General features: G+C 39.8%; 2 protein-coding genes across 2 annotated transcripts; one reads left to right on the forward strand and one right to left on the reverse strand.

Annotated features, from left to right (window-relative positions):
* The first annotated feature begins 50,969 nt into the window (after positions 1–50,969).
* Positions 50,970–219,687, forward strand: dab2ipb (DAB2 interacting protein b). Its single transcript, XM_061733807.1, is given in 21 exon segments — positions 50,970–51,622; positions 84,504–84,622; positions 100,257–100,375; positions 153,216–153,369; positions 157,922–158,020; positions 167,025–167,579; positions 188,450–188,594; positions 190,793–190,937; positions 191,088–191,324; positions 191,412–191,613; positions 193,219–193,406; positions 197,480–197,737; positions 197,739–197,902; positions 197,905–198,053; positions 198,055–198,196; positions 198,199–198,323; positions 198,325–198,360; positions 203,477–203,614; positions 208,456–208,658; positions 208,737–208,824; positions 214,360–219,687. Coding segments are annotated over 21 exon segments (3,558 nt in total). The 5' UTR covers positions 50,970–51,498; the 3' UTR covers positions 214,528–219,687.
* Positions 219,688–238,443: 18,756 nt separating this feature from the next.
* ttll11 (tubulin tyrosine ligase-like family, member 11) lies at positions 238,444–266,937 on the reverse strand. Its single transcript, XM_061733308.1, has 10 exons — positions 266,338–266,937; positions 258,914–259,013; positions 257,634–257,767; positions 256,309–256,596; positions 255,167–255,451; positions 253,140–253,235; positions 252,950–253,059; positions 250,093–250,332; positions 244,058–244,167; positions 238,444–238,875 (listed from the first exon to the last, which is right to left on the reverse strand). Exons 1-10 carry the CDS (start codon positions 266,836–266,838, stop codon positions 238,643–238,645), a joined length of 2,097 nt encoding a protein of 698 aa, XP_061589292.1. The 5' UTR covers positions 266,839–266,937; the 3' UTR covers positions 238,444–238,642.
* Positions 266,938–272,777: the final 5,840 nt, after the last annotated feature.

The following is a 272,777-nucleotide window of genomic DNA, read 5'->3' on the forward strand; positions in this document are numbered from 1 at the left end:
TTTTTATCCTTATTTTCTTACACTAGTCAGTATCTTATGTTACTACAATGTTTTTATTGTCTTGTTTTGATTGTTTTTGTTTTTTTATTTTTATTTATTTATTTATTTTTATTATGTTTGCATAATGTTATGTTCGCATGTGTTAGCTAGTCATATTTAAGGAGAGGGGGTGAGAGTTTATAAGTTTTACTTCTTCTAATTCAATTCAATTCAATTTTATTTATATAGCGTCTAATACAACAGAGTTGTCTCTAGACGCTTTCCAGAGACCCATACCCAGAACATGACCCCCGAGCAGTTATTACATAAACAATGGCAGGTAAAAACTCCCCTAGTGGGAGAAAAACCTTAAGCCAAACAGTGGCAAGGAAAAACTCCCCTTTAGGAGGGAAGAAACCTTGAGCAGGACCAGGCTCATCAGGGGGGACCCTCCTGCCGAGGGCCAGACTGGTGGGTCAGGGACGGCAACAGCACAGCAGGCAGGTGGAAGCAGCAACGGGATGACCGGGGGTGGGGACCGCAGGCCAGCACACAGCTCCCGAAGCTCCCGAAGCTCCGGCCCAATCAGCAAGTCCCAGGTTGGGGTGCAGGGTCAGGAAAAGACTTGTGCTCCGTAATGCAAGCTACAAGCCACCCATGGCCACCTGCAGGACAAAAAAGAGAAAAGGGAGGAGAAGGGGGGGGCAGCAACGGGATGACCAGGGGTGGGGACCGCAGGCCAGCACGCAGCTCCCGAAGCTCCGGCCCAATCAGCAAGTCCCAGGTTGGGGTGCAGGGTCGGGGAAAGACTTGTGCTCCGTAATGCAAGCTACAAGCCACCCACGACCACCTGCAGGTTCCGGTGTCCGGCAAAGGATGCTGCAACATGGACAAAAGAGAGAAAAGGGAGGAGAAGGGGGGGGCCAGCACAAGAAACCACAGGAGCGACTCTGACACACTAAAGTTTACACTACCTAAAGATTTACCAACACCAGCTAGAGGTTTACTAAACACTAACTATAGGCTTTACTAAACAGAAATGTTTTAAGTTTAGTTTTAAAGGTGGAGGTGGTGTCAGCCCCCTTAACCCAGATTGACTTCTCACTCCCTTTCGAATATGTACTTTGTTATGTCTCATGTTAAGACGATTGTCTTATTTCTTTCTTTTTTTATATGATTCATATTTGAAATAAACACTACTACTACTACTACTACAACGTAAATGAGATGGAAAATATTGACTGTGTGAGGTAAAAGGGAACGACTAAAATCAGAGGGTGTGTGCATGCTACTTGGGTCTTCGTCCTCTAATCAAATTGCAATGACTAGGATGCAAGAAGGTCAAGACAAACAGGTTTTAGCTGATGTTTAGTTTTTTCTTCGTTATTGTTTGTATGGGTTAATCAGTTGCCATTCCTTCAAATTCACCAGTGTTTATTTCACTGCCAGTGTTGGTGGAAAAATGCAGTTATTTTAGCCTGAAATTAGACCTTTGTCAGAAGCAGCAACAGAAAACGTCAGATAAAAACTGATATAAAGTATACTGCTGTTTTAATGCCATTGTTTCCACCATTTGAGGAACGCCAAGGCTATGAGCTGTCTGTCCCTCTACCTATCCATTCTGGTGATTATATAGTAGTTCCCAGACCTTCATCTCCCCATACACATCCTCCAACTCTACTAAAGAGACACTACAGTATTCCTAAACCAATTGAGACCATCATTTCTTCATTGAACATCTGCAGAGCACGTCCCTTAGAAGACGTTGGACAGGTATCCTGTCCAGATACTCAAACCACTTTAGCTTAATCCATTCATTGTGGAGAAGCAGTGACTCTACTTTGAGCTCCTCACTCTGTCCCGAAGACTTAACCCAAACATTTTTGAAGGAAGATCTTTTCAACAGCTTGTATTCCCAATCTCATTCTTTTGGAACCACAGGTATCATCATAGGTAAAGGCTGTAACATAGATTGTCTTGTAAATTGACAGGTTTTCCTTTCAGTTCAGCTCAGTTCTTCACCAAAATTCTGCTTCTGGCTTACGAAACAATTACCCAAACGGCTCCTGCCCACCTTCACTCCTTCATCCAGAGCTACACTCCCTCTCCACAGCTATGCTCAGCCAGTGAAAGACGCCTGGTGATCTCCTCCATCGTTCACTGATGGTGGAATGACCTACCAAACTCTCTACTGCAGGGTCTGTACCTACTAGCAAGCTAAAGATTTCTGCATCTAGTAAACCTTTCTGCTCTTCAGAATTAGTTAGATTTGTCTAGCTCTCTGCAGGACTCAGCACTGAGTAAGCTGCATGCACTTATGACAAGATAGTCATATTATTGTGTCTTTTAAGACGTAGCTTTCTTGTATAAAGGGAATGATGTGTTGGGTGGGAAGGGAACAAAAAATAAATAAAAAAATGTAGAACTAGCATGGCAGCACCTGTGTCCAACCAGACTCACAGCAGTCTGACCAGCATTATCCATGCTTGACCCTCCTATGTGATTTCTTGTTTGTGTTGTTCTCTTAGATGTAAGAGTTTGAAATACTTGAGGTCATCAACTTAATATAGCAACTCATTCCCAACCTGGAGTGAGCATCCTTTTCTGCCAGACTATGACTACACAAACATTTCACATCCATATCAGAAAAAGATGTTGTTCTTACTGGAACAACATATTTTGCGCAGTTCATGACCATCCTCGCTTATAGAGAATACTGTAAATACATAGCAGCTGATACCACAGACAGAGTTATTAGAATCAATTCCATCTCTCTGTCTCTCAGTAATTAAGGTTTGACAGCCCGATAGATCAGACACACATCGAGAAAGAAGGTTGTTAAACTGCCTCTGCACACAGTTAGCCAGTGAACAAGGTGACATATTCAGAGTGATGGAAATGAGTCATAGGGTCAAAGGGCCTGATTAACTAAGATCCTAAATAAAGAGTACTAAATTGCGTGTGCACTGAAAAAGCTGCACGTGCGGTTGTTGTGTGTTTTGCGGGTGATCAACTAAGAATGCTTGCGCAATTGATAACAGGTGCAAACCTCAGTATTTAAATGAGGTGTTGCATGTCTTACGGTTTGCGCCATGGAGAGTCTGGAAGGAAAGCAGGATAGTTGCAAGCGCAAAATGAAAGTTGACGAATTTGAGTTAGAGATATTAGTGGAAGAGGCAAATAAACACATTCATTAACTACAGCAAAGAAATTTAAACATTACCAAAAGAAACGCAATATCGGAGAAAATCTGCGATAGAATAAATGCAGTTGGTAAGACAAAAAGAACAGCAGATGAGGTTAAAAGAAGGTGGCAAGATATAATGCGAAGAACTAAAGAAAAAGTGGCCTTTAATAAAACTTGTGCAACCATTTTTAAAATAGCATGCAGCAGAATAAAGACTCTCTCCCTGCGTATTCTTTGATTTTGGCGATTTCGCCTCCTTGCCACAATAACAGCAGCCATCGGTGCGTAATGCTGGGCAGATTAGCACCTTCCTTTCGAACGTATTAAATACAGACGCAATCACAATCCCCGCAATAACTTTCAGGCTTGGTAAATCTCATTGCGTGTGGTAAATGGACATATTTGCATTTTCCCCTCCCAGTATTTAGCGCTTTCTGGCGGCTACGCCCCATATTGATTATTCATCAGGGCAAAAGTACTAAATGAACAGTGTGTGCTATTTTGCTCATTTGAGAGGCGCAGTCCTCTTTGCACGCTGTTAGTAGATCAGCTTGCACATTGGTTTGCGGGTGATGTCAAGTTTGCACACGTTTTTACGCACGCAAACCTTTAGTAAATCAGGCCCAAAGAGTACATTCAACATTTACCATAGCCTGTCGGCAAAAACAAAAAATCAGAACAGAATGATTTGAGTGCCGTCTTCTGTTTAATTCACAAAGAAAAAGTTGATGCCAAAACTTGTTCAAACGACTGTTAATCCTCACTCTGTCGTCATCGTGTTAAACCCGCCCAGAGACTTTCCCTACAAGGATAGACTGATTGATTGGCTCCCTGTGATTTGTTATCTCATGGTTTTGCATGTCAGTTGTAATTGAAACAAATATTTCATATTTTAAAATGAATGTACATTAGTGTGGATGCAGGTTGAGGACCATTTTCTTAGATGGAGTTAATTCTCATTCCAGCTGCTTCACACTTGACTGAAACCTCCTCCCCACTAACTGCTGGAGGTTCAGTTTGATGAAGCAGGACCATATAATCTACCATGCGCTTGAGATAATTTATTATTTTGTCTGAAGTCACTTCGAAGTCAAAATCCTGAATTTTAAGTATTGTTTTTTTGTCTCCTGTGACATTCAGCAGGACTTTCAAAGGGCTGTAAGTAAAAGGAATATCTTTACAGATGGAGCAGGACCCTGTATGCCACAAAAGAGATTTTAACGTACAGGATATGTTGTGACAGGTTCTATTTTAAAGCAAGCCACAGTGGATTTTTCTGTGTTTTTATACTTTTTTTTTTCAAACCCACAAATGAGTTTTTAATACCTAGAAGCAACCACTTTGTTTAGGTGGCTAAACCTAACCAAACAATGAGCAAATGTGAAGAGACATGGAGAGTTTTAAACAAAATAAAGTGTCAAATGTTTTGGTTTAAGCTAAGGTCTCCTGTTTTCATGACATACCCCACTTCATTACAGTTTCCAGCCAGTTTGGGAATATATTTTTATAAATCCTTATATTTGATATCACAGTTTAGTAAACTTCTCTCAGCCTGTGTTGGTGTGTAGTCGTTATGGTTTATTACTGTTGAAGGTAAATTAATAATACAAATACTTCAAATTACATTTCCTCCCCCCTGTTTTTAATTAACAGGGAGTTTGTTGAACCTTGTGCATTCTATGTAAATAGTTCCTCTCTTGAGCATTAAACTGTACCATATATTTTTCACTTTGGCAAAGCGTTCAATGAGTCTACTGTAACTGAACCAACAAAGTGTTTCCTTCTCAACCAATAAGACAGCAAGAGGCTGAAGCTCATCCTGCCCCACCTCAACCATGTGTGTAGTCTTCTTAGCACACTGAATGAACGGTCGAAGCAGCAGCTAATAACGGGGACTGTCACACAGATCTGAATGACTTGTATCAAGGTTGGAAACATGACTTTGTCTAGAAAGTTCACAAAGAAAAACTGTCTAATTCAGGATGACAGGCCTAAATACCCCTGAGAACTTTACTGTGCAAGTGACTGCAAAATGGTACTGTTTGATGAGCTATTATAAATAAAATGATAACCCTTATATGTTAAAGTTCTGAAAAATCTTCTCAATATGCAAATCATTGTGTATTCATTCAGCTTCCAGATCTCTGGGATCTCATTGATATGACAAAGCATGTACTGAACGCTGATTCAGGTAGGAGATGGGTAGAAACCCAGGGTTTCTTTGCATGAACCTGCCAGCGAGGAGTATAACTTCATGGAGTCAGTTTCTATGGTACCGGTATGGTATGGTAAGCGTCTTTAAGATGTTTTAAAAGCGCTCTATAAATAAAATTGATTATCATTATTATTATTACCATGGTTACCATGGTAACTGACTCGAGGTAAGACTAATCCCGCTTTCTGGAACGGAAAACCCAGAGTTTCTCCCAAATCAGGGTTACTCAAAGTTTCAACATAACCAGCTCTCTGAAACAGAACCCAGCTCACTTACCCTGGAATCACACTGAAAGCGTCACAAGCGTCATAGGCATCTGGCTGCCATTCATTTTCTATGAAAGCGCACTGCGAGAGGCGTCAGAGGCGTCGGGAGCAGCCTGTCCAGAGCATCAATTTGAAGTTGAAAAATCTCAACTTTATACAAATGAGCAGCGGCGACGCCGAGGCAGCGTCCAATCACAGACCGGGATTCCCGAAGCAAGAAGCCTCAATGCAGATTGTACTTTCATGTACACGCAAACGTACACTCATTCACATGCACACATGAGCATAGCTGTGCACTAACAAACTTATTTTATCAGGAATTAATATATTTCACCCAGCAAATTGACATTTTTGCTGATTTGACTGCTGTTTTTACCTGAACTCTGCTCATGTGAAACAAGTAACTGATGGTTGAGGAGCTGGATGGTCTGAACGATTTTATTTTGCTACATCGATCCAATGCAAAATAATTAAAAACCGTGCCTATTAATCACAAAACACAACAACAATATGACCAAATCCGCTACGACCCGGTGTGTCAGTGATCACCGCAGCCAGACTGCAGCTTCACCGGGATCAACAGCTCACCGATGGTTGCTGTTGATCCGCGGACCAACCTTGTTAAGGAGCATCAAACTCACTCTTATCTATGCGGAAATAACACATAAAGGTTTCCCAAAGTGTGATCCATGGTTAAATAGGAAACTGAAGATGTGCACGCTATATATAGATATGTGTAGGCTATACACTTTGTTCACTCCAGTTCTGCAGCGGAGCTTGAAAGCCCCGCCCACTGCAGGCGTCAACAGGCGTCGACAGATTATAGTGTGAATCTACCAAGCAGCGCGATGCAGGCGTCAGGCAATTTTTGACGCTTTCAGTGTGAATCCACCATTAGAGCCAGAGTCAAATTGAACCTTAACTTTTAACTAAATCCGAACATTTCCTGAATCCACCAATAAAAAATGAGCGCCTGAAAAAACTCTCCGAGCTACATCTTTATGGAGCCAAATCAAGGCCAAAAGTTTTGCTAATTTGAAAATAAAATTTGAACCTGAAAATTGTTTTTTACAGTTTCAATTTTATTTTTTTCAGTATCAGATCTTTTTTTTAGTTTCAAATCTTTTTATTTCAGTTTCAAATCTTTTTTTCAGTTTCACGTCTTTTTTTTCAGTTTCACATCTTTTTTTTTCAGTTTCACTTCTTTTTTTTCCAGTTTCAAATTTTTTTTTCAGGTTCAGACTTTTGGCCCCGATCTGGCGTGGGGGGCGTGGCATCAACTGAGAGGGGCGTGGCATCATGAGTGACAGCAGAACAGAGAAGGCGGGGGACGTTCCTCAGTCATGTTGCCTTCAGGAAACGTAGGTTGCAGAAGTTATCAGTAGAAGTATGATTCAACACTGTATCCATATCCACGTGATTGGCAGTGGAACAAACTGATATTAGTGACACATTTCTGTTGAAAAAGCTGTTTTAGACCGTACTTGGCACCAATCGCAGTATAAAAGCAATAAACTATGCCAGACTGTACAGTTCAACAGCCACACTTTAAAGTTTGACATTTCCCACTTCCACATACTACCAAGTACGGTCTAAAACAGCTTCTTAAACAGAAATGTGTCACTAATATCAGTTTTCTCCACTGCCAATCACGTGAATATGGTGTATATACAGTGTTGAATCATACTTCTACTGATAACTTCTGCAACCTACGTTTCCTGAAGGCAACATGACTGAGGAACGTCCCCCGCCTTCTCTCTTTAGCTGTCACTCATGATGCAACGCCCCTCTCAGTTGATGCCACTCCCCCCACGCCAGATCGGGGCCAAAAGTCTGAACCTGAAAAAAAAAATTGAAACTGAAAAAAAAAAGATTTGAAACTGAAAAAAAGATTTGAAACTGAAATAAAAAGATTTGAAACTGAAAAAAAGATCTGATACTGAAAAAAATAAAATTGAAACTGTAAAAAAGAATTTTCAGGTTCAAATTTTATTTTCAAATTAGCAAAACTTTTGGCCTTGATTTGGCTCCATACATCTTTGCCTCGCCTTTTCTTCCCCTTTTTGTTGCGTCTGCATAGCTTATGTCTGTTACGTGCAACTATTCATAGAATAGCAGAACACTTAGAGCTCACTGGCACTAGTATTTTAAGCAGTCTGCTTCATTTGACTTTACAGATTGGTCTAAGATAATTGTTTTCCGTCCCTGTCACTGTTAGGCCTGTATCACTTTAACCCTTTACTACTGTGTGCAATCACACCTGGGCACAGACCTCATCTACCAGGGCATGTGCCCCAGCAACACCTATGGACTTCTCATTGTAGATTCATTGTAGAGTTTCCCTGGAAAAGATCATCCTTACAGGATAACACTGATAAGATGTGAATACAGTTAACAAATGCTGACATAGACGGGATTGAAATGTGGAGAGAGCTAAAATATCAAACAATATTTGCATCAGTGAAAAGTGAGAGCCTCCTTGTTCTGCCTAATGTCCCACAACGCGTCATTTATGACAACAGTCATCTGCAAGATTAAGTGCACAAGGTTTAGACTTGTTGTTCATTACATGGTTGACAGCAAAGAGTGCCAGAGGACGTATAAAGAAAGAGGCATGACTGAAATGTGATAAAGGTCGTGATGAAATTTGGGTCTTAGGAGTTACATGGTATGCATGTTAGACCACTGGTCCCCACGATCCCCTTGTAAACTTTTTCATGAATGAAATTCCCTTTGCGACCCTTTCAGAAAAAGCACTCAAACTGGTGTGGTAGCAGAGTGACCCCACATGCCGCACACAAGTGCCTTTTATCTCTAAAATGGCAGATGTTGGCATTCCATATCCATCGTCTCCTCTGGCTGAAATAATACATTCTCCATTCTCTGCCCGAACTCATGAAGGAAATGAGACAAATCGTGAGCCAGACACTGCAATTTGAATCGATATAAGCTGACTGCATTATGTGATTATTTTCTTCAGGCTCTTCTTTATGCATTAAGTTGAGGCCAGACATTACCCAAGCACTCAATAGAATGGAATAATGGAACTTGTTCTTAAATCAGATCAGACTGTAGATACACATCCTGTTGTTTTTCTTGCTTTGACAAGAAAACATTGACTCACTTTGCCATCTGCTGTCTCTATTCAGCCTTTTTTTTTACCCATTGTTGCTGTCGTTTCTTAACTCTATCACATAAATAACATCTGTTTCTTCGTGGTGGAAGATCCTTTTGAGAAGATTCCCGTTGTACAGATTCAAATCCAGTGAACCTTAAAAAAAATAAAATAATGCTAAACTTTGCACAAATTCTTGCTCACAAAAACACACAAATTGACTGAGGAAAACAAACAAAGTGACACCGGATGAGGGATTAGAGAGACAGAAAGGGAGACAGAGTGTGGTAAAAGAAGAGGTGTGTCAGAGTTGTCTATAGGACCAGGCTGCAGCGCTTCATGTTTTGTCCCAGTGTAACTCTATAGTCTGCATACCAGTACTCACTCACAATTTCACGTTTGCCCCCCCCTCGCAGTGGTATTTAAGTGGTACTTGTTTATTGAAAGTGGGATCATGCCTTTGGCAAATCTTGGTTTATAGCTTAAGGCCACGTTTACACGTAGCCGGGTATTTACAAAAACGGATATTTCCCCTCTACGTTTTCAAAAATATCCTTGTTTACACTGACCCGCATGAAAACGCTGTTAACGTCATGCCAGCCAATCAGAATCCTGGAAAAAACATCAACAAATGACACGTGTAACTTCCAGTTAAGGCTGATTTATGGTTCCGCGTTACACCAACGCAGAGCTTACGGCGTAGGGTGAGCGTCGACGCGCACCGTACGGCGCGCATCGCCGCGTACCATACGCCGTAGCCTCTGCGTCGATTTAACGCGGGACCATAATTCAGGCTTTACTTCCAAGACGGAACGAGAGTCTGAGAGAATTTAAAACAGGTAAAATAAAAGAAAATATTGACGGTGGCCAAACAAATTGTAAACACAGGTCGCACTCATGACGCTGCTGGTGACGTTTCTGTCGCATAATGTGACGTAAATCTCCGTTTTCCTCCGTTTTCTCTGTTTAGACGCAAACGTGAAAACGGAGTTTTTGAAAATCTCCACTTTGGCCGGAGTTTTCAGAAATGATCGTTTTTGGGGGCTTTGACCTCCGTTTTCGTGTAAACGAATGGCCAAAACGCATGAAAACGCCTCCGTTTTTGCCCCGTGTAAACGGGGCCTAACTGACTGAATTGCTTTACTAGTTCAGTACTCATTATGTGTGTTGAGTTCGTGGGTGTTCTGTTAAAGCTATACATTATACACCAGTTGAGAAGCACTGGTTTCGATCAATGTAGAAACCAGGAGTCGTATACAACTTATAAAGGGGACCTGGGAAGCCTTTCCATGTTTTTGGAAGTATCTAAAGTGTTGCAACGAATAACTCTTACCTTCCCAGCAGCCATTGTCATTGTGCAGCCACTGGTCAATGAGAGATGTCCGACCAGAAGTGCTTTGATATGGTTTAGAAGTTCTCCAGAAATGAATACTCATTCTCTTCTGCTAGAGATATGTATCAAGTGTATTCTTAGCTGTGGCTACGGTGTGTCAGTTACAACATGACAGATGGAGTTGACAGGAAATCATACCCAAGTGTGGCACAGAGAATCACACCGATTTATAACATAAAACACCACGAGTTGACTCCAACCTGCACAAAACACTAGTAGCACAAACACTCTGGGTGGGACCTGAGGTTGTCCAGACATATCTCAGTGCTCCTGGTTCCAGTGGAATCCAGATGTTAGACGTCATTGTAAGTTCATGAAGATATATGAGGTCTTGTTTTATTTCTATGGAAAATAAACATGGTGTATCCAAAGTGTGTCCAAGACTTTATTTTGGGACCTTGGGATTGCCTTGCCTTGCTTGCTTCGGTTCAGCTTCTGACTCAAACATGTAGAAATCTTCAGTCTCATTCAAGGAACTATTATTCGGGATGTTTTTCTATATTGTGCTAAAGTAATTAAAAACTGATTGGATGTATTATGCGTGCAAAACTAAAGTCAAGTAAAAATACAAAAATGACTCGAAATGGTCATCTGGTATACACTTTAACGTTTTTGTGCCAAAGTGTGTTTCGGTCTCACTGTATGGCATCATTGTTCCAAGACAGGTCCCAGGAGGGACAAAATAAATCAAGACAGAAAGCTTGCATCACTACAAAGTTCTACAAACACAGACAAAGTCAATCACAACAAGATGTTTAGCTGCAGAGTTTTGAGACTCTGCAGAGACTCACCGACTGTGTGTTAGTTGTGCTGGATTCCCCAGAAAAAAAAGAAGAAAAGAAAAAAAAACAGATGAAAGTGATAGAGAAGCACATCGTCAACGATGCCAGAGACTGCCTCTGTACCAGGACAGTTAGTATCACATTACCAAGCTGCCCATCACTGTTTTATTCAATCCCGTTGGCTGATTTAGTACTGTGTTGTTGTGAAATTGCCCAGCTAAATTAAAGAATGAAGTCTGTATTTTATCCACAGTGGCCCGTTCACACATAAACTTCACAGCAGGAGGTTTGGATTATGAGAAATGTTAGAAAGTACTTACGAGTGCTGTTTGGGCATTTAGTGCATGAGTGGGGATGTGGAGAAGAATTAGCTGTGGAAATCTGTGTTTAGTTTACATCACATTGAGCGTGGTGGATGAAGCCTCATACTTAGCCATAATTATTACTGTTCCGTTTTGACATCACTGCTACATGTAATTGGATGTATCTGCAAAACTGACAAGTGGAGAGCAGTATACGTGCTAGCAGAAAATAGCATGAAGCCGTAAAAATCATCACATTCACTCCTGTTAATTCTTTCATGGTTATTCTCCTTATATATTACAGGGGAGCTTTAAGGGTGAACTTTGCAATAACTATAACTAATGATGTAGACTTTCTGGAAAACTTTTGTAAAATTTCAGCGTTGTTTATAAGTTATTTTATGGCGTTCTTTCATTTTCACTCATTGTTTGGCATCTCCACAAAATATATTATTTTTATCGAAATGGCTTTATTAGTATTCGGAAATATTTGTGGTTCAAAGTAAAAGACACTCACAGTCACTGGGATCTAAGGAGAATAGTTGTGGTGTCTGTTCGCTCAGAAAGTTTTAATTTTACACATATGTGAGATGGAAACATTAATACAGCATGGAATATCTAATTCTGTTACCGTCAACTCCAAAAGAGCTGGGATACTGTTCAAAATCAAAATCAAATCAAAATACAATAATCTGCAAGTCTGATAAACCCATATTTTGTTCACAATAGAACATAGAAACACATCAAATGTTTAAACTGAGGAAAGGGAAAGATATTTTGATTCCACTGATTCCCAGAAACATGGGGAGAGGGTGATGTTTACCACTGTGTAACACCACCTGCTTCTTATTACAACAGTCCACATGCTTGGGAACTGAGAAGACAAGATAATGGAGGTTAAAGAGATGACTGGTCTCCCATTCTTATTTGATATAAGTTTTAAGTATTCTTTATTGTATTATTTGTTTAATAATGCAGTATGTGGTTAAGGGTTGTCTTGTTGCAAGATGCAAAGTCTTACCGACAAAGATGTTGTCTGATGGGAGCATTCGGGGCTCTAAAAGCTGTATTTACATTTGAGCATTGATTGTTCCTATCCAGATTTGCAAACTGCTTTTAAGAGAGCCAAGCTTTTAAACCGACCGCCGTCTTGTCTTTAGTACAGAGGAGTGTTTTTTTTTTTCAAAAAGAACTTTAAATTTCGATTTGTCTGATCACAGGACAGTCTTACACTTTGCTGTGCTTAATATTTTTATAACCTTTGACTGAAAGAAGACACTGGCATTTTGGAATTATGTTCACATATGGCCTCTTCTATGTCTGATAGAGCTTTAACTTATATTTGTGGTTGACACAGTATCCCATAATAGAATCATACCTGTTTCAAACCTGCCCTGTCTGATGATCACACATATCCAATACTGATTTTTGGCCTTGTCCTATTGCACTGAGATTTCTCCAGATTTTGAAAATCGTTTGATGATGTTATGTACTGTAGATGATGAGATTATCAAATTTTTCAAAATTTAGGACTGAGGAACATTATTCTTTAAATGTTTCACAATCTGCAGACACACTACCCTGCTCTTCTTTAGTGCTGAGAGACTGCTAACCTTTTAAGATACTCTTTTTATTCCCAGTCACGGCACTGATCTTTTGTCAATTAGCCTAATTAGTTGCAAGATGTTCCTTCAGGTGCCTTGTTTTTAGTACTACTATACTTTTCTGACCTTTTGCTACCCATGACCCAACTTGTCTGAGACATGCAGCCATCTAATTAAATCTAATATGTCAAAATCTTTCGTGAAATGATAAATTATTCTACTTCAAACATTGAAGTGTGTAAAAAATAGTTGTTAAAATAAAATGAAATACCGTATTTTCTGGACTATAAGCCGCTACTTTTTTCATAGGTTTTGAACCATGCAGCTTATACAAAGGTGCGGCTATTCTGTGGATTTTTCTTCCACCGCTAGGGGGAGTGCTAACCGGAATTAGAATAAAAACTAAGACAAAATAAATGCAAAGAAGAATACGCTACTTCTTCTTTAGCAGATAGAAGTAGGTAGAAGCAGATTTCAAACAGATAAATAGATAAATAAATAGCGGTTATTTTCTCTTGGTTCTGTCCAGTTTTAATCAGCAAAGTTGCTGCCATGTTAAAAGACACTGTTAGGAAAGGATCTATTTAGGTACAAACATGTACATCATTTACAGTTCAAAATGGTTCTGTACATGTAGTAAATATCTAATCTAACAACATAAATATCTGCGGCTTGCATATCTTTTTTTTTTAAATAAAGCAGATGCGGCTTATATACAGGTGCGGCTTATAGTCCAGAAAATACGGTATGTATTTATGTACTTTGGAAGTTATTGCATAATACTTTTATTTCATTTTAGGCACTGTTCCAATTTTTTGGGGAAAATGGTGATGCAGCCTTCAAGGTCAAAAAATCCTTGGCACTCAAGCCTTGGCATTCAACATAAGGTAGAATATTGGCGTGAAGGATCAGTCTTCAAAACATTATCTGTAAGGGCGATGGATAGAGTTCTTTGTTAGTTTGGGGGATCTTTGTTTGTTTTGAACTTTGGTTAAATATATTATTGTAGGAATAAACTTGACTACAAGATATACATTCTTGAGTAAGTGAAGTTATGAGTTTGTTATATTTGTTCCATTGAAGAGGAAACATAACCAGTCGTGCACATTTTTTGCAGAAATTCCAGCCTTGAGGCGTTATAGGAAGATGACACGGTTTAGCACTGAGATCATCGTATGGTGTTACTGTGACTAGACGTGGTGAGAAGAAAAGCAGGAGTAGCCAGAGGTGTGTGTGTGTGTGTGTGTGTGTGTGTGTGTGTGGGGGGGGGTCTGCTGTCACTTCTGTGGACAAATGTCCTGCTTGACAAATGTCTGACAAAAGCAGAAAGATGAGAGGACTGGATATTACCAATGTAGATTGGAATAGGTTTGTGTTTATACCAAATACTTTGACAACGAGATTTTGGAGCCTTGGTGGGTTTTTTTTTCACCTTCCTTCTAAATTTATGATTATTATTAAGAACTTTGTAACAATTTGTTGCCACTGGTTATGTTCAGCATTCATTTAATTTCATTTCATTTTATTCTTTATTTCATTCAAAAAACAAAACAATTTAATACAAACACAAATACAAATGTTCCTGACTTATGAATGAAAAGGGAGCAGAAAGAAGAAGAATCTTATCTGATCTGCCCCTTTCACAAATAACATAAATTAATAATAATTAAAAAAAAAACAACTAAAATAAAATTAAAATAACATTAAATAAAATTACCACCGCCTACGGGTATGTCAATCAAACTCAACATTTTTCGTTATATTTCCTTAACACACAGGTTTTAATTGTTCTTTTGAATGTAATGTTTGATTTGGATTCTTTGTTTTCTTTGTTCAGATTGTTCCATAAATTGATTCCTTTCACAGAAACACAACGTTCCATCAATTTTGTCCTGCATCTTGGTTTTATAAAAATCTCTGTTCCTTTTAAGTTATACTTGCTTTTTCTTTTTTCAAATCTTTTCTGAATGTTGATTGGTAACGTTTTTTTATGAGCTTTAAACATAATTTGCAGAATACTATGGTCTACTAGTTCATGAAATTTAATTCAGGACAGATAGAGTTAAATTCAAACAACAAATAGTTATTAAAGATCATAAAGAGCAGGCAGTGTTCACATCCCCACTGGAGAAGTTTGCCAATCTGCCCACCAAAGTGCAGCTAATGCTTTAAAGCTGGAGTTTGGTAGTGAGGCCCGGCTTGGCCCAGCGGTTTTTCGGTCAGCCGCAGCAAGGCCCCTGATTGGCTGGCTGTGAGCTATAGGAATTCGGCTCTCTGAGGTCTAAACCCCTCCTCCCTCCAGCCCCAGTCGCTGATGCACGACGGCATTCCCCCGTGCACGAGCACGCACACACACACACCTCTCATTTTGCTGTCTCTTATGAGAGGGTGCTGTAGAGCAGGGAGTTGCAGAGATTTGAAGAAAACAGAGCAGGAAAAGTGAGAGAAAGCAGCACAAAGACAAAGGGAGCGCTCCTGGCCTGTCTGTCTGTGTGTGCGTGAGTGAGTTTTTTCTTCTCTCTCTCTCTCTCTCCCTCTAAGAAGGGGGAGGATCTGTTAAGAGTCAATACCCCTGCAGGAGTCCACAAGACCATACACACTCTCACAAATACACATCCTCACACACCCCATACTTATCCTGTCCACTGAAACTGCTGCAGCCTGAATGAGAGTAAAACAGAAGAAAGAAAAAAAAAAAAAAAACCGTGAGGAAGCAGGAGTGTGAGACAAGTGAGGAGAATACCGTGGAGTTACTACTTGTTGCTCTTGGTTTTTTCTGGGTGGACTGAAATGATTTTCCTCCTTCCTCCTCTTTCCTGGCGGCAGTGGGATCTTGTCTGAGGTGAGCACAATCTCCACTCTTTCCTTTTCTTTCCTTTCGCCAGCCAATAACTTTGTGAGGAAAAGGCAGTAACAGTTTGAGTCACAGCTTTTGTAAGGTTTCTGCGGTGTATAGTTCTAGTAGATGTGGCGGAGTGGGACTGAAGGGAAGGGGGAGGTTTGGAGGGAAGCTTTTCACGTGCCAGAGAGGGAAGATTAGCACACTCATCTGTCAAAGAAAGTCGCAAAGTACAGGTAGAAAGGAGTACGCTTTTTAATGGCAGTTCCGCTCACAGTACAGGGGAGAAGAAAGGGCTGCTGAAGAAATGTCTGACTCAAAGACACAAAGAGCTGTAACATGTGATTCTAAGTGGGACAAACGTAAGATTTGAAAGGGAAAAGTTTGACTTGTTTCTGATAGATTCCCTTTCGTTGGTGTTTTTGTCTGCATCTCAGAAGTTATTTGCAGAAAGAATCATGCAGCAAAAATACAACATTTATTCCTGTGTGTGTGTCTGTGTTTTCAGGAGAAGTTGTCCCACTTCAGCTTTGTGGTAAAGGCATAAGGTGGTGTTTAAATACCTCACCAGTGTGTAGTCGTCGTTTATCAGCTCCTGCATGATTATAGTGCCCTTGTAGATAGCAGCTTACTTTTAGTGTGCAGCCTCATCATCATTCCAACTCCAACATGTGTTTACATGCTGCAGTCTTAATACCAACACACAGAAGGTTGAATGTCAACACTTTAGAAAGTTGCTCATTTGAAGCTGAATGTCAGTAAATCCAGTAGCATTAAATGTTTTAACTTTAGTCACCATTTTTTTTTAAAAACCCTGCATTTTAAACTTCTTTGCCGTGAAATGTAACTTGTGCCAGAGAATATTCATATGGAAACACAACCTTTTTTTAAAGATTTTGAGGTTTTTCTTTTTTTCAAGTGATAGTGGGTTGCTGTGTGTCTGTCCGGACATGGGACGGGCATTGTTGTCCTATTATTAGCGCAAGCCGGGACGCCCAGCAGCTGTGGGGAAGGAAGTAGGCGCAGAAAAGCCGGGAAGAGGGATTATTGGGAACACTGAGCGGGAGTTATGGACCGACTGCCGGAATGGCATTCCTAAGGCAGCAAAGTTATTGGAGGGGAGGATGCATAAGCCACAATGCCAGACAAGGATCAGTGCGTATCATATAAGTGAAAGAATGACTCTGAGGTTGGAGTTCGGCAGTGATTTGGACTAAAGGCTGAGTTATGGTTCTGCGTCAAAACGACGCCGTGTCTACGCGTCGACGCGTACCACAGGCCGTCACTGACGCCATCACTGACGCGCACCTCCCAAAAATTGTAACTACGCGTCGAGGCGACGCAGACCAAACGCAGACCGAGAGGACTGTGATTGGTTCGCTTGGTAGCAACGCATTTGGAAAGTTTGGAAAGTTTATTTAGACGGGACAATGCATATTCATGAACACTACATTAAGCAGTGTAAATACACCAGGTTTTAGCAGAATTGCTAGTTTCCACCCGCAGTCCCCACAAACAACCAGACAAACTCACACTCACACCTACGGGCAATTTAGAATCACCAATTAACCTACTAGGCATGTTTTTGGACTATGGGAGGAAACCGGAGGAAACCCACGCAAGCACGGGGAGAACATGCAAACTCCACACAGAAAGGTCCTGCTGGGTCTGGGAGTCGAACTGGGAACCTTCTTGCTGTGTGGCAACAGTGCTAACCACTAAGCCACCGTGCCGGTTTCCAGTTTGAAGCAGTCATGAACTTTCAGCGCTCTTTTCTTCGTGTATGTGTGATTTTTTTTTTTTTTTTTTTTTTTTTTTTTTACACAATAGTTGTCCTTATCGCTTTGATTCACTGTGCCCGGAAAAGTTGGATAAACCATTCAGGATTCAGGATTAGCGGTCGCGGGGGGTACTGCACCGCGGCGAAATGGAGTGACGGAGAAGTCCGAAGGGTTCACGACGGCGTCACGGTGATGGCGTTGGCACGGCGTCGATTGGACGCAGAACCATAACTAAGCCTAAATACACTGTGCTGTAACTGCAGATTACAGCTGTACAACATCTGGGTGACGCGGTTGTTGATTTATTGACAGGAGTTTTCTAAAGGAGACATCTAATGCCCTTTTCTCACAAGTCGACACAATGTGCTGATATCTTCATGAAATGTCTGCAGCATGCTTTGGTCAAAATACCACAGAGAGCTCTTGTTCATTTTTCAACGATTGATCCATCCTCTGATGCTAGCTTTAGTTTCTCTTCCAAGAGCGATGCCCTGTTTGAAATATTTCCTAAAACTTTATCTACTGGGCAAATGTAAATTTACACCCGAATTACACTCGATACCCCTTGAAGCACATTATTATTATATGGGAGAGAATTTAGTACTTGCCCCATAATGTCTTACATCAACACACCAAAATGGTAAGACCAAAGCTCCTTTGAAAGGAGGGTCTCAGTCTGCTTCTTAACCTACCAAACCATCTGTCCAATAAGGTCGTGACCTTTACCACAGTTCTTTTGTTTTTTTTTCAATCTGCCCAATGTTGAAATGAAAGTGTGAACGCCTCATTTATAAAGCTTGCGTGCGCACAAAACAGGGTTTGAAAGATGCGCACGCCACCTTCTACGCAAAGGTTGGGATTTAAAAAAAAAGGACTAACAGAAAAATGTGCGTATCTTTACGCAAACCCTGACCCTAGCGCACGAACATTTTGAAGATATGGGGAACTGGCGACGCAGGAAGCCGCTGCGCATGCTCAGCAGGCTCATTCATATGCAAATACGGTCATCAAGTAATTTGCATTGCCCATACATGGTATAATGTGGGCGTGTAGAGGCCGGGGTATGAGGCGAATTCACTTGCGCAACCATCCAGCTGGACTGCGATTCATAACGAGAACATTGCGTGCAAGTGTGCGTTCACACGGTTTTATAAATCAGGATTTTTTTTTGTGTGCACGCCATTTTCGGCTTTTGAGCGCACATACACTTTTAGTATGAATCCTACGCACTCTTTTATGAATGAGGCCCCAGGTCTCTCTATTCATGAACCAAAGTAAAGGTATTATTTTCTGCTTTGGTTTGGACTATAAGAAAAAGTCATAGTCTCAAACACTTACAGTTCTTCTGCCTGCAGTTTAGCCAAGACCAGTTGGTACTGATACCTCCTTTTGGAGCAATCTTGTGTCATGTGTTGAACTGACCCATGATGTTTAAAAAAAAAATTAAAAACATCCAGGTAATAACCTGTTGATGAGTAACACACTAGTTAAATACCACAGACATTTAGAAATGTTGTTTATATTAGGGGGCTACATTTAGGTTTGAGAGTTAACTTTATTTGTAACAGAAATACTCCTGCTACCACTGGTTTATCTAAATTAGGTGGAAAATCAGAAGTTTGTGTCTTCAACTTCTTCTTTTGGCTTTTCCCTCTATGAGTCACACAATCAGATCATTTGTTTCAATGTCCTTCCATATCCTCATTTCCTCCTTAGGTTTATTGGAGTATTCGTAATGAGAATTCACTGTTAATACCAAGGGAATGAGCAAGCCAAAATGCATTGAATGCAGCATGATTTCATGTTGAATTTGGGTGAAGATCAGAGGAGGAGTTTCAGATGGGGAAGAATATGTTGATACTGAGTGTGATGAACCATTTCCTTGTAAATTTAATGTGGATATACAGTACTATGCCAATTTTCAGCCATCTTATTTCAATCTTTAGTATCTGTAGAGTAGCTTTGCATCTATCATAATTCCAAAAAGCCATAATTAATTATTTCAGACTGACGAACAGCAACATTTACAAGCTGAGACACTTATAGAAAAAGAGAGGTTTCTGCCACGGGCAGAGCTCCGTTTGCGTGAGCTCAGTTGGGTCTCCTCAAGGGTTTTGATTTGTCAAAGTTTTGTAAAAAAACAAAAAAAAAAAACAGTGCCTGCTACCTGGAGATCGTGACCTTTTTAAAAGGAAATTTTACATTGTCTTAGGTAACATAGATCCAGCAATGTCACATAATTTATCATAGTCAAGGGTCTGTGAGACTTCCTGACTCTTGTTTCTCACTATCCTGTAAAGAGGCTAGAACATTTTTTTGAGCCTCCATTGACGTTTATGATGATAATTCATCATTATAACATTGTAGATAAATCAGAAAATGTTGAGAAGCACAATACATCGCCTTTGAACTGCTTTAAAAAAAACGTTTTGGAGTTGGTCGTCATTTTGGAGACTCAATTGAGTATTTAACTCAATAAAAGACATTTTTGTCAAAAGGTCAAGTTAAGGTTGCAAATTGCATTATCTATTTTCAATTTGATTAAAACGCTGTTTGTTTATGGCCGCGTCCACAAACTCAAATATTTTAGCGATGAACTGACACGACTAAACGTCAAAAATGTCAAACTGTGTTGACATTTTTGAGCAACGTGAGCTACCCTCACAAAAACATGCACACAGTCCTGGGCTATACATGCCCCCTCTGGCCAGTCGGGGCGCCAGATGGGGTGGGGAGAATCCGGCCGGAATAACGTGATCCTTCCACGTGCTACGTCCGGCCGGAGAGGCCCCACTCTGTCTGGTGAAAAGATGCGGCCTGCTCACTCCTCAGGTTAAGGAGGAGACCTGAGCTCAGTGCAGGGCCCTCCCGGGGTTGGTAGAGGATGGCAATGCCCAGGACTGTTACTTAGGCAGGAGCACTGGGTGATAAAATGGGGGAAAAAACCGTGATAAAAATATTAAAACAAAAAACTGTGTTGACATTTTCCTGTCAACTGTTGTACTTCATAGTAGTTGTTGTACTCTAAAAGGTTTTAGTGCAAATTTTCCCTGCAGGAGGAGATGGGAAATTAATCTGTATTAGGATCTAAATTATGGATTAAATTTAGTTCCAAATATTTTTTTCAAGAGACGAAAGGCCTTCTTCAGATCATCTTTACATGCATAATGTTCTTTGTTGTGTTGTGTTATTTTTTGCTTTTTGTTTTAGACCAGGGATATTCAATTGGCGGCCCGCAGGCCACATGCGGCCCGCCAGGAGCTTTTATGTGGCCCCTGGTCATATTTCAAAAAAGGGGGTGTTTGTTGAAAAAAAAAAAACAACTTTTTTTTAATTTTTTTTTATAATAGTGATGCACCGAATGTTCGGCCGAAAATAGCAAAAAAAAACACTTTCGGTGTTCGGTGGAATAAGTGGAGAAAAACATGACATGCCAGGAATGCGTTCACACAAGGTGCGATTTTTATTTGTAATGTGTGCAGGAAATGCATATCGCATTTAAGTTTAAGATGCTTGGTAGCCTTTTTTTAGTTGGTTAACGATGCATAGTGTTTGTACATGTTAATCTCTGTTGGAGATGTTTTTTACTTCAGATTTTTTGCCAGTGTTGCAGTGATAATGTTTGTCACATTATTATTAACCTCCGTTGTACAGAGGACTTGTTGACATCATTAGGCTTCTAGGATTGGCCTGAAATTTTTTTCATTTGAATAAGTGAGGACTTTGCATTTCACATGGAACTTCTAAGCCTCCTATAATTCGTGATTGTTTTGTTTTGCTGATATAATGCACAGATGTGTCATTAATAAAGGAGCTTATGGTTAATATTTTGGTTGCTTATTTATAACATCAAACTGGCTACTATGGACTAAAATGGTTGTGCTCAATGCTTAATATAATATTCAAATAAGGAAATCTTGGTGGAAAGTGGTGCTTTGTCATTATGGCGTGTTTTATTAAAAGTAGGTCAATATCAATTTCATTAAGTTTGCACAATGCATGGTTTCAAAATGAACTTGCATTCAAAATAATATTTCTTTATCTGAATATTATATTTAACATTCACAATGACTAAATCTGGAAACAATTAATACATAATTCATATGTAAACTAGATATATTCAAATGTATAATACAAATGTATTATATTTACATAAGTCTTCCTCTTTGAGTGCAAAATACATTTCGAAAACCCCCACATTTTCAAATTGTGCGGCCCTCTCCATACAGTCCTTTTGCAGATGTGGCCCCCGGCCGAATCTAGTTGAATACGCCTGTTTTAGACCATGAGACGAATCTGGTCACATGGCACCTACCTGTGTGCTTGTTGATGCTTATGCTTTTTTTTATTCAAAAGTGTAACAAAAACACACAAAAAAGCAATTACACCGATGGGTTTCTTTATCCCCATCAGAGATGGTCAGAGGTAAATCTGAACTATCATTCTAAAACATTTTTTCTATAAATAATACATACCACCCACAAGCTGTTCAGACCGTTTTCACAGAGTACAGTGCAGGGTACCACATGCATACAAACTGTTCCCATCCAAGGCCTGCAAAGGTCTACAAAATACATAATACATATCACAGGAAGCAGAGATTTGCTCATGTAGAACTCCACTCAGACTAACATGAGGAACCCGTTCTGCAACAAAAGTACTGATTATAAACATTCTATAATGACGAGTGTATTTTTCAGTTTTTGCATGTTATTCAGTAACATTTGTTAATGTGTTGCACAATGTTGGTGGTTTGGTTTTTGAACTTTTCCTGTGAATACTGCAAACTCACTTCTCTGTAGTTGCCTTGAGCCAGAAGTTTCAGGTTTCTTCTCCCAGCAGTTAGCAGTGGTGGACTTTGGAAAACTGTCATTGTCCAAATGTTTCGGGACCTAACAATATTTTTTAAATGTTAAGTGAATTCTCCCCTAACATGCTTCACATCAGAGAGATCTTTACACAGTGAACGAGATAATTCTGACCTCAGCTACAGGTTATATGCCGTTCTGTTCTCAACGTTAATTGAATTTTGTTATTTTTATCCAACTCTGGAGTCTTACGGAACTATATCCATCTGTGTGTTAGTCTTTGTTTCAGTGGGTTTAGGTCCTCACATCCCCATACGTTTTTTTTTTTTTTTTTTAATTGATGTTTACACTTTTAATTTGCTGAATAACAGTAATTTTAAACTTAAAATAAAGTCCATCGTTGTACCTTGACAAAAAATGTTTAAGAACCGTAACTCAGACCATGTTCACCAGCCTGAGCTTGCACATGAAGCAGCAGCTCTCTCCTGTCTCATCAACAGGAGGGAACTTGTCTTCCACCTCATATTCAACACTTTGCCTTTGTATATACAATATAATCAAGCCAATGCTTGATATCAACCTGGTGCAATCTCTCTCTCTCTCTCTCTCTCTCTGTCTCTGTCTCTCTCTCTGAGTCACAAAATGCAAATCCACTTGTGCCAATCATGAGAAGTATGATGGAGTAAGAAAGTTATACTGTCAGTTACAAAGTTTATTTTTGTTATTTGCTGAAATTACCACTATTTTCTGATAATATTACATAAACTACGTGATTTGTTTCCACCGCTCTCTCTGTAGCTCCTCCAATCACAGTCAGGGGGCGTGTTTGCAAAATGTCAATCACAGAGTTGCAAACATGGTCTAAACAGCCCCTTCCCCTCCATCAAATGCTTCATGTAAAGATTCACACACTACTGCTTGAGGAAAACTAGATAAAGTTAAGTGAAGTGGTTGTAAGAGCTCTATTGAAACAGGTGACAAACAACACTATGGAAAAGGTTGCCGATTTCTTGTTTAGCAGTCACAGCTCACACATGTAAGCAAAGTAAGCAGAAGAAGGCTGTTGCAGAGAAGCAAGCCAAAAAGAAAGAAACTGACCATGCCCAAAATAAAACACTTGAGTGGTGTTTCAGCCACTGTGGGCCATGAAAGGTTTTCTGTTGGTTGCAGAATTAGCAGTATTTCTTCTTTATAGGTAATTATCAGATGTTTGCTTGTCTCTGTTATTTTTTGGCATTCATGAGCAGACTCAGTGTTTACCATAATGTATATAGTAATGCCTGCATATTGTAAAAGATGAAGCTTGTGGTCTAAGCTAAGGCTAAGCTTATAGGTGTAATACGGATTTATTACACTGAGAAGCTTAGCTGGCTTGTATTTATTGATTCAATCATTATTAGCATATTGTTGGTATGGTGCCGTATGTGTTTGTATAATTTCCTCTATAGTAAAGAAATCTGGTTGTAATATCAAAACAAACAAACAAACACCTCTTTATGCAGTTATGCCACGATACCTCTGGCCCTGACGTCCACGCCATGTAAACACTTAAGTCTAAGGGTGCTTTCACACCTGTCCCGTTTGGAGCAGTTGTTGCGGAACAGGGAGCGTTTCCCCCTAAAGATCGGATCGTTTGGTATATGTGAACACAGCAATCGCGCTCGGATGCAGCACAAAACAAGCGAGCCGAGATCGCCTAGGAGAGGTGGTCTCGGCTCGCTTCCATTCCAGACCTGGAGCGGTTAGTTTTTTTTATTTGGAGTGAGAACATAATCGACACAGCAACGGACACAACTCCATCCATGTGTATGGGCGCAAGGAGAAGAGTCGGCGCAGAGCCTCCACCCCCTTCTCTCCTATTGGACACAACTTTCTTTCTTCTCCCTTCTCTCCTATTGGACGTACCGAGATGTCGTCACAGTGCGGCACGGTGAAGTTAAAAAATTTTAAATTCGGCAGGCAGTCGCGACACAAACACCATGGCAGGCGCTGCCGGTAGCACATACACAATGAATGGGATTGCCGGCGGTGGTCTGCGCTTTGCGCCCTCTCTATGAAAGGGGTTATAACCATTGTCATTTTTCCCGGGGTACGGAAGAGGAAACTCCTTCCGCATTCATTTCTGACCACTGAGAGAACAGTTGGTTTGCGCATGGCATTTGTTAACAGCTTTGAACCGCTACAGACGGTTGCCTTGTGAACACAAACGCCACAAATGAAAAAACTAAACAACTGTATCGATTTAGCCCCTGAATCGGAACAAAACAAACGGGCCACAGGTCTGAAAGCACCCTAAGTTAAGTCTAAGTAAATATTAGAAGCGGTACATCCAGATACTGCTCAGTCATATAAAAATCCTGTATTTCGTATTAAAAAACAGCTGGAAACTTAATTTATGTTATTTAAGATTGACCGGCTATGTCAAATCCAGCGCTGTATTTGCACAAAAAGTGTTTCCATTACACTTTTTAAACTGGATTATCAAATCATCTGGAAAAACTACCTCCTGGAAGCATAAAAAGGTTTTTGCGATATTTGGGAGTTTTTTCGAATTAGAGCCATTTCCATTATAAGATTTTTTTTTTTTTATATTTGGGTTTTGCACAACACTTGGGCTAATGGAAATGTGACTAATCTGTTCTAATTACTGATTTATTTTCAGGTATTTGTTATCTGACGCCTCGGGTTTCCATAGTAATGTCACAGGGGGAGGAGGCAGGGAGATAGTTTTGGAGTGCAGCGGAGAGTTTTCCGGAGGGCTTCAACATTGTCTGCATTCAAATTTACTCAGTTACTGGATTTTAAGGAAGTTTCTGACTGCAGCTTTAACATATGCTTCTTTCTACGGGACTGAAGCTCTTGATGCCCAGAACTAACAAGATGATTCCACAACTCTGCTTATGTTGGCTGACCATTAGAGGTACTTTTAAAATGGGGAAAATGCTCATTTACAGCTACATTATCTTATGTGAATTTATGCACACCCAAAAAGACTGAGAAATAAAATTAAAACAATCTAACTATGTAGGACCTGCATATAATAAATATGAATTAAAGCTGCAAGCAGGGATGAACGGGCCCTCGCGCGTGTAATTTTTACCAATAAAAAGGTCAAGGACTCAAAACAAAGTCCGATGACACCACCCATGACTCTTTATGTCAAGCCATTCAAAAGTTATGGCAGAAAGTAGGAACTATCAAATATGGACCAATCAGATGAAGGGGGGGGCGTGCTTTTTGCCGTCTATCGTCGCCACGGTAACGCTTTTGACTGAGAAAAGTAATTCCCATCGTCGCAGGATGGAGACACACATTTTGATGTATAACACACCTGGGTGCACGTTACGGTTCGGGCCGCATTAACGGCCGAAGAAATAGTATAAATTGCGGCAAAATTACACAATTAATTCAAAATGTCCGACTTCCTGTTTGGTTTCGGCCATGGGACCAAGAGACTTTTCTTTAAGTTGCGACATGCTACAGGTGTGTACCGATTTTCGTGCATGTACGTTAAACCGTATTGCCCATTAATAAAAACAATTAAATATCAAATTTTTTGCCAGACCTGGCTTGCATGAAAAATTTGGTAACTTTTGGGGCACGTTTAGGGGGGCAAAAAGGCCCTCATTTCGTCTGCAAAATAAAAGTGAGGATAAAAACGAGAAAAAAAACGAGAAAATTCCTACAGATACAATAGGGCCTTTGCACTGTCAGTGCTCGGGCCCTAATTACAAACAAAACAAAACAGTTGATACATTTTCCATCACACAACGAAAGTCACTATACTGGGCACTGTATGGTTTCATCAACTGCAGCATGTTTGTACATTTTACTTTCAGTGAAGTCTGATCTATAAAATTCAACCTGACATGATCTGTCATTGAGCCTGCTTGCTTACTCTGTGTAACACTTTAATCTCGAGCAGCCGAGGCACTGGAAGCTGACTAAGTGTTCTTTGGCAGTGAAAGTGGAAAGAGTTCTTCGCAGATTGTGATTACTTTGTGATTGACTGGTGTGATAAACTGCTGCCACACTGGCTTAAAAGATAATATAATCCCAGTATTACTCCCACAGCTCTATCTCTCACCTATGTCCTTCTAAATCTCTGCTTTGTATTCCAGTGAAATATACCTGCAGTAATATAAGACAAATGTGCCAGCCATGGCTCTCTTACAGTAGCTAACAAGGGAGATTTTTTAATATATGACTTTTACTGATTTTCTTGGATGTCTTCTGTCACTTTAATTGATTCAAAACTATTGTGCTGTATCATTGCTATGATTAAAAAAAAAATAAAAAAAGAGTTATCTCTCTGTTTAATAGGGGGTGCTATAGTGTGTTGCAGTTGACAAAGACCAACTTTTTTTGTCTTGAACATACTTGTCTAGGTATCTGTGTTGATTGTGAAATCAAATATCCAGATGGAACTGCATTTTATCAATACAAATATAAAGATAAAGGCAAATGTTTAATTAGAATTTTATGTTAACATTTCTTTGGAACTTCGAAATAGATTTGTCTTCATGTACTATCCTTACAAATCTCTGTGCTAGATAGATATCCAACAAAATCTCCTCCTTTCTCCTACTAATCCTCACCTCTTCTCTCTGAAGAACAGCTATGTAATTAGAAGAGTCATAAATCATCTGCAGTGTACCTGACTGGTTCCAGTTTTTATGTTTATTTATGGTTCAGGGGAGCTGAGGGGGTTTGTTATATAGCAAACCATGCAATTAATGTTTTGTACTGTATTTGTCCATCTATGTTCTGTATGTGATCATTGGCTTAGTATTTGACGTAGTTTCACTCCTGTTTCAACATGTGAACATGGCTGTATACTTACTCAACTTATTGCACAATGGGTTTCAATTATTTCATTGTTTTTTGCTCTTTAAACCACTGACGATGATTATCCAACATCCGAATGACATAAGTTTTTGGTGCACCTCTGCAAAGCAAGTACTGCATAGACATGTGAACTTAATATGGATATCTTACTAAAAAGTCTTATGGTTTCAACTTCAACAAATTGTGTTTCAACACAAATAAGCAATCTGCTTAAACGCTGTGACTAAACTAATAATAATAACAAATAAAGTAGTTTAAAAGTGGCACATCTGGTTGAGCACGCCATCCAATGATCAAAGGATTAGCGGTTTGAATCCTGCTCCCCCCCAGTCTGTCGTTGTGACACTTCACCGTCCTTGCCTCCAGTGAGGACATCGTTGGTATGCAAATGTGTATGAATGTTCCGGTGGTGATCAGAGTGGCCGTTGCCACGTTTCCGTCAGCCTGCCCCAGGGCAGCTGTGGCTACACATGTAGTTTACCATCAACAAGTATAAATGAGGAGTGAATGAATAATGGAACCATTGTGAGCACTTTGAGTGTCCAGAAAAGCACAATATAAATCTAATCCATCATCACTAATTTTCTTAGACAGATTTATCACAAGAGAAGGAAAAACTAATTGCATAGGCATCTTATCTAGTGATGTAGTAAAATGAAACAATTCTAATCTGAAAATTGGAATTGGCTCTTTCTCCATGCAGGCATGAAAAAATACCGTTGGAATAAAAACATCAGACAGTCATTTGGTGTGAATGTAACTTGTTGGTTTGTTTTTCCAGTTTGGCATGAGTAAACCTTTGGCTGATACATAGCTTTATTTAAACTCTAATGATTGTCTTAAAGGGGACCTATTATGAAAAACACATTTTCTCTCGCTTTAACATATATAAAGTGGTCTCCCCTCAGCCTGCCAACTCGGAGAAGGAGGAAAGCAACCAAATTCTGCAGTGTCTGTACAGCCGCCTGGATGAGCCGTCCAGTGTGATGTGGCTTCTACGAGCCATTCAGATTCTGCTCCCATCGTTGCGTAACGACGGGAGCGATGCGTGAAACCACGCCCACAACTAACTCTGGCCGGAATAACAACAACAACTCCACCGGCCGGAGCTTCCGCCATTTTCTACGCGTCATTTCGGCAGCCAATCAGCACAGAGCCTCATTATCATGGCCTCCCCGCCCAGTCAGAATCCAGCATAGATAATGAGGTTAGAGAATGGGATTCTAAAGACATGGCTCAGAGGCTGAATTTCTAATGTATTTAGCAAAAACTATCAAAAGCTTGTTTTTAAGACATTCAAGGCCTGTTTAAAATAGGTATTAGATGCCATAATAGGTCCCCTTTAAATTGGATCAGTGCCATAGAAACTATGCAAAATGAAGCAAAAACATGTAATGAAAACTTGTTGATGGGGTGAAGTTTAAAAAGAATAATATTTAATTGCTAGAGTGGCACACTTCAACATTATAAATATTTTTTTTTAAATTAAAACATTTCAAAAACCACAAATAGTAAAATACAATTGAGAGTGTTCTACTGAAAATTATAAGATGAAAATTATAAGATTTTCTTCTCAATGATGAGAAGAAAACATTTCTCAAGCAGGTGATTTCTGAGATTGGATGACTATATGTTGAGGTTTGGAGATTTCGGTGTCTACCTTCTGGTGTTATAAAACACTATGTTTATTTACGAAGCTCTGGGCCACCCGCTGAGTTTTCAGTGACTACAGAGATACAAGAGCAAAGGTTAAAGTTAGAAAAAGATGTAAATTTCACCTGTCACAACAGATGGTTTTTTTGTTGTTTTTTCTTTTAGTTAATTCAGAACCATCTGGGAAGCCTTCCACACAAATTTGAAAAGGGGGAGCCAAAAGAAAAGAACACTTGGAAGGAGATTGGATGGAGTTACTCTAAATCACCTCTTGTTATGAGCAAAATTCAGCCACTCAGATCGACTGAGCTATAAAAGTAGAGTCTGTCTGTGAATAGGAGCTTCCTTTGCTGACATTGTTGATACTGATTTGTAAGGACTGTCTTTGATTTATCTGTGTGCTTCTTTGAATTGATTTGTTTGATTTATTTTCAGTTACTCCATCTTCAATGTTACAGACTCCGACAGGAACAATGGCAACCGCATTAAATCTGAGTAGCAATAAATCTCAGCGGCTCATGTGGAAAACTTGCTGCAGTATTTAAAAATTTCCTGGAGCACTCAAAAGGTTGATATTTTCTTTTTAGCAACATTCTTGTTACATTTACTGATAACATCCTAAAACATTTGTTAAGGCTGAGTTATGGTTCTGCGTCAAAACGACGCCGTGCCTACGCCGTAGGGTACCACACGCCGTCACTGATGCCGTACCTCCCAAAAATTGTAACTACGCATCCAAACGCAGACAAGAGGGTTGTGATTGGTTCGCTTGGTAGCAAGGCATTTCCGGTTTCCGGTTTGAAGCAGTCGTGAACTTTCAGCGCTCTTTTGTGTGTTTTCTTTTGTTTAGTTTTTTTGCACAATAGTTGTCCTTATCCCTTTTGATTCACTGTGACCGGAAAAAGTCGGATAAACCATTCAGGAAAAGATCGCGAATTAGAGGTCACGGTGGGTACTGCACCGTGGCGAAATGGAGTGACGGAGAAGTCCGAAGGGTTCACAACAGCGTCACGGTAACGGCGTAGGCACAGCGTCGATTTGACGCAGAACCATAACTCAGCCTTTAGTGCTGTTATTGCCACCAGAAATGCTGCATAAAACTAAGACTGGTGTCAAATAAGGTGTTCAGGGATTTCAGTATAATTAAACGCACAGAAACAAAACAAAGTAAGGACCAGTTTGCCCTCTAAATATGGGAAATATGTTGGGAAATATGTTGCATAAGGCTATACAAAGTTATTCCACCATGAAGTAGACTATAAAGTTGCTGAATCCCTTTTAGATTTTTACCAGTGGCCACTTAGGGTTCATTTGAACAGATCTGTGAATCAGTTAAGTTCAATTTAGCTTGATTCATACAGTATAGTGCCACATTAAGACAAATGTCATCTTAATACAATTCAGCTCATTCCAGATTAGTCCCATTAACACAAAGCCAAAAATAATAATAATTTCCTAGCAAAGGAAACCGATCGCACCCAGATTTTTCTTCAACACAATCTCCCATCCTGGCCTGGCCAATGTGAGGGCCAGGCATGGTGCAAAGGCCCAAAGGAAATGAAGATCTGGGCCATGTGTGGTGGAAATGTGGTCAAATGCAGATATGGGCCAGGTTTGGGACATATTCCTTTGCTATCTAGTAACAACCACATGCCTCTGCTGCTCACTTGTTACATGCCATTATCTTGCATTTGCAAGCATTTTTCAGTGCTCCTATTTTCCAAACAAAGCAATGTCAACTTTTCTTTCTGATGTTTTTGTGTAAAATTGTAATAGGTAGATATGAAAAACACATTGCTGGGACTTTATAACCACACTTCTTAAGGATGTATTAGATTGAAATCTTTCATTTCACTTACTTTTGTCCTCCTCAGTTTATCTTGCATTCGACTATAATCTTGTCACACTTGTTCCGGGGGAGTGAGAGAAACCACTGCGAGAAGGTGACTCACATGCTGAGACAAAACAGGAAAGAAGGGAAAATGAGCACCACTCCCAAAGGTTCCCTTTTCTCGTTGTCGTACCCCACTTCCTGTCACACCACTCCCTATATCCTATTCAAATGGCTAAATAAGGAAAACTAGTAAATAAATAAAAAAGAATTAAATTGACCTTGCACAAACACATTCCAACAAGACCCATGACTAGCTATAGACTATATACATGACTAGCTACTATAACTGCTTATTCTCTTCATTTCATAAGATGCTAATATGTAAAATAAATAAATAAATGTAGTCTTAAGGAAATTAAAAGAGAGTATTAGAACTTGAGCTGCAACTCTGAGCTGAGCTGGCTCATCATTGTCTCCAGGAATAATATATATACATACATACATACATACATACATACATACATACATACATACATACATACATACATACATACACACACAGGACTGTCTCAGAAAATTAGAATATTGTGATAAAGTTCTTTTATTTTCTGTAATGCAATTTAAAAAAAAAAATAAAAAATGTCATACATTCTGGATTCATTACAAATCAACTGAAATATTCCAAGCCTTTTATTACTTTAATATTGCTGATTATGGCTTACAGATTAAGATTCCCAGAATATTCAATTTTTTTTAGATGGGATATTTGAGTTTTCTTAAGCTGTTTATTGGCCTGAAGTTTTGATTCTGTGCTTCATGCCATTGTCTTGTTGCATGAACTAATTTTGACCAAACTTTGGAGTTGAACAGATGACCTCACATTTACCTCCCCAGTATACTTGTGTTCATGGTCCCCTCCCTGATTGCAAGCTACCCAGATTCTGTGGCAGCAAAATAACCCAAAATCATCCCTTCTCCGGTGCTGTGTTTGCCAGTGGATGTTGCCAGATGTTGCAGCTGAGATGCTGTTTGGTTTTTGTGTAATATGGCACACGATATTAAGGCCAAACCACTCGGATTTGGACTCATCTGTGCACTGCATAGAACATTATTTTGGTAGCCTTGCGGTTTGTTCAGATGTAATTTTGACAATGTTCATCTTCTTTGCAGGCAGAAGAGCCAGGATCTTGGCAATCCTTTGAAACAAGCTGTACATGTCCAGTCTGTAAGAAAACCTGCTGCCGTGAACATTTAATATGTTCAGCGAGACCTTCAGGGTTGGGATATTTCTAAGCATTACACAGTCTGCTCTTGGTGTGAATTTAGTGGGATCTCCACTAAAGACAGTTTCCAATCATCTCAGGTGTGGACATTCCTCCAATTTCACACCAAGCCCAGACTATCTAATGCTCAGGAAACGTTCCAAGAGCTATCCCAAGAGCTGCAACCCAGTCCAGATTGGCATGCAGCAAGAGTGGCTTATATATTTTTCTCTTGGCGTTGTGTATCATGTCACAACCTAAAGAAAAGTCTGTTAGAGCCATGGCCGAAACCGAACAGAAAGTCGGCCATTTTTAACATTTTGAATTAATCGTGTAATTTTGCCGCAATTTTTGCCATTTCTTCGGCAGTTAATAAGGCCCGAACCGTAATGTGCACCCAGGTGTGTTATACATCAAAATATGCGTCTCCATCCTGTGACTACACGCATTACTTTTCTCTTTCAAAAGTGTTACCGTGGGGATGCTAGACGCCAAAAAGCGCACCCCCCCCCTTCATCTGATTGGTCCATATTTTATAGTTCCCCAAAAGTCACCAAATTTTGCATGCAAGTCAGGCCTGGTGATACATTTGATATTTCATGGTTTGCATTAATGGGCGTGGCAAGATGGTTCAACAGCGCCCCCTAGAAAACTTTTCTCTGCCATAACTTTGCCATAACGGGTTGTGATAAAGACTTGTGGGTGGTGTCATCAGACTCGGTATTGAGTCCTTGACCTTCATTGGCCTGAATTAGCCCCACCCCTTTTTATGATTGGTTGTCCCTATATTCTGCTATAAATTTTGATTGGTTTGACATAGAGAGTGGTGGGTGGTGTCATCGGACTCGGTTTTGAGTACTTGACCTTCATTGGCATAAATTAGCCCCGCCCCTTATTCTGATTGGTCGATATGTGATACTTCTGATTTTCTGCAATAACTTTTGAATGGTTTGACATAAAGACTCGTGGGTGGTGTCATCGGACATGGTTTTGAGTCCTTGGCCATAATTGGTGCAAATTAGCCACGCCCCTTCTTCAGATTGGTCGATATTTCATAGTCCCTATTTTCTGCCATAACTTTTGAACGTTTTGTAAGTCGTGGGTGGTGTAATTTCTGATATGCTTATGGGGGGCGGTGGCCATGAGTGCGAGGGCCCGTTCATCGTTGTTTGCAGCTTTCATTTTTAATTGTTTTTACACAAAATAAAACAGGATTAAAAGAGAGGGTACTACTTTTTGCATTTGAATGTTATAGAATGGTATGGACATATTTTTTTTTTACCTCAGTTGAATATGGGTTATATGTTGTATAGCATATTTTTGTTTGAAAAGAAACACCTCCAGTAATGGTTACATATGTGAGGTGAACGTAGGCGGCTGCATGCTGCATGATTCGCTTGCACATGGGAGATCAGTTAATACTCAGCACATTTGCGAAGAAGTCACTGGTTCATACACATTTTTACAATAATTGCTTTTCAGCCCTAGTTTTACCAGTGTTGCTGCCAAATCCATAGTCAACCCTGTGTGACCCTACTATGTGGACCACGTGGCCATTTCACAAATTATGCCTATTGTTCACATGACAATGGAGTCTCTGTGACTGGATGGGAAGTAACAACCCTTATATGAGGCGTGACTGAATGCCATGAATTCCCCCTTAAAGAACATTAAGTATTACACAGCAGAGGTGCAAACATCATCAGGTGTTTCGCCTGATTGCTTTGACTCATATAAACTTTGTGTAAGGAAAGCTCAGCAGAGTGTGTACAGTAGGAGTAAATGGAAATTTAGGTGAGAAAAGTGAAAGTGAGTGATTTAAAAAAAAAAAGGCACTACAAATGTGTACAGAATAGTTTTCTGAAAGGCATAATTATCTTAGCATGTTCTTGCAGGCCAGATGAAATGAGGTGGCGGACAAGATTTGGCCCCTGGATCTTGAGTTTGACACATCTGCACCAGGAAGGTTTATCAACTCTCCTAGTGCCCTCCTCGTGTACTTTTAATACATATTTTATTAAGCCTAAATGAAAACTCACATCAAACGTCGGAAATGTAGCCAACCATTAAAAATGTTGGAAAACAGAACAACTACACATCTGGGTATGCGCAGTTTTGTAGTGTGTTAGAGTAATTTTCAGAAACATTTCAGTGAACCAAAGTATCTAAACGAGCCGTTGTTACAACAGTAAAGGCGGTTCTTGGCTACTAAACAAAACACAAGTCCAAGCTGTCTTGAACATGACCTACTGAGAGTATAGAAGTCCACCACACACAGCCAGCTGGGCTGAGTCCCCAGGGAGAACAGAGGGTGCTCTGGGGGGGATAGGTCATATCCCCCAGCTGACCTGGAAGCAGCTGAGGATTCCCCGGGAAGAGCTGGGGGAACCTACTGAGCACAAGGTGTCTACTTAAATGTTGCTGAAATGGACTGAGCCATTTAGACGGAGGATTGATATCCCCTCCATTCTCTTTTTTGTTCATTTCATGCACTGATTATTTTTTGCACAGTACTGGTAATTGCTCATGCTCTGTCAGAACAGGCAGCAAAGATGCAGAAAAATAAAATCAAACTCAAAATTTGAGGGCAGAAAAAGCCAGTGCTTTATAGGTCACAACACATATCATTACAGAAGTGAGTCTGTAGTGCACCAATTATCCTGCCGTTAGTTAATTCCTCAGCTTTTTATTGTTGCTCTTTATGCTTTCTTTCCACTTTGTGCATGCAACGCACAATTACCATTTGGATACATAGATGAACCATAACTACAAATTCATCACCTATGAAATTGAAACAGAAAAGTCAAAGAAAATAAACTTATGAAGATTGAAGGCAGTTTAAAGAGGAAGAAAAAAAGTGTCTGTCTACTGAAGACAAGCCAGAGTTGTTTTTTTTTTTTGCTTTTGGATGGTGGCAATATCCAAGAATATAACTTAATGTTTTTTTTTTTTAATGAGCTAAGTTTGCTAATCTAAAAGTCACCATGGAAAAGTATTAACAGTTTTTATTGGCCTGAAGGTTTCTGGCTGTCTGCCACACCTCGATAAAAAGCAATTAATTCATATAATTTGTATTATTTATAGTTGAATGCAGAAACACTTATATAATATAATTAGAACCATTTAAGTAGTTTTGCTGTTGCTCATGATCTGAAGAGTCCCAAATCGGGTTCAGTTCAATTTACTTATATATATTTAACAAAGCCATTTCCTTATGGAAATGAATTCAAACAATATTTTGATTATTATAAGAAAGTGAGAGATGTGTAGATAATTTATTTGTCCATCTGTCTGTTCATTGCACTTGGAGTGCTTTTGAAAGTCACAAACAAAAATCTTGTTTAGGGCCACCAAAATCCTAGAGCCGGCCCTGTTTTGAATAGTAATTCTGACAATGTCTTGCCATCCTGTGCGTGTGTGGTAGGATGAAGTTGATCAACAGGTAATAAAACCACAACTTTTATTATCAAATTATCAATTATCAGTTAAAAATAAATATTCAACATCAGCCTCTTTTATGATGTTTTTCTCTGTGTTAATTTGCAACTTTGCAGAGGTTTGGTTATGAAGAGTTCACAGCTGTCTCACACTTAATTATCCAAGTTTGCCTGTTTTGAGATGTATCTTTTATAACGTTACAACACAATGAACACACTTCTGTCAAATGAACATTTGTGAAATGCAATAAGGAATAAATGAGTTTGAAGTTTTAGGGAATACAGTGGTGTAAGAATGAAAAAGAAGGGGGTGACTTTAAGAACTTGGTGTCATAAATAAGTTATGTGGTTCTAATTACATTAACATCATTCAAGTACATGTTATTATGGCCACACTTCTATATATAGCTGAAAGCAGCAATGAGAGTGCCCAGCAGCTCAGTGAAGCTCAGTCGCCATGGTAACTTGAGCCAACTATGTAAAAAGAGTGGCAGTAGGCAATAATATTCCTGTATTTTTGCTTATTGCATATGTAGTGAAATGCATCCGTTTTTGTAAGGACTCCATATGCCTGGATGAATGAATGGATTAATGAATGAATGAATGTATGAAAAAGATTTTGATGTACAATTTCACTGCCTGTTTAGTAGATTTTTTATTTATTTATTTATTTATTTATTTTTTTCAAATAACAGTTATTTTCTTACTTACTGACATGTCATGGTTCCAGGGCTCAAATACATTTGATACCTTTTTAAAGACAGAAGAAGACCGTTGCTTGAGTTGTGAGCTGTAAGGAGTCAGACAAGGCCCCCAGTGAGTCCTGGACTCATTCACAGATTTGGAGACGGTCAGAGGGTTGTTTCCTGTTCACTTCAGTGGGCTCATCTTTGTCCTTTTTTTAGATTTTGAATTGTAATGATGATTTACGGCACACGGTAAAGAAACTGCGATGAAAATTTGCATCCCTGTGAGACCACAGCTCTTCCTCCTTCGGGTGAGGGGGTACATTTTTCTCCCAAAGTAAAGTAGAAGAGTTTCATGGGAGGAATGTCATCAGTGATGCAGAATGTAAATTGTGGTAACAAGAAACTTAAGTCAAAAGGGGAAATTAAAAAACAATAACAGGAGCACTGCTGGTGTCCCTACAACCACCGGTGCCCTTGCAATGGGTGCAACAGTAATCTCAAAAGGAAAAAATGCAGGCACTCTGGTGGATTGAAAAAATTAAAAAACCTTTATTGGAGTGGGTTACATACTAAAAAACACCAACGCGTGTCGGCTTACGTCTTCCTCAGGGTGTATGGAGACAAGAGACAATCAAACAAAATTAAATAGAATTCAGTTCAGCTGTGGCTCCCCAGGTCTCTGCAATGCTCCTCCAGGCCTGAAGGGGGCGCCGGCAGAAGCACCCAGATATTCTGCTTCCTGAACAATCAAAAAAAAATAAATTTAAATTGACTGTTAATAAGTTACACAATGTAGCAGTATAACGTGAATCATGAGTACCAAAATGAAGACCATACAAAGAATAATAAAACTAAATATATAGAGAAAATCTCCCCTCCTTTAAACAAAACATGACAGTAAGTCACAAAATGGCCTGCAAAGTAATGACAAAACAGAAGAGCAATGTGAATATAAATGCAAACAAAGAAACCCAACAGAAAAGGTGAAATGTTGAATTTACTGGTCAATCTGCATTCCCAGCCTTGCATGTGGTCATAAGCTGTTTGTAGTATCCAGAAGAACAAGATGATAGACGCAAATAATCTTCTTCTTTAAAAGCATCAAATAATCCAAAATATTTCTCACTGATTAGTTTTTTCACCATTTTTCATCAAAACATGCATTTAATCTAAACTGACACATTACAAGGAATGTTTAGCACATCTCTGCCTTTAATTAAATGCATTGTCATCATGCATCAAAAAGTGGGATAGTGAAAGTCACTGATAGACCTGATGCAGATCAAACACATTCAACTGGTTAAAATAAAATGTTGTCAGGGTCTGACAGAACTGGCAGTGTGTTACGTGCTCATCAGACTAGACTTTATCCAAGGCTCCAGATCCCTTGGCACATGATTGTTGGCTTAGTTTATAAGGGACCTCGAGCAGAAATTATAGTCTCTTGCAGAAATGCATGCAGACATGCACAGCATACCCAGATGTGTAGTTGTTCCTATTATAGTCCGCCTGTGCACTCTACTGTTTGGTCAGATGGCAGCTCCAGTCAACACATGTGCACATTGTATCCTGACAGCATAGCCCAGAGTGGACAGTCAGAATAAAATCTGAGATTACACAGCAAACGGTGTAGATATGCTGGAAGACTCTTACACATTTGTGGACATGCAAAGTATAATACTCGCTTTATTCTCGCCTGTGATCAAGACTCAGATAGGAAGCAGAGGATGGGTGGATGGATGAATGAATGGATGAATGAATGGACGGTACACCCTAAATACCTTGGAGACCCTCGCCGTACATAGTTATCCAAGATTCAGGAGGATGTGATACAATAATGCTCAATGGTCACCAGGCCCTAGTTTTAGCATCGTAATGATGAGCTGATGTGCTGGTGGGGCTCTCAACTCTCCACCACAAGCTTCATTACCAAAAGAAAGCAACAGACAAAGTTCACAAGAGATGCGTCCAGTTATTGGCTGGTGGTAGGGCTGGGCGATTTTGGACAAAAATAAAATCCCGATAGTTTTTCTCTGAAAACCCGATTTTCGATTTCAATTTCGATTTTTTTTGGTAAAACTACAAAAGACAATGGAATAAATTGTTTCAAATATTTTATCTTTATTTTTAAAGAAAAATAGCAAACAAATGTCCCTATTGGGAATGAAGTGCAATTGAAAGATACTGTAAGAGTTAAGTAAAGTGACAACATTTACAATTTTCTTGACCAAACAAAGATGACTAGACGAGCTCTGTCTGTAATGCAGACAGCTGCAAAAAAGGAAAATCGATTTTCCGATTTTCCTTTTTTTAACATCGATTGTGATTAATAAATCCGATTTAGATTTAAAATCGATTAATCGCAAGCCGTAGCTGGTGGTCAAATAGAATCCAATTCTGATGAATTCTGTCAATCTGAAGTGCACAAGAACATAATTTTGAATCTAAAAGGCTACAAATAACGTAGCAGTAGTAGTAGCACAGCCTGCAGCCTGTGGTATATTTTCCTTTTGAGTAAGTAAGGGTGTGCAGTTGACCTAACTAATTTTGCAATTAGCCAAAACTTAAAATGGGAGGTCAGACATATAAGAAGGCAAAATAAGTATTTGCAAAGAGATAAAAATGCAGTTGCTGCAGCTGTGTTTAAGGTGAAGAAGAAGGGTGAATGTTGATGCTTAAAACATGAACATGTGAATCTTGCCTCAGATTTGGTAAAAAAATGTTCTGTTCCTGGTCACTGAAAAAGTCAATCTGTGAACCAGTTTATTGTAAAGACTTAGCATCATGATGCCTGAATGAAAATACTTTTTTGTGTCTTATTTTCCATCACACAGAGGTCTTTCTCGTCTCAAGTGTACTTCATTAGCAAGCACTCTCTTATCTCTGTCTCTCACTCCATATTCGTTCTCTTTATTCTTTATTCTTTTAATCAGGGCAAAAAAGGAGCTTACCCCCTTGTCTCTTCTTCTTCCCCGCCTCCATCTTACGCATGTGTTTGTCTCTGGCCAAAGCGTTCACACAGACTCCTCTGTTCTCTTTCTGTCTCCAGTCTCGTTTAATGAGTTGTTGTTTAGGACAGGACATTCTGCAGTTTGGCCTTTACTTGGGGGCCAAGTGAAAGGCACAGATAAGAGGTCGAAGGAACACAGCACGGATAGATGGCACGAGTTGCAACAGAAGGGCTAGTTAGCATCTTTGTGTTCAAAGAGAAATCTTGTCTTGGCCAACTTTAATGACTCTACATGTGGTAGTAGATCTTGCCTTTAAAATGTACCACACTCCAGATCAAGATGCTTTAGTAATGTACACACATTGGAAGAGCATTTAATAATGAGGATCTGACTTTGGAATTTGATATTGATTTGAATTGTTGTGCAGTTGGTAGATTTTCTGGAGTCGAAAGAAATCACAAAAGGAGGATTGTTGGTCTTCTTTGTTTGTTCTACTTAATGGTTATGAAGGTTTTATAGCTCTATGACCATATGACATAATGATAATATGTCACGAGATTGCTTGTAGATTGAACCATGTGACAATGATATTCATGCATTTACAGACAAATAATTCAAAAATAAATAAATAAAACAGTTGAAGGTCAGGACAGGATTTTTGTGACAACTCATTTTCACAAACTAAATTAAAAACGTTATGGGGGCAATTTTGTTAAGAATTAAAACCATTTGTCTATTTTAATGTAACCCAACCTTTTTCCACCTTTTTGTCTTTCTGCCAATATAATTTACATTTTGTTTTGGGCTGAGAATTGTATTATATATTTATATATATATATATATATATATATATATATATATATATATATATATATATATATATATATATATATATATATATTACTTCCTTTTACTGAGATGCATCTCAGTAAAAGGAGTCAATCTGTGGAATAACCTTGATACCGAAATGAAACTGTGTAATACACTAAAATATTTCAAAAATATGTATAAAGATAATATTATAAATAATTATAAATCATTGGCATAGCCACATTATGTAAATTTATTGCAAAATTATGGACAGAATTATGTGTGTATTATGTCTATGGAAGGATGCATGTATGGATGCATGTATATGAATGCTTATGTATGCATGTATGTGTAGATGAGTGCACACGTATGTATGTGTATACAGGTATAAATAAGTGCATATATATGTATGTATGTATGCACAGCTATGTATATATAAGTGGGTTTGGTACATGTGGATGAATGTATGCACATCTTGATGCTGTTAAGCCGAGATAGGCCAGTTTGAGCAACATTATTTCTTTTTCCTATTTATTTACTTTTTTCTTTCTTTATCTCACATGTATGTGAGTATGCATGTGTATGTGTATATATATATGTATGTATATATGTATGTATGTATATATATATATATATATATATATATATATATATATATATATATATATATATATATATATATATATATATATATATATATTTATTTATTTATTTTCTCTCTCACGTAGTTATTTAGTTTCGTTTTTTTCAAATCTTGCACTGTAGTGGTTATATTATGTTAAAAGGGTAGACAAAATAAGCTTTGGCTTCTGTCTACACCTTTTGGTCCTTGATCTACATGAAAAAACTTTGTATCAACAAATAACTTAAAAAACAACGTGACCAAATAAATATATCAAAGAGTTTTAATGCTAGAAAGAATTCTAGCATTGTGTTTTAAAATGCTCCAGTCAGTTCTAGTTCAATTTCACAGTGATTTAGGTTGGATTACTTGTTGCATGCTTATTTCGAGTGAAGCCTTGGTGCAACCTCAGGACTGTGGTGTTGTTACCGAGTGTAGGTGTAAGTCACCTTGTCCTCCACCAGGGGTCAGTAGTGTTACAGGTCTAATCTGCCTGCGGCCCTGAGGAGGATCAAGGGAAGATGGATCCATGGGTGGATAGATGGATGGATTATGGGTGGATGGATAGATGTGCTTTACAGATATTGTCCGTTCTTCTCTCATTTGACATGGGCACAGTTTGAATAGTATTTATTTAAATTCTGAAATTGATAACTGGAAAATTAATTGCATTACAAAGTTTTCAGGTGCAGTTTTGTTTCATGTTAAAAATAAAAAGAACCTCATTAACCTTTTTTCTTCTATTTTTCTTTCTATTAATTAAAATCTTCTGCCCACAGAGACTCTTACCAGAGCACCACCAGCAATCATCCATCTATTATCCTATGTCTTCTTACTCAGGGTTGTGGGGGTACTGGAGCCCATCCCAGCTCGCTTTGGGTGAAAGACCATGGCAGGTCCACAATACGAGTCAGCTTTCATTTTATCAGTGCCTGTACTCCATACTAATTTGCTCTACCCCTTTTGGATGAATAAGACATCTGTAATAGTTATACTTTTAAGCTGTGACTCCCCCCTGAGTTGTTGCGCTTTAATGGTTGGCTATATTTCAGGTGTAATAGTCAGCGTCTCTTTCTGTATCAGACCAAACGTCTATGTGGAGACAAAGAGTGAGCCACAATCAGGAATCAATACGTCTCTATTTGTGTTTTTCTTTGCACTGAGATAGGAGTTGGTTCTTGTGTTTTAGAGCACCAAAAGTTTTTAAGGCTTTATTTTTAACTCATTAATTCCTGCAGTTTTCAGAGAGCTGCAGCATATAAAACTTATAAAACTTAAAACTTGACACAAACCTACTCAGGTGCAATTATTCCTAAAATCCTATTAATGTGAACTACGACTATGTTACAATGTAATAGATAAAAAGGTGTAATAGTACAAAACGAGATGGACTAACGTGTGCTTCTTTCTTTTCTTTCATGCCATCGGCTTGTTGGACCTGTCACTTTTATGATCTATGCTACAGGTAAGATATATTTCACTTAGTTTTGATATTCTGATATGGGAAGTCAAAGTTTTTACATTGCCAAGGCCAAAACAACATGCTGCAGACATTCCTTTATTTATTTTCTCCTTCTCCATTACGTTCTATTAATTAAATCATTACAGTTGTGCCTGTTTCGGTCCGTAAAGAGAACCAGAAAGATTTTTTTGCTCAAGTACATCATTTCCTCCATGTCTGGCCAGCTAAAAGAATTTGTTTACGGAGCACTTAATGATCGCCGCTGATCACTATAGTTATTGATCTGTCTGGATTTTAATTTCCAACCTCTTGCCCATCTCCTAGTGGGGATTGTCATTCCACTTACTGACTGTTCAGAAAGTGCTCAGTTAGACAGGTGAATTGCTTAAAGAAACTTACAAATGAGCACTTTTACTCTTAAACCTACTGACGTCTTCAAACTCGGATCCTCAAGCAGAGCAACATGTTTGATATGAAGAAAAAAAGTAAGTCAAACAATAACAGCAGTTTGTATTTTTAAGCAAAAAGAAGACAAACTAACATGGCCTTTTATTTATTTATTGTCCCTTCTCATTTTAAGAATGGGTGAAATAATTATAATTTCATGACAAAAAAGGGTTAAAGGGCCTTTAAAGCGACACTACGTAACTTTTCCACCTTAATATAATATTTCCAGAGTCATTGTGATGGTACATCAACTTCCAACAGGTTTAATGAACCTCTATCATGGTCTGAGGGGTCTGTATCGCCTTCACTGGCACTATGTAACTTTGGTGCATGGTAGGAACCCTGCCACACTAAAAAACTACACATTTTTACGGCTTTGACTGCTTTACGGCATACGTCACTTCCCCCTCCTTCCCGATTCGTAGTCGAGACGAAAATGGGCGTGGCTCAGGAGAAGCTGTTAACTCGTTGCTGTGTTGTGGCTGCAGCAGCTCCACACAACAGACGTGGTGAAAAGATCGCTAATGGTTTAACTTTTCACCGCTTTCCTGCTCGGAGGCAGAACCACGGAGACTGAGGATCTGAGATAATAGAGTAAAAGAGTGAAAGAGTCGTCGACTCGGTTGGATCGCGGCTGTAACGACCGAGTATAACCTTCCACACAGTATCACAAACAAACACGCACACAGACCGGGGTCGGATCAAAACACGGGTTTATTAAACCACAAACAAACAAACAAACACACAGACCGGAGTCGGATCAAAACACGGGTTTATTAAACCACAAACAAACACACAGACCGGGGTCGGATCGGGTTTTATTCCCCACTTCGCCAGCTAAACGCAGTTGCTGGCCAGCTCTCTGCGATGCGATTAACCCCAATCTTCAGATAAAACTGGTTTGTTGAGGAAAAAATATGAACTCTATTTGTAGCTGCAGAGGAAAAAAATAATCTCACGAGGAAAACAAAAATATTGCTCACGCCTCGGAGCCTCTTCAGCATAATATAGCAGTCAAAAAATAGAAAAGAGAAGTAAGAGGGAGACAAAACATGTACTGTATGTTGTACTATTATACAAATTTATTGAAACACATGGTGAGTCAAACATTTACCAAAGCAGCTGCCAAACACTCCTAAACAAGGTAGCCTAAGACGTGGGTTGTGCAGATGCGGCAGTAAGTCCTTACTAAAGAGTGGAGCTCTGACGAGGAGCTCCACTCTTTGATAGGGATTTCATATGAACCCAAACCGTTAATAATCATTATTTCCTCCATATACCGCTCCCTGGCTTCCTTGTTTAAGGTATCCCAGTAAATTCCAGTTCCTTTCCAGCAGTTTAACATCTTTTTTTTTTGCGTTCCGTCTGTTCACTTGGTGAAACAGAAAAGTAGTTTTGAAAGTCCGTCCCGTCTTCATTCGCTATCAAAACAAATGCACGCGATGGGCACAGGAGTTTTCCAGCAGTACATGCTGGTGCTCATGGGAAATGTAGTGTTCTTTCTGGTAAAGCACTACCGCTTTTGTCCAAAGGAGCCGCCAAACTCAACAAAAGCTGAACGTTACATTGTGCTGCTTTAAATAAGAGAACATTTTTGGTATGAACCACACGTAATCAGCTGCATTAAAGGAAGCACAATTTTAATAAAGCTTTTCAAATATTTACAACTCTTTGTAAAATGTAAAAAGAATGAATGCATTGATTTTCTTATTGGACATGCCTATATTTTATTCACAATAAAACGTATCAAATTGTTAAACTCAGGAAATGCTTCACCTTATGAAATTCAGGCAACTTTTGAATTTGATGGCAGCAGCAGCATCTCTCGAGTTGAGACGAGGTGATATTTATCACTGTGTAGCATCCGCTCCCCTTTTAACTGCAGCGGACACACATCTGGTGATTCGGGAGAGCAGCTGCTGGAGTTTTAGAACAGGAATGTTGTCTTTATTCCTTACTGTTAAACGATTTGAGCTGCTCAACAGTCCTGGGTCTTCATTGTCATATTTTAACTTCCATAATACACCAAATAATTTAAACTGGTTCAAGGTCTGGACTGTAGGCAGGCCAGTTCAGCACCCAAACCTTTAACCACAAAGCCACGTTCTTGTAATTAATGCAGGATTTGGTTTAGCATTGTTTTGCTGAACAATACAAAGCTTTAAATGGAAGACAGCTCTGGACCAGTCACTAGTGAATTTCCCCATTGAGGGAGAAATAAAGGACAATCTTATCTTATCTTAAAAACTGGATATACATTTCAGAATTGATTTTTTTTTTTTTCAGGTGTGCCAACTTCTTTACATGACAGATCTTTAACCTCAATTTGTAGATCGCAAAGTAAAATGGTTGTCAATGCAGTTGTAAAATTGAAGAAAAGGCCTTGTGTGCAAACAGACAGCTCTGGACCGGTCACTTCTCAGGACCTTAAAGGCCTAAAGACCCCATCTCCTCTGACTGGTTGAAAATGATGATGATGATGATGAACAAGGCAGTTGTTCGTTCTTTGTTTTGAGGTTGTGCCAAACAAACCACCAGGCCGATGTCATGAAATGTGTTTTATGATGAGGCTTTCATATAACTAGAAATAGCCTGGGCTGCAGCCATTTTAAACATTTAAGACAGTTTTGGACCTTTGCTCTCTGTGAGAAATGATAAGTCACTTTGCTTTTGGCCTTTGTCACTTTGCTGACCTTTCACAATCATGGCTAGAAGTTATGCCACTGACATGCATTTTCAAAATGTCAATTTCGGGCTAATCCTGACTCGTGGAGATCCATTCCTGATGTATAAGCACCCCGAGTTAATGAAAATGTGGTATTTCCAGCTTGTCCACCAGCTTTGTGGACTGACTACAGATTCACAGATCTCGGGAGTTTTCAGGCCCAAATCCAAAATTCCAGCGTCACGATCCTTCACTTTAACACTTCTGCTTTGTGATGGTGCTCATCACACTTGGAAATGCTTCTGGATTGTTGGGAAAAAGTTGCCTTTGAGGAGATTTTCATATAAGATAAGATAAGATAAGATATCCTTTATTTTCTCCCTCAGTGGGGAAACTTATTTTGTTGTCAGCAGTACACTTAGCACACACATGTAGGGGAGGGGTAAAAAGACTGAAAAGTCAGAAATAAAAAAATATATAAAAAATACAAAAAGATACGTATAAAAATATGTATAACCACAGGATATGAACAGTATATACAGTTAAGAAACAGTGCAGAAAAGCAGGTGGTGTGAGGTAGACTGGCAGATTGACAGATATTGCACATCTTATATTATTGCACATCTTATATTATTGCACATCTTATTGTCCACTGGCTACTGAGAGCAGGCCTGGTTGTACAGTCTGATGGCAGCGGGGAGGAAGGACCTGCGATGCCTCTCGGTGGTAATATATATCATCCTTTATTCACGGTTGTGCTTTTTTTCTTTTTTGTAAGACTGTAAATAAAAACACTCATGTTTCAGTTTTGGTATTATGCAGAACACATAGCGGTGTTCACATTTCCCCTGCAGATAATCAGTTTCTATGTTTTGCCAAACAACTGGAAGGAGGTTTTATTGGAGAAAATACCGTAACTTTTCAAAAGCACGCACAAAATTGGACCTTACCTGCTTCATTTAGAGTTCAATGGCCACACTACCTGTATAATATAAGGAAAGGGAAAAAAGCAGTTCAGTTGAATTTTACTAATCTCTGGGCTCTTGCTTATTGGTGGTTTAAGACACAGAGCTAAGTTCTGACCAGAGAATGTATTATTATTTAAAAGTATAATTAATGTTTGACATTTAAAAACACTTATTCGTCATGTCTCGCAGTTGGCATGCATGCTAAAAAAAACACCCTGTCGTTCACTCTACCTTTTTCCTTTTATTGGTCCTTTCACTGCTCACTGGTGCCTTTGTCGTCAAATCAGAGGAGAGCCATTATCAGCACACAAACCCTTCATGACCCTGATTCTCTGGACCGACTGCCTGTAAAATGCCTGGCCTGTCAAACAAGAATCCATTGTGGGTAGCTATTCCCACAGAGGCTATTATGCAAATAGTCAGGGAAGGGTTGAAAACCAGGCTACTATTCAAGCAAAATAAAGGTAATCTGGCTTTCAGTGCTTCTTTTTTGTGTTTGTGAATAATCAGTGTGCCAAATGAGTTTCGCTATAAGGTTACATGTTTTTCTATAACTGCTATTAGTGTCCTGGTCTACAAAAGTCTGAACACTGCTGTTCAGCCCTCGAAACTGAGAGTAGATACAGTTACAACTAGAATTTTACAAACAGTTCAGAGGGAGACAGTCCATTTCATTTAATAATTTCTTCTTTTTTTTTTACCCAGATTTTTTTCCCCGTTATATCACCCAGTGCTCCTACCTAACTGACAGTCCTGGGCATTGCCATCCTCTACCAACCCTGAGAGGGCCCTGCACTGAGCTCAGGTCTCCTCCTTAAAGGAGCTGTATGTAAGAGCAATAATAAAACGAATCATAAAATGACCCCGATATGTCAACAGACATTTAAAAATCATGTTCATTTCAAATACTTATGTCACTGACAACAGCACTCAAGCCAGGATATTCCAGTTTAAAAAGAGGAGTTGCAGCCCTCAACTGATGTTTATGTTATCATTTTTTGTTTTGGCCTAAAGCTCCACCCTCCACCTATCTCCCAATCACAAAGTCAGTATTGTTTCGGCATCCGGGTTGCCAGCTCGGCTCTAATTATCGCAGCAGCCGCTACGAACGTGTTGGATGAAAAACCTGGCAACCTCTGGTTGGGGGGAGGAGGGGGAGGGTACACGCCGCTCAACAATATTTTTAAAGTGACTGCAGTACCAGTTTTGGCCATTTCTTACAGACGGCTCCTTTTAACCTGAGGAGTGAGCAGGCTGCTTCTTTTCACCAGACAGGGTGGAGTTTCTCCGGCCAGACGTAGCGCGTGGAAGAATCACGTTATTCCGGCCAGATCCTCCCCACCCCATCTGGCGCCCCGGCTGGCCAGAGGGGGCAGTATGTAGCCCAGGACTGTGTGCATGTTTTTGTGAGGGTAGCTCACATTAGCTACCCAAGGGAACACGGGGAGAACATGCAAACTCCACACAGAAGGGCTCTTTCACCAACCCCACCAACCCAGGGTGTGGGCACTGAAGTCATGGGGGAACTTATGCCGCGTTCCATTTGTCCTCGGAAGTGGGGATTTCCCAGTTCCCAGTCGGAATTTTCAACTGGAACGCCCCTCGAAGTGGGATTTCCCACTGGGAAAGTGGGAGAGTTTTCACCACCCCCGAGTTCACATTCCAAGATGGCTGCCCCGGTTGTAAACAGTAGAAGAGAGCTCTGTAAAAATTCATAGCACTTCATTCTAGTTTTGGTCACACTAAATCAGTCGTATACAAGTATTGTTCGGCATATATATGCTGCTATAGTGTAATTTACATTTTTCATGTGGTATATGCGAACTACAAACTTGTTTTCCTACTTTGTAACTGGAACGCTGATAACTCGGCTGTGACGTCATTCCCAGTTCCGAGTTCCGACTTCCGAGGTAAATGGAACGCAGCATTAACACACACTCAGTGCTCACAGCGTCCCCGGCGGGAATACAATCCTTCTTGCTGTGAGACGGCTGCACTACCAGCTGCGCCACCGTGCCCCTCTACATTTCATAATTTCTGACAGTAAAGTTTAGGTAACTTTCAGGTCATATAGGATTCTTTGATGTATTTTTCAGTTCGTAAAATGTCTGAAGAAAGAGACAAAGGCACACATGTATTTGTAAGACAGACTTTCAAACACAAGGATCTCATTGCGTGACATCATGGAAAAACCAAATATTCAACCATGATATAAGGAAAAGAAATGTGAACATTTGCAGATACCTGAAGGTCTCTTGTTCATTTGTTCATAACATAATAATATGCAAATTTAAACAGGAGGGGAACAGCATATGCAAATGAACCCCAGAACAACAATGAAAGACCTAACACAGGTGTTGGCTCAATCTGAGAATAGAATATCATTATCCACTTTATAACATGTTCAGTACTAACATGAGCTGAAAAGTCTCACAAGTCGCTCAATGAGAGAAAAAATGATAGATTACAGTGTGCAGCTGCACATAGGGACAATGGTTTTAATTTACCGTCTGATAGGGCTACAATTAAACTGTTTATTCATAAAGATCAGTGTCATGTATTTTGGAAAAAAGGGAGAACCTACAGGTGTCACAACACCATTCTAGTTGCGATGCATGGGGGTGGCAGAATCATATTTTGCGGCTGAATAAGGAAATATCCTGGCGAAAGACGGTTATGTGGATAAATTCAAGCAACATCTTAAGATATCAGCCAAAAAGTTAAAGCTTAGGTTTAAAGACAATAAAGTCAAGGTATTGGAGTGGTCATTAAAAGCCCTGACCTTTATTCACTAGAAAATGTCTTTTAAACATCTTACTTTAAAGATCTGCGCAAGCAAGGAGGCCTGGAATCTTGGTTCAAATCCACCATTAACCCACCAGGGTATGTAAACTTCTGGTTGCAGCTTCATGTACCGGTAACACTGTTTCTACAACCCAGAAGCAGTAAGTTGAAGCCAAAAGGTTTTATATTTCCTCTGTTTCCACGCTCAAGGCTCCAGTTAGACCATTTCTGATCTATACCTACTAATGGACCTACTACCTAAGTACTCTCTGTGGAACTGGAGGCAAACAGTCTAGCTTATGCTGGAGACACGCAGAGACCTGCACACATTGCTGCAGTCTGTCATTCGTAGTTTATGGGCTGAAGTAACGACAGATACAATGACAAAGTGTGGTGTAATGGTCCCCACTGCTCCCACTAGCAACAAACGGCATCAGAGTGAACTACTGAGCAGTCACTGAAGGAAGGAAACGTAATGGAGTGTGTCAGCAAGAGAGAGCAGGAGAGGAAAACTTTAATTACCTGCAATTAGAAAGTGAATCCATCTTTGAAAGTGGTAGAGAGACGCAGATTATGGAGTTGAAATTTTTACTTGTTTGATGGACTGTTGCTTGTGATCATGGACATTTATGGTGATTTTTTTTAGTGTTTTTATTGGTTATGTACAGTACAGACCAAAAGTTTGGACACACTTCCCCATTTGTTTGAATGAGGTGTGTCCAAACTTTTGGTCTGTACTGTTAGGGCTGTTCGATTAATCGATTTTAAATCGTAATCGCGATTATGTAATTAGAACGATGTTAGAACGTGAAACTCGTAAAATCGATTTTTCACTTTTTTTATTTTTATTTTTTTACCTTGTCTGCACACATATTAATGATTGATACCATATTAATGATTGATGGAAATACCTCTCAATACCTGCGACAAGTGCCCCATCGGAGAGGCTCTTTAGTGTAGGAGGGGGCGTTGTAATGTGCCACCGGGTAGACCGGCTCGTGTTCCTTGCAAAAAACTTGCAAATGTGAATAGCAAATGTAATGACTGACATTACACACCTCTACCTCCTTCATGGGTTGTATTATTATTTAGCATGCAAAGACCCAGTTTAGTTTAATTAGAAAATGTCTTGTTTTATTTAATTGGAAATATAACTTACTGTATGTTTGCAAGTGCTGATTTGCTGATTTTTTTTTTTTTTCAGAGATAAAACTTTACATTTTATTATATTTTTTAAAACTTTTTTTCAACTTATTTTACAGAGTTTTGCACTTTATTCATTAATTTTTGGTTTAATAAGAGCAAAGTTTGCACTTAAAGCCCAATGGGGCAAATGTTCAATAAAAAAACAGCATATTTGAAATAATTTCTTTGCCTTTTGTCAATTCACGAAATAATCGTAATCGAAAATCGGATTTTGAGAGAAAAAAATCGAGATTTTATTTTTGGGCAAAATCGAACAGCCCTATGTACTGTATGTTTCCATTTAGCAGCTTGATTGAGAAAGGTGGAACATCATTGATGTTTAATTTCGTCAGTCATTTTCACCGGCATGACTGAAGGAAGTTGTGAGAAACATAAAAGCTGAAAGGCCCAGTGCCCAATTGACTGAATGCCGTTTCAAGTCTGGAAAAATGTGTTATAACAGTCATGATAGGTAGCAGGAAAAAATGGAGGCAAAATAAAACCTGCAGATATGCCAAATATTTTAGCTTCATCTTGACGTAATGTGTTTGGAGTTTTTTGTGGCTCTGCCATGGAAACTCCAACAAGCCCTGACGTGGATGTGTGCCATTGTTTTCAGTTGTGGACTATGCTCTGTCTACCAGAAACTCTTCTCCTGAACCCCCTGCGATTGGCTATTTGACCCTCTTTATGGCTTATTTACATCTGTTTCTGATAGGCCATCACTCCCAGTCATGCCTTTCTTGCCCTGGGAAGCAAATTAAAGTGGAAGGTTGTAAAACCAGGAGTCAGATTACTGCTGGATCGGGAGCCAGTAAAATACAGGGGAGGTGGCACCTTTTGTAAGACAGATTCCTGTTGTGCACTAGAAGATCTTTTATCTGTGTGTTTTTAGCTGTTGGGCTGGGAGTAAGAGACACTGTAATGTGATAGATGTCTTGTTAACTCCGTTCCACCCGGCGTCTTGTCTGTGCATGTTTTTGAAGGCATCCCAAAGTTTTTCTCCTGTTGTTCTCAGCTACACTGCATGCCTTCCTCCTCTCCTTCCTCTGTTAAATACACTCTCCCAGAGTCACAGGAGGTTAGGACTATGGTTATGGATGTATACAGCTGCGCCGTGATACTTTTTTACTGCTTTATAAAACTGAAGGATTAGCTTTCTGACCGTCTATTAAATTCCCTCGGTGCACTCTTACACCGGGAACAGGAACAGCTTTCCTGTCATTCAGGATACACACTCACACAGTATTCCGGACATCATGCCTCTGGGATCTCACTGTGGGAAACTTTGAGGGGGAGTGTTCAAAGCTGGAGAAACACTCCAAGCTTGTGGGACTGGACTCAGGGCATTTAACAGAAGTGGATGTTTGATGGTTTAATCCGCTCTTTTGGCTGTAGGAAATGCTTTCACAGTGGAGTGGATCCACACACAACCCATGAGAACTTTGAGTATTTGTAGATTTCTGCAAGGGGACTCTTATATGAAGTTTGTGATATACCGAGCCTGACTCCATGAGAACTTTGCCTGCACTTTATTTGCACTGACACCAGAACAAGAGGGCTTGTTTCCAGTGCCGTATCTAGCTGCTTGGTGGGTGCAGAGTGGCACCATGGCCGGGGTTACCAGGAAGGGATCTGGGAGACCCTCTTACTACTACAGATTCCTGGGCAAATCTCGACTGCAGCGTCAGCGAAGCCGGTCCCGCAGCCGCACCAGACCATCTACCAACAGGGGTAATAAATACTACAACTGCTTTTAAAAGGAAGGAAAAAAAAATCTAGTGCTACAGCTTCAGGTTCAAGAACAAAAGCTGTTTGAATTTGACTTAAACACTGCACTAACTAGTGATTTTTACCATGTTTGTGTCCCCAATTCGCTGGAGGAAGCTCATATTTGTAATGGAATTTGCAGATGTTATCTTTATTCTGTTAAAGCAACACAACATAGAATAGCCCGTTTCCCCTTTCTAAATGTCTATTCTGTTTTCTGTGCTGTTCACATGGGAACTATTCTTTTGCTGACTTTATTTTTAGAGCCACATGGCTAAACTCAATTGTTGTGAATGTGTTTTCTTGCTTATATTTCTATGCTCTTGCATACAGTGAAGTAACAGTTTGCCTTCAGTATTCACACAGTGATGCCGTTTTCACACTTGACGGCTCCCAGTTCAGTGAAGACCTGACGAGTCCCACCCTGCTCAGGCACTATGCCTGCGGGTATTTTTTTGCTTTTAGCAGCTCTGAAAGGCTTTGGGTCAGTTAAGGTAATTTTCTGCACCGCATAACTACTTCTTTTTCTGTTAGTCTATGTCCTCCAGTAATGCCTTAGTTCATTTTTCTGCCTTTTTAGAAGTGCTGCCAATGTTTGAACTGCCAGATTATAGAGATAAGTCTGCCCCAAAGGCTTAACTTAACTTACTTGCCTTGAGAGAAGAGAACTATCACTGAGTCTTTGGCCGAGTGATTTCGTTTTTTTCCAAAGAGAGCAGCTGTAAGATGCCAATGAGTATATCAAGTACAAGACAGTTGCATATCTGTTGTTCCAATGTGGATTTTTATAACTTTGTACATGTGTATACATGTAGGATGTCCAAGAAAACATTGCAGACATACTTCCTCCAGTTCAAATTTCCTCTTGATTGTTCACTTGTGAGTATCTGTAGTTAGTTTCTGTTGTCATAGACAGACAAAGCGCGACATTGGTCATAACACAATGAGAAAGAGAGCCAAATGTGTAGGTGACTGGTTTTGTATGTCTTCACTCTGATGAAAGAGGAGCTTTGAAGTCTCCCCGCTCTATCATTCACTTGTCTAAAGAGTATGCTCATGCACATGGGCATTTAGGCTGGAGTACAAAGATGTGTACGCAAACACACTCAGCCTTGATCTTTGTGGCTCAGTGCAAGCTCCTCTCGCAAAGAAGAAACCTTTCCGCACCGCCTGCATGTCAAAACAGTAACACACAGAAACACGAAAGGACAGACTGCGTCCAGATGAAGGAGAGTTGTCTTAGCAGAGTTAAGAGTATTCCCTTTGAAAATGTTCCTCACGGATTCATATATATATATAAAATATAAATAATACATTTAACAAAAAACATATATCGTTAAAAGGTGCTTTTCTGGTGATTCGAAAAGGAATACACTGATCTTCAAAGGAAACATCAGGTAACATGGTGTACCATAGTTAGGGAGTCTATGGGGGTGTTGTGTTTTGGAGATTGTCTGGATTCTCTCTGCTGCTCTTTTACATGTTTTCCTGGCTAATATATTTGCTTTGTGCATCTTAATGTGCATCAAAAGTAGATTACGGATCCATACATTCAGAAGAGCAAAGCAGAAAGCTGCTCTGTGGGTCCTTGGGGTCGTGAGCATTTTCTTCAGTTGCAGTAATGCAGTGAGAATGTTGTGCAGATGTCCCAGTTGAATCTCAGGGTCCCATTAACCTCAACAAAAGCATTTTTTTGCTTTTTTGCATTTTGATGCTGAATTTACCAAGTTAAAAAGTAGGCAGAAATGTGTTGAACTTAATCTGTTCTAGCAGTTTTCTATTTGACTTGTTCTGCTCTCTGTATCCAGCCCACGCAAAATCAATGACATTCTTCAGTAGCTACCACACTGAAAAGGAATTAATCGGTGTAAACAGCCAATGCACAGCCAGATAATGGTCTTATTTTCAATAATGTATGCTAACTGTTAAGCACCAAACATACATACCATACATGTGTTGAATTTAGCTTTGAAAGTTTTAATTTTCTCCAGGGTTAGTATAAAGTTAAAGAAAGCTAAAAGTAGAGATAAACATTGGTCAAATAACAACAAACGGGGCCTCAAATTATTAAATTATTGCTCAACATCTTCTGCAAATAAGTAATTTCTCATCAAACTATTTAATTCTGTGATTATATATCAGATTTTTTCCCACTGTGTAAAATATGTCTTTTTTCTGGACTTTGGGGTCATTTCACATATTGAGTCTTTTATCATTCAGCCATTCTGCTGTAAATAAGCTCTTGTTGCGATTACAGTTCTTTTGCGTGATCCAGTTTCAGCCGAACTTTCATCATCAGACACCCTAAGATTTAGTATGCAGAGATGTTCTTGCAAGGTGATTGGGAAAAAAAAGCCAAGTCATTACCCCTCCACCCCACTGCTTGAAAGCTGCTGTGACATGTTTACACTGATATGCTGCGTTTTTGGTTGTTGCCAAACCGTCGCCTTTCCAAAATTACACTCTTCCAGAAATCTTGTAATTTATTCAGATGCAACTTTGCCAACCTGCACCTTGTTTGCCATGGCCAGGCTTTCTCAAGCCAAACCCTTTGAACAAGGCACATTTGTTCAGCAATTATCTCAAAATGCTGTAATCAACTTTAACATTAAACTTACTAACTAAGGCTTGAAGAGTCGGAGATATACCGCACTCAATAATACTTCATATGTTTTTCACCTGATGATGTATTTACCCAATTGCAAGACCTCAAGCTTTGGAAAGGAGGTTGTACTTTTGTTCACAGGACCTCATATTAACATATTTATATTGAAATGTGGAGTTCCATCTAGGAATGGGCGATATTTTACCGTTCACAATATACCGTCAAAAAAATTCCCCACGGTAAGAATTTGTCATCTCAAGGAAGGAAGGAAGGAAGGAAGGAAGGAAGGAAGGAAGGAAGGAAGGAAGGAAGGAAGGAAGGAAGGAAGGAAGGAAGGAAGGAAGGAAGGAAGGAAGGAAGGAAGGAAGGAAGGAAGGAAGGAAGGAAGGAAGGAAGGAAGGAAGGAAGGAAGGAAGGAAGGAAGGAAGGAAGGAAGGAAGGAAGGAAGGAAGGAAGGAAGGAAGGAAGGAAGGAAGGAAGGAAGGAAGGAAGGAAGGAAGGAAGGAAGGAAGGAAGGAAGGAAGGAAGGAAGGAAGGAAGGAAGGAAGGAAGGAAGGAAGGAAGGAAGGAAGGAAGGAAGGAAGGAAGGAAGGAAGGAAGGAAGGAAGGAAGGAAGGAAGGAAGGAAGGAAGGAAGGAAGGAAGGAAGGAAGGAAGGAAGGAAGGAAGGAAGGAAGGAAGGAAGGAAGGAAGGAAGGAAGGAAGGAAGGAAGGAAGGAAGGAAGGAAGGAAGGAAGGAAGGAAGGAAGGAAGGAAGGAAGGAAGGAAGGAAGGAAGGAAGGAAGGAAGGAAGGAAGGAAGGAAGGAAGGAAGGAAGGAAGGAAGGAAGGAAGGAAGGAAGGAAGGAAGGAAGGAAGGAAGGAAGGAAGGAAGGAAGGAAGGAAGGAAGGAAGGAAGGAAGGAAGGAAGGAAGGAAGGAAGGAAGGAAGGAAGGAAGGAAGGAAGGAAGGAAGGGGTTTTTGTGTAACAAACATGGCGGATCTGAGTCATGGCAGTTTTGCAGTACAGGTGAACTCATTTAATTGTTTTTTTATTCAATTTAATTGGTGTAGTTTAGTAGCATCTAGTATTCTTTTAGAGCAGTGTTTTGGGGGCTCCAAAGACTGAATGTGGTGATAGATTTATAGATAGAAAGGTGGAGTTGAATTGTTTTTTTTTTTATCGTAATTTTTATCGTTATCAGGATAAATGCCAGAAATTATCGTGATACATTTTTTAGTCCATACCGCCCATCCTTAGTTCCATCTCATTCTGCATAGAGAATCCATTGAAATTAGTTTTGCGTTGAGAAAATGGAAGTTTCCTAAGTTCTACTAGCCTGAAGCACGATGATACAATACTGAGCTGTGTGCCATATGAGAACCCCCCAGAGCACGGTATAAAAACAGTTTTTGTCCACACCTCAGCCCCAAACACATCCGCGTCTCTATCATGAGGAAGCTGCTGCACCCTCTCTTGATGAATGCACTGCCTCTGTCACAGATCAGATTGCATGAGCTCATGTGTTTTTGTTTTCACGGCATGTGCATATATGCACATTGTTATCTGTGAATGGAAAATCTTGTCTCAGCTGGCCTCTCGCCCACATCGCTATAAATCTGTGTCTCCATCTTTGCCATGGCTGGTGACGTGGACATGCAAAATTACTGTTCACCTCACAGAGAGAATTGCAGCCAGGTAGCCTCATCTAATCTCATCTAACTTTTTGCACTGTGTGATGTCAAAACCTTGAGCCCACATTGTCCCCTGATTAAAATACTGTCAGGATATCATAAAAGAACTGACATTACCACATTACTGTACATGGTTATATGGAAAAGTTCTGTTACATGTAGGCCTGTCGATGCTTACCGCTGTATCTACTGCCTCCAGCAGTAGATACAGCAAGTCAGCGTTTTACCTCTCTTGGAAAATAGTTTGACATTGCATTTTTTTCTTCCATGTATGTCAGTTTTTTTTCCTGATAACCTACATGTTCTTTAAAACAGACAAAGCATGTCCTGGAAACTGTGTAACACCAGACGTGTGTCACTGTCCTTCTGGATTGCATTTATTTCCTCTCTTTAAAGATATCATTGTTTTCTGATATCTCTCTTAACCCCCATCCTGCCCCAATATCTATCTATTTTTACTTCTGGCAATTCAGTCTTAAAACTTAAAACTAAACCTGTTTTCTTGCTAAACTTTAGAGCAGTGATTCTTAACCATAGGGCCGCGGCCCACACTTGGGCCGCGAGCGCCATCTAGTGGGCCGCCAAAAAAAATTCAGTTTTGTACGTGTGGGCCGCGAGGGCCGCGGGACTGCATAGCAACTCCCAACCAAATGAGGAGAAGAAGACACTCAGCTAGCTGTACGTGTAATAGTAAGAGAAATGGTGTGTCTTTACAGAGAAAATCCTTCATTTTGCACAGAGTAGGTTTAGATCCGCCAGGATTAGGGATCGATTACTTGGGTCTGCGCCCAGAGCGAGCGAGCGCGGCGTGATCATTTACCCTGACGCGTCCCCGCGGCCGGGGAGGTCGGCTGAGGCTGCCGCTCGGGCGGTGGGCTCCGTCGTTACTGCTGAAGGATGGTAGATGTAGATGCGTGGGCTGTCGTGTCTGCTGGACTGGACTGTTCGGGCTTTCGAAAAAGCATCGGAAAGTAACTGCTGCAGCGCGACCAGAGAGCTGCGGTGCGGGCTGTGCCCGTCGCAGCTGATCAGGCTCGGATGAACCCGACACACTGAGTCCTGACAACTGATTAATGTAAATAACTTAAAGTAAAATCAAACTAAGTTTTGTCCTCGCTGTATTTTTAAATATGCAACCCGGAATGGACAAATTCATCCTGTTCAGTCTTCCCACTGGGACAAAACCAGTGTCTCATACGTTCAGAGACCGTGGCGTTCAAAGTGCGAAAGTGAAACGCCACTGAAACAAAACACAAAGTTTTTCATCAAACATATCCACTCAAGTCTGAACTGAAGTCACAGAAAAATAAGCTGAGCATCTTAAAACACCCATGTTTGGGTCCAGATACAGCTGTGAAGCAGCTTTCTCCACAGTGAACATAATTAAAACTAAATATCGTTTCAGGCTCATCAATGAGCACATCCACATGCATATGAGAACCTGAACCTGAACCTTAAATTGTTAAGATGTGTTTATATTAATTTAGTATAAAAATGTGTTGAGACAATTAACAAAGAAAAGGGGAAATTCAAACTGCTGGTAGAGACATAAAATAAGATAGCATTTGAAAAATAAAATAAAATCTACTTTATTTTTAAGAGAAAAAAATATGTTTAATTCAAGTTAAACATGTTAATTGGCAAATATGTACTTTTTTTAATATAACAGTCAGATGCAGATGTTGATACAACTATGAGGCTACTTGAATATATATATATATATATATATATATATATATATATATATATATATATATATATATATATATATATATATATATATATATATATATATTATGATGTTCTGGACCTTCGCTTGAGTAAATTTTCTCTAAATGGACCTCTTAAAGTTGAATACCCCTGCTATACAGTGTTTATATTTAATGGGCCCCGGGCCACTCTGTACTGAAAAAATTGGGCCCCAAGGTCAGAAAGGTTAAGAACCCCTGCTTTAGAGGAAGCTAAATCCAATTTGACTCTTATTTCTCACCCAATAGTAATTTTGTTGTTAGTCCTTACTCAGGGTAGCACTGTGTCTTGGTGGTTTTCGCAATTGTCTCACATCTAGAAGGTTCAAATTTCAGCTGGGTCATTTATGTCTGGAGTTTGCATGTTCTCCCCGTAATTGTGTGGATTTTCTCTGATTACTGTAGTTTCCTGCCACGGTCTGATAACATGTGCGTGAGGCTTACTGATGATTCTAAACTATCTGTATGAGTGACTGAGCGTGTGTGTTTGCTCATCTATATGTGGCCCTGTGGTGGACTGGTGATTTGTCCGGTGTTTACCTCAACCTTTTGCCCAAACAGAGCTCAGCGGACTATTTTGCCACTGAATAGGAAGAATTGGATGTAGATGATAGATGGATGGGTTATTTACTTTAATAAAAAAATGTTATCTTCATTACTCACACAGCTCAAAATATCCCTGTGAAGACAAGACTTTGTGTTCATTAAACACAAATGGCCTTCCTGCCAATGAGTGACGTGAAGTGATTCCTACAATAGCTTATTATGCCAGAGGTTTATATGAAAAAAGAAAGTTTGGGGAGTAGGGTTATATCCTATAATTTAAAAAATGACAAGAAAGTGAACAAAAACTTTAATTTAGAAAGACCAGAACATCTCACTCCTCCTCAGGTATCAGAGCATAAACATCAGTGAGAAGTGACAGTTATTTATTCCATAAATGTTCTGTTGTCTTTCTCATATTCACCTATTAACTGCCAGAGAAAGTTTAAGCTTCTTAAGCTTCTTAAGAGTTATGTTTTATTAATTCCTAAAGGGAAATTATGTTGCAGTTTTTGTTGTTTTGTTGTTTTTGTGTGGGAGACAATATATTAGGCTGTTGTTGTGGGTTATGCATGCTTGTGCCAGAGCTGGAATCCATCCATCCATCCATCCATCCATCCATCCATCCATCCATCCATCCATCCATCCATCCATCCATTAGGGATGGGCGGTATGGACTAAAAAATGTATCACGATCATTTCTGGCATTTATCCTGATAACGATAAAAATGACGATAAAAAAACCTAAACTAACTGAACTACACCAATTGAATTGATAAAAACCAATTAAATTAGTACACCTGTACTGCAAAACTTCTTTCTTTCTTTCTTTCTTTCTTTCTTTCTTTCTTTCTTTCTTTCTTTCTTTCTTTCTTTCTTTCTTTCTTTCTTTCTTTCTTTCTTTCTTTCTTTCTTTCTTTCTTTCTTTCTTTCTTTCTTTCTTTCTTTCTTTCTTCCTTCCTTCTTTTTCCCTTCCTTCTTCCTTCCTTCCTTCCTTCCTCCCTCCCTTCTTCCTCCCTCCCTTCTTCCTTCCTTCCTTCCTTCCTTCCTTCTTCCCTCCCTTCCCTTCTTCCTTCCTTCCTTCCTTCCTTCCTTCCTTCCTTCCTTCCTTCCTTCCTTCCTTCCTTCTTCCTTCCTTCCCTCCTTTCTTCCTTATTTTTTCCTTCCTTCCTTCCTTCTTCCCTCCCTTCCCTTCTTCCTTCCTTCCTTCTTTTTCCCTTCCTTCCTTCCTTCCTTCCTTCCTTTCTTCCTTCCTTCCTTCCTTCCTTCCTTTCTTCCTTCTTTTTCCCTTCCTTCCTTCCTTCCTTCTTCCCTCCCTTCCCTTCTTCCTTCCTTCCTTCCTTCCTTCCTTCTTCCTTCCTTCCCTCCTTTCTTCCTTATTTCTTCCTTCCTTCCTTCTTTCCTTCCTTCCTTCCTTCCTTCCTTCCTTCCTTCCTTCCTTCCTTCCATAAATCAGCTTTACACAAAAACGTAATCAACAGGAATTTATCGTTTTTACCGCGAGATGACAAATTCTTACCGTGGGGAATTTCTTTGACGGTTTATCGTGAACGGTCGCCCATTCCTACCATCCATCCATCCATCGTAACCAGTTGAGCTTCTATACCAGCCCTCTTGCAGCAAAACACAGAAGGAGCTAAGTTTCCTCTAAAAGTCTGGCGTGTGTCCTGATATGGACACCCTAGATCTCCAATCTAGTTTGTAGTCCTGTTGAACACCAATGACCTATAGACCTCCATCACCACAATTGTTTGAAATATGTCACAGTTGCCTGAATCAGAAATTTTCTTAACAGAATGGAAGAAGCTACTACTATTATTTAACAGTCAAAACATTTGCAGTACTCAGACACATGTCAGTGATGCATGCTCCCGACATTGTCTGTAATTATAGCCTCGATGGGTCACTAACGAGAAGCACTTGTTATCAACATTGCTGCGTCAACCAATGTTTTGTCAGACTGATTACAGTGTGGTAGTCTGAGATTCATCCCTGCGTGCGTGCGTGCGTGTGTCGATGGAAAGTGAGGACAGATTTCAGGAAACATAGTCAATCTCACTTACGCTTCAACAAAAGGAGAATGGCAACAGGTCTGCAGTTGTGATTTCTGTCTTCTCAGTGTTTGTTTGCTAGGGCAGTGTTTTTGAGGTAAGTGGTTAGGGTTGCAAAATTCCGGGAATTTTCAAAGTTGGAAACTTTCCATGGGAATTAACGGGAATATATGGGAATTAACAGGAATAAATGGGAATTAACGGGAATTAACGGGAATAAATAAGAAATTTACAGAATTGAAGGTTGGCCCTTAACAGGGAACTTAAATATAGTTGGGGGAAATATATTGTAGCATAGTCTTGGCTAAAACAACCAGATTTAATGCAAGTACACTCCTCAATCACATGCACACAGCACATTGCTTACTGCAGAGCTATTGAGGCCACGCCCCCTACAGGCACTGTGCATTCCTCCATCACTTGCACAGGTGATTTCTTGAAGCCTGGAGGCCACACATTTGAGCTCAAAGCACAAGACTATTGAAGCCACACATTTGAGCCCACGGACTATATAAAGTCAAGTAAGTTTTGATAATATTATGGGGTAAATATATTTGATCTATAATGGTATTAATGTTTAACTTGCAAATATTAAATAAAAATGTATTAACACAGTAGCTAGCTAGCTGGTAAGTTAGGTGCTAAATGAAAGCTATTTTTCATTTCATTGACCATTTAAGAGGCTAGCTTAATATGGTGGTAGCTACCTCAAATTTTATGCTGTTTTTTCTGACTCCAGCAAGACGGTTTTCTGTAACCATTGGACCATGGATATCTGCTTATGACAAAATAAATATTTACATTTATGTTTGGATATGATACAGTTTGTTTAAATTACCCCCAATTTCCAGTTATTCCCATAAATTCCCAATAATTCCCATAAATTCCCATAATTCCCACAATTCCCATGGAAAGTTTCCAATTTGGAATATTTCCAAAATTCCCCACCTTAACTTCCCATGGAAAGTTTCCGGAAAGTTTCCGGAAGTTTACCGGAAATTTTCCACCCCTTTGCAACCCTATAAGTGGTGCTATGTTGAGATTTCAACGTCATTATAGATCGAATCATTTTTCTTTCTTCTTCTGAAAAAGATAAGTATTTGATAGGGGTGGGTTAAAAATATCGATATATCGATATGCATGTGTAGGAACGATTATCGATACATAAATCCAAGTATCGATTTAAATTTTTTTTTTTTTTTTTTTTTTTTTAAATCCAGATTTTTTTCCCCCCATTTTATCACCCAGTGCTCCTACCTAAGTCAGTCCTGGGCATTGCTCCATCTACCAACCCCGGGAGGCCCTGCACTGAGCTCAAGTCTCCTCCTTACTTGAGGAGTGAGCAGGCAGCTTCTTTTCACCAGGCAGGGTGGGGTTTCTCTGGCTGGACGTGGCGCGTGGAAGGATCATGTTATTCCCTTATTGTAACCAGAATATCGATATCGAATCGTATCGTATCGGAAATCGTATCGTCTTGGGACCTAGTGTATCGGAATCGTATCGTATCGGGAGGTCAGTGATGATACCCAGCTCTAGTATTTGATGCAGTTTAGCATTTAGATCCTGAGGATCCTCTTTGAGATTAAGCCTCATTCTTTGACCAGTTTGACTAAAGGTTCTGCACAAATATAAATTTAGAGTCTGGTTAAAAGACTATAAAGTATTCTGGATGTATTAAAAAGAGTTAATATGCAGTAAAAGTATTTCCACATGGTGTGTTAAAGAATTAAAAGTGAGAATGTGATTAATGACCCTTCTGTGTTGAAAACGGAGGGTTAAAACCGGGGGAAGGGGCAGTTAAATATATCAATGAAACTGTGAAAGCAGCAGAACTCTCTTCTTCATCTCAATGTTTAACCTGGGATAACTCCATGATCTCAGTCTAATCTCTGGAGTCTGTGTCTTTGCCTCCTCTTCTTTTTCTTTCAGCTCAGAGACTCAGGGAGAAGGCCCAGATGGCATAGTGAGTTTAAACACCCGAAAGAGTTCAATAACAGGGCGACAGGTGCAAGCTAATTCCCCTTAATCCATGGATATCAACTCAGATTACATGCCAGAGCGGTAGAAATATTTTGGAGAAATAGCTGTAGAACTAGAGAAAAGAATTGGTTCTATGGATCCAAAGTTGCCACAACACATCCATAAACTATTCATCAACGTGAAGTGTAATGGAGGTCAAACACACGCTGACAATGCAACACAATGAAATCAGCTTTTATTGCCACTTTTGATGCTTTTAGATTTTAAATTTTACATTTATATACTACCACAGTGGATCTGAAATAAAACAGATCAATTATGTTTTATCTTACTTTTTAAAACATGTCTTTTATCCATGCTTTTATGTTATACTTGTGATTTTAGAACTGCTTGTATGTTGGTGAGCCAAAGACAATTTTCCGCCCTAGTGGACAATAAAGAATTATTCTATTCTATCAAAGCGTAGCCCTTTAGCTTTGAGTCAGAAGATTTCATTAGAAAATAAGTAATTTACCATTTAGGATTTAAAGCAGCACAATGTAACTTTCAGCTTTTCTGAGTTTGGCGGCATCTTTTGGACAAAAGCGGTAGTGTTTTACCAGAAAGAACACTACGTTTCCCATGAGCACCAGCGCGTACTGCCGGAAAGATCCTGTCCCATCGCTGCATTTGTTTTGAGAGAAGACGGGATGCTTTTCTGTTTCACCAAGTGAACAGACGGAACGCAAAAAAAAAAGATGTTAAACTGCTGGAAAGGAACTGGAATTTACCGGGATACCTTAAACAAGGAAGCCAGGGAGCGGTATATGGAGAAAATAATGATTATTAACGGTCTGGATCCATATGAAATCCCTACTGAAGAGCCATGTGTTTCAATAAATTTGTATAATAGTACAACATACAGTACATGTTTTGTATCCCTCTTACTTCTTTTCTTTTTTTTGACTGCTATATTATGCGGAAGAGGCTCCGAGGCGTGAGCAATATTTTGTTTTCCTCGTGAGATAATTTTTTTCCTCTGCAGCTACAAATAAGAATTAATATTTTTTCCTCAACAAACTAGTTTTATCTGAAGATTGGGGTTAATAACACCGCAGAGAGCTGGCCAGCAACTGCGTTTAGCTGGAGAAGTTGGGAATAAAACCCGTGTTTTGATCCGACCCCGGTCTGTGTGAGTGTTTGTGGTTTAAGGCTGTTTATGGTTCTGCGTTAAATCGACGCAGAGCCTACGGAGTAGGGTACGCGGCGACACGCACCGTACGTTGCGCGTCGCCACGTACCCTACGCCGTAGTCCTGCGTCGATTTAACGCAGAACCATAATTCAGGCTTTACTGTGTGGAAGCCGGTGTTTGGTCGTTACAGCCGCGATCCAAAGCGAGCCGACGACTCTTTCACTCTTTTACTCTGTTATATCAGATACTTGGCCTGCGTGGTTCTGCCTCCGAGCAGGAAACCGTTGCTGCTGCTGCAGCCACAACGCAGCAACAGGTTCTGCGGAGCTGTGCTCCACGCCCCGCCCATTTTCGTCTCGATTGCGAATCGGGAAGGAGGGGGAAGTGACGTATGCCGTAAAGCAGTCAAAGTCGTAACGATTTGTAGTTTTTTAGTGTGGCAGGGTTCCTACCATGCTCCTCAAAGTTACATAGTGCCAGTGAAGGCGATACAGACCCCCTCAGACCATGACAGAGGTGTCATTAAACCTGTTGTAAGTTGATGTACCATCACAATGACTCTGGAAATATGATATTAAGGTGGAAAAGTTACGTAGTGTCGCTTTAAAACCATTTTAAGGAAAGTTAATCCTAGTTGCCATACAGCAGTACAAGCAGAGGATTATTTCTTCATTATTTCTGTTTCCATCATAAGAAGTTGTGAACTGTACCAGTTTAAGAATGAATAACACACTGGGTCTTGTACCAAAACCAGTGGTACAAGACTCTTGAGGTGGAGCTAGAACACTGAAATCAGTTGGTTGATACACAAAAAAAATTATCACTTCAGTGTGACATGGAGATAAACACGAGTTGCACTATTTTGAAGTTGTTTTCAAACAAAGACGCAAGAACACAATAATATTTGATGTCATCTAGTCTCATCCTTTCATACGCAGTGTTGGGGCTAACGCATTATTTAGTAACGCATTACAGTAACGCCGTTAGTTTTGCGGTAACAAATACTCGTAGGGATGCCCCGATACCGATATTGGTGTCAGTATCGAGGCCGATACTGCTCTCATATACCGGTACTCGTACTCGTACTCACAAAAAGTCTCCAATACCAAGCACCGATACTTCATTGTTGTTGGAGTTACTGGTTAGTGACTCTAGGGGAAGCTGTTGAGCCGCCCCGTAGCTCCCCGAGTGAGTCTGCAGCCTGGCGGCGGAGCAGCCGCAGAACCGTCCGTGTGAAACAACATAGACAGCCCCATTGTTACATTGCGGTTGGCCACTGGTCGGCTAGGCTTGGCTTGGTGGTGGGAGGAGAGTGGTGCCCGTGGGTGGGACTGGCGGGCAGGATGTCAGCAGTGTGGACATGTTTCGGAGTGGCGGACGACGACGGAGGCAGGGCAGACTGCAGGCTCTCGGCGCGCGGGCCGCGCGCCCCGCGCCCCGGCCCCCCCTCGGCCAGGTGTGTCCACACTGCTGACATCCCGCTTGCATTAATTGTCACTGTCTTGCCTGGGGCGGCGCTGCCAGTCTCACTCGCGGGTGTTGCTCTCTCCTAATCACCACGCTAAGCTTAGCCGACTAGCGGCTAATCGGAATGTAGCAATGGGATTGTTTATGTTCTTCTTCTTCTCTGCTTTATTGGCGGATCTCAACCAACTTTAAGGTGCATACCGCCACCTACTGTACAAGAGTGTGTAACATCATTTCATTTAGCCTGTTTTTTAAATTCTATTTGATTGTTTATGTTGTTTCACACCGACGGCTTCAGGTGAAGCACCACACATGCGCAGTTGATGTACTTGCGATGAGACTAAAGTGCGGAGGAAAGCCCCGCCGGTTGAGTTTTGTTTAAAATTGAATTTCTGTTGCAAATAAAACCTGTCTTCCAATTAATTGCATTTTTCATTGCATTTTTAGCCTAGTTTTTTTTGTGGTAGAAGTATTGAATCGGTACTCGGTATCGGCGAGTACACAAATTAAAATACTCGTACTTGTACTCCGTGTGAATAAAATGGTGTCGGGGCATCCCTACTCAAACGCATTACTTTTTTAATTCAGTAACGCAATTACCGTTACCAAATGGTGCGTTACTCAGTTATTTCTGGCTACAGTGAAGCTTTTTTTCCCCACACGCAGAGACCAGAGGAATTGTAGTGTGTGTGTGTGTGTGTGCATTCAAGAACATGACGGTCATGGCGAGCCAAGAGAAGGCGAGTTTCGCAACGTGGAGATATTGTCATTACAGTAATCCCTGGTTTTTCGCAGGGGTTACGTTCCAAAAAGAACCCGTGATAAGTGAAATTCTTTTTATAATTATTATAGAAGGCTTCAAATTGCGGAGATCAGCACTGCCTCGCACGTAGGCTATTTCACTGCTCTTCTGATGCCGCTGCAGCGTCTTTTTCTTCTAAAGCCGCGATGCAGGTGTGTTTTTTCGATAGAAGAAAATAGTTATGGGTCGTTGTTGTCGCTCTTTTTTCTTCTGGGCAAAAAGATTCTGGGCAAACCGACATGCCACCATGGATTCAATCTGAGACTGTAATGAACGATTCATCAAAGGGCCCCGTTCTTGAGCTACTCGCTGAAGCTCATTGGCCGTTCTCAGCATTGTTGCTAAGCGACCAACGTTATTGACACAGGAAGTGAAGAAGCGGGGAGACTGTTTAGAATGCACAACACGATGCACAATGCAAATCCATACAGTACCTGCTGAAATGAAGGCTAGAGGGGCATTAATGGGAACATTTAAAATAATGTTTTTATTTAAAGTACCTTAAAGTTACTTTTCATAGTAACGCATTACTTTTTGGTCTAAGTAACCGAGTTACTAACTGAGTGACTTTTTAATAAAGTAACTAGTAACGGTAACTAGTTACTATTTTTCAGTAACTAGCACAACACTGTTCATAAGTGAGTTTCCCCTTTGATGTTACTGACTGCATTTGCTTTGTTACATGACTTATGATGTTGCTGTGTTACATAGCAGTTCTTAACTGGGAGTGGAAACGCAGCTAGATTGCGGCTTTCTAAACTGAAACTGATCTTTCACACTCTGGAAATGTGGCAACGTAGACGCGAGTTACAACCTGGAAAGGTCACTTGGCTGCTGTCAAATGCAGCTTTACAGCCCCATTATAGTCTCTGAAATGCATGCACAAAAGGGCCTTATTATCACTTCTTTGCGTTATATCGGTGAGGCGGAAGGTACATTTTAACTAACACCGGCCAATAGGTCAATTTCTGCTTTTTCAGTTGACATTTCAGCTTGCCCATCTGTGCCAACATGAGGTTTCTCATCGCTCGTACAACTCGCTGCAGTTATGGATTCATAGCTTCACGAAATGAATCTGAAAGTAAATGCTTGACAAAGAAAATACTGCAGATAATGCCGTTATCTTTTTTATTATTTTTTAAAGGAAGACAGAATAGCTCATATGGTAGGTAGTATCATATCCTTAGATGTACATATACTATATGATACTATCTTAATCTGCTAAAACCAGTATTATATACAGCTAAAAATGCAAAGAGAAACTCTTAAACTGCTCCAGCCAACCTCTAAAAACAAAACCTCATTTAAAAAAACAATATTATAGAACTGATTTTAAAAAGGGCCGACGTGGCTTTCAGCAACGTTATCAATCGACACCAAGTCAGTCTAAGGTGTTTCCTCCATATCTGTGTCTGCTGGTGGATGTTATTGAAGTGAGAGGGATCTCAGTCTGCACTTACGGAGATGTAGCTGCTCTGTCGGACCTCTCCACAAACACAAACTTCCTCCTTCTGTGCCCCACTTCTTCTCCTCCTGCTCTTCCTCCACCCCTCTTCCTCTGCCTTCCCATAACAAACCGCAGACAAAGGCAAACTTATGTGCCAAACTAAACATGAAGCAGAGCTCTTTTCTCTGGATATCATTCAAACAGGGTCAAATTTAGTTTTTAGGAGTCATTTCACATATATGCACTTTCATGCTTCTTATCGTATTTCCATGTTTAAAGGTATTGTGACATCATTTTTAACATGCTTTTAACACTATTAAAAGTCTTGGCCAACATCCCTCAAATGTGTCTAAAAGAGTGTAACAAGAAAAACTTCACTCTAGTACTCCATTCCTGGCTTTTTATGACAGAGTTTTTTTGCGCCGTGAAAAACGCTTCCTTTTCTCCCTTTCCTGTCAATCATTGCTCCGCTCCTCCTCCAAACCTCCTCCAACCAACCCATACGCTCACAGCGGCGTCGGAGAGTTAAGCCGGGAGCGACAGGTGAAGCATGCACGGAAAAGCAGCAGGGAGAACCACAGCAAACAATCATAAAAATAAAGGCATGCAAGCAGCTGTGTCCCCTTATCTTAAGTCCAGTCAGTGGCCGCGGGTCTTCTTAGCAGTTTTCCTCCGCTGATGAGAACAAAAGAGGCTCTAAACAGCTCCGTGTTAAGCCTCATTTATGGTTCCGCGTTAAATCGACGCAGAGCCTACGCCGTAGGGTTCAGCGTACGGTGCGCGTCGCCGCGTAACCCTACGCCGTAGGCTCTGCGTCGGTGTAACGCGGAACCATAAATCAGCCTTTATGGTGCGCTGGAGAGGAGAGGAGGCAGGGAGCTGGGCGGAGGGGGCGGTGATTTAGCGGGTCTATACGTAACGACCCGCCACCAAACCAGATGCGCCGTTTTTGCATAGTTATGCGGAAAATCCCAGAAAGCACACAATACACTGAATGTTAAAAGTTTGTTGTTTTTTGGGTGTAATTGATGTCAAGACACCCAAGTGTCAAGTGTTTTTCATGTCACAATACCTTTAACAAAGTTAAAGTGAATCCATATTTAATTCTGAGGTTTACTACTGATTTCTGTTTTAATCTGAAGATCATTAGCTCACTTTTGACATGAGTCAGGGATTCTTATGTTTGCTGAAAGTTAAGTGACTGTTGACTGTGTATGCACTAGTGGTTTTGTAGGCTCTTACGCTCTCTCGTGTCCACAGAGTTGCTCTAAAGAGACTGAGCAGCTCCTTTTTAATCATCCCATCATCTCTGCACTGAGTAAATACTGCATCCTCGAGGTCAAAAGTCCACTGCTGTCTTCGCATTTCACTGTTAACACATTTTTGTTGCCATGCACACACAGGAACGCTCTTTGCCTTCTTTCAACACATGCTTTTGGACTGAGCCGTAAAGCTTGAAACCTTGGAACCGTTTGTTCTTTGATGTTCCTCTGCTGTGACCACCGTTACTTGGATCTGGATCTTCAGGGGAAATAGAATTTAAGAAAAATACGACTTTTTGATGTGCCTTAATTCACAATTTATATTCTTTAGAGAAAGAATATTCTTGGAGCTCTGTCAGCCAATCAACACAGATTCTAGCTGCGGTATATTTCAGGAAAAGGCGAAAAAAATTAGGGCAGTCAGATGAGAGGCAGGTTGGTCTGAGAGATATTTTTCACATTTCACTAGACCATGTCTGTCTGTGTGTGTGTTTCAAATCTGACCTGCTTTTACCTTCCTGTCATAACAGAAGAACTGTCTACATTCTCTGCAGCTGCTCCTTTTCCCTCCTGAGGGTACAGACTACTAAAATTGCAGACACATGCTGTTGTTGATAACAGAGTTCCTTACTCAGACCTTCATTAGTACAACACTGTAGTGTTCCTACTTAATTTAATAAACTCGTTGGGGCCCCACCTTTGATTACAAAGGAAAAATAAATGGTATTTATCAATCTCTCATCTGAAAGTAGGTTCCAATCTGGATTGGTCTGAGTACCTTAAATAAACAACACAACAGATCAATTCAAGGACAATTTATTACAGTTAGGGCTGTTCGATTTTGCCCAAAAATAAAATCTCTTTTTTTTCTCTCAAAATCCGATTTTCGATTACGATTACGATTATTTTGTGAATTGACAAAAGGCAAAGAAATGATTTCAAATATGCTGTTTTTTTATTGAACATTTGCCCCATTCGGCTTTAAGTGCAAACTTTGCTCTTATTAAACCAAAAATGAATGAATAAAGTGCAAAACTCTGTAAAATAAGTTGAAAAAAAGTTTTAAAAAATATAATAAAATATAAAGTTTTATCTCTGGAAAAAAAAATCAGCAAATCAGCACTTGCAAACATACAGTAAGTTATATTTCCAGTTAAATAAAACAAGACATTTTCTAATTAAACTAAACTGGGTCTTTGCATGCTAAATAATAATGGAACCCATGAAGGAGGTAGAGGTGTGTAATGGGGCACTTGTCGCAGGTATTGAGAGGTAATATGGTATCAATCATTAATATGTGTGCAGACGAGGTATAAAAAAAAAAAAAAAAAAAAAAAAAAAAGTGAAAAATCGATTTTACGATTTTCATGTTTTAACATCGTTCTAATTACATAATCGCGATTACGATTTAAAATCGATTAATCGAACAGCCCTAATTACAGTACAAGTTCAAACTTCGAACTTCGAACTTAACTCAAAAAGAAGAAAAATCTAAAATTATTTGGAGAGGATACCAACTCAGTTTTAGTAATAATACAAACATTTATCAAAAATGAATGAGTGCAAAAATAAGGACGTATTTCAATATTAAAGAAACAGAACGAGTCAAACTGAAAGACTCAAGGATTCAGAGGAAAATTACTAAACAAAAGAAAAAGACGGTAGAAAGAGTCAAGGGAATATTAAAATTCTAAACGCTCTCTCTCTAACTAAACTATTAGAGTAATCTGGTTTGGCCCCGAGGGGCGATCTGAGTCCACGGGGGGTCAAGTAGTTTCTTCAACCAATCATGAGCTGTTAAGATGGTGGAGTTAACACCTCTCATATAGTCTCCTCCTCACCTTATTTTGTTAAGATAAAATAAAATAAAAGAAGAAGGACCTGATATAATTTACAAAGCATGGAAAGAACAACAACAGAATAGTTCAACCATGCTGATAGACTTGGAGATCAGAATCAGAATCAGAATCAGAAAGGGGTTTATTGCCAAGTTTTCACACGAGGAATTTGTTATGGGGATTGGTGCAACACAATACAAATATAAAAACAAATATAAAAAAAAAAAGATAGATAGAGACAACATCTGTTGTATTAGACACTATATAAATAAAATTGAATTGAATTGAATAGATAGAACTGTAGTTTAACCGAAGGAAAATCACATTGAAGGTTTCTTAACTAAAGTTATTTCACACATTCCAGTATTAAAGTTTCTCTCATGGAGTTGGGGTGCTTGAGATGGAGTCAGGTCTGGTACTTCTCAAAGTGATCATTTTTGTCAGTTTTATGACTCTTAACGCTTTGCTCCCTCACTTGTGCTAGCCACTTTCAAATAGTTCTTTGTTTGGTTGGATCTTGATAAGATGTGTATCTTTTGGGGGCGTCTGAGGGCCATTCCTACCTAGCTGTGACCTCACTTAAAAAGGTCATGTGTACTTCACTCTCCTTGGAGTCTGTCTGTGACCCGAGGTGTCGTAAACCAAGCCTGGATCACTACAACGGTTACAAAATTTCAGTGTTGCAATATGCAGTCTAAAACAGTCTATGTTAAATGGCTTAACATTGAAGACTAGATAAATAAAAATAAAATAACATTACTCACTTTGGAGTTCCACTGAAGGTTTTTTGTTCTTGTTTAGTCTTTTAGTCCACACTTGTAGCTTTTTATTGGACATAAACAGGAAGCTGTTCGACATTTAGAAAACACGTTTTCAAAGCCTTGTGGTGGGTACCACCAAAAACATCGGTAAACATAGTGGAGTAATTAACCAATGAAGGGTTTGATATTTGCAGAGTTGATGGAGACTGAAATAAGGGGGATGTTCTCGGATTTGTCAGAACACATGCCCTTACCAAACACCTAAGCCACATCCATATGCGCCTACATCATCCTGAATGAGCGCAGACCCCAATTAACAGCAAATTAGGCCACATTTGGAGACTGGTGAGACAGTAGTGGAATTCATTTCCAGACCTTCGTCAGGCAGAACTTCATTTGAATCCAGTGTTAGACCTCTTTTATTTCCTTTGGTTTCAAGTAACACAACATGAACAAAAGATCTTCAATGTTCCTTGAAACATGTCAATATTAGTGAAATGTGTGCAATAATTGACAACATTCGCTAAGCAATTTGAACTCTCAGGGTGCTTTTGTCCACCTAGTTTGTTTCCTCTGGTGAGAACAAAGTCATCACTCTTTGGTGTTCACCAAAACCACTGTACTGAGATTGTTTTAATCTGAGTAGACGTTGTCACAAACTTCTGCTGATAAACGATACCGGACCAAAGGCCTACACCTTCCCAATATGGAGTATAGAATTACGTGTAGACTCTAATTACTGTGGGATTAACATTGAGTCATTGTTCATGCGTGTGATGATTGACCGAGGAAACGTCCTGCATTGTTTTGGTATGCACTTTTAGCACCTTCAGTGCATTAAAACACTCATTCCCAGTCATACCGGCAATTTCTTTTTAAGCTTAATTGTTTGTCAAGAGTAGGCAGGTTTTTCAACGGAGGGGTCTTGGGCAGTGTTGGGTGTAACGCGTTACAAAGTAACGCGTTACTGTAACGAGATTACATTCGCCAGTAACGCAGTAATGTAACGCGTTACAGTTGTAATTTGGGTAATCCCATTATAGTTACTCTTAAGACAAGAAAAAATACGTTACTTTAGTTACTTTAAGCTTTTCAACTACATGTAGAACGGGAGAACAGAAAAGAAAATCAAACTTGCCTTTCATGCGTTTTCATCATAGATCTATTGGTCTTCATGCGTTGTGCTGCAACACTTCTGACTTGAGGCTGATTTATGGTTCCGCGTTAAATCGACGCAGTGCCTACGGCGTAAGGTACGCAGCGACACACACCGTACGGTGCGCGTCGCTGCATACCCTACGCCGTAAGTTCTGCGTTGGTGTAACGCAGAACCATAAATCAGCCTTTAACGTGATCTTACGGGATTTTACGGGATTTTACGGGACTTCTGGTGCTGATCTGGGCACTGCAGTAATAAAGTTCCAACTACAGGACTGTCTCAGAAAATTAGAATATTGTGATAAAGTCTTTATTTTCTGTTATGCAATTTAAAAAAAAACAAAAATGTCATACATTCTGGATTCATTACAAATCAACTGAAATATTGCAAGCCTTTTATTATTTTAATATTGCTGATTTTGGCTTACAGTTTAAGATTAAGATTCCCAGAATATTCTAATTTTTTGAGATAAGATATTTTAGTTTTCTTAAGCTGTAAACCATGATCAGCAATATTAAAATAATAAAAGGCTTGCAATATTTCAGTTGATTTGTAATGAATCCAGAATGGATGACGTTTTTGTAATTGCATTACAGAAAATCACAATATTCTAATTTTCTGAGACAGTCCTGTAAATGTTGTTCATTGGCAATCGAGTTATGGTGCAGCTCAGGTGATATTGCGGAGTAATCCAAAAGTAATGTAACTAGTAATGTAACTAGTTACTTTCAGCAACCAGTAACTAAGTAGTGTAAGGGATTACTTTTTTTTAAAGTAACTAGTAATATGTAATGGATTAGTTTTTTTGAGTAACTACCCCAACACTGGTCTTGGGGTAGTTTTACGGGGCCTCAAATGTGTCTGGTGTCTCCATGACCAGGAAGAGCCATGCAGAGAGAATTTTCATGAACTTCTGTGCAGCCGAGACAAGTCCCTTGGATTAGGTGCTTCAGTGCAGCCCATGGGAGCTGTTGACACGGTGAAGATTGGATATGCTGTCGGCAGGAGGAAGTATGTGTCTCTTATTCATTGCCGCCGAAACGCAACAACCATCTAAGCTCCTTTTAATATTGATCTTGTTTTTTCATTTGTTTTTATTTAATATTTATTCTTTTTTTTCTTTTTTTATTAACCAGTCACTGGGAGACATTGAAAGTGGTACTACCACCAAGTGCTATGGAGTGGTAGGTTTTTTAAGTCAGTGGATCCTACCAGGTCTGTCACTGTAATGGAGAGACAACAGTTAAAAGAACAGAAGTGGACATTGGCTAATTACAGTCTCCTAGGTTTTAATTCAGACCCCTGCTGATGGAAACCTATTCAATTATAAATACAAGGATAATCCATGTATGTCTGCCAGGTCATAAAACATCCAGTACACTGCTACATTATACAACATGGGATCTTCTTACTGATTACTCCTTTTTGACTTGGTTTTTGTCTTTTCAATTCAGTTAATCCAAGTTTCTTTCTGAGTTGAATCTTTTGAAAATCATCTTCAGCCTAATGGTCCTGCCCTGACTTTCATCTGTACGATCCTCCTTCTGCTTGAAATATGATCACAGCCACAAGTCATTTGTTTGTGTCCATAAGGTTGTTTCTTCCCTTAATTTTGTGTCTTCATCGTTACCACACACACTTCACTATATAAAACTGCCTTTTTGTTTTTTGTTTTTTCCCCAAGAGAATTATAGCAACACAAAGAAGAAAAAGGTTGAAACTCTTCCTCTTATTTAACATGTTTACAGAGCCTATATTTGTTTTTCACTGAAGGAACCAGCTGCAAATGTGTACATTTCACGCAAGACTTATGATTTCAGAAGCGTAGAGAGTTTGTCATTATCATTTGTTTGAAAAAGCTAAAGACAAAAACCAGCCACCCCAGTTCATGATAATGTTACACAGAAGCAGCAAAAAAAAAACATGGAAAAGAAGACAAATGTGTCCAGAACATTCATCATTATTATCAACATGGAGTACAAAACACAGCGTTCTGGCACAACCGCATGAGAAAGCTATTATTCCAAATGAGTATTCGCACGCACGCACGCGCGCACACACGCACGCACGCACGCACGCACGCACATATATATATATATATATATATATATATATATATATATATACATATATATATATACATACATATATATATATATACATATATATATATATATATATATATATATATATATATATATACCGTATTTTCTGGACTATAAGCCGCTACTTTTTTCATAGATTTTCAACCGTGCGGCTTATACAAAGGTGCGGCTATTCTGTGGATTTTTCCACCGCTAGGGGGAGTGCTAACCGAAATTAGAATAAAAACTAAGACAAAATAAATGCAAAGAAAAATATGCTACTTCTTCTTTAGCAGATAGAAGTAGGTAGAAGCAGATTTCAAACAGATAAATAGATAAATAAATAGCGGTTATTTTCTCTTGATTCTGTCCAGTTTTAATCAGCAAAGTTGCTGCCGTGTTAAAAGACACTGTTAGGAAAGATCTATTTAGGTACAAACCTTTACATCATTTACAGTTCAAAAAAATCCTTCTGTACATGTAGTAAATATCTAATCTAACAACATAAATATCTGCGGCTTGGATATCTTTTTTTTTTAAATAGAGCGGATGCAGTTTATATACAGGTGCGGCTTATAGTCCAGAAAATACGGTGTGTATATATATATATATATATATATTTATATATGTATGTATATATACACACACACACTTTAGCCCGAGCCATTCCACTACCTGGGTTCTTTTATTTTTCAATCATTCTGAATTAGATTTAATGCGGTGCTTGCATCAGTGTCCTGTTTTAACCAAACTCGAACATTGAACAGTTGGCCTAATATTTGCCTCGAGAATATTCTGGCATATGGAGGACTGTGAGGTCCACTCGGTGTCTCCAATGTTATCAATAGTGTAAAGGAATATAACAGATCAGTGAGTTTGATAAATCAAATTTAAAAAAAAAAGCTGAAAAAATCAAAACGACTCTATCCATCAGATACGGGAAGTTAGCTGAAATTGTAGCATAATGATTGGAGCATGTCTAGCCTCATGTCTGCTAGATTTTACTTACTACCTCCTATCTCAATCTTTCATTCAAAATGAAGTCAAAAAGTTTCCTTTTTGACAGTTGGTTTATAAAGTTCTTCACATCCAGGCTGTCGCTATCTGTGTTGCCAGACACAAGACACACGTACAGTACAGTACAGTCCTGCAGGTGATTATGATCTTGCTTTTTTTTTTTAACCTCAAAGGGGCTCACACTTTACACATGCAGGGTCCAACTTATGTAGTGTGAGTCAGCCTGGAGAAAGTTGGAATCAGGATCTACAGGTAATGGCAAACAGTCTCCGAGAGCACTGAAAAACAATGATGATTGGGAAGTACGAGTGAGAATTAGTTGACCAAGTAAAGGAAAAGAACAGGAAGGAAGGAGTTCAAAGACAACAGCTTTATTCTGGAACAATCCGGCCCTTTGATATTACAAAACACACCGACTTAGATGCTCCCAAATGTACACTTGCATGTTCCGAGATCCGCAAATGTGTTAAAGTAACCGCTGTTGCGCAGACACCTCGAAATAAACATACTAACAGTCTAAGATCAAACTCCTTATGTTGTACAAAACAAATATTTAACAGCTTTTTCTTAGAAGTGCGATTAAGGTTTAAGTTTTATTGAGTTTGAGTGTCTGTTTACCATCAGTTGGGGGGGGGGTTATAGTCAAACAGATGTGCATGTGATAGCAGTAAAACTTTTCCATGCTTCTGTGGAGATACAGTACGTTGCAGGCAGATGGTCCAAACATGTGGAAGCATGTGCTGCAGCTCAACACAACAGTGACACCACAGCAAAAAATGATCTGTGCTCGTGTGCATGTTTTTGTGTAAGCGTTCCTTTGGGCGGTTGTAGCAGCCAGCTGTGCACTACTGGGGAAGTTTCCGCTGTGAAATTAAGCCCCAGAGGGCAGAATTTATTAAAGTTGAAAGAAGCAATTCACATCGCTGACTGATTGAAATCAGCGCTACCTTAATCAGCCTCATTCATCCGTGAATGTGTGTGTTATTAGTAGTATTTAAAGATTAAAAACACTTGTTTTAATGGCAGCAGCAAAAACAGACAGGAAATTTGTTTTTTTTAGAAGTTGTAAAATGACTACAGACTGAGAAGTTTTCCATTTACCACCTCCTTGAAGTGCTTGAAACACGAATCCCGCACATCTGCTTTAATGAACACTTGACGTTGACGCCGTTTCATCTGAGGGATTAACTTGACTCCCAGTTTGGACCACCCATCACCACCTACCGAGTCTCGTGTCTCTGTGGGTCAAATAGTGATTTTAAATTAGCCTAACACACATTTTCTTTTAAAACTTACATTGCTAAGCCAATTTAAGATTGAATCATTTTTTATTATTATTATTATTATTATTATTATTATTATTATTATTATTATTTGCACTGGACAATGCATTTACAACTGCCATTAATACAAAATAAAAAGTAAAGTATAAATATAAACAGAATTGCAAATCTCAAAGCCTTATTTTTCCACACATAGAAAGTATACTGATAGGTTCATTTTACCATTTCATAAAAAAATATGAGCTGTTTTTTAATTTGACAGCAGCAAATAGATTTCAGAATGTTGGAACAGATTACTGAAAAAGCAACCGCTGCCTCAAGGAACATCTTGCATGTAATCAGATTCATTGACAACAGGTCAGTGAGATGAGTCTGAAAGGAGCATCTTAGTGAGTCTCTCAGGAGTGAAGAAGGGTTGAAGGTGGTTCAAAATATGAAAAACTACAGCACCGTTGCCTCAGCTACAATGTTCCTAATGTGTCTGCCTCTTCCTATTCATTGTTTGGACAACAAAAGGTGTCCTAGGATGGATTTAGATGCCAGCCCAATAACTAATTTCATCAGCTTATTAAATAATTCATCTGACTTTGTAGACAAATAACCAAAATAAAGCTGACCATTTGATTTCTTCTTCCTGTTTGTGACAGATCTTTCCTTGATTTATATACACACACCTCAATTAGTATTATACATATCCTTTGTTGGATAAAGTCTTTTTGTTTTTTCTGCAATGCACCTATAAAATAAAACAAAAAAGACCACATTTGGCATTTGCAAGGAGGTATAAAGTTTTATTCCCTTTAAGCTGGATGGTCAGATCCAATCTTTCATTACTACAGCACATAATACCCTGGAAAGGTACCCTTAGACCAGGGGTGTCCAAAGTCGGTCCTCGAGGGCCGCAGTCAGTACTCGAGTTGAGGGGGGATGAGGGGGGATGGTCAGGATCCCCCCTGAAATAAAAACGGTCCAAATCATCCCCCCTGTAAAACTGCCATCCCCCCTTTCCATCCCTTATTCTGTTTCATCAATGAATGTGGTTTTACTGCTATTTCAACATTAAGAGTCATCACCAGAAAAATAACACCAGAAAAATAACTTATTTGACCATTTGACAATTTTCACCTGTTTCAAGTAAATTTTCACTTGAAATAAGTACGAAAATCTGCCAGTGGGACAAGATTTATCTTCTTATTACAAGCAAAAAAATCTTGTTCCACATGCAGATTTTTCTACTTATTTTAAGTGAAAATCTACTTGAAACAGGTGAAAATTGTTGTTTTTTCCAGTGATGAGTCTTGTTTTAAGTGTTATGAGATTTTTTTAACTAAAATTTTACTTATCCTGTGAAGGAAAGAATCATATTGATAAGTTCAGAAAACTGTTTTTTATTGTTGTGTTTTGATGTATTTGATGTAAGCCCGGTGGATATTTAAAGCTTACAGAAGGCTGCATGTAACTGCTGCTATGTCATTCCTGCAGTATTTCTGCAGGTGTTTTGGTCAGTGCTATTATTTGTAATATATTATATTATTTGTAATCAGCACAAATTATCTGTCCCCATATGATAAAATCCACCATCCCCCCTGATATATTTTTACAACTCGAGTACTGGCCGCAGTCCTGCATGTTTTAGATGTGTCCCTTTTTTTTTATCAAACCGTGATACAAGGAGCTTGGTCATCAACAGAACTATCCAGACTTTGATGACAAGGTGGTGACGACCATTAATTAGAATCAGGTGTGTTGATGCAGGGAAACAACTAAAACATGCAGGATTCTTCCCTCGAGGACCGACTTTGGACACCCCTGCCTTAGACTGAGCTGAATGGGAAGAAAAAAAAGGCATGATCTGTAATGGAAATGACTGCCTGGAATAGACCACAGTTCACCAGGACATCCACACAGACAGGCTGAAGCTCTTCCATACAAAGAAGAAGACATGGGAATGTGATCCAGATATGTCGTCATCTTCTGTGGGCTGGAGCACATTTAAAATGTTCTGAGGCAAAATGGAAAATGTATCCCGTGATCAGACAGGTCCAGATTTGAACATGCTTGCACCCTTCAGCAAGACACAACCAAAATGTGTGCTGCTTCCACTGAAAGATGGAATGGTGTCAAAGAAGAAGAGTCTCAGTTGTGTCCTGATCTTACTTCAGTCCAGACTTTTCACAATCTGCAAAAAGATTTGGCGAGTTGTGACAAAAAAGAAAAAACTCAGGACTGTATTTAAAAACCTAATATCTAATATCTCCAGTTCAAACATTTCACATACATTCTATGTTCTATGAGTAAAATCTGGGTTTACAAGATTTGCAAATCATTGTCTTCATTTACACTTTCCGCAGTATCCCAACTTTATTATTTTTTTTGAATTTGCATTGTAATTCAATAACGGCAGTTTTCATTTCCACAAAAGGGCTTGTTGTGCTCATCTGCCGTTGGTGGTTGCAGTCTGTGTTTGTGTTAGACGGGGAAGTGTGTGGGATGGGATGTGAACCGGCGCTCCGCGCAGCAGAAACTGTCAGTTCTCCACTCGCTCCTCAATTACTGCACAAGTTAATACGGCCAAGCAGCATGTTAAACAGCAGACAGCTAATTTAGATCAGCTCAGTTTGACAAGCTGATGGAGAGGACAGTGCCAGCAAACATCATATCCAGCGGGTGGATTTTCTCGTTTGGCACTTGTTCATTATTGGTTAAATAAAGATACAATAAAAATTAAAACTGCAAGCAGCGATGAACGGGCCCTCGCACCCTTGTGGACGTTCAGGCGTGCTGCAGTGGAAGCGCTTGTATGACTTGCATGTAGATTCTTCAGGCCTGGACATTTAGCGGATGACACCAGCCACGACTCTCTACAGTATATCAAACCATTCAAAAGTTATGGCAGAAAATAGGGACTATCAAACATTGACCAATCAGAAAAAGGGGCAGGGCTAATTCAGGCCAATGAAGGTCAAGTACTCAAAACCGAGTCAGATGACACCACCCACATGTCTTTACACCCCAAACAGCAGCTCTCACCCGCGGGGGTGAGAGGTAAAGGGAGTGCCGTCTCCGCCGAACCCCCTGCTTGCGCGGTGGTCGCGGCTGCCGGTGGACTCAGGATCCGCGCTGACCGCGTACCACTGCGCCCACGAAGGCCGGCGGAGGCGGACACACGCTCCCATCCACTTGGGGGATCTTGTCGGCGGACGCGTGGGGTGACGGAGCTCTTGCTCATCCCCTCACCGCGCCGGCGCACCCGGCAATCACCCGAGCACTGAGCCGCGGGCTGGAGGGAGAGAGACGGCCGGCCTCCGGGCCGCCACCGCCCCTCTCCTCTCCACCCGCGCTCTCCTTTTTTTTTTCGCCTAAGAGCTCAGCGCCGAATCCGCAACTTCCTGCATATTTTGCATATTTTGCAACTTTCCGCATATTCCACGACTTCCCGCATATTCCGCAACTTCCAGCATATTCCGCAATTTCACCGCATAAAAGCACATAAAAACCTGCACATTTAATCGCAAAATCAAAGATTTTAGCCCGCAGAATCAAGGATTTTTGCCCGCGTTTTTCTTGAGGCTCTAATTAATAATTAATAAAGTAGATTATTTATCAAATTGAATTATTCAAAATGATTTAATTATTCGGGGCACCACCTGGGTTTAACCAGGAAAAATGATAACCTTAACAGCGGGATCAGTCTCAAAAATAGGAATTATTCTGCATAGTAGTAAATTTTACTATTATCACTACAGAATAACCGTTGAAGGCAATTACCAGTTCGGCTCTAGCTCTGTCAAATCAGCCATTGTGACAAAATATGTGCAAAACAACTTCTTTCATTAAAACCAATCAGAATGTATTTACATCCAGGTGTCAAGCAGGTGGAAAAGCGACACCATTGAATAAAACCTGACGGCAAACTACATTAAAACATAAAACACTACCATAAAGAAAAAACAAGAATAAAACGTTAACTGCACAAAGAAAAAGAAATCAAAAATAATAAACACGTGGTACAAAACTTCCGATCATCTGTGTTCCAAAACAACTGGCTGCACGTGGCCGGCAAAGATGGCTGCAGTATTTAAAGATGGCGGCGCCCTGGCCACGCCACGTGCAATCAGACGGGATGGCCTACACGGCATTTAACCGTGAATAACTGGCGAAACTGCGCCACAGAATGAACAAACAGTAATATGCATACAGTAAACAACGTTGCACACAAATTTAGCTCTAAACCGCTCTAAATTAAACTGGTCGCCCAAAACCATAAAACCTCTCGCCTCTCCTTTAATTCCGGGTCTGCAAGCTTTTCCAGGTGTGGGAGAGCCCTCGTTTCGGTTCGGCTCCACCATGCGGCTCGATTCGGCTCTATCCGGCTCGGTTCTTCGGTCCAGCGGGGATCCCACCGCCGATCGTTCCAGCCGGGGATCCTCCGGTAGCGAGTGACCGCTCGGCCTCTCTTCCACTCCTACCTCTGAAACATAAAGACAGTTTTGATCGGGCCGATCCTTCCCGATCACGGAGCCTGACGCGGTTCCAGGCGCACGGTTCGGTCCACTATCATAAGTGCTGCTCCCGTTCCATCACCGAGGCACGGGCTTCACGGACGCAGGAGGATCTAGCTTCTCGGGCTTTGGGGGCAGAGCCGCCTGGGAGATTTGCGAGGCCCTGTGCGAAATGGCTGGGGGGGCCCTCGCGCGCTCGCTACGCTCACGCGCGCAAAATTTTTGGGGTTTTTCGGGTCGGATCGGGTGTCTATATGCGCAATTTTAACTCTCCAATTAGCAAAATACTGGATACCTTCCCCTGCCTCATCATCATCTGGCCTGCCTAGACGCGGGGCCCCGCGGCTGCTTGAGACCCGGTCGGATCGGTGATTTTTTTAACAAATTTATCAAACGAGCCTTTCAGAGAGGCATTAAACTCTTCCATTTTCTTTAGTTTTTTTTTCTTTTTTCATCCCCTGATGGAAATTTCCTGATTCTGTCTCGTTCTCTCGACATTGTGTGACAGTTTGTTCCAACTCCACCCGTCTGGATCAGAGCAGCTTGTGTCTGCGCTTGGTCTGATCAGTTGTATTGAACAACAGACACGCACATCATTGCACATATATTTATTGATATGCACAGACTAGTACACATTTAGGTCTGTAATGGAACGTGACTGTTGATATTTATAAGGGGAAAAAAAAAAAAAAACGGCCCATAGCGCGAGGCCCCTTGGGGCGCTAGGCCCTGTGCGGTCGCACGGTTCGCACACCCCTTGCAGCGGCCCTGTTTGTGGGCACGCTGCCCACCAGCCATTTCGAGCTACCATTTCCCTTCATCCTCGTCCAGGTCGAGTCACTCAGGTGTTTATTCAATATAGATCAGGTTCAAGACATAAACAATCCCAGTAGGATCGTCAAAAGCTGATTCCACTCTAGAATTTTGAATTGTTTCAGTGTTTTAAAACGATTAAAGAAGATTGCATGGTACATTTTCACCTCACTGTAGTATTATTTAAAACTTTTCATTTCCTGCAGCACTTTATTACATTCTCTTTGCTCTGAGGTATTTTCGTCTGGGCCTTTCTGATAAAGCCCTCTGAAAATGAACCCAGAGGTTTGTCAGTTCTTATCAGTACCTTGGCATTTGCCTTGCGATGCCAAGCTACATTGGTAAAAGTCTGTAAGAAATGAATGCACATCACGGTAATGCCTTCTGAAGACACGGACAGACTATTAAATATATGAGCGGAGGATTTGCGTCTTAATTTAGTTTGATTCTCATTGTAGTCATAGACAGTTACACACTTGAACTGTAGGATTTATTTCATTATCTGTTCAGGACAGTTTAAGGCTTCATTTAAATGATCTGACATCACCGATGTGACACCATGACTGCACAGAGACCTCTAAATGCCCAGATTATATCACCATATCGGACCCAGGAGGAAACTTTTTCATGTACAAGTTTGTTTTACTTGTCCATATCCGCGTTGCACGTTGGGGATTTGAAAATAATAATTATTTTGTGAAACTTTTTGCTGTAAAGTTCCTTTTACCTTCTCTTTCTGGAATGATTGTGGTTTTCTGTACTGATGAGCGAACATTGATGGCTTTCTGAAAATCTGTGAGGACTCGCACGCTGAACATCAGAGACATTCCACTTGAGCATGTCCAGATCTGCTGCTTCTCCACACATGCGCCACTCTTTAGCATCAGTTTTCTCAGCTCTCACATGATGATCTCGTATTATGCTATTTCCTTGTGCTTGTTTCCTCTTTATATAAGATACACAAGTTTCAGAAGTAATGCGTGTCCCACAATGCGTGTTTTCTGTTTTCCATGTTGACTCTGAGCTGTGTTATAGAACAATTTATTAAAGGCCTTTAAGGTAATTTTTTTTATATACAAAAGAAAAATGTGCAAAATTTAAAATGCAGTTAACTAAGGCATCAAATTGCAGAGCATATATTCTCATTTTGATTTTGCCGCCACTGCGCCAGTGAAATTTAAGTTAAGGTTTGAGATGTACCCTGGTCACTATAATATCAGACCTTTTCATGATTGCCTTTGGGTTGTAGTTTCATAGGTGGGGGTGTATCTGCATCATCGTTTTCAAGCTGGGTACAAACATTGCTGCAGCTCAATTGGTGACATTTGTACAGTTCCTAAAACCACCACATGCATTTATAGGTTAGCTTCATCCGAAGTAGGCCTACGTCTCAAAAAGTAAAGAAAAAACAACTCAATGATTACAACTGTCTTCTTTGGAATGTTTTCTTAAACATAATACAAGTGAATTTTAACTTGTGTAAGTTATTCCTTTAACACAAGGAGATATGTCACCCCCCCGTGCCGTGCACAGTGCATTACTTACTTACCATGATCTTTAGACAGCAACCAAAACATGCACACTATTTAGTACATTAGACAGATTTCTTGACCCTGCAGGGTTCATGTTTGCCACGTAGCTGGATCTGGAAACTAGCGTTTCGTTAATTGTGATCAATTAATCACATGTATATTTAGCACGTTATGTTTTTTAATCGCTTAATCTATTTTTTAATCACTCTCGGATTCCTGTGCTTGAGTTGTGGGTGGAAAACAATGGCCAGTCCCACCTTGAAGTGGACACTGATTGGCTGTCCCTGTGTGTGGGCGTGGTTAACATACGCTGGTAGGCTCCCATTGTAACTGGACAGGCAGAAGGGTGAGTAGCGGAGAAGAGAGGTGAAAATGGAGAAGTTGTCGGTCCAGTGAAAGGGGAATTTACATTTCTAAAACGCCCCGACGGCATCGTTGATAAAGGTAAAGTTATGTTTTCTTTGTGGAAACGACTTTGCTTACCACCGAAGCAGCTCAAGTTTAGCCACATAAACACAAAGCACACGGTCTCGAGCGCAGCCACAGCTAACGTTAGCAGCAACGATGTTACCACAGCAACGCTCTTCTCCAAACTAGACTCGAGGAGAGCTCCACGCGCATGCGCAAATCTGTGACAGAGAGGCTGGCGAATGTTCTTGCCAAGTGGATGTAAATGGCTAGGACGGCATCTGTTCAAGTCTGTTAAAAATATAAATGACTTTATAAAGACCCTTTTTTTGTCATATATCAATCTTTGGATCTGCCACAATAATGTAATGAATTTATAGGAAAACACCTCAAGTTGAGGGCTTTTCTCAGCAATTTTTAGATTAAATTAAAAAGGAGACTAATTAGATTAATTAATTACATATCTAAATTCATTCATCTCTACTTTTTTAATTACTTGACACTAATTAAAACACGGCTAAATTAACAGCATGCTAACCCACAGTACAATTGGCCCATTCTATTGTTTAACCATAGCACAAATAAATATGCAAAAAAGAGCAAATAATTTGGTCTACCAAAATGTTTGTGCCATATATGTCAATATGATTTATTTTTAACCCAATTCATCACCTGATTGTCTCTTTGTCTGTGTGCAGAGTCTCCTCCAGAGAGGACAGGACGCAGACGGAGCGTTCCTGGGTCCTCTGATAAGACCACAGCCACGATGGAGCCAACGTCCACCACTGCCACGCCTTTCAGAGTCACCGTGAGTACTGTGAGTGTGCTTTTTATGTACCGTCTATCTTCCTTACCTGCTTTTCTTCATACCTGAGCTAGTTATCCTTCTAGATCTATGTTTTCAGGATCCTGGTGTGGTGTCCAGATGGACTCATGCTAACCTGGAAGTCATTTACTTAGAATGTACAATCGGAGCCTTTAAAGTTCCTGCACATCTGCACATCACATGTTGGGTGTGTCCTCCAATGTTTTTTTTTTTTTTTCCTCATACATTTTGTTTTATTTATGAGTTTCAAGTAAACTAACACAAATCCAACGTGTCCACACACCACAACACAGTTGTTCTCTTTGCACGTTATCTTACTCCTGTCAAACACGTACCGTACACAGGGAGCTCAGCTAGCATTTTTCTAACTCTATGATGCTTTTTCCATGTTTAATTCAGTCAATAAACAGTCAATTTATGAACCAAAAAAAAATCCACCATCAGTTTAAAGGATAATTCGTAATTAGCAGGGAATATTTCCATTAATAAATAACAAGCGTGGGGGATAGGGTTGCCACCTTTCAGAAATAGAAATAAGGGACGCCCTGATTTCAGCAGCTGAGGAGCCAAAAAAATTTAAAAAAAACTAGAATATGGTGTAAAAGTTAATTTATTTCAATAATTCAACTAGAATATGGTGTAATGGTTAATTTATTTCAATAGTTAAACTAGAATATGGTGTAAAAGTTAATTTATTTCAATAATTAAACTAGAATATGGTGTAAAAGTTAATGTATTTCAATAATTCAACTTAAAAGGTGAAACTAATATATTACCTAGTCTTATTACATGCAAAGCAAGATATGTTAAACCTTTATTTTTTTTATAATTTTAATGATGGAATTGTTTATTGATTTCATAAAATATTCTCTAATTTATTTTTTATTTGGGGTTTTCATAAACTGTGAGCCATAATCATCAAAATGATAACAAATAAAGGTTTGAAATATTTCACTTTGAATGTAGTGGGGAAATAATATATTTGTTTCACCTCTAGTTAAATTTACTACGAATGACGTTTTGCAATATATTCAAATGTTCCGACCTTCACCTGTATATTATGACATCAATAAATAAGAGCATAATATATGTCCGTATTGGTTCAATACGGAACGCAACTTTTAATTCCCAATTCCCAACCCCTACCTGGAGGTGAAGCCCGGGTCCTCCCCGCTGTCTGGCACACACATAGAAAGATCTGGGCACAGACGCAGCAGGTCCTGTTGTCCCGCCACAAAGATTTTGCTGGACTTAATCTTTCCTGTGTTTTATTTTGTTCATTATTGATACATTTAGTGTTGATGTGTGTGTGACAGACGTGTGTATGGGGCGTTAATGAAAATACGGGACAAATCGCGTCCCGTATTAGTTCAATAAGGGACGCCACATTTTTTTCTCAAATAAAGGACAATTCCGTACGGGTGGCAACCCTAGTGGGGGACGACAACCCAGAGGTAAGGTGTAAACACTCAAAGTCGGCCAAGCCTTGTGTCTCTCAGAAACAGCCATCCCCACATAAATGTTCAGCTTTTAGAGTGGCTTAGCTCTGGATTAAGAAATAAATAACACATATTACAAAACTCTCATGGGTTCAAAAGCAGAAATGTTCAGTCATTATAAAATGTTACATACTGTAGTAGATGTAGACTGTTAACATGTGTGTTACGGTGAGCCCCCTCTATGCGCTGGTGCATGCCCCAGCATGTGATCGGGCTGCTCCGTGGCAGCAGCAGCTCAATCTTCTAATACACAGCATGGACAGGGACATAACAAACTGTCAGTTCACTGGAGGTGAAACTGAGCTGAAAACAGCAGTGGAAACAGACAAAAAAAAAACTTAAAGAAAATTGAAACCCATGGGAAAAGGACTTAAATCAAACGGGCTGCCGGTGAGCTAAACATTCTTTCCTTGGACTGGTTAAAAAAATCATTGATTGTTTGTATGTAATTTTCATAATTAAAAAAGAAGTCATGACATGTGAAACATGAGTATTGAAAATCCCTCTATAAGTGCAATTGTGTGTGAAAGTGAGGTTTGTGAATTCTGGAGGAAAAGTAGTACCTCATCCGCATAAAGACTTATTTTGTGATCTGATGTTTTGCATTGTATACCTTTTTAATATTTAGATTTTGCCTAATAGCTGCTGCTAAGGGCTCAATAAATATTGCAAATAGTGAGGGTTGCCCTCTTTCTCCTTGTCTGGTACTTCTTTGCAAGTTAAAGCTTGTTGAGACTTGATCATTTGTCCTTACACGTGCCTTGGGAGAACTATATAATGTCTTTATCCAGTCGATAAAAGATTTGCCAAATCCAAATATGTGTAAAGTTGCCAATAGAAATTTACAATTTATCCGATCGAATGCTTTTTCTAAGATATAATAGTAGTTTCCTGGTTATTGATACTCGAATGATCTATAATATTGAGTAATCTACGAGTGTTAGTAGAAGAATGTCTACCCTTAATTAAACCTGTTTGATCTGGATGTATAATAGAAGGGGTGACTCTTTTCAGACGTTCGGTAAGAGCTTTGCTGATTATTTTAAGATCTACATTTATTAGTGATATTGGGCCGTAGCTTGTAAGGGTAAGCTTTTATTCTCAACATTTAGGATCATTTTATAAAATGTTGGTGCTAAGATGCTCCAGAATTCCTTATAGAATTCGGCTGGAAAGCCATCTGGGCCCGGAGCTTTATTATTGGGCATATGTTGAAGAGCTTCATGGAGTTCTCCCATTGAGAGCGGCATATCTAAATTCGTAACTTACTCCTGATGTAACTTTGGCAGATTAATTTTTCCAAGAAACTGATCGATGGATTGGTCGGATGGTTCGATTTGTGATGAATATAGTTTACAGTAAAAGTCTCTAAAAACTGAATTTATTAAACAGGGATCATGCGTAATCTTCCCTGATTGGTCCTTAATAAATGTTATGGTTGTTTTTTCCTTGTTTACTTTTAATTGATTGGCTAAATATTTCCCTGATCTGTTGGCATATGCAAAGTTCTCCAGGCGAAGCCTTTGTACTAGAAACTGTGTTTTTGTATCAATTATTTTATTTAATTCTATCTTAATTTTCCTTATTCTATTAAGGATATGTTCGTCTGCAGAGGTCCGTAAGACCTCCTCTAATGCTTTAATTTTGCATTCTAATTCCTTTGTTTTTAAGTTATCTTTATTTTTCTTATTTGAAGAAAAGGAAATTATTTTACCTCGCATTACTACTTTTCCTGCTTCCCATAGAACACTCGCTGTTGTTTCCGGTTGATCGTTATGTTTTAGAAATATGGGGGGGGGTGGGTTGGGGGTTGACAACAATATGTCCCATTCTTTTTTGAAAAAATGTATAAAGTCGGGGTCTTTAAGCAATGATGTATTAAATCTCCAATTTCTAGAGGGTGGTACGCTGCCCCTCTTCCCCAGAAGGAAAGAAACTGGTGCGTGATCGCTAATAATAATTGGGTGGATTTGATCTCTCATCAGAGAGCTGCTAACTAAAAAGTAATCTAACCTGGAATATGAGTGATGAACAGCTGAGAAAAAAGTATAATCCCTGGGAGTTTGGTGGAGAGAACGCCATGTATCGCAAACACCCAGATCATTCATATATTGCTTAATAATACTTGCGGACTGCCAACTCCTGTGACCGCCTGTGTTACTGAGCATGTCCACACCAGGGTCCAACACCAGGTTGAGGTCTCCTCCGATGATGGCTGAAAGTGAAAGTGAGGTGAAAAAAGAGTTATCCACATTTGGACCATATACATTAGAAATACATAAATTAATATTTTAAATGTGCAGAGCTAATATTATATATCTAATTATTATTATGAAATGTTACATTTTATTTACATTGGGTTTATTTTGTGTATTTAAAGGTGTTTTACCTATTCATACTTCTTCTCAAATAAACTTGGAGAACGAGTGAAGTACAGAATCTGTCAAATCCTTCCTTTTCAAGTGTGGAAGCCATGCAGTTGTGAATACACTTGACAATGTGTCTCCTCTTGTTCTGGGTTTGACAGATTTTTAAATACAAATGTGACAAAGAAACTGATTGTTTTGATATGAGCACAAATTAAAGAGTGCTTATTAAAAGGAAATCCCAAGAACTCAAGGCTTTTATATGACCAAAAGACTAATGATTATTGATCAGGAGTTTCCTAAGCAGCTTTTTTTTTCTCTCTAAGGGAAAGATTGATAGATGGAAGAGTAGTAAAGTTATCCTGCCTGTGTCATGTGACTGCTTAACTTGCATCCCTGGGCTTAGTATTAAGATACAATTGCTTTTTAAATCAGAAAACAAACTTGACCAGAGGAAATTTGAGCTTGTTTTGCACTTTTTCATTACAATGCCCCCTTCTGGACATTGTTGGTATCACATGAAAAGTTCCACCTGGACATTTTGAGAAACCTTTGTTTGATTTGTTAGTTTGAGTGTAAGAAAACCAGCCAGGTGATTTAACTGAAGCAGGGACAGGACGATGAGGTATGCATACAGCAGAGAAAAATGAACAGATTCTATGAAGGTAAAAGATTACTGTATGGGTCAGGGGACTGGGTACATACAGGGTACATATAGTCCAAGCACAGTATCCTTCGTTCTTACAATGAAAAGAGTTGTGGTGACATCTGAGGCAGTCCTCCCAGGCCTTGAGCTAAATCTGTTAAGATGTTTTTTCACCCCTGTGTTTACAGAGCGATGGTTCAATATCCGCAAGCACACGTGCACACACAGCACACCCCCAAGCTCTTCTCTACAATATTTCTCATTATTACGCCAAAAACTGAAGTGCATTCATACCCGGGCCTTTCAAAATTTGATTCATAAAAAGCAGATGATTAAAGATATGTTACATTTTAGCAGCTTCTCCTTTTTGCCTTTGACTTAATCCAACAGACAATAAACGTTCCCTGTCTAAGTGTGTCATGTTGCCGTCCCGCTGGTTACCCAGGCTGACTTGATTGATTCTCAGTTGTGACTTAGAGTGGATAAAAATCTCTCTCTTTCTCCACTCTCCCATTCTCTCATCTCCTCCACGATAATAGCAGGAGGTCTAATTGAACAGGTAGAACTCTTGTTTTCTTGTAGTTTGTGCAAGAGGAGGACAAGATAGGTTGTTCTGTGCGCAGGGAACACCCCGCTGATTGCACAGGCGCTGATTCTATCAGTCCCCAATAAGGGAGCCTGAAATTGCAGAGCCAAGGGAACAGAATAATGTGTCACAAGCATTTGTTTTAATTTCATTACAAAAAATAATAGCAGAAAAACAGAGCTGAAATATTAGGGCTGATTTAATAGTCCGAGATTACAATCAAACACTCAAAGTTTATGCACTTGTACACAAACATACACACACTTGGCTTGCAAAGAGGTAACACATTTGCTCTGTAAACAATGTAATGGAGTCAATATTGATGGATTCGTTCCATAGGCATCAAATTCCCTATTAATCAAGTACAACAAGCCAAAACAGAAGGTGGGCTGCTGAAAACCTGCTGTCATCCACTTCGTGTGCATGTTGAATCAGATTATTCCAGTCCTTTTACTGTCAAGCAGAGAACTGTGAAATAATCAAAGAAATTCAGGTTTATGCCAGCATGCTACTCCATAACTTCCACTGACTGTCGTATCTTATTTAGACAAGTTGGGAGAAGAAAACAAAAACAGTGGCTCTGTACTTCAACCTTTTATTTTTGCTTTATTTTATTGGTAATATACAATGTTTGCATATCGAGTCAGACCAAAAAAGGGTGGTAGGGGAGTGTCAATAAAAAGGGTCCTTCAGTTTACTGGCAACCTGTCCAAGTTGTACCCCTTCCTGTCACCTGAATAGAGCCGGGGCCCAGGAGAGCCCTGTGACCTCTGAATAGGAGGAAGCAGGTGTAGATTATAAATGAATGGATGATAGATTTAGTGCTAATAAGGAGGAGTGGCTTACTGTTGCCTATCAGCAAGAAGGTTCCTTGTTCCACCCCCGGGCCCGGCAGGAGTCTGTGTGGAGTTTGCATGTTCTCCTCGTGTTAGAAGAGAGTGTGCATGGTTGTCTGTCTGTATATGTGACCCTGTGGTAGACTGGCGACCTGTCCAGGGTGTACCTGTGCCTTTTGCCTGTAATGAGCTGGGTCACGGGGGTCACAGGATAAAGCGGGTATAGAAAACGGATGGATAGAGGGAGAAGTACTAAAATATCTATTACAGGTGATTTCACCGAGTAAGTGTCATGACAATTTGGTAGAAAAAAGGGATGTCCGATTGTTGGTGGAGAGTTTGGGGAGCAACAATAAGCTTGATTGAGAGATATCTTTCAGTGATTTCTTTAATGAAAGATTGGAAGTGATTTGCAGATTTTTCCCTATAATAAAATTAAATAATTGAAGGCATCTGGAGGTGTTTCAGGGCATAAAGGGCACATGTGAAAGATTAAGCTGAGGGCCTCTGATTTCTAATCACCCAGATGGCACAGCATCAGGAACCATCCGTCATCAATAACCGTTATGACCACATGGGCGAGGAATTGTTTGAGAACCGTTCGTCCAGCTTAACAACATGAAGCCACATCGAGAAATGAGCGAAGGTTATATTGACATCTCTTGGAGGCCTCTTGGATTTTTCCTGCTTAACAAATCCTGCACTCAGCTCAGTCAGGTTCACATCCACGTTGTGGAACCACTGGCGTTCATGTCTGTACACTTGCACCTGACACTGTTTTCTTTTTGTGTCACTGTTGTTTTTTAGTCTTCTGTATTGTGGTTTTTATATCTTTTTATCATAGGTTGTCTTTTATATCGTGTATGTTATATGTATATATATATATATTTTTTTTTATGGTACTATGGACTTCTTCTCAAGATGTGTCTTTAATAAAGTTTGAATTGAATTGAATTGATGGACCAACACAAACTGGATACGTGCGTTTTGTCCAACCGACAATCTCTAAACTGACGTTATTCTGAAAGAAATGACACTTTTCCACTAGTACCTACTCGGCTCTACTCATCTCAGCTCGGCTCGACTGAAGTTGGCCTGGTTTCTTTTCCATAACAATTCAGCACCTGGAGCAGAAGTAGGAAGTCAGAGTGAAGCTGCTGTGATGTATTTGATTGTGTGATATAAACGAAGAAAACGATGTGGAAAGATGTAGAACCTGGAGGACATGATATATGTGCCGCTGGGTCTGTGGCTGGTGTTTGATATCAAGTTAAAAAATGAGAGTGAGAGAATCTTTGAGCGCGCAACGCTTTTTAATTTTTTTTAGTTTGTCTCGGCTGCTGAAAAGTCAGTTGGTAGCCGCGAGCAGCTATGAAGAGACAGAGCTCCTGGTGGATCTGGTCCTTCCTTATCGCCGGTCTTGATCCCTTTTTAATTCTCTCCTCAGCCACCAGGTTTATGAACATCTGCACCTCAGAGTTGGATCATAAAACAAGAAGCCATCAGTCGCTGTTTCGCTGATGTCTGCATCCTGACTCAGACGTGTCTGACTGCAACCTCCCGACCAATCGGTGGCCTGTAGTGTGATGACGTCAGATACAGCCCGACTGAGCCCGCTTAGAACCTCGGCAGAGTAGTAACAGAAAAAGTATCTACTCGGCACGGGTAGACCCCTCGTGGGAAAGCGCCAAACCGAGTCGAGTCGAGCTGAGTAGGTACTAGTGGAAAAGCGCCAAAATATTTGCCGTGTCCGTCAGACCACAGTCCATACTGTTATCGGGAACAAGTCCAAAAGCAGCCTCGGTGATGGTATGGGGTCGTATCGGTGCCCTTGGAAACTTTTTCCCTTCTGCGACCATAACAGTACACTGTAAAAAAAAAAAATACTGGCAGCTGTGGTTGCCAGAATTTCACCGTAAAAAAACACGTCAACAATGTATATGACATTACGGTATGCTTTTCAGGCAACCATAAATTTCATAGTTGAGAACTGTTGTGTTTACGGTAAATTACTATGAAAAACAGACATATTGTAAACCTGTTTATGTAGAAATTACAGTATGTTTTTGCATAATGTTGAACAGTTTTATACTGTAAATTTAAATGTAAACATCAGCTAAATCTGTAATTTAGACAGAATAATACAGTTAATTTTAGGGTAATTACATGCTTGTGATATTACGTTTTTTTCAAATTTTTTACCAAAAAATTATATTTTTACAGTAAAATTGTGTGATTTCTACATATTATTACAGTAAAAAGTATAGTTATGTACTCTTTCTTGATTTAGGGTAATATAATGTATCTAGTACAGTGATATACTATTTTTGATTTTACGGTCTTTTACTGTTGCTTTTTTACAGTTTTTCACTGTAATTTTTACGAACATTTCCTACAGTGTAATGTAGAAAAGGATATTGAGATTTTACAGAAGCATGTGCTTTTTTCACAGGATTACATGTACTTTTACAGGTGAATTGGCAAACCTGCCCCCCCCCCACAAAAAAAAGTAAATTTTTACACAATTGCGCACTTTCAGCGAAAACCATGTCCTGCTTTGATTGTCTTGGTGAACAATGATTAGTATTGTACGCTTTTGAAACATCTGCTAAAACAAAGAGTGATCAGAATACGCGCCACAGGGGGGAAAAAAAAAAGTTAATTCTTCTCTATTGGACCGTCTTTTGTTTCAGTTCTCTCTGCAGCTATTTCCATGCTCTGCTGAGCCCTCATCCGCCGGTGACCTTGGCACTTGTTTGCCATACTTTTCTCTTCACTTTCCCCCTCATTTAGTTTCATTCTATTGCTTTTTCTATCAACTCATGCTCTGCCACCTCCACATTTGTGCTCCAATTTTTCCATTTATCCTCCTCCCGTAAGTCATCCCTCCCTGTCAGCCACTCGCTGTTATTTTCTCCAGGTTTTTTTTTGACTGGTCTATTTTGTATTTATATTATTCGCCCTCTGTATCTCTTTATTATTCCCAGTCATTTAATGCCGCTTTCCTTGTTTACGACACTGTCTCCTTTTTCTATCAAAAGTCTTGCCCATCTTTCAAACACCTTGTCATGTTTCTGAAGGAGTTCATCAACACGTATCGTCAAATGGAAAGCTTCTGCCCGAGCCGCTCTGCTAATCAAACCCCCTGCCCACACCCACATATATATATATGGATGTGGAATAAATTGTGTATTTACGGGGCGAGGAGAGCATTTGATTTCGACAGCCTCCCTGTCAAGAGCGTCAGGTGGTTTCTCGCTCGGCAGCAATGACTCAGCTCTGTTCATTCAGCTAAAAGCTCCTGACCACAGTTCAGCGGTGACATCAGTAGTAACCCCTCTGTTGCCCACATCTCTCACTTGACAGGGCTGGATGTCCTCGTTTAGCTTACTCATGGACATTTGTGCAGTCTTTTCATTCTTTTGTTCTCCCCATTGTTGTGATTTGAATAATTCTGCAGCTTAATTCCTATTCTGTGTTTTTTAGGCTGACTCTCCTTGAGAAATAGATGAAGAGCATTTTGGATAACAGTTATTGATTTACAATAAAGCTGATAATTACGAGTATTAGGGCCAAACAAAAAAACAAAAAAAGGAAATTACGAGAATAAAGTCATAATATTACGAGAATAAAGTCGTAAAATTACGAGAATAAAGTCATAATATTACGAGAATAAAGTTGTAAAATTACGAGAATAAAGTCGTAATATTACGAGAATAAAGTCGTAAAATTACGAGAATAAAGTCATAATATTACGAGAATAAAGTCGTAATATATTATAAATATATAAATATAACTTCACAAGATGCTCAATATTCCTCATTTTAACACAGGGAGAAGAAGCTCTTCCTGTTAGAGTTCTCATAAATTATATTCTCATAATATTACGACTTTATTCTCGCAACATTACGACTTTATTCTCGTAATGTTACGACTTTATTCTCGTAATTTTACGACTTTATTCTCGTAAAATTCCGACTTTATTCTCATAATATTATGACTTTATTCTATTACGACTTTATTCTCGCAACATTACGACTTTATTCTCGTAATTTTACAACTTTATTCTCATTATATTATGACTTTATTCTCGTAATTTCCAATGTTTTTTGTCTTAGTTTGGCCCTAATACTCCGTCGTAGATAATGTTCAGTGTCAGGGTCTTAATTCAGATTAGGTCAGATTAATTCACAAATGGGGATAAAATAAAAAGTTCTCATTCATCTAATTAGTACCTCATTGCTTGGTTTCAAGAAATAGCTGGAAAGTTTTTTTTACAGAAGCACTATATCCAAACACCAAAAAAAAAACACCAGAGGTCACAGTAAAATGACAATTTGCCTTTTTTTTTAATCATTAATATCAATCAGTAAACTTTTTTCTTTTATTTTTTTTAATTGGATTTATTTTAAGTACAACATTATTTTTTTCTTATGCTCTTTGTCCAAATGAAATAAAATGTAATTCCTGACGGCCTTAAATGAGATGCAGGATATGGCCGGAGAAGACAGAGACGAGATCCAGGACTTGAACTTGATGCAGCTGCAAGGACTTTCAGCTTCTGCACATCTACTTCAGCTACCTGACACCGTTATGTTTTGTTAACGGTCTGTATCGGTTGTTAAACCGTGTTGTTTGGAATATGGAATAGAGTTAAAAAATATTGATAAACCAGTTTAAGCAGACGGCGGCTCAGTCCGGAGCATCCTGACTTTAAGCTTTTAGTGTGGACTGAGCTCCACACTCCCCACAACTGTTAGACTGGATTTTATAGTTTGTAATATATATGTTCTATTACTGTGGAAATCATTGTGCGTTCTCTTTTTTTTATAAAGCCTCCCATGAATACAGACACAACATTTCCTGGAATTCATATAGATAAAATGAGTCATAATATAATGTGTATTTGTAAAATGAATGCTTTGCTGCCTTTACAATAATTTGTTTGCATCCTGTTTTCCTCAAGCTGTCTCTGTAGTGTTTCTACTTCTTATTTTCAGCAGCTCTCGGTAGCTCCTTCATTTCCTTAGAACCTTGCATTATGGAAAAAGAATGTGCCTGAACAGCACAATTAAAAACTTTAATGATTTACAGGGAATACTGACAGATTTAACAACAGTATCCCCTGTTTTAACACACTTTAAAACTGACGTTTATCATAATCACGTGATCTGAAATTCAAACACTTTATGTGTGTAGATAATGGTGATAAAGAATCTCCTTATTAGCAAAGACTTAAGTATACTGACATAAGCAAGTCTTTTGTTCTCCGGCCAGGGGGCCTCCTGATGGCAGGTGTTGTTCATCAGGATGCTCAGGCTGCTTTGTGATCGTTTGCCAAGCTGTGTGGAAGTCACTCTCTAATTATCCCCGTTCCATTGTAGCTTAGGGAGACTATTCACGCTGTAGGTGGTAATTATCATACAAGTGTGTTAATGGCCTGAATGGGATGCAGGGAGGTCTTTTCTATGTGCAATTTGCCTCTCGCTACCATATGAAAAGTGTGAGAATGGCAGAAGGTTAAAGCACTACAGGTAATATCTGTTTCTCTTCAGTGTGTTTCCTGAAACTCTCTTATCTGACCTTTGTGTATTAAACAGCTGCTGTGTTTGATCGTAATAAGAGGCTACACTTCAACCTTTTTACCGGTTGAGCTTGTTGTCCTGATTACGTTGATGAAATTCCATTCTTTCTTGAACAATATTCATTAGTAAGTCCTTTTTTTTGTTGTTGCCTTCTTTAAAATCTTAAAGAAAAGCCAATTAGATTTCACTCTACAAAACTTGGAACACCATGCCATTTTTGCACCAATGAACTCATTGGTTCATTATTTCTCACTTTTGACGCAAGCTAGCAGTTGCCATGGAGACAAGGAGGTGCTTGCTGGAGTGAGATTGCAGATGTTAAAAAAGGCAAAAACGCTAGCTCGCACAAAAAGGAACAATCAAGTGACAAGAACTGCATTGACTTCATACTTTGTCACAAATGATTGCTTACTTTTCTGGTGCATGAATATTGTCTATCAGTTTGTTATGTGTGTGTGCTGCTGAGAATCTCCTCTCATCTTCTTTTAGTCAAGCTCTTAGTTGACTTAGTTAGAGGTTACTGGAAGTTTTATATCTCTCTATTTTCAGGATGTTTAGAGTTTAAAGTTTATTAATTTAGCACAAAAAGATGCATGAAGCACTGCGCAAGGAGGGAACGAAGTTCTATAGTCTATGTTCTACGTGTCCAGCTTCACTCTGGCTTTGACGTGATCTGTCCTCATTTGTAACCTCATCCATGACATCGCCTCTCTTGACTTTAGCTGTTGAGCCTAAACGTGCAGCTGTTGAAAAGTTCGTACTCACTCTTTTAGTCCTGTGTTTGTGTAATCAACTGATTATCTGCAAGTGTATTCAGTCTAAGAAGAACATGAAAAAAACATCTAAATTTTGCCAAGCTGTATCTTTTTTTTAATTTTTTTTATCCATCTTCAAAGTCTAGACAAGCTCCTGGTAATTTCAGTGTAGCACATCAGTTTTATGTATTTTTTTTTTATTTTTATTTTTTATTTTTAACATACAGTGCAAACAGCGACAAAAGACGACATCAGTTACAATGATATGTATCTAGGTGTGTGTGTGCGTGTGTGTGTGCGTGTAAATAAGATGATGAAAGTAGATAAATAAATTAAGAATATTAATTTGAGAATTAATAAGTAAACAAATAAATAATTATCATATAGAGTGGTGTAGCACGATATAATATAAATATAGCATAATAATATAGTAATATCCTAATATAACATAATAATTTTTATAATATTATAACAAATATAACAAAATGATATGACCATACTATAATATATAACAATATAATACTATAGTTTAACATCCCATGATATTTCATAACTTAATATAATAATACACTATGAAACAATATATCATGATAATGCCAGGAATAATTATTAGAATTAGAATTGGTAATTTATGTATTGCAATGAGGGGTGAGGTCAGACCGGGGCGTCAGGGAAGCGAGCAGGAGCCCCCACCAGACTCCAGTTGCCCGACCGGGAGCCCCAGCAAGAGGCAGGTAGGACGGCAGTGAAAGGAAAACCCCCCTCCCTTTTTGATTTTAAGCATTTTTAAATTGGGGGGATCGCATCTCGGACCGTAACCAGACCCAGAGGAGGCTGCTGGCCCGTTGTAGATCTGACCTGCTGTGTTTCTCCTAGTCTGGGCAACTCCCAGACCCTGAGGAGGGGGTTTTCCAGCTGAGGAGAAGCTTTCCAATTTTTCATTATTCATTTATTTTATTTAATTATTTATTTGTCCCCCCCCCCCCCACCACCCAGGGCCCCGCCATGGCCCCACAGAGCCAGGCTTGGATTCCCCGCCCACCTCCACCCTCGGCCAGTCCAGCCCGGCCCCCCCCCACCCGCCTTTACTATATTTATAATATAATGATAACTTCATTATCATGATTACTGTTCAGATTAAAAAGTAATATTACCAAAAAAAATAAAAAATTAGTTGTGATGATGGTTTGATAATAAAACCACAACATTAGTAATAATAATGATAATATTCACAATTATGATCTTAATTAGAACCAACATGTATATACTAATAATTTCACTCATCAAAAATGACAGCAACAATTATTGTTATCGTCACAGTCATAATCATGGTTGTAATAATGACAATAATGTAATAATCATAACAATATGATAATGTAGTAATAATAATAATATATAATAGGTATAATAATATATTTAATATATGGTGATATAATAATTTAACAATAGTAATATATATAATATGTAATAATACTATATATAATGGCTATATGATCTTATAATAATATGATCATAACTGATAAAAAATAACAATATAGTAAGAGTTGTAAGTGACAACAAATGAACAGAAAAGAGAGGTATTTGTAAAAGGAATCAGCTCTAGATGTATTGTAAAAAGGGGGAACAAGTGTTTTCATAGGATGCGATGTTATTTTTCAAAATCTTTCTAATGTTTTTCTAGGTTTGAGTGATCTGTTAGAAGATTAAGCCAGTGGGTTATGGATATCTTTGTTCTGTCTTTCCAGTTCAATAGTATGGTTTTCTTGGCGATAGTTAAAGATATTAACAGAAATTATGTGTGTTGTTTGGGTATATGTGATGAAGAGAGGTCACCTAGTAATGCTATAATGGGGCTTATGGGGATGCTGAGGCCGAGCATCTCTGATAGCCTGTTCATGACCTCCGACCAGAAGTTCTGGATGGGTGGGCAGTGCCAGAGGGCGTGGATGTAATTATCTACGGAGGTTGAACAGAGTGAACAGGAATTATTTTGGCTGAAACCCATGCGGTAGAGTTTGTGTGTGGTAATGTGTGTTCTGTGTAAAACTTGTGTACTGAATTAATTGGTTTTTAGAGTTGCATGTCATAGAGAAGGTGTTATTGCATATGTTTAGCCAGTTTGTGTCTGTCTGTAGGTTGTTGAAATCTGTGGTCCATTTGTCTATTGGGATTGGTATTGTGGTGTCATTGAATGCTAGGATCTTGTAAACTAAGCTGTATCTGAACAAACCTAAAGACCTTTAGAGCAATGTTTTAAGGACAGGTGAGACCAAAGTGGAGTTGTTTGGCTTATAACGTCTAGTACCAAGTTTGGTAAAACTAGAAGAGTCATGATGATTCGGAGTTGTTTTCCTGCTACAGAACCTGGGCACCTTGGGATCATTGACATGTCCATGAAGTCCTCTGTATGTCAGAGTTTTCCAGAACCAAATATGAGGCCATCTGTGTGCCTGCTAAAACTTGATCCAAAGCAAACTGGCAAATCTACATCAGGACGGGTAAAGGAAAAACAAAACAAGTACCGTATTTTCTGGACTATAAGCCGCTACTTTTTTCATAGGTTTTGAACAATGCAGCTTATACAAAGGTGCAGCTATTCTGTGGATTTTTCTTCCACCACTAGGGGGAGTGCTAACCGGAATTAGAATAAAAACTAAGACAAAATAAATGCGAAGAAGAATACGCTACTTCTTCTTTAGCAGATAGAAGTAGGTAGAAGCAGATTTCAAACAGATAAATAGATACCGGTTATTTTCTCTTGGTTCTGTCCCGTTTTAATCAGCAAAGTTGCTGCCGTGTTAAAAGACACTGTTAGGAAAGGATCTATTTAGGTACAAACATGTACATCATTTACAGTTCAAAATCCTTCTGTACATGTAGTAAATATCTAATCTAACAACATAAATATCTGCGGCTTGCATATCTTTTTTTTTTAAATAGAGCAGATGCGGCTTATATACAGGTGCTGCTTGTATATCTTTTTTTTTATTGTTTTTTTTTTTTAAATAGAGCGGGTGCGGCTTATATACAGGTGCGGCTTATAGTCCAGAAAATACGGTATTTGGAATGGCTAAGTCAAAGTGCAGATCTCACCCATCTCCCAACCGAAATGCTGTTGCAGAGCTGAAACCAGGTTGCAAAGAAGATTGTGCCCACGTGTCCAAGATCTACTATGATCAGATGACTTGATTTGTTTTTATGCAAAAATAGAGCAGTAAAAGAGGATATACCAACTTTATAACTTTAGACTCTGTCGTGCTGTTCAGGTCAGTTCAGGTAAATTATTGACATCTTGAGTCTTTTCTAATAAGCAGGCCCTGACATTGTTTTATTGAATGTCTTTGTCCATCAGGGCTTTCTAAGTCGACGGCTGAAGGGTTCCATCAAACGCACCAAGAGTCAACCCAAACTTGACCGCAACTCCAGCTTCAGACACATCCTTCCTGGCTTCAGGAGCGTCGACAATGACAGGTAGGCATGTGCTAGGGCACGTTTGTCCACACACCGATTTTGGTGTCTCAGTACAACTATATATGTTTTTTTCCTTCTCGGTCAGGAGGGGATATTTGAGTGCTTATGTCTTTTAAGCCTCAGCATGTTTTCTAAGAAGTACATTGTCAAAACAATGATCTTGAAGTATTTTTGGAACAGAGAGCTCCATCCCAAAATAGAAACATTAGGTTATGGTTGAATTGGTGAACAGATGTCTAAGTATTACTTGAAAGACAGCTGCTCGCTCTGAAGAAAGTTTATTGTCAGGACGGAGGACATCAAAACACAACTTTTAATAAGGGCTGTAATGAATGAACAAAGTAAGACGGCGACAATGTGCAACGGCCTTTAGGATTAGTCCTGCAGAGGAAGGGAGAACAAAACAGGCTTAAAATATCAAACTGCTTAGCAAGCCACAAAGCACCTCCAGCGGAGTGGTGGGAGGTTATAACTTGAAGCATCTCCATTCAGTCAAGAATGTCAAATGCAAGAACACGGTCTCAGTCTGGAGCTAAATTAGTCACACTCCCTGGAGGAGGCTATGAAGCTGTCATGAAAACACCTCACCAGAGGAATTTCTGTCACTTTCACTAATTCTTATCACATCTGTTTTTTTTCTGTTTAATAGCCAAGATTATCTTTTTCCCTTCTTTTAAATACTGGTTCAAATAATGAGGCTGATTGTAGACATTCCTCCTTCGGCAAACCTACGTATGATTTCTATGAACATCCTCAACAAAGTAAAGGAATAGGGGAATTTTTTTTTTTTCCTTTCAGTCAAAGGCGTACATTCAGGGTCTTATTTAAGAAAAAAACTAAAACTAAACAACAGGTGAAAATGAAATGTTTTACCAAGAGCACAAACACTGACCCTACACGCTCAAAGAAAACACCCTCATTTGTCCTTTTGTCATCTATACAACCTTGTGAACTCAACATGAGCTTTTAAATACTTTTGAATAAACCTGTCCAGCTGTTAGGGCTGGGCGATATATCGAGATTTTAATATATATCGATATATTTTCAAACGCGATATGGTACGAGACAATATCGTTTATATCGATTTAAAAAAAAAAAAAAAAAAATTATGATTTTGATATACAGTAGCTTATTTTGTGACAAATTGACTTGAATGTTTTATTTGAGATTTGCACAAATGTTTTGTTATTTGCACAACTGTCAACCTCAGTGGAAAAGTCTGCCTGTTACTGTCTACATTGTATTAATTGTACAGTGTAATTTAATTTAATTGTTATGCAGGAAAGGGATATTTGTTTTATTTTATTCAAGAAGCATTTTTATTCTATATATGCAGGCAGTTTATTTTTATTTCATATGTTTTATACATTTTGATATTGTGCAGACCTCTGTTAATAAAGGAACCTGTGTGACATTTGGCACGAGGCTTTGTATTAAAACTGACTTTTAGGGGTTTACCTCAGAAAAAATGAAGCTAACAGAGATGCTATGCTATAATGCTTTGGGGGAAACCCCAATTATGGCACAGAAAAAATATCGAGATATATATCGAGTATTGCAATTCAGCTAGAAAATATCGAGATATGACTTTTGGTCCATATCGCCCAGCCCTACCAGCTGTATTAGCAGTGACACATTTTCACAGATGTGCTTTCTGCCACCGGATCTAACTGGCCGAGAGAGCGTTTGAGTTGTTATCAAAGCAAAACAACTCTGTTATTGTTGCTCGATCAATAGGATTTGTTGTCAAAACTATATCAAATGGCACCTTTAACATGAAGAAAGCAAACTGCCTTTAGAAATACTGTATCTCCACTATAAGAAAAAGGTTTAGTTTGATCAGAAAAAAACATTTTGCTGTGGTTGTTGCCTGTCACCTTACAATATGGTGGAGCTTACCCAAAGGCATCTGTTGCCAAGTTCTGTAGGAACATGGAACATTTGGAGAACTTGTAGTGCACCTCTGCGTCTAGCTTAGGATACAACAGTCAGTTCATCAAGATATGTGGCAGGTTAGCCGAGGAGTATGGTTAAATGCAAGATCATGAGTTTTAGGCCCCGTTTACACGGGGCAAAAACGGAGGCGTTTTCATGCGTTTTGGCCGTTCGTTTACACGAAAACGGAGGTCAAAGCCCCCAAAAACGATCATTTCTGAAAACTCCGGCCAAAGTGGAGATTTTCAAAAACTCAGTTTTCACGTTTGCGTCTAAACAGAGAAGGAGGAAAACGGAGATTTACGTCACATTATGAGACAGAAACGTCCCCAGCAGCGTCATGAGTGCGACCTGTGTTTACAATTTGTTTGGCCACCGTCAATATTTTCTTTTATTTTACCTGTTTTAAATTCTCTCAGACTCTCGTTCCGTCTTGGAAGTAAAGCCTGAATTATGGTCCCGCGTTAAATCGACGCAGAGCCTACGGCGTAGGGTACGCGGCGATGCGCGCCGTACGGTGTGCGTACCCTACGCCGTAGGCTCTGCGTTGGTGTAATGCGGAACCATAAATCAGCCTTAACTGGAAGTTACACGTGTCATTTGTTGATGTTTTTTCCAGGATTCTGATTGGCTGGCATGACATTAACAGCGTTTTCATGCGGGTTCGTGTAAACGAGGATATTTTTGAAAACGGATAGGGGAAAATATCCGTTTTTGTAAATACCCGGCTACGTGTAATCGTGGCCTTAAGCATAACATCAATTCCACAGTGGGTCATCCATAAAGCATCTTCACATGGCACTTCAAAGCAAGCAAATTAAATGCACTTAAGATAACAAGTTAGCTGGGTTTCTGCTTGGCCATGAGCACCTCAGTTCGAATGCTTATAACTAGCAGCATTTTATTCACTGCAGTCCCCAAGATGCAGCGTACTGCTCCTCATGGGAGGGAGACAAATGCTCTGGAGTCCAGACACTTTCCATCATTGCTTTTTAATCCCTTTGTCCTTTTCAGGAGAATGAAACTGTCTGTGTCATTTTTGTAGAATTAGCCTTAATGCCAATCTGCTGCATCCTAAAATAAATCCCAGTTTATAATCAGCTGTTGTGTCCGGAGCTGTGGGGTGAGCCTTGAAAGGAAGGTTCCATGCAAGTAGGGCTGTGCGATTAATCGATTTTAAATCTGAATCGGATTTATTAATCAAGACGATGTTAAAAAAAGGAAAATCGGAAAATCGATTTTCCTTTTTTGCAGCTGGCTGCATTACAGACAGAGCTCGTCTAGTCATCTTTGTTTGGTCAAGAAAATTGTAAATGTTGTCACTTTACTAAACTCAAGGAGGATTTACAGTATCTTTCAATTGCACTTCATTCCCAATAGGGAAATTTGTTTGCTATTTTTATTTAAAAATAAAGATAAAATATTTGAAACAATTTATTCCATTGTCTTTTGTAGTTTTACCAAAAAAATCGAAATCGAAAATCGGGTTTTCAGAGAAAAAAAATCGGGATTTTATTTTTGTCCAAAATCGCCCAGCCCTACATGCAAGCTTTGTGTGTAGAGGGAAATTTACTATGTCCTGCTTCAGAGGATGGCCAGAAGAAAAACAAAACAAGTCATGAATCAATTGGAATCCTACAGTTTGTTTGGCTCTCGGGGATGAGGGGGTGTAAATAGGGAGTTGCTGCAGGTAAAAACTTAAGCTAGCTGATGAGTCCTTCATTTCAATTGAAATATGCACAAAAATACTCATGGAAAAAAAAAATAATTGAGATGCAAGGTATTACTCATGGTTCAGCCCTTTTTTTGCCAAGATGGCACCGGTGCCTGTCATCTCTTACCTAAAGGTTTTTACTGTGATTATCTACTTTCTAAGTCTTCTTCAGCTTCCTGGAATAGTCAAATCCTACTGGCTGTGATAATAGCCACTTCATGCTAACTTCTACTAATTTCCTAATTTCCCCAGGTGTTGAGCTGCTCTGAAAATCGCAGCTGAACACCCCCGTCTGCATCATGAGATCAATTACGATTCAAGTCCAGGGTACACGGTCCTGTAATCACACTTTCCACTGCAAAATTTTTGATGGTCTCGTTTCTTTGCATGCAGGGCTAACAGCCATCACTCCCAGTTACCTATCTTCTTCGTCTCTGGGAAAAAGCCAAGCTGCCCATCTGTGGGGTTTAATTAAAGAAGGTGCTGCTTTTGAGGAGATATTCTATGGCTTTCCATTCCAGAACCTGGAGCTGAATTACCGCCTTGCTTCATACTTTTAATGAGGCATTAACATCACTGTCAGACTATCACAAGGGAACACTGGCAATAGTTCAGTGTGGAACACGGTGAACTGTTCCTCTGCCTCGGTTGGACAAATGAGCTCAGCTTCTCTTGTCTTTCCCGCTGTCTTTTCTTATTCCTCTTTCCATTTGTCCTTTAATATCATCCGCATTTCTAATTTTGCAGCCTTTTTATCATTTTAAGACTCATCAACCTCCAGCGTTCCTTAACCTGCTGTCTCTCTTTTCAAACAGTTGATAAGGTTTCCAAAGACGAGAATAACTGTGATGAAAGCTACAAGGTGAAGTTGTTGGCGTCTTTAAAGATGACATCTGATAGGAATTTGGATTTTTAAAATCTCCCTTCATTCAGAGAATCACAGAAAAAAAGTAGTCAAAAAAGTAGTGATGCACCGATTGTTCGGTAACCGAAATTGTTCGGCCGAAAATGGCAAAAAAACACTTTCGGTGTTCGGTGGAATAAGTGGGGAAAAAAACGAACAATTAATAACGGCGTTGTAATATAAGGAAATAGACTGGCCGCTCCGTAACTGTTGCGCACCACATAAATAGTTGGCCAACCAAAAACTAACCACATAACGCTCCCGTAATGGTTGCGCGCCACATAAATCGTTGGCCAACAAAAACTAACCACATAAGAATTTTACCTAACATTCACCAGCAGGTGGAACCAAAACAACATAAATCAATCTATTCCAGGTGCGTTTAGATGACGAAATCAAACAGCGAAGAGCGTGGAGTGAAGTGGTGCAAACATGTCAGCAGTGGGGAAGTGTTTTAGAGTGGCAAAGAATAATACAAGAATGGCTGTTTGCAATGAATGTTCTGCTCAAATATCTAGAGGGGAAACATCTGCAAAGTCTTTCAGCACTACAAGTTTGATTTATCATTTGAAATTATAAAAAACCCTGAGCGCTTTAATGCATTTTTATTGTTTTAAGGCCTATGTTACAATGTTTAGTCAGTTAAGCCTAACGTAAGCTCAAAGATGGCCAAAAAATGTATTTTGCTCATTTATTTATTTTAAGTTATTGTTCTTTGCTGGTATAATGTCTGCTGGAATATTTAAGAAATGCTGGGAAATTAAAAAATGTTCAGTTTTTTATGTTCAACAAATGTTTTCTACCTTGTAATTTTGTAAAATATTTTTTTCTTTTAAAAGCATGCCTAAATCAAATGTATTTGATTTATGCAATGGTGAAAAAATTGGCAAAATAAATGAAAAACTGCGAAGAACCATGTTCGGTATTGTTCGGTATTCGGCCAAGTGTTTATTATTATTTTCGGTTTCGGTTTCGGCCACAAATTTTAATTTCGGTGCATCACTAATATAAAGTTATTTGACTTCCAATGCATTAATATGTAATGATGGCCCTCATTGCAGATATTTTCATGTAGCAGAATAAGAGAAACATGCCTGTACAGTGTTTTCAGTCACAGAGTTGACCACAGACTCCTCTGTATACCAGAAACAAATGTGAGGCCATCTGTCCAAACAGCTAACGCTTGGCTGAAATGGGGTCACATACCAGAGACAGTCCACACCTCAACAGAACTGAAATACTATGGTCTGACCTTTAAGAGACATGACTGTTTACTTATTGAAGATGATGAAGACTTTGTGTCTTGTAAAAGCGGTTATATATTTTAAGAATGATGCAACAATGGAGTGTGAGTAACTGTGAGAGGAGTTAGAGACGCTCTGTCAGATGAAAGCTGCCTCCCTACAGGGCAGAAAGAAAAACAGTTAAGAGACAGACTGAAAAACCCAGAAGAGATGTTGAGCTACAGAAGATAGAGGTGGAACTATATCAGCTCCCTTGAGTGGAGATGTGCAAGCTTGAATTAAAGAATAGACTACAAGCAGAGAGAACGTTTCAAACGTATTACTAATATTGTTCTACTTTCACATGCTGGGAGCGTTATGAATACATGTATGAGGTTAAGGTCTATGCTTACAGAAATGTTTTGTTCCGATCATTTTTATCCTAATTATTTCAGGGAAAGCAGCAAAACGAACCTCATTTGAAAACAGAGATACATTCCGATTTTGGGTGATTCACACGGTGAAAACACAGTGAAAACACAGTGAGACTGTTAGAACTGGCAGCTTAAGGGAGTCTCAGGAGAACGACCCGCTGAAGAGGAGCAGCTGGATTCTTACAATGAGAAATGAATCTGTGGACACTCACTGAACACATGTATCTGCAGCAATGTGGCAATGTGTCAGCTCAGATTAAACATGGAAGAGGATAATTGAACGTATTCTATAAAAACATCTTTATTAGGGCCCGAGCACTTACAGTCCGAAGGCCCTATTGTATCTGTAGGAATTTTTATTATTAGTAGGGCTGGGGATCGATTCAAATGTCAAGAATCGATTCGATTCCGATTCTTAAGATTCAGAATCGATTATCGAGATTTGATCCGATTCGATTCCGATATTGATTTGGGTTAGTGTTATTAAAAGTGTTTTTTGAGCTGTTGCATGAATTATATGACTGTAGTTATGCAAAATATTACTACTAGTATTATATTGAGATTAAACAGCAAGTATTGGCAGCTAATGATGCTGTAAGGACCAATCAGTTCCCAGAATGCTGATAGAACTGCTTTCAGAAACATTGTGGGTCAGAATTACCAAACAGATCCAGGGAAGCAAACAGAGGATGGATGAAATCGGTTTTATTTTTTCCCACATTCCGTTTTTATTTGTTCCATTTTCGGTCTATTTTGGTTTTAAATTTTTGAGCATTTGGTTTTTAGCATATTTTGCAAATGTAACCCCAAGCTAGTATATAAAGTAATGAAATATAGACAATTTATGCAATTATAACCTAACACTTTAATGTTTTCATACCTTTAAACATATTTAAATGCAAAAACATGGCACCAGTTATTCTCGTGTCCAACAAAACATTCCTTTTTTGGGGATAAACAAACAAATAACCAAAAGTTGTAATGTAATGATGAAAAAAAATACATAAATAAATAAATAAATAAATAAATAAATCGATCTTTAGACATATGAATCGATTTTTAGGAATTATTATGAGAATCGATTTAGAATTGGGAAATCGATTTTTTTCAACACAGGCCTAATTATTAGGGCCCGAGCACTGACAGTGCGAAGGCCCTATTGTATCTGTAGGAATTTTTATTCTTTATTCTTCTGACGAAACGAGGGCCTTTTTGTCCCCCTAAACGTGCCCCAAAAGTCACCAAATTTTGCATGCAAGCCAGGCCTGGCGAAAAATGTGATATTTAATGGTGTGCATTAATGGGCGTGGCAAAATGGCTCAACAGCGCCCCCTAGAAAACTTTGTGCCTCAAGCCCACAATACGGTTTGACGTACATGCATGAAAATCGGTACACACCTGTATCATGTCGCAACTTAAAGAAAAGTCTCTTGGCGACATGGCCGAAACCGAACAGGAAGTCGACCATTTTCAATGAATCGTGTAATTTTGGCGCAATTTATGTAATTCCTTCGGCAGTTAATATGGCCCGAACCGTAACGTGCACCCAAGTGTGTTATACATTAAAATGTGCGTCTCCATCCTGTGACGACGCGCATTACTTTTCTTTTTCAAAAGCGTTACCGTGGTGACGCTAGACGCCAAAAAGCGCGCCCCCCCTTCATCTGATTGGTCCATATCTGATAGTTCCTACTTTCTGCCATAACTTTTGAATGGTGTGATATAAAGAGTCATGAGAGGTGTCATCAGACTCAGTATTGAGTACTTGACCTTCATTGGCCTTAATTAACCCTGCCCCTTCTTCTGATTGGTCAATATTTGATAGTCTCTATTTTCTGCGATAACTTTTGAATGGTATGACATACAGAGTCGTGGGTGGTGTCACCTGACTCGGTTTTGACTCTTTCACCTTAATTGGTGCAAATTAGCCCTGCCCCTTCTTCTGATTGGTCGATATGTGATAGTTCCAATTTTCTGCATTAACTTTTGAATGCTTTGACATAAAGACTCGTGCGTGGTGTCATCGGGCATGGTTTTGAATCCTTGAACATAATTGCTGCAAATTAGCCCCGCCCCTTCATCTGATTGGTCAATATCTGATCATTCCTACTTTCTGTCATAACTTTTGAATCGTTTGATATAGAGAGTCGTGGCTGGTGTCATCCGCTAAATGTCCAGGCCTGAAGAATCTACATGCAAGTCATAGAAGCGCTTCCACTGCAGCACGCCTGAACGTGCACAAGGGTGCAAGGGCCCGTTCATCGCTGCTTGCAGCTTTAAATTTGTTTGTTTTTGGTTTAGTTTTTTGAGGGATCCTCAGGTTTTTTATAGAACATGTGTCATCTATAAACAGTTACTGTGCAAAATTGACACACTTTCTTATTCGATGCATCATTTTCTGAAGATGAACTTCGGAACAACGGAAGCTGGGCTAAAGGTTAAACGAAATGAGGTGAATTAATCAATTAGGAGTTAGAGGAGTAAACAGAAAGGTCCATTGAGGTCTATAGATGTATAACTTTTCACCATCTAAAGCAGGGGTGTCCAAAGTCGGTCCTCGAGGGCCGGTGCCCTGCATGTTTCAAATGTGTCCCTTTTTTTATCAAACCGTGACACAAGGAGCTTGGTCATCAACAGAACTATCCAGACTTTGATGACAAGGTGGTGACGACCGTTAATTAGAATCAGGTGTGTTGATGCAGGGAAACAACTAAAACATGCAGGACACCGGCCCTCCAGGACCGACTTTGGACACCCCTGATCTAAAGCATTTCAATCATAAATTATCTGCAGAATATATTAATCCTTCATTAATAGCCCCTTGTATCAATAAGTTCTTGCTCCAGAACCATAAAAAGAGTCATTCATCAGGGTTTCAGGTCTGCTTGAAGGACATTTTGGATGTCCTTTGTTGATGCTAGACTGGTTGTGGCTCTAACCACGTTTCATGCTTTGTTTCTCTAATTGGTTGTATGCCTGTGCAGTGACATCCACAGGCAGTTTCTTCTGCATCCGTTGTTACTACCCCCCCTGGAAATCAATGTCTAATCCAGAGGAACCAGACCAATTCTTTGTATTAAAGAAGAGAAACATTAGGATGTCATCCTAATGTTCAATGCCCAATCATCCTTGACTGAAAATTCCACCAAATTATACACAAAACAAGTACATACGCCAGTAAATATACGTAAGTGATTATAGAAGCAAAGCTATACTACATTTTAGATATTTGCCCTGTATCCAACAAGCCTGACTTACCTCTAGATGGACTCAGCAAAATGTTTGTGTACCCCGTTACACAACCCAGATCAATGAGTTCTTTTATATATTAAAATTCACTCCTCTACAACCCTTATGTAGAATAGCTTTTAGCCTTTAATTCCAACTCAAAACTCCACCCGGATGTTTTAAAACAAGAGCCCTGTAATCGGTGTCTACTGCAGGTAAGACGTTAGTCATAATTACTTCACAAAATTGTGTATCACCAAAATAAATAACGACAATAATAATAATAATTTTGTGGTTCTTCTTTGTATTTACATTTGTAATTTTCCATAAAGTGATTTAAATATATGTTTCGACAAAAGAAAATGTAATGAGGTAGCAACTGACAAAATGACTTAACTGAAATCTTGGAGTTGGAAGAAGATTGGAGAAGATTAGAGCCAAATCTGATAGAGCTGCGTTACCGTTATTGAAAAGTCTCCCTGTAAACATCTGCCTGAAAAGCTATTAAGCATACGTTTTAAAAAATATTTTTATACAGGAGTAGGGTGAAAAGAAACATACAATACTTTTTTTTTTTTTTTTTTTTTTTTCACCTTGTCTGCACACATATTAATGATTGATACCATGACGGTAGAAACCAAAGGTATATATATGTGTGCATTATTACTATATTTAATATATATACATATATATACGCATACATATGCGTACACATACATAAATATACACATACAAACACAGTGTTTTTTTTTTTTTTTTTTTTTTTTGGGGGGGGGGGGGGGGGGTGTGTGGGTAGGGGGGGGTGACGACATCCACTGCCAATCCAGGAAGCAGGAACACACGGAAACACACGTCAAGCACTGGAAATCTGCAACAAAAAAACCACAAACAAAGCACGAAACTGGCACAGAGCCGACCAAAACATGAAGGGCAATCGACCCAAATCTTGAGATCTGATCGCAGTCTGAGCTAAGCTACCGCTACCGCTACCTAACCCCAAAAACTACAGAGCAAGCATGCAGGTGAATCATACAATACTTGATTCAGTTTGTTTTATCCACTGACCTGTTTGTGTTCTCTGCTCAGCTTGCGTTTCAAAGATCTTCTGACCCTCACTCGTGTAGCTGCTGGTGCCTCATTTGATCAGCACTGACCTTGTCTACAAGTGGAGATAAATATCAAACTGCTCGTCGTATGTCTGCCTTTGGATTATCCAGTAACTGTAGAGTTGTTTGTCACTGTAAAACTACTGGAAGCAAAGCAGAGTTGATGACTTGGTTTGTCTGTACACATAAACATTTTCCTATGAAAGGTTTCCTCAATTAAGAGAACTCTGGGCAGCAGTGCTCGCCTTTGCCTGTCTAGCGTGTGAGACTGAGGCTATTTTATTTCTGCTGTGCACGAGGATGCAGGCGATGCAATGTACATTTCTTCAGATGGAGTCATCATTTTCCAATGATGAGCAGCTGGTGACAGAATCATGCACAAAACATGGAAATATTACAACGAAAGCAGCCAATTATAAAATATGCCTTCAAGGCTGTTATTACAAAAGCTAATACTCAAGTCCCGGTGCCTCAGTCCTTTTTGTCTCTGACGTTTACTCCTCATTGCATCATACTTGATATGACTTGTCATTGCAACAGAGGGCATTGTTTAACTTGCTAATTGCACAAACAGGATGTGATTGAGTTGGATCTTGACTGACACTGTCAGAGGAGCATTCAAATGTACTTTATACATATTTACACACACATGTTGTGTACATATAATAATAATAATAATAATAATAATAATAATAATAATAACAGGGTTTCCGCGGGGTTTTAAAAAGTAATAAAAAGTGATAAATGAAAATTGCCATTAAAAGTGTTAAATTCACTGTCAGAGGTATTATTTTTTTTTAAATTTGTATTATTTTTTACCTTTTACATTTTAAGCAGTCTATTTTATTGTCATTCACAAAGTGAAATAAATGTGAAACATCTGGTCAACATCAATGAGTCTATAAATCTGTTCTGTATAGTGTTCTATAGTTCAAAATATGTATTAATGTTAAAAGGTCCGTGATTAACACTTAATGTTGCGACAGTTTTTAGAAAAAATCTGAAGGTAGTGAAAAAGGTATTAAATTGGTATTAAATTTAACATAAGGATTGCTGTATAAACCCTGAATAATGACTTGGTTTTATATAGCGCCCTTCAAGGCACCCAGAGCGCTTTACAGAGTTCATTATTCATTATACATTACACATTCTCACCGTTGGTGGTAAGCTACGTTTGTAGCCACAGCTGCCCTGGGGCAGACTGACGGAAGCGTGGCTGCCATATTGCGCCAAACGGCCCCTCCGACCACCACCAAACATTCATACACATTCAAACACATTCACACGGGGCAAGGTGGGTGAGGTGTCTTGCCTATAGGTATACTTCCTGCATTCATCCCGGAAGCACCCTTTTATGAGTTTATTGCTGTCCCTTGTACTACCCCTTCTGTTCTTGTCCTTACTGGCTCCTCACTGTAGTGACAGGAATTATTACCCTTGTAGGTTTTGTGGCTGCAGCAAGGAGCTGAATGCAACCCACTAATTGTGATTATGTGTTTGAGATTCTGTGTGTGTGTGTGTGGGTGTGGGTGTGTGTGTGTGTGTGTGTGTGTGTGTGTGTGTGTGTGTGTGTGTGTTTGTGGCTAACAGCAATTTCTCAGCATTGTGCTACCAATGACTCATGCCTTTTTGTGGAAGGAGTGCTTCAGTAAGAGCAGCATTTTATGTCAATGCTCGCAAACTTCCGTTTTGCATATTAGATTCGGTATATGTATTATACTAAGTTTTGAATGCAGCTCCAGTCGGTTGTCTTTACAGAAAAGGCATGCTGTTGTCATTGGTGCAGAATCTTGCATTGTTTTGTTGAAATAAGAAAGACCACAGAAAAAAAGATTTTTGCCTTTTTGTTACAAAATCTTATAACGGTAATTTTGTTCAGCGTGTATGGAGTGTTCACTGGTGTGCAGGTTACCAACTCCAGATGCCCTGACCCGCCCCTTCACAATGCACTCAAAGGAAAGGGCAGGTTTCAGGCCACAGGACAACATTCTCCTTTACCTCAGTCTGAAACGAGCTCAGAAAGAGAGGTCAGATGTATTCATAGATCTTTTTTGTCTTTACATGGCATAGTTTTGACTTCCATTTGGGAACAGAGCGGACTGGTGATGAAGGGAAGTAAACAATGATGAACTGAGTTAGGTACTTTAGCAAGTGTGACTGAGCTGATGCATTGATTGATCCCTGATGCAATCAATGTATTCAGTATTTACAATGGATTTAATGTGTTTTTAATTCAGTATCCCTGAAAGTCTGAAGATTACTTTTACTGAGTCCTGTTCTTCCAAGGTTTCTCTGAATTTTCTGCATCCTTTAGTGAGAGATTTAGTGTATTTTGTTTGATAACTGGTTGCTTTGTCAGTCATAAATGTTGTTTTTTGCGATTTTAGGGTTGCTGTTAAGTTCTTATTAGGGCTGGGCGATATATCGAGATTTTAATATATATCGATATATTTTCAAACACGATATGGTACGAGACAATATCGTTTATATCGATTTAAAAAAAAAAAAAAAAAAAAAATGTTTTACATTTTTTTTTTAATGATTTTGATATAGCTTATTTTGTGACAAATTGACTTGAATGTTTTATTTGAGATTTGCACAAATGTTTTGTTATTTCCACAACTGTCAACCTCAGTGGAAAAGTCTGCCTGTTACTGTCTACATTGTATTAATTGCACAGTGTATTTTAATTTAATTGTTATGCAGGAAAGGGATATTTGTTTTATTTTATTCAAGAAGCATTTTTATTATATATATGCAGGCAGTTTATTTTTATTTCATTAGTTTTATACATTTTGATATTGTGCAGATCTCTATTAATAAAGGAACCTGTGTGACATTTGGCACGAGGCTTTGTATTAAAACTGACTGTTTTTTTAAGGGTTTGCCTCAGAAAAAAATGAAGCTAACAGAGATGCTAACAGAGATGCTAACAGAGATGCTAACAGAGATGCTATGCTATAATGCTTTGGGGGAAACCCCAATTAAGGCACAGAAAAAATATCGAGATATATATTGAGTATCGCCATTCAGCTAGAAAATATCGAGATATGACTTTTGGTCCATATCGCCCAGCCCTAGTTCTTATAAGTAGTCAGTGTCTTACCTGTAGTTGACAGTCGGTTTACTTACAAACCTAAGAAGCAGAGAGAAAACATGACAGGTGAGTCAAGATAACAGCTGCTTGGACAGTAGCCACCAGGAAAATAAATTTTTACCATCCAAAACTTCATTTCAATTTCATTTTTTATACTTCAAGCCATGAATAATTTGATCATTTTTATGCTGGATCCCTTTGGCACCAGGTGGTTATTTACTTTTACGCACATTTTCTGACTAACCCAGACCCTGCAACACTATGTTTGCATCAGTGTGTGTGTGTGTTACTCCAACTGATGCAAAAGTGATTTAAAGTCTACAAAAAAGAATGACCTCCAATGCCGTGAAAATGTTGATGTCCGAAGTGTATGAGATGGCTAAATCCTACAGTGTCATAATTTTTAGTGGTTGTGTGATTGCTTCCTCTTCGTTCAGCTTGGTAGAACTTTCTATAAAGAAAGCAAGAAAAAAATGATGGGAAGAGAAGAGCACTGAGGAGGGAGGGAGACATCCATAAATTCAATAAAGTGATGACATTTCAAGTTATTAAATTCTGTAAACACTCCCCAGGTGGTCCGACCGCAATATCCTTTTTCTATCGTTCCTTTCTTTTTCTTCCATTTTCCCCTTTATGTCTCTCTCACCCGCTCACTGACATTCACTTTTTGTTTTCTCAGCATCCAGAATCAATCAACCCTTCTTATATTTATGTATTTTTAAACATGCTTCATTTCTTTTTGTTCGTTTTTTGTCCGTTTGCTCAGGCTGGCTGTCATCCGTCACTTTGCTCGTCTCTTATTTGATGCTTCAGAGCCGCAGCTCACTGGTGGATTTCTGCCACATTAAATCTAATCCAGAATTCACAAACTCGTCCCTCAATCCTCCCTCTCTGACCTCCTTCAATTCATTCAATGCTGCAGCATCAGGAGTGTCCCCCCCCATCTCTCCTCTACTCTCCTCTGTGGACATTTGTCATCGTTTGCATGCTGCCAGTCCTGCTATTTTTCCAAGCTTTTGGGGAAAATGTACCAATGCTTCATCCTCATACTTTACATAGTATGAGATTACAGATTAACATATTAGCAGTACTTTCTGGCATCATCTTATTCATGTTTTCACTCGCTGACTACATAATCCGCTAAAATGTTGATTCATTGTTTACTGATGATGACTACAGCACTCTATACACACACACACACACACACATATGACAGGGGACTGGAAACTGTCCAGAGAATGTAATGTTTTTAGTAGTGACACCAATCAGATGTTGAGATTCTTTGCCAATCTTGAGGGAAAAACTAACAGCATTGCTTTAATTATGTTCATTGCAGCAACATAATTGGACATCTTTCTCCTTCTCTCTGTGGCAGCCTTCCCATCTCACCATCTCATTTACAATGCATCAGCATGATTCTACATAGATGAAATAGAGCTCTCAGGGTGATAATGCGTTTCATAGAGCAGGTTTCAGCTACCACTGTGAATTATTAAGTTTTATCCCATACAGACCAGCATGAATTAAGTCATTAAGTGCATCTCAAACTCGGAATTCCTCTAATTTGGTGGCGATTACAATGTAATTATCTCTTTCTGTTTGAGAATATATGGATATTTAAGTTATTCTCGAGTCACAAAGTGTTGTTTAGGTTCTTTAACAGAGGTGGGTTTTGTTGGCTTGTTTTAAAAAGAAGGTCACACATTTTTCCACAAAAGGAGTAAGTAGATTGTGTTTTTCAATGTTTGTTTGGGTTCAGACAGAGTAAGTAGATTTGAGCTTAAATAGGATGTACAGAAAGGGCACAGTAAGTGGAAGCAAGAAAAATTCAGGCAAAGGAAAGAGTTTATATAGATATTTACATCACCACACACTGCTAGTGGGTCAGATTACATCACCAAGGATTACTAATCCTGGCTATTCTTGCCTCCAATATACAGGTATATGCAGTACTCGAGTTGTGAAAAAAAAATCAGTGGGGATGGTGGATTTTATCATATGGGGACGGATAATTTGTGCTGATTACAAATAATATAATATATTACAAATAATAGCAGTGACCAAAACGCCTGCAGAAATACTGCAGGAATGACATAGCAGCAGTTAAATGCAGCCTTCTGTAAGCTTTAAATATCCACTGGGCTTACATCAAATACATCAAAACACAAAAATAAAAAAGAGTTTTCTGAACTTATCAATATGACTCTGTCCTTCACAGGATAAGTAAAATGGATCACTGCAAAAACTCAAAATCTTAACAAGAATATTTGTCTTATTTCTAGTTAAAATGTCTCATTTTAGTAAAAAAATCTCATTACACTTTAAACAAGACTCGTCACGGGAAAAAACAACAATTTTCACCTGTTTAGAGTAGATTTTCACTTAAAATAAGTACAAAAATCTGCCAGTGGAACAAGATTTTTTTGCTTGTAATGAGAAGATAAATCTTGTCCCACTGGCAGATTTTTCTACTTATTTCAAGTGAAAATTTACTTGAAACAGGTAAAAATAGTCAAATAAGTTATTTTTCTGGTGTCATTTTTCTGGTGATGACTCTAAATGTTGAAATAGCAGTAAAACCACATTCATTAATGAAATAACATAAGGGATGGAAAGGAGGGATGGCAGTTTTACAGGGGGGATGATTTTGACTGTTTTTTATTTCTGGGGGGATGCCATCCCCCCTCATCCCCCCTCAACTCGAGTACTGGGTATATGCTTATTCAGTATGTAAAAGCATACCCCTGATTATTTACAGGCTCATCTCATTTCTACCTTTTTATTCATGCAGTTATGTCTTTCCCCAATCTCAACGCCCCCTCGAAACATGGCTTCCCTCCCTCTACCTCTTGGTAGTCATGTGAGGGGCAACCTCCAATAACACACACCCTTCTCTCCATTAATCAATTGAAGAAGATTGATGACAAAAGAAGCGCTTTACCTTGGTGTCCAGATACAAAGACAAAGCTGAAGTTCCTACAATAAAGAAAAATGACCCCACCATATTGCACTTCACCCATCGGTCTCCATCGCTGCAGCGTGGCATTGTTTTGCCAAGCTCTATTAGGGAACGACTTGTTGTTGATTATGCTTGTTCACAGTCATATTTACTATAATTGAATTAAGCCGTCGTTAAGGTTGCTGATGCAGTTTGTACTGATGCAGTTTGTGCTTTTAGAAAGCTCTGTGTGTCAGTTTTTGTTGATGAATTCTACACTAATGAAAATATAGTCACGAATACTTTAGTGCATTTCTAGCTACTCAGGATCCAAAAAACACGGTTTCCTTATTTTTTAAATGCACAAAAACATGTGAGATTGACCCAAACTAAAATTAGTCCTGCTTCAGTTTCAGTGTGTTCCTGCTGAGTTTTTCATGAATAATATGCATTTCTAACACAGTTATCCTCCGGAGCAGGCATAGTGGTGTCGACACCTGCACAGCTGGTGGTGTTTCGTGGCTCTGTTGAAGTTTAAACCCTGCCTGGGCTTCTGTGAGTCGTAGTCGGCATGGTCTCCTCTCTTTCGTTCTCTTCTCGGATAATGAACTATAATGGATAAGGCCTTGAGTGTGGCATGAATTCAGAGGGGCCAATGAAAGCAGCCCCTTGCACATCCTTTAAAAATACTCCTCACTATGCAGGCAAACAATCATTCAGTTTAAACTTTGCATCTTTTTTTTCTTTTCTTTTAAACTAAATTGGTCACAGGGTTATTGATTAGCTATTATCCGGGGGTTATTAATATATGTTGGAACTGGGTAGCATTTTTGCAGGAACAGGGGTAAAGTAAATGATGTATTTTGGAGGGTGATCCCCTAGGAGGGTCACATGCTTTTAGAAATCTAATACGCAAGAGAGCACACTGAAGCAGTGCTGAGCATGGAAGTAGTTTTTCCAGGCTGTTTGTAAAATAACCTGCAGCTTTACAGTACATTTAACAATTTAAGTACATATTAGAGAAGCATCAGGAGCTTTATTCTTAGAGAACAACTCTATACATTGAAATCATCTCCATACATGTTGTAACAGTCTATATGGTCCTTGGAGACTCTCGATGGTTCAATAGATTGCCATGGTGATAACTTTTAATGCTTCTTCACCACTTTCACATCACTACAATACCTCTCAAGTTGTCTTTGGTTTGTTGTTGTGAATAAGTGTGTCTGAGTGTGGTGCTTTATCCTTGATGCAATACTTTTAAAGATCTTATACAGATGATATGAGGCTTTAACCTGTTCCCATCTGATGCTATTTCATTTAGCACATCTCACTTATAGGGAGTACAGAATAAGGTTAAGCTCAACATTTTGAAATCTTATCATCACTATTGAGTGGTGATTGTTTTTGATTACAGAGTAGGACAACTTATGTTCCTTACTACCCAAAAAGAGTCATGTAGTTGAAATACAATGGCTTTCTCCAAACTGGGTTAAACAGCCGGGTGACTTAGTTAACTTAACTCAGCATCATAGGCAGGCTGGTTGTTAACCAGCAAGTCTTGCACAGGCTGATACAAGTTACGTCTGGCTTGCATTGCTAGCAACTGCACTCAGTTTGACACTTTCTTGCTCTTTAACTACTGGCAGGCCAGACTACAGAAATGTTCCGTGTTTTTTGTATTTGAATATCTACAGCAAAGGGCTTTCATTGATGAAGAACCTGAATCTGAAAAACTGTAGTCCAAGAGATGAGAAACAGTTATACATCGGGTGTCCTCAGGATGACCACTAGGCCTGGACCCAAAAACTCAGATATCTGGATTCCTTAGGTCGTTTCTTTAGCTTTCATAAATTCCCAGTACACTTCATGAACAACTAGTCGTCTCCCTTCCTGGTGGCCATGAACCTCACCTGCAATAATGCTTCAGTTCCTTTTCACTGTTAAGGAGGATGATAGCATGGCAGAGACCACAGCAGCTTGGTTCACTTTAAAAAGAGTGACAAGTTGGCAAATAAACTCCCTCTCCATCGCATTTCCTCCGTGGGCCATATTTGTTCAGTCGTGCATATGTAGACCTTCCTTGACATCGTTGTGAACTCTTCCAGCCCATCCCACCCCTGTCCTGGCCAAAAGCAAAGCTTTTAATATCTTTTGTTATCTTTTGCTTAACTTCCAAATGCCATGAAATGGTAGTCAGAAAAGCTCTGTTTGCCATTGTTTAATACTGTATTTATCAACCGATCTAATGTAAGATATGTTTTTCTTTTTTGCTATGTTGACATCTGAGCTGCATATATGAAGTCCACAAAAGGCAGCTCAGCACTGCAGAAAACGACCCACGCTGCAACCTAGCACTCATAAATACAGAGAAACACAAACGACAACAGACGACAATAAATACTAAAAATGATGCAAGTCCAATACGTGGTCTACTTGTTGCTATGTAAAAGTATGAATCAGACTCTAGATGGGAACAAATTAAAGCCTCAATTTAGCTGTATAAGATCCAGACACAAGTAACCCTGACCTCCTTTGAATGGGTCTTTTAAGGTACACAGGTCTTATTTGCCTTTTTGAGATGTTATTTTTGTCACACAAATCTCTCAGCTGTTCCGTTTATATAATTTGTTTAAAAAGAAAATCCAGTTAACTGTTATTGTTTCTATTTTTACATAATCATAAATTAATTTAAAGTATGTTTAAGGAAAATTATTGTGAAAGAGCGTTCAATCCTATTTAGCTTGCAAAGATGAAGTTCCTGGTTTGTTATGTTATTAATCTATCACCATATCTTGTCTAGACTTTGCTTTCTCAAGGTCAGACTGCAAAGGGACTTTGAACTTGTGTCCACATGGGGCATGTATATATATCACGCCATCAGAGAAGGAGCAAAAGCAAGAACACACACACACACTGAATAATGCAGTCACATTTATTTTAAGTATGAAATAGTAAACACATTTGTTATTACGTCATAAATGTCTGTAAATCTGCGGATCTGAGAATGAAGCACTGTCATTGTAAAGCCTGTTTGTTATTCTCCTCTCTTTGGTGCAGACCCAAACTGGTGTAGCTTGAACAGAACTGAATTTCATGAATAACACAGGAGAGAGATTGGCATATGTGGCGTAACAGCAGCTCAGCTCTGCTGGTGCAGTCTGACCTAGTTAGAAACAAAAATATAAGTACCAAGATGCCAAGCTGCAAGTTAATGTTGCTGCATGCTATGGACGTGCTAACTTTGAAGTCATTTACAAGATAACAGCTTTCTTTCCAGGTTTATTAGACTAATCTTTGCACTCTGGACCACTGTAATGCACTTCTATGCATTTTCACTGCATTTAAAGTTGGAGATTTAGTGACACCCCAAAGTAACATTGCACTGCATAGGTCATAAAAAACCTTTTTAAAAAAGGTCATGTTCTCTGAGTGTTCTCTGAATGTGGCGCTGAAACACTCAGCCTGCCCTCCTGTCATTGTTCTAAAGAAGCAGGACATTTTTCCATTCCATGTTCCATTCGGAGAGCTCTGACCCTGCATTGTGCTTACATATTTGTTGCGCAGTATTGAAGTGCAAAGCTAAATCACTATCTATTGAAAATATTTCTTTGAAACTATTATAGTACCCAATGAGGTTATGAGTGTTTCCATTTGGTTTCAATGCGGAAAAGCACTTAACACTGAGGAGTTTTATTTTCTCTTACTTTGACTTTAACCATAAGATTGGATAGATATTTTTATGAAGCAGTTTTTCTTATATTTCCTGAAATTATCTTTGTACACTAAGAGCAATCAAATAGTTGTGCATTACAATAACAACAATACAAATAACAATTAAAGCGGCTAGCAGCGATGCACGGGCCCTTGTGCGTGCAATTTTCACCAATAAAAGTCAAGGACTCAAAACCGAGTCCGATGACACCACCCACGACTCTTTATGTCAAACCATTGAAAAGTTATTCAGATTCAGATTCAGAAAACTTTATTCATCCCCGAGGGGCAATTGCAGGACAACTGCATGGCAGAAAGTAGGAACTATTAGATATCGACCAATCAAATGAAGGGGTGGGGCTAATTTGCACCAATAAAGGTGAAGGAGTCAAAACTGAGTCTGATGACACGACCCACGACTCTTTATGTCAAACCATTCAAAAGTTATGGCAGAAAGTAGGAACTATCAAATATGGACCAATCAGATGAGGGGGGGGGGCGCTTTTTGGCTTCTATCGTCGCCACGGTAATGCTTTTGACTGAGAAAAGTAATGCCCATAGTCGCAGGATGGACACGCACATTTTGATGTATAACACACCTGGGTGCACATTACGGTTCGGGCCATATTAACTGCTGAAGGAATGGCATAAATTGTGCCAAAATTACGCGGTTAATTCAAAATGTTCAAAATGGCCGACTTCCTGTTCGGTTTCGGCCATGGCGCCAGGAGACTTTTCTTTAAGTTGTGACATGATACAGGTGTGTACCGATTTCCGTGCATGTACGTCAAACCGTATTGTGGGGCTTGAGGCACGAAGTTTTCTAGGGGACGTTGTTGAGCCATTAGGCCACGCCCAATAATGCAAACCATTAAATATCAAATTTTTCGCCAGGCCTGGCTAGTGTGCAAAATTTGGTGACTTTTGGGGCACGTTTAGGGGGGCAAAAAGGCCCTAATTTCGTCGGAACAATAAAAACGAGGAAAATAAAAATTCCTACAGATACAATAGGGCCTTCGCAATGTCAGTGCTCGGGCCCTAATAATAATACCCTTGTGGAAGTGACGAAGCTCTTAAATTACCATCCGATCATAGCACCGACCGTAGCAAAATAATTCGATAATTTCCTTCCCAGCCTTTATCTTCTTTTATTTTTTCACCTGAGAGAAAAGAAAGATGTATTCAAATTTGTACATATGTAATGCTTATTGTATGTTAAATCAAAAGACAATTCCACGGATTAATGTGAGGACAATTTGAAGGGTAATTCTCCCTCGATGAAGTCTTAATAGGACGCAGGTTATTGAATTTTATCCTCAGCTGCAGGAGCTAAAAATTAACAAAAGTTATGATTTATAATTGCAGCTAATTTAGCTGATAAAAGGATGGTTATCAGTGATTGTTTTTTTTCCCTTTGTCTTTTCTGCTATAGAATAGGTAGCCTTCGGCTTGCCTAAATGGATTAAGTGAACCTGAAAGAAGATGCCTTTTATAGATAACAATGGGTAGGAGCTGATTTTAAAGAGGCAATGATCAAACAAGACTATACCTAATAAAATCCTCTTTGAGTGTGCTAAAGGAAACACAAAACTGTCCCACTGTTATTGAAGTTGCAGGTATTCACTGTTATATAAGAACCGTCATGCAACTCAAATCAGCCAGGAGAGGTAATTATCACCTTTCACCTGCAGTCTGGAAGAAGTGGGCGTACATTGTTTGTCAGTTGCAGCTCAGACTTTCTGCACACTGCAGAAGGAGAAAAAAATTCTCAATTTAAGGATGCATTGTACTTATGAAATACTTTCCGCTGTGGTCTATGACATAGCATTTCTACTGGATTGATCTGACGTTCTTTTCACTGTGGTTTTGTTTTGTTTTTAAAACTGACTGAACGTATACTTTTTGACAGTTGTTCATACACTGTGACTCACAAGAATGTCATTGCAATAGTTTACTCTGAATAATCCATTCGGTTTCTGGATTGATTGTACAAAGTATATCTTTAACCAACAAAGAAGAAAAACGTAAAATACTTACAAGAACTAACATGTAAATTTAGTACAGTTGATATTTGACTTGATGCACCACACACCTTCTTTGATGCACTTCAGTTCTGCTCGATTCAGTTCAAGGCAATTCAGTTCAGTTCACTTCTATTCAATTCAAAGCAGGCCACTTCGATTCAGTGCTCTCTAGTTCAATTCAATTAATTTTAGCTGAGTTCAATTCAATTGAATTTATTCAAATAGCCCCAACTGACCACAAACATCATCTCAAGGCACTTAATGCAGACAGCATATACAGACAGTCCAGTTAAATATGGTCCAGTTTAAGTCAAATTTGTTGAGATTACAACAGATCTTCTTTTCAGCACAAGGTGATGGTGGAGAGTGACAGCTATGACTGTAGTAGTAGTAGTAGTAGTAGCAGTAGCAGTAGCAGTAGCAGCAGCAGTAGTACAGCTAGCTTTGACACACATTTTGAATCATTGTCCTGTTCAAGACTTTACTAAACTTCAAAAGATGACTGCAACAGATATGCTGAATCAATAAGAGTTTTTTCTTCTTCTTTATTTAATTAATTTTATTAAATCTACCAGTTACCAGCTCCTGATTGCAAAATAGTCCCACAGCATTATCTGACCGTAACCAGGTTTATCAGTTAATAGAAGTCTTAATAAATGCACCTTTACTCTTCTAAAAAGAGCATTCAACTCTTCTCCACAAAGATGTTGGAGTCAATGCTAAGGTAAAACATGTAGTGCTATAGAAAGGAGTTGCATTTCTAGCATATGTTTTTTTTTTTTCACACATGTAGTCATTGTTCATTCAAACAACAGGAAGGACTTTATTCTCACTTAAGATTTAAAAAAAGGCCAATGGAAATACAGTATGTACTGCTGCAAATATTTGAATTCCACAGCTGTGCTTTTTAAATATATACATACCATATTATACTGTTTTCCTATTTATTTTTGTGATTAAAGATGAAAAACCAGTGCAAAGGAGGAAATACATCAGCAAAGATCTAAGAGATGCAATTGTTTCTGGTCATCAATCCTCGGAAGGGTCATGAGATTATTTAATTTTCATCAATTGTGACTGTGTACAGAAATAAAAAAAAAGGTAAATATAACTGTTGATTTTACCAGGAGTGGACATCCCAACAAGTTTAACCAAAGGCCAGACCACACAGCAATCAGATGAGTTACAAATATTGCAAGAGGTCTGACTCTCAAGTTCTTTGTAATTTACATTTTGTGTAAATCCTTCAAGAAAAAGGCTAAACAACTATTACCAGTTGGGAAGTGTTTCTCTCTAAAACTACAACACTGCACTCAGGTTTGTAAAGTTGCATCTGAACAGCATCTGAACTGACGTCATTCCTGCCAGAATGACGTCCTTTGGACAGACAAAACTGAATTACAGTGGTGGAGGGATGATGATTTGTTTTGAGCCACAGGATTTGAATATCTTTCAGTCACTGTATCAATGTCATATGTCAAATGTTAGTCCGACAACAAAATTCTGAATATAATTGGGGAAAACTTGGTAAACCTACTATGAAAGGCCGAAAAAGAAGTCAAAATCCAAACTTCAGTCTTGTCAATAAAACTTCAAATGCTGCCCGCGGGGCGCTACTTTGGTCCTGGGGGGCCGCTTTCATGGGGGCGGGTGCACCTGCCCACGTCGGCGGCCGAGGCGGCTCTGTCTCTCCAGGCAGGCTGGCCTCTCGCCAGGTGGGGGTCGTTGGCCTGGGGGGTGTGGGCCTCCTGGCCGCATGTCCGGCCCGTGCCAGGTGATTGGTGCTCGGCTGGGTCCCGGTCCGCCGCCGTGGGTTCCCTGGCTGCCTCTTCCCATGGTCGTGGGGGCCCCGCCCGCGGGTCCCCTCGGCTGCCGCTGGGAGGGGGCGGGCCTCGCTGGTGGTGGGTTTCCTCCCGCTATCTTCTGGCCCTCTGTGGGGTTGCTGGTGGCCTGGGTTTCGGGTTCTTCCTTGTCGGCCCCTCGTCTCTCGGGTGGTGGGGTTGCACCCGCCCTCCTCCACTATAGTTACAGTTCAGGTAGAGCATCGTTTTCACTGTTACACACACACACACAGCCACACAGACACACACACACACACACACACACACACACACACACACACACACACACACGTATAGACATATACACCTACACCGGCCCGTTCACCTGCATGCTTGCTCTGTAGTTTTGGGGGTTGGATAGTCACGGTAGCTTAGCTTAGTTGTCATTGGGTCTTGCTGCTCCTGTTTCATAAATGTCTGCAAAACTCAGTGAGCTGAAACACTTGCTAGAATACTTATTTAACATGCCTATGCCATGTTCACTATAAAAGACAATATTTCATTCCAAACCAAACAAATCTGGATTAATAAAGATTTTCATTACAATTATTAATCTAAAAATGTCATAGGTTAAACTTTTTATCAGTTTCCTAAGGAAACAGGTGTCCAGGTGTTGGGCACTTTTTATGATTAAGTCATTCCAAACCAACAATGCGACTGTGACCTCTGCTATTGTTATAAGAGAGTGTCCACTTGCTGCTCGTTGCTCATACTCTTCCTCCATAAATCTTTTCTGCGGCCATTGGGCTCAATCATACAGTGATATATCCATATGTGTGTGTGTGTCATGTGTCTGGGAGAATAAGGGTTGAGGGTGATGTCATGTCCAATGACATCATTGCAGACGTGCGGCGAGTACAGATTAGTAGCCATTGCTCCTTTCAGCCTGCTCTCCACAGCTGCCCTGCCTTATCGGTGGGCCCTACCCAGCCCTTCATCCACCAGTGCCAGGCCTGCCAGTGTGTAAGCTCCAGAAATAGCATCAAATTCGCTGGTAACTCCTCTGCCAGTTTACCAGTCCAGGCTCAAATTGAGCATGTCAAAGCCCTCCCGCCCACGTCCCAGCTTCGCTACTATCAGCCCTTTGGCTGGCCCCGGCGGCCAAGCCTCTTTGCCAAGGCTGGGCTTGAGCTTGTAAAGTTTATAAAGTTATATCAGAGCTCGGTTTGAACGGTCTCACAGCTGATCTGAGTGCACTCTGAGCTGCTTGGCCACGCGTAAAACTCCCTCCGCCCCCCCCCCAGTGACAGCGGCGACAACAGCAGCGGGATTAGCTATCAGGGAAATAGACACACCTAACATCAGAGTTGACAGGACAAAGAACACATGCACACACTCTCCCCTGGATCCACACAGGGGGTAGGGCAAAGCTAGGCTGCAATATACACACATGTGATCCCTCCACAACACCCTCGCAAGCTCCTCCCCGTCCAAGCAGAAAGACACAAGAGGAGCAGTCAGTCACTGACAGCGGAAAGCAAAAGGCTGTAGCGGGAGTTACTTTGAAGGGGGAGGGACAGAAGAGCGGTGGAGAATCATCCTTCCCAAAACAAGCGCTGGAGCGCAGTTTGAATTCATTCATGTGGAGTGAAAGAAATAAATAGAGGAGAAAAAAGGGTGTGTGTCCCATTTCAGAGACAACACAGGAAGTAGGGCATGCCCTGCACAGGGTGAGGAGGGGAGGGTGGGAGAAAGAAAGGAGGAGAGGGAGAGCATTGTGGCGCCTTTTCTCCACCCCTTGCCTTAAAGCAGCAGCGGGAGGAAAGAGAGACGTAGTCAGGGAGAGAAGAAGGAAGAGAACCACGAGTAAGGAAGACGGGAGGCAAGCAGCGGTCTGCATCAGCAGCAGGGGGACAAATGGAGCTTTGAAATCCCCTTTGCCCTCATCCATCTCCGTCTTTCTCACCCCCCGCCACTCCACCTCCTGGTCTCTTCTTCTGACTCAGCCCCCGGTTGCTCTCTCTGATTGTTCTGGGAGATTCTGATAATGCCTGGTGAGTGTTATACGGCTTTTCACATGTCATGTCTTACCATCTTTTGTGTGTTGGATCGCTTGGGTTTGTGCAGCAGGAGATGACGTTTTTTTATATGCAAGTGTGTGGCCAGGAAGAGGGACGTGGACTCTGGCTGCATATTTGTAGATGCCTCATTGAGACTGTTTACACTCCTCTGGCTCTCTGTGCCGTTCGTACTCCAGCTGTGCCGTTCTATTCCTTTTCTCCCAGTGACAATGCAAGGGAGGTCTCCTCCTGAACACACAAACACTCCACCACATCCTGCGTACATCTAAATTGCTTCATCATTATTATGTAATTGGTTTTGAAATCCCGGTGACTTTGCAGACATGCAATACAGTACATGTGTGAGATTGTAGATAATGCTAGGGAGGATTCTCCAGTTTTTTTTTCTTTCCTTGTTTTGTTTATGAGTGTTGATCCTAAATGTAGCAACAAGACACAAAGCTGGCCTGTGTGACGGAAACCAGCCAGCTAACACAAATCAGATGACTGGGCCACACTGTGAGGTCAGCTGCTGGTTTTGGCCAGCATTTCGAGTCCAAGTAGACGTTGGGAAGCTATTAGCAGTTCAAAGAGAACTCGCTTTCACTGTAGGAACATTGTGATGTCCTCACAACAGAAGGTGGCTTGTGATCACTTCATCCAAACCTCTTGGAATTACTGTCTGTACATTTAATGTGATTTTACAAAGTGATGTTGAGTCAGTCGTTGTAAATCATCCACGATTATCACATCACCCATGACAGATTCATTCCTATTTCATGGATGAACAGTTCAGATGTATCTCTTGATCGCAATTTAATTTATTTCACAGGCACCCATGGTCTAGTTAATGCAGGGTACACAGACTTTTACAGATGTCTCTTGGGCACAAATTATTTTGTACACGCAAATAACAAGCGTGAAATCAGTCCAAAGCCACACATTAAGTATGATTAGGAAAATCAGAGATGCGCTGTTAAAAATTATTTTTTTTAAAACATACATACAGGTTTTGTTTTTGAGTCCTTGTTACAACCAAAAACGTAATAACGGCCAATAACATAATAATTTTGGCCATTTCAAATGTAATAAAGCCAATAGTGTAATAATGTGCCAATAATGTAATAAAACTTTTGAGCCAATAACGTAATAACTTTTTTGCCGATAATGTAATAAGGCATTACATTATTGGCTGGTTATTACGTTATTGGCCTGGTATTAAAAAAAACCTTTCAAAATGTAATAACTGGTGCCGATAATGTAATAACACATAAATATGACAGCAGCTCTTGGAAATAAAGGTTTTTTTTGCAGTTTTTGGGCAGTTAGTGGATGACATATAGTCGTCATATTTATTCATCCAAGATATGTCTGTCTCTCTCTCTCTCTCTTTCTATCTCTCTCTCATAATTGTGTGGTCTTTCCCCTTGTTACAACCAATAGTGTAATAATGTGCCAATAATGTAATAAAACTTTTTTTTATTACATTATTGGCACATTATTACACTATTGGCTTTATTACATTTGAAATGGCCAAAATTATTACATTATTGGCCGTTATTACGTTTTTGGTTGTAACAGTCCTGCTAAATCAAGTGGGAAAGCCCTCCTCTTCCTCAGTTAATGCAACCCCACCAACCAGCCAACAGTTTGTCACCGCATGGGTGCATAATTGGGGCCACTGATAAGTGCCCAACCCAACACAAACTTCCCTTCCAGATTAAGGAGAAAGAGTTTAGTGTCTGCTGGAGAGCTTTGTTCAAGTATTTATGCTCCACGGGGATGGCCTTATGGGAACTAGCTAATTTCTGTGTTGAAAATGCGTAAACAGATGTCTGATAGTTGATCAACTGTGTGCTTGAACAAAACAGAACATGGTTTTCATATGATTTGGAATAAAAGCATTTGGGCCACTCTGCATCTGGTTGTATACAGTAACATGGTGATATTTCCACGCAGCCAGGGGCTCTTTATCTGTTCACATGCTTGAGCACATGTTTCTGCGCATAATTGTGTATAATCACGTATTCTAACCTTGGTTGGTTGGAGTCTGGACATTTAAACAGAGTAGTATTTTGTATTTTGACTAGGCTAGTTTTCATAGTTTAGACAGGGACAATCTGACTGATGACGCTCTCTCTTTACCATCACATAATCAGCATTTGAGGTTGAAATTGGATTTATTCATTCTCAGAAAGCTCTCCCATCCTTGCTAGATACTAATATTCAAGAAATTGCTATCTTGGCTTGATTCTTTTAACTGTTTGTGAAGTTTGAACTGAAATGGGTAAAAAGGCATTTAAATATGGTGCACCCTACAGTTTAAATCATCTTCACTGCCATGGGAACCTCAATGATTGCAGTATCTGGCTGCAAATGCCATTGTTAGAACTGCAACTAATGATTTTTTCAGGGTTTTTTTTTTACTTGTCAACGATGACTTATGTCATGCTCTCCATGAGCTTCTCCATAATGTTGCAGAAAAATGACATCTGGTAATTACAGCTAACACAGATGACTCAACATTAGCGTGGGAACTGTGGAAGACATGGATGGAAGATGGCTGTTGTACCCCAACAAGCCCTCTGTGGCATTACGAGTGTCACAGAAAGTCAGCAAGACATCAGCCATCTGACCCCCCCCCCCCTATTTCCCTCATTGCCGGTCGCATGTTCTTTTTCTTTTTTTTTGGTCCCTGGACTTCATGTAGTAAATTATATTAACAAATGAGCATTCCCCTCAGAACCGTTTCCCCTTGAAATTTAGGGATTTCTTTTTTACGACATATCAGTACTTAAAAATTCTGCATTGAAGAATTTCATAATTGATTACATTAGCCCTAGTTATGATTATCATTAGTCCTGTTTATGATGATGCTTGAAAAAACTATTTAGCAGCGTCTCTTCCCTCATACATAATTTTAACTGTAAGCACTGGCATTCTTTGATAGCTATGTTTATAGATTTTTGTTGTATTTGTAATTACCGTATTTTCTGGACTATAAGCCGCTACTTTTTTCATAGGTTTTGAACCATGCGGCTTGTACAAAGGTTCTATTCTGTGGATTTTTCTTCCACCGCGACAAAATAAATGCAAAGAAGAATACGCTACTTCTTCTTTAGCAGATAGAAGTAGGTAGAAGCAGATTTCAAACAGATAAATAGATCTGAATAAATAAATAGAATAAATACCGGTTATTTTCTCTTGGTTCTGTCCCGTTTTAATCAGCAAAGTTGCTGCCGTGTTAAAAGACACTGTTAGGAAAGGATCTATTTAGGTACAAACATGTACATCATTTACAGTTCTAAATCCTTCTGTACATGTAGTAAATATTTAATCTAACAACATAAATATCTGCGGCTTGCATATCTTTTTTTCTTTAAATAGAGCGGATGCGGATTGTATGCAGGTGCGGCTTGTAGTCCAGAAAATACGGTATATTAAATGAACTTTTCCATGTTTTGTAACCATGGTTGGGCATAACTTCTGTCTCCTCTCACCATTTTCTCTGTTCTGTCTGCGTGCCAGTATTCTGTTCCGTCATGGATCATCTCTGTGATGTCCATTGATTTACCGGGGGCTGATGAAGTGGAGCAGGGCATTTGATCAGGCACGCATACAACGGAAGACTGAAGCGAACAAAAGAGGGAGGGGTGGGCCGTGCAATGCTGCAAACAGGGACCACTCGACTGGGCGGGGGGGGGGGGGGGTTCAAGAGGTTGGGACCACTCCTGGTCTTCATGGTGGGGAGGGGGAGGGAAGCAGCCAGAGTTTTACACTATTTAATACAATATTTAATAGGGACCTTACAAACACTGATTTCAGGTGTTTGCACACGTGTATGTAGATGACACATTTTAAATTCCTTGTTTGAGGTTACAAATTATTCAAGTTTGCAGGATTTAACCATCAGACGCAACACGAGGAAAGCATTTACGGGTGCCTGAGTTGTAGTGATTAATCTGGAAAGGATTTAGAGCATGAAAAGGGAAGCGGAATGTCAGGCCTTGCATGAGATGTCCCGTCTCCAATTGCTTGGATTCAACAGTATAATGATTTGAAATTCATAACGCACATCAGCAAACTGGTGGCGATAACGTCAGCCTCAGCCTGGCTGACCAACGTCAGTGAAAGATGGCTGAAGTGGGCCGCGTGAGGGCATTCAACAGCACTATTCTGGATCCCCTACACCCTATCTGCGAGAGGATGAAAGAGGAACATATGGTCATGGTGGAGCAGCATAGTACAATGTCAATAATTGAATCACTCATTTGCTCCCTCTCGCCTGAAGGCCGCAGTGCAGAGTCAATAGGAACAACAGGAGAGAGGAGCTTCCAAGTTCCCGTCCATTCTGTTCTTCTGCTCCAGTAGTCATGCGTCTCTCCTCGTGAGCTTCTTAGGCCGAACACAGCGAAGGTGATGCTACTGCCTCGTCTCTGCTCTACCCGTGTTACCATCTTTATACATCAAGCTGCTTCTCGAGACAGGAGAAAACGGAAAAAACTGGTATGAAATTGGTTAAAATAGGTTAAACCAGACAGTTTGCATTTAGATACTAGCATTAGAGTGACTGGTGATTTGTACCCTTATTTCTAACACATTTGGAATAAGGAGTAGATAGTGCATGCTCTCGTTAATTGTTGTTTACTCGGGAATATAGAGCAGATGATGCAGATAAAGTCAGTAACACCAAATTAGACGATAATTTGGGGCTTTTTCTGTGTTCTATTCATCTGCAAATTCAATGCAGGCATCAAATGCAACAATCATTTATCCTCCTACAAAGTGGTGCTTGTGTTGCAATATGAAAAAAAAGAAGAAAAAAAACACTCCTCCAACCTGAATGATTTAATGGGTCACTTATCCTTGATGCGCGATTCAACTCATAAGTGCCTCTGAAGAGACATACAGACGGATGTTTTGGACAAAGAAACTGGACCTGAGGTCATGATCACTGAAGACGTATGCAGATGTCTTTGTTTTGTTCTTATAATAAATATAATTTTCTAGTGATGCACCGAAATGAAAATTTGTTGCCAAAACCGAAACCGAAAATAATAATAAACACTTGGCCGAATACCGAACAATAACGAACATGGTTCTTCAGCAGTTTTTCATTTATTTTGCCAATTTTTTCACCATTGCATAAATCAAATACATTTGATTTAGGCATGTTTTTCAAAGAAAAAAATCTTTTACAAAATTACAAGGTAGAAAATATTTATTGAACATAAAAAAATGAAATTTTTTTAATTTCCCAGCATTATGTTGTTTTGGTTCCACCTCCTGGTGAATGTTAGGTAAAATTCTTATGGGGTTAGTTTTTGGTTGGCCAACAATTTATGTAGTGCGCAACGTTACGGGACGGAGCGGCCAGTCTATTTCCTTATTTTACAAGGCCGTTATTAATTGTTCGTTTTTTTTCCTACTTATTCCACCGAAAGTGTTTTTTTGCCATTTTCGGCCGAACAATTTTGGTTACCGAACAATCGGTGCATCACTATAATTTTCACTTGCTTTTTGGTCACGCTGAAGTGACAAAAGGTAAAGTTGGGGTTTAAACTTATTCCTTTGTCTTTGACAATTTGATTTGACTGGAGTGGAGCTTTTTTTTAAACACCACTCTATTTTGGAAGAACTTCTACCACAATGAAGCCCTTGTTCTTTCTGTATGATCTTAGTTAAAGCGTTTTTTCTTTTAACTCCACCCTACCACAGACATTCATGGAGGCTGAATTGTTGCACCAAGGAAACTTGGGTATTACAGTACAGTATATCACCAAAACATAATACCTTCCAAACCCTTTGTGACGCCATTTAGAGGTTTTCTGAATCCAGTTTTTTGGGTGCTCTGGTAAATGCCATATTAGGAGGATCTGACTCCACCTTAGGGCTGGGCGATATATCGAGATTTTAATATATATCGATATATTTTCAAACACGATATGGTACGAGACAATATCGTTTATATCGATTTAATTTCTTTTTTTTTTTTTTTTTTTTTTTTTTAATGATTTTGATATAGCTTATTTTGTGACAAATTGACTTGAATGTTTTATTTGAGATTTGCACAAATGTTTTGTTATTTGCACAACTGTCAACCTCAGTGGAAAAGTCTGCCTGTTACTGTCTACATTGTATTAATTGCACAGTGTATTTTAATTGAATTGTTATGCAGGAAAGGGATATTTGTTTTATTTTATTCAAGACGCATTTTTATTCTATATATGCAGGCAGTTTATTTTTATTTCATTTGTTTTATACATTTTGATATTGTGCAGACCTCCGTTAATAAAGGAACCGGTGTGACATTTGGCACGAGGCTTTGTATGAAAACTGACTGTTTTTTTAAGGGTTTGCCTCAGAAAAAAATGAAGCTAACAGAGATGCTATGCTATAATGCTTTGGGGGAAACCCCAATTAAGGCACAGAAAAAATATCGAGATATATATCGAGTATCGACCATTTAGCTAGAAAATATCGAGACATGACTTTTGGTCCATATCGCCCAGCCCTACTTCACCTAAATCTGGTAAAACCAAAAAACACCAAATGGCCCATTTGCCCAATGACAGAGACCACCCAGCTCTCTGCCACTCAGACTTGTGGACGCTTGCCTGGAATGTACTGTATCCACTGATTATGTTCCTCCTCTTGCTTGCTTTCCTTCCCCTGTGTACCTCTGTGCATGCAGGTGGTGCTCTTCTTCTCAGGTCTGTGGTTAGCAGGGGAATAACAAGTCAAAGGCGAGTCCTCTCAGACAGACAGACAGCTAGCTTGAAGAGCCCTACCTGCTCACTCGTGACCCTGACGAGTTTCCGTCTGCTGCTGCACACTTGGCTCAGGGCTTCACACATACCCACCGACACACTTTGTTGGCAGAGTTAGACCACGTAAACAAATGTATTTTCCGCTCGTGCGTGTGCGTAGGTGTGCATGCTTAGAAAACCATGTTTTTGCAGTTATGTTTTCATGAATTCTTTTTCAGTTGAATAATGAAGATAGTTCAAACAAGTTTCAGTAGATACAATAGTTTTTCTCCGCCCTGCGCTATATCTGGGAGTGGTCACAGTACAAACAAGCCCATAAGGTATGATGTTATCACTGCCCAGACCAAAGGAATGAGGAAATCCCCCTTCGGTGTTTAGTCTCCAAGCTTTGCCTTGGCTTTGTAGTTAACCTTTACCCAGGCATTCTCCACAACAGCATGGCACACAACTCTATTTACTCTAGATTACACATCGGTGGGAACAACAGCATTAAATCTCTTATAGTTTCACCCTCCACATGATGCCTAAATCGTTTGGGAGTTGGACAACTCGTCCACTTATAATGGGCTGCTAAGACCTTTTCAGCTGTACAGTTCACAATGAGTTCCATTGTTGCGGCAGTCAGTTAATGCCAGCTCCCGCTCAGCTCCACTTGAAACCTTTTTATATAATTTCTCTGAAATGATTGAGTTATAATATGCTGCTGTCATTCACAAAGCATTTAACTCATTTAACAACTAATAAGAGCCAATGTGGATCGTTTTCACTGGAATTATTTCCTTCAAATAGGTGCCATTTCCAGAGCTCTGTACTTTTTGGAGTTGAAAAACGAGTTTGAGTCCAAGTTTTTTTCTTGACAACAGTGACATCACTCATTCCTCACGACCAATACGACATATATAGCAGTGTATCTCCATCCCGAACTTGGCTTGACTGCCCTAATTTTCTTCTCCTGTCTCACTGTCTTTCCTTTTTCCTTTTTGCATTTTTTCTCTTTTCCTGGAGTCCCTACTCTCCTGCCAAGTAACATGCATTTTCCCACAGAGCACGGTGCTGAAGGCTAAGCCATTGTTTCCTGCTACAGGGGAACAGGGGAAAGAAAAAGAAAATAAACGGGAAGGGGGGGGCGGGGGGGCACTTCCTGGCTGCCAATTTGGTGTCCATGTCTGTATGAAAAAAGAATGAAGATGCATATTTAATATTGATTTGAAAAAAGAAAAAAAAACATACTAGAGATTTACCCTTGCTTTAAAGATGAATTATTTTAGTTAGTTAGTTAGTTAGTGATTTATTCCGAACATGCAAATGATATATAACGTAAATATGAACAAGTAAAACAGAAATAATAATACAAAATGGCCGATCAAGACAATTTTACAAAACAAAACAAAATAAAACAAAAAAACAGCATAAAACAAAAAAAACAGCACAGTAATTTCACTTGCATGTCCGAAAAGGGGTGGGAAGAAGTATAACTTATTTAATCCCGCCCCTTCTCCATAAAATATTAACAATATTTATTTATGTCCTTCTTATTTTTACATTACTCTTTTCTTAATTATATATAAATATATACATACACACACACACACACACACACACTCTTTTTTCGTTATATTTCTTAATTGTGCTGACAACATATAAATAAATAATTAACAAAAGAAAAAATATATAAATATACATATATACATATATATATATACATATATATATATATATATATATATATATGTGTATATATATATATATATATATATATATATATATATATATATATATATATATATACATAAACTAAATAATAAACATAAAATTATCATAAATAGCTTTAACTTTTTACCCCTTTCAACATATTTTATATAGAAATGTCTATTGTATCTTCTGTTACTGTCACATTGTAGCTGATTTTGCTGCAGCACTGTTTAACTTTATGCTGTAAATAGAAAATGATGGAATATTACACTGATGTTCAGGGATATTTAAACAAAACAACAAGCAAAATGCAAAAAAAGCTGCTCTATTTGAGCATCATATGAGCGCTAGCATCCTATAGCTTTTTTTGAAAATGTCATGTCATCTGTAGATTTGATCTAGGAGCGCTAGCAAATCATTACCGCAGCAGTTGCGAGTACATGACTTCATCTCAGTGCAATGTTACCACGATCTTTCCACTCTGGAGCATGGGCAGGCTTTTCCTAAATAACAGTGCTGTCTTTTTAAATGGGATGTGGAGAGGGGTGTGTTAGCAGGAACAGACATCCTTAGGGAGCGGTGTGGTGTAACTAGGAGGGCAGAGGCTGCGGCCACGTTCCCAGAGACTCAAAAATAGTCAGGAAAGCGCTGAGACCAGCCGTGAGGAATGCAAATCAAAGTGAAGTTGTGTGATTTGGGGCTCGGAGAGGTTTACGCTGGACAATGTTTCACATATTCCGAACGTAAGTGTCACTTCATTTTAATACTTGATCATTGGGTGTTCTTGTTGCTGTGGATCGTTGCAGCACAGCTGCACATTTTGGTTCCCACCCAGTGTGGATTCAGATCTGCATCTAACTAGCTTTTCCTGAATAATTAACATATTGTTCTCAAGTTTGGATTATATGTTTGAAGTAAATTAAAAAAAATAAATAAAAGCAAAAAAAAACAACAGAGATTCACTAAAGAGTTGGAAAAGGTCCTGAATGAAAACAGAGGCAAGTTTAGACTTGAAGATGAAAACTATTCAGTGCCAGAGGCAAATCTTGGCTTTACAGTGCAAATAAGATCTGGGTATCTACACATTGCTGGACAGTTTAGAGTCAATTATCTGCTAAAACTACATTGTCTGTCTAACTCTTGTATTGATAAAAATGCAGCCATGAAAGCGAGTGGAAAAAGTCTGCTATATATTGTTCTATCCATTTGAGTTTTGCCTTGCTGCGTGGGAAGTAAGACAGAGCTTTTTTTTCCTCCCTCAGAACTCGAGTTCTTGCCCGTTTCTTTGTCCAGCGCCACAGAAGTGTTTAAATATTCAGGTCGATAAGTCAAAAATGCACTACCTAATCTCTTTTACTCCTGCACATGTTTTCATCAGCTTTCCAAACAGTTGCACGGGAATTTAAATGAGGCTTTTTTTTTTCAGTTTCAATTTATGCCAAAAGATTAAAAGTGTGGCGTTTTTTGCTGCACGCAACAATTTAAACCATGGCGTTATGTAAACCTTTTACATGTCGGCTCGTTAGCACACGAGCAAAGATGCACGCAGTCTCCATGACCTTGGCGTGTTTCAAACGTTCTCAACCACACGCTCCAGGCTGAATCAAACCCACTCGTATGTGACTTAATAGTTTTGTTATCGTTGCTCTGGGCGGTGGTTTTTGCTGAAAGCGCACAGCTGAACGCAGTCGATCACAAATCAATAATGAGTAACAAGGAATGACCAAGAGAAGGCGTGAAAAATGCGCCAGAACATGTCTGTGTTTTGGGACAGAGCCTGATAATGCAAAAGTACTGTTTAACTGGTAATGGCATCTTGTACTGATGATACTTTGCTTAAGTCATCCTCCCAGGTTATGATGTTGTAGTGCCGTTTCTTAAAGTGACAGCCTGCACCCCTTCAGGGCTTCTGTGAGGTTGGTGAATGGCACAAAGACAGAGTAAGTCAGTCAACTGGACAGTCACAGCTCCGATCAGGCCAGGATCTTCACTACCCCGTCTTACTTGAGCTTGTTCGTTTCTCTGTGCCTTGATTCTCAAACACTCGCCCGTATTTTTACTCAACTGCTCTGAAATTCAGGACATGAAGATCTGTTTCTTTCATTTATCAGGTTTCCAAAATACAAAATCTAAAATGTTTATATTGTTTTTGTAATTTATCTGCTTGTGAACTAAACGAGGAAAAAAAATCAGAAACTGAAATCAAAAGAAATATAGAATCTGCTTACAAATAGAAAACAGAAAATATATGTCTATCGGCATCAGCGCATTGACGACATGTGAAAATGTCTTTGTGCTGGTTTTTAGTGTTAAGATCTTCCTTATGTTGTGATCATTTAATCCAGATCAGTATAAATACATAATAAATATAGTATAAATACTTACCAGCATCATCATGCTCATGATGCTGAGATCTGACTGACTAAATCTTTTAGTCCAGATAATCCAACAATCAACTGGCCAAATTTCAGTTAAAAAGTTTTAAACTGTTATTAAAACCACAACATAGAGATGAAAAGGAAAAAAAGTCACCACCATGAGATTCGTTCTGATTCTGTGTTACGAACCCAGCTCTCCGTCCCTGAAATGCTGTGGTGTGTTTAGTCTGATGGAAATTATTTTGATTATCAATAAACATGCAATGTTTCTAAATCGGCAAATAATCAGATTAAATATTCAGATTTCTCTCTCCTTATTTTTGCCATAATCAAGCAGCCACACTCAACTGATACCATAGAAGCGATTTTAAGTTATGCATTTATGCACATATTTTTCACCACCTGTAATATGAAAGTCTCTTTTTCGCTGCAAATTTAAATAATGCAGAATGTTGTGGAGAGCTTGTGTAGTTAAAAATGTGTTGTCCAATCAAAATCATTGATACCACTGATACATTTCCCTGCAAGTCCATTAAACTTTTTTTTTTAACTGATAAATACTGTATAGAATGTTTACTCTCTTCTTTAGTTAAAATACAAAAATATGGCTACTACTGTATATCAATATGTATGAGGGGTGGAGTAACTGTTATACCTTTTATTTGCTTGCCTGGTATGTCATTCCAGTACAATAAAACATTAATCTGGTTTACGTAAGATTATAAAAAAGTCATTTATAAGAGATAAAGCTTAAAAGAGGACACTGATACCTTGTTTAATCAGTCACTTAAGTATGTGCATGTATGCAGGCATGTGTGAGAGTGTTTTATGGCGTGGGACACACGGTGTGTGTGTGAGAATATGTGTCCCGCTTGGCTATGGGGCAAAAACAAATAGCTTGTGCTTTCATTGATCATGATCAGTCATCATGATGTTTTTATTTCCATTTCATCATTGTTGTCTAAATCAATGCTCTGATACATTGGCCTTCTCTATTGTACTGTTGATGCCGCAGATGAAACTCCTGAATTGAATCTGTGGAATAGAACCAATCTGAGTGAGACGGATGTACAAAGTCGAGTCTGGCTTGATGACATCACCATAAATGTCTAAAAACTTCCCAGACAATCACTTGTTATTGACACTGTGTTTTTTCCACCTGGCTGGTTTGAACTTCTGTGTGTGTAGTCGTATTTGCCGCCAGTGTATCATTGGTCTCCTGCAGTGAGTGTCCGAGCAGATGTTCCAGTGCAGCCCACTTTAAAGAAGGTCTGCAGATGTGTGTATGTGTGATACCAGACATCCTGGCTCAGTGGCTGCGTTAGTTCTCCCGACAGTTGTTCTCCAACCACCTGATCTCAGTTACCAGCCAGCCTTTTCCCAATGTCTGCCAGAAGTCTGACTCAGACATCCCCCTGGACTGCTGAAAAGGAGCCTGGAGAATCTGATAATTTGGAATACTTTCCTGTGTGTGTTTGTCTCTTCTGTGGGGGAGGGGTCTGATTTCTTTTTGTTTTCTTACACACTTTAAATTGGCCATTTCATGCTTATTTTTCATGATTTCCAACATTTTGACGGGGGTATTTTGATTGATCCTAAATGTGACTGAAGGGGTTTAAGAAAAAAATGGTTTTCGTGTTGCTTGGAATGCTTCTTTCTGGACAGTTTTTTCAATCATTGGCTCTACATCGTGACATCGAGGTTGTAATTTCCTTCTAAGATCATATTCTCCAGGCAGTGCACATACGCAAGAGCAAGAACCTCAGCTGTTATTTAAAAGGAACCCTGGTTATTAAGACTTGTAGTCCCTAATTAGCCACAATTGTTCTCTTATACTAAAATATGTTGTTAGAAACACATAAAATAATCTAATTGCTTTAAAAATCTACAATGTTTATCACATATTTTGACCTGCGGGAGGCGCCATGTTTTACCTGCGCAATGCATTCTGGGGGCGATGACGTAGAGCGGTGGCTCTGGGAAGATAAGCCGTGTTAGTTTAACTGAGACAGGTATCTAAAACATAGATGAGCAGCACTCTCCCGGCCGTGGAGGCTGACGAGGCAAACTGGATCAAAGTTCTGTGATGCACGGGAGATCTGCAAAAATGATCAATGTCGTGCGCATCTTACCAGTGCATTAGGCTACGGCATAGACGGCGTAGCCTACGGCGTAGACGGCGTAGCCTACGGCGTAGGCTCCTGCGTAGCCTGCGTAGCCTACGCCGTAGACGGCGTAGCCGGGGCTTTAGAGCCCGCAGCGCACCGCCATCCGCTCTCCGCCGCCGCCGGTGGGATGCACGTTTGGGTGGGCATAGCCCACCCCTGCCCCCCCCTAAAACCGGCTTCGTGCTGGGTGATGACAGACCAGAGGCTGAGGGGACTGGCCCGGGACTTTGACGAAACGGGAGGCGCAGACTTCGCTTCAAATAGGCAAATTTTTTTTTTTTTTTTTTTACTTTTTTGTAGGTGCGCCGTCACCTTAATGTTTAGCTGTGTTTTGATCTGTGTTTCTGGTGCGCCGTCACCTGTTTAGCTGTGTTTTCATCTGTTTCTGGGTGTCAAAACAGTGGACGGGGGTTAGCAGGAGCCACTGTCTGACGTCACTACCCAGAATGTAAACAACAATGGCGACCTACTAGTTAAATTATATTTTCAAATTTAAAAAAAACTAAGACATCAACAAGGTTTTTTATATCACATTGTTATAATTGATACCAACATTTATCTTTTAAGACCTACATGTCTTAATAGCCAGGGTTCCTTTTAAGAAGTTGAAGTTAACCACTATTCAGCAAAGACCAAGTGTTTTCTATCTCTTTGGTTCTGTTAGCACGTCTTACTAAGCATGTTGCTTTTGTTTCTACGATTGTTTACAAAGAAATGTTGTTTTGGTTGTGAGGGAAAGTTTGTCGAACTTGGATTACGTTTGCCTTTCCGGGCTAAATCATTTATTTGTTCGTTTTCAAAACTTCTTGAAGTTGAACAAAGCGCGGTACCTTATTGCATTTTCAGAATATCTTGTAGTTATTGTCCATATAACATTGTTGGTGTCAAAGTGCGGTTGATTAGGACTCAGATACAGTAGACGGAGGCGGCTAGAGGTCCAAAAACACATGGTTTATTAACTTAAATAAAAAACCAGTTACAAAAACACCACAAGCCTAAACTTGACAAAACCAAAAACATGACATGACACATGGAGGGGAGAACAGTGTGGATCAGCCGGGAGCAAGGTAATGACCAGACAAGATATACACAGAAAGCTTGAGGAGACAGATATGCAAACTATCTGGGCAGATGTGTACAAGCGAAGTCAAGACAAAACTTCAACACAAGACATGGGATTTCAAAATAAAACAGGACGTAAATACAAAACCGTGGCAAAACCCCAAACCGTGAGTCAGTCTCACACTAGCAGGAAAAAAGGGACAGTTAGCATTCGTCAGCATTTGACTGCAATTCCCACATCTACACCTGATCACAGACGGATACAGAAAAAACGGATCTACATATGGTGTGTGACTAAACGGTGTCATAATCCATAACACTAAAGAGATATTTAACTCCTTTACTCAAAATTGATGTTAAACATGAGGCCTCAAGTATGTTTTGATATGCTGAAAACATAAGTGTGTCATCTTTGCCCATTGCCAAGCCTCGAGGAATTTGACCAATCAAAAAATACTCGAGCCAAATCTGTCCATTTCCAGGGAAAGTTTCTCCTTCTGATCCTCGTTCTTTGTCGTTCAGAGACACTTACATTCCTTTTGAGCTATTCTGGGTGAAAAGTGACTTTGTCGGAAACAGGCATTAAGATTAGATGACTGAAAAGGAGAGTCATATGGCCCCTTTGAAAACCTACCTTCCTCCTTGTATATGAAAGATGATTATTGTGCAGAGCTGCTCCTTCTATTCCTTCAGCTGCTGTGTTCCTTTCTCTGTAGATCTAAAAGGCTCTTATTTTCATATCTTTAGTGTTTGAAGCTTGCTTCTTTGTCACAGCGGTGCCTCACTTTTCCCTCACTCCAGTGTAATCTCTCTCTTGTCTCCTCTAAATTAGATTACTGACATTAGACAAGACTAAAAAAAACACAGGTGTCCCAAAGCACTGCTGCGCTGGGCATGCACCGACATGTCTGCAGCCCATCTGATTACTCTAACATTTCTGTGTTTTCCTGTTTCACTGTTACTGTTACTGCTATCAGTGATCAGTGCTATACAACTAGGGTTGCCACCCGTCCTGTAAAATACGGAATTGTCCTTTATTTGAGAAAAAAATGTTGCGTCCCGTATTGAACTAATACGGGACGCGATTTGTCCCGTATTTTCATTAATTTTTACACCATATTCTAGTTGAATTATTGAAATAAATTAACTTTTACACCGTATTCTAGTTGAATTATTGAAATAAATTAACTTTTACACCATATTCTAGTTGAATTATTGAAATAAATTAACTTTTACACCATATTCTAGTTGAATTATTGAAATAAATTAACTTTTACACCATATTCTAGTTGAATTATTGAAATAAGTTAACTTTTACACCATATTTTAGTTGAATTATTGAAATAAATTAACTTTTACACCATATTCTAGTTGAATTATTGAAATAAATTAACTTTTACACCATATTCTAGTTGAATTATTGAAATAAATTAACTTTTACACCATATTCTAGTTGAATTATTGAAATAAGTTAACTTTTACACCATATTCTAGTTGAATTATTGAAATAAATTAACTTTTACACCATATTCTAGTTGAATTATTGAAATAAATTAACTTTTACACCATATTCTAGTTGAATTATTGCAATAAATTAACTTTTTCACCATATTCTAGTTGAATTATTGAAATAAATTAACTTTTACACCATATTCTAGTTGAATTATTGAAATAAGTTATCTTTTACACCATATTCTAGTTGAATTATTGAAATAAGTTAACTTTTACACCATATTCTAGTTGAATTATTGAAATAAATTAACTTTTACACCATATTCTAGTTGAATTATTGAAATAAATTAACTTTTACACCATATTCTAGTTGAATTATTGAAATAAGTTAACTTTTACACCATATTCTAGTTGAATTATTGAAATAAATTAACTTTTACACCATATTCTAGTTGAATTATTGAAATAAATTAACTTTTACACCATATTCTAGTTGAATTATTGAAATAAATTAACTTTTACACCATATTCTAGTTGAATTATTGAAATAAATTAACTTTTACACCATATTCTAGTTGAATTATTGAAATAAGTTAACTTTTACACCATATTCTAGTTGAATTATTGAAATAAGTTAACTTTTACACCATATTCTAGTTGAATTATTGAAATAAATTAACTTTTACACCATATTCTAGTTGAATTATTGAAATAAATTAACTTTTACACCATATTCTAGTTGAATTATTGAAATAAATTAACTTTTACACCATATTCTTCACCTGTAGCTATATATTACATCTGGGCTGATGTGGACATACGTAGCATAGGAGGCTATTTCAGTTGCTAGTATGGTTGTCTGTCTCTACAGTCATGAAAGTTCAATGCTATTAAAGCACTTTAAACTTTAAATCAAAGCATTTTGTTTTTCATATAAAATAAACATTTTTATTCAGTTTAGAAGTTTTGGGGCTTTTTTTTTTTGGCTCCTGCGCTGCTGAAATCAGGGCGTCCCTTATTTCTATTTCTGAAAGGTGGCAAACCTATATACAACGTAGCCAGCCAGGACTTCTAGTAGTCACTGATGGAATAGCAGAGCGAAGGCTTTTGATTAAGAGCTTCAGCCTTTATGTGAAATGTGCAAATTTCACTCCAAATTTGAAGCAGAGGCCGTGGAAGGTGACCTGTCACTTTTGCCAGTACATCTTTACAGCCTGTTTCTCAGCTGCTGTCTTCATATCAAGAGATCTCTGTGCATTCAGCAGTGAATGAGTCTTTCTCTGCTGTTGTGTTGACTGGATCTTCTGGATGACCCAAGTGGTCTCCAAAGCCTGTAACCACATGTCAGCACAGCTCACACATCCACCGTTCTGCACCAGCAGCATCTGACAGGATACCCCCCCCTCTCCACTTCCGATCTTTCCCTGGACTCCCTTTGGCTACTACTCTCTCTGACTCCTGCTATGGTCCTGTCACTAGTTTGTTGCCCGTATTCTTCTGCTACCCATTACTCAACTGCTCAAATGACAGTCAACAGATGAAAGGTTTATGCACAAAAATGACATTCACCAAGTCAAAAATGCCAATCTGTTGCTTGGAAACAATCTGAAACAGACTCCAGTCCCATTTATATATATATATAAAAAAAAAAAGATGTGACAGACTAGGGTTAGATTTTAACTTCTTCACTGAGTCGATCTTGTTTAATTACTCTCACTGAGAACACTGAGATAGACTAACCACCGCCAAAGCTTTGGGAATAATGGACACTTCATTGTGTGAGCTTTGATGCATAAATAATGGCTCATTTGTCTGCTTGCCTGTTTCAGCAGAGCAATTGTTTCATCACCAAGTTTGAACAATAGCTTTGACTCTGTGGGTGTGTGTGTGTTCAGCGCATGTTTTTAATGATAAATAAGATTTTTTTCCTCTTTGTTGTTTAAGTTGGCAACCAGGTGGTAGTAGAGTCCTAATGGGCAGCTGAAGCTTTTTAATTTGAGTGTAATTTATGAGCCAAGCTACGCCTTAAGAGAATACTGCTGGTGCTGGTATGATGGGGTGCACTTTTACTAAGATCAACAACATCAACAAAACAGCGAGAAAACAAGCGTTGTGAATTCAAACGTATCTGGCAGGCAACTTCTTCCGCATGAGAGTATCCAAGTTGTTATTTTCTCCCACAACTCTTACTAAAATGTAGCGCATTTTGACTAAAACATTTGTCTGAAGCAGCTTGCGTCATGTTCACATAGCATATTAGGGGTGGGTATTGGGAAGGACGATACGATACGCATCACGATACTTGAGCCACGATACGATACACATTGCGATATCCCGATTATGCAATATCCCGATTATTATATTCTACATAGTTCACCGAAAAATTTAAAAATGCATTACACATCTTAAAATCCAAGTTGTATATATGTACATCAGATGATAGTGATGGATCTTAAAATCCAATATCGATATTGAATCGGCTGGAAAAGTATTGCGATATATTGCCATATCGATATTTTTGCCCACCCCTATAGCCTATGGAGAAACAAGAGTTTGATGTCATCGAGAATGGCAAAATTTCTGGTTTGTCCTCGTATGTATTTATGTCCTCTGACTTGTTGGCATGCGTGTCTCTGTTTAGTGGTGAGCATTGTTATCAAGTAATTGCTCTGTCAGTCTACAAATGGAAAGCGTATTGATTGTTGTAAATGCTAGAAGCAGCAAACCAAAGTGCTCTGTAAACACAGGGTGGGATAGTATTTACAGGAAACTCTGGGACCACGATGATTCAACATGAGACCTTTTACTTCCAGTTTTAATATACTCCCGAGAAACACTGTAATAGGTCATTGTTGAACATTAAATATTGAGCATTTTGCTCATTTTGCTCATTGTTTAGTGCAGTAACTTAAACAGGCAACACAAATATACTATTATTTACTCTGGTAACTATTAAAACCAGTTAACATACACTTTAATGTGCTAATATATTGGTTTGTAAAGTGAAATGGCATGAGCAGCTCTTTAGGATGTACCATGTGAAATCGCAGTTATTTGAACTTGCACTGTATTAATACCTCTTATCCTGAAATATCAATACAACACTCTTTTGTGTAGCAGTCAGCCAGCCAGCAAACCCCTCCATTAGAAGTCTAAGTGCAGCAATGCCTCTTTATATCTAATGTTTCAGACTATATCACATGCAGACAGGCTTTTTTAGCAGGATGCAGAAGCAAAGGGTGCAGCACAGACTCGCCATCCATTACTCTTTCAGTCTCTCTCCTGCACTCACCGCTAACTGATTTTATATTGAGCCTCAGAAGAGCACAGTCCATCTACTTCTCATGCTGCGCTGATAGCATCAGCCCAGATGTGGTGAATTTCTAAATGGTGTCTGTACACGTCCATCACCAGCCAATGAGGACCAACAGGACTGCCACAATATTTATAAAAATACATATTTCCTCACTCTGCGCTGCCGCAGTGACTTTTATTAATTCAAGCATAGACCTTTTAAGAAGGAGGTGCAGCAAAAAAGCTGTTGGTTTATTTGCCGGGTTATTTTTTTTGTTTTTATCACATATAAAGTCCAGAATTGAATCTGTTAAATTGTCTCCGCAACATTTATTCTATTGGCTGACCTTAAAGGCACAGTTGTGTTTAAATAGCATCAGATTTATTTATTTTTATTCAAACTTTATTCTCATGAAAAAGAAGCAAGGAAAGATTATTTCATGTACAAGACAGTCGAAGTGTTTTACATTAAAAAAAAAAAATGTAAAGGCATTATAATGTAAGAGTTTAAAAGCAGAAATCAAATACAGATATAGGTTAAAACGATTGTCAGTAAATAAAAAGGTTTTCAACCTTGACTTAAAGCAAATCAGTTTCAGCAGCCCTGATGCATTCTGGGAGTTTGTTCCACAGCTGACGAACACAAAAGCTGAATGCTGCCTCACTGTGTTCGGTTCTAACGGTCAATAAAATAACCTTTTTTCCATAGACTGATATTCTGCTAAAAAGTAACTAAAAAAAGTCTACAGAAATATAATAAAAAAAAGCCTGCAAATGGCAGAAAGCTGCTACCATGTAATTATTATTATTTTTTTAAAGTGTGCAGTGTTATTTTTTCCTTTACCTGGTATTCAGATCACAAATGATTCATGAATCAACCAAACTAAATGTATAATTCTCTGGTTTTTGCTGAAGGACAAATTTAAACCTTCTTTTTGGAATCGATATTTTACAACTGACTGGCACATTTCTATCTGTAATACTAAGAAATATAATTGATAAAACTGATGTAAAAGCGAGTTTTATACCCAAGATTAGATAATTTCCATTGTAGTTACCTCACGTGTGCAGATAGATTATCTCTCATCACAAGGTATATTATTTTCATTTTCTAGTGTGAGAAATTACCAGTAGTGATTAAGTAGGACTTGATTTTTGACTGTTGTTATTCATCTACAAATTTGTGAATGCCTGATTTTTAGCATCGTGTAACCAATACAGGCATCAACCATAAAACTGTGAACATTTAGTTTGCAGCTGAAGATGCCTGTCACATGGGTCAGACAAAATGAAAACAGAAAGGTAAAGATAATAAGTTAATATTATGTTGGAATGTTGGCAGTTTGGGGGTCTGCAGCATTAAGGGGCTTAACCAAATACCAATGAGGTAAGACATAAGCAATAATAATATTTGAGAAACCAATTGTTGCTAACAATAAGTATGGCAAGGATGTTAAGACAATTTTTTAACAATTTGAAGCCTGTCATTCCAGAGTGAAAAATATTTAAGTTAATAATACAAAATTATAAAACTGCCAGTGTTGGTGGATGTCCCACTGGTCACATCATGCAATGTTCACATAAATTACAGTTACTCACTTTAGTAGATGCTTTCGTCCAACACGGCTTCCAAGTGTTGAACAGCAATCAAGCTACAGTACTACCACAGACCCTCGTTAAGTTACAAGTAAATTAAATAAATGCAAAAAGAGAAGTATGTGAGGTGGTGCAAGGAAGGGCTGCAGATGAATGTAGAAAATAACAGTTACATAAATTATGATTTTAAAGGGGTTCAGAGATTAGGTGTTCTCAAAAGAGATGTCTTCAAGAGTAGAGAGCTCTGATAGCTGCTGGTAGCACGTTCCAACAGCGTGGAACCACAGATTACAGCAGCCTGGATGGCGTTGTGTGCAGATAGGGTTGCCACCTTTCACAAATAGAAATAAGGGACGCCCCGATTTCAACAGCGCAGGTGCCAAAAAAAAGGACATCCCCAAAACTTCTAAACTGCATAGAAATGTGTTTATTTTATGTGGAAAAAACAAAATGCTTTGATTTAAAGTTTAAAGTGCTTTAATAGCATTGAACGTGCATGACTGTACAGACAGCCAACCATATAGCAACTGAACTAGCCTCCTATGCTATGTATGTCCACATCAGCCCAGATGTTCTGTATGCAGGTAAATATAAATATAGCTACAGGTGAAGGTCGGAAAATTAGAATATGGTGTAAAAGTTAATTTATTTCAATAATTCAACTTAAAAGGTGAAACTAATATATTACCTAGTCTCATTACATGCAAAGCTAGATATGTTAAGCCTTTATTTTCTTATAATTTTGATGATTGAATTGTTTATTGATTTCATAAAATATTCACTTTTTTTTTTTAATTTGGGGTTTCCAAACCCCAAATATTTACCCACAATTTAAACTGTGAGCCATAATCATCAAAATTATAACAAATAAAAAGGCTTGAAATATCTCTCTTTGAATGTAGTGGGAAATAATATATTTGTTTTCTATATTTGTTGAATTTACTGAAACGAATTAAGTTTTGCAATATATAAAAATTTTCCGACCTTCACCTGTATATTATGACATCAATAAATAATAATAATAATATATATGTCCGTATTGGTTCAATATGGAACGCAACTTTTAATTCCCAATTACGTAACAATTCCGTATTTCAAGGGACGGGTGGCAACCCTGTGTGCAGAGGTGGTAGTAGAAAACCCCCAGAGCTTCATCTCAGACTCTGCAACTCTTAATTAGTATGTTAAATGTCAAAGCTCATAATACAAACCCCAATTCCCATGAAGTTTGGTGTTCGTGTAAAAATGTAAATAAAAACAGAACACAATGACTAGCAAACCCTTTACAATCTACATTCAACTGAAAACACAAAACAAATCAAGATAGCTAATGTTCATACCGATAAAGTAAAACGTTTTTCAATATTGTGTTTCCAGACATTCAGTAAGAGGCATCTTTCCAACAACTTCTGAAACTGACTAGAATATTGTATTTTTGCTTGAACCTCTCGATAGTAAAGTTAAGTCAGTGAGCAGGAACCAAGGGTAGATTCTGAACTTCCAGCAGCTTGTGTAACACCTGCACAGCATCTGAAATATTTAGGCAGACAGAATGAAGCCCAAAAGAAACAGAGATTGACTGGTGGCCAAGAGAGGAGAAGAAAGATAGACAAAATGGTGATGGTGAAAAATGGTGAAGCACAGAGTCGAGTGTCGAGTGGAAAGATGAGATCCGGGCAGTCAAAAAAGACTCCACTCGGCTGTGACTGCTTTCTCTGACTTCAGGTAAACACTGGTCGAGAAAAAGCACCTTCATCAGGACAAGAATAGAGGACTGAAGGATTCTCAAGGACAAAAATGGCTGTCTGGGAATGGATTATTGGGGAGGAAAAACAGCAATGAAATCAGGGGAAGAAGACAACATTTGTGGCTCGGACAAATGACAAAGCTTGTAATGAACAGGATTTATATGTCAGGCACTCTTATTGTCATTACTGCAAAGTGGGATATGAATAATAGGCTGTAAATTACATGTTGCAGTACAATTTAATACAATGTCATGCAAATGATAGGCAGCATTATTCATCACTTCACACTCAAACGGCCTCCCAACATTTTCCCTGACACTAATGTTCTTATGATACGCTGAGAGGAAAAAAAAAATCCTAAAGTGAGAGTGAAATATATTCCTTTCAGAAGGTGTGTTTTCTTTTCTGCAGCCTTTCCTTTTAAAAATCAAGCCGAATGTTCAACATTATCATCTGTAAATATTAGAAATGTGGCTTCTGCTTCGCGTGTTGCAATGTCTGGCAGTGTTTCCAGCATTGACAGATTGTTTCCCTGCAGCCTAAATTTCCTTTTGAAATGCATACTCATCCTCATGCAGGCTTTGGAATGATGGTTTACACACAGATCTTCCATCCTTTCCTGTTCCCCAATCGTATTCCTTTCCACTCATTCCACTTGCTCTCTTTTCTGCCCAGTACCCAGTCAGCCAATCACAAAGCAGAGATAGGTGCAAAGACGCTTCCTCTGCAGCTGTGCAGTGGAATTGCCAGCATCTCTTAAAATACTATATTTATAATCAGAGCTTTATTAGGGCACTTACAGTGCGAAGGCCCTATTGTGTCTGTAGGAATTTTTATTATTATTAGGGCCTCTTTCTTTCTTTCATCTTTCTTATTCTTTAAACAGTGAATCTATGCTCAGACACACGGGGAGGATAAGGACGAAGGTGAATAGCAGCAGCTGAGTCTGAAAAGTCTATCTCGACAAAAGTATATTAAACTCATGATGCACATTTAACTTTGCCTATTATAATGTTGTCATGTTCTATTTATAATATCCCTTAGTTGCCAAACAAATCAGTAAGGAAAGAGAGGAAACATTCACGTTTATCTATAAAAAGATATCAATAAATACATTTTGAGGTCAGCCATCCCTTTTTATACCCTTTTTTTTATACATGTGGCTGTAATTTCTAATGTGTAGAGCTGAAAAAAACCAACATATAATACTGTATATAAACTAAACACTAGGGATGGGCGGTATGGACTAAAAAATGTATCACGGTAATTTCTGGCATTTATCTCGATAACGATAAAAATGACGATAAAAAAAAAAAAAAAAAAAGTTTGTTACACAAAAACGTATCAACGGAAATTTATCTTTCTTTCTTTCTTTCTTTCTTTCTTTCTTTCTTTCTTTCTTTCTTTCAGGCTCATTTCCTTCCTTCCTTCCTTTTCCCCTTCCTTCCTTCTTTCCTCCTGCTCTCTCCTTCCTTCTTCCCTTCCTCTTTTCTCCCTTCCTTCTCCCCTTTCCTTCCTTCCTTCCTTCCTTCCTTCCCTCCTTCCTTCCTTCCTTCCTTCCTTCCTTCCTTCCTTCCTTCCTTCCTTCCTACCTTCTTTTTTCCATTCCTTCCTTCTTTCCTCCTGCTCTTTCTTTCCTCCTGCTCTTTCTTTCCTCCTGCTCTTTCTTTCCTCCTGCTCTTTCTTTCTTTCTTTCTTTCTTTCTTTCTTTCTTTCTTTCTTTCTTTCTTTCTTTCTTTCTTTCTTTCTTTCTTTCTTTCTTTCTTTCTTTCTTTCTTTCTTTCTTTCTTTCTTTCTTTCTTTCTTCGTGGGTGGTTTCATCTGACTCTGTATTGAGTACTTGACCTTCATTGGCATGAATTAGCCGCCCCGCTTCTTCTGATTGGTCGATCTGTGATACTTCCGATTTTCTGCAATAACTTTTGAATGGTTTGACATAAAGACTCGTGGGTGGTGTCATCGGACATGGTTTTGAGTCCTTGACCATAATTGGTGCAAATTAGCCCCACCCTTTCTTCTGATTGGTCGATATCTGATCGTTCCTACTTTCTGCCATGACTTTTGAATGGTTTGATATAGAGTCGTGGCTGGTGTCATCCGCTAAATGTCCAGGTGCTTCCACTGCAACACGCCTAAACGTGCACAAGGGTGCGAGGGCCCGTTCATCGCTGCTTGCAGCTTTAATTAATTAATTTATTTTCCTGTTTTTTGTGTGCTTCTGTGCACGTTGGCATTTCTGTGTGTGTGAGAGATTAGAAGATGAAAAGAGAGTCCAGGTCGTTATCCACTTCACATTGGACAGAGGATTTGACAACAAAGCTGGCGCGCTGCACAAAGGGCTTCATATGGTTGCTAATCTGTCATTACGTCTGCTGCAATTTTTTTTTTTTCCTGGAATGCTCTCCCACCAGTCCACAGAAAATATGTTCAGTTAACACACACACACGCTCACACACATACGTGGGATTAGTCTGTAATCCGTCCATAGAGGGCACCGTTAAAAGAATGTTCTCAGTCACTACAGGAGGAATTGACCCTTCGTCGTCATTTTCCTGCCAGTGCTGAATTATTCACCGCGCTCGTTGCCGATTACACCCTCCACTAGAGTATTGAAATATTTTGGTCCTCGTGTCATCATGTGGATGACTGGAACCTTGGGCAAGGTCAACTGTTAATACGAACATATGATCTGAGATAAATGGAAATGCTGTGACGTTACAAGTTAAAGTTAAATGGTAAAAGATCAAAACCTTTTGCCAAATAATGACTCACTTCCCTTTTTATGACAGTCACTTAAAAACAGAAAGTAGAACAACATCAAACACGGCATTTTAGAGCTCATTGCTTTGTCTCCTAATATTCTCTGGCAAAAACAACAAAGAGTTGAGCGCTTTTGGCCACCTTCGTGAAAGGACTGAACATTTCAGGGTTCTTATTTTAGAGCACAGTGGATATGCACCTCTGGAGATTAACTTTATGCTGCCATAAGGCATAAAGAGAACCTCAAATCAATTAGTGCGGTATTTTTGTTTACCTCAGTTTTACAGAGAATAAGGTGGACCTCAAACAGCTTTTTACTCTTATTTATTTACCTATTGCAGTGAATAGACACCAGATGATTCAAATGAGAAAGTTTAAGAAACAAAATTCTGATTGTCAGAAAATTCTAACACAGCCGGGGTGTTTGTTGGGTGACAGCAGCGTGTTTCCATGTACATGTCTCCTCAGTTTGTAAAATAATTAAACGGTAGAAGGAAACATTTTTTACTTCAGTTGAATCTCAGCAAATTCCAGAAGCAAACATCACGCATCGGTGAAAAGATGAAGATGACGAGAGAAAGGCATCGGGACAATATGACACAATAGACTCTGCAAGAAGTGTTTCCAAGCTGTGGTATTTGCCAAAGGACGTGTTTCTAAAAATTCAAGCACTCAAGGTCCCCACAGACTTGAGCTTCATGCTCTCTACACCTTGAGGTGTAGGACACTTTTAGATGCTGGTTCACTTGTTCGGTTCAGATCCATCAGTATGACTTAATGGTTAAGTTAAGGGGAATATTTAAACATGCAGTGGTGGGTTGATCACACTATGACTTGTTTTGCATCTACATTTCATCACACTGCTTGTAAAGTGAAAAAGGTTAAAAAAAAGAGAGCTTCTACATCAAGATAATATTTTCAAATGTCACTTAAAATCCACAGTGGAACACTTCGAGAGCCACTAATGGTTTAGTCTTGGCCTTTAAAGTCTCCATAGAGCAAAACATCCCAGAAATCTGTGGACAGATCTCAAAAGTATGTAAGCGGCCCAAAAAAAAACTTGCAGATTTAAATTTATTTCACAGAATGATTGACTGAAAACTCTCCAAGCAAAAAATCAAAAGCTCTACAAAAAGTGTTTTCATGATATGATTTTTGTCAAAGGAGGTTTTTTTTTTTCTTTCTAAAACCATAGCCACCCAAGGTGCGCAGACTTTAGCTGTCAGCTCTTTTATCTTTTCTTATTTCAAAACTTTAAAAGATGAAAGCGGAAGCGTGAGATGAGAACAATGCCAGTTGGATCGCTGGATAATGGACAATAAATGAAGCCTCATAAAACAGCTGTCAAGTGGTTTTATTTTTCTTCACCATCATCACATTGAGGAAATTGTCTCAGTCTGACCATTAATGGTAATCAATGACATGGGCCGCTTCCTGTTTGCAGTGAATCCACTGCGGCAGCTGACTGCACGGCTTGACTCAGACTTTCAAGCTTTTGCATTCATTCATTCATTGATGTTTAAAGCTGTAAATGAGAAGTCACAAAGCATCAATTAGCAACTGAGCTGAGAAAAGAGTAGATTAACATGTGTTGATGTACAGTAGCAGCTTCCAGGCAAGCGGAGTGTCGTCTCTTCACCATCCTCTTGCCCTTCGCCTTCACACTCACCGTGAACGCTTGCTGGTGTGAGAGATACATATGTTCCCTCTCCTTCACTTCCTCTGCACAGTGACTCAGTTCTCTCTCCCTTTCCTCTCTTAGATCTCATTTGATGCCAAGACTGAAGGAGTCTCGCTCCCATGAATCACTGCTCAGCCCCAGTAGTGCTGTGGAAGCCCTTGACTTAAGCATGGAGGACGAGGTCGTCATCAAGCCTGTACACAGCAGCATCCTCGGGCAGGACTACTGCTTTGAGGTGAGGAGGAAACATTTGCCCTCACATTGGCGTGCATCTGGTGTTGCTTTGCTTGTGAAGTGCGAGGAGTTCACTCAGGCAGCCAGAGCTCAATCAGTTCAAATCCTGCACATACAGCACCACAGGTCAAAGGCTTGCATGTGAATAAAGCTTTTGCAATTCAAATATTCTTATGTAAAATAAACAGCTAAAAAAGTCAGCAAAAGTAATCTAGAGACAAATGTTTTTACATAGTATTTCAGTCCTGTGTGAGCATCTCAACCAGCAAACATATCAAAATATGGAGATCGAATGGCTAATTGTGGATTAAATCATTTTAGTTTAGTTTAGTTTTAGTTTAGTTTATTTAGCACATAACATAAAAAAAAGAACATTACACAAGTAAGTTCAGTTAAAAGAAACTGTGCAGGGAGGAGCGAGCAAGCCAGTAGGCTTATGAGGAGCCCCCACCTAATAACATTTAACAAAATCCTTATGAGGATATAAAATCATTAAAATAAAAATAAATCATAAAAATTGCATGTAGAACATGAATGAAAATAAAATAATAAAAAAAATTACTGTACACATGATCATGAAAATATGAGTATTAAGCTGAACAAATGGCAACACAGAATATGAAGTGCAAAAGAACATTAAGAGCTTTCTTGACTACATTTTTGAATTAAATGCTCTCTTGAGCGACTTTTGAACATGGATAGGGACCTACAATGTTTTGCAATATGGTACCAACTATTCCAGACTTTGACACCTCTAAATCTAAACAAAAATTGGCTTCTTGATTCCAGACATTTAGGCGGATGTGGGGCTAGGGCCTGCCGAGTTGAGTAGGAATGAAATTGAGAGTTAGTGGCAAAGTATGACCTAAAGTGCTCAGGAACATTTCCTTCTGAGGAAAATATTTTGTAAAGAAAAATGCATATTTGGTAACTGTTGATGTCATAAATAGTAAGAATCTTTAGATTTTTAAACAAGGGAGCAGCAGTAGCATCCCAGACAGATCGAGATGCAAGTGTGCATTCTGTGTGACGTGGTTCTTTCTCAAAATGTTTGGGTGTCACAACATAACAACTTGGGTAGGATTGGAAACAAAAATCAGCCATAGGTTCGCTTCATGAAAACTCCTCCTGAACAGGTCGGACAATCTCTTAATTGATGGAAATAACAAATATTATTTGAACTAACTTTAATAAGGAAATAGTTTTGTGGAATATGTTTGTGTTAATAAATTGACATGAACCCCATTTGAGACTCTTTTGATCGTATGGCCCCTTTTATCAGCTGTGGGCCAAAACAATCACATACAGCATATATGCCAGGAAGTGGACTGCTCCTGAAACGGGTCTGGTACTCCTCCCATTCACAGCCATTTCCATCAGTACAGAAACCAGTCCCAAAAGTGCATGGATGGGCTTTATGACATCCCTCATATATAAGCGTCACACACAAGAATCACACATACAGCAAAAACTATTGGAATAAAGAGTCTTAAATGACAGTTGTGTGTCACTACACCTTTTAGTCTTCTTTAAGACATATTTTATATAAAGACAGATATAGATATATTATACAGTAGCCCCACTGTCCATGAAAATAAATATCAATATATCAAGCTTTGTTAAAGTTTCACCAACTTGTTGACCAATACAGGGGGGTTGTTACCAAGCTAGGGACGGTAGGGACATAACACTACCAACTTTTCAGGGGGCTCAAATTGTCCCCACCAACTTTTAAGCAACCTTATTCCCATTATATAATGAGTTCAGATATATAGGTAATTTAGATTGTCTTCCCAAATGTTGTAAAGATGGAATTGACCCTACCATTATTAAGTGAATTATTTTCATTATGTTCAGACTTTTACCCCTTTTCACTTGCTGAATGTGCCGGTAAATTTTTTTTTTCCTCAAACGCACACACACTCACAAAGCCCCGACAGAAGTCATGCCGCCTCCTTCGAATAGAAGGGATATTAGGAGTTTTTGTCAGCCAGCAGCAGCAGCAGCCACTGTAAGTCATGTATAAAGACGTCAGTGCAGTGTTGTGGAGGTGGAACACGCCACTCATTTTGACACTGAAAGTCCGACCTGCATGAGTTAGCATAACATTAAACTGTGTGAACTTGCTAACCTGCAAAACTCGAGTAGGAAGCTGCTTAGAGAGAAGCAGGCCCGGTTCTACGAGGGTGCATTAGCATGCCACCCTCAGTTTATGTGTTTGCATGCTCAGTTGAAAAGACGAAAAAAAAACTGACAAGTGCGCGCGCGTTAAGGCTGATTTATGGTTCTGCGTTAAATCGACGCAGAGTCTACGGCGTAGGGTACGCCTTATAGTGTGGAAAGTACGGTAGAGTACAACAGTATCATTTTGTAAGAGTGGATTCATTTACCAGTTCCTTATTAGGTGCTGACAACTAGTTACGGTGAAAGTTTAAAGCATATGTGCTTTTACCTTTTAAATCTGGACAGGTGAACTTGTCACATTAATAATAGAACTGTAAACTATCATAACTATTGAAGGTAAAGTCAGTATTTTTCACTAAAACCAGTAAGCCGATTTCTAACTTAGCTGAGGTTTAGAGTTATACAATTTAAATTCTTATGCAATATAAGAAAGTCACGTTATCTATTAAACAATGTTGCGCTGTTATTAGCATATAGGACTGAACCTGTAGTTGTAGCTCAGCTAGATCTCAATTACTGTGCATTTAAAAACATTTAATACCAACTCCTAAGAGGTCTCTTTTTCAGTTTTGTTTAAACCTGATACAAGTAAGTTTTCATATAAGTGTAAGTCCTTTATTTAAGCCACTTTTTTGTAGCAATACCACTTCTGACCACAGGAGGGCTTCTAGATTTACCGCATGGAGAAAAGAGTCACTGACATTGCCATGTCTTGTAATACTGCTTTGTCCCACTAGAGGTGCCCTTCATTACTTTTGTTGGGGATGACATAAACTTTCTTGTGATGGTTTGCCTCTGTGTGATCAGAAATGGTATTGCTAAATAGTGTGACTTTGAAATAAGGAGACATATGTCGCACCCTTGTTATGCACTTAAAGACCAACAGAAAAATACATATTAGTGGTGCATTATTTGATCACCAGGATCGTTACACAATATGAAAACACACGTCATTTGTAGCCTTTGGTGATCCTAATTATAACCCGGTAATTGCATTCAGCTTGTTTCTGCTTATAACTCTTGGCCTCTTCGTAAAATCGAAATATTATGTGACAGATTTTAGAAGCTCATTCAGAGCTCAGAGATGCTTCTTCCTGTCTCATCAATCGTTGAAAGTGTTCATTAAAGTTGCTTGGATGGAGGAGTGGAGTGGTGTTTTCAGTTTCTTTATTAAAAAAACAAACCTAAACGGATATGTGAGGGAGAAGGACACAGGACCTGGTGTTACAGTCAGTGTTAGATAAGAAGCAGAAGAATAATCGTCATTCTCTGAGAGGATCAGGAGGATATGCCCTTACAACATTGAACCTCACAGAAACCACATACAGACTGAACATATACCAGCCATTATAGCCATATTATATACTACAGTCTGATGTAAAGATTGTGTCATTTGGTTTGATTTCGGTATGGTTAAAGTATGTGGTTAGGAAATTATCTTTTAAGAGGTTTTACTGGACAGCCTTAGATATTTTAGAAGAAAATGCCGGATTTCAGGAGGATGTTGTTCGACCATGATAATAGGTTAATATACAGCCAACTTTGCGTTTTCATTCAGAAAAGAGACTGGCATGAATTTCTAATAATCAATGATTTTGCCTGGTTTGGAAAAATAACTTACGGCATTGATATTATATGTTTAATTGCTAGGATGTGTGATGGTTCTTCATTGGACATATAGAAAAAACTTTACTTAACTGTATAATGTCCATAAATGTACCTTGAAAAGGTACCCATTACTTTATATTCCACTGTGAACTGTTTGATCAGAAATCGTCCTGCTTGTTGCATCAATCTCAATGTTTAAATATACAATTAAATCCCCAGCATGTGTTTGACTTTTCATATTTACACATTTGCTGTCAAGACAAAAGGCAGCGAGGCTGCATTTACCGCAAAAAGCTTAGTCCCGTCTGATTGGTCGATTCCTGTGGCCTGATAAGGCCCCGCCCCCATGCTTTATCGGCTATGTTACATTGAAACCAGAATGTGTTTAAGCTTAGGATGTATATCATCTTGTCCCAGGAAACTGCAAATTCAAAAATATCAATTAGACTAAGGGCAAAGATACATTTATCATTTTATTGGGACGGGTTCAAGTGCAAAGGTAACTGGATGTCCAAAGAGATAATATAAAACACTTAAACGTTCAGTTTAAGTTAATGCATTTTTTGGTTCTGTTTATTGGACGTTATTTCTCAATACTGAGTTACTTTCAGTTTCCTCATAGCCACATATGCATGTCTGAATTTTTTATCCGCTTGTTTTGCTGTCACAAAGTTTGGTGACAACTTTTTCTCTGTCATTTTTATACTTGAGGTTTAATCATTGAAACGTTTCTTTTTCTTTTCTCCGTCCCGCTGCGGTAGGTCACTACCTCCACAGGAAGCAAATGTTTTTCCTGCCGTTCAGCAGCCGAGAGAGACAAATGGATGGAGAATTTGAGGAGAGCCGTGCAGCCAAACAAGGTATGTATTAAAGCAGTTCAGCTGGGACGGGACAGCATGAAGCAACCACAACAACTAAGTTCAAATGTCCCAATTCCAAACCGCAGCTTGCAATACTGACAACAACCCCGTTATGCAGTGTTGACTCAGGTCGTCTTTCCTTTAACGACAACATGCTGACATGTTTCCACAATAAACCTCAGGATTTAAGGAGGCACAGGCTCCACAGGAGAACCATCTCAGTGCTCTGTCTTTTCCATCAATACCAGGTGTGATCGTGATAAACACAGCTTTGGCAGGAATTTAGGTGGCAAATGTGTCGAGCCAAGAAAATTGTCCAAAATTCATCTTCGCTCCAGCATTGTTATTTAGAAAGTTGTTGGTTTTTTTGTAAGGATGCTTTTCTACTGATTGGTCTTTGATTTTTATTTTTAGCAATTGCATGATTTTTAGGAATAATACGCAGTGTAGTCTGGCAGTAAGGAAATTGCTGTAGCCGTGTTGTATAAATAAACATTTCACAGTTTGAACCACCACAAAGGCACTACTGCAATACTTGCAATACTAATACTCAGAGTTTGCTGTTGACTCCCGCGGAGGTACAAAGATGTCTCTCGAAAGATTAAGACAATACGGTTGTTTGTAGCAGAGTCCATATGGCTCTTGGGTTCTTCACTGGACAGAACTGAGTCTTGGTTTGTACCTTGCTGGTTCCTGTCACACCTGTACCAACAAGGCAAAATTAAGTATATTTTAATTGCTCCACTTTAGTTAAAACTACCTCTGTTGGTATGCCTGACAAATTTTCTTCATCTCTCTCTCTCTCTCTCTCTCTCTCCGTCTGTTTTTAACATGCGTGATGTCCACAAGTACACTCGCAGGTTGAAGAGGCAACTTTACAAATCTTTATATACTGGTCTCTGGATTTATAAGTAGCGAGAGCCAATCTGCATATAAGATTCACCAACGTGCACATGTTATTAGGATCAAATCCGAGTTTTACACAGCATTTGTGAATTATTTATTTATTTTTATTTTTTTATTTAATTTGCACAACATGAATGTATACATAAACATGACATGATAATTCATTTCCAGAGGAAAGATAACAGGTAGTGGTTGTGCACGTGAGGACAGAAACCCTAGGGGGGCTTATGCAAGGACCTCACCGTTTACAGGACATTACATGACTTGTTTATTATTAGAAAGTAAAACTAGAACAGAAACAAAAACAAAATAGACAGCAAAAGAAGACAAACAAGAAAAAAACAATCAACAAGCAGAGTAAATAAAATAACTGCAGAATGTTAAAATACTAATACAATAAAAGTGAATACTAAAACAGAGAGAACGAGACAAAAGATTGGCAAAGCAACACAGGTAAGGCATAATCATCATATCAATGGTATATCTCTTTCCTTTAGTTTCTTACTTGGGTAATTCATTTATTAATTACACTTCTTTTGTAGGTGGACAGAGAGGATGAGTTGGTCATTAGATGGGAATGGGCATTCCATAGGGAGACACCTTTGTATTTTAAGGAGAACTGACCCCTGGTGGTACTATATAGTGGGACATGCAGCTGGTTGGATTGTCTAGTCTGGTATGAATGAAAACTAGAGTTAGACTGGAAGTATTGCTGGAAATGTTCAGGTAGTTCAGAATTCTGGTATATTCTGCTTATAACACTTTTGATTCGGTTCATCCACAATTGACCGCCGCAGTTGCTTTTTACAACTATAATGTAGCAAAGTTCTCAGTAGTAAATACTAGGTGTACGATAACAACAGTGTTACGTTTTAGAATTGAAAGCTATTAATGTAGCCTTAGGGGAGACCTCACTGTGAGGTAAATAAACACTCATCTGTATAATTACTGATTATCCAGCAACCAAAGAACAAGCAAAATATCAAATAACATAAATGTGAAGACATTTCATAAGAAATTCATGTCTTTACTGAAACAAGGCAGCTCAAATGGGAAAACAGTGTTTATCACCCTCACCCTGGTCAACTTTGTGGTTTACAGATCATTATGTTTTTAAAATGGTAAACAAAGATAATAATGTGGAATAAGAAAAACTAGAAAAACACATTTGTCGTTTGCAGTGCTTCACTCCAGATAATTATGTGTGAATGAATGAGAATTGGATTATCTTTGTAGGGCATGCTAGTAAATGGAAATTCGGACATAGATGCTTATTCTAGAGGCCAATGTGATGCTTCAGCACAAAAAAAAACTGCAGAATTTGGAAAACACCAGTGCCTCCGAGTCACCACAGATCACATGTGACAGCATGACTGAAAATGCGGAGCAGAGCAACAAAAACTATCAACAATAAAAGCGTTGTTTGGCAGCAGGGAACGTTTCAGAGGAGCTCCCATACAGTACAGCTCAGGAGTCAGATGGATTCTTCTGGACAAAAAATTGTGTGTTTGGTGAAACACTGGTTTCATCCTGTTCAGGCGAGTCGAGTGGTTGAGTCGCGTTTTATGCTCAATGTGCACAGGCCGACTTTGAGGGGGATAATTGAGGACATGGAGTAGGGCTGGGCGATATGGACCAAAAGTCATATCTCGATATTTTCTAGCTGAATGGCGATACTCAATATATATCTCGATATTTTTTCTGTGCCATAATTGGGGTTTCCCCCAAAGCATTATAGCATAGCATCTCTGTTAGCTTCATTTTTTTCTGAGGCAAACCCTTAAAAAAACAGTCAGTTTTAATACAAAGCCTCGTGCCAAATGTCACACAGGTTCCTTTATTAACAGAGGTCTGCACAATATCAAAATGTATTAAACAAATGAAATAAAAATAAACTGCCTGAAGAATAAAAATGCTTCTTGAATAAAATAAAACAAATATCCCTTTCCTGCATAACAATTAAATTAAAATACACTGTGCAATTAATACAATGTAGACAGTAACAGGCAGACTTTTCCACTGAGGTTGACAGTTGTGCAAATAACAAAACATTTGTGCAAATCTCAAATAAAACATTCAAGTCAATTTGTCACAAAATAAGCTATATCAAAATTAAAAAAAAAAAAAAGATTTAATAGATATAAACGATATTGTCTCGTACCATATCGCGTTTGAAAATATATCGATATATATTAAAATCTCGATATATCGCCCAGCCCTAACATGAAGTGATTGCTTGTCATTTTCAGAGGGGAAATTTGAAGATGACTGACCTGGAAAAGTGGCACAAGAACAAACATTGGAAATCTTGAGTTTTTTTGGTTTTTTTTTGCTAAAATGGAGGGATAGCTGGACAAATATATATTTAATTACATTTTATTTATATAGCATCTCTTACAACACGTTGTCTCTAGCTGCTTTCCATGAAGCCAGAACAGGAAAATGACCCCTTAGCAATTATGACACGAACAATGTCAGGTAAAAACTCCCCATTAGAAGGGAAGAAACCTTGAGCAGGACCTGACTCAAAAGGGGCGACCCTCCTGCTGAAGGCCAGCTAGGCAGATCAGGAAAGAGAATAAAGAAGCAAAAAGAAGATTTTTGATAAATGAGTAAAGAAAAATAAACAAAGACAAAAAGGAATGATGATAGTGATTGCTTTAAAGATCTACATGCTGTGATCTGCATAGCTGCTTGGAAATTCAAGTACCTTTGTTGAAAGGTCTGTGAAACATTCGGATTGTTTTTTCACACAGTAGAAGAGAAGTATTGATCCGCTTCCTGTACCAAGATAATGGTGAGAATTGTAACCCCGGTGAAGTCCTGCAGTTGAAAAAAAAATCCAATCATGTCCCTGCTGAATCACTGGGCTTCAACAGAAACACGATGAGATCAAGGAAATATTTATCCATTTATTTTTTTATAGCAGCCTATTTTTCCTGTTCAGGGTTGCGTGGTGCTGGAGTTTATTATTTATTAAATGCACTTTCCAGAAATTGGCAGCCCAACACAATCAGAGAAAGATGTAACAAAGACTTCATAAAGAAGAAAGAGAAACTACACTTATTCTAAGATATGTGATGGAGACGTTTTATAAATCATCTGCATGGCTGCATGAAAATAATTCTAAAGCTAGGGTTAATAATGTTAGGTCAGAGAAGAAGGCCAGAGCACTTTTTTATATTCATATTCAGTGAACATCTCCTCACCATCCAGCCACTGCCCAAAACTGTGTGATGCTGATTTTTGTTGTTTTTTTGTTTTTTTTTTAATTCCCAAACATCAATAAATGTGACATCACCCAGAAATCTCTTACCCTATCTTTAAATTGAAAGAATACTTTAAATGTTGATGCCGTGGTGGATTTGGAGACAGTATTAAATTCCCCTTTCTTTTGGTGAAGGAATTTAGCCTCCTCCTCTTATGGCTTCATCTAACCACGATGGGCTTCGCAGATTAAATCAAATATCTAATGTGTGCTTTAAGCTTTAGCCCCACTTTGTCCATAAACCCTTTGAAAGACTCTAAAGAGTCTTTAGAAATGGCAAAACATGCTGATTAAGGCTTGATGTAAGGATGAATAGAAAGATAAAAGGAGCAGAAAGATTAGGCATAGGCTAACCTTTTTTTTATCCAAGGACTTTCTAAGACGCAGCTACCAGTACTGTGGGACTTCTTGCGTGTTTGAGTGTCTCGGATATTACTTTTTAATAATGTCATTATTAGTCCCTCTCTTCATTTTCTGAGGTACTTTTCAAGTCTTAATAATGGCTTTGAATATGCTCCACTCTTGGCACAACCAATTTATGACACGAGTATATGAGAAGTGGGAGTGAAATTCATCAGGTCTTTAGAGATTGGAGTGCACTAAAGAATTAATTCTTAATTCAAAAGTTTAAAATTGTCACCATTGATTGTACCAAGAGAAGACACATGTCATGCACTATTGTGTGCTGTTCTTTTTCAAATGTTTCGAATATGTTGCAGGCCGGAAGTGCAAAAATTGATCTATAACATCAAATGAAATGAAAAGTTGGAAGAAGAAACATGAAATATCTTGGGTTCATATACTGCCTGCAGAATTAAAGCAATTTAAGAATCCATCCCTCCATAAACCCCCGCTTATCCGAGTTGGAGTTGCAGGGGCAGCAGCCTCAGCAGGGATGCCCATGATTCCTCTCCCCATCAGCATCCTTTATTTCTCTCTTGGTAATACTGAGGTATTTCCAAGTCAACCAGGTGATATGATCTATCCAATGTGTCCTGGGTCCTCCTCACTATTGGACATGCCTTAAACAGCTCGTCGGGGAGGTGTCCAGACGACCCAGACTACCTCAAATGGCTCTTCTCAGTGTGCTAGAGCAGAGGCTCTACTCCTAGTCCCTCCCGGATGACAGAGCCCTGCGTTTAATTTCAGCATTATTTTTCTATTTTCTATTCCCAGCATCATCCGATTTAAAACAAAAAAATGTTTTCTGACTTGAGGTTTGTAGTTGATGAGTTTGATCTACAACATATGCTAACAGACCCGTTGATGCACTTGTTCTGTGACAGCTGGAATAGGTTTTAGCTCATCCCCATGATCCCGTAGAGGATGAAGTCCATAGATGTACTGGGTCAATCATTTAAAACTGTCTACAGATGTGTATTTTTAGGGCCCAAGCACTGACAGTGCGAAGGCCCTATTGTATATATAGGAATTTTTCTCCTTTTTCTTTTCTCGTTATTGAAATTTTTCCAATGAAATGAGGGCCTTTTTGCCCCCCCAAACGTGCCCCAAAAGTCACCAAATTTTGCACGCAAGCCAGGCCTGGCGAAAAATTTGATATTTAAAGCAGCACAACGGAACTTTCAGCTTTGTTGAGTTTGGCGCCTCCTTTGGACAAAAATCGGTAGTGCTTTACCAGAAAGAACACTCCATTTCCCATGAGCACCAGCGCGTACTGCCGGAAAACCCCCGTCCCCGCCGCTGCATTTGTTTTGATGAGAGAAGACGGACTTTCAAAACGACTTTTCTGTTTTCAGCGGTCGTTTGCAGGATGGATAATGAAGAGGTAATGTAGCTATTTTTGGCTAAACAATATAATATGACGATGTTGAAAAACACTAAGTTCAAATTGGTTTTATTAAGTTGTTTCAGCGAGATAATGCGCCCTACAAACTCATACGCTCTGCACCTTTTTCCTGTCACGTTTTTTTAGAGGGACTTCGTCATAAATGAGTAGTCCAACATACTTACTGACAAAATAAAAAAATACTTTATAACCTGTGAATAACTGAATGCCCATTCCTTATATTTTGCAGATCAGCCCTGCACAATTTTACAGCTCTCAGGAAAAATACTAGAAATGTTCTATACATTTTCTTCGCATTGCATTATTTCCTCTAGTGCTGTAATTCTATTCAATTGTATTATTATTTTATAAAGCTTCCTCATTGCGAATTACACATTTTTATGATCACTATTATTTCTCTGTCTGTTGTTGATATTGTCAGTAATTTTAGAATTACCAAAACCCAAGACGAATCCCCAGTATGTGAAAACATTCTAATTTTGATTCTTATTGATCATAGAATTCTACATTTACATTTGTATCATAACAATTCTGTCTCTTGTTTTATCAGGAATCTGCTGTTCTTGAGAACACCTCTACCTCTGCATCATCAGAGTTTGAACCCCCACAAAGACAGAACCGACACGCAGCATATATATCATATATATATGCATATATAAACATATCGCCAGTTTGTGCTCTGGCAGCATGATGTTTGGAAAATAAGAGACACCTTTCCAGACCCAATGAGACAGTACACTGGTTTCAGGGCTCCCCGTCTTCTGTAGAATGGAACCTTTATGAGGATTACTGCAAATATTTTGATATTGTTTTTTTTTTGTTCCATTTTTTCCTGTACAGTTGTTTTTGTGTGTTTAAAATAAAGACATTTGTGCAAAACAAGACAGACTTTTATTTACACACCTTTCAGAAAATAGAACATTCTTGAACTTTGTCATTTGCATAGTGACAGCAGTTATCCCATACATACTTATTATAAACAATAAGTAATCTGTATCACAGTAGCAGTAATGAACAACTGTATGACAGGATAAATTACTGTGAATAAAGTAAACAAGTGTAAATAGAGTAGTAGAAAAATAAACTAAAAATAATGAACTGATAATAAAAACTGAACTATGAAACAGTGTAAGAAGTTACTGTAAATAAATACAATGACTATAGTAGCAGTAGCATCTTGTGTCCATCCATGTTTCGTGCTGGGAGAGTCTGCGTGCCATTCACTGCTGGAGTGTAGGAGAACCTTCCCTGCATGAAGATGTGATTCTGGAAGTTTTCCAGATCTGATGTAGTCCTGCAGAGTGTGAGAATAAAGATACAAAAACATTATGTCTTTCTGATAATTACTGACCTATAAATCATTCAACATATTTTGTTGATCACAAGTTTGAATTTTTTTCTTTGTTGAAGTCACTGTAATTACGCAGAAAGTAAAAGCAAGTAATGTATAGCTATAGAAAAATTAGAGAAATGTATATATTTATACACTCACAAGATAAAACGACACATTATAAACACCATATAAGGTTTCTTTTACTAGTCTTGTTATTATTTTAATATAATTCCAACAAAGTAGATTTTATTTTATATGCTTTTATGGTGTTTATATTGTATTTTTTTCATCTGGAAGTGTATACTTTGCCTATATATTTCATTTTTCTGGCTATATTTTACTATATCTACAAATGGGTTGCTTTTACCATCAGTGTATAAGTATCTGTATATACAGACCTGAAGAGTCAAAAGGTTTACATAGATATTGACATTTGATACAGTAGCAACACTTACACCAGCTGCAGTAGTTTCAGGATCATTGTTTTTGTAAAACACACTGACATAGGTGTTGACAAAAGTGCATACCTGGAGGTGATGAACGTCTTTACATCCTTCAACCATCTCGTCCAAGACGACGGCTACAAGGGCTTGTAGCGAGAGAACGCCGGGCCAATGTTTATTCTCCACCGGGCATTTAGCTTGTTACTCTCCCTCCTCCGCTCCGTTAAAACTTTTATTTTCTTCGTTTTTTTCGCTGCTTCGGCCATGATACCAGCTCCTCGTTTAGCTCAACAGCAGCTTCTGCTGAGCTCAGCCTCTGCGCTCCAAGCCCCGCCCATTTTTGTCTCGACTACGAATCGGGAAGGAGGGGGAAGTGACGTATGTGCCGTAAAGCAGTCAAAGTCGTAAAATTTGTAGTTTTTTAGTGTGGCAGGGTTCCTACCATGCTCCTCAAAGTTACATAGTGCCAGTGAAAGCGATACAGACCCCCTCAGATCATGACAGAGGTGTCATTAAACCTGTAGGAAGTTGATGTACCATCACAATGACTCTGGAAATATGATATTAAGGTGGAAAAGTTACGTAGTGTCGCTTTAATGGTTTGCATTAATGGGCGTGGCCTAATGGCTCAACAGCGCCCCCTAGAAAACTTTGTGCCTCAAGCCCCACCATACGGTTTGACGTACAGTAAATGCACGAAAATCGCTACACACCTGTATCATGTCGCGACTTAAAGAAAAGTCTCTTGGCGACATGGCCGAAACCGAACAGGAAGTCGGCCATTTTGAATTAATCGTGTAATTTTGGCGCAATTTATACCATTCCTTTGGCAGTTAATACGGCCCGAACCGTAACGTGCACCCAGGTGTGTTATACATCAAAATGTGCGTTTTCAATAGTTTGACATAAAGACTCGTGGGTGGTGTCATCGGACTCGGTTTTGAGTCCTTGAACATAATTGGTGCAAATTAGCCCCGCACCTTCATCTGATTGGTCGATATTTGATAGTTCCTACTTTCTGTCATAACTTTTGAATGGTTTGATATAGAGAGTCGTGACTGGTGTCATCCGCTAAATGTCCAGGCCTGAAGAATCTACATGCAAGTCATACAAGCGCTTCCACTGCAGCACGCCTGAACGTGTACAAGGGTGCGAGGGGCCCGTTCATCGCTGCTTGCAGCTTTAATTATCTTTGTATCTTGTTTATGTTTAAGATCAAACCAACCCATTATCCTCTCTGTGTCCAGGACAACAGTCGGAGGGTGGAAAACGTGCTGAGGCTCTGGATCATTGAAGCCAAGGACCTGCCAGCCAAAAAGAAATACTTCTGCGAGCTTTGCCTTGATGACTCTTTGTACGCCCGTACAACCTGCAAGCTCAAGACTGACAATGTGTTTTGGGGTGAGCACTTTGAGTTCAGTAACCTGCCTGCCGTCAGGAGTATCACAGCGCACCTTTACAAAGACACAGACAAGAAGAAAAAGAAAGACAAGAACAACTACATCGGACTCGTCAACATCCCTGTCCCAACTGTCACCGGACGACAGTTCATGGAGAAATGGTATCCCGTCAGCACTCCCAACCCCCCCAAGGGCAAGACATCGGGGCCAATGATTCGGATAAAGGCGCGATATCAGAGTATGAACATCCTTCCTATGGAGATGTACAAGGAGTTTGCAGAGTACACCACCAATAACTACATGTTGCTGTGCTCGGTGCTGGAGCCGGGGATCAGCGTCAAGAACAAGGAGGAGATGGCGTGCGCGCTGGTGCACATTCTGCAGAGCACTGGCAAGGCCAAGGTTAGTGGGAACTCTTTAATTTATTTTCCATTTTTCCCACATTTGTATTCTCCGCAGAAAAGTTGGATATAAAAAGAGTTCAATATTGCTACAAGGTGACTACTGACCTCCTGCAGGTGTAGTTCAGAGAAGACAAAGACCAGACACACTGGTGATTTCCTGCTGCACCAGCCTGCATTACAGATTAAACTCAAGCTAATCCCCGACATGTAACTCCTGCAGTGCTTAACAGCATACCGATGCAGGATCTAGCTCAATATATCCACCGCTGTCTGCAGCCCTGCAAGAAAAGGCAGATTAGTCTTCCTTCCTTTGTACAAGCGTCAGCATTACAGTTTTCTTTGAGGGTGAACATTTTTTATTGTGCAGTAACAACAAAAAAGAAAACCATTTTACTAGCAAGCTAGAGATTCAATGATAAACTTTTTGATATTGTTGTCTTTTTTGGCTCTTAGTCAGTGAAAACAATATTCAAGTAAGTCATATTTCAACTTTGCGATTTATTATTAAACATCACAAGCTGTGTAACGAGATATATGTCAAATTAAAGGAGCCATTCGATGCAGCAATACCACTTCTGACCACATGGGAGCACACAGCTTGTTTGAGCTGATAAGTCATTAATGACTGGGGAATTGGGTCAACAGCTCTTGTAATACCAGTCAGTCCCACTAAAAGGTGCTCTTCATTTTGAAACATAAAATTCCTTATTGAAATCCTACCCCCATGTTATCAGAAGGGGTATTACTACATAGAGTGGCTTTAAAAATAAAGATGGATCTAGCTTCCAAAGTAGAAAACCTGCCTAACGATAACAGCTTTCCTTCAGATGTTACATCAGGCTGCTTTCATCTGTGCGTCTTTCAACTTTGCCTCGTCAGTTTCCAGCAACAGTTTTTGCCTCAGTTTAGTTTTTCTTGACAGTATCTCATCAGCTCAGCTACATTTATTTGACTATCACAGCTCGCCAGAATGATGAATGACTTGGTGCTTAAGAAGTGATGTCTATCCACACTGCGCTGCAAGTCTACTGGTTTAGGCGTGCCACTTATAGCTGCTGATTGATGGGGGGGAAGAAGGCTTGAACTGGTCCCTGGGGAGAAAGTTACATCCTTAATTACTTTCAATTAATCCCCTCCCTCCGAGTTAAGCTCTAAAAATTTTAGTTATTTTTCACCTCCTGTTCTTCTTTTACTTATGGAGTCCTGCTTTAATTTGCTGGCACCAGAATTGGTTATCTAATGAAACTCAAATCATATATTCAGTAAATCTGTGTTTAAGAAGCAAAATCAAGCTTTCGAAGTGACGTTGGTGTGTGCCTTTTAAGGAAAAACTAGACAAACAGAGCCCGTGGACTGAAGTAAACATTAAAGCTGCTGTCAAAATTTGGTTTGTTAACATCTAAATGTTACTTTTGTCATTTATGGCATTTTGAAAGTGTCTGGGTACTAATGCGGCACTTCATGTGTTTCCAAACAACACACTGCACCACTAAGAAAGCAAATACTCAAAGACATATGAAGGCTAATAAGACTGTCCTCTTCTGCTGCCGCACAGATGCTTTTGATATTCAGATGGCTTGATCTTTTGTATTTCAGTAATGAAGCTCCTCTTCATGTACTTCTATCTTAGGCGAGATCATCTTTAAAACTGGAACCCAGCAGTTTATTTGAGGAGTGATAAACTGAAAAATAAGTGGCCTGATTTTATACTTTTTAGGGGCCGAGCACTTAGAAGCCCTATTGTATCTGTAGGAATTCTTTCTTTCTTCTTTCTTTCTTCCGACGAAAGGAGGGCCTTTTTGCCCCCCTAAACGTGCCCCAAAAGTCACCAAATTTTGCACGCAAGTCAGGCCTGGCGAAAAATTTGATATTTAATGGTTTGTTTTAATGGGCGTGGCAAAATGGCTCAACAGCGTCCCCTAGAAAACTTTGTGCCTCAAGCCCCACAATACAGTTTGACGTACATGCACAAAAATCGGTACACACCTGTATCATGTCGCACCTTAAAGAAAAGTCTTTTGGCGCCATGGCCGAAACCGAACAGGAAGTCGGCCATTTTGAATTAATCGTGTCATTTTGGCGAAATTTATGCCATTTCTTCAGCCGCTTCTTCGCCCGAACCGTAATGCGCACCCAGGTGTGTTATACATCAAAATGTGCGTCTCCATCCTGCGACGACGCACATTACTTTCCTCAGTCAAAAGCGTTACCGGGGCGACGATAGATGCCAAAAAGCGCGCCCCCTCTTCATCTGATAGGTCCATATTTGATAGTCCCTATTCTCTGCCATAACTTTGGAATGGTTTGACATAAAGACTCATGGGTGGTGTCATCTGACTTGGTATTGAGTACTTGACCTTCATTGGCCTTAATTAGCCCCGCCCCTTCTTCTGATAGGTCAATATTTGATAGTCCCTATTTTCTACTATAACTTTTGAATAGTTTGACATAGAGAGTCGTGGGTGGTGTCATCGAACTCTGTTTTTAGGGATTTGACCTTCATTGGCATGAATTAGCCCCGCCCCTTCTTCTGATAGGTCAATATTTGATAGTCCCTATTTTATGCAATAACCTTTGAATGGTATGACATACAGAGTCGTGGGTGGTGTCGTCGGACTCGGTTTTGACTCCTTCACCTTCATTTGTGCAAATTAGCCCCACACCTTCTTCTGATTGGTTGATATGTGATAGTTCCTACTTTCTGCCATAACCTTTGAATGGTTTGGTATAGAGTGTCGTGGCTGGTGTCATCCGCTAAATGTCCAGGCCTGAAGAATCTACATGCAAGTCATACAATCGCTTCCACCGCAGCACGCCTGAACATGCAGAAGGGCACGAGGGCCCGTTCATCGCTGCTTGCAGCTTTATTTTTTAATTGTTACTCTGCAAACATTTGAGAGAGTAATTGGTCATTTTCTTCAATCATACAGCCTCCAGCTGAAGTAAAATCCATGACTCAGTGTCTAATTTTGTCAGCACCAGTCGGCGGAGCTCTGCAGTTCAGATGAAAGAGACCACGGCACATTAGACAGTCACAGAAGAGCACAGTTCAGCCCTCAGGACACCCAGCAGGGGGGAGTCCTCAAACTTCTGAAGTCACATTGATTTTGTTTAATCTCGTATTCTTAGAAGAACAAGTGTCCAGCTTCACCTGGGTGTTAAGAGGTGTGAAGTCCAGATTGTAAGTGTCATTTGAATGTAACACTACAAACTTATCATCCTTTTTTTGTACATTTTTTAATTTACATTCACAGAGCAATTATTAATCATCTTGTCTGCGCGTTCATATTTTGTCTTTTTCTTGCTTCTTTGTGTCGTTAAGGCCAAACCTGCAGAGCTGTCATTACTGATGTGCTATTGATGTGTGGGTGCAGCGGCGGGCAGAGGTGCAGCCTTCTACAGACTTTATATGCACACCGACCGACCATGTGCAGCCACAAGATATTGATAGGCCATTGCTGGTCATTTATTCAGTTTTTTGCATGAGCAAGACAGTTTCCATGCAGCCTGAGATACTGCAGAGTTTAGTCAAAGATGCACCCAGTAGACGTAAACAGAAGGATTTTAATCCACTTTTATTTCAGTTGGGCTGAAAGCCCAAGTTGCAACAGTTCAGTTGATTTTCTGTGCCCATGAGGTCCTGACTTCAGGCCACGTCCTCTCCCATGGGACATTTTGTCATCCACATACCTCGGCGGTACTATTAAAAGTTCCCGAAGCCTGGCCAATGTGCTGCAGCTGCCTGGAGAAGTTCACCCTTCTGTGATCTAAAAACAACCATTCCTGGCGTGAATTCTCTGCCGTTATTGATCCCGTCTTTTCAACGTCTTTCGAGGCCTTCAGGAAGATTGTGTTCTAATTTTGAAGCCGCTCGTCTGCACTGCCTGTGGGAAGCGGCGATAGGAGCAAATGTATTCTTATGATAACTTGCCAGAGGAGCATCAGTTATTAGGCCATTTCACTGCTCCTCAAGGTAAACTAGTAGTCCTGCCTTAAAAGGGAGAAACATGTGAGCCTGTCCTTGCTACAGGACATTCCTCCATGGTAAACTGGAAATCTCCTAAAAACAAACATTTTATTAAAATATTCAGCTCTTCTTTGTGTTATATTATATTGTTGCTTCCTTTTTCACCTTTGCCCTGATGTTCGTTTTAGTAGGGTTCATTCTCTGGAGAGATGGTCAGTCCAGAGTTACGTCAGGTGTTTTTTTTGCTGATGGCAGACTGCAAGAGCTTAATAAAGCTTCCAAAGCATGATCTAATATTCTCGCTGGCGGTGGGTTGCCTCCCTCCTACTTCTCCCCTCTGTGGGGTTGCTGGTGGCCTGGGTTCCGGGTTCTTCCTCGTCGGCCTCTGGTCTCGCGGGTGGCGGGGTTACACACACACACACACACACATACACACGCACACACACACACACACACACACACACGCACACACACACACACACTTATACCCACACACATACATACACATAGCTACATAGACATATACACACTCACGCATACACACATACACATATATACATATTCATACATTCATGCATGCACACATACACACACACACACACACACACACACACACACACACACACACACACACACACAAACACACACGCTTAGCTCAGACTGTGATCAGATCTCAAGATTTGGGTCGATTGCTGCTTGTGTTTTGGACGGCTCCGTGTCGGTTTTGTCGGTTTTGTGTTTTGTTTGTGGTTTTTTGTTGCAGATTTCCAATGCTTGACGTGTGTCTCCGTGTGTTCCTGCCCCCCCCCCCGAAAAAAAAAAAAAATCACTGGGTTTGTATGTGTATATTTATGTATGTATATGCATATGTATACGTATATGTATGTATATATATTAAATATAATAGTAATGCACATATATATGCCTTTTGGTTTCTACCGTCATGGTATCAATCATTAATATGTGTGCAGACAAGGTAAAAAAAAAAAATATTTAACATACCACCTTCAAGAATTTCTCATCATCCCGGTTTTACAATAGCATGTGATCACAGATGTTCACAGCAAAGTGGGCAAAATCTGTGTTCAGTGATCAACAATTGTTAATAGTTTATATACAAATACACAGAATAACCACAGAATCACGGTTTTTGGGTTTTGTCATGGCTTTGGGGTTTATGTTCCTGTTTTATTTTGAGTCAGTGTTCTTGTGTTTTAGTTTTGTCTTGACTTCCCTTGTTCCCATCTGCATTGATCGTGTGCACCTATTTCTCGTCAAGTCCCATGTGTATATCTTTTCTTGTCTTTCCCTTGCTCTCGGCTGGTCTTTACTGTTCTCACCGTCATGTTTCTTGGCATGGTTAGTTTGGAGTCTTGTTTTGGCCACTGCACACCAGCGGTTTTGTTTTGTTGGAGCTCCTGCCGCCTCTGCATCTGGGTCCTACATACTCAAGTCCCGACATAGACACAGGAAATACATGCACAACGCGTCAGGCTACATGATGTTGTAAAGCTGATGACACTTGCCGGAGGGCCCCTCCCGTCAAACCTATTTCATAATGATCGTGTGCACGAGCTCACTAAGGTGCTTTTCAGGTTTCTCCCATTTTTAAGGGCAGCAACAAACCATGGCACTTTCAGGATAAAGCTCCCAGTACTCTTCGTCAACCCAACGTGTCCCTCGCAGGAAGCACTGCAGGCTGTAATGCCGTAACACCAGTCTCCGGTCTCCAGGGAGAGTCCAGGGGAGGCACGAAGTGATGGAAAGATGAGAAGATTGAAGGGCGGAGTGGCTGGCGAGGTTTCGCTTTTTCTGCCTCTCAAATCCCTCATGGTTTTTTGCCTGAGGCTAAAAGCGTAGGATCATCCATCAGTTGAAATGTTAATATGGCTGGAGTTTCGTTTCGCCCTGCATTTAAATCTGCTCTGATCCGTGTTACTGTAGAAAAATAATTTTCATAATTTTCCATTCTAGATGTATATTTGTTGCCTTGTGTTCCACATTAACCTGAGGCAACAACAGGTAATGCTGTATGTGTTTTCAAATGAATTTCAGTCGCTCCAAGGACTTTTAGTTGAAAAAGATCTACAAACTTAAGGCATTAATGCAAAAAAAGATACATCTTTATGTATGCTCTGCTGGAGGAGTTTGCAATGTTTCCAGCAGGAAAGAGTTGCTGTGAATAAGTTTCAACATTTTGTTTCAGTTCGTTTAAGATGAGAATGATTTTAGCTATTATATCATGTTGATCATTTTTCATTTCAGACATAAAAATGCATGCTATCACATGCTGAAGTGGGGTAAATTGATCAACTGGTAAAAGATGTCTGCATTTTCTTCAGGTGCAGGCAGTGCTCCTAGTCTAAAATTCTCCTTTTAAGGCATTGCACTGCTCGCTGTTGAGTTTCTCTGCTTTATATTACCATAGAAACACAGACGTCTACAGCGAGTACAAGGTACTCTATAAACACAGCCAATCTATTTTGCGCTTTTTCTTTCTTTCCTTGCTGGGACTCGCTTTCCTAGCTTTGCAAGGTTGAGCACTGGAAAGCTTGTCATTAAAAACATCACAGCTTCTTGTTCTGTGTGTCATTTTCAGAGACTCTTGCAGTGAGAGGAGGAATCCTAATCCTGGTGATTAGGTTGTCTCTTCAAATTTCAAGGGGCCTCTGTGTGTAAAATTCAGTTCCCTAACTTGCACAATTTTCAGTGAAACATCACAATAGAATTAGTTTTTTTCTTCTTTTTTTTAACAGTACTCTCTTCACTGCTATTTATGAGATTTGATTAGTCTCCCACTCGTGCTAACCCTCCACCCAGCCTTATATTCACATCAACCCCCTCTCTGTTCCCCATGCACTGTGTTAGGTTTTTTGAGCCATGGTTTGGTTGATGAGATGTGGCAGCTCTATAGAGAATGTTCTACTTCTCCTTATTAGCACTGAAACAGAGAGAGGGGGATGAGGGTGTGGGGGGGGCAGGATTGAGTCTGAGCAAAAGGCTGAAGGGTGACAGGGGGAACAGAGAGCTACTCTAGGCTTTGCTAAGGGACATAATTGCTTTGGCTGTCATGAAACCAAACATTTTGCATAATAAAGTCTACACCAACTAATCATACACACTGTTTTTTTTTTTTGTTTGTTTTTTTACAATAACATTAGGAATGTGGCCATAAGCAAAGAGCCTCCAATACCTGAGAGTATTTGAAACTTTAGGCTGTGGGAGTGTTTCTGTCTACCAGAGTTTTTGCGCAGCCAAGGAATAGAGGGGAACCGATTTTAATGGCATCAGGGTTGAAGCTCTACTTTTTGCAGATGATGTGGTCCTGTTGGCGTCATCACGCCACAAACTCCAACTCTCACTGGAGCGGTTTTCAGCCTAGTGTTAAACAGCACGGATGACCATCAGCACCAAAGACCGTTGTTCTCAGTCAGTAAAAGATGGGATGCCTTCTCGAGGGTAGGAATGAGGCACTGCCTCAAGTGGAGTTCAAGTATCTTGAGGTTTATTATGGATGCAGTTGGATAAAAGAAGAAGCTTAACAGCATGGCAGGACTCTCCTTTAGAGATGAAAAGTAGAGTGTAAAGTTCAGTCATCGGTGAGGGACTCAGAGTACAGTTGCTGCCTCTCAGCTTCAGTGGTGTCAATTCAGTGGAAGCTAAGGTATGGCAAGGTTACGAGTCACAGAACTTAACTAGAGTATTAATCAACACGTCCAGCAAATACTCGTCACAGAAGTCTGATATGTAGCTTATCTGTCTGGTCAAGAAAATTGGAACTTTTTCAAATGCAGTCTCGCTCACTGCAAAAACTCAAAATCTTACCAGGAATATTTGTCTTATTTCTAGTTAAAATGTCTCATTTTTAGTCAAAAAATCTCATTGCACTTAAAACAAGAGTCATCACCTGAAAAATAACTTGTTATTTGACCATTTTCACCTGTTTCAAGTAAATTTTCACTTGAAATAAGTAGAAAAATCTGCCAGTGGGACAAGATTTATCTTCTCATTACAAGCAAAAAAATCTTGTTCCACTGGGCGATTTTTCTACTTATTTCAAGTGAAAATCTACTTGAAACAGGTGAAAATGGTTGTTTTTGAGTCTTGTCTTAAATGTAATGAGATTTTTTTTTACTAAAAATTAGACATTTTAACTAGAAATAAGACAAATATTCTTGTTAAGATTTTGAGTTTTTGCAGTGTAAAATAACTAGTGAAATCGATCATGTTGTTCTGATTTGCATTTGTAGTTATTCTATATGTATTAAGTTATAGAATAATCAATACAAATAGACACAGAGTAATTCCATAAATTTTTTAAAAATTATTATTTAAAAAACAAACATTTACATTTTCTCTTGAAGCCAAGGTGTGGCGGCTGCCATACCTTGCCATACCCAATTGACGCCCCTGCTCAGCTTCAAGAGGAGCAAATTTAGGTGGTTCAAGCAGCTGGCCAGGATGCCTCCTGGGCACCTCCTTAGGGAGTTTTGGGCTTCTCCAACTAGACGAAGGCGCTATTGTAGACCCATGAAATCCCAGAGCGTATCCTCCTGAAAAAGCTGAAGGAGGTAGCAGGGGAGAGGTAGTTCTGGGCCTCTCAGCCTCCTGCAACCTAAACTCATAAAATAAACAGAAATTAGGAGGGTGATTGACGAATGTTTGGGTCTGGAGATTTTCTGGAGGCTCAGCTTTTAGGGGACTGTCATCCAGACTGGACAACAGGTTTAAGAGTTCTTGAACAGTCTTCAATGAAAAGTAAATTGACTCAGAAGCTATTTCATGAGCAGTTGTAAACTATTGTGGACTAAACAGGCAATTCTCAGGCTCCAAAAACCACATGAATGCATCCAAGAGATGGGAAGAGGTATTAGGACTGGTCAAAACAACAAACTCCAGGAGCATTAAAAAGGTTTGTATGTCCTTAGAAGATGGCAATGGAGGATGACTGTGAGATAAAAGTGAAGAATACACATCAGATGTCGTTGAAATCCAGGTCTACCATGAAGGGAAGACTTCTGAGCAAATACAGTAGTTTCACCACAAATACCAAGCCCAGATCAGACTAAATCAAAAACAGCCAGAACAGTTCTGAGGCAAAAATATTTGAATAGCTGAAACCAATATCATCGTGCACAAGAAAAGAAAAACACAAAAAGCATGAAGACAATTTAGAAAGGCTCGTGATTTGAAGCAAATAACATCCCCTGTAAAACGGGAGGAGGCACTGTGCTGGCATGGATACGCATGGCTTCCGACAACCGAGTCTCCAGGGTTCATTGACGATGTGACAGATGCAAGTGGAGGAGTGCAAAGGAAACTAATATTCTGCAGTTGGTTTACCTGATTCATCCAAGTCCAGCTGTTCTTCACTCGCTGAAGACAAAACTAAAGACTCACATTTTAAAAAAACAAGGAGGTATGATATGAATACCACCAGCTTCAAACTGAGCATGGAAATTATTCACACAATTGTAGCTGGACTTTGTCTATGTAACCCTAAAATACTAAAACTGTGTCCAAATATTTCCAGACCATTTTTTTTCAATAGTTCATGCTATCATGAATGTCCTTTACATTTGATAATTTCCTTAAAGAAAGAAAATATAATACACATGATGTGGCTTTAGATTGTATATGAAATCTCAATCTTTAATATTCACAAAAGGTGCCACAAATATCATTCTTGGGGCTGTATTAAATGCAAAATAAATTAAAAAACAGTGATTAAAGCCAGCTCTTTCAGAAACCACTGGCTCATCAAACATCTATTTTTGTAGCCTGTCTCCAAAAGATTATGAGGTTCTTGGATATTTTTCTTTTTTTTCCTCAGAGTAGCAGCAGAAATTACTGCTATTAATTTGTCTCTCTCAGTTTCCTTCTCCTTGTCCATCTCGCTTCTTCTCCTTCTCTTCAGCCGACAGTCATGTCTAATCACTTCAATGGCCACTTAAGGAGAGAAGCACTGAGGAGTGGAGGATGAAGGAAACATGAAAAACTCAGATGGCTTAATATTATATTTATTTTTTATAAAAAGAGAGTGAGAGATGCCGGTTCTGTATAGTTCTATGTAGGACCAAATGTCAAGTTGTCTATGTCTGTTTCTCTCTGTACATCTTTTTGAATACACTTTTATTATAAGTAAAGGCAATGAACTGCTCACCAACTCCTGGGTTTTTGAAAATTGGCTAAAAGATGACAAACACACTGTCAGCTTTGCCTCGCCATCGGGCTTTGCTGCTTAAAATTCCCACCGTTGTCACTGCATGAAGACCATAATAATAATAATTAAAGTTGCAAGCAGCGATGAACGGGCCCTCCCACCCCTGTGCACGTTCAGGCGTGCTGCAGTGGAAGCGCTTGTATGACTTGCATGTAGATGTCTTCAGGCCTGGACATTTAGCAGATGATACCACCCACGAATCTCTATATCAAACCATTCAAAAGTTATGGCAGAAAGTAGGAACCATCAGATATCGACCAATCAGATGAAGGGGTGGGGCTAATTTGCACCAATTATGTTCAAGGACTCAAAACCGAGTCCGATGACACCACCCACGAGTCTTTATGTCAAACCATTGAAAACGCACATTTTGATGTATAACACACCTGGGTGCACGTTACGGTTCGGGCTGTATTAACTGACGAAGGAATGGCATAAATTGCGCCAAAATTACACGATTAATTCAAAATGGCCGACTTCCTGTTCGGTTTCAGCTATGGCGCCGAGAGACTTTTCTTTAAGTTGCGACATGATACAGCTGATGCAGCAACCTGCAGAGAAGGACCGAGAGACATGCCCAGCGACATCAGAGGGCGGCCCACATTCCCGTCACGTCCGGGTTACTGGTGCCAGGTGAAGTGGCACCAGCGGCGACATCGCTGGGTGGGTGTGTGTGTGTTTGTGTGTGTGGGTTGGTGGGTGGATGGTGGGGAGTTAGTTTGTTCATTTTAAACTGACCAGATCGCCATTCTAACCCATTCAGCGCACATAACTTGCCTCAGGTTTCATTACGGAGAATCAGGTTTTTTTGTGTTTCCTGACATGGATGTCAGGGCTGTATGCGAACCTGTTGAGCATATGTGTTGCGGTGCTGCTACAGTAGAGCTGGTTGCCACAGAAACTCTTGCATCCATTTGCTGTTGGAGAAAAACCCATAAATATTTTACGGTTGGTCCTGCTTTGCTGCTGCCCATTTCACATTTGCTGGGATTTCAGCTTTTGAACACACAAACTAGCAAACTTCTGTCCACAACACACACACAATTAATACATTAAAGATTAAGAACCAGTGAACCATCTTCCCCCAGAGAACAAAAGATCTGTCTAACCCCCCACCAAGACCTGAAGGAGTCCAGATTGCCAGTCAGCGCATAAAACACATGCTCTACTTTCAACCGAGCTGCGACCAACCCCTTAAAACTTTGAACCACATCAGTCCAGCCCTGACCTACCATCTGGTTCTTCCTGGTCTTCCAGATTGCCAGCTTAGCAGTTCCAAACAAAAAATTGATAAGAACCAAAATTCCTCTTTTTTTAACCACATATTTGGGCCCAAATACAAACAGTGGGACAGAAAAAACCTCCCCCAAATCTTCCACCCATTTTCTAAGAACTCTGAACAGGCCTGTTAAGCGAGGACAGAGAACCACCAAATGTTCCAGTGTTTCTCTTTGTGAGCAGAACGGATAACCCTCCCCAGTGTTTGGATCCAGATGAGCAACGTGTCTGCTTGTGGCTATTGCTCCATGTATAATCCTCCACTGTAGATCAGCCATCCACTTCTCCATGGGAGGCTTATACAGGACCCTCCACCTTCCTTTAGGGGTACAGCCTGAACCAAAAACCTCACCCCATCTCGACTCCTTGACCTCCGCAAGGGAGCGAATGTTCAGCACCTTCACGCAGATATGGTACAGCTGCTTCTTCCCACAGGCACTGAAACTGCCCAACACTGGCATTGCCAATGAAAGGAGATGTCCACTCTCCTTCTACCATTCCACAGCCGCAGGACTGACGCTCAGTGAGGGAAACTCGTACGCGTCGTTTTCCATCCATTGGTCAGCAACCGCACTGTTCCTGGCAAATGTCCTCAGCTGTACAAACATTGATTCCCAGACTTTTTCTCCAGGTTAAAAAAGAAGGCAGTTGGTGCATCCATATCTTGAAGTCTGGTGAACCTAGCTCTAACCAAAGCTCCCTTAGCTTTCTCCTGCAGAAAAATATTTAGTTCCTGCCTTTTTGAATGTAAAAGATCAGTATTTTGGTTGCGAGACAGAGACATTTTCCAGGTCCCTTATCTCTTCCTCCAGTTTCTGCATGGCTACCCTGATGTTGACAGTGAATTTGGAAGCATATTGTTGACAGAACACCCTGATCTGGGCTTTCCCTACCTCCCACCACTGAATAAGAGAGGTAAAATCCTTCCTCCTAGACCTCCAGTAAAACCAAAACAGTTTAAAATTTTCAATAAAAGTTTCATCATGTAGCATCTTAACATTAAAATGCCAAAAGGACTTTGGTTTTCCAGTAGGAGATAAAATCAGTTCCATTGTAAGAAGGTGATGGTGTGTAAAAGTCACAGGGATTATTTGACAGTTGCCAACTCTAGCATTAAACCAACCGGATAAATAAAACCATCTAATCTAGCTGCACTAACTCTACCATCCAATACCTTGACCCATGTATACTGTCTGTCTGAAGGGTGTTTTATCCTCCAAACATCTATCAGATCAGATTCCTTTTAAAACATGGGATAAAACAGAGGCCGATTGAAAATGTGGCTCCTCCCTCATCCTGTCAAGAGAGGCATCTGTACAGCAATTCCAGTCTCCACCTAGTACAATACATTCACTGCAATCAATATTTCTTAACTTTTCTTGTAATATTTTAAAAACGCTTTCACGGTCAGTGCCCTGATTTTGATCATAAACATTTACAAAGAAGAACTTTAATTCCTCAATTTCAGCGCTGACCATCAGGACTCTTCCGTTCACCATTTCCACACTGGATATGATTTTCACATTCAGATTAGGGGAAAATAAAATAGCAACCCCCGCACTTAAGTATGTCCCATGGCTCAGGACATACTGTCCTTCCCACCATAACCCCCAGTCTATTTCATTAACATTGTCACTGTGTCTAGATTTAGACCCTTTCAAACTTTTCCTGAGACCAGTGACATGTTTTTTGAGACGATACCGTTTCTTGTCATCCAGCATGTCCAAACCAACAACTCTCTGAAGTCTTGTAACTGACTGGATGAACTTCTCCCCATCAGGAAAATACTCTTTGACATTCACCTTTTTTCCAAAAGTCTCATCCAGAAACTCGTTAATCTCTTCCAAAGAGTACAGATCTACCTCCTGAGACACACTACTGTCTGCAACCGACACACTATCTGAGTTTGAGTCATAATCCATATCGGTCAATTCCTGACCACCATCAGTCTCCATCACCTGCTTCTCTGATGCACTATCCACTCTGACCCGCGTCACCTCACTTTCCTGCACAGACAAACACTCCACATCTTGCTCTGATTTCTCCATGTCATCTTTTATGTGCCCTGGCTCAACCATAGGTTCACCCTCCACTTCCTCTGGAAGATCATTTTTTACAGGACCACTAAAGTGTGGAGCCTCTGCAGCTCCACACACAGAAACACCAGTAGGAGGAGCTTCGGCCAGTGTCTGCTGTGTACTGTTCTCCTCCTCCACAGCGCCCACAGAAGCAGCTTCAGCCCTGTCATTCAGCCCCCCCCTCATTCACGGCACTAGTCAGCTCCCCAGCACCGGGAGCACTGGTCACCCCCCCAGAACTGCCCGTTTCCTCGTTCTCCCTTACCGGATCAGCCTCCGCGCTGCTCTCCTCTCCAGTCACAGCTGACACCGCCGGCCCCGCTGCACTCTGTCTGTGCGGACAAGCGATCCGCTTGTGACCCACATTGCCACACTCGAAACATTTCATATTCCCGGAGCTTGCATACACCATGTAAAACCCCTGTTCATGTTTCACACGGAACGAAACATCCCGCGTGTGCGGGCGATGTCAAAAACATAAACACCTGTCTCCGCAGAGACCTCACATGCTTTAACTTGGCGTCCCTACAGCCCAAAGTCACCGCCCGGAACCCGCTCGCAAACCTCCCGAAGCGCTTCAATTCATGCTCCAGCACCTCATTGGGAATAAATGGGGGGACTCCGGACACAGTGACCCGGACAGAGGGTACTGCCAGTGGTGAAAACTGGATAAACTCATCATTCAGGTGCAAGCCACTCTTAATGAGCTGAGACACAAAGGCCTCCGTTCTCATAAACACCACCACTGCTTTATTCATCCGTGATGCGTACACGATGTTTCCATGCCCTACCTGCTCTCCTATTGCCAGGAGAACCTGCTCCACCGTGATGTCTGCCGGCAGCGTCACTCTCACGCCATGCCGCATTGACAGGGGCGGCGTCTCCGCAGACGCCATCCCCGCCACGTAAACAACTAGGCTGTGACCACATCTAGAGTGAGTTTTACTGGGTTCTCCGCTTCGTTCACATGAGCTGTCAGGAAATGTTGTACCATAGCCCACTCTCTGAGGGTGTGTGTCAGGTGTGTGGGGGTGTGATCTCCTGGAGAGGGTATGAGCATCCCAGTTTTGGCTGCCAGCACGGTACTGTAATTTAAAATTGTATGTAACTGTCAATGACTGGCAGCATCGAGTTTAGCAGAGGTCAGGACATAGGTTAATGGATAATCATGACATTTTTCAGTTACGCTCCATTTTAAAGCCAAAAACTCCAATTTATGGACTGGATATCTGGCTTCACCGGCAGACAACCCACGGCTGGCGTATGCTATGACACGTAGCCGTCCGTCTTGCTCCTGATAAAGAGCAGCTCCAAGCCCAATGGTGCTGCTATCAGTATGCAAGATGTAAGGTTGACTTTGGTTAGCAAAACCGAGCACTGGGACTGTCGTCGACCTGTCAATCAATGTGTCAAAATCAGATTGACACCGTCCAGTTCCACCTTTCATTAAAAGGCTGCTAATTCAGCTCAAAACCACACATGGCGAGTCCGAGACCGCAGCAAAGCGGCTAACTGCCATCCTGTGCTACAGTACGTGGCGACAGAGACGAGCTATCGAGCTGCAGCAGCCAGTTAAAAGCTTAGAGCATGCACGCGCATTTCGTCAGGAATTTAAATTACCGAAATATCTGGAGCAAAGTCGGTGTCGGTCGAGCAATGACTGAAGAACCTCTGTATCCAGCTCACATGTTTGATGATCAGTGGACAAAAACAGCCCACCAGCACCATCACCGCTGCATCTTCCGCAACCATGGACATAACGAGCACGACTCTATCTGCACCAGGACTGTGTTGATCTGCTGTTCAACACGCTGTTTTGACACGCATGTTTGTTTCTGTGGCGATGTGGATCATAAATGTGAGGATAACAGCTCCTGCTCAGCCTCTCTTCAAAACAGTCCGCAAGTTTCCGACCTCCGTGTCTGGTCACTTGAGCCCAACTCACGGGCGGAGCGAGAACTGCAGGTCGCGTACATGTTCAGTGTCTTTTGAAGAACGTACATGTCAACGCATCAAATAAAGGCAGGATACGCGTGCCGGCCATGATGCGAACAGCAAGTATATTCGCCCCTTAGACAGATCAAAAGTAGATGGGGAAACATTTAAGTTTTAACACCTAGGTTACATCTTACTTTGAAATGATGCCATATTCTGGAAAAAGTGAAACGCTTGAAAAAGGCATTGTACTTTTCTCCCCTCAGATGAGCATTAACTATATATAACTGCGTTCCGGACTGATTTCTTTAACCTTTGGCACTTTTATCACTTCTTAAAATGTTCCTCAGTCAAGTCACTTTTTTCTTTTTTTATTTGAAAGTGAACCAAATAGAGACCTTAACATTCAGGGATCTTTTACTATGTTAAGTTTCATAAATATTTAATCATCGGACAGTATTTTAAGCAGACCTAACACGCCTTCAGTGTTGCAGAGTTATCATACGCGCGTGCGTGCGTGTGTGTGTGTGTGCGTGTGCGTGTGTGTGCGTGTGCGTGTGTGCGCATGTTTATGGAACTGTTACATGTTTGCATAGCACCAATGCGTAACGGAAAGCCTCCTTCGCTCTGCATCAGCAGATGATTGGCTCCCTGTGGTGCATCTTTGATTAGGTGGATAAGAGGCCTCTGCAGCAGCTGTAGAGGGTGTTGTTGAGATTGTTGCCGTTTCCACCTCCTCATCTGTTCTTCTAAGGGCATCGGTCTGTCTCCTCTTCCTCTCCTTGTCTGTTTCCCTCTCTACATTTGTCACTTGTCACTTTTTCGCCGTCCCTGCTACACTGACTCCCAAGTTTAACAAGCTGCCAGGGGACTTACATGAGAGTACACCCAGAAGTTTGTTGAAGGGATCTAAAGAAGGGATGACTCATCCCCAGATGGCTCCATTTCCATCTTTCCAGCTCAGGCTTTTTCTTTTTCTCCCAACTTTATCCTTTTGGAGATGACTTGGAAATAAGACCGACATTTTTCGAAGAAATATAAATAAGGGTGTTCGGTCTGAATTATGCCCGCTGGCGTCTAAAAACAAAGATGAAGGATATTTCTAACTTTACATCCACATGAAAGCAAATCCAGATCTCGCTATGAGCTCTGAATGAAAGTTAAGAAATCGTTGGCAAAAACACGAACCACCGTTGCCTGTTCTTATTTAAACATATTATTTTATCCAGACATGTGGGCTCTGTTTACAGCTATTATTGTCAAAGGCTTTTATTGATCAGATCACAAGTACATGTGACGGTCTCCGTCAAAGCAGCGAGTGTTTGCCTGAATTCTTTGTTGCTTGTCCCGTGAATGAGGAAAAAAATATTCTTTATAAAACTGGATCCTTTCAAACAGGGCATATCATTTACAAAAAACGCCTGAACCTCTTTTAAGAATAGGAAATCTTTTGAGTCCTGCTATGGGTAAATTCACAAATCTTGTATTTCATTTCTGGTGCAACCGTCAACAAAACAACTTTGAGGGCAGCACGAAACCACATTTTGTGTCCCCCATTTATTTCTGCAAGTATGTGTATGAGCCACGCATGTTTGTGATTCTTAGAACTGGTGTTTTAGATCCCAGCTGCTTCCATAGACTTGTTTACTGAAATGTAAGCCAATCAAGGTGCTTTAAAATGCAAGACAATATTCTAATGTAATCGAATACTGCTATGCGTGAATAAGACTTCAGTTTCAGCTCAAGGTTAAGTCAACACAAGAAAAACAAAATCTTTGTTCCTTTCTACTTCTGAAGTCTAAATTAGTTTTTTTTAAAACATGCATCAGTCTCAAAAGTGTTTTATCACAAAATCTTTGCTGTGTGACATTGATCAATGGTGCAGCTGACAGAGAGATTATCAGGCATACATATAGGCCACGTTTACACGTAGCCGGGTATTTACAAAAACTGATATTTTCCCCTCTACGTTTTCAAAAATATCCTCGTTTACACGGACCCGCATGAAAACGCTGTTAACGTCTTGCCAGCCAATCAGAATCCTGGAAAAAACATCAACAAATGACACGTGTAACTTCCAGTTAAGGCTGATTTATGGTTCCGCGTTACACCAACGCAGAGCCTACGGCGTAGGGTACGCGGCGACGCACACCGTACGGCGCGCATCGCCGCGTACCTTACGCCGTAGGCTCTGCGTCGATTTAACGCGGGACCATAATTCAGGCTTTACTTCCAAGACGGAATGAGAGTCTGAGAGAATTTAAAACAGGTAAAATAAAAGAAAATATTGACGGTGGCCAAACAAATTGTAAACACAGGTCGCACTCATGACGCTGCTGGTGACGTTTCTGTCGCATAAAGTGACGTAAATCTCAGTTTTCCTCAGTTTTCTCTGTTTAGACGCAAACGTGAAAACGGAGTTTTTGAAAATCTCCACTTTGGCCGGAGTTTTCAGAAATGATCGTTTTTGGGGGCTTTGACCTCCGTTTTCGTGTAAACGAATGGCCAAAACGCATGAAAACGCCTCGGTTTTTGCCCCGTGTAAACGGGGCCATAGTCTAGTTACAGTGAGTCACTTTGTAATAGGTGTGGTTGGCTGAATGAAAAGCTGTTTTTTGTTTTTGTGTTATCAAAGACGGACTTGCTCCTCGTGGGAAAAAAAACCTACTGAGGACTATTGTTGGACTGCAGGATCCCCTGAGCTCTCCGGACGGTTTAACACCTCTCAGCTTATTATTTTGGAGGTTTTTTTTGGCTTTGAGTTTAGCTGTGCCACTCTTCGTAAAAATAGACAATATTTGATATCAAATATGTTACATTATATATCTGATGTATAATAACAGCCAAGAAACTTTCTCAGTAAAATCAAATGAATTTATACTAGATGTAACAATCAAGACGAGCGTACATGGTGCAACACGCACTTCTTGTCCTGTTGAACTACAAAGCTCTGTCAACGCATGTTAGTAGAAGTGTAATAGCTATTAACATTTCATATGGCTGCCGTGTCATGCTTTTGACTTGTCATGACTCGTGTTGTACACGAGTCGTGTAAAAGTTTTACTTCACAGGTGAGGTCTTTGGCATGTCAACTTCCTTTTAACAGCTACTAAAGTATCATAACGGATAATGTTTAAGGCCTCCCGTGAGTGAAAGCCCTGTCTGCTTGTGGCCAAATACATATGGGATTGTATTCTTATTTGCACATTTTGCAGTAAAGATTATAACATGGTGAGCAACAAAAAGATGTTTCCAGGTGCCAAAATTGGGAAATTGGGAAAAAGTCAACTTTGTGAGAAAAGTTTTAGGTCCAGTTCCTAGTGATTAGGTTATAGATTTAAGAAATTAAAAGAAAGATGTGGTTCAAATATATATTATATTATATTAAAATAATGATATAATAAAAGGCCTATGAGTATACAAATAGAATAACAGGAGCACTGCTGGTGTCCCTACAACCACCGGTGCTCTTGCAATGGGTGCAACAGTGAACTCAAAAGTAAAAATGCAGGCACTCTGGTGGATTGAATTAATCCACCAGAGTGTCTACATTTTTTCTTTTGAGGCCTGTGAGTATATTTAAGTGTCTGTGTCAAAGCTGGGGTTGGAGAGGCAGTATTGATACTCAATTGCATAAAAATGACAAATACATAATATCCATACAAGTATCTTTAACTGCTCAGTCAGATTAAATTGCTCTATAAAAGTGCCTTCTGTTTCTTTTGATGGAATTTATATTTTGCAAAAATGATAATCATGAAGGAACCTGGTTTCTCTTTGAAATTCAAAAAACAAATTTAAATAAAATAAAGTTTATCATCATTTGTGGTGTTCAGGGCTTTGATTCAAACACTGGAAATAAATAAATGTTCATGTAGTGTTGGAATGTGTGTTCAGTGATACTTATTGATCACTTCTAGAGATGAAGCAACATTTTGCTCCATGAGTGAGTTTCTTGGGCTTCTTCATCCATACTTTGTCTTTGAACATCTCTTGGGTTCAAATGTGTGTTTATTTTCACACACTAACATGCATGCTCGTTCATCATGTAGTCATGTTTGTCTGGTGGCTAGAGGTACATTATGAATAGCTTCTTTGCTCTGATTTTAATTGTTTTCATTTCACAAACCCAGTCAGTAACATTATGGTATTTTAGTAATAATATCATCTACAGCCACACAAAATGCTCCTAAAAGTAAAAATAGTGGCTCAGTTGTACATATAAAAGGGTAGAATATCACAGAGGGTCACTGATGAAGGCTCTGAAATGACTATAAAAAGAAGTTAGTCCTGTCAGATATTATAAGCTTGAGATATCGGGCTGATGAAAATAAACCAGATGAAAACATCTCAACACCACATCAAAAAATCAAGAATATCTAAAACCCTAGCAATAGTAAATAAAACAAATTATTTTTTCTGTCAAAGAGCACAGTTTTTAATGTATAACTCACTCATAGTTCCATACATGACTTACTGTGTGGAGGTTTGGGGTAACACCTATAAAACAAATACAAACCCTATTTTTCTATTACAAAAAAGAGCTTTAAGGATAATTAATAAAACCGACTATTATGAACCAACAAATAATCTTTTTATTAAATATAATACCTTAAAATTCCATGATATAGTAGAGCAGAAAACTGTTTTATTTGCCTTTAAAGCCCAGCAGAAACTGCTTCCAAACTACATTCAGGACCTGTTCCAGATAAAAGAAACCCACTATGACCTGAGGGGGAAACTCATGTTTGAGATGACGACAACAAGAACTAATATTAAAAAGAAATGTACATCAGTTAAGGCTAGAGAAATATGGAATAGTTGTGACAACAACCTAAAAATGTGTCGCTCTATCGTCAAGTTTAAGAAATTGTTTAAAGAAAATATTGTAAATAAATATAAAACACTATAATTATAAAGTATACTATCAAAAACATTGTAGGATGTGAAATGTCAATTTTATATTTTGTCTTACTTATTTTTTTCTTCTTTATGTATTGTTTGTTTTCACTGAGTAAAAGCTAATGTCTCATATTTTTGCTGATCATAAGAAAAAAGGGTAGGCACTATAAGCTACGGCTTCAGCCTACACCTTTTCGGCAAAATAATTTTTTTTTTTTTTCTTCCTTTTCATCTTGTTCTGTACAAGCCGAAATAAAGATTCATAACATCATAACATAACATCTCTTGTGAGGCTTTTTAATGGTCATCTGCATTTATTCCCATTTTACATCCTCTCACCTTCATGCACCATTCAGTACTTTGTATAATTAGAAATAAAACATCTCCATCAGCAAATTTAACTCATGTGTGGATAATCACACTGGATTGCTTTGGGAGCGGCACTTATTAACCCTGGGTTCGTCCTGTTTTTATCGTCTCGGCAGGATTTCCTCACGGATTTGATGATGTCGGAGGTGGACCGCTGCGGGGAGAACGAGCACCTCATCTTCAGAGAAAACACACTGGCCACCAAGGCCATAGAGGAATACCTCAAACTGGTGGGACAGAAGTATTTGCAGGACGCCCTCGGTGAGTCCGGCAGTGATTGGGAGCAGACCCGGGGAACACGCTGTAGTTTAGCTGTAATAATACTGGTTTAAATTTGTGAAAATCCAATTTGAATATCATTTGGAACCATCTCTACATTTGGTTTGAATCATATTTGAAAATAATTCCATTTAAAGTGGTTTTTAGTTGTTTAGACTGTCTGAAGAATCTAAAACCTTTCTGGATATGTTAAAGGGGACCTATTATGGCATCTAATACCTATTTTAAAACAGGCCTTGAATGTCTTAAAAACAAGCTTTTGATTGTTTTTGCTAAGTAAATGAGAAATTCAGCCTAAACCATGTCTTTATCATCCCATTCTCTAACGTCCTTATCTATGCAGGATTCTGAGTGGGTGGGGAGGGTATGATAATGAGGCTCTGTGCTGATTGGCTGCCTGAATGACGCGATACACCGCTACGAAAAAATGGCGGAAGCTCCGGCCGGCGGAGTTACCATGTTCTAACACCGTGTCCTAACTGTATGCAATGCGAGGGAGCGTCAGCGACAAAATCAATTCCATTGCTTTATTTTCTATTGGACTGTCCTAACCGGCCGCAGTGACGCAGTGCTGTGCAGCGTGACGTGGCGTGCCGTTTTGAGCTGAACATTTGTCGGACGCCCTGCTTCGATTTTCTTCCTGTCACTCGCGTTGAAAGCCGGTTGAAACCGCTGTAGGAAACGGTCATGGATGAGGAACGGCTGATCCAGTTAGTTGAAATGAGAAGTTATCTCTATGATACCTCCTCCTTTCACTACAAAAACCTCAATAAAGTGGCAGCTGCTGGAGGGAGATGGACAGAGAGCGTCTGATGTCAGGCAGTGCGACGCGATAGCCGGACGCTCGCATGCAGTTAGGACACGGTGTTTAGTTGTGGGCGTGGTTTGCATTTTGTTTACGTAATGAAAGGGAGCAGAATCTGAACGGCTCGTAGATCCACATCACACTGGACGGCTCATCCGGGCGGCTGTACAGACACTGCAGAATTTGGTTGCTTTCCTCCTTCTCTGAGTTGCCAGGCTGAGGGGAGACCACTTTATATATGTTAAAGCAAGAAAAAACTTGTTTTTAATAATAGGTCTCCTTTAAGTCAGATCTGGCTATCTGAATACATCTAATGTCATTCAGTGCACCGTTTAGGTTTGCAGGGTTTTGTGACATCACAGACCCAGATGACCATATTTATCGTCATCTACATTTGCTCCACTTTTGGAGTTGTTAACACAAAGCTTCAACAGTGATTTGAAAAGGATCATACCCCATGATAGGACCCCCGGGTACCAGCTGCTGGAAACAAAGCTGTTGAGACATGCTTGAGAGCGTAGCTGTTGTACTTTATGTCTGTGCTATTCTGACCAAATAATGTTTGATATACTTCGTTAAAACTTCAGGAATGTGTGTCAATTTTCAAAATAAAGAAAAGAAACACACAGCATCACTACTTCAGAGATATATACTCTTTTCTAAAATTAGAAAGGAAGTTGATAAATACAATGTGACAGGAAATGATCACAATCAAAAACTCTCGGTGGTTCCACTTTGTTCAAGATAAAGTAAGCGCAATGTTAACCCAAGGTTGAACTGATTTTTTGTGTTGGTCTGCGGCTCTGACAGTAAGCACTTTACATGCACTGTCTGCTTTTCTTCCTTCCTAATTTAGAAATGTATGCAGCAGTAGTTTAATCTCCAAATGGCACACATCCTTTCTGGCCCCTGTCACTTCTTTCTTTCTCTGCTGCCAATATCAATGTTTGGTGTGTGTGTGTGTGTGCGTGTGCTTGTGCTTGCTTTTGTTTTTCACTGCTTCCGTGTCTCTTACTGGCTGCTTTTGCAGCTGGGAATTGTCCCCACGTCCCTCCACATGTGCCTGATTCAAAGAGAAATCGTAAATGATGCATGACTGGATTGCTTCTTTTGTTTCATGTCTGGATGAACAGGTTTGCCGTGGTGCACAATAGCCAAGCTTCTCGTCAGACCACCAAAGGCAGTAAACATTTATGTAACCTTTTCGGGAATTCTGATCAGAGTGGAATTACAATCTCAGTCCACTGCCAAACAAAAACTGGGCTCCGTTTATGAGCCGCTGAGTCACAGGAGACGAAGCATTTTTAGCTCCCCTCCCAGGACTTTGAAGGAAATTCACACCCCCCCCTCCCCCCTCCCCCTTTTTTTTTTCCAGGTGAGTTCATCAAGGCTCTGTATGAGTCTGATGAGAACTGTGAGGTGGATCCATCCAGGTGTTCATCTGGTGACCTGCCAGAGCATCAGAGTAACCTCAAGATGTGCTGTGAACTGGCCTTCTGCAAAATCATCAACTCATACTGGTGAATACTGGAGCTCGTTTTTTTTGTTCAGCCTTTTGCTCAGTTACTTTTTTGTTTTTTTTTCTTTTTTTATTACTTCCCTCTGTCTATTAGGGTGTTCACTCCTCATTTTTGTCTCTTTTGCCGCTTCATTTTCCGGATTCTCAACAGCGTTTTTCCGCGAGAGCTGAAAGAGGTTTTTGCGTCGTGGCGGCAGGAATGCAGCAACAGAGGTCGACCGGACATCAGCGAACGTTTGATCAGCGCCTCCTTGTTCCTGCGGTTCCTCTGTCCGGCCATCATGTCACCCTCGCTTTTCAATTTGATGCAGGAGTATCCGGACGACCGCACTGCTCGCACGCTCACGCTCATTGCCAAAGTCACGCAAAACCTGGCCAACTTTGCCAAGTGAGTTTATGTCTGTTGATAAAATAGCACACTTTTGATTTACATCAGAGTTAAACTTTTCATAAATCCGTCTCCATCTGCAATCAGATTTGGTAACAAGGAGGAGTACATGTCCTTCATGAACCAGTTTCTGGAGCACGAGTGGACCAATATGCAGCGTTTCCTTCTCGAAATCTCGAACCCAGAGACGATCTCCAACACGGCGGGCTTTGAGGGCTACATCGACCTCGGCAGGGAGCTCTCCACCCTGCACTCCCTGCTCTCTGAGGTGGTCTCCCAGATGGAGCAGGTACTGAGGAATACACCTCATTAACTGTCGTGCATTTTCTTCTCCACCTTCAGTTCTTCCAATACTGTGTTACGTTGGATTAACTATTCACCTTGTGAGAGTACACACATGTGGATTTTAATCATAAATAATAATTAGGGGTGGGTATTGGGAAGGACCTCACGATACGATACGCATCACGATACTTGAGCCACGATACGATACACATTGCGATATCCCGATTATGCGATATCCCGATTATTATATTCTACATAGTTCACCGAAAAATTTAAAAATGCATTACACATCTTAAAATCCAAGTTGTACATATGTACATCAGATGATAGTGATGGATCTTAAAATCCGAGTTGCACGTTCATCAGATTATAGTGACAATTCAAGGGACAAACTGAGTCAAAACAATGTTTTATTATAACTATACAAGCTAAAGTTACAACTTATTTGTATATGTTTTTCATATTATTTACATCATATGAAATTAACATTAAATTTAGTATGAGGTTGCTTTAATTATGTGGCAAATGATAATAAACACAAGAAAGATGGTACTAAAACCAAGGACAGGCACAGTGATCAGTCAGTATAGATATAAATCCATAAATAAATAAACCTCTGTCCATTATTTTTCATTTTTTAAGGACAGGCAATTGTGTTATATAAAAAATAAATTATAAAATGAAATAAAACGTGAAATAAAACCTGAGCTCAGTGCAGGGCCCTCCCAGGGTTGGTAGAGAGTGGCAATGCCCAGGACTGTCACTTAGGTAGGAGCACTGGGTGATATAATGGGAAAAAGATCGGGGATTAAAAAAAAATTAAAATTAAAATTAAAATGAAAAAAAAAAAAAAAAATCGATATTCAAATTTTGAATATCGATATTGAATCGGCTGGAAAAGTATTGCGATATATTGCCATATCGATATTTTTGCCCACCCCTAATAATAATCTGCTACATTTGAATAAAATTAGTATTTTTCCAAGGACCTTCTAAATAACAAATTAGCTGGAACAAATTACTGTTCATACCTCCCACACTTGATCCATGTACCTGAATCTGTGTTGATGGAGATTCATACATATATTCATACATATTGTAGATTTCCTTCAGTGAGATCAAGATCCAGCCAAGGCTTTCAGTGCGTTATCATGAGCGTCGGGATTTGAGTCAAACTTGAATGAGGAATACATGAGGATGTTTATCTCACATCTGTCAATAATTCATCATTTCATTACATAAGTAGTTTACAAAGGGAGAGCGCCGTGAAGCCTCAGAAACTGGTTGAGGCATATAAATGGACTTACAAAGAAGTTTGCATTGGCTCTGGGAGCAGATGGAGCTGGTTGTAGCAGATCATCCAGCTCTTTCAAACTACCTCCTTCAATAATTCAGCAATCACAGTCTGGTTGATACTGCAGTCTGTCAAACTGGCCCTTACTAGTGTATTATTCATTATGCTTTCTAAATATCAGAGTTGATTACTTAGTGCAGGAGGAAAAAATCTGGTCTGCGAAGTATGCGAGACAAAACTTAATCGGAATCGAATTAATTCTTTAGCCAGAATATCCAGTTTGGCTCCTGTTTAATTGTCCCTTTGTCTTCCCAGAGTGCTGCATCAAAGCTGGGTCCTTTGCCCAGAATCCTGCGGGAGGTGAATACAGCTCTGTCTAACCCGTCCAGTGTCCAGATGACACCTGGACAGTCCTCGGAGCACATGAACTCGCCTTCTGCCGAGGCAGGCTGCAGCATTTCCACGGGGCTGCAGAAGATGGTCATAGACAACGACCTCTCAGGGTAAGAAAACAAAATGCATTTGTTAGTTCTTGATTTTGTTTTTTTTTGGCTCATTTGAACACAATCCCAGAGCAAAGAGGAGCGCTTATTTTATTATGAGGTAGCATAATTGTAAGAATGTATGTATAAGTTCTGGTGTCAGCCGCAGCGCCCATAAAGTTAGCTGATATTCAGCTAAATGTAGCAATATGGAGACCAAAACTGTTTCTGTTTTGTTTCATGTGCCAGGCTATAAATATGTTTACTCCTGCAGTAATATTACACGTTTTAACATGAGGGACACTGGAGTCAGCCCCTTGTGGTGGTGTATGTGCATCATAGACGGCGTAACAATATAGTGCCTTAAATAGATTTGAACTATTTTCAGTACATAGTTGGACAAAATATTCTACTGGTCACAAGATGATCAGTTTGTCACAGCTGAATTAACAAATAAGCAGAGGTGGACAGAGTACTCGACCCCAGTACTTGAGTAAGAGTACAAATACTACTGGTCAAAATTTACTCCGTTACAAGTAAAAGTAGCTCAGTCAAAATATTACTCGAGTAAGAGTAGAAAAGTACTTGCTTTTAAAGGTACTTAAGTATCCAAAAGTAAATGCTTTTAAATTTACTTTAAGTAAACGTAAGAGTAAGAGTAAATTTCTTATTTTCCACATCAGTAAATTACTATATTTTTTCTAAATTAATTGTTGCAGCTCTGTCTTGACAAACGCAGGCTACTTTGGCGGTATCGTTTTGAGGAGGCTTGACGTATTTCCGCTTTACGTACATCCCAGTGGAGAGTGTGCACTGTGACAGGTCTCCTCCTTTGACAAAAACAGCTTGTGTCCAATAGGATTTTAGGGAAGAAGAAAAAAGAGCAGACCTGAAAGTAACGAGTACTTTTCAGCCTTCCTAGAAATTTACTAGAGTAAAAGTAAAAATATTTGTCTTGGAAATGTATTCAAGTAAGAGTAATAAGTACCAAATAAATCTAATACTCAAGTAAAGTACAAATCCTCTGGATATGTACTTAAGTACAGTACTCAAGTAAATTTACTCCGTTACTGTCCACCACTGCAAATAAGCAACTGTTGGCTGAAAGGTTTATATTTAATCAGCACCGATATAAATATTGTGTTGTGTTTCAATAACAAAAATTAGTTAATATTTAAGATTCAAAGAGTTATTGGACGGGCCAGTGTGCCACCAAGACCAAAGCTTTCAGAACTGAACCAAAACTGAACTTGCTCACCGTCCGTCCCTCATACATCTCTTCAGGAAGTCAGCCGAGAGGCTTTCTAAAGTCTCACTACAGAAGATAAAACCCCATCAAGGTTCTCCACAATCAAGGATTTCAGTCTTAATTTATTGAGCAGGATCACAAAGACCCTTTGCTAACTGGAGAAACAAGAAGTGGGTTGTTAGTTTTAAGGTGTCTCAGAATTGTCCATATTATTATACCATTTATAATTAAATCCTCGGGAAGAGTTGTCCAACTTTTAAAAGGTTGACTACCTGGAGTTTATTCCCAGCTTCTTTTTTTTTTTTTTTCAATAGTTAGGATTTTAATGCATCTCCAGCCTGCTGTGGGTAGTCCTATGGCGCTTGTGTATTCACAACCAAACCCCAGCTTTAAGCTCTTCGTTTGTTGGACTAAAAGGGTCTGGAATTGATTTAGAAATAACTTACTTGCAGATAACAGATGTGCTGCAAGAAAAAGTTGTTTTTTTCATGAAAGACTTGTGAATCCAGATTGACATAAATAAGATCTCGGAGAAGTTGGGTCGGATTTAAAAATGTTGATCAAGTTTAAATGGTGCGAGTGCAGCTTAAAAATGCAAAATTTGTAAATCTGGATGTATGAATCCGTGTCCCCTTTGTGTTTTCCTGTATCTTTGCTGAAGAGTCGATTCTGCCGTCCTTCATCGTCAGTTTTTGCAGGTGTTGTTCTCGCACTCCGAGCCCGGTGTCGATGCTTGGCAGGCAAGGCCATGACGCAGCAGTGAACACGTCACCTTTTCTTGTTTACATCAGCTTTTTTTTGTTAAACCTTGCTTATCTTTGAGGGGATGAATGCACACTCAGACACCAGCTTATCATGCTCAGCTCCCTGGTGGGACAACGGCAAGGAGACCCTTAAAAAGATTAACGCGGGAGCGCAGGGACTAACAGAGGAGGAGTTACATGAACAACAACTGCCTGTAAACACACATCATCAAATAACAATCACACAGATGAAGAGACAACAGGAGAAACGGGCAGAGAGCCAGACAGCTGGTATTCACTGTGCTCATCACGCTCCAGGTTCAAGAGAACTAATTAAGTGCCGGCTGGATATAACCCAATGTTATACCCAGAATCTTCCATCTGTATTTTATCACAATAAGTTTTTTCTCACATATCTGTGAGTGTGCTTGCGTGCGTGCGTGCGTGCGTGCGTGCGTGCGTGCGTGCGTGCGTGCGTGCGTGCGTGCGTGCGTGCGTGCGTGCGTGCGTGCGTGCGTGCGTGCGTGCGTGCGTGCGTGCGTGCGTGCGTGCGTGCGTGCGTGCGTGCGTGCGTGCGTGCGTGCGTGCGTGCGTGCGTGCGTGCGTGCGTGCGTGCGTGCGTGCGTGCGTGCGTGCGTGCGTGCGTGCGTGCGTGCGTGTGTGTGTGTGTGTGTGTGTGTGTGTGTGTGTGTTAGTGGCGACTCCACATCAGCGGGGCGACGAGACTGAAATTTAAATGAGTTTACCGCTCTTTAACCGCACCTCATCCGCTAACCACAGACGTGACATTTAGAGAAAGAAATGACGGTATTAAGGTTGACAAGGACAGAAATTGAGCAGAATGGAAAAGAGGAGAGGGAGCTTTAAGGAGGAAAGGGTAATGGAGCTCGGGGGGAGGGACAAGGAAAAGAGGACAAGACGAGCGTGATGTGAATGATACAGATCAGCGGAGGATGAGTCGCGCTGTACACAGGTGACCGTCTTCTCATTCTCTTCTGTTTGCAGAAAAGAACAGGAAGCAACATATACATACATTTATTTATCATTGAATTCTAAAGAGCTCATAGCACTCTTTTTTTAGGTTGTTTTTACGTGTGTCTCCGTGTGTGTGTGTGTTAGGGATGGGTGATATTTTACCGTTCACGATAAACCGTCAATAAAATTCCCCACGGTAAGAATTTTGCCATCTCACGGTTAAAACGATAAATTGAGGAAAATGAGAAAGAAGGAAAGAAAGAAAGAAAGAAAGAAAGAAAGAAAGAAAGAAAGAAAGAAAGAAAGAAAGAAAGAAAGAAAGAAAGAAAGAAAGAAAGAAAGAAAGAAAGAAAGAAAGAAAGAAAGAAAGAAAGAAAGAAAGAAAGAAAGAAAGAAAAAAAGAAAGAAAGAAAGAAAGAAAGGAAAAGAAACGACTGTCATTATTGGGATGAAAGAAAGAGAAAGAAAGAAAGAAAGAAGAAGAAAGAAAGAAAGAAAGAAACGACTATCGTTATTGGGAAGAAAGAAAGAAAGAAAGAAAGAAAGAAAGAAAGAAAGAAAAGAAAGAAAGAAAGAAGAAAGAAAGAAAGAAAGAAAGAAAAGAAAGAAAGAAAGAAAGAAAGAAAGAAAGAAAGAAAGAAAGAAAGAAGAAAGAAAGAAAGAAGAACGACTATCGTTATTTGGATAAAGAAAGAAAGAAAGAAAGAAAGAAAGAAAGAAAGAAAGAAAGAAAGAAAGAAAGAAAGAAAGAGAAAAAGAAAGAAAGAAAGAATAAGAAAGAAAGAAAGATTCCCGTTGATGACACTTTTTGTATTGGTATTTTTTTTATCGTTATTGGGATAAATGCCAGAAATTATCGTGATACATTTTTTTTGTCCATACCGCCCATCCCTAGTGTGTGTGTGTGTGTGTGTTATGTAGCATCTTGTGCATGTAAAATAGATGCAGCAATACAAATCCGAACGTGTCATCAAATAGTTATCCTTCCCACAGTCGTCGCTGCTCTTTAACTGAACTGCCTGACCTGATGACGTGTCTGACTAAAGCCTGTCTGAGGGGCCTGTTGACAACAACTGTTGATAAGCTTCATGAGGCTTCTTTTTTTTTTGTTTGGTTTGTCTCTTCAGATTGGTTGATTTCACCCGTTTACCCTCACCAACCCCAGTAAATAAAGACATCTTCTTTGTGACAAAGAGCTCAGGTATCCAGCCTTCCCCCGCTCGTAGCTCGAGCTACTCCGAGACAAACGAGCCTGACCTGGGCATGGCGAACGGCAGCAAAAGTCTATCCATGGTGGACCTCCAGGACCCTCGCGCCTGGACGGTTGGCACGGGTCCAGCGGCTCAGATGCTCTGGGCGAAAGCCAAGCTTCTAGCGGAGGCTGGGCGGCCAGAGTCCCACAGGAATCCCAGGTGGTCCCACTCTGAGGAGGCCGGGCCAGACCCCCACCACACCCAGCACTGACGGCACTCCGGGCCGACCCGCCCAGCTGTTAGCCCCGCTGTCCTTCCAGAACCCCGTTTACCAGATGGCAGCCTGCCTGCCGGTGTCCCCCGGGGAATGAACGACTCGGGCTCGGAGTGCCACAGCTCCGTCAGCTCTCACAGCAACAACGACGACGGGCTGGTCGGAGGAAAGCACGCCTACGCCAACCACGCCGGAGGAGGAGGTGGAGGCGGCGGCGGGAGCAGCGGCGACGAGTTACACTAGGCGTTCGGTGAGTTTCAACCGCCGACAGCTGTCCCTCACGGAGACGCAGCACCAGCCCAGCATTCCCAGACAGAACAGTGCCGGTCCGCAGCGGCGGATAGACCAGCCTCCGCCTCAGAGCATCACGCGAGGCCGCACCCGCCCAATCTGCTCAGCAGCGGACCCTACCCTCGGCCCTCGTCGGGCAGCATGATGACATCGTCGCCGGACTGGCCGGCCAGCTGTGCACGACTGCGACAGTCCTCTTCCTCCAAAGGCGAACAGTCCGGAGACCAAGCAGAGAGCTCAGCACAAACAGGTACATGTGGCCAAAGCACGGGAGTCGTTACTGGCTGCTTTAATAACAATAGAAGATAACATTCATTTCAAGATCCTTCAGTATGGCCGGCTAGAGTCGTCTCAGCATGCAATTATACCAAATTAAATCAATATAAAAGTTGATATTACAGAAGCATCCACTAATGCAGCGCCTGTTGAAGCCCTGTGTGGGTGTATACCGACACGGCCCTAATGAACCCTAATGCCCTAATGAACCACAGTCACTGTGTGTGTGTAATATTAGTCATTTGCGTACAGGCAGCTCGTCACAGCGCCACTGTTTTAGGGTCACGTTTAGTGGGATGAGAATGAGGGTGGCAGAGGTACAATTAGCATTTTATTCTCTAACTATACTCAGTTAACAGAAAATAGTCTTCATGGATACAAAACTAGGAATGGGTGATATTTTACCGTTCCGATATACCGTCAAAAAAATTCCCCACGGTAAGAATTTGTCATCTCACGGTATAAAACGATAAATTCCCGTTGATGATGTTTTTGTGTAAAGTCGAATTTATGGTTCTGCGTTACGGGAAGGAAGGAAGGAAGGAAGGAAGGAAGGAAGGAAGGAAGGAAGAAGGAAGGAAGGAAGGAAGGAAGGAAGAAGGAAGGAAGGAAGGAAGGAAGGAAGGAAGGAAGGAAGGAAGGAAGGAAGGAAGGAAGGAAGGAAGGAAGGAAGGAAGGAAGGAAGGAAGGAAGGAAGGAAGGAAGGAAGGAAGGAAGGAAGGAAGGAAGGAAGGAAGGAAGGAAGGAAGCCAGAAGAAAGGAAGGAAGAAAGGAGCCATAAAGAAAGAAAGAAGGAAAGGAAGGAAGGAAGGAAGGAAGGAAGGAAGGAAGGGAAGGAAGGAAGGAAGGAAGGAAGGAAGGAAGGAAGGAAGGAAGGAAGGAAGGAAGGAAGGAAGGAGCCAGCCAGAAAGGAAGGAAGGAAGGAAGGAGCCAGCCAGAAAGAAAGGAAGGAAGAAAGGAGCCAGCCAGAAAGAAAGGAAGGAAGGAAGGAGCCAGCCAGAAAGAAAGGAAGGAAGAAAGGAGCCAGAAAGAAAGAAAGAAATGAGCTAGAAAGAAATGAGCTAGAAAGAAATGAGCTAGAAAGAAAGAAAGAAAGAAAGAAAAGAAAGAAAGAAAGAAAGAAAGAAAGAAAGAAAGAAAGAAAGAAAGAAAGAAAGAAAGAAAGAAAGAAAGAAAGAAAGAAAGAAAGAAAGAAAGAAAGAAAGAAAGAAAGAAAGAAAGAAAGAAAGAAAGAAGGATAAATTCCCGTTGATGACGTTTTTGTGTAACAAACATGGCGGATCTGAGAGTGAGATAGATTTATATTTGAAAAGGTGGAGTTGAATTGGTATTTTTTTTTATCGTCAATTTTATCGTTATCGGGATAAATGCCAGAAATTATCGTGATACATTTTTTAGTCCATACCGCCCATCCCTAATACAAACAGATGTGGTGTAGCGATGGCTTTGTGCGCTGCTGCCGCTGCATGAGTCTCCACGTAAGTGCCCACAGTAGTAGAATCCTATAAAAAGATGTTTTCAGTGCAGGAGGTGTTTATCGCTGACAGGTCACAGCCGGAGACTGCGATTTAATAACAGTAGGTGGGTGTTACCATTGATTGCTGAATAGGAGACCATATGCACATTTAGAGCAAAGTCTACTTATTAGGGGTGGGTATTGGGAAGGACCTCACGATACGATACACATTGCAATATCCCGATTATGCGATATCCCGATTATGCGATATCCCGATTATTATATTCTACATAGTTCACCGAAAAATTTAAAAATGCATTACACATCTTAAAATCCAAGTTGTATATATGTACATCAGATGATAGTGATGGATCTTAAAATCCGAGTTGCACGTTCATCAGATTATAGTGACAATTCATGGGACAAACTGAGTCAAAATAATGTTTTATTATAACTATACAAGCTAAAGTTACAACATATTTGTATATGTTTTTCATATTATTTACATCATATGAAATTAACATTAAATTTAGTATGAGGTTGCTTTAATTATGTGGCAAATGATAATAAACACAAGAAAGATGGGTACTAAAACCAAGGACAGGCACAGTGATCAGTCAGTATAGATATAAATCCATAAATAAATAAACCTCTGTCCATTATTTTTCATTTTTTAAGGACAGGCAATTGTGTTATATAAAAAATAAATTATAAAATGAAATAAACGTGAAATAAAACCTGAGCTCAGTGCAGGGCCCTCCCAGGGTTGGTAGAAAGTGGCAATGCCCAGGACTGTAACTTAGGTAGGAGCACTGGGTGATATAATGGGAAAAAGATCGGGGATAAAATAAAAAAAAAAAAAATCGATATTCAAATTTTGAATATCGATATTGAATCGTCTGGAAAAGTATCGCGATATATTGCCATATCGATATTTTTGCCCTTTTTTTTTTTTTTTTTTTTTTTTTTCCAAGGGACGTACAATGATTGGTGCTAGATTGGATCAGCTGGAGGGACAATTATAAAACAATCTGATTTGATTTGGCCTCTCACTGTAGCTGACATGTGTATAACATCAGCTGCAGGAGCAATACATGCAAAAATGCAGCAATGTAGTCACAACATAAAAACTACTGGTTCAAACTGAAGTACTTTATTTGACCCTGAGATGGAGCCGAGAGGTTTTTTTTTAAACATGGAGAATAAAAATTGAATTTTAAATATCATGGAATAAGCAATTTGGCCTTGCTCACAACTGACAAATTCACCTTCTGCAGACGGCTGACAGAGAAACAACCAATCACAGCAAAGCAAGATCCTATTACACAGAACTGCCTGGAGCCTGACGGGCTCACTGATAACATCAGACCAACAACTTTAATTTGAATTGGGCCGTATTTAATTGGACTTGGACTGAGCTTGTTTACTTTCTCTGTAAAGTGCCCTGAGATGGGTTGTGTTGTGCATTGGGAGGTGTATAAATGAACCAAATTGAACTTAATTGAATCTTTACAAGGGCATTGCACACACATGTCTGCTTCCCAGTCTGAGCAGTAAACTTTAAACCCACAGAGTTTATTGTCCAGCCAGAGGTGATGCTCCAGGAGCGGTGCTCTTTAACTGTCACTTCGTGAGTTTAACGGCTGAACTGTTTGACGGATTGGCACAGAAAATGATATTCTTTACACTGCAGGTGCTTAAGAGGAAGGTAAAAAAGCTGTGGCACTGATTTTTAAAAGAGGCAGACGCCACATAAGAGGGGGTGGACTTAAGTCGGTAGGCTGATTCCGCCCCCTGATGTCACACTATGTAAAGATCTATTAGGATATGGTTGAATAAGGAAGTTTGAAATTTTAGTCAAAACATTTGATAGACAAATTATTTGAAAACTGCTTCAACCATCTAATACCTGATTAGAATACCGTATTTTCACGACCATTCGGCGCACCGTGTGAAAAGGCGCACCCTCATTTTTGTGTGTCATTTTTAGATTTAAAACACACATACGGCGCACCGACCCAAAAGGCGCAGTCTACAGACACGGAGCTGAACACGCGCGCCGCAAAACAGTGTGCTTATTTAAAAATAAAGCAGGAGCAAAACTTAGTTTGATTGTATTTTATTTCAGTTTTTACATTAATCAAACCCTTCAAAGTCCTCATCCTCTGTTTTCTGCATTAAAGAGCTCCGCTAATTCAGCTGCGCCAGTCTGGATATCCTCGGTGTCAGTCACTTTCTGCACAACAGTAAATAAACTTTTCATACTCTGTTGTGCGGATCCTCCACCGCGCGGGTCCCGTCTCTCCCCGGCGCAGATCCCGTCTCTCCCCGGCGCGGACCCCGTCTCCCCCCGGCGTGGACCCCGTCTTTCCCCAGCGTGGACCCCGTCTTTCCCCGGCGCGGACCCCGTCTTTCCCCGGCGCGGACCCCGTCTTTCCCCGGCGCGGACCCCGTCTTTCCCCGGCGCGGACCCCGTCTTTCCCCAGCGTGGACCCCGTCTTTCCCCGGCGCGGACCCCGTCTTTCCCCGGCGCGGACCCCGTCTTTCCCCGGCGCGGACCCCGTCTTTCCCCGGCGCGGACCCCGTCTTTCCCCGGCGCGGACCCCGTCTTTCCCCGGCGCGGACCCCGTCTTTCCCCGGCGCGGATCCCGTCTCCCCCCGGCGCAGACCCCGTCTCCCTCCGGCGCAGACCCCGTCTTTCCCCGGCGCGGACCCCGTCTCCCCCCGGCACGGACCCCGTCTCCCCCCGGCGCGGACCCCGTCTCCCCCCGGCGCGGACCCCGTCTCCCCCCGGCGCGGACCCCGTCTTTCCCCAGCGCGGACCCCGTCTTTCCCCGGCGCGGACTCCGTCTTTCCCCGGCGCGGACCCCGTCTTCCCCGGCGCAGACCCCGTCTCCCTCCGGCGCAGACCCCGTCTCCCCCCGGCGCGGACCCCGTCTTTCCCCGGCGCGGACCCCGTCTTTCCCCGGCGCGGATCCCGTCTCCCCCCGGCGCAGACCCCGTCTCCCTCCGGCGCAGACCCCGTCTTTCCCCGGCGCGGATCCCGTCTCTCCCCGGCGCGGATCCCGTCTCCCGTTCAATTATAATTTCTTCCGCCAGCGCTACTGCTTTCAGTTTGAGGATGGTCTCATTCACGTCCGCAACTCACGGGTGCTTCACACGCCCCCTTCTCCCTTTACCGTTCTCATGGTGGCCGTCCACCTTACATTACCGTAATACAGGTAATAGATACGGCGCACCATTTCATTTCTAAAAAGAAAAAAGAATTTTATGTGCGCCTTATGGTCGCGAAAATACAGTAGTTTTCCTCTTTAAAAAGTGCCACCTTTCCGATAAATAACTGGTAGATATTGTTGAACCAACACACTAGCCTGTGTCTCAAGGTTGATTTGACCTAAATCTCAAGCATTTCCTTAAGTGTGCGAATAAAATCCAAGCTCCAGTTTGCTGGCTTAATAACAGGAGTCCGTATCCATTTCACCCGCTGCTTTCAGTCCAGATGAGTCGGTGCATTTCAGTCTTATTTCTGTCGTTTCTGTCGTTGTTCCTGCAGCCTCCCTCCTTCCCCACCCCCGTCACTTGCACTCAGTTCGTGTGTGTGTGTGTGTGTGTGTGTGTGTTGTGATTTTACTAGGCCCCCTCCCCAGTGAACCCCAGTGCGCTGGACCGCACAGCAGCCTGGCTATTGAATATGAATGTGCAGTATTTAGACCATGAGGGGATGGAGCCCGAGTCACTGAGAAACAGAGAAGATCTAACTCAGGTGGAGAAGGTAACCATGAAAACCTCTGACCTTTACCAACCCCTCCTTTCACAAACCACTTCAACCTTCCGCCCTAATAACCCCACTGCTCTCTCCTTCTTCTCTCCACCACTCATTAGTTACCTCATAGTCTACCTCCCTCCTGAATATTCTTCTTCTACACTTTACTATCTGCTGTATTATTCAACCCAGTTGTGCATGTGACTCTGTAAACAATTCATCTTCATAAAATTGGCTTTATAGCAATAGTCAGGCTGTTCATCTGCCAATACTGGGAGAAAAAAAAAAACGAAGGCAACTATTGCTGGCAAACAATCGTGAGGCTAAATAGAGTCTGCAGGCAACGGCCCTCGATATCCTTTCTAAGACGGGAACAACTTCATTAACCTGCTGATTATTTTTCTTGATTAATGAGTTAACTCTGGCCCAAAGCACGCTGCAAAGCAAAGATAGCTGTAAAATCATGTCTCATTTCCATTCAGCGTGCTGTCCAATACCAAAATATATTCCATTTACTGTCATTTATGACAAGAAATAGCGTCCAATTAGTTTATTTGAAGAACTTGTTAGCACCTTCTTGTCTCAAGTGACAATTTGTCAGTTGTCGTCACATTAAACAGTCCTTCAGGCAGATTTCAGGGACTTAGCAAAGCATAAAGATACACTGACAAGAGCTTCTAGAGCATTGTGAAACTCTCTTATCTCCAACAAAGTGAAGGAAAACCTTTATGAAATTATATGCGCAGTGAGTCTCAAAATTAGCCCTTTTTCGTCTTCTTCTTTTTTTTTTTTTTTTTTAAATAAAGTCTCCCTTCACCTTGAAAACCCTCTCTTAGAGCGTCCCCCCCTCTCTCACTGTATTTGAAATGAACTAAAAAGCCCAGACTGAGTGTGTGGGTATGTGTGTGTGTATCCACATGCCGTACATCCACGCAGACACGCTGCAGGATTGTGTGCACTTGCATTTGTGTGCGAGCGAGAGAGAGAATCACAGAAGAATGCTTTCTGCAGCTTCCTCTGCTCCCCAACCTCTGCAACCACCACCTCCCCCCCGTCAGCTCTGCTTCCATGCTTTGGTTGGCTGCCACATGCTCCCCCCTGCTCTTGCTTTTGTTGTTGTTGTTGTTGTTGTTGTCGTTTCCCCCGCATCCATAATGAGTACAAACTGTCACCGTTACATATTCTCATGCTTTATTGAAGCCTCCAACCCAGGCAGGGAGAGCAGCCGTAGAAGGGAATAACTGGTGTCTCGACAAACAAGTTGCGGTCACCTTAAAATAGCATTATTGGATCAGAAACCAGTAAATGTTCAGCAACAGAAAACACACACAAGCTGCAGCCACCAGCCTTTACAGCTTAACTATATAGTCCTTCACTCTGAATGTCTAAGACTTGTAGAAGAAAATCAGACAGGATTTGTCTTGTTAGTCATGTGCAAAAGTTTATACCTCCTCTTTCAATCGTGTGGAGGTTTTTTTTTTGTGAAACCCATAAAGATTAATTTGATCATACATCAAACCCTACCTCAGATGAACTACATATAACTTTATTCACCATGCCATTATTTAATTTTTTTTAAGAATAAAAGAAAAAGAAAAAGAAAAAAAAAGCATTTTGCCAATACTTAGTACCACACCTTTGCTTCAAGGGTTAAATGTAAATGTTTGTTTTTTTAAATACATTTATGGAATAATTACAAATGCAAATAAGAACCACATGATCAATTTCACTAGTTATTATACACTGCAAAAACTCAAAATCTTAACAAGAATATTTGTCTTATTTCTAGTTAAAATGTCTCATTTTTAGTCTCATTTTTTTTTTAATCTCATTACATTTAAGACAAGACTCAAAAACAACCATTTTCACCTGTTTCAAGTAGATTTTCACTTAAAATAAGTAGAAAAATCTGCCAATGGAACAAGATTGTTTTGCTTGTAATGAGAAGATAAATCTTGTTCCACTGGCAGATTTTTCTACTTATTTCAAGTGAAAATTTACTTGAAACAGGTGAAAATGGTCAAATAACAAGTTATTTTTCTGGTAATGACTCTTGTTTTAAGTGTAATGAGATTTTTTGACTAAAAATGAGACATTTTAACTAGAAATAAGACAAATATTCCTGGTAAGATTTTGAGTTTTTGCAGTGAGCGAGACTGCATTTGGAAAAGTTCCAATTTTCTTGACCACACAGATCAGCTACATAGACTTCTGTGATGAGTATTCGCTGGACGTGTTGATTGATACTCTAGTTAAGTTCTGTGACTCGTCACCTTACCTTAGCTTCCACTGAATTGACGCCAATACTTAGTACCCCTTCAATGCTTTAAGTGGGTAAAATGATCCCTTAGTGAACCGATTGTTCATCTGGAACATTCAGGTTTGGGCTCAGTGCTCAGACAAATAAAAAAAAGGAATAAATAGCTACATCTCAGACAATTCAGGCATCACAGAGCATGTTAAATGTCCATCGTGGCACACTTAGAAGAAACTGGGCAGGTGCAGCTTACCAGGGCAAAGCTGCTTCTTCTTCTGGAACACTGTCCAATAAATAGATGAGACCAAATAAAGGTTGCATGACTTTGAAACCCAATGTCATGTTCGGCGAGAAGCAAACAACATTTCAGGAGAAACGCCTCATACCCGCTGCATGGCAGTGGAAACGTGATGGTTTGGGCTTATATTGCAGCCATGAGCTCCTCTGTATACTAGAGGCAAATGTGAAGCTAAAGCTGTCAAACTGAATCATGGAAAAGGACAATGATCCAAAAGACGCCAACAAATCTATCGTAGAAAAAAAAATAAAATAAAAGAAGCCCAAACCTCAATCCAGATAAGATCAGGCAGGGCCTCAAGAGATATGTGCGCAAACCTCAGTGAACAATAATCCTATGGAGCCAAATCAAGGCCAAAAGTTTTGCTAATTTGAAAATAAAATTTGAACCTGAAAATTATTTTTTACAGTTAAAATTTTATTTTTTTCAGTATCAGATCTTTTTTTCAGTTTCAAATCGTTTTATTTCAGTTTCAAATCTTTTTTTCAGTTTCAAATTTTTTTTCAGGTTCAGACTTTTGGCCCCGATCTGGCGTGGGGGGCGTGGCATCAACTGGAGAGGGGCGTGGCATCATGAGTGACAGCAGAACAGAGAAGGCGGGGGACGTTCCTCAGTCATGTTGCCTTCAGGAAACGTAGGTTGCAGAAGTTATCAGTAGAAGTATGATTCAACACTGTACACCATATTCACGTGATTGGCAGTGGAAAAAACTGATATTAGTGACACATTTCTGTTTAAAAAGCTGTTTTAGACCGTACTTGGTAGTATGTGGAAGTGGGAAATGTCAAACTTTAAAGTGTGGCTGTTGAACTGTACACCTGCATAGTTTATTGCTTTTATACTGCGATTGGTGTCAAGTTCGGTCTAAAACAGCTTTTTAAACAGAAATGTGTCACTAATATCAGTTTTTTCCACTGCCAATCACGTGAATATGGTGTATATACAGTGTTGAATCATACTTCTACTGATAACTTCTGCAACCTACGTTTCCTGAAGGCAACATGACTGAGGAACGTCCCCCGCCTTCTCTGTTCTGCTGTCACTCATGATGCCACGCCCCTCACAGTTGATGCCACGCCCCCCACGCCAGATCGGGGCCAAAAGTCTGAACCTGAAAAAAAAATTTGAAACTGAAAAAAAAGACGTGAAACTGAAAAAAAAATTGAAACTGAAAAAAAAAGACGTGAAACTGAAAAAAAAAGATTTGAAACCAAAAAAAAGATTTGAAACTGAAATAAAAAGATTTAAAACTGAAAAAAAGATCTGATACTGAAAAAAATAAAATTGAAACTGTAAAAAAGAATTTTCAGGTTCAAATTTTATTTTCAAATTAGCAAAACTTTTGGCCTTGATTTGGCTCCATATAATCCTCCATAAAAACACGATAGACTGATAAAAACCATACCGGTAACAACTTCATCAAGTTAATTCTCCTAACTGTGGAGCTTCGAGCTTAGCTACTTTTCTTCTTGGCTTCATTTTTTAACTTTTCTACACAACTATATTTGATAATTGATTTGCCTCGAGCACATTTGGAAATTGTAATTCCACTTCAGCTGCGGGTTTTAACCTAAACAGTCGCTGTAAAAGATGTTTTTCAAATGCAGCATCTCGCTCACTTAAATGGAAATCCTACCAACCTGGACGGTTGTCAGACGGAGCATCGGGGGCAACAGGTGCAGAGACGCATCTGTTCCAATCACCACTGTTTTCACTCGCTCTTTTGTTCTGCTCTGCCATCAGTATTCATTTGTGCTAATTTTATTCTTTAATCTGCTGAATTTTAAATACAGATCGGCAACGGATAGTTACAGTTGATGTGACGCTCTAGTGCCAAACAGGAGGAAAATACTTGAATTGTCTTCAACGTCCATAGTTTTAGATACACAGAGAGAATGCAGGCAAGAAAGATAAAGATGTAATTTACTTCATAAAACTTAACAAAAATGCAGCAATACCAAGCATCCCCTTACTGCTTCCACAGGATTTAGGAAGGCAAGTTATTATTTGTTTGTTTTTGATGAAAACATCTGGCAAATGAAAGTTTACCAGTGCTGCTAAAAGTCGAGAATAAAGGTGAAGTGTTCCCCTGGCGGAGGCTCTCTCTCCTTTTCTTCCAGTTAAATTATATTACATCTCAGGATGCAGCGCGGCGTAATCTTCTCCCTGATCAAGAGATTTCTATTTTTGTAAATAAAGACGGGGAGCCTGCTTATATAGAGATGATGATGGTGATGATGGTGATGATGCTGACAGCTGTGATGAAAGTCTCCTCAAATGTGTCTCTTTGCTCAGTACCAGCAGGAGATTGCACTGCTGCAGGAGAAGCTGCGGGCGTCAGTGCAAAAGTTGGAGGAGTACGAGGCCCGTCTGAAAGGTCAGGACGAGCAGGCCCAGAAAGTGCTAATGGAGTACCAGGCTCGACTGGAGGAGTCGGAAGAGCGCCTGCGCAGGCAGCAGGACGACAAAGACCTCCAGATGAAGAGCATCATCAGCAGGTAAGGGAGTAGGAGAAGACACATAGGTGCACGTGTTTGTTCTGCAACTCTCGCAGCAAATAATGTTGCCGTTTCCAGGTTGATGTCTGTGGAAGAGGAGCTGAAGAAGGATCACTCTGACATGCAGGCAGTCGTGGACTCCAAGCAGAAGATTATCGACGCGCAGGTCGGTTTGCTCTACAATATGCTGACTGACAGGAAAAGCTCCCTGTGCAGGATGCAGCTGCGTGTTCCACGTTTATGTGCTGACTCTTGGGATTTCTACCTTTATGAAACAAAAGGTCTCTGGGATATTTAACTCTGCCTAACAAGCACCCCCTGGTACAAGGTGGCAGATGACGCGCAGATCATTCAATTAATTTCTAATCACACAGGCAGCACACAAATGAGAAGGAAAAGCTCAGGTTTAAGCCTCTGAAGACCATTTCCACCTAAACAAAACATAATAAAGACAAGAATGCAACCCACCACAGAACACCGGCACTCACAACCGGCTTCTACACGGTACAAACCAAAGCTCAGACAGATTTCAACAGATTTCAAATGCAGCTCAGAATTTGGTCTTGCCTTTGTGTTTTGCCTTCATAAATCAAATTACGGTGCAAAACTCATCTGGATTTATGTAATCCCAGGTTTCGGTGCAAAATCAAACCAGCAGAACTGTACACAAGGTGACATACCCAGTGAGACATACAACCTTGTCATTGCTCTGACTGCTTTATGGCTGAGGTGATATTGATTTGTGAACTTCCAATTCATTTTATTGGCTATGAAGATTCCATACAGGTGTCGATTGTTAAAATCCATCAAGTAGGTCCTGAGAAATTGTCTCGCACACAAACCTGCAGCTAAGAAACCGGTCCACAGGGGGGCCCACACCCCACGGACCCAAAAGGTCAACTGATATATAGAAACTTATATATATATAGAAACTAGTCTTTGAAAATATTGGCACTAGATGAATCCAATGAGATTTGCACTCTAGAAGTTGATTTCTTTACACTGGGTTCTGTTTTCATTTACTATATTTTCCGCATTAAAATAAAATTAAATTAAATTAAAATTAAAATAAATTAAATGCACTTAAAATCCTTAAATGTTTTTCAAAATCTGCAGTGCTCCCTATAATCCAGTGCGCTTAATAGTCCGCAAAATACGGTACCCTGTTAAATACTACATACAGTGGGTACGGAGTATTCAGACCCCTTAAAATGTTTCCCCCTTTGTTTCATTGCAGCCATTTAAGATAAGATAAGATAAGATAAGATAAGATAAACCTTTAATAGTCCCACAGAGGGGAAATTTGCAGTTTACAGCAGCAAAGGGGATAGTGCAAAAACAAGAGGCATCAATAGAAAAGTAATAACACAGTAATAATAATAACACACTATAAACAGTAAACTGGTATACAATAATAATAATAAGAAAGATAAATAATAAGAAATACTAGTATATAAAAAGATAACAGACGGATATTTACAGATGGATATTTACATAATTGCACGTTGCAGTGAATTAAAGATATTGCACATTATTTCCCTTATGTATATTTATTGTCAGGTTGTATGTGGTCTACTGTGAGCAGTGCTGGTTGTGTAGTCTCACAGCTGCAGGGAGGAAGGACCTTCTGTAGCTCCTTTACACATTTAGGGTGAAGGAGCCTGTCGCTGAAGGAGCTCTCCAGCGCTCTGAAGGTGTCCTTCATGGGGTGGGAGTCCTTCTCCATCATGGATGACAGCTTAGCCATCATCCTCCTCTCTCTCACCACCTGCACTGTGTCCAGAGAGCAGCCCACGACAGAGCCGGCCCTTTTAATGGTTTTGTCCAGCCTCCTTCTGTCTGCAGCTGTGATGTTGCTGCCCCAGCAGACCACTCCGTAAAAAATGGCTGATGCCACCACAGTGTCGTAGAATGTTTTACGGAATTTCTCCTGCACACCAAAAGCCCTCAGTCTCCTGAGCAGATAGAGTCTGCTCTGGCCTTTTTTGTGGAGTGCAGAGGAATTAGTAGTCCAGTCCAGTTTATTGTTAAGGTGAACACCCAGGTACTTATAAGATGTCACCATCTCAATGTCCTTTCCCTGGATGTTCACCGGTATCGGGGGGGATTTATTACACCTGCGGAAATCCACCACCAGTTCTTTGGTTTTCCCCGCGTTGATCTGGAGGTGGTTCTGCAGGCACCAGTCCACAAAGTCCTGGGACAGTTCTCTGTACTCGCTATCGTCTTCATCTGTGATGAGGCCGACGATAGCAGAGTCGTCAGAGAACTTTTGTAGGTGACAGGTTGGTGAGTTGTAGGAGAAGTCAGGAGATTTGCTAAAATCAAAAAAGTTCATTTTATTTCTCATTAATGTATATTAAGCTCCCCACCTTGACAGAAAAAAACTGAAATGTAGAATTTTTTGCGAATTAATTAAAAAAGAAAAACTGAAATATCACATGGTCAGAAGAATTCAGACCCTTTGCTCAGTTTTGAGTAGAAGCACCTTTTGAGCGAGTACAGCCATGAGACTTCTTGGGAATGATCCAACAAGTTTTTCACACCTGGATTTGAGGATCGTTTCAGATCCTCTCCAGTTCTGTCAGGTTGGATATTGAATGTTGGTGGACAGTCATTTTCAAATCTCAAATGATCAATTGGGTTTAGGTCAGGGCTCTGGTGCAGTCAAGAAGTCCCAGAGTTGTTCTGAAGCCACTCCTTTGTTATTTTAGCTGTGTGCTTAGAGTCATTGTCTTGTTGGAAGGTGAACCTTCGCCCCAATCTGAGGTCTTGAGCACTTTGGAAGAGGTTTTCTCTGTATATCTTTCCTTCAATTGCAACCAGTTATATAAACAGGTGTGTGCCTTTCCTAATCAAGTCCAATCATTTTAATTAAATGCTTCTGGACTCCGATGAAGGAGCAGAACCATCTCAAGGACGATCAGAAGAAATTTGCAGCATGAGTTAAATATGAGTGTCACATCAAAGTGTCTGAATTCTTATGGCCATGGGATATTTCAGTTTTTCTTTTTGAATATATTTGCAAAATGTTCTACATTTCTGTTTTTTGTGTAAAGATGGGTTCCTGAGTGTACATTAATGAGAAATAAAATGAACTTTTTTATTTTAGCAAATGGCTGCAATGAATCAGAGGGGAAATGTTCCATACCCACTGTATACTTCATTGTACACTTCTGCTTCAGTCTCATGTCCTGTCTTTCTTTTGATACCAAATGAATTCAAAAATACCCGGTAACTTATAGCTGAGATATACTCAATTTTAAATAAGATAAGTTTATTTTGAGGAGGGGTTTACAAAAATAGGCCTTGTTAGAAAGATATTAATTCATAACCACATCAGCTCTGAACCCTAAAAAGCCCGGCTACTTTCAGAATACAGAGCAAGGCAAGTTTATTTGTATAGCACAATTCAACACAGGGTAATTCAAAGTGCTTTACATCAACATTAAGTAGAGCAGTTTCAAGTCACATAAGACCATACAAAACACAGCATCTGAAAACAAGATGTTGCTCGGGAGCATTTTGTTGCAAGTAAAGTTGATTTGTGGAGAACAATTACGAACAAATTCCTGATTGTGTGAGCATGTTTCCACAAAGTATTTGTCACAATCTCTGGCTCCCGTTTCACCAATGCTCCACACGCATGGAAACTGAAAACGACGTGCAAATATGCATTTAGTCAGTGTTAGTGTTAGACAGAGGGATGGGGGGGGTTCAATATGATGTTTATACAAATTCAAACACAAACACAGGTAATTAATTTTCTTCACGCCGACAGTAATGAGAGTTTCTATCTGCAAACAAATACAATTCAGCGATGCAATAAGTTGTCACTGGCAGTAAACAAGCGGAGAAAAGGAGAATAAAAAGGGCTCATGAAGGCAGAGGGGAGCGCTATCAAGCTCAGCCTGAAGAGCAGTGCTTCAGCAAACACATTTTTAAATGCTCTTTACGTCTGTGTGCGCTTCATATTAAAAATAAATGCTTTTTAACTTTTTTTTTTTTTTTACTTTTCAAATTCAATACCTAAATTTAGATCAAATGTGTTACTGAAATCAGTAAAAAATAAACATCACCAATGTCAATGTCACATAATTCACTTTTATTTTCTTTTTTCCAATGTCCAATCCATTATTTATTTAACACAAATTAAGGCCAAACTAAAAATCACATGGGCAATCCTAAGTACCACTTTGCTGCTTCTATAAAATGAAAGAGGGTCAGGCCGGTGCTGCTACTTATCAGCCATTGATTAACTGATCATCAGTAGATGTGCAGACCTCTATAAAACACGGATGTGATGCCTGCTGGGAGTCCAGATCTGAGAATACTGAGGCCACGTTTACACCTAGGCAGGTATTTATAAAAACTGATATTTCCCCCTCTACGTTTTGAAAAATACCATCATTTACACAAACCTGCATAAATACACTGTTAAGGGGTGCTATGAGCCAAACCTACAGTGTAACGAGAAGCATAAGGTCATGCTATCGGAATCCTGGAAAAAAATGTCAACAAATGACACAAGTAACTACAGTAAAGTGGCCAAACAAATTGTAAACACATGTCGCGAACATGACGTTGGTGGCGTTTCTGTATCATAATGTGATGTTCTGAAGTCTAAATGTCCTTTTCCCTCTGTTTACAAGCAAATGTGAAGACGAAGTTTTTGCAAATCTCCACTTTGGCTGGAGTTTTCAGAAATTATCGTTTTTGGTAATCTTGAGCTTCGTTTTCGTGTAAACCAACGGCCAAAACGCATGAAAACACCATCGTTTTTGCTACGTGTAAACGGGGCCTGAGAATACTGAGTACTGAGTTATTGCTCCTTCAGGTGAATCTACAAGCTACTGAAACATGGGCAATGTCCACATGAGTCTTTTTTAGAATTAATTCATAAAAGGCTACTGAACTTAAAGTTAGCTCAATGTTTTTTGTTTTTTTTTAATATCTTTTTATTTCACAATAATTTTCACAATTCACATTTTCACATGCATGATTTCTATTATACCCACATTCCTACCCTCCCCATAATTACCCTAGGGAAAAAAAAAACATACATTAAGGGAGAACAAAATTAAATAAATATAAAAAAAAGAAAAAAAGAAATAAAAAAAATATATAATGGTAGCAACAGCGATATCAAACTATAAATATATATCCATATATACATATAAACATACATACATATAAGGCACAAGTTCAAAAATAAAGATACTCATTGGTCCCCTTTGGAAAAATTATCCAGTTTTGAGAGTAATGGGAACCAAAATTCTTGAAAAATATGAGCACGGTTGTATTTTTCTAAAGTTAATTTTTCCAATGGTAAAAAAAAACTGAAATTTGATCCAAAAAAAACTTGAAAGTTGGAGGGGAATCATCTTTCCAAAGTAAAAGTATGCATTTCTTAGCGAAGTATGTGATCATAATTAATATCCTGCTTTTTTTCCGGTCTAACTGAAGATCCAGTGTGTCATTTAATAAATACAAATTGGAGCTTAACTCAAAATTAATTTCTAATACTGATTGTGTGAGCTCAATGTTTTTGAGTAAACCTTACAGCGCAACATGGGGAAAGGTTTATCTAACGTTATAACGCTAAAGCGTGTATCCTACATAAATCAAATTTACGTTAAAAGGTAGAAATTGTCTTAATCAGTCTAAGATTGTTTCCTTTTCTTATTATATGTATTTGCAGGAGAAGCGCATTGCATCACTGGATGCTGCCAACGCCCGTCTGATGAGTGCCCTGGCCCAGCTGAAGGAGCGCTACAGCATGCAGACCCGCAACGGCATCTCCCCCACCAACCCAACCAAACTGCAGATCACGGAGAACGGAGAATTCAGAAACAGCAGCAACTGTTAGACAGGACTGATCACCTGCCCCGAGCGAGTCTTGAGTGCCTGAGTGTGTACAATGTGAGGACGCCACCGTGCATGTGTCGATGCATGCCTGTTTGAAAGCTACGAAGGTGTGTGTGTGTGTGTGTGTGTGTGTGTGTGCGCGTGCCTGCGTGTGTGCGTGTTTTAAGAGCAGACAATACTTTTGGAAGACACTTCCACGTTTTGTGAGACGGTGTAGGAGTGACAGCAACCAGAGGACGTGCAACTTCATTGTTACGGACAGATCACCAGACGGCCTTCTTTACGAGGGTGACGGCGAGAGGAGGCGGGGCAGGGCGTGTACATAAAAAAAATCTAAGCTGTCCGTCAGGCAGATGTTTTTCTAGTGTGGAGCTGCCGGGACAATTCAAGCCCCCACAATGCCTGGGACGAACCACTACTTAACCATACACTGCGGTAACCGCCGCACAGTCGCCATAGCAACCCTCCTCTCCTTCTTTACCCCTCTTCCTCTCGATAACCAAGCCGGACCCGTCTGAAATACGACAGCGCGCATTGTGGATTTTTTGCTTTAGTTGGCTCAAGAAGATTACTTTGCCACGCTTTATTTTAAAGTCACTGTTGGAAGAATAACCAAATACGAGCTAAAGAATATTTTCAGTCCAAAACACTTTTCCCTTTCGACTTGTGGGTGTGTTCCTCAGCGTCCCGACGACCCCGCTCCCCCTCCTCCTTCCCCTTGTAGTGCACTTTGTGAAAAGCTATTGTTGGTACATAAAACGCCTTAACTAAGGAACACACCTCAACTTTACTACCCAGATCCCCCATTTCTGCAAAAAAGGCACAACTTATACTGTGGATTTGTATAGAATAGAAAGGTAATTTGCAAATGCATAAATGTACTATAAACAGCAAAGTAAATTAATTATATGTGATACTATATTAATGAAATTTAATATAGATGTATGCATTTTTTTTCTTCTATAGAGTATACACACATATACCTATATTTGATAAATTCAAATATAAATGCAGCCCTTTATTTAGGAGTGAGATTTATTTTATTTTTCTTCTCTTACGATGAAAGACTGTAATCTGTAGCTTTCTTTTGAGCCCTGGAGAGGTCGACCGAGCAGTGATCAGCACTTAAAATCATCCCTCACAATCTATGAAAGGCAGCCTTTCATGTAATATATATTTTAATGGAAAAGTTCAAACGAGGCCCTGCTAAGTTTGCTGATGTCAGGTGGTCAGTTCCCGGCGTGCTCTTCACTGCTCTTAAAATCAAAGATCACAGGTAACTGTACATGTGTGGTCTTCAGAGCTTTATAGAAATGTTTCAAAACAAACTCAGGCTGCATGTCCACTATACCACGAGCCACTTCGCTTGCAGACGCATCGCGTCCCCGGTTTCATTGCATGGAGGCGTGCGGGGGGAGAAGTTTACTTAAAAATGTCAGATTACAGCCACATTTGGTTTATTTGAACTACCGTATTGGCCCGAATATAAGACGGGGTTTTTTTGCATTGAAATAAGACTGAAAAAGTGGGGGTCGTCTTACATTCGGGGTCTAGACGTTATACCCATTCACACCGCTAGATGGCGCCAGATATCTTTAAAGTGAATGCTGAACTTAACTCCCCAGGCCAAAGCCAACCCCTGTCACGAAGAAGAAAAATAAAAAATAGCGCTAAGAAAGAAAAGAGAAGAAAATAAGAGAAGAGATAACAGAAAATGGAGAAACGTAGCGACAATCTGAAGAAAAGAGGGTGGAAGATCGGCCAGTTATGATGCAAACTTCAAGATAATGATGTCAATGAGGCAAAATAACATGCTTTTTTTCTCGAATATATTGTTATAATCATTTGTTTCAGATGTACTGTAATTATTTTCTGTATAAAAATGTAATTTGGTGTTAAAAAAAAGTCTTTTTTCAAATTTGAGTCTTGAAAAAGAGGGGGTCGTCTTATAATCAGGGTCGTCTTATATTCGGGCCAATACGGTAAATAACTTGAGCAAAAGGAACTCGAAGGCAGTAAGTTTTGCATACTGCCTTCAGATGCCATCGTTGGAGCGCTATATCGAAGCGAGTGACATAGATGCTGACCATGCCTCCTCGCTTTTCGTAAAATATTTACGGGATACAAGTGATGTGAAGGACTCGTCATGTATAGTGGACACCAGCCACCATACGATACACTGGACTGGTGAGCCGTTGTTAAAATGGTCTGCCATGGTTTGATTATCTCCTTCACTGCTTTATTTGTCCATGAAGTACGTTGCCTCCAAACTGTGATTCCATTGATCCTTGTCACATCATCTCTCTCTCCTCTATCTGCTTTTTTTTTCTCATTCTTTCCCTCTTCATCCCTTCTTTCATCTGAATGTGAAGATGCGAACTCACAGCTGGTCTTAATATTGGGTTTGGTCCTTCCAGTGTCTTCTGTCTTCGCTCACTACCATCTTTTTTTTTTCTTCTTTTGTATATACATTTTTTTAAATATTTTTCTTACCTGTACCAGAATAGCTCCATGACGTATGACGCCCTGCATGCTTCATCATTGCTTGAGAGCCAACGGTAGCATCAAATTCACCGTTTGTTTTTTGTCAGTGGGACCGGAATGATGATAAATGATATAAATGATAACTGAGTGCATCGAGAAGTGGAACCGCCGGGGAAAGTGTAAATATAATGCTCGCACTATTTTTACCTAATATTAACAGAGCTTTTTGTAAATGTATCTTGTGCTCAGACTCTGCTGTATCATTATGAATATTGTAAATATGAAATAGCCCAGTCAATCATCTGTCCTCATTGGGTGGAATTATACATTTCATTTAACCTTTTCGTGTTCTTTTTTGTTAAAGCTATTGTTTTGTATTTACAGTGTTTAATGACTAGCCAAAAAATTAAAAAAAATATTTAAAAAAAACAGATTAAATAGGATTTTTGACTGTTGGGATTTGAGCCCACCTGGTTACAGGCCACGCTGACTTCAGTCTCCATAAAAACCACAAGCACAATCCTGTACTTCGCTTCAGTCCAGTTCAATGCACTTTTATGTTTGGTTATAGGTCTTTATAATGATATCTTTTTTTTTTTAAAGAAGAAAAAGAAAAGGAATGTGTCAAAGTTCAACATAGACAAAAGGGATTTTTGGTACAACTAATATATAAAATTCAATATTAGATGAAGAGACCTTGTGCTTTTTCCTGTTTAAGTAGAAAAATAAGTGGAAAAAAACACTTCAGAGAAATACATGAAGGACATTTATGTTCGTTTCTTGCCAAGTAAGCCCTATAACCAATGTATGACTGCCCACATTAATGCCAGACTATGTCACTTTTGCAGAATAACTATTTATTCATCTGACGTGTATTAATTAGGAATAATGTCTAATAAGCTATTTAGCTAGCCATAACGTTTTGACCTGTTTGCCGGCATTTGACTTTTTTTTTTTTTACTCCAGTTGTCTTGAGAGTTCATCACTGCAGCTAAATATCAAACTACTGTATTTGAGAAATTCAGAAATTAGATTCCTAAAACCGTTCTCTGGAAATATTGGTTGATCTGATACACACTCTCCTCTTTTTTCCTGAATTCTGTAAAAAACAAATAGAAAAAACAAATAATCCAACTTGGTACTATAGTACTAAGCTAAATATGCTTCTGTTTAGAATGTAGCAACTGAGATTTACTGCTAACCTTAGTTAACTAATGCTTTTAAAACTAGTCAATGTTGGTACATTTGTCCAAAAGCAAACAAAAAATTAGCTTCCATGACTCCACTCCCTTTGTCATATTTATTGTTGCTACATCATTTACAGAAACTCTTGAACATCTTTTTTACTTTTTCTCATCGCTACCCATTATCATGTCAGTTTCAACAAAATGTGTCGCTTAATTGTATTTTTGTATGAGAGTTAATGTAATCTAATTTAAGTTATTGTTAATAACTCTGGGATAAATATTCCTGAATAAGCTGAATGGTGTGACCCCTAACTTGCAGCTCAGCATTTTAGCTATACGCTAAGCTACTTTTTAGCTCAATAAATGTTAAATTCTCAACAGATATTTTGTTATTTTACCAAAATTTTATATAAATAGTAGTGCAGCTGCATAAATTATCTGTGAAACCTCTTTGCAAAACCCACACACTCACATGGCTTGAATTTTGTTGTTGTCCCTTTTCTGAGTTTTGTGAGACTTTTCTTGTCCCAGTGGCGTTTTAGCTTAACTCTTCTAAATAGTTTATTGTCTTTAGGCTAAAGATTTTTCTATTCAAGATGTGGCTGTACAGTTACTAAAGTTAACATTTTTACTCAGTTCAGGACATTCATGACCCTTTTTCTCATTTTTCATTTGAATTATGGGCCCTTAGCAAACTGCTGCTATGGTTAAAGCTCTCAAATCTGGTTTAAATATTTGTTCCATGACACGAGTAGCCTACCACTAATTACATTAAATGACTTTGTTTTGTTTTGTTTTGTTTTTTCTAAACTTGTCCCTTCACATTTAAGTTTCATAGTAAGTTCAAATTTTGCAAAGTGGCAAATCAGTAACTGCAATGCAGAAAAATAGTTCAGCACCCACCCTAGCTAAACAATGTGAAGTTCTGATGATTATAAAACTACTTTGGAGAAACTAAAAGCTGTAGTTAAGGATTGATTTGCTATCTAGCTACAAGGTTTAACCCATCCATCAGCATTCTGGCTAATTTCTCAATTCTTATTATGCAAAGGAAATGTTTAACTGTAGCTGTGGGTTAGGGTTTAGCGTTAACGCTTGATCTGCAAAAGTAACATAGTCTCATTTTAAACTTTAAATTAGAAAAATATTGTCCATCTGTTCCTATATCCACCCATGCCTCAGTTTAAAAGTTTATGGATCAGAATTTAAAAAAAACAGGAGCTAATTCTTGACACTGTTCAACCACTCCGACAAAGAACTAATCAAAATTTAAAGCTATGATTAAAGTAAAAGATGTTGTATGTTTTCTATTATCTTTTAGAAAGTACTTTTGTAAGTATGTTGAAAGTATAAAGTATTTGCTCGATTCTGCTTCATTTGACAGTGAAAAAACAATAATGTACAGAAGAATTTGTGTTGACAAAATGTGGCTGTGCAATTTATGTACATTTGCAACTAGACCTATTAAAGTTTTATTTAGCTATTTTAAAGTCTTGTCTCTGCGTATTTTTGTTTGTTCACAGAGTTCTCTGTAACTTTTATTATGAAATGCAATTTTTTATTTTATTTTTTTCAAATCGCATTGACACAACAGCATGGTTTCAAATGCGATTGCAGTTGGATTTTTTCCTAATACATCTTAATCTGACCATCCTGGTCACACAGATAGTTGAGTCATTTCCAATGTGACACAAACAATAACTCCTTTTTTTACTAGGAAGTGATGGGGGATTCCTCCATTAGCTCACGTATCTAAACTGACTGGACCATGTGCCAGGGGAGCTCGGACTTTTAGCAGTATCATCAGGCACCCAAGGGTTTTTCCTACATCCTTGTACACAACTTTTGCTTGTTGTTGCAAACAATGATCACAACCAACATGGAGAGATGAGAGAATGGGAGGAAAACATCCCCCGTATAGGCAGTGGTGGACAGTAACGGAGTAAATTTACTTGAGTACTGTACTTAAGTACATATCCAGAGGATTTGTACTTTACTTGAGTATTAGATTTCTTTGGTACTTATTACTCTTACTTGAATACATTTCCAAGACAAATATTTTTATTTTTACTCGAGTAAATTTCTAGGAAGGCTGAAAAGTACTCGTTACTTTCAGGTATGCTCTTTTTTCTTCTTCCCTAAAATCCTATTGGACACAAGCTGTTTTTGTCAAAGGAGGAGACCTATCACAGTGCACGCTCTCCACTGGGATGTACGTAAAGCGGAAATACGTCAAGCCTCCTCAAAACGATACCGCCAAAGTAGCCTGCGTTTGTCAAGACAGAGCCGCAACAAGTCAAGACAGAGCCGCAACAATGGCTACGCCTGCGTCAGGAGAAGAAAGACAATCCGCTGAGTCGTCTGAGTCTGATAATGAGCCGGACTCGGAGCAGGGACTTTCACAAAATCCTTGGCCGTATCTTAACTCAATGTTTGAGTTCGACCTAGTAAAAAACGAGGGCACAGACAAACCACAGACATTTATTTTCAAATGTTTATTGTGTCTGCCGAAGCAGAACTACCTCTCTGCTTTCAACAACTCAACATCGAATTCTCAGAAACAAGAGTTTAAAGATCCTTAAATTAATTTAGAAAAAATATAGTAATTTACTGATGTAGAAAATAAGAAATTTACTCTTACTCTTACTTTTACTTAAAGTAAATTTAAAAGCATTTACTTTTGGATACTTAAGTACCTTTAAAAGCAAGTACTTTTCTACTCTTACTCAAGTAATATTTTGACTGAGCTACTTTTACTTGTAACAGAGTACATTTTGACCAGTAGTATTTGTACTCTTACTCAAGTACTGGGGTCGAGTACTCTGTCCACCTCTGCGTATAGGTGGAAGGTGCAGGAGGAAGGCTAAAAGGGAGACTCGACAGGTGAGAGCGAGTCATCAGATCTGATCACTTGCAAATCCAAATCCAGTCAGGGAGATCAGAATCTGATCGGATTTGAGCTGAGTATAGCCTGAGTCGGTCAGAAAATGTGGCCTTAATTTCAGTGTGCAAGATAAATTTCTAACTCGTTAAAAACAAGGAGGCCTAGATTGATGACGACCAGAGAGCATATCCTCTGACTCTGGCTCCAAAGGCAGAGCGCAAGCTATGATGGAGGGATCTGAAAGACTGATTTGAGCGGTCTACTTCCTCTAGAGAGCCTGACCTACTTACTGCCTGATTGTTATTCAGCACAGCCGGTTGAAAAAATCCAGAAATGTTTACAATAAAAATTTGAGTGAATTTGAAAAGGAAAGAATAGAAAAGGTCATCATAATTCATACATGTAGCAGAATGGACAGACAAATATAATTTGATATTTATGCACAATAACTGTTATTAAGAGAAGACATTCATGTGATTTAATGGAAGGCCCTGTCTTATTAATTACTCCCTGTGAGGTTATTTCTTCAGCCAAATGGAACAAGCTCCCTGCGGCAGAGACCCAATCAGAGCTTCAGGCATGAAAATCACTGCTACATATTTCAATCTCATGAGAGTTTAAAATCCTGAAAAGTATTCATAACTCTTACATATAAGATTATTTCCCTCCACAAACAGAATGCTGCATTAGTGTGTACTTTGATATGATTCTGCTTCATTTTATGTTTAACAGAATTTCTTTTCTGAGAGGAGCTGGAAATGTGGACATTTTTAAACGTAGACTAAAAACTCATCTCTTTGGTCTGGCTTTTATGTAGCATCACATTTTTATAGTTTTATTCTGTTTAACATTTTTTTTTTAAAGGTATCTGTTTTATTTATTTATCTATCTCTTATAATGTTTTTATTATTTTTTTTTTTTATTGTTGTGGACTGATTATTTTTTAGCCTTAATCCTTGAACTTTTATCTTTTTATAAATTTTATATATTCTATATTGTATGTCAGGGTGCATTGGTCTCCCAGTTTTTTATTTTTTGGTCTCCCAGTTTTTATTTATTTGTTTATTATGCTTATTTTTCAATCAAAATGTCAAAGCACCTTGTATTTCATGTACCTGGATGAAAGGTGCTATATAGATAAAATTTGATTGATTGATTGATTTTCTTTTTTCTTTTTTTACAACCACCAGGTTAAAATAAAAGTTGGGATGCTGTGTAACATTTATATAAACAGAATGCAGTGATTTTCATCTCTTTGACCCATATTCATATCTTTACAGAGAACATAGATCAAATATTGAAAGTGATGAGATATTATGAAAAAAATTGGTATTTTGAATTTGATGGCAGCAACACGTCTCAAACGAAGTGGGACACGGATGACAAAAGTCTAGAAAAGAAGATGTGGCTAAAAGAAAAAACCTGGAAGACTGTGCGATTAGATTAATTGGCAACATGTCAGTTGGGTATAAAAACAGCATCTTAGGGAGGCAGAATAATAAAGTAAAAGGGCAGACTTTCACCAATTAGCAAAACTGCATTTTCAAAACTGTAAAATGATTTCAGAATACTGTTCCTCAGCATAAAATTGGAAAGACTTTGAATGTCTCAAAATTCAGAGTACAAAATATCATAGGAGGACTGCAGGGGCGTCAATTGGGTATGGCAAGGTATGGCAGCCGCCACACCTTTGCGTCAAGGGTTAAATGTAAATGTTTGTTTTTTTAAATACATTTATGGAATAACTACAAATGCAAATAAGAACAACATGATCGATTTCACTAGTTATTATACACTGCAAAAACTCAAAATCTTAACAAGAATATTAGTATTTCTAGTTAAAATGTCTAATTTTTGGTCTAATTTTTTATTTTTTTTAAATCTCATTACATTTAAGACAAGACTCAAAAACAACCATTTTCACCTGTTTCAAGTAGATTTTCACATAAAATAAGTAGAAAAATCTGCCAATGGAACAAGATTGTTTTGCTTGTAATGAGAAGATAAATCTTATCCCACTGGCAGATTTTTCTACTTATTTCAAGTGAAAATTTACTTGAAACAGGTGAAAATTGTCAAATAACAAGTTATTTTTCTGGTAATGACTCTTGTTTTAAGTGTAATGAGATTTTTTGAATAAAAATGAGACATTTTAACTAGAAATAAGACAAATATTCCTGGTAAGATTTTGAGTTTTTACAGTGTGAGTGAGACTGCATTTGAAAAAGTTCCAATTTTCTTGACCACACAGATCAGCTACATAAACTTCTGTGATGAGTATTTGCTGGACGTGTTGATTGATACTCTAGTTAAGTTCTGTGACTCGTAACCTTGCCATACCTTAGCTTCGACTGAATTGACGCCACTGGAGGACTGGCCAGTCCAATATCCCTGTGGTTGGCGAGGTTAGGTTACATCACAGTGGGAAGGTCCCTGGTTCAGTTCCTGGCTGTGTAAGGTTGGCTTGTTCTATCAGTGCTTGCAGAGCTGCATCAGGGGGGATACCTGGCATAAGAACACCTTACTAAATCTGTATGAAGGCTGTGAAAATCCTCTGCTGTGACCCGGGGAGGAGACGATACTAATATCATCAAAAGATTCCAAGAATATGGACGAGTCTCTGTATGCAGGGGACCAGGGCAGAAATCATTACCAGATTTGCTTCATAGCAGAAGAGTTTGGTCGCTGAACTGGCCTACCAGTCCTGTATCAGACAAGAAGGGAACATTTATGTCAAAATAATCCCAAAAATCCAGCAACCAGTCTCCTAATTTCCTAGATGTATAAATGGATTGGAAGAGGACTTGCTACACACCTCAAAGCCTGGGGTGTTCTCAGGGTGGTACATTTCCTCAGTTTCAACATAATAAAATAGAGTTTTATGGGATTTGAAACGGATAGTATCTGTTTTTATTTGCATTTTACCTCATCCCAACTTCTTTGGATCTGGCTTTGAACATAATCACAAGTTAGGAGGAGCTGCTCTATTCGGGGCCCTTAAGTACGACGGAGTATTAGGGCCAAACTAAGACAAAAAAAAATGGAAATTACAAAAATAAAGTCATAATAATATGAGAATAAAGTCGTAAAATGGCCAGAATAAAGTTATAATGTTGTGAGAATAAAGTCGTAATATTAAATATATTATAAATATATAAATATAACATAACACAAGAGGCTCAATATTCCTTATATTCCTAGAGTTCTCATAAATTGACAATTTATTCTCGTAATATTACGACTTTATTCTCATAAATTACCACTTTATTCTCATAAATTACCACTTTATCCTTGTAATATTACGACTTTATTCTCATAAATTAGCCTACCACTTTATTCTTGTAATGTTACGACTTTATTCTCGTAATGTTACGACTTTATTCTCGTAATATTACGACTTTATTCTCATAATATTACGACTTTATTCTCGTAATGTTACGACTTTATTCTCGTAATATTACGACTTTATTCTCATAATATTACGACTTTATTCTCATAATATTACGACTTTATTCTCATAATATTACGACTTTATTCTCATAATATTACGACTTTATTCTATTACGACTTTATTCTCGCAACATTACGACTTTATTCTCTTAATTTTACGACTTTATTCTCATTATATTATGACTTTATTCTCGTAATTTCCAATTTTTTTTTTGTCTTAGTTTGGCCCTAATACTCCGTCGTACTTAAGAGATCCTAGCATGTGATAACATTTCTCCCACCAAACTTTCAGCCTCCAAAACATTCATAAAGTTGGATCACCACTTCTCACTTTCTACAGAAGCTAAAGATTATAACCTTCATGATGACAGCTTTATCAGCTCCCCTTGAAGGTGTGCTGAAAGTGTATTAAAATGTGTTCAGTGTAAGATAAGATAAGAATATGCTGCAGAAACATTTATTAAAATGTATGATTCGGACTCCAGGAGAACTTTTCTCCTGACACCCAGGTTAGACTCGGCTCCCGGCTCATTGAGCAGTTCATCCATCTGCTTTACAGCGGGACAATGACAGACGCTGATGTGGTTCTAATGTTGTTTTAATTTGATCATTTTTCGGTCTCGCCTGAAGAGCTGAGGTCATAGTGACTCCAGATCAAACGAGAATCTAATGAATGAAGCAACATTCATTCCCCATAGGTCTCCATAGACTTTTCTGCGACTTCTTGTACAACTTCTTGGTTCTCCACAAATCCTCCAGTGTGGAGACACACACACACACACACATTTCACACAGTAATGGTAACAGACCCTGACTTCAGCCCCCCTGAATACATATGAGCTCATTCCGAATTCAGCCCACGGTCTCCTCAGTAAAGGCCCCGCCATCCAGGTCCATGTGATCTCCAACCATCCGCTCGGTTTGCAAACATACCTCTCAAGGTGCAATGACTGAATAATTCATGTCGGACAGTCTCCTCGCAGTCACGCTATGATCTCGGCTCATATCAATTACGGGAGGACAGTGTCAGAGGGAATCTGACAGCGAATGACGAGCAATTATGTGAAAGCACTTTATTTGCTTGGAGTCTCAAGGATGCCGGCTCTCTGACCTCCACGGGTCTTTTGAGGACTTTTTGTCTTGGCATGCAGAAATGAGTGAGTGTGAGGTATACACACAATCATTGCTGCAAAATCTTTCAATCAAATTTAGAAACAAAATCTTACGGTTGCATGTCCCAATGGAAACTGCAGCTTGTTTAAATTTGAACTGATGTGATGCTTTTTAGCCTCATTTTTGTATGTTTTAAATTTTGGACACACAGTGCCAGTTGGAAACTTGGCTATCATGCAGCTGAATTATTTACGTTTTAACCCGTTTCTACCTAAAACGCAACCTTTCAAGTTTAACTGATCCACAGCTAAATCAGTTTGGAAACTGGACGTGCACTGACACAGCCGAGCCTGTTGAGGCAAAGCCAGGCCAAAAGTTTCCCCAGCATTGCTGCCAGGGCTAAACGGGGCCAACTGAGCACTTGCACTTGCACTTATTTTTTTCTTTACTTATCTTGCACCTATATTATGACAACATTAACACCTGCGATGAAGCATCTGTAATTTCATTGTTTTGAAATATGAGCGATGACAAATAAAGAATCTTGAATCTTGATGCTTGAATTATCGATCATGACTAGGGTTGCCACCCGTCCCGTAAAATACGGAATTGTCCTTTATTTGAGAAAAAAATGTTGCGTCCCGTATTGAACTAATACGGGACGCGATTTGTCCCGTATTTTCATTAATTTTTACACCATATTCTAGTTGAATTATTGAAATAAATTAACGTTTACACCATATTCTAGTTGAATTATTGAAATAAATGAACTTTTACACCATATTCTAGTTGAATTATTGAAATAAGTTAACTTTTACACCCTATTCTAGTTGAATTATTGAAATAAATTAACTTTTACACCATATTCTAGTTGAATTATTGAAATAAATTAACTTTTACACCATATTCTAGTTGAATTATTGAAATAAGTTAACTTTTACACCATATTCTAGTTGAATTATTGAAATAAATTAACTTTTACACCATATTCTAGTTGAATTATTGAAATAAATTAACTTTTACACAATATTCTAGTTGAATTATTGAAATAAGTTAACTTTTACACCATATTCTAGTTGAATTATTGAAATAAATTAACTTTTACACCATATTCTAGTTGAATTATTGAAATAAATTAACTTTTACACCATATTCTTCACCTGTAGGCTATATTCTACATCTTGGCTGATGTGGACATACAGAGCATAGGAGGATATTTCAGTTGCTATATGGTTGTATGTCTCTACAGTCATGAAAGTTCAATGCTATTAAAGCACTTTAAACTTTAAATCAAAGCATTTAGTTTTTTCATATAAAATAAACACATTTTTATTCAGTTTAGAAGTTTTGGGGCTTTTTTTTGGCTCCTGCTCTGCTGAAATCAGGGCGTCCCTTATTTCTATTTCTGAAAGGTGGCAACCCTAAATATGGACCACCCTAGCTATTGAATTTAGTTTTATTGGGAAAAAGTCTGTTGAAACAACAGGGAACTAGTGAGTGGGAGCTTGTGAGTTTGAATGTCTGTGGGAAAACCCATCGTCCATCTACATTAGCTGTTAGCTGAGGGGAGACAGGACTGTTTGGAGGGACGCGTGCAATCTCGTTCACAACTGACCTCAGTTCAGCTGTGCAGTGAACGCGTAATCCCAGTAAGTGATTTTGTTCAGTTCATTCACCAAAAACATTTCATCTGGGATCCACACGTGAGAGACACACCAGAGGGGGTTCAGTGGGGCAGCACAGTGGTGCCATCAGCCCGACAGAGTGGGAACAGGGATGATTTCTCAGGGAGTGAGTTAAGTCTACGGGCCTCCTGGCTTCGGCCTCCACTCCCCCTCCTGCCCCCCCTACACGATTCATACGCACACAGGCGAAGGGGCGGGGGGTCCGGGGCGTAGGGGACATTGTCCCGCGTGGCCCGGTACTCCCCGCCTCACAGTTTTAATAACACTGTAGACACTGCACATTCAACATTTAATAAATACATTTAACAAGGATACTTAGTTCTGGAGGGGAGGATCATTGTCAGCATGATACCCTGACCTCGCCCTCCCTGTTTTTATTGCATTAATTACATGCACTCAACACCAGGGAGGGGCCCACACCACCCGCGTTCCCTCGCCGGCCTGGGATAGGCAGGTCGCGATGCCCGGGCCTGGCGGGGCTCGCCGCGCAGCCTAGGGTGCCTTCTGGCGGTGCTGGACCCCCCTGGGGAGGGGGAAACGTTGCGTGAATGTGCGTCCTTGTCAGTGAGAATGCGGTGTGGACGGGTCCTGCCATGGAGGATTTGGACCTCTATTGGCAGGACAACAACATTTAATAATTTATTGATATTATTACTATACAAAGATGGTTATTATTATTATTATTAGTAGTAGTAGTAGTAGTAGTAGTATTATTATTAGCATTATTATTGTTATCATCATTATTGTTGTTAGTATATTATATTATTATTATTATTATAGAAATCGGATAGATGAATGGATGAATGAATGGGATGCCTGGGTCTGGGGCCCTCCGTTGTCGGGGCCGCGCGGGTGTCGCCTTGTTGGGGGGTTCCCTCTCTCCGGGCCCGTCTCCGGTCCCCCCCGCTGCCTCCGCGGCGGGGCGCCCCTCTGGTCCTGGAGGGCCGCTTCTGTGGGGGCAGGTGCGCCTGCCCGCGTCGGCGGCCGGGGCGGCTCTGTCTCTCCGGGCAGGCTGGCTTCTCGCCGGGTGGGGGTCATTGGCCTGGAGGGTGAGGGCCTCCTGGCCGCATGTCCGGCCCGGACCGGGTGGCCGGGGTTCGCCTGGGTAGCGGTCCGCCACCGCGGGATCCCTGGCTGCCTCTTCCCGTAGTCGTGGGGGCCCCACCTGCGGGTCTCCTCGGCTACCACTGGGGGGGATCTCGAGATTTGGTCGATTGCTGCTCGTGTTTTGGTCGGCTCCGTGTCGGTTTCGTGTTTCGTTTGTGGTTTTTGTTGCAGATTTCCAGTGCTTGACGTGTGCCTCCATGTGTTCTTGCTTCCTGGTTTAGCAGCGGATGTCACCCCCCCCCCAAAAAAAAAACCACACTGGGATTGTATGTGTACATATATATGTACGTGTATGCGTATGTATGCGTATATATATATGTATATATATTATATATAGTACCAATGCACATATATATGCCTTAGGTTTTTTTTTTTTCACCTTGTCTGCACACATATTAATGATTGATACCATGACGGTAGAAACCAAAGGCATATATATGTGCATTATTACTATATTTAATATATATACATATATATACGCATACATATGCATACACATACATAAATATACACATACAAACCCAGTGTTTTTTTTTGTTTTTTTTTTGGGGGGGGGGGGGGGGGTGACGACATCCACTGCCAATTCAGGAAGCAGGAACACGCGGAGACACAGCATGCAGAGCACTGGAAATCTGCAACAAAAAAACACAAACAAAACACAAAACCGACACGGAGCCGACCAAAACACGAACAGCAATCGACCCAAATCTTGAGATCTGATCGCAGTATGAGCTAAGCTACCGCTACCTAACCCCAAAAAACACGCAAATGCCCGTAGACTTTTTTTTTTTTTGTCTGCACACATATTAATGGTTAATACCATGCTGTTAAAAACGTAAGGCATACTGGTGCCTTAGGTTTTTATACCATGCAGTTTTTAACAGCATGGTATTAACCATTAATATGTGTGCAGACAAGGTAAAAAAAAAAAAAAAAAGTCTACGGGCAATTTGCTTGTTTAAGCCTAAACCTGGCCTGAACATTAACCATGTGAATTCAGTACACAATATATATATATATATATATATATATATATATATATATATATATATATATATATATATATATATATATATATATATATATATATATTGACGGCATAAAGGATGTCCTTTGATAACTGTTGTCATTGAAGTGTTTGAAAAGGAGCTGCTGTGATGAGTTCATCTCAACCATCCAATAAAGCATGACTCATGAATATCATGCAGGAGCTGTAGCCTACATAGTTTAATTCCCACAAACAAATCTGTTCAATCAAACATCAGGCAGCCATCTATAGCTTCTATCTGTAACGTCAGCTGATGCAGCTTAACTGAAAGGCCCCTGTACTGAGCTCAGAAAGACCCCTTCTGAAGCAGCTTAGTGAGCCTTAACTCCTCGCTTTGTGGAAATTCTCTCTCATGAGAGTCGTAGTTAGGGTTGCCACCTTTCAGAAATAGAAATAAGGGACTCCCCGATTTCAGCAGCGCAGGAGCCAAAAAAAAGCCCCAAAACTTCTAAACTGCATAAAAATGTGTTTATTTTATATGAAAAAACAAAATGCTTTGATTTAAAGTGCTTTAATATCATTGAACTTGCAGGACTGTACAGACAGCCAACCAACTGAAATATCCTCCTATGCTATGTATGTCCACATCAGCCCAGATGTATAATATAGCCTACAGGTGAAGAATATGGTGTAAAAGTTCATTTATTTCAATAATTCAACTTAAAAGGTGAAACTAATATATTACCTAGTCGTATTACATGCAAAGCAAGATATGTTAAACCTTTATTTGTTATAATTTTGATGATGGAATTGTTTATTGATTTCATAAAATATTCTCTAATTTATTTTTTATTTGGGGTTCACTTTGCATGTACTGGGAAATAACATTTGTTTCACCTAAGTTGAATTTACTACGAATGACGTTTTGCAATATATTCAAATTTTCTGACCTTCACCTGTATATTGTGACATCAATAAATAAGAGCATAATATGTGTCTGTATTGGTTCAATACGGAATGCAACTTTTAATTCCCATTACGGAACAATTCCGTATTTCAAGGGACGGGTGGCAACCCTAGTGCAAACGAATAAGAAGGCCCAAGACCATTAAGACACTTAAAAACTAATAAAAGAACCTTAAAATCTAAAAGAAGAAAACTCTTTTCATAAGCTACTGTTTCAATCGTGAATGCGTTTAGAAAATCGCTATAGCACTGCCTCGACACTGTCTGACGAGAGAGAATATCCTCGTTTGGCCAGCAGGGGGCGACGTTACTCCACTCTGATGGAGATGGACAACAAACCGCTGCAGGAAACTGCAAACGGGGGCTGATGTTTACGGTATGTTCTGCTCTTTATCAAGACAGACTCGTCTTTCTCCGTTTTTGTCTGAGAGAATAACCTCACATGTCGACTCCCTGTTGCTGTAACCGGGGACCAGTTCCATGGTTTGATGAACCGTCATTTAAACTAGAGAAAGAGGCTTAACTCAAAGCTTCCCCAAAAGCAGAGGCAACTTATACTAGAAATCTGTTACCATGGAAACTTACTCTGTGAGCATAAGGTGATGGAGAGCAGGTTTTTGTTTCACAAACCCTGAGTCCCTCTATTTTCTTCGCTGCTTCAGTGGTGTTACAATTTGGACCTAAAGACACGTATAGCCTATATTGCAGTAAAAACTATAGCTACCTACTATAATATAGCCTATTGCATTAAAAACGAATTCCATACTTTTCAGCAACACTGAACTCAGAGATGACAGAACCAAGTCTGAACAACCGATTTAAACCCAAAAAGTCTGAATTTCTGACATTATGTAAATGCAATATCAAAATATAGTTAAAATTCAAAAAGTTAAAGTTATGACGCTTTCATGAAGCAAGTTGCATCTTTGTGTCATTTTCTGATATGAAGAGAGGGATGGTCTATTTCCTGGATCTCCTGGATCTTTATTATAAGATGTCATCATAGTTGCAACTCATGGAGTTTTTTTTTCTGAATTCACCACATTTAAACAAACAAAAAAGAACATCCACAATATCAACATCACTGATAGAATGCCGAGTTAATGTGAATTCAATTCATCTTCATTGTATGTTTAACTCAAGATTTTAGTGGCATTAATTCCACTTAAAAAAAAAAGCCATTTATATTTCAGCTTCAGAAACTCTGAGGTGATGAGGGGTTTGAGAAGGTGCCTGTGAAGGTGAGTGAGCTCAAGCACATGAAGGGAAACAGCCTGAACTCGTTTCATCTTTAATGGGTGAATAGTAGAGGAACCTTGTCTGCTGCAGCGAGTAGTGTGCCTACATTTTTATGTAATCCAGTACTTGTTTAGGAATTATTTAATTGGGCTTTTCCCACCAAATTGTAGATTATTTGATTTAAAAGAAGAGATTAAGTACATTATGGTCTAGTTTACACAAAGGCTGGAGCATCCGGAGCGCTGCAACACTCGACATGACCTGCCTTTGCAAAAATGTAGCATCTTTGAGCCGCCTGCTGAAGGACGGAAATGTAAATAGCGCCTGCAGGGAGGAAGTAAGATCCTGTTTGGATCCCATGATTTTAAGATTAAAACAAACCCCCAGAAAATCCTTACTGCTTACCAAGTCATAAAATTAGTAAATACATCATCAGGTGAATATCAAAACATTTGAATGTTTTACTTTTGCATAGCAGTTTGACTTTTAGATGTGCATCAGTTCCACTACAAATATAATTAAAGCTGCAAGCAGCGATGAACGGGCCCTCGCACCCTTGTGCACGTTCAGGCGTGCTGCAGTGGAAGCACTTGTATGACTTGCATGTAGATGTCTTCAGGCCTGGACATTTAGTGGATAACACCACCCACGACTCTCTATATCAAACCATTCAAAAGTTATGGCAGAAAGTAGGAATTATCAGATATCGACCAATAAGATGAAGGGGCGGGGCTAATTTGCAGCAATTATGTTCAAGGACTCAAAACCAAGTCCGATGACACCACCCACGAGTCTTTATGTCAAACCATTCAAAAGTTATTGCAGAAAATTGGAACTATCAGAAATGGACAAATCAAATGGGCGCACTTTTTGGCGTCTAGGTAAGGTACCGTCGCCACGGTAACGCTTTTGATTGAGAAAAGTAATGCGCGTTGTCGCAGGATGGAGACCCACATTTTGATGTATAACACACCTGGGTGCACGTTACGCATTAACTTCGCATTAACTGCCGAAGGAATGGCATAAATTGCGCCAAAATGACAAGATTAATTCAAAATGGCTGACTTCCTGTTCGGTTTCGGCCATGGCGCCAAGAGACTTTTCTTTAAGTTGGGACATGATACAGGTGTGTACCGATTTTCGTGCATGTACGTCAAACCGTATTGTGGGGCTTGAGGCACAAAGTTTTCTAGGGGGCGCTGTTGAGCCATTTTGCCACGCCCATTAATGCAAACCATTAAATATCAAATTTTTCGCCAGGCCTGGCTTGTGTGCAAAATTTGGTAACTTTTTGGGCACGTTTAGGGGGGCAAAAAGGCCCTCCTTTTGTCAGAAGAAAAATCGTACCTGCCACTACTTGGCATGCCTATAATAACAATTCCTACAGATACAATAGGGCCTTTGTACTGTAAGTGCTCGGGCCCTAATTATTGCTGCCATTACTGTTACTGTAATTATTACTGTCGTATTATGATTATTTAAAATGATTAGTTTCAATATTATCATTATCGTTGTTGCTATTACACTTGCACATAACTTTTTTTTCCCCCAACTCTCATAATTTTTAAGTGTGAAAATCCCTTTTATTTCATTTAAAGCAGCACAATGTAACTTTCAGCTTTTGTTGAGTTTGGCGGCTCCTTTGGACAAAAGCGTTTGTTTTGATATTGAATGAGAGAAGATGGGACGGACTTTCAAAACTTTTCTGTTTTCAGCGGTCGTTTGCAGGACGGATAGCGAAGAGGTAATGTATCTATTTTTGGCTAAACAATATAATAGGACAAAGTTGAAAATCAAACTTGGTTTTATGAGTGAAGTCACCCCCGTCCCCTGTCCTGTTTCAGCGAGATAATGCGCCCCAAATTACAATATACGCTCTGGTTTTGTTCTACTGCACCTTTTTCCTGTCACGTTTTTTAGAGGGACTTCGTCATAAATTAGTAGTCCAACATACTTACTGACAAAATAAAAAAAATACTTTATAACCTGTGAATAACTGAATGTTTTGCAGATCAGCCCTGCACAATTTTACAGTTCTCAGGAAAAATAGTAGAAATGTTCTATACATTTTCTTTGCATTGCATTCTTTGCTCTAGTGCTGTAATTCTATTCAATTGTATTATTTTATAAAGCTTCCTCATGGCCAATTACACAATTTTATAATCACTATTATTATTCTGTGTGTGTTGTTGATATTGTCAGTAATTTTAGAATTACCAAAACCCAAGACGAATGTGAAAACATTGTAATTTTGATTCTTATTGAACATAGAACTCTACATTTACATTTGTATCATAACAATTCTGTCTCTTGTTTTATCCCCATAAATCCCCATCGGTCGGACATCCCTCCTCGTCTTTCAGCTCACGCCAACGAGTGAACAGGGTTCAGAATGCATCATAGCACAGAGACAGCGCTGGTTCGAGTCACGAATGACCTTCTTATGGCCTCAGATAAGGGATTAGTGTCCATACTGGTTCTACTGGACCTCAGTGCTGCTTTTGACACTGTAGATCAGCATTTTACTGCACAGGTTAGAGCATGTTGTTGGGATTAAAGGGACAGCTCTATGTTGGTTTAAATCATATCTATCTGACAGGTTCCAGTTTGTTCATGTACATGAGGTTTCTTCAGAACAGTCAAGGGTCTGTTATGGTGTTCCGCAGGGTTCAGTGCTAGGGCCAATCTTGTTCAGTTTATACATGCAGCCATTGGGAAGTATAATCCAGAATCACGGCATACACTTTCATTGTTATGCTGATGATACGCAGCTCTACTTGTCTATGAAGCCGGATGAAACAGAACCGTTAGTTAAACTTCAGGCATGTCTTAGGGACATCAAGGACTGGATGTCCAGAAATGTCTTGTTTCTAAATTCAGATAAAACAGAGGTTATCATTCTTGGTCCAGAGCATTTTAGGAAGGGATTAGATGGTGTTGCGATGGCTTCCAGTGCAACTGTGAGAAACCTTGGTGTTATTTTCCATCAGGATTTGTCGTTTAAACCATATGTTAATCAGGTTTGTAAAATAGCCTTTTTCCATCTCCGTAATATTGCAAAGATTAGGAAAATCCTCTCGCAGAGTGATGCAGAAAAACTAGTTCATGCATTTGTATCTTCTAGACTAGATTACTGTAATGTGTTGTTAGCAGGATGTCCAAGTATTTTGCTGAATAGGCTCCAGCTGATCCAAAATGCAGCAGCACGAGTACTGACAGGAATTAGCAGGAGAGACCACGTCTCTCCAGTGTTAGCGTCGCTCCATTGGTTACCCGTAAAATTCAGAATCCAATTTAAAATTTTATTACTTGCGTATAAAGCCCAAAACGGCTAAGCTCCGCATTATTTGCAAGACCTGATAGTGCCTTATGTTCCTGGCAGAGCTCTCCGCTCCCAGGGTGCAGGTTTACTCGTAGTTCCTAGAGTATCTAAATGTAGATTTGGAGGGCGGGCGTTCTGCTATCAGGCACCATTACTGTGGAACCAACTTCCAATCTGGGTTAAGGAGGCTGACACCACCTCCACCTTTAAAACTAAACTTAAAACCTTTCTGTTTAGTAAAGCCTATAGTTAGTGTTTAGTAAACCTCTAGCTGGTGTTGGTAAATCTCTAGGTAGTGTAAACTTTAGTGTGTCAGAGTCGCTCCTGTAGTTTCTTGTGCTGGCCCCCCCTTCTCCTCCCTTTTCTCTCTTTTGTCCATGTTGCAGCATCCTTTGCCGGACACCGGAACCTGCAGTGTGGGAGTGAGGGGGGCAGGGTAACGGCCCCTTTTGGGCGGGGGAGAAGGTTCGTCCCTCAAGACTCCTCTCCCTGGCCCTGCCACTTTTCAACCTTTCCCCGACCCTGCACCCCAACCTGGGACTTGCTGATTGGGCCGGAGCTTCGGGAGCTGCGTGCTGGCCTGCGGTCCCCACCCCTGGTCATCCCGTTGCTGCTTCCACCTGCCTGCTGTGCTGTTGCCGTCCCTGACCCACCAGTCTGGCCCTCGGCAGGAGGGTCCCCCCTTACGAGCCTGGTCCTGCTCAAGGTTTCTTCCCTCCTAAAGGGGAGTTTTTCCTTGCCACTGTTTGGCTTAAGGTTTTTCTCCCACTAGGGGAGTTTTTACCTGCCATTGTTTATGTAATAACTGCTCGGGGGTCATGTTCTGGGTATGGATCTCTGGAAAGCGTCTAGAGACAACTCTGTTGTATTAGACGCTATATAAATAAAATTGAATTGAATTGAACGCCGGGCCAATGTTTATTCTTGTCCGGGCATTTAGCTTGATACTCTCCCGCTTTCTATTTTTCGCCTTCTCCGTTAAAACTTTTATTTTCTTTGTTTTTTTCGCTGCTTCGGCCATAACAACGCCGCGTTTAGCGCCACCAGTTCTCCTGAGCTCTGCGCTCCAGGCCCCGCCCAGCTTTCGTCTTGACTACGAATAGGGAAGGAGGGGGAAGTGACGTATGCCGTAAAGCAGTCAAAACTGTAAAAATGTGTAGTTTTTTAGTGTGGCAGGGTTCCTACCATGCTCCTCAAAGTTACATAGTGCCAGTGAAGGCGATACAGACCCCTCACCATGACAGGTGTCATTAAACCTGTTGTAAGTTGATGTACCATCACAATGACTCTGGAAATATGATATTAAAAAGGTGGAAAAGTTACATAGTGCTGCTTTAATTTCATCATTTAGATAATATTTCTTCTCTTTTTTTTCTAATTTTTGGTTTGATGTTTGACAATAAAACATTTTTATAGCAAGAAAAAACAAGAAAAGTGGCCACATCTTTTGCTGAAGGAACAAATTTTATTTCCCCAGTGTTGTCAATACACCCGTTTCACTTGTGTTATTGTTGATTGACGACATCATATCTACTATTATAGTAGATTTGTATTTTCATTGGATGCATTATAAAAACACTGCGATAAATCCAGGGCTAACATACAGTGTTAGCCCTAGAATAGTGTCCGTAGAGATATTTTAAGTAAATCCACTGTATGTTTGTCACAGCTGCCCAGACTGAAGGTAGTTCATTCTTTACGACAATCCTTTTAAAAAAAAAAAAAAAAGGTACAAAAAAAGATAAATACGTCATGTGGTGTAAACTGGTGGAAACAAAAGGGATCTTTCTACTCCATCCAACGTCCTGTTTCTGAGTAACTGCCAGCCATGTCACTGTCTCACACACACACACACACACACACACACACTGTCTCACACACACACACACACACACTGTCTCTCACACACACACACACACACACACACACACACACACACACACACACACACACACACACACACACACACACACACACACACACACACACACACACACACACACACACACACACACACACACACACACACACACACACACACACACACACACACACACACACTTTGTAATACATTTTAGTTTCAATACTGCCACTTCTGAAATTCATGGCAGTAACCACTGCTGATCTTAAAGGGGACCTATTATAGCATTTAATGTCTATTTTAAACAGGCCTTGAATGTCTTAAAAACAAGCTTTTGATTGTTTTTTTCTATATAAATTAGAAATTCAGCCTCTGGGCCATGTCTTTATCTTTACCGTTTCTAACCTTTTCTATGCAGGATTCTGAGTGGGCGGGGCTATGATAATGAGGCTCTGTGCTGATTGGCTGCCTGAATGACGCGATACACCGCTACGAAAAAAATGGCGGAAGCTCCGGCCAGCGGAGTTAAGCCTGAATTACGGGTTCTGCGTTAAATCGACGCAGACCCTACGGCGTAGGCTCTGCGTTGGTGTAACGCAGAACCATAAATCAGCCTCTACACCGTGTCATGCATGCGATGCGAGCGAGCCTCAGCGACAAAATCATTCCATTGCTTTATTTTCTATTGGACTGTCCTAACTGGCTGCAGCGATGCAGCGCTGCGCAGCGCGGCATTTTGAGCTGAACATTCTATTTTCTTCCTGTCGCTCGCGTTGAAAGCGCTGTAGGAAACGGTCATGGATGAGGAACGTCTCATCCAGTTAGTTGAAATGAGAAGTTATCTCTATGATACCTCCTCATTTCACTACAAAAACCTCAATAAAGTGGCAGCTGGCTGGAGGGAGATGGACGGAGAGCGTCCGATGTCACGCAGTGCGACGCGATAGTCGGACGCTCGCATGCAGTTACACGGTGTTTAGTTGTGGGCGTGGTTTGCATTTTGGTTACGTAACGAAAATGCACAGAATCTGAACGGCTCGTAGAAGTCACATCACACTGGATGGCTCATCAAGGCGGCTGTACAGACACTGCAGAATTTGGTTGCTTTCCTTCTCTGAGTTGGCAGGCTGAGGGGAGACCACTTTATATATGTTAAAGCAAGAAAAAACCTGTTTTTCATAAAAGGTCCCCTTTAAAGAGCGTGAGTGAATGTTTGTTAACATAACAGATCCCTAACGGGCTCATGGAGGACACACAGCTGAGCTGAACACAAATCAATAAATAAATACAGTACTGAATGCACCCATACACAACACGTGTTCACAAACACCCAACCGTTTCCGTGCAAATTTAGCGATTTAAAGAGTAGCTGTGCAAACTTGAAAATAAAGGAGTGAGGATGCTCTCCCACCCTCTTATCTACATGTGATGAGAGAGAATCGACTGCTGCAGAGCGTCTACCGTTATCCCTGAAAGGAGTTTGTTTTGCTTTGATTTGTTGTGAAGGGAAACAAATAGCTGCCCTCTCGAATCAGTCAGTAGACTAGAAACAGCCATATCATGCGGCCAGGAGGAAAAGAAGGAAATCACCAGCATCCTTGCATCTCTCACGGTGTCCATCTTTTTGTTAAAAATATTTTTATCCCATTTTGTCACCCAGTCCTCCTACCCCTGAAAACAGTCAAACAAGTCCATCAGGGGGGATTGCAGAGGAAGGGAAGAGCTGCGTTCTCAACGATCCTGAAGGCAGTGATGAGTCTCCCCTTGACAGTTCTCCACGCTGGCTCTGAGCGTGCAAGGCTTGAGTCTTTGCTGGCTGGCTGCCCTTCACTAAGGAGCTGCAGAGTTCAGCTGAGGGTTGGAGAGGCACAGCGTCTGGGTTTTGATGGTCCGGGGCAGCGCCCTGCTGCAGCTCAGAGACCTTCTCTCTTCGTTTGAGTGGGGACCCAACTGAGCCTCGCACAGCTCCAGCAAGGACACCGTCTGCTCCCTCAGCACCAGGGATTTGAACCTTCGGCCTGCCAGGTAGAAAAAGGCTTCCACAAACGCCTGCAGCCCCATTCCTGAGGAGAAGAGGAGGAGGGTGACTTAATGGAAATAGGAAAGTAGCCACAACAGCAGCAACTTTGATCGGTGTGACCACAGAAACACTGTGGTACATTTGTGGACTCTTAACTAGTGCTGGGCGGTATGAGCAAAAATTTATATCACGGTATTTTTCAAAATTATATCGTTTTTTGACGGTATATCACGGTATCTTTTTTTTCATGCACAACTGGGTGTTAACCACATTTTCTAATGATTTGGAAAGGAATTGCTGCAGTAAATTGGCTTAGAATGGCCTATTTTACTGTCATGAGGAGGAAATATTTTAGAAAAACATTAATGTCCACACTAGTATAAATACAGGTTGCATGGCCTCACGAAATTATGACGTTTACAATGAGGTGGCGGTACTTATGATTCTAATGAAGTGAGAAAATCAGTCAGACAACACTTAAAGACTTTAAGTGTTGTCTGACTTGACTTTTCTCCCGCACTTCTAGTGTTACCTGTAGACGTGGTGGACGTGTAATGGAAAATTTTGGTATAACTGTTGCCTGTTTTCAAGTGAACATTCCTTGCCAAGGTCACGCGCTTTGACACAGTACGGTTGTCAGGGTGATGGGTGATGTTTTGTCTAGTTTCCCAGCTTCTCAACTACAAGATAACTTTTCTTTAAGCACGTTCAGCTCACTCAGGACTGACGGTTCATGTGACCGGTTGGACTGTGTGGCTCCATTCAATTGAATGTTTGTCCTCTTTTCATTAAATCTTCAGAAAGACAGCTGAGGTGTCCTGACATTCTTTTTGAACAACAATTTTTGCCACCACAGGCGCAGATCTCAGCTTCATGCATTCTTGATATTCTATCACATGTTTGCGGCTGAGGTGGTGGAGCAAGTTGCTAGTGTTGCCTCCCGCGGCTACAACTTTAGCTTTACAACACTTGCAGATGATTGTTGTTTGTTGGACGTCGTCTTTTTTAAAGCATTTCCACACAGCCGACACGGCTCCTCTTTTCGAAACAAGTTCCCCCATGTCATGTTCTGGAACAGTTGTGGGACTTTCGTTTTCAGCCATCTTCACCCACATATGTCCGCTGTAAACAATGCAACTGCTAAATAGTGATGCACCGAAATTAAAATTTGTGGCCGAAACAGAAAATAATAATAAACACTTGGCCAAATACCGCAGTTTTTCATTTATTTTGCCAATTTTTTCACCATTGCATAAATCAAATAAGTTTGATTTAGGCATGCTTTTCAAAGAAAAAAATCTTTTACAAAATTACAAGGTAGAAAATATTTATTGAACATCATCATCTCATCACTCATCTTCTCCCGCTTTATCCGTTACCGGGTCGCGTGGGCAGCAGCCTCAGCAGGGATGCCCAGACTTCCCTCACCCCAGACACCTCCTCCAGCTCTTCCGGGGGGAGTCCGAGGCGTTCCCAGGCCAGCCGAGAGACATAGTCTCTCCAGCGTGTCCTGGGTCTTCCCCGGGGTCTCCTCCCGGTGGGACATGCCTGGAACACCTCCCTAGGGAGGCGTCCAGGAGGCATCCGGTACAGATGCCCAAGCCACCTCAGCTGACTCCTCTCAATGTGAAGGAGTAGCGGCTCGACTCCGAGCTCCTCCCGGGTGACCGAACTCCTCACCCTATCTCTAAGGGAGCGTCCAGCCACCCTGCGGAGGAAACTCATCTCGGCCGCTTGTATCCGCGATCTTGTCCTTTCGGTCACTACCCAAAGTTCATGACCATAGGTGAGGGTAGGGGCGTAGATTGACCGGTAAATCGAGATCTTCGCCTTTCGACTCAGCTCCCTCTTTACCACGACGGTCCGGTACATTGACCGCATAACTGCGGACGCTGCACCGATCCGCCTGTCAATCTCACGCTCCATTTTTCCCTCACTCGTGAACAAGATCCCGAGATACTTGAACTCCTCCACCTGAGGCAGGACTTCTCCACCCACCCGGAGAAGGCATGCCACCCTTTTCCGGTCGAGAACCATGGCCTCGGTCTTGGAGGTGCTGATTCTCATCCCTGCCGCGTCGCACTCGGCCGCAAACCGCCCCAGCACATGCTGGAGGTCCCGGTCTGATGAAGCCAACAGGACAACATCATCTGCAAAAAGCAGAGATGAAATCCTGAGGTTCCCAAACCGGATCCCCTCCGGCCCCTGGCTGCGCCTAGAAATCCTGTCCATAAAAATTATGAACAGGACCGGTGACAAAAGGCAGCCCTGGCGGAGTCCAACATGCACCGGGAACAAGTCTGATCTACTGCCGGCAATGCGAACCAGACTCCTGCTTCGATCATACAGAGACCGGACAGCCCTTAGTAGAGGGCCCCGGACTCCATACTCACTCAGCACCCCCCACAGAATGGCACGAGGGACACGGTCAAATGCCTTCTCCAGATCCACAAAACACATGTAGACTGGTTGGGCAAATTCCCATGAACCCTCGAGCACCCTGCGGAGGGTGTAGAGCTGGTCCAGTGTTCCACGACCGGGACGAAAACCGCATTGTTCCTCCTGAATCCGAGGTTCGACTATCGGCCGTAATCTCCTCTCCAGTACCCTGGCGTAGACTTTCCCCGGGAGGCTGAGAAGTGCGATCCCCCTGTAGTTGGAACACACTCTCCGGTCCCCCTTTTTAAAAAGAGGGACCACCACCCCGGTTTGCCACCCCAGCGGTACTGTCCCCTTCCTCCATGCAATGTCGCAGAGGCGTGTCAGCCAAGACAGCCCTACGACATCCAGAGACTTGAGGTACTCAGGGCGAATCTCATCCACCCCCGGTGCCCGGCCACCGAGGAGCTTACGAACCACCTCGGTGACCTCGGCTTGGGTGATGGATGAGCACGCCTCCGAGCCCCAACCCTCTGCTTCCTCAGTGGAAGGCATGTCAGTCGGGTTAAGGAGATCCTCAAAGTATTCCTTCCACCGTCCGACAATGTCCCCAGTCGAGGTCAACAGCTCCCCACCCACACCATAAACGGTGCCGGCAGAGTACTGCTTCCCCCTTCTGAGGCGCCGAATGGTCCTCCAGAATTTCCTCGAGGCCGACCGAAAGTCCTCCTCCATGGCCTCCCCGAACTCCTCCCAGACCCGAGTTTTTGCCTCCAAGACTGCCCGAGCCACGGCCCGCTTGGCCTGCCGGTACGTATCTACTGCGTCAGGAGTCCCACCGGCCAACATAGCCCGGTAGGACTCCTTCTTCAGTCTGACGGCATCCTGTACTTCCGGTGTCCACCACCGGGTTCTAGGATTGCCGCCACGACAGGCACCGGAGACCTTGCGTCCACAGCTTCGAGCCGCCGCGTTATTGAACATAAAAAACTGAAAATGTTTTAATTTCCCAGCATTATGTTGTTTTGGTTCCACCTGCTGGTGAATGTTAGGTAAAATTCTTATTTGGTTAGTTTTTGGTTGGCCAACGATTTATGTTTCTGGTGCGCAACAGTTATGGGAGCGGCGAGTCTATTTCCTTGTATTACAACGGCGTTATTAATTGTTCGTTTTTTTTCCCACTTATTCCACCGAACACCGAAAGTGTTTTTTTGCCATTTTCCGCCGAACAATTTCGATTACCGAACAATCGGTGCATCACTACTGCTAAACAGTCCCCTCACAAACAGTGTCAAGCGGCGCTACATTCCCAACGTTGTGGCGTGCGGCAGAACGTAGCGCTACGCGGCGTTCCCAACGTTGTGTACACTACTGTACATACTCACCGGTATTACGGTATATGAAAAATTCATATCATAAGAAAAATAAACACCGGTATTCGGTATGAACCGGTATACCGCCCAGCACTACTCTTAACTACAGTTAGAATATCAAAATTCTGAATCTGAAGAAATCTCTGTGCACACGGGACAAAGCCAGAAATCAACAAACTGTGATTTTCAGCCCTCAGGCACACTGCATTAAACAGAGGCATGATTCTTTAACGAAATCACTGCCTGAAACACTCCTGAAACTCCAGCAGCTGGTCTCCTCAGTTACCAGACGTTTATGAACTGTTCTTAAAAAGAAGATGGGATGATACGCAGCCGTAAACTTTGCCCAGCACCAACTTTGAGATGCGTTGATTTGCTGAGGCGACCCCTGAAGGGACCAGCCGAAAGGAAAAGAGCAGAAAGCAGAGAAATAGAGGTTTACAGGTCCTTACGGCGCCCTCAGGACTTCTGAAGTATCCTCACCAGCCTGTCACACGTATTTATAGTCACATGCTTGTAACGTTAGCTTCTCACTACGGTTACTCCTACATGGTTGGTGCAAATTAAAATTTTGATGGTTCTAAAAGTGGACTGTAAGAAGTCTTGTAAGTTCTGCTCCACAGCATGAATCACACGTGACTAGATAACTGATGATCAAAGTCATTGGCAACTATTTTTGCCATTGATTTTTGTGGACTACGTTGATTATTCATTGCAACCCCAAAGCCATTTATTCCAAGTTGCCTTATTGTCGTTTCCTGTAGATGGTACATTTTCTCAGCGCTTTCTGTGTTCTACTGTCAAAATGTGGATTTAAGAGAGTTGCAATTCACTGAATTCAGTTTTTTTATTTTATTTTTCACATCAGTATCCAAACATTTTTGTATCAACAGTAATCTCCAGTGGAACTGGTCTATTTTGGGCCCTGCAGTGAGATATGGGGCTGATTTGAGCCTCTTCTATTTGTTGGTTTTGCATTAAGAGCAAATTCTAGCCTCCAAAACAATCAAATTTGAGTCATTCTCTCTCATATTCTCTAAAAAGCTGAAGATTATAACCTTTGCTGTACTGAAAGCATATTAAAAGCTGTTCAGTGGAAGAATTCAAATAAGACTATACTGCAGAAACATGTATTACTATGATTCTAACTCCAATTTTCTCCAGACAGCCACGTTAAACCCAGTTTAGTACAGATCCTCAATCCTGGTCCATGTGAGCTCCAACCATCTGCTTGGTTGCAAACTCTCCTCTCTACGTGCAGTGACTGAAAAATTAACGCTGGACGGTCTCTCTGTTGGGATCTCGGCTCATTTCAATTATGTGCCTGAGGATCAGCGAGAATCTGACAGAGAATGATGAGAAAGATGTGAGAGCACTTTAGAGCCTGGCTCTCTGACCTCCACGTGTCATTCCAGGACTTTTTCCTCAGGATGCAGAGCTGTGAGTTTGTTTGTGTGTGTGTGTGTGTGTTACCTGTTTCCTTGGAGTTCGGGGCTGGTCCTGACCAGCGACGTGTGATATCTATGTAGAGGATGTCCACTGAGGCCATGGAGAAATTCCTGAAGTTGCTCAGCTTACAAGTTCTGGAAACAGTAAAACATTTTCACCGTCTAATCTTATATTTCTGCAGTCAAAACCAAAACTAGTGTGCTGCTAAAATCTATTATTCATGGTCTCAGTTACTAAAACAGGCACCGTCTTGAGAGACATCATCTTAGCTGGATAGAAGTTCTTCGTATGAGGGTTTGATTGACAGCAGTGTGCCAGAGCACCAGAGTTACAACGTACAGCAAAGCCGAAGTAAGAAGCTTCCACTTAAAGAACAAGAAACAGGCTGTCACCCACACATCACGCTGATATTCAAGTCTGCAGTCTCTGTTCTACCATCTGATATCTTAACTAGAACCATCATCCTCATTCTAGAGCAGGGGTCGGCAACCCGCGGCTCTAGAGCCGCATGCGGCTGTTTAGCGCCGCCCTAGTGGCTCCTGGAGCTTTTTCAAAAATGTTTGACCTTTTTTTCCCCTTTTTCTTCTTTTTTGCCTCTTTCTTTCTTTTTTTCCTTTTTTTCTTTCTTTTTTTTTGCTTTTTTCTTACTTTTTTTCTCTTTCTTTGTCTTTATTTTCTCTTTTTTCTCTTTCTTGTTTTTTTCCCCTTTTTCGCTTCTTTTTTTTCTTCTCTCTTTTCTCTTTTTTTTTCTCTTTTTTCTTTTGCTTTTTTTCTTCTTTTTTTCCTTTTTTCTTCTTTTTTTCTTTTTTTCTCCTTTTTCTCTTTCTTTGTCTTTATTTTCTCTTTTTTTCCTTTTTTATCTTTCTTTTCTTGTTTTTTTTCTTTTTTCTTCTTTCTTTCCTTTTTTCTTTCTTTTTCCTTTCCTTTTTAATCTCGACATTTCGACTTTTTTCTCAACATTTCCACTTTTTTCTCAACATTTCCACTTTTTTCTCAACATTTCCACTTTTTTCTCGAGATTGTACTTCAACATTAATCTCAACATTTTGACTTTTTTCTCTAAATTTTGACTTTTTTCTCCACATTTTGACTTTTTTTTTCGACATTTCTCCTTTCACCATTTGTCTTCATTCTAAGGCTGATACAAGACCTTTCATTTTTTACGGCTCCAGACATATTCGTTTTTTGTGTTTTTGGTCCAATATGGCTCTTTCAACATTTTGTGTTGCCGACCCCTGTTCTAGAGCCTCCAATGAAAAAGGAGACACGAAATACTCGTCTTTGAAACTTCAGCTATATCCACATTAATGCATCTTCTTTTCAAGTCAATTTAAACAAAAGTTCAGAAGTGGGGACAAAGGTTGAGACAGCAAAGCCGGCGTCCTGAAGGGATGCTGGAAAGAGAGCATGTGAGGGGTCCTGCATGATCTGACCTGCTAACCTGAGCGTCTGCTGCTTGTAGATGGTAGACGGAGTCCTTACAGGAGGTCCCATGACCTTAGAGCTGATTGTGACTGTGCTCTACAGGCGCTTTCTGTTCTGGAGTGGTGGAATGGAACCAGCAGGGTATGGAGAATGTAATGATGAAACAGTAGTAGAAAGTCAGGAGGATGTTCTTGCTGACTCCAAAAGAATTGAGTCTCCTGAGGAGGTATATCGGTCGCTAACGTTTCCTGAGGATCTCCTCTGTGTTGGAGGAGAATTTCAGCAGGCTGTCACAGATGGTGCCCAGGTATTTTTACTCAACCGGCTTCCCGTGGATTATGGTGTTCGTTGCTGTGGCTAGTTCCCGCTGCTTGTTGGTCTGAACATAAAACTAAAGATTGGTGCAATATTATGTAAGCTGCAAATAGGGCTGTTCGATTAATCGATTTTAAGTCGTAATCGCGATTATGTAATTAGAACGATGTTAAAACGTTAAAATCATTAAATTGATTTTTCACTTTTTTTACCTTGTCTGCACATATATTAATGATTGATGGAAATACCTCCCAATACCTAAAGAGCCCCACCGGAGAGGCTCTTTAGTGTAGGAGGGGGCGTTGTAACATGCCACCGGGCATCCCTCAAGCCAGATGCGGTAGACCGGCTCGTGTTCCTTGCAAAAAACTTGCAAATGTGAACAGCAAATGTAATGACTGACATTACACACCTCTACCTCCTCCATGGGTTGCATTATTATTTAGCATGCAAAGACTCAGTTTAGTTTAATTAGAAAATGTCTTGTTTTATTTAATTGGAAATATAACTTACTGTATGTTTGCAAGTGCTGATTTGCTTATTTTTTTTTTTCAGAGATAAAACTTTATATTTTATTATATTTTTTAAAACTTTTTTTCAACTTATTTTACAGAGTTTTGCACTTTATTCATTCATTTTTGGTTTAATAAGAGCAAAGTTTGCACTTAAAGCCCAATGGGGCAAATGTTCAATAAAAAAACAGCATATTTGAAATAATTTCTTTGCCTTTTGTCAATTCACAAAATAATCGTAATCGTAATCGAAAATCGGATTTTGAGAGAAAAAAAAAAATCGAGATTTTATTTTTGGGCAAAATCGAACAGCCCTACCTGCAAATCACAATGTCAGCCTTGGTTCTGTTAAAGGAACATGCTGATGCAGCATCAGGAGGGTCTTCAGGTACCACACTGATCCGCTGGTCCAGGACCTGGATCATCAGCTGATTTAGGTCACCAAAATGATCCTTCTGGATCGCTTCACCAGTTGCTGACGGGTCGGACATCTCTCAGTCACCATGACGACCGTATGGGACGACTATTTGAGATAAAAGCCAGATCCTAAAATAGACAAACATTAAAGAACCGGTTCTCTAAAGTTGTCTTTTTAAAATAAAACTAACATGTCAATGAAAGGTTGGTTGGTACGAACTGATGTGACTCGGCAACATATGAATAAAGTTTTTATTGAATGTTTAGACTACTTTCAGAGAGTGTTTCTCTGGTGATGGAGGCCAGGACCCAGACCTTGGTGATGGATGCCAAAGTAACACTCTGAGTTACTGTGACGTTTTTCTTTATTTCTCACGTTTGCACCTCGATAATCACGTTGGCACAACTTTTTTCTACAGTGGATGAATCAGATCATGATGCTTCAGGGATTAAATATAAGTTCATTCATGCTGTTCACATTTTTATATTTATGGGAGAGGTGATTGTGGACACGTATTCTGCAAGTTGTAGGACTCAAAACACACACATGTGTGAGCCGCTCGGTGGCACAGTGGTAAAGCAAGCAGCTCATATACTGAGGCTACAGTCCTCCTGCAGTGGTCGCAGGTTCAAATCCCGGCCTGCGCATCTTTGCTGCATGTCATCTCCATTCTCTCTCTATCCCCTTCCTGTCTGCAACTTGAATAGAGGACCACAGCAAGAAGGTTCGATTCCCACCGGGGACGCTGAAGTGCGTGTTAGTTCCCCCATGACTTCAGTGCCCACACCCTGGGTGGGGTTGGTGAAAGAGCCTTTCTGTGTGGAGTTTGCATGTTCTCCCCGTGTTCCCTTGGGTAGCTAATGTGAGCTACCCTCACAAAAACATGGGCTACACATGCCCCCTCTGGCCAGCCGGGGCGCCAGATGGGGTGGGGAGGATCCGTCCGGAATAATGTGATTTTCTACGCTCCTTCCACGCGCTACGTCCGGCCGGAGAAACCCCACCCTGTCTGGTGAAAAGATGCGGCCTGCTCACTCCTCAGGTTAAGGAGGAGACCTGAGCTCAGTGCAGGGCCCTCCCGGGGTTGGTAGAGAGTGGCAATGCCCAGGACTGTCAGTAGGTAGGAGCACTGGGTGATATAATGGGAAAAAAAAAAATCGGGGATAAAAAAATATATTAAAAAAAAAAAAAACCCACACGTATGTGGAGCTAAACCTGTTAGTATGTCAATCACGTGACAGCAAAACGGAACGAGGAGCCGTTTTTCGTCACACCAATTTAACTTATGGTGTGAATTCTTAAAATACAAACAAGAAAAAAGAGTGTAATGTGATGCACTAATGCTGAATATAAACATTCACAAACCCGTACAAGCATAATAAACCCACAACTCTTCAGGGAATGCAACACAAAGCAAGGAACAACGATACCCATAATACAATGAGTTCAACACGACAATAGCACATTACTCTTTTTTTTTTTTTTTTACAGCTTAAAATCGGAGGAAATGCCACAAAATAAATTAGTTTTCCAGGCCTCAACTTCTGACAATTCTTCAGCTATTCTTTCATTCACCAAGATGTTGTAGAACAACTTACTTAAGAACTATGAACGTTTTTTCTCGAGTCAGCACCAATATGCTTCAGAAAGGACTGCAGTTCTGATGTGTAACTACAGCAGTTTCCATTATACCAACCATAGAGACACCGTTAACCCATCACGACATGCTTTTAACTTTTAGCAAACAATATTAGCAAATCATTTCTGGAGATTGTATTGACCATTAGGTCTGTGTTGTTGTTGAACTAGTTGCACCTTTTTTACCTCTAAACAGTGTGGATGTCAGGAATGTTTGCGGCTGCTGCAGCAGAATCTAACAGACATCTAAAGCCTGAATTATGGTTCTGCGTCAAACCAACGCAGAGCACATGCCGTCACTGTGACGCTGTCGTGAACCCTTCGGACTTCTCCATCACTCCATTTCGCCGTGGTGCAGTACCCCCTGCGACCACTAGGTCGCAATCTTTTCCGGTCACAGTGAATCAAAGAGATAAGGACAAATATTGTGCAAAAAAATAAAAAAATAAAATAAAAATCACACATACACGAAGAAAAGAGCGCTGAAAGTTTACGACTGCTTCAAACCGGAAACCGGAAATGCGTTGCTAGCAAGCGAACCAATCACAGCCCTCTCGGTCTGCGTGTGGTCTGCGTCGCCTCGACGCATAGTTACAATTTTTGGGAGGTACGCGTCAGCGACGGCGTGGGCTACGGCATAGGGTACGCGTCGACGTGTACCCTACGGCGTAGGCACGGCGTTGTTTTGACGCAGAACCATAACTCAGCCTACAACTACAACTAATATAGTCTCATAGAAACCAATCACGTGCAATAACAATAGCAATAGCAACTGCTAACAATAGCAGTTACATGCTGTAACAAGCAGCTTCCGGCAATAATCATGTCTGCCTCACTCTGCTGCACCTCTCACTTTTTTGTATTTTTAGTATAATTTTTTGTATAATTTGTTTTGTATAATTGTATATATGTTATTTTATTCAGAGCTGTCATTTTTCTCTCCCTCAAACTGCTGCAACTTAGGCCCCGTTTACACGGGGCAAAAACGGAGGCGTTTTCATGCGTTTTGGCCGTTCGTTTACACGAAAACGGAGGTCAAAGCCCCCAAAAACAATCATTTCTGAAAACTCCGGCCAAAGTGGAGATTTTCAAAAACTCTGTTTTCACATTTGCGTCTAAACAGAGAAAACGGAGGAAAACGGAGATTTACGTCACTTTATGCGACAGAAACGTCACCAGCAGCGTCATGAGTGCGACCTGTGTTTACAATTTGTTTGGCCACCGACAATATTTTCTTTTATTTTACCTGTTTTAAATTCTCTCAGACTCTCGTTCCGTCTTGGAAGTAAAGCCTGAATTATGGTCCCGCGTTAAATCGACGCAGAGCCTACCGCGTAAGGTACGCAGCGATGTGCGCCGTACGGTGTGCGTCGCCGCGTACCCTACGCCGTAGGCTCTGCGTTGGTGTAACGCGGAACCATAAATCAGCCTTATCTGGAAGTTACACGTGTCATTTGTTGATGTTTTTTCCAGGATTCTAATTGGCTGGCATGACGTCAACAGCGTTTTCATGCGGGTCCGTGTAAACGAGGATATTTTTTAAAACGTAGAGGGGAAAATATCCGTTTTTGTAAATACCCGGCTACGTGTAAACGTGGCCTTAGTTGTTTATTTGTACATATGTCAACAAGTATCACATTTGTTTATTTACTGCCTAAAGAGCGAAATAACCGGAGTCAAATTCCTTGTTGGACAATGTTCAAACCTGGCCAATAAAGATGATTCTGATTAAGAAACCCGAAAGTTCGCACCTGATGAAGGTCCGGAAGGCCGTGGGCCCGAGGCGCATGTTGCCCTTGATCCCGAGGAAGCGTATGAACAGAGCTGTGATTCGCTCCACCAGCCGAAGGTAGTTGAACTGTTTGGTGTACTTGGGGTAGACCTGCTTCAGACACAGCGACGGCAGATTTCCCATCTCATCTCGACTCCTGCTCTGCAACTCCGAATCCACTTCCTCGTCTTCACACGCACCACCCTTCACTCGTGAACTCCTGGTCCAGACCAACGGCAATGAAAAAAAGAAACCATTATTATTTTCTATTATTAGTCTTATATATTTTAAGAGGAGAGTATGAATTATCAAGCTGGCCAAGCAGGTCAATCAATCATTCAGGAGTGTGAACGGCTTTGCTGAATGTTTAATAGGATCAATCATCCCTCCATACCAGAGGGTCACCACACGCCTATTCACATGAGACGACCTCTGCCAACAAATAAACCGGACAAATCTTCGACAGAAGGCGACAGTAGGTGATGAAAACAAACACTTCAGCTGGGGGGGGTAAAAGGTGAAGGATGTCCAACTAATGAAAAGACCTCACAGAGGCCGGCGTGTACATGACGATCACTAACGCTAATTGATTTAGCCAACAAAAAGTGTGTTGCTGTTCTTCTGATGTTTGCTTATTTTTACTGCTACATTTTTCAGCCAGAAGTAACAACAAAATACAAGGAAAAACGATAAAAAAAAACCTGCAAAGTTCAGTGTAAATGTTAATTTAACCCCATGTATACTTTTTGTTTATATTCTGTGAAATGTCTCTATTAAGGGAATTTGAAAGTCTGCAGGATTTTTTTTTTTCTATTCAGACATTTAACCAAAATCAATTCACGAAGCTTAAATAATGATTTTTATTTAAATGAATCATCTCAAACCTCTTCAGACATCTCTCTTTAACCAACTTAAAGTGAAATACGACAAAGCTGCCTTGCTAACAATCTTCAACAAACATCTGTAGTAATAAAATCTGACATTTCTGTAATCCAATTCATCATTAGAAATATGATTAATTATGTAATGCATCATTCTTAAATCTATTACACATAAAAACAGTTTGCGTTTTAAGAGAACTGATAAAAACACACAACAGTGCATGATTCATACTTCTGCAAACCACTTTCCTTAATAAATGAATTTTACTCTGAAAGTCACCTTAAAGCAATTAGTTCGATCGATGTATATTTATGTTCTGCAAGTACAGACTTGCTATATACAACATTATTTTAGTTGAGCAGGACATTCACTTGTTAAGGAGTATTTGAATCAAACCATTCAGACCCATAAAACTCAAAAACTTTGGGCATTTTTTCCCAGAAAACCCACCTCTACCAAAACAATCACTACATATGAGTAGTAAAGTATGCAGTATTGAAAACTGCCACTCATACACAAGTTATGGTCGAGTGCTACACGTTTTTTTTTGTACATCCAGATTAAATTAAAGAGAATTTACAGTTCTGATCAAAGGCTTGTTTGAAAAATTACAGTTTGAACCGAGTTCAAAACAAAGAGACTTTTAAATGTATATGTTGCAATATACTTTCATCATAGAGGAGAAACAATGTGTTTCTGTTGAAGCTGAATGAATGCATCACAGGCAGATTACATTAGTACATTCCTACTCATGAAAGTAGTCAAGTGAGTAGGGGTGGGCAAAATTATCGATATGGCAATATATCGCGATACTTTTGCAGCTGATTCAATATCGATATTCAAAATTTGAATATCATTTTTTTTTTTTTTTATCCCCGATTTTTTTCCCATTCTATCACCCAGTGCTCCTACCTAAGTGACAGTCCTGGGCATTGCCACTCTCTACCAACCCTGGGAGGGCCCTGCACTGAGCTCAGGTTTTATTTCACGTTTTATTTCATTTTATAATTTATTTTTTATATAACACAATTGCCTGTCCTTAAAAAATGAAAAATAATGGACAGAGGATTTATATCTATACTGACTGATCACTGTGCCTGTCCTTGGTTTTAGTACCATCTTCCTTGTGTTTATTATCATTTGCCACATAATTAAAGCAACCTCATACTAAATTTAATGTTAATTTCATATGATGTAAATAATATGAAAAACATATACAAATAAGTTGTAACTTTAGCTTGTATAGTTATAATAAAACATTGTTTTGACTCAGTTTGTACCATGGATTGTCACTATAATCTGATAAACGTGCAACTCGGATTTTAAGATCCATCACTATCATCTGATGTACATATATACAACTTGGATTTTAAGATGTGTAATGCATTTTTAAATTTTTCGGTGAACTATGTAGAATATAATAATCGGGATATCGCATAATCGGGATATCGCAATGTGTATCGTATCGTGGCTCAAGTATCGTGATGCGTATCGTATCGTGAGGTCCTTCCCAATACCCACCCCTACAAGTGAGTATTATCCCCACAATATCGCTGCCACTTGTTGAACATCAAATATACCAAAACTAAACTTGACAGGATGCAAAAAAAAAAAAAAAAAAAAAAAGTGAGAAGACCAACAAAGTGGAGGAAAGCGAGAAAAAGCGTTACATAAACTACTGATAAGCTTTTTTAATAAAATAAAACAGTAAAGCCTTACGGAGGAGGCGCGCTGCCAGCAGCACACTGAGCCACTCGCCTGGAGAGACTTGTACAGGAATGTGAGAGTTTCCATCATGACTCAGCTGAATTGTCTTTTTCTTTTTAACAAGCTTAAGGATAAAGGACGACAACAGTGAGATATGGTGTTCTTAAAAGTGGGCGGGCAGACAGAGAGGGAGAGCTGTAAGAACTCAAACTTCAGAACGTGTTTAGTGTGCATGTGTGTGTGCTCACACTGATTTCTCCTGGAAAGGGTCCATGAGGCGCAGCGTGTCCCTGATCACACCCACTTTGACCTCTTCATCCACTGGACTAGGAACATATTCAAAAACTCCCGGTGCCACCTGAGACAGACATGCACTTACAACGGCAGTACAACTAAGAGAAAGCCGGGTGCTGACGATAACGTGACCCTGTCTCTTACCTCCCGCTCATGTTCGATTCTCATGCTGGGGTTGGAGTTGACCTCTAATAACATTGGCTTCAGGTTCTTCATCAGCAGGATGTCAAAACCTAATATCTGACACACAAACAGGCTCTTTTAAAGACATAAGAACATCTGAAACGTGGAACTACAGAAACGGATGTGGAAATAGTGAACTATTTCGATTTTTGACCCCAGCTGCTTCATCATGGTTATTAAAGACGATATTATGATTAAAGGCGATGCAAAAAGACATGTCATCTAAAACATTGCAAGAAATCAATAAACTGTTGAAGGCCAAACGGCTGTTACTGAACAGCGATATGGCCAGCTGGGTCTCCAAACACTGAACTCAAACCTAAACTTGAGCAGAGTTGGGTTTTTATTGTAGCTGTGTCTTTTATAATCTGGCACATCGAAGTAGTGAAAAATCTCTCTGGACGACTTTCTTCCTGAATGCACAAATGGTCCAATAAATATGTTTATTTACAAATGAAAGACTTGAAACTAAATGAATGTAAAGAACTTATCTGACCAAAAAAAAAAAAAATAAATAAAAAAGGTCTTAAGAGCCTGTCATGGATGGACAGCGTAAATTCGCACCACCACACGGTTTGCCTTTTGTCCCCCTTTCTCGCCTTTTTTTTGTATCTGCCTGTTTTGATTTACCTAAGTACAGGCACCAATAACTTAAAACAGATGATTTCTGTATGATAAGTACATTTTACCACTTTGTTTGGGAGGATATTTGTCCCCGTTTCTACCCCTTCTTATTTAAAAACACTCTTTCTACACCCATTCAAAAAAGATATCGGGGCAGCGGGGATGCCTGTTGGAGACTATGTGGGTCTCAAGGAGCTAACCACTTCCATATTTTTTGGGACTGCCAAGTTATAAGACCTTTTTGGAAGGAGATACAGATGCATGTGGAAAATATATTTAATGTAACCATGCCATTGAATTGTGAAACGTTATTTTTGGGAGACATAATGTTTGAAACGTGGAATGGAAAAGACAAAAAACTGCTGACTATACTGTTGGCAGCCAGTAAGAAATGTGTTACGAGGAAATGGTTAAAAGTGGGAACCCCCCACTATTGACGACTGGATTGGGATCATCTACGAGATCTATGTTATGGAGAAGATCTCTTCCTCCCTCAAGGTTGAGAAAGAAAACTTTTATAGGATCTGGTCCAAATGGACTGAGTATGTGAAACCAATCACATCTGATTTCATGTGAACTATTTTTTTATGTGATGTAATGACTGTAAACATGGGTGCGCTCCCTGGTTTTTATTTTTTTCTATTTTTTTTTATTTTATTTTTTATTTTTATCTTTCTGTTAGTGTTTCCAATTACTGTTCATAAAAAATGCCTGGAGGACAGTAGGGACAGAATCATTTAAGTTTAAAGATTGAATGCATAAATGTGTAAGATGGAATACTGCTGTTCTAAATAAAAAGAGAACTTCAAAAAAAAAAAAAAACACTCTTTCTGTTTAAAAATAATCAGTTTCAGCTAAAGCATTTCCTTTGGGACGAGGTCTGAAATCATTCGCAGTCATCAACTATTAAGAATAATCTCTCTCTCTCTCTCTCTCTCTGTAGGACGCTAAAGTCCAAACTGTTTGCAAATGGTTTTGTGAGCCTTTCCAGATCCATCTGCAGAAACAGAGTTCTCTAACCACTGCTTATTTCTTTCCCTCTTGGTGCAGTGTTAACAAACACCTAAACATCCCCAATCAACAAGCTGCTAAAACGTCTGTCTTTTATAGAGTTGCACAGCTGCTGCTGATGAATTCATCTATGGCTGATCATCAGCAGCCGCTGGTTGCCTCTCATCTTCTCACATCCTTTAGGTGCATTAAGGGTGTACCCAGTATCATTTTTCTTTTACTTTTATTATTATTATTGTTATGCCTTCACACAAAAGAATAAAAACATGGAATTAAAAGAGGAGAGATTAGCTATTACTCATGACTGTAACAGACTACATTCACAGGTGCATGCATTGCCCCTGTAAACCTACCTGGAAACATGTGGGCCCTGGTTTGCCAGGCGGTATATCCGCTTGATAGTGGACTGTGAGTTCAGGCACCACAGCGATGACAGTCTTTATAACAAGAGCGATGATGTCCGACCACACCCTCTTGATGTCGACACCTTTCGCTGCCAACCTGAACAGCACGCTGGACAGAGTTCTCTTGCTGCCCGTGTTCTGGCTGTCTGAGTGCACAAAGTTGCCACTGTGGACGTTGAGGGAGTAGTTAGTAAGGTGCATGAAGACATGGCTCAGATTCTTCTGGCTTGGCTCCTGCATAGTAACAATAGAAATGGACTTAATTAGTTGTTTAGTAGAAAAGCATAAATACAAATTTGACTTGTAAGTAAGTAAGTTTGAATTGTTCAGCAATAGGGCTGTTCGATTAATCGATTTTAAATCGAAATCGCGATTATGTAATTAGAACGATGTTAAAACGTGAAAATCGTAAAATCGATTTTTCACTTTTTTTTTTCTTTTTAATTTTTTTTTTTTTTACCTTGTCTGCACACATATTAATGATTGATACCATATTAATGATTGATGGAAATACCTCTCAATACCTGCGACAAGTGCCCCATCGGAGAGGCTCTTTAGTGTAGGAGGGGGCGTTGGAACATGCCACCGGGTAGACCGGCTCGTGTTCCTTGCAAAAAACTTGCAAATGTGAATAGCAAATGTAATGACTGACATTACACACCTCTACCTCCTTCATGGGTTGCATTATTATTTAGCATGCAAAGACCCAGTTTAGTTTAATTAGAAAATGTCTTGTTTTATTTAATTGGAAATATAACTTACTGTATGTTTGCAAGTGCTGATTTGCTGATTTTTTTTTTTCAGAGATAAAACTTTATATTTTATTTTTTAAAACTTTTTTCAACTTATTTTACAGAGTTTTGCGCTTTATTCATTCATTTTTGGTTTAATAAGAGCAAAGTTTGCACTTAAAGCCCAATGGGGCAAATGTTCAATAAAAAAACAGCATATTTGAAATAATTTCTTTGCCTTTTGTCAATTCACAAAATAATCATAATCGAAAATTTATGGATTTAAAAAAAAAAAAAAAAAAAAAATCGAGATTTTATTTTTGGGCAAAATCGAACAGCCCTATTCAGCAATATAAGCACCTGGTAAGCCTCTGTGCAAAACCGCGCCAGACCTTCTTTGGCAATGTAGATCTCCAATGGCTCTAGGGACTTTATCAACACGTAGAGGCGGATATCAAACTTAAGCTTGTCGATGAGTAACGGCGTCTGTATGTACTCCTGCACCACAGCCCGCTTGGCCTGTGAACCCACTATGAGCTTCAGATCGCTGAGGTCACGGATGAGGTAGATCCCATTCCCCTGAGAGCCCCCGTCTGGCTTGACAATGAAGGTGGGGTTCACTGTGGCATCCTTCTTCACCATGCAGACCTTCAGCAGAAGGACACATGAGGAAAAATGAATGAAATTAGCAGCAGATGTTTGCAGAAATGGATGTGATCTATAGGAAGGTGTTCAAAACAGACATGAAGAATCATTTGTGTTTCATGAAACTAATTCATAATTGCATCTTAAAAAAGCAAAACAGTTACCATACAGTTAAAGAACACATAATATAACAAACAGTCATTGTTATCAATAAAGAAAATAACAGCCACGTAATTTGTTGCAACTGTGTAAATCACTAGCTGGTACTCAAAACTAGTAAATAAAGCTGCAAGTCACCCTACATCCCTTGGAGTTACTGAATCACCATGTCAAAAATATTCCTAACAGTATTTTTTTGACTAGATCTTTTTAGTCTAATGATAATACTTGAGTCAAAACCATAAATATTTCCTAAATTAGGTCTGAAGTGAACAGACAGGAATTCATATTTTGGTGTTACAGTTCCTCCTGCTGGACAAAACATGTAGTTGCAACCTCCCCAAGCCACGTTATTAATCATCTACCTTTTAAATGACACTTTTGTGCAAGATTTTCAATCTGAAAAGAACAAAATAAAGATAATTAAAAAAAAACATCTCAATATTGTCAAAAACTTCTCACAGAAATTCAAAAAAACATCTCAATATTGTCAAAAACTTCTCACAGAAATTCTAACCGCTTCTTCGTCCAGACTGTTTTAGCTTTGTCAGCTGTTGTTATTTGCCTCTAAGTGTAGCCAAGTATGGGTTAAAAAAAGACTAAAAGAACTAAAGATGTGTATAAAACATATTATCAAAGTTTGAATTAAGTCACACTGCAAGTTCAATTTTCTAAAAACAGGTAACGTCTCTGTAGTTCCTGCCAGAAACTGCAGTTTTCTCCCATAGTCCAAAGAGATTCACGTTAATCTGATTGTAAACTATCAGAGGTTTGTCTCCTTGTGACCTGAGTGCTGAACTGGCAGCCCTTCTTCAGGCATCCCCTTCCTTCCCCACAATGTAGGGTTAAACCTTTGAGTGCAGAAACAGAATGCCTCTCACCTGTGTGGAAAACTCCTGGTACTCTTCGGGAAGAATCCACGAGCGAGGATAGAAGTTGTATTCTTCTGGGAAGAGCTCCTGCATGGTCCGCACTGCTCTGCTCAGGTTGACCTTTCTCAGCATTTCAGTCATCCCTTCGAGAAACAAAGAACATTTTAGAGAATAAACTGAAAGCACAAAGATATTTTACCTCGTCGTCTTCTAGAAAACTCCAGCTCCAGAACTCAGAGATGGTAGGGCTGGGCGATATGGACCAAAAGTCATATCTCGATATTTTCTAGCTGAATGGCGATACTCGATATATATCAATATTTTTTCTGTGCCATAATTGGGGTTTCCCCCAAAGCATTATAGCATAGCATCTCTGTTAGCTTCATTTTTTTCTGAGGCAAAGTTTTAATACAAAGCCTTGTGCCAAATGTCACACAGGTACCTTTATTAACAGAGGTCTGCACAATATCAAAATGTATAAAACAAATGAAATAAAAATAAACTGCCTGCATATATAGAATAAAAATGCTTCTTGAATAAAATAAAACAAATATCCCTTTCCTGCATAACAATTAAATTAAAATACACTGTGCAATTAATACAATGTAGACAGTAACAGGCAGGCTTTTCCACTGAGGTTGACAGTTGTGCAAATAACAAAACATTTGTGCAAATCTCAAATAAAACATTCAAGTCAATTTGTCACAAAATAAGCTATATCAAAATCATAAAAAAACAAAAAAAATTGAAATCGATATAAACGATATTGTCTCGTACCATATCGCGTTTGAAAATATATCGATATATATTAAAATCTCGATATATCGCCCAGCCCTAAGAGATGGGTGGTTTATATGTATGCACAAACATAGGTATGTAGGGGTAGGTAAAGTATGTATGTAGGCAAGTGGTTGTGAAGGCTGATAGAGAGGTCAAACGTTTGTGAAACTATAATTGTAATGGCGTGAAAAAGTTCACAAAAAGAGCTAATATTCATAAGTCGTGTTCAAGATTCTAGTGCAGGGAAAATTCATGTAAACACCCTTTAACCAATGAACACATTCTACCATATTTGCACAGATTGCTTGAAATTTCTTCATTTCTTATCAGCGTTTAATCATTTATACCGGTGTGTTACATTACAGCAAGAAAAGAAGAGTTAGAGTTTTCTTCTTCTCTACTTACCTGCGTGAGCTCACAGAAACTGAAAACCAAGCCTATTTTCTCCTTCGACTTCCCAAATCATCTGTGATGAGATTTCAGAGAGAGAAACTGATGAAATAAAATACCTGGAAACTTGTTGACCTGCCCTGAGATTATATTTTCGTTGTCATGGAAGGATGCACTATGCCAGTAGATATCGCAGGCTGCTCGTCTTCCCAGAGGAAACTGAGGAAGGGATGTGGAGAGGAAGGGAATATTAGATTTCCAACTACAAGATATTTCGTAAGATAATAAAACAAGGAGCAGATTTCACTGCTGCACCTTGTTGCACCCTCTTAAAAATATCTGAATCACAGGAAGTGAGTAGAGATAATGATGGATGGATGTTTCCCAGATGGATTCTTGAAAAATTAATTAAGAAAAACCAACATATAGATTTTTCCAGGGAAGAAAATGGCATGGCTCAGAATGCCCTGATGAATGTCCTGAATTATTTTTACCTCATCTCTGTATTGTCTGATAAAACACCGACTTCCACTCAGAGGTGGAAAAAGTACAAAAATATTGTACTTAAGTAAAAGTACAAATTTTCTGCTTGAAAATTACTTAAGTAAAAGTAAAAAGTACCCATTAAGAAAATTACTTAAGTATAAAAGTACCTCAAATTAAATGTAATAAAGTACCAAAAGAACATGGTGTAAAATGTACTTAAGTACAAAAGTAAAAAGTAAAAAGTACAAAATTCAAAGTACAAAATTATTTTCAAAAGGATTGCAAAGAAATGAAGAATCCAAGAATTTGCTTACAACTCTAAATAATGGCGATATTATTCTGACCCCTTTAGCGTTTGTTTCCATTACCCCATTTTAATTTCGTCGGCTTGAGGGTCGGCTGCCGCTCAAGGCTGATATGGATTTATGGCTGATTTATGGTTCTACGCCGTAGGCTACGGCGTAGGGTGTGCGTCGCCGCGTACCCTACGCCGTAGCTCTGCGCCGGTGTAACGCGGAACCATAAATCAGCCCCCGCTCTGCGGTTCTCACGGCAATAGCCTACATTTTTATTTAATGTAAGACTTTAATTTGTAGCAAGTAACGACGTGTCCAATTTTAAATATAGCGGATTAAAAGTACGATTTTTTCCTTGAAAATGTAACAAAGTAAAAGTAAAAGTACAGAAAAATGAAAGTATCAATAAAAGTACAAATTCTCAAAAATCTTACTTAAGTACAATAACGAAGTACTTGTACTTCGTTACTTTACACCACTGCTTCCACTCAAACTAATCGGCTGAAGTTCAATTTAAGAATGTCCTCACAGCTGATTACAATTGAAATAAACATCAAGAGTGAGCTGGGCAAGCAGCACAGTGTGGCGTGGCGTCTATCTTTGACTTGATGACATCATGAGCTCTAAAGCAAACGGCGATGGAAGATCAGCAGTGGTTCATCTCTTCCCTTAAATAGCATACGACCCACCCTGCTGCTTCGCTACGGGGTTAAAGCCGTGACCAAGCGGCATCCCATTAATGTGTTGTCGTGACACCGGGAAGCTGGGAAATCCTGCTCCAACTTAAAGATCTGCTATAAATACCAGCGCGGCAGATGACGCGACATAAGAATACCCTCACCGCATCTGGAAGAACGGACAAATTCATTTCAGGACATTTCTAAAGGACTGGAACCAAATGTTGCCATCTCCAGTTCGTATGGATTAATACACCTTGGACCTCCAGCTGAATTTCTTTTCTCGAGACACTTTTTTTTACCCATTAGTTCAAAATACAGACTACAATAAAACGCTTGGTCATTAGTCCCATTTTTCCACAACTGTCACTCAGACTGCCATCATCGCTGCCTCAAAGAAGACAACAAGTTTATTGGATTAGAAGAGCTTAACGGCTGATGATTTCCTCACCGTGGAAGAGAATACCATAAGTGGGAAGTCAGTAGACAGCTGTCTCTTAGAGCAAAGAGCACCGTAACATGTATTAGATGCAGTTTCACAAGCAAAGTCCTCTTAACATCCCTCGAAAGTGATAGCATGAAGTTCCCAACCTTTTATCCTTTGTTCGTGTGGAGTAAACATACTTAACTGAACCGTGTTTTACAACTCTAAGTTCACTCTATACGGGAACAACCGGATTAAGGCTACTCGCGTTTCAACCCCATTAAGGATGTTGACAAGTGCAATCAAAAGGACACAAGATCTACAGTGATGCCAACTTTGTTGGGGGGGGGTGTCATGCAGGCAAAGGGGGGTAACGTATCGGGCTTCTGTCTACTGGTGTTCCCACCAAAGCTGCTGGGGTTCAAGTGTCACTGCTTGGTCAGTGACGGTAAGAGGAGTCTTCACTTTACCTGTCTCATCCAACTGCCATTCTTTACTCATACATAATGGAGAGAGTGATAATAGTCAACGACAGGTATTACTTGCACTAAACTGAGAATGGACAGGTTGCACTTATGGCCCGGAGCAAAGAGAACAAGATGAGATGTCCGCCTCGTAAAAGATTTAATGTTAGTGCTTTTCGTTTAGAACAGGGGTCGGCAACCCGCGGCTCTAGAGCCGCATGCGGCTCTTTAGCGCCGCCCTAGTGGCTCCTGGAGCTTTTTCAAAAATGTTTCACCTTTTTTTCCCCTTTTTTTTCTTCCTTTTTTTCTCTATTCTCTTTTTTTTCCCTTTTTTTCTTTCTTTTCTTGTTTTTTTTTTCTTTTTTCCCTTTTTTCTTCTTTTTTTCTTCCTTTTTTTCCTCTCTTTTCTCTTTCTTTTCTTGTTTTTTTTTCTTTTTTCTTCTTGTTTTCTTCCTTTTTTTCTCTCTGTCTTTATTTTCTCTTTTTTTCCTTTCTTTTCTTGTTTTTTTTCTTTTTTCTTCTTTCTTTCCTTTTTTTCCTCTTTTTTTTCTTCCTTTTTCCTTTCCTTTTTAATCTCGACATTTCGGCTTTTTTCTCGACATTTCGACTTTTTTCTCAACATTTGAACTTTTTTCTCGAGATTGTACTTCAAAATTAATCTCAACATTTTGACTTTTTTCTCTAAATATTGACTTTTTTCTCCACATTTTGACTTTTTTTTCGACATTTCTCCTTTCACCATTTGTCTTCATTCTAAGGTTTATACAAGACCTTTCATTTTTTGCGGCTCCAGACATATTCGTTTTTTGTGTTTTTGGTCCAATATGGCTCTTTCAACATTTTGGGTTGCCGACCCCTGGTTTAGAAAAACTCGAGCTATCCTCTATGATTTTAACACATGCAAATTGAAAAATGCATGACTCTGGCTGAGTAAATAGTCAAATTATTGGCTTAAAAGAAAGTAAAGTCATACATCGCCGTCTCAGATCTGCTTGGATGATTCATCCGAGTAATTAAGTTATTGCATATAAAGCATCTGAGTGATCAGTCATCTGGGAGGAACTGGGATCAGAGTCGCTGCTCCTGCACGTGGAGAAGCCAGTGGAGGGGGTTCAGGTATCTGGTTAGGATGTCTCCTGGTTGCCTCCCTGGGGAGGTGTTTCGGGCGTGTCCAACCACGAGGGAGACCTTGGACACGCTGGAGAGATTGTATTTCTCGTCTCACCCAGGAATACCCAGGCGTCCTCCCAGAGAGGCTGGATGTAGTGAAAGCGGCCACGTCAAAATATTTAGTTTGAGAAGCAGTCTCGAAAGAAAAAAAAAAAAAGAAAAGAAAAGAATATTCTTCTTTTTTTATAAACAAATGTACTGTCTTATTATTGTTTACGTGTTTATAGATGAATGACATAAACACAACACTGCTTTATTTAGGTACAAGCCACTTTTGGAGATCAGAATTTAATATTCGTAAATTATTTCAAAATTCCATTTAAGATTATTATGGCCACATTTTTGGAGACTTTTTTTTTTTTTTTTTATAAAGCTCTTCAGCCTGCTCAGCTATCCTGGTTCGTCATCTCTTCAAGAGAAATAATCCATCTGGTTCTCCTGGATTTGACCGAAGAAACCGCCTCTGAACACCACCGAACCGGCAGACAACCAGTCAACAAGAAAGCATGTGACATAGGCCAAGCAAGTAATATCTACAAAATCTTCCAAAATGGCGTGCAGTGGAGAAGGAACGCCTGTAAATTATCGTCATTGGGTTAGAAAAAGTCTGGCTGTGGGTTGTCAAGCAGTTTCTTCTGTGTCCGTTGACACAGGCCTCTGGGAATTAAAGTCAAATCCAGAGTAACCAGACTAATGCCTTGTACCAATGTAGCTTAGCTCAAGGACAGCTAAGCTACATTGTGGCGTACCCCAAGGTTCCATTCTTGGGCTGCTCCTGTTTTTGATTTATATGAATGATTTGCCAATGGTCTGTCATAATGTACTGCCTCTTTTATTTGCTGATGACACATGCCTCGTTGCTTCACATGAATATTTTACCTCGCTGATCCTCGAAGTGAATGAAGAGCTATCATCAATTTGTAAATGGTTTCAGATGAGTAAACTCTCTCTTAATACATCCAAATCAAATGTAATGATATTTTGTAATAAAAACAAAACATACACTAAGGAAGAGGCCAAAATATTCATAGACAATGTTAAATTAACTCAAGTTTCTTCTATTAAATTCTTAGGTGTCATAGTTGATGAAAAATTAAAAGGAAGTGCCATACTGAACTTGTCTGTAAAAAAACTATGAGGTCAATTGGTATTTTGAGTAGAATATGATCACTGGTGAATCAATCTTGTTATTATAATTTAATTTATCCATATATTGTGTATTGTAATTCTGTATGGGCAGCTACATGTCCTACTTTTCTCAATAAGATCCTCCTACTTTTTTCAATAAGATCCTGCTACCCCAAAAGAAATTTTTGAGAATGGTTACTTTTGCCAAAAAAACAGAATCTTCTATTTTTCTTTTTAGAAAATGTAATTTGTTATCTGTCTTCAATGTGAACATCTATCAAACCTGTGTGTTTATGTATAAGTATGTATATTCATCTCACGACCTGCCTCTCAGCTTCCAGAATTGTTTTAAGTTTTCCTCAGTTATCCATTTGAATCATATCAGACACGACACTCAAAAGGACTTTTACCTTCCTTTATGCCGGACTTCAATCAATCAACACACTTTAAAATACAGAGCACCATCCCTATGGAACAATTTACCTACATCACTAAAATCAATATCTTCACTGGCTTTGTTCAAAAGAATAATTTTTTAGTTAAGATCAGAAACACTTCTGGAGTTGTTAAATTGTATTTTTTTTTTCATGCAATTATCCTACATTTTTCCCATCTTTCAATAATTCAGTATTGTTTTTCTTTTTCATGTTAAATTGTCTTTTTTTTCTGTTTTATATTATGTATTTCTATATTGTGTTTTTGCTTTTGCTGTTATTGTTGTTTATGTTTGTTTTATAAAGGGGAGGCATTTTCATAAGCCTTTTTGGCTTCCACCTCTCCTGCACAATGCTTCATTTGACCTTTGTTTTTACTGTTCTGTTTTATGTGCAAAATAAACTAAACTAAACTAAACTGAAGAGGAAAAAGAATAAAAATGGCTTTCCAGTCTCAGTGCGTGTGTTTACCCTGCTGTATGCTGCTTGCAAAGTAGCTGTCTAATGCACCCAATTACAAACGCAAAGAAATAAGACAGAAAAGTCATCATGGCAGCTTGAAAATGGATGTGCATGGTTGGAAGTAGGCATCAAAAAAATGTTTAAAAGTCGGTGGCTTGTCGAGAAAACTGACACCGAAGTTTTCATCTATTTGTGACAGTGACAAACCCCTAAACTTGTAATCCCAAAGAAACTGTAATGCAGCGAGACGCTGATGTCAAAGGTTATATCTGGATCAAGCAATGCGCTGCTTCTTACCTAAAGCAGCTATTAGCTCTCTTAACTGACTTACTAGAAATGAAACCTGCAGAGGAAAGCACACTGCCACAGCAGTATCTCATCTATACAGGGTTGCCACCCGTCCCTTGAAATACGGAATTGTTCCGTAATTAGGAATTAAAAGTTGCGTTCCGTATTGAACCAATACAGACACATATTATGCTCTTATCTATTTATGTCATAATATACAGGTGACGGTCTGAAAATTTGAATATATTGCAAAACTTTATTTGTCTTTTCATTCAACTTAAGGTGAAACAAATATATTATTTCCCACTACATGCAAAGTTAGATATTTCAAGCCTTTATTTGTTATAATTTTGGTGATTATGGCTCACAGTTTATGAAAACTCCAAATAAAAAATCAAAAAAAAAAATAGAATATATTATGAAATCAATAAACAATTCAATCATCAAAATTAAACAAATAAAGGCTTAACATATCTTGCTTTGCCTGTAATGAGACTATGTAATAAATATACATGTATTAGTTTCACCTTTTAAGTTGAATTATTGAAATAAATTAACTTTTACACCATATTCTTCACCTGTAGGCTATATTATACATCCTGGCTGAGGTGGACATACGTAGCATAGGAGGATATTTCAGTTGCTAGTACGGCTGTCTGTCTGTACAGTCATGCAAGTTCAACGCTATTAAAGCACTTTAAACTTCAAATCAAAGCGTTTTGTTTTTTCATATAAAATAAATACATTTTTATGCAGTTTAGAAGTTTTGGGGATCTCCCTTTTTTTGGTGCCTGCTCTGCTGAAATCGGGGTGTCCCTTATTTCTATTTCTGAAAGGAGGCAACCCTACATCCAAGGGCGTAGGTTTGCATAGGGACGGTAGGGACATAACACTACAAACTTTTCAGGTAGCTTGTCCCCACCAACTTTTAAGCAACCTTATTTGCATTATATAATGAGTTCAGATATAAAGGTAATTTAGATTGTCTTCCCAAATGTTGTAAGGATAGAATGGACCCTACCATTATTAAGTGAATTATTTTCATTATGTTCAGACTTGCATTTACCCCTTTTCACTTGCTGAATTTGTCGGTCCATTTTTTTCCCTCAAACGCACGTTTGATTGGCTGATGACTTGACCATTTTTTCCATAATTGCTCAACCCACTGATGCATTTTAGAGATGAAAATAAGGGAGAAGAAGGTGAAGAGACAACCAATTAAAGCAATGTATTACTTTTGTGGTGAAGGACAATGTAGGCCAACATGTAGTTCCATATATAGGTTAAGTAGTAGGTAAGAGACTATTAATAAGTTTGTATTTATTGTGTATTTAAGTTATGTTCAAATATTGCAATTTAAATTGCTAATAAAATCCTGGATGTTTTCAAAATGTTTCTTTAGTAGTTTTTGAAAACAAAGGTTTGAATCGAACCGTGTATCAGGTGAACCAATACACATGAAAGTTAGTATAAGTCAATACAGATTTATTTTGCATTGATCATTTAGCCTATCAATTAATTAGATTCATATTCGTGACAAATGTAGCCCTGACCCCCATTCACCTGTTTGGTCTTATTAATGTCCCGTCCCCAGCAAAAAGTACATGCAGGTTATGCTGTTATATCGTCCCTACCAATGTTGAGACCAAACCTGCGCCCTTGCCTACATCTATAAGAAATAAGAAAGCATTGATGAAACTCTTGCACAACACACCTCTTTCCACTTCAACTGCTTGATGCTCAACTTCAGGGCCTCTAGGGAGGTTTTGGCTTTAGATATGTCCACTGTCACGGGTTTTCTCTTGAGTGAACAAACACATCCGTCCTCACGGCTGTGTGTTTCCTGCACATTTCTGGAGCCACAGTTGCCATTGCTCTCCGCCTTGCCCTGCAGGATCTTCCCAGTCCCCTTGATGCGAAGCGCCTGCTCACATCCCGGATTATTCAAGTTTATCACAGCGGGAGAAGGATATGCAGCAGAGCCAAGCAATGGCCAGTCCGACACCGGTTTTACACAACAAGTCGTCTCATCTTTCCCTTGCTTGGTGCGACTTTTACCCCTTTGTTTAGAGATGGGAAAGGATCCAATGCTGCTGGAGCGCTCTGGAGAGGCTGAGACGTGAAGCTGCTCCTCGGGGTCCTCCTTCCCTGCATCCCCGGCAGACGGCTTATTCTGGTCAAGATGAAACTTCACATCTCCATAATAATCACTCATCGTGCGTAAAGAGCGTAAAGCGCTGCTGTTTGGGCGCAGTTGCGCCGCAGAGAGCTCACTGGAAATAACAAATAACCCAGTTTTCGTTGGTTTCTTAAATGTCCAGGTGGATAAATAATTAAAAAAATAAAAAAACACATGCAATAATAATAAAAATAAAAAAAAACACATGCACAGTGTCTTGCAGTCAGCACCGCTAGTCGTTCTAGGAGGAGCTCAACCTGATTTTAGCGTGCCAAGCTTGATTTAGCAAACACTGGCTGCAAGCCTAAAACCGAGTTAACCCTTAAATTAGTGCCGGTGGCACCGTGGTGTGCGTGTCCGGCAATTGTTGGAGTCATAGCCGCAGCCCTGCGCTCAGCGATGAGCGTTTTATAGTCTCTGTGCTTGTTGTCGTGCAGCAGAAGGAGGACCGGCCTCCATCTGCTCGGTGCGTTTTTCGCCCTCGTAATTAGCTGTATCGGCACGGGAACACATGACCCTAAACGCCCACTGCAAAACAGTACCGACGTAAACAAACCGAAACAATGAGTACTGAAACATTAATTGACTTTGATAATTTAATGGCTGGACTTCTTAGCTACGTTAACTGTTTCCCTTTTGGAGAGAGAAATTAAGTACTATTGTTTTCGACGGCAAGTGAAGGCAACACAGGACTCCTGCTCTTAGTTGTCGCTGTTGTGCCCCCGTCATTACTGGAGGAAAAACTGAATCACCTTCCTTTTATAAACTACTCCATTAACATGTATAGTTTAATTTGAGAAGGGAAAACATATCCATGGGGAAAATGTATAGAGGTCTGGGTGCATTTTCAAAATAAGGCCAGTCAAGGCAAGTTTATTTGTATAACACAATTCAATATAAGGTAATTCAAAGTGCTTTACATCAACATTAAAAGCAGCAAGACACAATTAAACAGTAAATAACAAATAAAATTAAATAAAATGATAAGAAAAGAGGTAAAATAATAAAAAGCACAAGTTGTTAAAAAGTAAGGGCAGTAGAGTACAGCAGGTAAGTATTTAATTTAAGAGTACGCTTCAGTAAACGGTAATGTTTTTAATCCTGATTTAAAGGATCTACAGTTGGAGCAGACCTCAGGTCTACAGGAAGTTTGTTCCACCGGTGAGGAGCAGAATAACTGAACGCTGCCTCACCTTGCTTGGTTCTGGTTCTTGGGAACCACAACAAAACAGATCCAGATGAACCTCAGGGGTCTGGGAGCTTCATAGGGAACTAACAGATCCAGCATGTATTTTGGTCCAAGACCATTCATTGCTATATTAGTATTAGTAATGGTAGAGTATTAGGGCCAAACTAAGACAAAAAAAATGGAAATTACGAAAATAAAGTCATAATAATATGAGAATAAAGTCGTAGAATTACCAGAATAAAGTCATAATAATATGAGAATAAAGTCGTAATATTACGAGAATAAAGTCGTAATATATAATATATAAATATAAGACAACAAGATGCTCAATATTCCTCATTTTAACACAGGGAGAAGAGGCTCTTCCTGTTAGAGTTCTCATAAATTACCACTTTATTCTCGTAAATTACCACTTTATTCTCATAAATTATCACTTTATTCTTGTAATATTACGACTTTATTCTCATAAATTACCACTTTATTCTTGTAATAGGCTATTACGACTTTATTCTCGTAATATTACAACTTTATTCTCATAATATTACGACTTTATTCTATTACGACTTTATTCTCGCAACATTATGACTTTGTTCTCGTAATATTACGACTTTATTCTCGTAATATTACGACTTTATTCTCATAATATTACCACTTTATTAACATAATATTACCACTTTATTCTATTACGACTTTATTCTCGTAGTATTACGACTTTAATCTCGTAGTATTACGACTTTATTCTGATAATATTACGACTTTATTCTATCACGACTTTATTCTCATATTATTATGACTTTATTTTCGTAATTTCATTTTTTTTTGTCTTAGTTTGGCCCTAATACTCCGTCGTACTTTGTAGACCAGCCGTAAGATTTTAAACTCTATCCTTTGACTCACTGGAAGCCACTGTAGTGATTTCATGACCGGTATAATATGGTCCAGTTTCCTGGTGTTTGTAAGGAAATAAGTCGAAATCAGTTGTAATTGGGTGGCATAGATAAGCATACTGTTTCCCAACTTCAACACACCTAATTCTAATTAACAATCCTCATCAGCTTGTCATCAAGGTCTGGACAAGTCTGTTGATAACACAGCTACTTGCATCTACATGCAGGACAGGGGGCCCCGAGGACCAGGATTGGGAAACACTGTGCTATGTATTGATATACTGATCAGTGAATGCAAGTGACTTTCCACTGAGTCACTGATATAGGCTACTTTGTTGACGGGTAATTGTTATGCATTAGGCATAAAAACATCCCTGATGATGATTTTAATCCGTTCCATTCCAGTTAAACAGACTTTACTGATTATGCAGCATATGGTTATACGCCTCAACTGCAGTCAAAAAACAGTTTGCCGCCAAGTATGCACACATGGCGTCACACCAGTATAAATGCATCCCATTACCAAAAGACACATCCACAAAACTAAAGGTGCATTGCAACAAACCCCAGACAGATGGATGGTTGTAGCAGTGAAATACTGTACCATGGGATTTCCAGTCTGGAACCTGAGAAAGGTCCAATGCCACATACGTTGCCAGAATATGCCCAAATGGTACATTTGGCAGTTGCATCTGGACATAGCTTTATTAAAAAAAACATTTAGCATTTACCTTTGCACAAGTACTGTTTTAGTATTACTTCACTAATTCCTAGATGAAGGCTATCCTATGATTCAAAGGTCGTTTTCAGTGTTTTCTTGAGTGAGAGATAAAGATGTAAATTTACTAGTGAGTTCACACTAGTGCTGCTGACACTTTTCAGAGCAGGTTTACACATACAGGCCTTGTAGTTGTGAAATAATTCTCCATTTACTTTTATTAAGTTATTTCAGACAGGAAGCAGAAAAGAACAGGGTTCTGGATAAGGAGGTGAAGATAATCATTTTATAATTTCAATTTGTATTCAGTTGTTACAGAAAAGTAAAAAGAAACTATGTTTGGAAGTTTACTAAATAAAGTAAAGAAAACACCAGTGCACTCAATTGCAGTAAATCATGTTTTTTTTTCTAAATAATTGTACCACATAAGGTAAACTTATATCAAGCAATAAACTTATGTATAATTAGGGGTGCAGACTTTTGATTGATAAACAGTTTAGACAATGGTTAACCACCATCATTTTCATCAGGCTGCAAAGCTTAGCCTGATATCATTTTCAGATGTACTCACCATAGTGACATGTGAAATAGGATATTCTGCTGCAAATGTTTGCCAGCAGCTGCTCCAGGGTGGATCGACTGAAGGAGCTGGAAGCCACAACTAACTTTGATTGAAATAAAGTGGGTGGGGTTGCAGCTGGCTTACAGCACCTGTTTGTCCCGCCCACTTGCAACATGGCAGTGTGCAACATGAGGAAAAAGAGGCTTCGAAACTGCACAGCAGAAAGCGTGTGGGTGATGTCACGAAGGATTTGTCCGGTTTATTGTGGTGAACATTGTTATAACCGGCTCGCGGGCCACAACAAATGAGGGAGATGCACGGAACTTAAGATCAACGAATTGAAGTTTATTAAAGGAAAATGCAAAAATAACTACAATGGGGTGTGGAGATCAGCATCAGTGGTGTATGGAGGTGCATGGCTGCAATGAGAAATATGAGGTACATGTTGGGGCAGCCACCCTGGCATTTTGGGCAGGCAGCCTTAAGTCATGTGGGAGCAGTGGCCAGGTGCTCCAGATTACTAGTCAGGTTTGGCTCCGCCCATCTAAGGACCTGCAGGACAAACACACACAAATACAGTACACAGCACACACCATAGCAGGCCCTGGGGCCGTCACGCCATAGATTGTATAAAACAATGGATGCACTATTAAATCACATGACTCAGTGGTTTCTGAGGACCAGTTTTGAACCCCATTTTTTATCATGTGGGGTGCAGCTATGTTGCTTTGGAAGGTGAGGGAAACACGCCTACCATATGTCAATCAAAGTTAGCTTAGCTCCCAACTCCTTCAACCTGAACTCTGCCTACTCTGTATAGTTGCCATCTGACGTTTATGGTGGAATGTACCGTTTAACCTGTTGACTTAACAGCAAGATCAAAAATGAATCGCGTTTACCTGAGGCTGGGTTAATACAAATGGGTGGCCGCTTCACCAAGCGGGGTGGCATGGCAATTACTGAATCATATTAGAAATTAATCTAATGCTTTATATAAATTCTCCTGGCGTGGTGGAAGAAAACTCACCCTCCTCAGAGTTGTCATGGATGTGAAATCAAAAGATTGAGACCAAAACGTTTTTTTGAACCAGGCTGTAAATATGTTTATTTCTACTCTAAAGTTGGACATTTTAACAAAAGTAAAGTATTGACTCGCTTTTGCAGCCAGCCTCTAGTGGTCAGTCGAGGAACTGTCATCAATCTTAGTTCTGGCTGAGACTCAATGTAGAAATAAGATGGTTAGCGTTTGGTGGTGACTGAGGTTAGGTGGGTGTGTTACAAACAATTACTGGGCGGAACCAGGGCTTCCTGCCAACATGCTGTTCACCACAGCGGTGACCAGAGCTTCTAACTATTCAGAAAAGTTATGGATGACGTCACAGAGGGTTTTTTTCCAGTTTTTTTAAGACCTTCTATGGGAGTGAGCAACCATGACATCGAGTCAGGAGCTGCCTACATCTTGCCAAAAAGTATGAGTGGGCTCTTTTGACTGACATTTTTTTTATTTGTTTCTTGGATTCATTTTTTATATCACACTTTCTATTCAAGATGAAAACAACTTCATCATAATGTGTGAACCAAACTACATAGAAATGCTTGTTCGTGTTAAATCTTTCCTCGTGTCAATGAATCTCCAGATCTCTGGTGACTAATTTGATCTAAACAAAAGGAAATGACAGCATCCTGCAGATACTTACGGTACAACTGACTGGCCCCTTTATAGTCTAGAGTATTCCCCAAAACACAAACTAATCCAATATGTTGACTGCTTTATTTTAAAAACTAATTTACATACAGAGTTTAAGAAATAAAGTTACAGGCAGTGTCCTGAGAGTAGTGTGTGCAAACAGGATGTCTATCTCAAAATAACACGTAGGAAAACAAAAGCATGACAAGGGTTACACAGGATGAGGTTTGAAGCCTGCTTCATCTTTTGTGTCATATTGATATTCAACAGTTCACAGCTTCCTTTTATTTCAAGTCAGTTTGGGGTGAAAATTATATAAATAACCAAAACCCTCAAGAAACATTTGGCAAAATTGAATCAGTAAAACTCAGTTATGCACAAAAGTTACTAACCTTCTCTCTTTTAATTCAATTTGTTTTGTGCCTGTGTCTTTTTAAGAACAGAATAATTGGATCATAGTTGTCTCAGACAAACAACACATAACATAATTTTCCTCTGTGCCACTTATAATGTAGATTAAGTAAAAAAAAAAAACAACAAAAAAAACTGTTGTGAGTCAATGTTTATTGAAAGCAGAAGAGGCTTTCTTTTGCAACCCCTCAAAAAAAAACACATTGGTTCGGTCTTCTTTTAACTGTGACGCAGAAAACTGAAATGCATCTTCTTTGGGAATAGTTTTCTAACTCTTTTTGGGAGCTACAATTGCTTCTCTAAGACCAGTACTTGTATCTTTTCCTTTGACATTGTATAAACTAGGGATGGGCGGTATGGACTAAAAAAATTATCACGATAATTTCTGGCATTTATCCCGAACGATAAAAATGACGATAGAAAAAATACCAATTCAACTCCACTTTTGTAACTATAAATCTATCACCACATTCAGTCTTTGGAGCCCCCAAAACACTGCTCTAAAAGATACTAAATGCTAC

Source organism: Cololabis saira, chromosome 11, assembly GCF_033807715.1.
Source record: "Cololabis saira isolate AMF1-May2022 chromosome 11, fColSai1.1, whole genome shotgun sequence".
Taxonomy (NCBI): Eukaryota; Metazoa; Chordata; class Actinopteri; order Beloniformes; family Belonidae; genus Cololabis; species Cololabis saira.

Coding starts and splice junctions, on each gene's coding strand:
- ttll11 (XM_061733308.1), bottom strand. CDS start 266,838: ATGAGTGATTATTATGGAGATGTGAAGTTTCATCTTGACCAGAATAAG. Junction 257,768..258,913: donor GCAGGTCAACAAGTTTCCAG/GTATTTTATTTC, acceptor TGTTTCTCGAAG/GGATGACTGAAATGCTGAGA. Junction 253,236..255,166: donor CAGGGCCCACATGTTTCCAG/GTAGGTTTACAG, acceptor TTTGTGTGTCAG/ATATTAGGTTTTGACATCCT.